This window comes from Cimex lectularius, unplaced genomic scaffold (assembly GCF_000648675.2).
Source record: "Cimex lectularius strain Harlan isolate CLEC.00 unplaced genomic scaffold, Clec_2.1 scaffold57, whole genome shotgun sequence".
In the NCBI taxonomy this organism is placed as follows: domain Eukaryota; kingdom Metazoa; phylum Arthropoda; class Insecta; order Hemiptera; family Cimicidae; genus Cimex; species Cimex lectularius.
In genome coordinates this window covers 1,367,561-1,593,781 of record NW_019392642.1, presented here as the reverse complement: position 1 = coordinate 1,593,781, position 226,221 = coordinate 1,367,561, and the positions used below count along the sequence as shown (strand labels likewise).

The 226,221-nt window shown below is 35.2% G+C and overlaps 2 protein-coding genes, 3 long non-coding RNA genes and 1 other non-coding gene across 10 annotated transcripts; 5 read left to right on the top strand and 1 right to left on the bottom strand.

The window, feature by feature from the left end:
- Window positions 1-213: 213 nt before the first annotated feature.
- Window positions 214-125,263, top strand: LOC106661737 (delta-1-pyrroline-5-carboxylate synthase). 3 transcript variants are annotated; one of them, XM_014385309.2, is made up of 17 exons: window positions 214-317; window positions 17,285-17,411; window positions 42,011-42,085; window positions 57,726-57,902; window positions 66,534-66,677; window positions 69,740-69,847; window positions 70,244-70,414; window positions 74,167-74,382; window positions 87,180-87,345; window positions 92,424-92,633; window positions 104,054-104,205; window positions 109,314-109,451; window positions 109,663-109,858; window positions 110,354-110,475; window positions 111,794-111,980; window positions 121,113-121,208; window positions 124,935-125,263. In XM_014385309.2, the coding sequence occupies exons 2-17, from the start codon at window positions 17,286-17,288 to the stop codon at window positions 125,105-125,107; spliced, it is 2,457 nt and encodes an 818-aa protein (XP_014240795.1). In that variant the 5' UTR covers window positions 214-317; window position 17,285; the 3' UTR covers window positions 125,108-125,263. The 3 variants fall into 3 exon arrangements, with proteins under 3 accessions (XP_014240795.1, XP_014240796.1, XP_014240797.1); XM_014385310.2 differs by lacking the exon at window positions 42,011-42,085 and having other exon boundaries at window positions 224-317; XM_014385311.2 differs by lacking the exons at window positions 214-317; window positions 17,285-17,411; window positions 42,011-42,085 and adding an exon at window positions 45,007-45,117.
- A 9,353-nt stretch (window positions 125,264-134,616) lies between these two features.
- Trnag-ucc lies at window positions 134,617-134,689 on the top strand. The gene has a single exon. It is a non-coding gene; the product is annotated as a tRNA-Gly (tRNA).
- Window positions 134,690-149,943: 15,254 nt separating this feature from the next.
- LOC112128169 lies at window positions 149,944-155,931 on the bottom strand. Its single transcript, XR_002910886.1, has 2 exons — window positions 155,734-155,931; window positions 149,944-150,723 (listed from the first exon to the last, which is right to left on the bottom strand). It is a non-coding gene; the product is annotated as an uncharacterized LOC112128169 (long non-coding RNA).
- A 92-nt stretch (window positions 155,932-156,023) lies between these two features.
- On the top strand, window positions 156,024-156,864 carry LOC106661988. Its single transcript, XR_001339804.2, has 2 exons — window positions 156,024-156,126; window positions 156,561-156,864. It is a non-coding gene; the product is annotated as an uncharacterized LOC106661988 (long non-coding RNA).
- Window positions 156,865-194,339: 37,475 nt separating this feature from the next.
- Window positions 194,340-194,965, top strand: LOC106661700. Its single transcript, XM_014385248.1, has 2 exons — window positions 194,340-194,583; window positions 194,658-194,965. Exons 1-2 carry the CDS (start codon window positions 194,486-194,488, stop codon window positions 194,884-194,886), a joined length of 327 nt encoding a protein of 108 aa, XP_014240734.1. The 5' UTR covers window positions 194,340-194,485; the 3' UTR covers window positions 194,887-194,965.
- Window positions 194,966-219,426: 24,461 nt separating this feature from the next.
- Window positions 219,427-221,474, top strand: LOC106662001. 3 transcript variants are annotated; one of them, XR_001339807.2, is made up of 3 exons: window positions 219,427-219,527; window positions 220,086-221,122; window positions 221,199-221,474. It is a non-coding gene; the product is annotated as an uncharacterized LOC106662001 (long non-coding RNA). The 3 variants fall into 3 exon arrangements; XR_001339809.1 differs by having other exon boundaries at window positions 219,513-219,527; window positions 220,983-221,122; XR_001339808.1 differs by having other exon boundaries at window positions 219,513-219,527; window positions 220,948-221,122.
- The last annotated feature ends 4,747 nt before the right edge of the window (window positions 221,475-226,221 follow it).

Here is a 226,221-nt window from a genome sequence, read left to right as displayed (position 1 = left end):
CTCAACCAAAACCTTAATTAATTGAAAAGAATTTATTGGTCAAGCGGACCACGAAATCTAATAAAATTAAATCAAAATGTTCTCACTCACCTAGGAAATTGTGTTTTACACGACCACTGTTCCGAATTAAATATAGAAAAAACCTCGGTGAATAGCTATAATTGCAAACGATCGTTTGTGTGATCTCGGACCGTTTAAGAGAGCCAGCCATAAGTGTTGATAAGGCTAGGATATCTATCTCGGTTCAAAGAGCATAGCACTCGATTCCGTATCGTTTCAGTCTTTACTCGGACCCGAATCGACAATAAACCAAACAGGTGAGCTAGAAGAATTGTTTACAAACAGGACGACGAAATAGGGATAGGTGGGCGGAAGGTGGAATATTCACTTCGTTACATCTTCGTATTTTTCAACTCCAAATGTTTTAATATCACGTGAGCTATATTTATTTTAAACTCGTTCAACTGATAAGCCGAAATAATCGTAGCGATGAAAGCCATAATTTTTCGATTCAGATTTTATCCGTGTTATTTCTTGTTTTCATTTCATGGCATTTTTTATTTTTATTTTTATTTTTTTTTAAAGAAAGGACTAATTTTAGGAATTTTTAATCCACATTTATGAAGAACTTGATTTTACCCGCGACTTCTTCCACGCAGGACTGTTTTAACTGTACCTTTTTAATATGATACACATAATGTTTCATTTCTCAAATTCTTCAGTTTTTCAGTTCATTTCGGTCTATACATGGGAAAAAATGTACATATGATCCCCTTAGGGACGGAATTTCAAAAAATACTTTCTTAGCGGTTGTATAGCAATCGCCATCCATGTCACTATAAGAATGCACTGTTGAAATTTCAGCTTTTAAAATACAGCGGTTTGGTCTGTGCGTTGTTTGTCAGTCAGTTTCGAAGCTNAATAAACGTTCGCTTTGAGCACTTTTATCAATTCTGATGGTTTGGTTGAGTGGAACGGTCGTCCGTCAGGTCATATACCTACACCACTGCTGTCTATAATACAGATACTGCGGTAAAGTTTTTATCTTCCTAACTTTTCTATCAACCAAAACAATTTTTTAGTTTTTGCGACTGCAATGTATCAGAAGTTTTGCTTGTATAACCGATTCAGTTATTTTTGCGACTATAGAGTGTTAGTGTAATTTTTGCGACTATTGACTGTTAGTGCGCAGTGCATTTGAAATGCGCGGGAAACGTGTATCATACCAGGACCCGAAGGCCCGGTTGAACAGCTGACAACTGAAAAAATAGATGTTTACATGTTCACGAAAAATTTCTGAAACCTCTCATTATTTTTGTAAATCCTGACGTGAATTTTTTTTTAACTACGAGGGTTTGCAGAGGTTATATCAACCCTCGAGGTGACGGTGATTTTGAAAAAAAGCCTATTTGTAAACATGTCGGGTTCGAATGCAAGGCCGCTGGATTCGAACCCGAGACCTTCACCTTACAGTGATGAGCGCTGTGTCAACGCCTAAACCGTTGCGGCCACCGACGCCCCGACGTCCATTATTTATATGCCTATCTATATTCTCTAAACCCTCCCGGCACTAATACAAACAAAGTGTGAAAGTTTCAACGAAATCGGTTTAGAAGTTTTCGGTTTTATCATTAACACACACACACGAACATTCATTTTTATATAGAATCGATTGATAAAGAGAATTTACATTGTTGAATAGTTTTCCGTCTGAATAAAATGAACAAGTTACAATACATTCCATTAACAACTCCTTCAACATTACAATGAAACCTCTATCCAAATAACGTTTGCACACATTGCTCAGGTTACTTTGTTCACAACAAGCATCCCTGTCGGACATACAATTAGATAAATAAACGACATTAAACGTTAAATTGATAATTAAATTCACTAATTTCGTGGTCCGCTTGACCAATTCATATATTACAATTAATTAAGGTTTTTAGTTGAGAAAAAAAAGTCTTGAAAAATTGTCAAGAGAGACATTGTCGGAGTCATTGAAAAATGGCAAAAAGGAGGGAAAATTCAAAAGTTGCGGTTGAGATGGGAAGTTGGTGTCCGAGTGGATCGAGGTCACGATAGCTCAAGTGGTAGAGCAGCGGCTATCAAGCCGAAGGTCGTGGGTTCGAATCCTGCTCGTGCCATTGACTTTTTTATCTCAACTAAAAACCTTAATTAATTGTTAAATTGATCCATTAAACTTAGATAGTTTTAATTTAAACACTTATGACAGACTGAAATAATAAATTTTAGCAAGAAGACTACTTGATTTTGAATTATTTACGATATATTTCTCAGCAATAATTGTTATTTTAATTCTTTTTATATTTAATACAATTTTGTATAGGTAAATGCACAGTGAATTGCATGGAGGTCTAAATCCACGTTTACATTTGGAAATAAGTAGTTGACCTTTTTTCATTAATTTTATCACACAACTAAACGGACTCATAAAATCATTGATGCACAACATATTTTATTTTTTATGCGTAGTAACTCAGAGTAGGTTATCACAGGGATTCGTCATTTTCATACTACAATAGCTGTGTTCTTGTACATTGGGTAGTTTTTTTATATCCCCAACAGCTGGCCATTTATTAAAAAAAACTATAAATAAAAAATTTAAAAAACTTACACCCATGAAAAATAACAACTCTTGTATCTATAAAGTACGGCGATAAGAGCAGCAGGGAAGGAAAAATTATGACTCGACTGAGTAAAACACAACAATCTTTTGCCAATTTGCCAGTCAACGTGTCACAGACTTAGTACGTAAATACATTCAAAAACACACAAAAAACCGGATGCTAGTATTTATTTGTTAATTTTCTACAATAACTAGATATACAGATTAATAAATGACTAAAACCCTAAAAACAACATTAATAACTTGTTGTTTACCTTTATAGAATGTTTACACTCTTTAGGTTCAAAATAAAGAAAACAAAAATAAAAATAAACAAAAAAACGGACACTAGTATTTATTTGTTAAGTTTCTAAATTAACTGGGTATGTATACAGATTAATAATTGACTAAAAAGCTAAGAACACATAAATAACTTGTTGTTTAACTTTATAGAATGTTTACACTATTTAGGTCAAAAATAAAGAAAAAAATTCATTAGTTTTAGTGGTCCGATTGACCAATTAATATATTTCAATTAATTAACTTTAGTTTAATTGAGATAAAAAGTAAGTGTCACGAGCGGGATTCGAACTCACGATCTTCGGCTAGATACGCCGCTGCTCTACCACTTGAGCTATCGTGACCTCGATCCGCTCGGACACTAAAAAAAAAGAAAATGAATTTGAAAAATGGCAAAAAGGAGGGATAATTCAAAAAGGTGGGGTTGAGATGGGAAGTTTATGTCCGAGTGGAATGAGGTCACGATAGCTCAGGTGGTAGAGCAGCGGCGTATGTAGCCAAAGACCGTGGGTTCGAATCCCGGTCGTGACATTGACTTTTTATCTCAACTAAACACCTTAATTAATTGAAATTAAAAAAAAAACGGAAACTAGTATTTATTTGTTAATTTTCTAAAATAATTAGGTATACAGATTAATAATTTACTAAAAACAACATTAATGACTTCTTGTTTACCTTTATAGAATGTTTACACTCTTTAGGCTGAAATTATAGAAAATCATTCAATTTCAATACCAGAGCCAACTTGTCAAGTGAGATTTTAAATTTTTGGTTTTTTAAATTGTTTTCTTTGCTGAAATAATAAATTTGTCTAAAAAAATTGTTTTTTAAACGATGGTTTTAAGTCCAGAAGAACTCGCCCGGTCGTCCAATACATAGCCCCAGGGTACGCCGCGCTCTACCCCGGTGTAGGGCCTAGGGAAGTTTTGACCGAAAGAAGATAATGGTCGGCCGCTATGGACGATGGCTAAAGAGGAACGTTTATTTTTCTCACGGCACATTTAACGACTTCCTTGATAGGTAGTCAACTGCACTGTCTGGACGTATGGGGATCTCTGGAACAGTCATCCAAAGGCTTCGTGAGAATAGCTTAGACTCTGGTCATCCCGCATCAGCTTCTCTATTAGTGGAGAGGTATCGATTGGAAAGACGACTATTCGTAAACCAGCATCTCGAATGGACACTTGAACAATAGGGGCTCTTTGCAGATAGACTGCGGATTTGGTTTATGGCAATCAAATGACCGGGCTTCCTTGTAAAAGACAGTCAATTATGGTATACGGTGGAACCACCGCGCATGCCCGTACCAAGCTGATTATCATACAGAATAGATCTTTGACTGTACTAAAGGTACATTAAGAAAGTCGCTTAATTGGGGGCAACTTCCTGTTAAGGCATGATAATGCTTAGAAGGTCGAGTTGTCAACCATTACTTGAAGGTTGTAGGCGTTGCCACAATGAATTAGGCAGAACGTTCTCCTGAAATTATTCTTGTAAAACACTCATGGGACAAAGATGTAAATCAGCAAATAGCATACAGATAAAGAGACGGGTAGACATCCTTCGCCGGCTTCAGCAAACTTTGAATTGCTTCAAAAAGGTAGAGAACGAGATTCTGCCCCTTTAGAAAATGAAATATATGTTATTAAGACCAAAACTAGGTATTAAATTGTTAATTAGATGTTAATCTATCTCAAAACGATTTTCCCTTGTTTTGGTGAAATTTCTTTCCAACTACCCTAATAAAATAATTATTATTAAAACGAATGAATTTTTGATCTCTTTGATTCACATCGAAAGAAATGCATTGCAATTCATATGACGATAAAAATAATAGTTTAAAATAAACACCAAAATACGAGTATCTGATATTTTCTTTGAGTGTATTTTGTAGGTCAAGATAATAGGGGTATTCACGGTGTTTGTAAGATGTTAACTCGTGTTAATTCGAATAGAGAAATGTCCTGTAAGATCGTGAACGTCCCGTTCCTTTCTTAGCATGTTAAACGTTAATTTTTCCGCGATGGTGCGCTTGGCGATTGGTAGAACCAAAAATAAATCTATACCAGTCCTTGAAGGCGTGTTGTTATTTGTTTTGGTTTTCTTTTGTGTTAAATTGTAAGACGCCAGAAATTAATAAAAAAGGAAAATTAATCAGTTCTTTCATTCAAAATGCTATCTATGCACTCGAAAAGTACTAACAAATAACACGTTTCAATTCATGCCGACATAACCTAACTTGTATCCTAACTAGTTATTCAGATATCGTGAGATGCGGTCGGGTGTGATGTAGGTTTCAGAAAAACATTTTCTTTATTATGTTTTTCTGAAACCTACATCACATCCGACCGCATCTCACGATATCTGAATAACTATCGATTAACGGTCACTAATCTCTACACATTTGTATCCTAACGTCTAACAGCCTAACGTCTAATTATAGGATTGGGGAGGCATGAGAGTATAAAGACAGGTCGGAAATTAACAAAATAAATGTATTGGTATGATTTACTTAATGCGTATTTAAGAATAAAAATGCGTGTAAACAAAAAAACAGCTGTAAAATTCAACACTGCCATGTTGGTTACCTACGCCATAACGGATAGAAATGTGACTACGTTTTCGACCTAAAATACAACATAGGCTAGTTAGCTAGCCGAATCTTACAAGTCTACGTCATCATTCTTCTCAATCTAACAGAACCTAACAGGATTATCACAAAGACCGTGAATACCCCTAATCTAGAAATAAGTAGTATACATATTGGATTCTCGAATTTAATTTTATAAATTTAATTGTTCATTGTAATGTTTTTCGTTAAGTATCCAGTTGGAAAATAATTAAAAGAGGTCAGGGAAAATTCTATTGCAAACAACGTTTAATGGCAAACACCATAAATTAGTAGATACGAGAACCCGCAATAAAATTATAATTGGTATGCTACCCGGTTAGGTATAACTAAAGGCACGAGTTGATCTATTTTCACCAGGCCCTGAACAGTTGTTGTTATACGGAGCGATGAAATTATTGGTCCAGAAAATATTTATGAGGTGGTCGGTAATATAATCGGCAGTATAATGCAAAAACAACAAACACCGACTAATGTTAGTTCGATGTTGTATGCTTTTGTATTCATTCACTAAAAACAAATTAAATTTTTTGATAGAAGATTGAAGAAGAATGTGTGGTGTTTAGTGACGTTCCTTTATGATTATTTGGTGGTCGTGAGATGCAGTCTGGTGTGACGTAGTTTTAGTAAAACATTTTCTCTATCGTGCCAACGTTTCGATCTTTATTGAGATCATCTTCAGGGCCTGGGATTTATAAACAATGTTTATATTATAGATATATGTAAGACGTAAAAAAATGAATTTATACGCTGCTAGAAGATTTTAAATTTAAAAAATAGAATTTATACAATGCTAGAAAATTTTAGATTCAAAGAAAAAAATGAATTTATACAGTGCTAGAAAATTTTAGATTAAAAAAATGAATTTATACTATGTTAGCAAATTATAGATTCAATCAAAGTATTTCTACATACTACATAAATTATTTTTTTTAATCTAAAATCTTCTAGCATTGCATGAATTCATTTTTTTAATCTAAAATTTTCTAGCATTGTATAAATTCATTTTTTTTACATCCTACATGTATTTGTAAAATGTAAACAATGTTTATAAATACCAGGCCCTGAAGATGATCTCAGTAAAGATCGAAACGTTGGCACGATAAGGAAAATGTTTTTCTAAAACCTACGTCACACCAGACTGCATCTCACCACCTCCAAATATTCATTGGGGAAGAATTTTTTTCAAATTGTTCTCGGTTCTATCAAACGTTTAGAGGTAAGTAGTAATTTATCAATAATATTTTGCTGTATGTACTACTGCGTTTAAATCTTTGTTGTTTCGGAAGGTCAGGGTAGAGTCAAATACATAATAAATAGGAAAACGATCAGCAATTAATTGTGCACAGATGTCATGTGACAACTGGAGATCAATCTATACATTTATAATTTAAAATGAATAGTCGTGTCTGTGGGATGGCCGAAGGTCCTCTATTCTATCAGGCGTTTTCCTCGTATAAATCCTTAATTCAGGACGCGTGCTCTCACCGATGTGGTCACCCGAGCCCAATCTCTTTGAATCCCATATCTCTTCTGCAAAGTTTCCGCTGGGATGCTCTCAAATTAAACCACGTACAACACGATAAGCAATACCGATCGAGCACCCAAGTCTTGGGTGGCAATCCAGTCGAGTGGCTAAAAACTTAGGATTTACACGGCTCCTTAATTGATCCTGAAATCGGTATATCTCGTCGAAATTTATTACTTAAATATTAATAATCGAGAGTGGGATGAATTTCAAACGAACCGTATCTGTTACGTAATGAATTAAGATTCATAATCTGTGATCCTGTGAATAAAATATTGCATACCTTGGCAGATGTAAGTATTAAATATAGCATTCCTTTATTCAACTTATTCAGTACTTTCTGAAGGTTAGCCGTTAAACTTGATACAGCATATAAAGTAAAAAAAAAGGTTTTGCATATTTTTTTATTCTAACAATTCTTTCTAGCTTGCTTTATATTTATAGTTAATAAATGACTCGGGGAGAGACCTTGGTTCAGAAACTGTTTGTACGTCCGTACCTAGTGGTTTTAAGCGGAACACACACATAAATTTATTGCCAATTGGATAGAAGTATCATTGCATAGATAGGTATAATAAATATATAAGATGCCCGAAGATACCACATGACTAACTTGTTATTATAATTATACGTCTACAACTGTACACTTTCTTTATAATTCATGCTGAAACATGTTTTTAGGGTTCCGATCTTCGTAGAGATCGTTAGACGGGTGAATAAAAACTAAATGCAAGGTTCACCGAGCTTTCCGCAATTTATAGTTCCATCATGTAATATGTGCCACAATGTAACAAAATAGTGTACTTACTTCCCCAAGGATGAAGGAACGATTAATATTAATATATTAAAGATTAATAACCGAAAATCTTGGGTTCGAATCCCGCCTGTGACACAAATTTTTCATTTCGACAAAAATGTATATAATTAATTGAGTATTTACATAATTAAGCATAAGCTGATAAAATAATTAAAAAGTTAATATAAAAATAACTAAATTTTGCGACCGGTTGTTCAATAATTTGAAGAGCGGTCAGGAATGAAGTGTTTTAGAAAAACACTTTTTTCATTTTTTTGTCGAGATTTCTGAGGGCCATTCTCAGAGCCTGGGTGAATTGCAAAACATATGTTCATTGGAAATAATTATAGAATACAGAAATCGTGATATGCGGTCTGGTGTGATGTTGGTTTCAGAAAAACATTTTCTTTATCGTGCCAACGTTTCGATCTTTATTGAGATCATCTTCAGGGCTCAAAGTGTTTGTCTTCTGTGACATTCTTGCGTGTCGTGTTGAGGGTACACACGTAAAATTTAAACAAAGTTTATAAATCCCCTGAAGATGATCTCAATAAAGATCGAAACGTTGGCACGATAAAGAAAATGTTTTTCTAAAACCTACGTCACACCAGACCGCATCTCACGATTTCTGAATAATTATCGACGAACGTCACTACTCACCACACAAAGAATACAGATATAAATAATATAAAATTTGAGTCAAATATTTCATTTTATGTGAGTATGAAATATTTGGTTCAGAATGTTTATTATTTCATTTATTATTATTGATGGCCCTCATAAAGGTAGAGAAGTCGGCAAAAAAATTAAAAAATGTGTGTTTTTACAATACTTCGTTCCTGACTGCTTCTCACTACTTCACCAAATTAAAAAATGAAATATGAATCATTTTTATCAAAATATTACTTTTTAAAATAATATTAATAATAATATTAATTCGCTAGTTTTTGTGGTCCACTTAACCAAATAATATCTCTCAATTAATTAATCTGTATTTAAGGTATTGGTTGAGATAAAAAAAGTGTGTCACGAGCGGAATTCGAACCCACGACGTTCGGCTAGATACGCCGCTACTCAACCACTCAAGTGGCGTACCTAGCCGAAGGTCGTGGGTTCGAATCCTGCTCGTGACACAGACATTTTTATCTCAACCAACACCTTAAATACAGATTAATTAATTGAATAACATTAATAAAATATTTTTCTCAAACCTCGCACCAGACCGCATCTCACGATCTCCAAATAACCTTCGGTGAGTTGTATGCTTTGCAATATGTAAATCGATTTAGTTGAATGAAAAACGACGTCATACACTTACCTTCCTCCCTTCTTTCAATCTTTCACGGATAAAACAGAGCGATGAAACGTAGAAAATAAATTATTTTTTCCACGAAAGGACCTATTGTGGAAAAGACAATTTATATCCTAATAAAAAAATTCAAACAGAGCAAGTTAAAACACGAGTAATAGCAAGTGAAACTACAATGAAATATTTAACAATTAGTCAACAATACAAACATAATCTATAATTTCGTAAGGGAGCAAGCGGCTTTGCCGAATTTCAGAAATAGGACATTATTTTTGTAAGAAGGGCTTTGAAACTAATACCACTGTCCTCGGCCAAAGCAGTTTCTCTTAACGTCGTAGCCAAATCCGATATTTGTTCGGACCACCGTTCCTACATAATTTGTGTAATTCAGCCTTTTCTGTTGTCCCGGCTTCCCCTTTTAAATAAAACTTTGGAAATTAGGAAAAACAGAAGCCGACCTCAGTTTCACCCTCTCATTACATTATTCAGGCCTATAAAAGGATCTTGAGAAATTAATGGTTCTAGCCGCCCCGCGCTAAATTTTCTTCCGTCCCTTCGTTTTCTTTTGAGAAAGGAGATATGCGCGTCTTTATCAATTCTCATTCGTTTTTACATGGAACATTTGCCCGATTTTAAAAAGGTCCCATTTTTTCCCATTACTTCCGTCCCGTCATTAAATGTTTAACGGATGTTTTCACACTTACCCCAAAACGTTTTTTGTAGTTAGCATTCCACTAATCAAAAAAAAAAAAATAATAATAATAATAATTTTTGGGAATCACTTAAAAAAATAGAAACGTGTTAAACAATAATATGTATAAAAAAATTTCTATTTGCAATAAAACAACACGCCCGTAAAAGATGATCGAATACCTGCAGCGAATAAATGCTGCTAGAAAAACAATTGATGCTTTTCCAGACGTGTTCTTACCTAAAATGAATGTATTTACTAGCGCGAGTGTTGAGTATGTGTGGGTGGGTTGTAACGTGTAATATAGAGTCCCACATAACCCGCCGAACTAGGTTAGGATTTTTTGGGGACCGCGGTAGACGAGTGGTTAGCATGTGAGACTCTCACGCCGCGGTCGTGGGTTCGATTCCCACCGTCGCCTCTGGCCCTTTAAAAAAAAAAAAAAAAGGTTAGGATTTTTCTGTGAATGTTTAGTGTCATGAATGAATATTTATTAACGTGAGTGTTGAGTATGTGTGGGTGGATTGTGGCATGTAAAGTACTCCACGACCCGCTGAACTAGGTTAAGATTTTTTAATGATTTGTGTCTTGAATAAATGTATTTATTAGCGTGAGTGTTGAGTATGTGTGGGTGGATTGTGGCATAACAAAGACTACCCCCACAGACGCACCGAACCAGATGAGTATTTTTTTGGGAATGTTTTGTGTCTTGAATAAATTTATTTATTAGCTTGACTGTTGAGTATGTGTGGGTGAGTGGTGGTGGAATATCGAGTGCCCCACAGATCTAGTAAACTATGTTAGCTTTAATTTAGGTGTATTTAGAGTGACAGGGGAAGCACCAATTTTTTGTTGTAATACGGTTTGAAATGTTATTATCAGTATGATTGTATTTATTAGCATAATTTGGGCTGGCCTTTAGCGGAGTACCCCACTTCTGTTAATCTAATTTTGAATTGTTTGGTATGCATCAGTTTGAGAGCCTTTTCACCACGTGTGAAGGGGTAAATACGAGTGGAAATCAAATACCAGAAGTTCCATCAGAAAGATCACTAAGCCTCACTGGGGAGCCAACTCTTTTCGTCTTAAAAAAAAAAATTAAATAAAAATATACAAATAAACAAATTCCAAAAAATCGAAGTGGTTAACACGTGAGGTGGCTCTACACACTCCAGGTAGGCTATAAAACTAAGAGAAAGAATGGGAAAAGAGTCGGAAAGATATAAGGGAAAAATTACTGTGGAACGAGATTGAAAGTAAAGGAGTAAGAACAATTATTTCAAAGCGACCATTAAAACAAGGCAATCCATTGACTTGAATATGGTAAAATACGCTACCCTTCTACAATTGTGCATCAATATTATTTTTCAAAAACATACTAAAAGTTGATGCACACTAAAAATTAAATTTATTCGTAACTTCACTAGTTTTCGTGGTCCGCTTGACCAATTGATATCTTTCAATTAATTAAGGTTTTTAGTTGAGATATAAAAGCCGGTGTCACGAGCGGGATTCGAACACACGATCTGCGGCTAGATATGCCGCTACTGTACCAATTGAGCTATCGTGACTTCGATCGATTCGGACACTAACTTCCCGTCTCAATCCCTCAACCCCCGTTTATTCGTAAATTTTTTTTAAATAAATAAAATACAACTGAGGGTCCTTTAAAGACAGCCCGGCTGAATTTTACATGAACGGATAACAAAACACCAAAAAAATACGTATTTCATATTTTTTAGCCTAATTGTAAATTTTTCCTGCATTTTCAAAATATTTGTTGTCATAGCTTCAGAGCAATTTTTAAATTTTGAATGCAAACGGATTCTTTTTTACCCACTGTTTTACAGGTTTTTTCGCACCAAAAACGATGGCGCAACCTGATTTTAAATTGGTCAAAGGATAGCAAGATTGTAGCACAGAATGTAAAAAAAATATCTTATTTTCGTATTTATTATTATTTTAAATATACAAAATGTTAATTTTAATCATGTTTTTAAATAGGTCTTTGTTAACAGGAATGCCACGCGAAAAACATAAAATAAGAATAGATAGTTTAGAGATAAAATAACAACAAATTGTAATGGAGCGAGAACTGATTGAAGTGAATTTCTTGGGTGATATTGACGGCTCTTCTAGTATTGGGCACGTTTTTAGTTAATAAAAGATTGCACTTGTTAAAAAAATGTTTCGAACAGCAAAAATAACTAACAAGAACACAGTGAAGTTCGAAAGACCCATCATCATCCCAAGAAATTCTTTAAACCGACTAGCACCAAAACAGCAAATGAAAATACTTATTCACGTTCTTAGCCGAAAGTTTGTTATTCTTTTATCAATTTAAATTCTTATTGCGCTATCATTTTCAGTGTAAAAAAGTCTTTAAATCAGTGGGTAAAAGGAATATGTTAACGTTTAAAATTTCAAAGTTGTTGACGCTCTGAACTATCCTGACAACGTAAATTTAAAAAGTTGTAAAAATTTAAATCTAGGCTTAAACATACACAATACGTATTTTTCGGTTTTCGATAACGTTGCCTATTCAATAGAAATTCTGGTCATCCAAAATGGTCAGCCTGTGCATTTTAATTATTTCTTTCGAAAAACAAGAAAGCGACAGCTGCGTTGAGAATAAACATGGAGCAAATAATTGTGAGAGATAAAGCAATTGAGATAAGAATTGAACGATAACTTCATGTTCGTTTTTTGAATAAGTCACTATTCATTATTTATTTATATATATTTATACATATTTATAAAAATAATTATTTATATATTTAAATATTTATACGAATAATTTTTGTTTTTCTGATTTGCCATCGTTCTAAGTAGAACTAATTGCGAGATAATCTTATTTTTTTAATTGGCGACGATTCCCTAGCTGTATATATTTTTTTCTGCTCCGGAAATAAATTACTTTTTTACACTTTTAATTTTATTATTTTTGTTTGGTTTTTATCAAATACAGTTTTATTTACTTTATTGTATAAACCGATTTTATTTTCCTTGATATGATCGTATTTTTCTTGTGTGTTTAAATTTAAGCTGAACGAAACAAACTGAATAATTTGCAAATTGATAAAATGTTTTATGTGTTAAGTTAATTGTTCTATCCCAAACCGTTTTTGCAATTTTAGCAAATTTTAATGTTGATGTGAATTTTATAGAAGTTTTATTCTTCGACCTTGTTATACAATTTTACTTATACAGACAAACAATTATGCAAAGTCATTTTATGAGAGAATCGAATCAAAAGTGGCTGCCAAGACTATCAGCTGTCGGTAAATAGTGATCATTCCCTTTCCTCGTGGTAGCAACCATCCAAGGACGAGTCTTTCTCATCGTTTCAAAAAATCTTTTTCCTTTCGTTCTATTCTATCGTTGTTAGAATTCAAGGTTTTAAAATTTGTTTTTTTAATTTTCAAGAAATGGACGAACAAGCACGGGCCATTTTCAAAAAACACTGAACATGGATATTAGTCGACCCCAGAAAATCACCAAATTGAATTTACAATTCCATAAATTCCATTCGGGCCTTTCTTATTTATCTCGGACCTGTTGCAACCGCGGGCTGGCTCTGAATTCCAACCAGTCTAAAAGACCCGCATAATTTCGAATTATTTTTGCACTAAGGTGAAAATTTCACACAAAAGATGATAGGAGCGCCTTTTTGGATAATAATGGGATGCAAATGGTTTTCAAGTCGCATTAACATATCAAGAGGGCCCTGGCAATTCTATTCGGCATTGTGCTTTCTTTTCGATTCTCGTTCAAGATCGATCTCAGGCCCATGTGAATTATTAGTCTCAACTTAATACCGATCTAATCGATGTTGAATTAACACCGAATCCATTAAATAAATGTCTTTTTTATTCCAAATTGACGATAGCTTTTAACTTATATCGGGCCAATCAATCTTACTAACCCATTTTCTAGGTTAAACGAGCTAGAACGTTTTAAGAAGGATATTCGAGTGCTGATAAAATATAAGAGATCTAGTCTAATTTAGTTCAAATAAGCACTTTTCCACCGAATCCAGCAGGAAAATTATGGTTTCTTCAAACTAATGAAAACTGATAAAATTTAAATGCACCTAAGATATGTAAATTATATTTACGTACCTTACATAGCTACAATATATGTTGCAGTGAAAAGTGGATTAACTCGAAAATCCCAACTTTCGGGAAATGTCGGTTAAAAATTTGTTCCCCAAAATCAATCAAATTACTTTTTTTTTATATTTATTTTATTTATTGCTATCTGTACATAATATACATTGAGCAAATAGTTAGTTATAAACTAATCTGACAGACCAGGAGGCAGTGGGAAGAGAAACCAACTTTTATTTAATTGGGGGGAGGGAGTAAAAGTTAATTCGGTGGGTTAGATAGAAGGTCACGAGGCCATCATCGTTTTAAACGGCGTGGAGGATTGTAAGGGTGAGATGTTGAGGAAAGAGTTAGGGCTAGTGAGTTAGAATGGAGGAAGAGTTTAGAGTGAAAAGTGAAGAAGCGTGTATGGATAAGATCTTTCACGAAAGGGATTTTAAGATCTTTATGGATCGTTTGATGTGTGGCGTAGACGGATACGGCGGAGAACTTTAGATTGAAAAGACTGAATTCGTTGGATATTGGATGATTTGGCCGAGCCCCACAGCTCGACTCCGTAGGTCCAAATAGGTCTGATGAGTGTTTTGTAAGCGGTTAGTTTGTTATCTTAGTTTTGATTTTGGTCCAAGAAGATGTCTGAGTAGTCCATATCTTTTGTTAGGTTCTTGCCGTTTTAATCGTGTATGTGGGTTCCAAGTAAGTCTACTATCTAAGTAAAGCCCAAGGTAGCGGACTTGGTTCGATGGTGGTATTATTTTGTTGNTATTCAATCAAAGTATTTCTACTCACTCAAAGTGTTTGTCTTCTGTGTAATTGTGCCATTCTTGCGTGTCGTGTTGAGAGTGCCAGTGAGATTTTGCTGTTTTATACAATTACACAGAAGACACACTGTGTTTTCTGAAACCTACATCACACCAGACCGCATCTCACGATTTCTGAATAATTATATATATATATATATGTATATATATATATAAATGAATAAACAAGAAATAAAAAATAAGCACGATATATATATATATTCTCCAATTTTCGTCTTAAACAATTTTTCACTGCAACATATAATATACTAATGAACAAATGTTACGCACCATTCAATGTATTTAGTTTAAAAGTAAATCCATTATCTTTCTACTTTAGTTACAAGTAATTAGACTATCCTAGTCAAAATGAATATATGTTGCAGTGAAAAGTGGATTAAATCGGGAAATGGCGGTCGGCTAAAAATCTGTTCCCAAAATCAATAAATTCTCTAAAATTGGCATTAGCATTAGCTTAAAGTGAAGTGATATTAATTTGTTCACTACAACGTATAATACATTGATGAAGAAATGTTACGAACCATTCGATTTATTTAGTTTAAAATTAAATCCATTATCTTTCTACATTAGCTACAATTAGTTAGAAGCTATCTTAGTCAAAATGAACAGTAAACAGTGCTTTGTTTACGTCCTTAGTTTACGTTTGAACTGATTGCTACGCCTAAAGATTGCTTTCAGTTAATCTTTTCATTCGTTCATTTCATTTGATATTATTCTTGTTCTTCCATTGCTCCTGTCAAGTATTTTGAATAAATAAGCCGGGTCAGGGTCATGTTATTATTAGAGAAAGGATACGCCAACGCGAAGTTTAAAAGGAAGGGTTGTTCGACGCTTCAGAGACAGTGGGCTTCATACTAAAACGCCAGTACAGACAGGATTGACCTACGAGTACACGACAAGAGAGATGATAAATTTATCCGTCATCAGGCTTTATAAACTCGCAGCACTACGGGAAACGAGATAACATATCTGATAAGACAAGTTCGAAATGTTCAATTTCCTTCGGGCCTGTAAGAAAAAGAGTCATTGAAAAAAATCTCAGAGCCCGTCAACCGGCTCGTGGACCTCTTTTTATCACAGTTCAGAAAATGGCCTGGGAATTGTGCACGGGGACATGTGAATTGAACATTGGCAGATTGTGGACGAGTTCTCTTTACTGATGAGATGAGTGTTGGCCTCAAATCTTCAGACGGGCGTACTTTTATAGGGAGACGCTCAGCCCCATGCTGTACGGTTTCATATGTAGCATTGATATACTGGGGTGGCATTTTCTTGGACGCCCGCACCGAATTGGTTGTTGTGCGAGGAACATTTCTGAAGAATTGAATGCTTGGTGAGGCCAGCTCGAAGTCCAGATTTGATCCCAATCAAACACATTTGGGACCAACTTAAGCGATGAGTATAACGGTGAAGTCCAGGTCCTAGCGCCTTAGAAGAATTGCAAACAGCTCTACCTGATGATTGGGTAAAATTCCTCAGGATTTTGCCAGAAATCTTTTTAAGGAAATGCAAAGGCGTTTAAATGAGATGATTCGTTCAGAAGGGAAAATACTCGGTATAAAAGGAGACAAATCAATGTTTTTTACATTTATATTTGTGTAGAAAAATGGCAAAAAGGAGGGTAAATTCGGAAGTTAGGTTGAGATGGGGAGTTGGTGTCCATCCACTCGGACAGCTCAAGTGGTACAACGAACCAACAAGCGGCGTATTTAGCCGAAGGTCGTTGGTTCGAATCCAGCACGCGATACTAGCTTTTTCATTTCACCAATACCTTACATAAAGATTAAATAATTGAAAGAAGTTATGTGGTCAATCGGACCAAAATATAATGAATCTGACAAATAGTATTTATTTCATTTTTTATTGTACAAGTAAAATTGTTGATTTGTATAAATTAAAAAATTAAAGTAAAATATACAATATCAATCGTTCATAGTGAAGCGTCAATTTTGATCGTTTGTCAAAAAATCGAGAGTGTTTTGTAACGGCTAGTCAGGTCCTTCTTTTCAGCGATGACTTTTCTATCTGTTCTGCTATGTTTTTTTATTTACTCTCTATTTTAAACATGTACTTAAGTAATATTTAACAATGAAATTAATGGTATTGTAATTCACTTCTTCGCTCTTTCAAAATTGAGCGGCATTAAAAAACAGCTTCTCACTGGAACGTCGCGGTGGATGGGCGGGTTCACTTTGAGAATGAGAGTCGTTCTCTTCGACTCCTGCAACGTGTTGATGGGCTTTGATGCTTGAAATCCGGATATTTGTAAACCACAAGCCTATGAGAGCAACTATCATTTATAAAAACAGAATCGACATACTTACCCCACCTTTATTATTTCTATTTCAAAATTCTTGTTAAAAAAGGTAAAATTGCATGTACACTGCGTATAAAAGGCACTTCAAGCAAAGATGTCGATATGCGAATTGGATTCAGAACGATGGGGTTTCAATTTCGTTTTATTTGTTGCAGGATGTTGATTTTAGGAGTGAGCCGAAATTTAAAGAAAATCGTCGGCCCGACATCGATCGTACAAGGATTGAGAGCAAATCTGGCCCTGGGACCCAAATGGCAAATCCGCCTGCTGTCCGGCTCCCAGGTATGTTTTCCCTTTTTTTATTTTATTTTTATTTTTTTTTAAAGCGCTTTCACAATTAAGAACTTAATAATAAGAAGATTATCTACGTTAATCCATGCATACACCCTAATCTACGCCCACATAAGTCGTCCTTAATTAATAATAATATTGGGTTGTCCGGAAAATAATGCAGGATTTTAAGTTTTCATTAAAAAAAATCTATATAAAATATTCTGTTTACGTTTACAGGATTACTCATTTGTATGAATGTCAACACTTATTAATCCTCTTCCAAATGATATTGTTTGTTTACCTCTGTAGCATTCCGCTACTTGGAAATAATTCAGTCATCCTTATAATGTCAAAACGAGAATTTCGTACGATTTTCTTTTACGAGTTTAAACTCGGCCGAAGCGGAGCCCAAACGGCTAGAAACATTAACCAAGTCTGGGGCGAGGGTTGTGTTATTGAGTGCACTGTGCAAAGGTGGTTTAAAAAATTTCGGGAGGGAGATTTCAGCCTTGAAGATGAAGAAGGTCGTGGAAGGCCTTCCTCTCTTAATGATGATGTTCTGCGATCAGTGGTGGAAGAAAACCCCAAAACAACTGTTCGAGAACTTGCAGAGCAACTCAAAGTCAGTAAAACGACCGTCGCTGACCACCTCAAGGCGATTGGAAAAGTGAAAAAACTCGAAAATTGGGTTCCACACTCATTAAACGATCGCCAAAAAAATCAGCGCTTTGATGTTTGTGCATCACTTCTTTGTCGAAACAAAAATGACCCATTTCTGGCCAGAATTGTTACATGTGACGAAAAGTGGATTCTCTACGATAACACTAGACGTTCTGGACAGTGGCTCGACAAAGGAGAAGCTCCAATACATTTTCCAAAGCCCCCAACTCATCAAAAAAAGGTAATGGTTACGGTATGGTGGGCTTCAGTTGGTTTAATACACTACAGCTTCTTAAATCCTGGCGAAACCATCAATGCTGAATCATACTGTAACCAAATTAATACCATGCATCAGAAATTGGCAGTAATGAAGCCCTCTTTGGTCAATCGGAAAGGGCCCATTTTGTTGCATGACAACGCTCGACCACATGTGTCACGTGTAACGTCACAAAAATTATTGGAGCTTGGCTATGAAACTTTGCCTCACCCACCCTACTCTCCGGACCTCTCGCCTACTGACTACCATTTTTTTAGACACCTGGACCACTACTTACAACACATAATATTCAAAAATCAAACGGAACTGGAAAATGCATTTATTGACTTTATCAATTCTAAAAATTCTGAATTCTACTCAGACGGAATTAATAAGTTACCAACACGTTGGGAGAAATGTATTGAGAGTATGGGAAATTATTTTGATTAAAGAACATTGCTTTAAAGTAACTAGTTTCTTTTTTTTTGTTTAATACCAAAATCCTGCATTATTTTCCGGACAACCCAATATAAGGGGAGTACAGTATTAAAAGTATTTTACTTTTTTATTCATCATAAAAAAGCAGGCATAATTTGAATACAGGATGAAATAGGAGGATTGCTTAAACCCAAGCCAAAAATTAACAATAATGTTAGAACTTGAATATGTTAATATCACATGTAAAAATTTTATGGAGTCAGTAATAGTGAGGTACGTGCCTTTATAACGTTGACATATTCAAAACATAATTATTCAGAAATCGTGAGATGCGGTCTGGTGTGATGTAGATTTCAGAAAAACATTTTCTTTATCGGGCCAACGTTTCGATCTTCATTGAGATCATCTTCAGGGCTCAAAGTGTTCGTCTTCTGTGTAATTGTGCCATTCTTGCGTATCGTGTTCAGAGTGCCCTCAATGGCACAATTACACAGAAGACAAACACTTTGAGCCCTGAAGATGATCTCAATGAAGATCGAAACGTTGGCCCGATAAAGAAAATGTTTTTCTGAAATCTACATCACACCAGATCGCATCTCACGATTTCTGAATAATTATCGATTAACGGTCACTAATCACTACACATATTCAAAAATGATTATAATATCTCGAACTGATTTTTTTTTTTTTTATATTCAGCAATCGAGTCATTCACCATGATGATTAATATACTTTATTTAATCATTCAAACAACATATTTCATTAAAAAGAAAAAACAGATTTTTTCACAGCATTACTACATATATGTAAATAAACTGATAATTGCGCTCTAAACAAACAAAACTGTGCTGTTCTAAACGGACCAGCCCCCAGCAGACCACGTGGAAACGTTATGTTATTGTATTTAGCATTTAGTTGTCTTTACTTAATTGGTTCCGACTCGCTCACAGTAGTCCTTTCTATGAACGATTCCATTTCCATTCTAATTTGGAATGCAAACGGTGTCGACAGATATACTAACGAACTGGCAACAACAACTATATGACCGGCAAGTACACATTGTACTATCAACAGAAACTTTACTGTTGAAACACCTTGTACGCAGGATTACGAAACATATAGAACTGACCACCCTTACGGAAGGGCCTAAGAGGTACTGCAGTCAAAATAAGTAAGTATAGATACCTCTTAGTTACTACTGCTAGATACCTCTCTCGAGATATAGATATCTCTTACCATGTTATTCCTAAACATTTTTGAGCCAGTATCCTTTATTTGCGTCTATCCATTGCTTCAGATAACTGTCCACCGAATAAATCAACAAAATCCACTCAATTTCAAGAGTTTTGTGGATTTATTGAATCAAGATTGCTATCTGATGACGACTATTATACTAAATATTTTCAATGAGGCTCTTGAGTGACCAACCCCTGTGATCGTTCACTATACACAGCACTTAGTTCCTTTCTTCTTACATTCTTAAATTTGACAAACTGATGAGAACCGACCAATGATCTTTTAAATTTCTTTATACTAGAACTTCAATGCCAATCCTCCATGATCTTTCCTCAGGCCACAGTCCCAATCTTCTGACCTTGCACTTCATTCTAATTTCTAAATCAAATAACTAATTACAAATGCCGTACAGGTTGAAACGTCTCTCAAACACAAATAGAGACCATGAATATCTTCGCCACTCTATCCAGAGGCGGTCAGGAGAGCACAACTCGCAGGTTACCCAAAAACCACCAAATCTCTCCCGCTACACATTGGCGAAGCTTCTATCCCAACAACGCCGGTCTTTGTGGACGAGCCCAAAACATCCTTTCGACCACCACTCCTACATAAACTATCCCGCACATCACTCTGGAAGCTAAGAAGACTCCTAAAAGAGCATATTCTATATATTCCCCTTCGTCTAGATGACAAATCATGGTCAAAGTTCGACCTGAAAAAACATTTCTACTCCGTGAAACCCTCATTCCGAACCTGAATACATTCGAAACAGATATTGATGTATACCTTATGTTCCTTATGTTAAGGTTGTCTTCCTCTCTGAGGTCGAATATGTATATTCTACTACGCTTACCAAACTGCAAGGCTTCTAGTCTTTACCCAATTACATTCAAAACTCAACTACTGCCTCAAAAAGTAAATTTATTTCTGACATACTATAAAATCGTACATTATACCCATTTTCTCGTACTAATGAAACATCATATAACATCCTCTTCCTGAAACTTGGCAAACGAGTTCAAAAGGCTTTAACATGTAATAGAATTAGCTAAATTCCCATTATGACTAAAGTAAAGAAAATTCTTTACTTAAAAAGAATGTTATCCAAATTAAGCTCTTCTAATATTCTCCTAGACGTCTTGACCTTTGGCACTTACCATTCTACAATCTACGATAATACATAGAATAGTGCCCTTTGTAAAAATTAAAGCGTGTTCTTCAAAATAACCTTTACTTAATCTTCCATTGTTATCCATCGGACCATTCGGGGCCAACACAGATCTCTGGATGAGGTATGATGAGTGTGATAGGATCCCCTGTCTTTTTACCGCTATAGTATTCCACTACATCAATCACTCTCATTGCATTCTTTGGCGTTTATATAGATGTATTAATCTTGTAACCTCGATCTTACAGTTGCTTCGAACGTTTTGCAGAAACGTATATTAATGGTGTAGACAGCGGAATATGAACGATTGATGAAAACAACTGTAGGATCAAGATTTTTGTGTAAACCCTGTTAACTCTGAGGTAGGTAGGTCCTGTTAGATCAAGAAAAAGACATAATAGATACTTCCCGTATCCTATAAAGTTTTAAGCTGTAAGACTTAGGATTCAATTTAGGCATGTCGGCACGAATTGAAGCGTGTCATTTGTTAGTACTTTTCGAGGGCATAGATAGCATTTTAAATGCAAGAGTTGATTAATTTTCCTTTTTTAATAACTTTTGGCGTCTTACAATTAAACGCAAAAGAAAACCAAAACAAGCAACAACAACAGGACTGTTATAGCTATAATTTTGGTTCAACCAAACTATCTTATCTAAACGCAACACCAAAATAAAAAATATACAGAAAACCAAAAAGGTTTAAATTTCAAACAATTTCAACCAATAACGTTATTTTAATTAAAGATTGATCTTTATAACTCACGGAGATAAGCATCTAGCTCATTCCAGTAACTCTCACTTTATTAGGCGGAAAGCATTAGCAAAATAGGACAAATAGGTAAAATGGCCCATGTCCTAAAACTCACTTAAAATGAAGAAGAAGCATTGTAGCAAAGTTGGCGATTTAAAGGAAAAGTTTCACTTTTGGCTTTTATAATAAATTTTACATAGGCAAAAGATATATTTCTAGTACAGTCTGACTTCTAATTTAATTTATAGTATGATTTATTATATCTCGCTTGTCTGGCTTTTAATTAAGTATTTAATGTGTGGTGTTTAGTGACCGTTAGCCAATGATTATTTGGAGATGGGGAGGTGCGGTCTGGTGTGACGTAGGTTTTAGAAAAAAACATTTCTTTATCGTGCCAACGTTTCGATCTTTATCGAGATCATCTTCAGATCCGGGGATTTATAAACATTGTTTAAATTTTACAAATACATGTAGGATGTGAAAAAAGTGAATTTATACAGTGTTAGAAATTTTAGACTCACTCAAAGTGTTTGTTTTCTGCGTAATTGTGTCATTCTTGTGTGTCGTGTTGAGAGTGCCAGTGAGATATTGATGTTTTACGTTTATATACGTTGATTTTGAAAGGGTGGGGATGGAAGTCGGGAATAGAAAGACATTTTTATATGAGGAGTCGGCTTCTTTGAGGTGAAAGGAGCCGACAATGGGAAAAAGTGGGTAATGGTTCGGCCTGATTAGCATTTCAGGATAATCAGGGAAAGGAAAGCCACTTTATTTTGCTGATTAGCATTAAGCTCATCCAAATGTACATTATATACTGAACGATTTGAACACATTTTTCTAAAGCCATCAAAGCACTTCTTTTGGTCTAATTAAATTTCAAGAAGATATTTTTTGCAACGTATTTAAGGAAAAGGACACGTGTATCCTTTTATAAGTAATGTTATTAAAATATATACATAATACATACACTGGAAATTACTAGAGTATTTTTTCATGTTATTTTGTGATATTCGTTAATGACACCATTATTTTACCTATTGTTGTACTTTCTTTAGCAAGCGTACTCTTCATTACTCGTTGTTTATTCTTCCTTTCATTAGTTTCTATTTATGTTTTACTTATTTAGGCCATATTTTAGTAGAAAAGTTGGAGAAGTTTTCTGAGTTGAGTCTTTTTCTTTTTGGAACCGGGAGATTCATTGAGAGAGCGATTCGTACGTGACGACCTCCTATTCTTCTCCGAGTAATTTCAAGCATATCGAGGTCGTTCTCCAACTTCAAAATTTAAACTTTCTCTACTATCATCTCACGTCTTACGATCCAAAAGTTAAATGCCATTTCCACAGAATGGATCACACTCGTACTTTAATTTTGTCTATTTGGAACTTGTTAGCATTTGTTCCCTGTGCTAGATAACTGCTGAAACCTTTAGTGGAATTAAATGGAGTAGTGTTATCTTCTTTCGAAGTGTCGAGCGCGGTAGACAAAGTGTCCGTGTATTCGGGTGTGTTTGTTCGCCAAAAAGAGGCTTTTATTTGTTCTTTCTGCTGTTTACCGAACATTTTGGACAGCTCTTCTTCACTCGCAGGAGGTTATTGATTGATTACGAACCGCTGCAATACAGTTTAGACGAGTAAAATTTCAAATGACTTCATTTCAAGATGGATCGCTTTTCATTTTATCCGAAGATAAAGCTATTGACACTGGGCAACAGGAAGTTAAGTGAGGCCGTTCAGGATCGAAAATGGACTAAGGAAGTTTAATAATGGTTAAAGGGAAGCTAAAAATACGTGAGTAATGCGTGTACCGACCGGGTCATTTGTACGCCGGTTGACCTTATGTGTAATGGTGTTCATGAACTGTCAGGCCTTTAAATGTTGTACCTTGGGATAGGACCCTGTAAACCTATGGCCAAACATAAAATGCAGACAAACCTTCACCTTTAATAGCCGAATAAACATAAAACCAGACATTTATTTCCCAACAAGTCAATTGATAAATGTAAAACCGTCAATAAACACCTATCCACACGGCTATTCAACGCGGCAAACACAACTATAAATCAACTAGCATAAATCTAATTAATAATTTAACAAAATAATTATCCAACACATTTTATAATCGAATATGCTGGTTTCAGCCAGTGCATATAATATAAACGGGACTGGTATCTGCCGTTCGTGTTTTTATTATTTGATCTTTTATAAAGGTACCTTCAAAGATAAACTAATGAGTAATAAAACTAAAATACAAAGAGCAGAGAGAATATGTTACTGCCGAATTGATTAAGCGGAAAAGGCAAATTTATCAGAAAATCTTTGTTACTTAAATAAAAAAACTGGACACCCGGACTTTGTTGTTTATTTCAAACTATATGTATTTTTGTAGTTATATTAAATACAACATTTTTATTTTTATTTGAGCCAAATTAAACGAGATCAGAAGTTTTAATAATATTTAATTATCTCCAATCGATCGGTCACGATAGCTCAAGTGATTAGAGCAGCGGCGTATTGAGCCGAAGGTCGTGGGTTCGAATCCCGTTCGTGACTTTAACTTTTTCATTTCAACCAATACCTTACATGAATATTAATAATTTAATTATGATGATGTGGAAGAAAATTCATCAAAACACCGTAAAATCATTAATTGATAGAGTAAAATTTAACCAACCATTCCGTGGTTTTTCCCTCTGACATCACAGAGGGTCTTAAGTCTCCTATGCACCGAGTAACCAAGCGATCGTATTTTGTCTTGTGAAACAGAATTCTTTTTCAGCAAGAGCGGTTGGTTGTTCGTTTTGTTCTTCCACGCTTGTTTGGAGGCGGCGAATGATGTTTACCCGTCTCTTTAACATACATACCCAATAGGTTTATATAGGAGTTATGTCAGAAGAACGTGCTGGTCAATTCTTTGTGGTAGTCCCAACATCCTCCGAGCAATGGGTGTCAACTCGAGCTGCATGCGGTCGAGCAGTATCATGCATTCACAGGTTGCACTTTAGTGCAGCCAAAGATCCGTTCCGTATGATAATCAGTTCGGTACGAACATGGAAGATGATTCCACTCCATACAATAAGGCCTCTTTCAGACGAGGCGACTAGTTGATTCAACTAGTTGAACGGACGGGTGTAAAGGAGAGTAAGGTGATAAGAAAATGATTGGGAATCGCTCCAACCCCTTCACAAGCAGTCAGCTAGTCCGCCCAAGCGGGTGGCCAGCAGGAACGTGGGCCGCTCACCTTGTCATCCCCTCACTCAACTTAAAAGACACTGCTCGGCATTTGTCCTTCACACCAGTCGCCTAGCTGAGTCAACTGAGTTCACCACGGAAAGCGTTGCAATTGCAGGTTTCAATGGGGAGCAGTTCATTGAAGATATTCGTATTAGTCCGGTGATATGGGACATGAGGTGTGAGAAGTATATTGATAAACTTAAAAGAAGCGAAGCTTGGAGGGAAGTAGCACAACAGTATTTAAGAGAAAGCGCCCGTTTCCCAATTTTATAACAAAGAATAAACCCACATTTTTTTTTACTGCGTTTCGTCCTTTTTCCTCCTGCTTCCTCGGGTTCGAACATCGTAGTGTCCTCTCATTGGTTGATTTCATAAGTTGCCTGGTGTGAAACCAGCAAAGAAATGTCTTCACACTACAGTAAACTAGTTGAGAGTCATCCGGGCAACTATTGAATCAACCAAACAGCCTCGTCCAGACCAAACAGCCAAAAAAGGCGATATGTGACTGAAAAGGCGGTGACTCAAGCGTTCTCCCGGCTTCACCACCCAGGGTCAATTGATTTCCATAAACCAAACCTGCACTGCGAATGAACAGCCCCCCCCCATTGTTCGAATGCCCAAACGAGATGATGATTTGCGAATAGTGGCTTTTCTACTCGACGCCTCTATTTGACAAGCTGATGCGGGACGTTTAAAGACTAGGCTATTCTCATGAAGCCTTACATTACAGACCGTTTAGAGTTGAAAACCTAAATATCAAGGAAATGAAGGTTCAGTAGCGCGGTAAAAGCAACGATCTTCTCCCCATGTCGTACATTGCGGTCTTCCAATACCGTCTCTTCTATCAAACTTCCGGTGGCCCTAAACCGCAGTAGAACGAGGCACAGCAAGGGCATGGCCCATAAAAAAGGCACTACGTCCCTCGTTGGCCAAAGCTTCTGTCCAAGCGTTGTTTTTAAGAAAAAAAATTCAATATTGCATTTTGTCTAAAGTAGTACAGTCCAAGCGATGGAACTCCATAATAGAGAATCTATGTTTGAATAAAACTTTTTTTAGTTCCAGCACTGCTCGATGCATGTAGATCGAGTTGACACCCACTGATTGGAGGATGTTTGCACTACCACAATGAAAGGACCAGCACGTCCCGTGCAAAATCAGTGCTGGAAATAAAAGAAGTTTGTTTCCAACACAGATTCTCAATTATGGAGTTCCATAGCATAGACTGTACTACTTTAGACAAAATATTAAATTTTTGTTTAGCTGAACAACTAAGGTACTAAATCAGTGCTGGAACTAAAAGAAGTTTTATTTAAACACAGATTCGCTAATATTGTATTTTTGGAAACCATTGGAAAAAGACAATTAACATTCGACAAGTTGGTTCTGGAAAGGAGTGAATTGAATCATTTTCTTTACTTTAAATCTAAAGGGTGTAAAAGGATTAGTACCACTCTTTAAAAGTAAACAACAAGAATAAAAAGTAAAAAAGTGATTAATGTTGTGATTAGTTTGTAAGTCATTTCTTTAACCTAGTTATTTTGAAAATAAACAAATAAATACAAGTGCCCGGTTTTTTCTTTCTTTGAGTGAACAATTAACCTCGTTTCATGTTTACGTGTTAGAAAGTACAAAATAAAAATATATAATCACATTTTATATTAGAAGAATCAGTCGCAAAACCAATAAAAGATATGTCTATCTTTGTATAATAGAGTAATTAAAATTTATTGAATATACAATGCAGTCATTATTTGTTTATCATTTCTGTAATTTGCTATTAAAAATATCATAAATGGTTGATTTAAAAATCGTTTGTTTCGCTTTGATACAAATGTTTGAATCAGTCCATCGTTAAGCAAAATTTTTCTTTTGAAAGTCAGTTCTTCGGTATTGGCCCCATTCTCCCGACAACTGATTTATTATAAATAAGTTGTTTTTCAAGGTTTTTACATTGACGTTCGCAAATTTATCAATATCAAGGGCAATTTCTCACGAAATGAAAAATCCAATAAATCCTCGACAAACAAACAATCGATAACATCTCACTTGCAAGAAAAATATCTATTCCCGTTACCGTTTCATTGTGTAACATGCTTAGTACCGAGAGGTGAAATTCCAAAGTCTGCTGATATTGACAGAAAAACGGTTCATTTTTTTGCTTGAAAATTATATTTGTTTTCTTTATATATAAGGTGTAGTAACCAATTAACGCGTTTGGGAGATTTAAGGGCAGAAGTTAAAATGTATAAGTTATTTCCTACAATCCCCTTTCAAACAGTATATGCCACTTAGTTACTTGAGGTTTTAATTAATTATCTGCACCTTTGTTCCATCCAATCAAAGATCTTATCGCTGATATCAAGCCTCATCGCAGCCAAAATGGGCGGGGCGTTTCAAGTCCGGTGCTTTGAAAGCTATATTTGCGATGCCAGCACGAACTCAATAGAGTGAAGCCCTGAATAACTGGGCGAGTGAGAGATGAGATATCATAAAGTGATTGCTGAACAGTTCATCGCCCATTGTCGGCTTAATACGGATTTTTAAAAAATAAATGCAGCATTATGAAATAAATTTATAGAAGAATATGCCTTTTATGACCTGGACGATATGTAGAATTTATTGTATTAATTTTTTATTAATGTGTATACTTTTCAATTCAGAATAATTCATTACAGAAAGTAATTTAGAATTTTTATATTCAATATTATATTACACTTTGACCTCTTTCTTGGTATAATATGCCTTTGAGCTGTTTTGGTTCAAATGTCGACCGATCCTAGCGTAAGGGAGTTTGGTGGCGGCTATGAGTGCGGTGTGGTCAATATGGCAGATCATAAAGCAGTGCAGATGTCGGTTCAATACTTTCAGGGTGTTTTAAACAAGAGGAATTTGAAGAGCCAAGTGTAAAATCGTTTTCTGACAAACAAACCATGAAGCATATATTATGAAGGTTTTATACTGTGAAATACCATTGAAAAATGGCAAAAAGGAGGGAAAAATCAAAAGGTGGGGTTAAGATAGGAGGTTGGTGTCCGAGTGGATGGAGGCCACGATAGCTCAAGTGGTAGAGCAGCGGCGTATCTAGCCGAAGATCGTGGGTTCGAATCCCGCTCGTGACACTGACTTTTTATCTCAACTAAAAGCCTTAATTAATTGTTTTATACTGTTTCGATCCTATGGATGTGCGCTCTTCTGACGATGAATTTTAAACGGTTCGGATTCTAATCATTCTAAGTACTTTTCCTACGTGTAAGGCCCGAAAGAAAAATTTACATGAAGGTTTACATCATTAGTAAGTGAAACCATTTAGCTATTGACAAGAAAAGAATGAACTACATTTCCTTTGTAGTAGGCAAAATTAAAATATATTTGTTACTCCAATCTGCGAGAAAAAAAGTTACTTTGCATGAAATTGCATAGTCGCAGTTTATTATTAGAGTGTGAAAGAAAATAGCTTAAACGAGTAAGGAGCGAGTAGGGGACGATCAACACTTTCTTGAGGACGCCTGGATGATGGCCGAAAGCAACGTTGGATTATATATAGATATAACATGATCTATTTTATAAGTGGGGTTGCAGGATGCTAGAAAAAAGATTAGGAGAGTGAACTTTAACTTTTTCAAACAGAGCTTCGGCCTTATACCGAGTCAGACGATTGATGATAATCCACTAAAAGCTCCAAACACGTAATTGTCCAAAATCGCATCACCACTGCTCAAAAAAGAATAAGGAAATTTGTAATTTATTCTTATAATATTAATTTTAATTAATTAGCTCTTGTGTTTGTTGGTTGAACAAAACAAAATAAAAAATTCATATCAAAAACAAATGTTACTCCTCATTTTTAATAACGGATTTACTTAAGAATAGTAATGAAGATTTGTCATGTTCTAAACAAACACCTTTTCTCGTCTTTTCTTCATTTCAATCCAGTTGTATTCTCTTTAACCATGGAAAGGCATCATTTAGTTAGCAATTTTATTATGAAAATGAGTCATCGAGGTCACCGGCAAGTGAATATCAAAGAAGTAGTTGGCGTTTCTCAAAACGTGGTCTTCCATTTTCCGAAAGAGTACAAATGCCGCCAATAGGAGGCCTGGTAGAAGTCATTGCGCAAGACGGAAAGATTTCTATAGTGCCCGTCAGATCCTAAATGAAGACAAGATGTTTTGGCAAGGCCTTCTTCAAAACAAACTATTCGTAATCGTTTGTGGGAATTTGGCCTTATATCGTACGCCCCTCTAAGACGACAGGAACAACCGGTACCAGCAACAATGTTGCAGCGAGAGCCTAGGACAGAACGCTAATTGGAATGCCGTTATGTTTACTCATAAGTCGTGTTTGTCTGTAGAGTGATAGCAGGCTCAGAAGAGTCTACCGAGAACAATGCCCCTTTCATGTAGTTTGGAGGAGGACGTATAATATCCGTCCTGCGATTTACACTGGAGGACGAACCGGACTCCATATTGTAGAAGGCAACTTCACTGCAGTCCATTATGTCCAAGAAATTATCGGGGAATCCATCCTACAAACCAAAGATCTCATTGGCAGAGATTTTCGATTTTTGGATGACAATGGCAGACCTCAAAGAGGTAGAGTTGTTCATCAATGTTTAGAACACCTGGGAATTTCCCAGCTGCTCTTGCCTTCATTATCTCCAGACCTCAATCCCATTGAGCACTTTGGTGCACTGCAGACAAGGCTTTTCGACACCATCGCAAGCAGTTGACCTGCAACAACTGAGTGCAGCGTTGCAATAACTATGGAGTGAAATTCGTTATAAAATTAGTGACAACCTTATTAACAGTAGTCCTAACAGATGTTTTAGCAAACGAAGAACATTATACACGGCTTTTAGTTGAGATAAAAAAGTCAGTGTCATGAGCGGGATTGGAATCCACGACCTTCGGCTAGTTACGCTGCTACTCTAACACTTGAGCTATCGTGACTTCGATGAACTCGGACACCAACTTCCCATCTCAATATTTTGAATTTTCCCTCCTTTTTGCCGGTACTCGGTATCCCTAACCCATTGAAGACCATAATGGATAGAGGGCGGCATATGGGAGGAGGGGATGTAACAGACGCTATGTCGGTGGCCAAAGCCAGGGCGAGATAATCTCTACTTAAAACCAAGATTTTAAGAAAAAAATCAAATTTATTGTTTCATCAAAGAAAAAATTTAATAAACTAATTAATGACAAGCTGACTCCGGAAAGAATGAAATTGAACTGATTTTCTTTTTTGTAATCTAAAGAAAGGAAAATAATTTGTGAAGGTCTATAACGGTAAACAAGTTGATAATTTAAAAAAAAATATTTTTTAATTATTTGTAGTCTTTATATCTATATAACGTTTTAAATGTCTGAAGTCACTTTTCATACCAAAATCCATCTAAACTCCCATCCTTCTTCCAGATCTGGTCTAAACTTCTTTTTATGAGAACACAATATACAACAGACTGTACTTTTGATGATACTTTTGTATATTGTGTTATACAAAAGTCTCATCAAAAGTACAGTCTTATCCACTGACTAATAATTGTCACTTCGTAGTTTAGACATCAACATTATACCTTAGCCGTGAGTAAAGTCAAATATAGGCCAAAATTTCAAATAATTAAGGTTTTTAGTTGAAAAGTCTACGAATGAATTGGCTACGGAGAGCATGAGTGAAGTTTACTTCATTTTAACGTATTAAATTCACTAGTTTCGTGGTCCGCTTGACCAATTAATATCTTTCAAATAATTAAGGTTTTTAGTTGAGATAAAAAATTTGTCGCCGAGAATCAAATAGATTACACGACATTTGAAAAATGGCAAAAAGGACGGAAAATCCAAAAAGTGTGGTTGAGATGGGATGTTGGTGTCCGAGTGGATCGAAGTCACGATAGCTCAAGTGGTAGAGTAGCGGCGTATCTAGCCGAAGGTCGTGGGTTCGAATCCCGCACGTGACACTGACCTTTTTACGTTACAGCGTGAACATTCACTTTGCTAAAGAATTGCTATTCTCCTACTCCTTAAATTTCCATTCCAAACTTAAAACCATTTATAATGTAGCATCCTGAGAACACCCAAGGGGTATTCATGATGTTTGTTTTAACCTTGTTAAGTCCGTTAGGTCCTGTTAGATTGAGAAAAAATTATGACGTAGACTTGTAAGAATCGGCTAGTTCTGATTTTGATCTCCCACGCCCTTATCCACTTCCAGGTATTAAAGATTATTGGATGAAGTAAACAACAATAATAAGGCGATTAACCTGGCAGAAAACAAGATTGTTAACATCAGATGTGTTTGTTTACTCAGATTGCAACTTTTGGTAATAAAGATTAAAAGATCGTAAAATTTTTAAACGACGTTCTTATAAAAAATTAGGTATTCCCACCATTTATTCCATATTTTTAAGTATCTAAAAATTATGCTTACACGGGCAATATGGGCGCCAAATTCTCTCTTAAATGTTATTGAGAAATTTTTATTTAAGATTCTAGTTTTTCTTTTCCTAGAAAGTATCACTTATTTTACGATTAGAGTATATTTGACTTTTCACTTTGGTCGACTTTTGTAGTTCAAAAAATCAAATATTTATGAACTAAGTTCTGGCTCTCTTAACTTTGTCAACAATTTAGCTATGCCATTACTTAACAGTTGATTCTTATAATCCTTTCATAGACAGTTGAATTGTACTTAACCATTTGCAACTTTTTGCATAAACAAATATCAGGGATAGTCACGATCTTTGGGTTAACCCTGTTCACTCTGTTATGTCCTGATGGAGAAAAATGATGACGTAGACTTGTAAGAATCGGCTAGTTAACATTCTTTGATCTAGCAAGCCAGAACCAATGTTAGATGTTAGGTCGAAAATGTAGTCACATTGCTATACGTAAGGGTTTAGGTAACCAACATGGCAGCCATGAATTTAACAGCTGTTTTTCGTTGACACGTATTTTTATTCTTAAATAAGCATTAATTAAATCAAACTATTATATTTCTTTTGTTAATTTCTGACCTGTCGTTATACTCTCATTCATAATAGATACATCCCCTATCCTATAAAGTTGTAAACTGTTAGACGTTAGGATACAAGTTAGGTATGTCGGCACTAATTGAAGCGTATCATTTGTTAGTACTTTTCGAGTGCACAGATAGCATTTTTTATGAAAGTGTTGATTAATTTTCCCTTTTTATTCTGGCATCTTACAATTTAGCACAAAAGAAAACCAAAACAAACAACAACAAGCCTTCAAGGACTGTTATAGCTTTATTTTTGGTTCTACCAATCGCCACGCGCAGCATTGCGGAAAAATTAACGTTTAACATGCTAAGAAAAGAAGGGGGAGTTCACGATCTTACTGGACATTTCTCTATTCGAGTTAATATCTTACAAACATCGTGGATATCCCTATTGTCTCCAGGAACGAACGATGCCCTCGAGGTCTTAAACCCTTCACATTGAGTGGCAGCGATGGCTGATGACCTTCGGCACACTGGTCGCTATAATTGTAGTGTTGCAATCGTGTAAAACAACATCGACGAACACATACTTTTGAATAAGTAATAAGATAAAGCATTGCGCGTTTGTGTCCACCTATTTTTTAAAGAGCCAACCTAGAAAACGCGTACTGAATGGCATTATCATTTTTAGTCATAACAACTGAAGAAACGCATATCACTTTATAGGCAGCGGATTGCACAATTAGTCCCGACAGTTAATCCTTGAAACGGGTCAAAGTTGCGATAAGAGATTTTATTCAGATCGATTTTTCGGGGCCGAATTATGTAAATCGTTATACCGACCTTGGATTAGTTCAGGCGACTCAATAAGTCTGTAGAAAACTGCGATTACTAAAGTTCCCAACTAGAAAATTTTCCGTTCTATTGTATCGGTCGAATCGAGAAAACAATTTTTATTTTTTCATCGCAAGCATTGACAAAGTTTTTCGATGTTCGAAAGCGCCGACACAAGTCAGGGATTTAATTTTCTTCGACCGGAAAAAAACACGTTTCAACATGGATGTTTTTCCAATCAAAACAATTTTCCACATATTACCAAGCTGTATTTGTATTCTATCTATCAAATCTTGAATCTATCAAATTCGTTTATCACCTATTTTCTTTGTTCCCTTTACACACACACACACATATATATATATATATATATATATATATTTTATATCTCAGCTGAATGTAATTTGTGAGTAAAGTCTTTATCAATAATTTTCATTGTTTGTTAATTAATGTATATATATATATATTTTATTATTATTTGTTAAGGATTGTATTTGACGTATTTGTTGATCTACATAAACATACAACTACATCTACATATACAAAACATAATAAAATAAAGCGTAAAAATCTCCTTAATAAATGAATAATCATATTTAATAACCGTTTAATAATAAACAATTGTCGGTAAACGTATTCTGATTCTGAAAACTGGAAAATGTTAGAATGTAATCATAATGGGAAATGGATTTTCTTTTTCGAAAAACTAAAAGAACCAGTAATATTCTGTAGGCTAAAAATAAAAGAACATCACGTTTTCACAATATTTGCCAAATATTTTCCATTACTTATATACTTAGCATTATTTCTCTCGTGTTTAGCTTGCTTTTATCCCAACATTGCCAGGGACTTTTTCTATCAGGGTAATTTTAGATTTTACTATATTTCTATAGTACATTCACTTTAATAGAAACTTCATGATTGATGATATATTTAAGGCTTTTAACAATAAATTTTTAGGTGTTTTATAATTGATAATAAATTGATAAAAAGAAGAGAAGACGGATAAGATCCGGGCTATTGGTTTGAGTTTATTCCAGTCCTTGACCCTCAGTGGATAAATTCAAACGACCCTAATAAACAATCCTTGTTTGTTCAATTGTTTAGATAACAATAACTATAAGATTGATTTCAAAACAAATTAATTTTTTCAACTGTTATCAAAAGTCATATCTTAGTCGTTTTTATGTGTAATGATCAATCCTTAATTTTGGTGCAGGAAAAGAAAAACTTAAGAACCAGAGGTATTTTATTTAAGTTTTTAAAAATTATTTTTAGTTTTATCAAAATAAAATTTAAATATTTAAAAATGTCAGAAATGCACACTCATGAATTGCTTTAAGGGTTTTGAGATCGATTTTAGGAAGAACAAGTTTTTTTTAATACATAGACGACAAAATTAACGCACCATCCTTAAATTTTAATGTATTTAAGTTTATTCATATCTTGTATACCATAAATTGGTTTGGTTGTAAAAATAAGACATCTAAAAAGAAAAATTTATTACTTAATTCTAAAAGAAATAATAATTGAGTAAGAAAATAAAACAGAAAATTCAGAAAGAAATATAAAAAAAACTTCTTGTCCCATTGAGTAAAGATCGTAACAATAAATAAAAATTAAAAAATAAACATATTTAAAAAAATATTGTTCCCTTTCTTGTTTTATTTTCGCCACTGGCTCGATCACCTCAGTTTTTCAGGAATTCTTTCCAATTCATCAAGGGTCTCGCCGGCTTACTCTCGCTTAAATTGTTCCAAATGTGTTGTTGGGTTCAAATCTGAACTTGTAGGAGGCCACTGCAAGCACCCAATTCCAACATCATTATCCGTCATCCTACGGGGATTATCATGCAATAATGGAAAAATATCGACTGATGTGGGGGGAGCAAATAGCACTACATGTTCTTCGATTATGTCGGAAGTACCTCTGTGAAGTTAGAGATCTTCTTCACAACAACCAATTGTGCAAAAAAAACATCACTGACCTACCGTGGAATGCCACCTGGGAACTAAAGAGCATGGGACATTTCTCCTGAGTACGAAATTAGCCCTTTTATTAACTTAATTCATCTGATTTCAGGTCAACTCTCGCTTCAGTTATTCAGTTCTGTAAAGATAATTCTTCCTCAATATCTTCCAATGTCCAAGTCATATGTTTCCGTACGAATTGAAGCCTGGCCATTTTCTGAGCTGTAGTAAGAAGAGGTCCACGAGCCGGATATCGGGCTCTGAGGTTATTTTCATTGATGAAATCGGAACATTTCTGACTTGTCTTATCCGATTTTTTATCTCATTTCCGGTAATGATGCGGTTTCGTGAAGCCTGATGACGGATTAATCTATAGTCTCTCTCGTTTGTCGACCTAGGTCGACCCTGTCCTGGCCTTCTTTTTTCTCTCAAGCTCCTGAAAACCCTTTCTATTGCGTATGATTTTATCTATGTATTTCGGTCTCCTGGCGACTTCGTGCAGGCAGAGGTTTTGGATGTGCTGATTTATGGTGGTTGGGAGGGGTTTGTGAAATTTCTGGTAACGGGAACGGATTTCACCTTGAGCGGAAGGAATATTGAAGGCTCTGTATTTAGTTTGTTCGATAGATAAAATGGAAAGATTTTAGGATATCATAAAAGATTTTTCGTACAATTAAGGATTGGATAGTGTGGATGGGACGGATGTTGGAACGTTCGGCTGAACCCCACACAGTCCGTAATTCCATATCGGCTTAACTATGGGCCTTTTTTTAGATAAATGAGAACGTCTGTCAAAAAGTCTTGCAAGAGCCCTATCATTCCCTGTTTGCTAAGAAGCTCTTGACGTTTCATGCGTTTTTCGATGTACAGTCCTACCGCATCTTGTCCGCTGCTGGGAATTGACTATTATTTAAAGATTTTTGTGTGTTAAATTTTTTCGTATTACACCAAGATTGGAATAATGTGAGATGTTATTGGAGTTTTCGAGTGGAAATTACGTGATCGCAGTTACTAAAGAGAATTGCTGTATCGTCTACTAATGTGAGTTTGCTGGTTTGTGGATGGACTGTCAGCTATGTACAGATGGTATAGTTTTGGGCCAGAACACTTCCCTGAGGAACATCAGCTTGGATAGGGATATATGAAGAGAGGGAATTGCCTTCGATGACTTGGAAAAATCGATCAGTGAGGTACCTGTGCAGTATGAGATACTAGATAGAGATGCCCTTGAGCATGAACAGCAAGCTTTGGTTTACGTCAAGAAAGGTTCCATAACATAACCGTCCCATCTCAACGAAGGATGAAATAATGTCTACCATGCGATGGCACTGGTGGCAGTTGAGTGACATCGTTAAAACAAAATTTTACTCAAAATCGGTAGTATTGGCAAATATGAAGTAATCAATATGCTGGATTTTAGGGAACATTCGTATATAGGAGTGCTACCAAGCTTTTAGAAAGGAAATTTCTGTATCGTCTACAAATGTGCGTATGATGGTCTTGGATGAACTGTCAGCTATGTATAGATGGTATAGTTTTGAACCTGAACAGTACCCTGAGGAACACCAGCATGGATAGCGCAATATGGAGAGAGGGAATTGCCTTCGTTTACTTGGAAAAACAGATCAGTGAGGTACCTGTGCAGTATGAAATAGTAGGTGGAGGGAAGGATGCCCTTGAGCATGAACAGCAAGCCTTGGCTTACGTCAAGGAAGGTCCCAGAACACTACCGTCCCATCTCAAGGTAGGAAGAAATAATGTCTACCACGCGATGTAACTGTTGGACAGTTAAGTGACATTGTTAAAACAACATTTTACTCAAAATGAGTAGAAAAGTGAAATAGTCAATATGTCGGATTTTAGGGAAGTGCTAGCAAGCTATAAGGAAGCCAGCTGTACGAACAACATACCTTAATAAGTACATACTTAGTTTGCCCCTAAGTTTGCATCTAGTCATTATATTTTTTTTTTGGCACTTGTTAAAAATAATTGTAACACTGTTCATTTATTTTTTTCCCAAGGTCATTTAATCGTATTTTATCTATTTAATGAGACGTTTACGTCTGCATCTATCTTATCTCGGGATCGAATGTAAGGAAGGTACTGATAAAACATGTTCGTCACGGGTTGTTTGGAACGTGGACGAAATTGACACCGAGGACCCTGGAATTGTCGAATTCCTTCCAAATCACGCCGTTATCAGATATACATTTGTTCTAAAGTACAACGTCCATACGAAAATCAGTATCAAAATCTACATTCATTTTGCACTTTTTCAAGTTATATAATTTAAAACCATTATTACATGACTAAGAAGCAATTTTTGTCGCATGTGTTATTAATATAAATAAATCACCGGTCGTTTAACAATTAAATTGTTATATAATTTAGTAATAAACAATTGTAAATATTCACAACTTACTGATCAACAATTTTATCAAATATACAAATTTTTTTCTAAATAAATATTTAGTAATATCATAGAAAAAAATAGAAACAATAAATTAATTTTTAGTAAAATAAAACCTATGAAAAACAACTAAACAATAGAAACGACATTCTTACAATTTTATACAAAGAAAACAACAAAAATAAAAAAGGTGTAGAGTAAATGACATAATCAACTTTTTCTACTCATTAAAAAATAATATTTCCAGTTATTTTCCCCTTTTTTATGTTCATAATCAGTTAGTTAGATACGACATGTCAACAATAGAAAATGAGAAATATGTGGCCGTGATTTCTGAAAAGTTACTGTGATTATAATTTTGTCTCATTTCCATTAAAAACAGTAATACTTCAATTGATTAGATTTTTTTGTATGTTTTTCCTCTTTTGCCTTGTTGATTTTTTTAATATAAATATCCGTTAAACAGAATCAATCTTAACTAACATTACTGATAAGCGTTGACCCCCCGAAGACAAGTCAGCATAGACATTCATCCCTGTTATGTAGGTGCTGTTTTATCCTCCATAATAACATTTGTGCGGGGTCAGGGAATTTTAACATTTAATTATATTTTTTCGTTTAATTTGTTTCAGTAGTTTATTTTGTATAATGTGATTTATTTTGTGTAAACAAATAAGAATAGAAGTTTAGATAATTTTTTAAAATATTTATCTCAAACACAGTGTTTGAATTAACGTTAAGATTCCCACTGATAATGTAATATTCATTTAGTCAAACGGCATTATAAAGATAAATCCATGATATTTCGTGGTCCGATTGACCAAAAAACTTCTTTCAATTAATTAATCTTTTTATGTCAGGTATTGGTTGAAATAAAAAAGTGTCAAGAGCGGGATTCGAACCCACGACCTTCGGCTCAATACGCCGTTGCTCAAAACCAATGCCACGATAGCTGAAGTGGAAGGTCGTGCGTTCGAATCCCGCTCTTGACACTAATTTTTTATTTCAACCAACATCTTACATAAAAAGATTAATTAATTGAAAGAAATCATAATGTTAGTTAAGCTAAGGGGGAATAATGGGAATGTATTTTGTATAGATGTGGTTTTGTAATTAATGTGAAATCTTAACTCAATTTCATATTATGGGCACAACATGAAAAATAATACTTTTTTATATTTGTAAAAGTAAATCTACCAATAAAAATTCAAATACGAAACTAAATAAAAAATTAATTCACTACTTTCGTGGTCCGCTTGATCAATTAATACATGACAATTAATTAAGGTTTTTAGTTGACATGAAAAAAAATTAACGGCACGAGCGGGACTCGAACCCACGATCTTCGGCTAAATACGCCGCTGCACTACCACTTGAGCTATCGTGACCTCCATCCACTCGGACACCAACCTCCTATCTCAACCCCACCTTTTGATTTTTCCCTCCTTTTTGCCATTTTTCAATTAACTGTCATGTATTAATTGCTCAAGCGGACCACAAAAGTAGTGAATTAATGAGAGTGGTAGAGCAGCGGCGTATCTAGCCGAAGATCGTGGGTTCGAATCCCGCTCGTGCCATTAACTTTTTTCATCTCAACTAAAAACCTTAATTAATTGCTAAATAAAAAATTTACTACACCTTATAAATCAAGAAATTTGCATTATTGTAGTACAGTATTTATTTATTTTATGCACACAGTAAATGACAATGTTACTAAAGTTACTACATCTTATAAGCCAAGAAATTGGTATTTCTTACAGTACACACTGTTCTTGTGTACTTCTTGGAGTAGTACGCTATTGTTTTATTTTTTCATCTGGCACATTACTAGAAACTTTAAACTAAAACAAATTGTGGCATTTTGTTGGTTTTGTTTTAAAATCTAAAATCTGATTGTTTTGACAATTTACAAATCTGTAATCAAGAAATAAAAAATCATTACTGTGCACATAAAATTAATTTAAATTCGAGATATAGCAATTAGGGTCTGCGAGTCGGTGAACTCGTGTTGGACGGGCACTTTATTATTGGTACTAGGGTCCTTCTTTACTCGCAAGTTCGTTGCATTACACAAGCGCGTTTCCGCATCCGCCTCTTCAGTGAGGAATTGTCAACTTTTTCAGAATAGGGCTTATATTCATTGGGTCAGGCCATGATTGCTGGTCTAAACATATATATCAAACATATTCTGACATAGCTGTTATCTATACTTGTTTAAATATACTCATTTTGTCACATCTGAAGTGCACCATTTTGCAGAGCAGAATATCTAACCCCGGACTTGCATTAATTGTGGAGAAGCATAAAAGTCAAGACCTTGGAACTGTCAACAAGAAATTTTGCTCTAGATGTGCACCATGTTTGTATGACCCCCAACCTCACCTGTAGGTCAATTGCAAATAAACCTACAGGAACTGCAAACAAAAATAATTCCAAAAGATAAGGGTCGCGTATGAATGCCATGCATTTAGCATGGAGGAAATACTTGGCCTATTCACTCTCCACCAAATCATAATAATTACATGAAAGTAAACTATGATCAACATAAGCAAATTAGAATCCCTTGCTAGATTCAAACAAAAACTAAAGCATAGGACCATCTTCTTAATAGAATATCCAATCCATTAGATTTCGTGGTCCGATTGACCAAATATAGACTTATATATACCAATAAGTAAAATGAAGTATATCTTCACTAATGCTCTTCGCAGGCATTCCGCTTGTCGCCGAGAATCGAATAGATTACACGACATTTGAAAAACGGCAAAAAGGAGGGAAAATTCGAAAGGTGGAACGAGATGGGATGTTTGTCACGATAGCTCAAGTGGTAGAGCAGCGGGGTATTTAGCCGAAGGTCCTGGGTTCGAACCCCGCTCGTGGCACTAACTTTTTATCTCAACAAATACGTTACATATAGAATATCCAGTATTTCACGAGATGACAAACTAGATATTTGAATTGAAACCAAATTTTCATACCAGACTTCGCACTCGTAGGAGTGGACATGGAGGAACACTCCTCGGGTAGATGAAAGAAAATTTAGGCATTTTGCCCGAAATCGAATGTTTAAAGCATAAATATCTGTTTCTTTCAAGTAAACTTCACTCATTTCACTCAATTCAATTAGAAGCGAGAATATAAAATAAAGGTATATCATGCCAGAGAGAATCAAACAACCATCAAACAACTCAAACATCATCAGCCCAGTGACGGCTGTGTACTGCAACACCAAATTGAAGAGATTAGAAATAAAACTGCCCGTTGAATCCTTGTGCGGGATTGAGATCAATTCTATTAGAGAAAACTTTGAAGACCAGTCTAAGTGAAGAAACAATGGTAATGGCCGATCATTCATTGAACACAAGATTCAGTACAATACAAGTGAGATTTGTAAGGAAAGAAATTTAAAAAATGAGAACTTTTCCTAGGCATGTAAGAGCGTCATCCATCATGGTGCGTATAGAGACTGAAAAAAATTGAGCAAACCCCAACGGATTTACTAGCAAACTGTAGCACAATCATTGAAAAAATACAGCCATTGCAACCGGTTCAAGTAAACAAATTTATTGATAAATTGAGACGAGCCGTTCAATAATAGATGCAATAGCTCATAAAGTACGCAGTATAACATAACCTTAAATCAATCAAATCATTATGAATTATATCCGCTACACAGTTGTCGTTTAAAATCATCTTTCTCAGTCATGTTCCCATGTGACATCACGGCATTCGCCTCCTCCATTTTCCGCCCAATGCCATGCCTCTGTCTTCCCTTCACCAACTGGATCCATACTATACGTTCTTAATTTTTTCCATTATCATAAGGTGTTCCATCCAAACAGTCTACTATTCCATATAAATTATAATTAACCTTTGTATGTAAGGTTTGGGTTGAAATGAAAAAGTCAATGCCACGAGCGGGATTCGTACCCACGACCTTCGGTTAAATACGCCGCTGCTCTACCACTTGAGCTATCGTGATTTCAATCCACTCGGGCACTAACTCCCCATCTCAACCTAATTCGAATTTTCCCTCCTTTTTGTCATTTGTCAAATGTCGGGTAATCGGGATTCGATTCTCGGCGACATTTGAAGATACCGTTTGTGAGCTGTTAGTGAAGTTTTACTTCGTTTTACTTATTAGGTCCATTATATTTCGTGGTCTATTGACCAAATTACTTCTTTCAATTAATTAATCTTTTTATATAAGGTTTTAGTAGATATGAAAAAGTCCGAGTCGATCGATGTCACGATAGCTTAAGTGGTTAGAGCAGCGGCGTATTGAGCCGAAGGTCGTGGGTTCGAATCCCGCTCGTGGCACTGACATTTTCATTTCAACCAAAACCTTACATAAAAAGAATAAATAATTGAAAGAAGTAATTTGGTAAATAGACCACTAAATATAATGGATTTACTTTGGTCTTAGTCTAGTGTTTTCTGTTTCCTACCCTATCTTTGATATCATAGCTGCCGTCGACCAGCTTAACTATTTAAAATAGTTTTTTTGTTAATGTAAGTACCTTGCTACACCATGATACATATATTCAATTCGTTACTTGATGAGCTATTTAGAATATTCGCTATTTAAACGGTCGTACCGATGCTTTATAGGATTCATTAAGCTGCATCACTCATCCCATCCGCCACATGTACTCGCACTTTTAGAAATTAATATTCGATCTTCGTATGCTTATAGGAGCCTTGCACACATGAAGATGGCATCGGTCGTATCCTGCGGAATAACCACCTGGTCGTAAGCAAAAAGAACAGAGTATGTAAAATATATCCCCACTTATCGAAGCCCCCCATCACGTGGCATCGCCTCGCTCTCCTCCAGTCCAACCAGTCTGACATCCACGTAGATTTAAAAACGTGATGGGGGACATACTGCAACCTTGAAGCAAACCATTCTAGGTTCTATTTTTCCTGGTTCACTTTTACTTAGCTCCTGTTTTCCGGGTGCTTATTTTGTATTATACAATAATATTATAACAAATTTAGTAATAATTAATTTGTAAATAATAATATTCGAGGATATTTAGTCACCAAGTTTGACTCTGTTTTGGGATATTATTGGTATGTCGACCTGCAATAAGTGCATTGTAGTGTACATTTGCCAAGTTTTTTTTCTTCCCAAGGGCAACGTACAACGTTCTCAATAAAAATAATAATGTAATCATCACTCGCAAGTCACACTTTTTTTTTAAATGCACACCTCTGCACGTTTTAAACTAAAAACATAAAAGCAACTGCTAAAATTTAAATTAAATTAGAATTAATCATTGCATGATCATATACCCAATAGTATCTCATATCAGAGAATAATAATAAATCCATAAGTTTTGTTTGTCTTTCTGTGTGTTTGTGTGTGTGTGTGTGTGTGAGAGAGAGAGAGAGAGAGAGAGAGAGCGAGAGAGAGTGAGTGGGAGAGAGAGAGGACGCAAAACTTTATCACAGAGAACAAAGTAAAACAGAGTTTCCACCAACACCTTTTAGTTAATTATCAAAAATTCCGACAACTTTAAATTTAACTGAAAAAAGTTACCAGGCACACGTGCAGATACATATGGAGTATTTAGAAACTTGGTAAAATTCGTGAAAAGTTTCTATTCATGGAGCTAAACGATCCACTACAAGGAAACTTCATTACGAACGTAAATTAATGAGTAAAAGCTCCAAGCATTCAACAGAAAAATGTATAAAAAATTGAATGCATTAAAATTTGACCTCCTATTAACTGTTTTTTGTTAATTGTTTAAAAAAAATTAGCCGTTACTCTCATCCAATTATATTTAAATAGTTTATTAGTCATATAATGTTTTATGTGGATTCTTGTTATGAGCCTAATTGTTTAATTAATAATTTTTGTTTTTTAAAAATACATAATAGTAGAAAAAATTATTTCACAAATGTGGATGTCAACGATCTACACCGAGACAAACGCGTAATATTTTTCTAAAAATGTTTTAAGTTTTAAGTGTTCTACAGGGTTCAATGTTATTTTTATAATCTTTACGTAAGGTATTGTTTAAAATGAAAAAAGTTAATGTCACGAGCGGGATTCGAACCCACGACCTTCAGCTAAATACGCCGCTAAATACCTTACAAGATTCGTGAGATGCGGTCTAGTGTGACGTTAGTTTTAGAAAAACATTTTCTTTATCGTTCCATGTTTCGATCTTTATTGAGATCATCTTCAGGGCCTGGGATATATAAACATTCTTTAAATTATACAAACACATGTAGGGCGTGAAAAATGAATTTATACACTGCTACAAGATCTTAGATTTAAATAAAAGAATTTATACAATGCTAGAAAATTTTAGATTAAAAAAAAGGATGAATTTATACATTGCTAACAATTTTAAGATATAAAAAAATGAATTTATACAATGCTAGAAAATTTTAGATTAAAAAAAAGGAATTTATTCAATGCTAGAAAATTTTAGATTCAAAGAAAAAAAATGAATTAATACAATGCTAGAAATTTTAGACGCAATCAAAGTATTTGTATTCTCTCAAAGAGTTTGTTTCTTGTATAGTAGATTTTAGTGCTTGGAAAACTTTGAGACGAATTTTTATAAAGGACGAACTCGTCCTATTTCCAACAAATCAAATTTTACATAACTTCATGTTTAAGCTCTTTAGAGCACCGGTTTGGCGAAATAATAAAACAAACTCTGAGAATCTCTATATCCTGTCAATATATCCATAATAAAAATTATTATTTATTATTATTCTTTTTATGTAAGGTTTCGGTTGAAATGAAAAAGTTACTTTCACGAGCGGGATTCGAACCCACGACCTTCGGCTCAATACGCCGCTGTTCTAACCACTTGAGCTATCGTGATAATGGTCGAACAGTGACGTATTGAGCCGAAGGTCGTGCGTTCGAATCCCTCTCGTGACAGTACGTTTTCATTTCAGCCAAAACCTTACATAAAAAAAGATTAATTAATTGAAAGAAGTTATTTTGGTCAATCGGACCACGAAATATAATGGGTTAATTTTATAAATCGTTTTATACTAAAATATTTTTAAGAAATTGCTTTAAAAAATCCTTTCTCATTTTCATACTTTTTGAATGTAGCGTGCAAACGTAATAAATGTAAAACTATACTGAAGTTAATAATTACCTATTTTCAGTCTCTATAAGAAATTATTACGTATCAGAACCATTTTTATTATCGTGAATCAGGGAGATGTAAAATTAAACAGAGAAATCAATTACGTAGTTAAATAAACATATTTGAATGTTCAGAAGTTATTGAATGTGCAATTATAGAATTACCGATGGCGATTCAATTGTCGTGAATTAAAAATAAACGTATGTTCGGACGGAATTACAATCACAATTATGAAACAATCTGATTTTTTTTGTAAATTAATAACTTTATGCTTTAAACGGTGTTTGGAATTTTTAAGAGTATTTGGTGAGGAATCTCATTATAATATAATCTCTCACCAGGAGATAATTGTCTACCCGTTTAGGTAGTGTTTCATTAATAAACATAACCTGTATCGAAAAATTTCCACCACGTCGCGGACTTAATTGTTTGTAAAGGAAAAAAGCCGTGTCACGACTTGGGCATCACGTCGGTCTCGTGCCGGTCCCGGTCACTCCATCTCCTTTCCTCCACCGGTCTCGCCGGTTCTTTTCTCATTATCTATCTCGCCTATACGATTATGCAATAGTCTGCCTTTGCCCCGGCCGTGTTATTCGCTCATTCATCGGCCGATTGTGCGAGAATCAAGATGGGCTGGAAAGACAAACGAGAAGCACTCCTCACCAACGGCAACGAGGTATTATTACAATAAATTATCAATATTCTCAACATTGTTTTTTCAACGGGGACAGACTTTGGCTTTTCATATTAATTTCAATAATAAAACACTCCTGTGTGTCTTGACATGTCCTGCGTATATTGCATTCACTCGCTTCCTTATGAACCTACACATAAATTCTCAATAAATCTTGTAATAAACTCCTTTCAATTAATTAATCTTATTTATGTAAGGTTTTGGTTGAAATGAAAAAGTTAGAGCCACGAGCGGGATTCGAACCCACGACCGGCTAAATACGCCGCTGCTCTACCACTTGAGCTATCGAGACTTCGATCCGCTCGGCCACCAACTCTCCATCTCAACCTACCTTTCGAATTTTCCCACCTTTTTACGATTTTTCATTTCAACCAAAATCTTTCATCAAAAGATTAATTAGAAAAAGTAATTTGGTCAATAGACCACTAAATTAAATGGACTTATAATAAACATTTTCATTTTTCGTCGTTTCCATTTTATAGAAAAATTACCTTATTCTCGCGAATTTAATTAAAAAATAAACATAAAACTCTGAACAGTAGCAAAATTTTAGCAAATTCAGGTGACAACTTAGTCGATTGTTCTTGGTTTGCTCACTGGTATACGCTGTTCCGGAAATATGAAATAATGTTTTCTCCCTCTTCACGAAATATTTTAAAGTGGGAATCTCACTTATCACATCTCATAAATTAGATTTCCTAAATTATAGTAAGAATTGCCATTTAAAAATTCATTCATCTACACATTTATCACTATATAAAATACTTAATCATTCTGTTGCCTTATTCGATTTTTACAAAGATAATTTTATCGATTATTCCTTTAATGATTTTTGTTGGATATATAAAATGCGGTACGAGCTATTACGTCTGAATTCTGCTCAATGGTGCGATCTAAAATATTACTCATTTCCTAGCTGAGTGTTTAATCTTGGTTGAATTCTTGCCCGTTTCATTTGTGCTGTTTCTATTTGCCTAGAAATATTTTGATTAATTACTTGAATGGTACAAAAAAACCAAAAGGACTGATCCAATTGCCCATCAAGTTTGTAAGTGCAGATATGAATTAGTGTATGAATTTGATTTCTAACTTAATGCTTTTTGCTTTCTGCATAGATTTAAATTTTATTTATTTTTGAAAGTAAAGATTAGTAGGATACTTCTTATAATTTACTAAATTTTCTACGTTAATTTCATTTATTCTAATGCAAGTCAATTTCCACATTTTGCTTACTTTTATCGTTACTGTTTTATTCATAAACTATGTTGACTTTATATCTTCTCTTTTATTTTATCTTCACAGTTTTCTGTTTATTGTTTATTCCTTTATTCTTATTAATTTTTATTATGTCTTTTATTTTCACTTAATTTTCATAGTCTGTTTATGCTTGTTTCTTTAATTTTAGCTATTTTTTTGTTATAATTTTTAGTAGCAACCTGTTTGTATTAAGTCGAAATTATGCAGATATTATTTCTTCTCTTTTTTGTTCTTTCTACGACGACCTCTGGCATGATGAACTTTCTCCATGTGTACATACTTGTTGTTTTCTTGTTGTAAATGTTATTACAACAAGTCTAAGACAGTAAATAAAAGTCTCTCTCTCTCTCTCCCTCTCTTTCTCTCTTTTTTCTTTCTTTCTCTAGTCGTTTGTCCATTTTTATCAATTGATTGACAATTGATTTTTGCTGTTAATTGCCTTTACAAATTAATGGTTTAATTGTTTAGAGTTGTTTTAAATGTAAGTAATAATTTTTTATTAATGAATTTTGTCATGTAGCCAAATTAGGAGATTTTAAGTATCCTCTCTGACGATTCACAATTTCTCCTGGAACCCTATCGCTCAAAAGTGCAAACGATCAGTCATGAAATCCCTCCACAGATCGATGTTATAAACATGAAAAATGGAACACTTTAATCATCTGACAAATGTTGCGAGTGCTGTAAAACCTCTCAATAACTCTTGCGGCTCGAACCACGCGTCGAAACGTTGTACTCACACTACAAAGAATTTTTTTCCACCAGCAAAAGGGAATACGTCCCTTTTTTTTAGAAATAGCGCTATAAAATATTCCACGATTTAACTCACCAATAGACAAGAATGATTTATGAACGGTTTGTTTAATTATCCCATGAAATAACAGGGGAGTATTAGTTTCTTTTTCCACTCCATTTATGTATGCACGTGATGGGTGTACCCTGTCAAAATTTAAATAGGACTGTTCGGCTCTCTTTCGACCCTAGACATTTGAGATTGGCCGATATATTAACAATCCCTTGAATATAAAATATTCACGCTATTACAAACCTATTTCAAGCACTAAATCTCTCCAAGTAAAGGGTAATTTTTTTGGCACCGAGGAAATGCTTGCTTGCGTTTATTTTTTCTGCGGTGCGAATAAAGAAATTACGTTTTCTATCGTAAAATTAAACAACATTCTGCAATGTGATTATCTTGTTAATTTTAAGCTGTGATAAACGCTCTCTTTTTTAATTTTTTATTACATTTATTTTTATATCAATTAATTTATTTTAGTCAAAATAATAATTTATATACTTCATTGACGAAAAGTATATTTATAGGATAGTAAAAATTGTTTGGTTAAGTACAATTAATCCGTTTTATCTCTTGGAAAAGAAAAAAAAACTGTGTTCAAGCTTGTATCATGATCTCAAAATAACATTATAAAATTGTAGATTTGTGTGCATTCATCGTTCATAGCCGACATAACTCTTACAGGGAATGATGATTAAAACGATTTTTGAAAATAAAAACTGAGCGTGGAATTCATTTGTTATATGCCATAAAAAGACAACAATTCAACTATCCGCTTAATACAGATGTCGTTAAAAAGCCAACGTACTACAATGATTTTACTTTCTGTACAGATTTATATATTCCATATTTCGTATTTATATATGCGCAGATAGATTTCCTGGTCCGATTGACCAAATTCTCTTCTTTCAATAAATTAATCTTTATGTAAGGTATTGGTTGAGATATAAAAAATGGCAGAAAGGAGGGAAAATTCGAATGGTGGGTTGAGGTGGGAAATTGGTATCCGAGTGGATTGAAGTCACGTTAGCTCAGCGGCGAATTTAGCCGAAGGTCGTGGGTTCGAATCCCACTCGTGACACTGAATTTTTATCTCAACCAATACGTTACATAAAGATTAATTACATTTAACATTTACAAACCACATTAAGTAAAAACACATTCTTTCGTTATTCACTACAATCGGGCTTAAGTCCATTTATTCCATTTTAATTGACCGTATTAATTATCTAAATTTATTTTACTTTTTATCTAAGAAATAAGAAAAGCAGAAAAGTATTGAGCCGAATGTCTTGGGTTCGAATCCTGCTCGAAACACTAGCTTTTTGATCTCAACCAAGACAGATAAAAAGTATACACACATAATTTCATTTTACTTTCAGTTCAGTTCAAGTCAATGTGATACATAAATAAATGTTTAAGCGACTGTCTGTGGAATTATCTGCATCAAAAAATTTTAATTTACTTTATGTTACAAGTCAATTATACAATTATTGAAAATTGCGTGCAGGGAATATTGCTTTCACTAGGGACATTTGCGCACATAAATACTCCGAGAAGACGAAGATTTTTGTTAAATTCATTTTAAATTAAAAAATGTTAATAAAATGTAATTTTAATAGAATTAGTTAACCTACGTAAGTTCAAGTCATAACACCTTCTCTTAAAGTGATATATATATGCAATAGGATTGATTGATCTGCAATATCAAAATGTCGTGATATAAATCAAGACATAAATTCTATAGGTACAAAACAAACACCATGAAATGACGGGAAATTTGTTCACCGGAAAATGTGAGCAGGGATGGTAATAAAACACTAGCTCTAATATTATCGACTGTATAGAAATGATAAACGAGAAGTATGTAGATTCACTTTTTCTAAATGATGGTTCTATTCGCAGAATTGTTGTTTACAAATATCCGGATTTCGACCATCAATCACTCATCATCAGGTCGAAGGTGTTACAAGGTGTCTCACGACATGAATTGTAAGAATGACCGCCGACCAATGAGCAGCTCGTTTTAATTCGATATTGGTATTATCCTAATAAATACCATAAGAGAATAGCTTTAAATTAGTGGTTAATTTGTATGTCAAACATTATTTAGGTACATGTTTAAAATAGTAGATAAATATATTATTAATGAATTTATTTCCATGTTTAATTTTACATTTTTGTATTTCAAATTTCTCAAATCAATCTAGTTCCCTCCGTTTTTTTAAACTCTTCTCTGCCGATTTATCCTTACATTTATTATCACAATCATTACAATTAAGTTGGTAAATCCAGCTTTCGACAAATTGTCAACCTTTTCTTTAGGAATGTGTGGTATTTAGAGGCCGTTAGTTAATTTGGAAATTGTGAAATGTGATCTGGTTTGACGTAGGTTTTAGAAAAACATTTACATTCTCGTGGCAACGTTTCGATCTTTATTGAGATCATTATCAGGCCTCAAAGTGTTTGTTTTCCGTGTAGATGTGTCATTCTTGTGCGTCGTGTCGAGAGTGCCACGGGAAACAAACACTTTGATCCCCGAAGATGATCTCAATAAAGATCGAAACGTTGCCACGAGAAAGTAAATGTTTTTCTAAAACCTACGTCACACCAAAACGCATTTCACGATTTCCAGATAATCTTTTCTTTAGGTTTTGAAAGGATTTTACTGAGTGAGCACGTACCTTTAAAACTATTCTAAAACCTTACCGTTTAAGAACTTTACCGACATTTTCCGAAAGTTCATCCATGTATGGCGTGCAAAGAAAATCTCATGATTCATTTTTGTTTGGCTGCTGAATTCCATTGTTGCTTCTTTTAATTTTTATATGATTTTTACTAGCACACGATAAATATTTCTTAATACTCACTGAATTTAGCAAGGTTTTAATTGTTTGTAATTCTTTTTATAATTAGTTTTTCAACAAATGGGAGTTTCAACATACGGTTTATGAACCGAATGGATTCAGCAGCTTTCTGGATCCATGGGTAAGAAGAATCTGCTGGTATCGTGGTGTCTATAGTTGTGGGTTTTCTATATACATCTATTTAAATTAGGTTGTTTATTATGAACAGTTTTAAGTCTAAAAAGTTTAAACGATCATCTTTATTTTCAATGTAAAACATATTCCAAGGTATAAAGAATTAATTATTCTTCTAGATTCTCTACTGTACCCGGCAATGCTCTTCTACAAAGCATTTCCAAAAAAAGGGCAGATTTGATAAATTTGTTATTTGATTCGAAAAGAATATTATCAAAGTTATTCATGAATATTTCCGCATAAAGTGGGAATTATGGAGACCCCATTATTAACCCTTTCATTTTTTTTTAAATTAAATTTATAATAATTAGAAAAAAGGCATATAATTAAGAGGTCTATTCTATAAGTTTTTTGCAAATTCGCTAATATAGTTCTTCATAAGCTTTTAGTTTTATTAGTTACATTCTTTAATAGGGGTATTTTTTAAATAAATTAATACCAGCAAATGACACTAAAACAGTTGTTCTTTAACTGAATCATCATTTCTGACGAATTTATAATACCGAATATATGTTTGGAATTTCTGTGTGTTTTAATTATTTATTTTTTGTTATCTCTAGTTTCTGGCATGCAAAGACATTACTGTTCTTATAGGTTTGTTTTCTTTGTGGATTTTGACCTATCGTATAATATTGGGGGAGGGTCATTAGTATTATTTTTTAACCACATTGGTCTTTTGAGAATAAAAAGTCAATATTTTTTATAGAACAACAAATTTGTTGAACTATATAGTTTTTAATTTTAAGATGGGGTCTTTTTTTTTAATTTCTTTCCAATCGTTATTGGTTAGGTATTTTTCAACTTTAGGAAGGTATTTTTATCCGATGTAGGAGGGAAAATTCAAAAGGTGAGGTTGACATGGGAAGTTGGTGTCCGAGTGGATCGACGTCACGATAGTGGTAGAACAGCGGCGTATTTAGCCCGAAGGACGTGGGTTCGAAACCCGCTCGTGACACTGACTTTTTTATCTCAACCAATACCTTACTTAAAGATTTATTAATTGAACAGGTATTTTTAGTGTTGAAAATTACGTACAAAATTGAGCGCCAATAAACAGCAGCTTTTCATTGAAACGTCCTGTTGGCTGTGGATCGTCGGGTTCACTCTTACAATTCGAGGGACTTATTGTAAGGCCTGCAACGTGATGATGAGCTTTAATATTTGAAATCCGGATATTTGTAAACAACAAATTTGTGAGTAGAACCATCATGTATAAAAAGTAAAGTGGAACTGGCAATATTCAGAATACGCTTTGTGTCAAAATAATACCTCTCAATGAATAAATGATATCTTGACACTGATGTGTAGTATGTTTGATATTTACAACTACATTATTTAATATTTGAACTAGCCCGTATTTATGTTGTTTTTTAAAATTAATTTATATAAATATTATTCTTCATGGTCTTCGTTGTTGTCAATTTTGCCCGGTTTTCATCGTTTCATATTATTTCTTTAAATAATTTAATTGTGAAGCATAAAATACCTCACTCGCCTTCTACCAACGATAGATGAAAAATAATTATATGTAGAAAGAAGTGATATTTTTATAAATTCGATAGCCTAGTTCATTTTTATGTATTTAATATCCGATGCAAATGGATTCTTAATTAAATTTTTTTTGGAGATCACGGTTTTTGCGCTTCCGTTCAATTCTTCTAAATTAAAATTTGTTTTTTTTAATAGAGAAGGACTCCATTTTTGACAAATTAAACTTTTTCTTCGACCCGGTATCGGCTTTCCCCACGATCCGGGGGGCGGATATTGTGCTTCGCCTTTGTAGTTTGACCGTACAGCTGAGCCCAGAAAAACACAAAGGAGAGAAAAATCATCGTTGTCGTGTACTTGCAATATCCGGCCTTGGGAAAAAAAAGTTGTCCGGCGTGTAACCTGTGGACTTTAACAGCTTTTGGCACCCGATTTCTGGATGAAACAGGAATCGCCAAGGTTGCCTCGTCGCACAAGCTTTGTTTCTCATTATAAATTGTTTCCAGTCGAAATTTTATTTAATTATTTCCGATGTTATTATTTTTAAAACTCGAAATTAAATTTAGTCAAAAGAACAAACAACTTGTCCGAATTCCCTCCGCATTTTCTCCTATTCTATTTCCTTTTTTCACATTCATTCTTCATTCCCTTACTTGTTTTTAAGATTATTTAACATAGCGAAGGACAGCTTGGTCTTGAATAGTGAAAAATATTTTGGTTTACATCGAGTTTTTAAATAATTCTTTCGGGGCTGTATTGTTATTTGAAATTGATTTTCGTCAAATCGGAAAGCATTATTTTGTCGAAAACTTTTTCGAATTTCAATCGAAATATTGCCTTATTTTTTGGGTTTGAAAAAAAAATTAAAACGTCAACAATGTGGGAAATTCTGTTTGGAATGAACCTCCTTTAACGCTCGACATCACGCTATACTAAGTGGATAGCTTTGAGTAAGCTCACCCCCTATCCAAATGCCAAGCATTTTTGTTAGGACATTTAAATTTATCGTAATACATAAAAAATTAAACTAGCAATTTTTCTTTACAAAGTATTAAGCGGTACAGGAAGAAAACAAATAATATAAATTATAAGAAGTAGAATCGTTACATTTCCTTCAATTTAAATTAAGTTATTCAGATATCGTGAGATGCGGTCGGGTGTGATGTAGGTTTCAGAAAAACATTTCCTTTATCGTGCCAACGTTTCGATCTTTATTGAGATCATCTTCAGGGCTAAAACTGTTTGTCTTCTGTGTAATTTTGCCATCCTTGCGAGTCGTGTTGAGAGTGTCCTAATCTAAATTAAATTAGTTTTCAAAATACTTTGTTTAAAATATTTTTGCACATTTTCTAGAAAGTAATGAAATTGTCGTTAAACAACACTAGAGAACAGATGCAAACTTTTGTAAAATTATAAAAATATTTTAATACTCAAAGCATTAATAGGATAACAAAGAAAACTACTAATTTTTTTATTACCAAAATATCTAAATATTAAATTTACCTTATGTTGCAAAGTGAAACATTGCAAAAATATGAAAAATGTTCTCTTAATTTTTTGTTGTCTTTCAGGTTTCTATTAATAAATTAACCCCTGGAACTGATTGATGGTGAAAAGCCTACCAGGAAATTAGAAAATCTTGCGTCGGAAATCGTGTTTCAGAAGTTTCGTTAAGTCCCTCTATCTTTCATCTCGACGGGCTTAACACCGCCCCAGAAATCTGATCCTAGTTAAGGTCTAGTTGATTTTTTTCTTTTTTTTTTACTTATCGCGGCTAGTTAGTTGTACTTCTTTCTTTTAAACTTGGTTAGGTTTAATCTTGGAAAGTGGGAAATTGAAAGTGTAGCCAACCCAAAAATAATCGAGATTAAGTCGTCGTGACAAAAATTAGACATTATACCATTTGAAGAATACGCTAGTGATTAGAAAAAATTAATAATTAATTAACAAAATTATTTTTCTGTGCTTAATTTTTATTGTCAATCTCAGCATAATCCAAAAAGGAATTTATCGATTATACTGTTATTATATTATCATTTGTAATTGCCTTCCCATCGTTTAGAAATGCCAATCAACATGGAAGATGAAAAATAAACATTGAATATATAAAATGGTGCCAATAAAAGTGTAATTTTGTCGAAATCTCAGCTTAGACAGATTTAAATTAACCATAAATAATTAAGGCAATGATGCAGGGAAATTTCATTGTGAATTAATATCAATTATTACATCGTTTAGTACCAGAAAATTTCCTGATTTTGATTACATTTGGACAACTCGTTTAGTATTTCCGTCTTGCTAAAATTTATGGTGTGTTTAACAAAAAGGTTAATTTTGAAAAGTTTCTTCCCGTTAGAAATCCTGGGGATAATGTTTTTTGCATACAAAAAAAATTTGACGCTTATATTTTTTGGATGTCAATTCGACATTGATAGTTGGTCTATTTTCACAAATATTATTGTTATTTCCCTTTTCTCAATTAAACGTTTTCATCAAAATTCAAACTAATTGGTCTATTATATTGATATCAATTTGAACGCATTTAATAATCCTTCCTATATGAAATCTGTGAAAAAAAAACTTTGACAGATGGCCAAATTTGAAAGGTTTTTCTTTTAATTCTGAGGATAATTTTCTGAAATGCAAAATGACAGCTACGTTTCTAAGGAAAATCTTTCTTCTTATTCTTCTTTTATGTATAATCAGTAGTGATAGTCAGACTATCTTCCTAAATCTTTCCAATTATTTTAAGCAATCAAATTGCTCTCTGCTTTTTTCGCCGTTTGGGCGAAAGGCAAACAACGCGTTTGTCAATTTCTCTGACGTCAATTTTTACGCATTTCGCGCTGATAATGGTTGAATACAAATAAACATTTAATTATAAGTAGGGTGAGAAAAAAAACCGGCGATACGTTGTAAAAAAGAACTTATGTAAGGGCAAAATATCAACAAAACATCTTTATCTATCTGGCCGCTATCAAACGGAATAGGAATATCGCTTCTCGTCTAGCCTAATAAAAATTTTACTGTTTAGTTTTTTACCCCTAAGGAGTAATCCTAAAAAAAACGATAACTTATTGGTTTTTTTTTTTGCAATGGAATGGTCCCAGCATCTAAAAGATATTGTGTACAATATAATTTAGACATATGTACTTAAACTCTGAAAATTTAAAAACCGTCTATACTTTAATCTATAATAATAAAACGCCTATATATTAAATTATTATTTATTGTCTTCTTCAAAAGGTACATAAATGCAACCTAAATATTTATATAAGGTAGACTCGGCCTTCGTCCAACCATGGTCGCCATATTGCTATAATACACGTACGTTGAAGTGAAAGAGGGGACAGCTACGGTCAATTGTTTACGAATCTGGGTTCAAATTACGGCATGACTTTTTAATCACAATAGTATGAAATAAGTATTGCAATGTAGTTCACTGTAGTGCACCCAACACCCGGATAGTGGACCATTCGGTACGACTTAAAGAGACACAGTTTCTAGATTTGTTGAAATTTGTTAATTTTTCCATAGTAAAACACTTTCTGAAAATTCAAACTTCAATTAAGTTTTCCGTTTTTCTTCTTGGTTTCCATATGTAGAAAGCGTTATTATATTAATTATGCAGCATTTGTTCCAAAATTATTGCTATGTTAAACTATTTATTACACATAAAACGTGGTGAATTATGCAATCTTCATATTATTATTTATATTATTATCTTTATATATTATTCATACGCCATTATACATAGTAGTCTATTAACCAAATTACTACATTCAATTAATTAATCTTTTAAGGTAAGGTTTTGGTTGAAATGAAAAAGCTAGTGACACGAGCGGGATTCGAACTCAATATGCCGCTGTTCTAACCATTTGAACTGTCGTGATTTCGATCCACTCGGACACCAACTCCTCATCTCAACCTACAACCTTTCCTATTTTCCCTCCTTTTTGCCAATTTTCAAATGTAGTGTAATCAGGATTCGATTCTGCGCGACATCGGGGATCTGTTAGTGAAGTTATACTTCGTTTTTTGTTTATTAAATGCATTATAGTTAGTGGTTTATTGACCAAATTGCTTCTTTCAATTAATTAATTCTTTAATGTAAGGGTTTGGTTGAAATGTAACGATATGTTAACTAGTGAAAAATGGCAAAAAGGAGAGAAAATGTGAAAGGTTGTAAGGTCGAGATGGGGAGTTTGTGTCCTAGTAGATCGAAGTCACGATAGCTAAAGTGGTAGAGCAGCGGCGTATTAGCCGAAGGTCGTGGGATCGAATCCCAATCGGGTCACTAGCTTTTTCATTTCAACCAAAACCTTACATTGAAAGATTAATTATTTATATGGCTGACCTGCCGATATATTAATACTGCCGTTACTACCGGATAACACAGAAATTTTATCTCCTTGCTCAATATTGCTCAAGTACCCCCCAATGTCCTGAAACTGTTGAGCTCATCGAAGAAAATGAAATTGAAGCTAGAATAAATGCACCTTATGCAAAAGTACTTAAATACACAGCCTTGCCATCGTATAAACTTAAAGAGCAAGCAACAACATCTATACAAGTGAAATACCGAATTTAGAAAGATGTGGAATCCCCGTCAAAACTCAACTAACCCTATTACTGCGATCATTCCGTATGGAGTGGAACTTTGAGCCATCACGACATCCAATATTTAGCATATCCAATCCCTACAATCAAAAGTCCTCAGATAAATTGTCAAGGCTCCCTACTACGTCAATATCCACACGACCTCAGCTTTCCCTTCGTTAAAGAATTGTTCCCGGAGGGTTGGCGCTTCCTCATGTTTCAATCCTAACCTACTGCCCAAACCCTCTCCACTAATTTCTATCTTAAGAAGCCTGAAAAACAAACCGACATTCAGTTCCAGCGTTAGCTGATTTTTTATAGCAGGTGTACTACTAGAGTTCAGTGCTAGTGTTAATTAATTAATCTTTATGTGAGGTATTGATTGAAATGAAAAAGTCATTGTCAAGAGCGGGATTCGAACCCACCACCTTCGGCTAGTGACACTAACTTTTTCATTTCAACCAATACCTTACATAAAGATTAATTAATTGAAAGAAGGTATTTGGTCAATCGGATCACTAAATATAATGTGTTAATGTTGTGTCTATTTATATATAACGTAAACAACAATGTTCACGTACGGGATACAAATAAATATTTCCAAAAAAATATGTTTCGCAAGGTTGCAAATCCTGGTAAAAGATAATCTTCTACAGCTTGACGAAGAAACTGAGTGTTTTCTCTCTAATTAACCACATCCCAGATCGATTTGTGATATATAATTTTTTTTAACGAGGGTTTGCAACAGCAGAGGTCATATACCATCAGGGTGCCGGTGTTTTTGAAAAAAAAAACATTTGTAAGTATGTCGGGTTCGTATGCAGGGCCGTTGGATTCGAACCCGGGACCTTTGCCTTACAGTGATTAGCGCCGTGTCAAAGACTAAACCGTTGCTGCCACCAACGCCCCCTGATATATAATTACACCTAATTTTTACAAAAACACTTAGAATACCCCAATGGTGATCGATACTGTTATGGCGTAGACAGAAGGATCCCGGGTTCGAATCTCAGCGAACCTGAAATAGAACCTAAACTTCTTTCAACACTTCAGGATTAAAACGAGCTTTGAGGTTGCGCACCCTAGTTATAAATATTCATATTAATACAATATATGTGTTGTGATAACATGAACAAAAAAAAATGTCAAAGCTTATCAGAAAATCTGTTTGATTTTTATTTAATTTGAGATTTTGTGCCTTCTTAACAACCTTGTTAAAAAAATTTAGTTGAAAATTAGTACAAATATTCCGAAAAATAAGTCACAAAAAGGCTCAAGGAATTAATAAAAGAGGATCAATTTGTCTATTTTTTCTCATCGGTTAAATATTGTGAATATTTATATTTAAGTGGTCACATCAAAAATGTGAATAAAGGGAAAAATGTGAATTACGTATTTTCATGTTCCAGGATCTGACAGGTGGAAGAGGCGGTTCTGTACAAGAAAAGAGATCCTCGGCCACCATCACGGATCGGAGCCAATTGAAATACGCGAGGAGGCTCGTTGTCAAATTGGGCAGCGCTGTCATCACCAGAGAAGACGAACACGGACTCGCACTCGGCCGTTTGGCCTCCATCGTCGAACAGGTACCTCCAAAAAATTTCATTTTTACAATTATTTTATCAAACTTACTCCTCGGAAACGTTGATCAAATAAAATCAATTTGGCTTAAGCAGAAGCAAAACACTTTAAACCTAAAATACAACCATTCAATTAATTAATGTTATTAGTTGAGATAAAAAGTCAGTGTCACGAGCGAGATTCGAACCCACTACCTTCGGCTAGATACGACGCTGCTCTACAACTTAAGCTATCGTGACTTCGATCCTCATAGACACTAACTTCCCATCTCAACCCCACCTTTGAATTTTCCCTCCTTTTTGCCATTTTTCAAAAATCAAGTCGTAGAGTTGCGGCGCATCTAGCCGATGGTTTTGGGTTTGAATCCCGCTCGTGACACTGACTTTTTTATATCAACTAAAAACCTTTTAATTTAAAGATATTAATTGGTCAAGCGGACCACGAAAACTAGTGAACTAAAATACAACTATTTTATCATTAAAATTTCAATAATTAAAAGTAGTGCTGAACAATTGGACAACATATGAATGCTAGAACAAAAGCTGCAACAAAATAACACAAAAAAGTTAAGTTTTGTAAGATCAATTTGTAGACAAACAATAAGCTAATTAAACTAATTTATTATTTATAATTTAATTATATAGGATTTAACAATTTTATAACAAATCCATTTTCCTAATTTTAAATTATTCCTCAAACTGTACATTCAAATAGCTTCAAATTGGGTTAAGCAGAGACAAAAATATTTGTTTTACATCTTAAACGGGTTTTTTTACTGTAATATGTACGTATTAATTAAAATAGCATGTTTGGTTAAAATAATCTAACCATTAGAAATACAATGAAAAACAGTTTTAAAACTGAAGAATAATGCAGAATTACCATAAACCACCTACTTCCTCTTGAGTTTTGTATGAATAATTTGGAGAAAGAAAATATTTTCTTTTTCCTTGATACTTGTGTATGTGAGAAAACTAAATATTTAACTTTACCCTTGATATTTTCTAAAATAAACCTCCCAACCTCCGGACCTGACCGCCGAGATCTGGCCCGTGACGCTAAAAATGCAATTAAAAGTATATCACTGGTTCGGATCGACAGAGATGCTCCTGCAAATCAAGAGTAGGGGATGTGGGTCCCACGGAAAACCTATAAAAAAAAGAAACATGATTATTCACAAAACCACTTTTATTCCAAAGCCCGCGGATGTGTCCGGCACATAGAGAAAGACTGCTTAATTTGTCGCCTGTAATTGAAGGCTGTCATTCCTTGACTCCATATAGAGAGCGTGAATGAATGTTACAAGATATGAGAATTTGGTTGAGCACGTCTCCAATTATTTGCTGTTTCCCTGTGTTGTGTTTTATTGCATATTGGCAGATATTTCGTGTTGTGTTTATTATTTGTTTATACAGTAGGAGGCAAAAAAGTGGCCACCCTTAATATTTTTAACTATCTCTTAGATAACCCTCTATTCATTATCTTACAATAATATTTGGTCCGACTTAATGAATAGAGGTAAACACAGCACAGATACAATTTCGCAATTATGTTTACATGTGTGGTGATTAGTGACCGTTAATCGATGATTATTCAGAAATCATGAGACGCGGTCTGGGGTGATGTAGGTTTCAGAAAAACATTTTCTTTATCGTGCCAACGTTTCGATCTTTATTGAGATCATCTTCAGGGCCTGGGATTTACAAACATTGTTTAAATTTAATCTAACTTTGATTGAGTATGTATTTATAACGTGATAAACTTTTCCTACCTCTCTTCTAAAAACTAACTGCTATTACGTGCGCTCAATTCGAAATGACCACAGTAAATGTATCACCCCCGTTGTGCCACGGTGTATAAAATATCTGATAATTAGAAGGCAAAAGTTTGCTCTTTCGCTTTACTTTCACGCAAACACCTTGATCAATTTGCTTTGAATAGTTAATTTCATTTGCCTTTTAACAAAAACATTTTATTTTAGTACTTTTTTTTGTGAAATCTTAATCTAAACATCAACCATAATTATTCAGAAATCATGAGATGCGGTGTAGGTTTCAGAAAAACATTTTCTTTATCCTGCCAACGTTTCGATCTTTATTGAGATCATCTTCAGAGCCTGTGATTTACAAACATAGTTTAAATTTAACAAATACATGTAGGATGTGGAAAAATGTGAATTTATACAATGCAAAATATATTTTTTATACTCAATCAAAGTTAGATTAAATTTAAACAATGTTTGTAAATCCCAGGTGCTGAAGATGATCTCAATAAAGATCGAAACATTGGCACGATAAAGAAAATGTTTTTCTGAAACCTACATCACACCAGATCGCATCTCACGATTTCTGAATAATTATCAACCAACGGTCACTACTCACCACACATCAACCATAATAATTAAAATTTAATATTTTTTATTTAGTTTATTTCAGAAGAAGTAAGTTATTATGTTATATTAATTAAGTAAAAATCACCGATCTTAAAACGTTCGTTAGGTGCGCAAGTCGTGGTTCAAACCGCACACTTGCACGTTGACTTCGTTTCATGTTAAGTCCCGGAGAGACGTTTGCACTTGACGAGTGGTTGTGTTAACTGTCAGTACGTGTGCTGAAATTTAATTAAATGTAACGATTTTATTTCATTGAGATGCTCAAGATGTTTGAAATAAATCGTCCGTACGAGGAAGGATTATTTATCATCAACGACTTTGTTCGGAAAATGGTTCTAAGGTGAAAACTGGACTAAACTCAAAATACCAACAATACAACGAAGCATTATAACGTTTCTAATGATATAAGTTGTTAACCAGGTCATTTCGATTCATTCCGTTTCTGGATGGTTATAATCTTGAACATGTTGTTTTTTTTGTATAAAAAGTAAAAACTAGATTAAGCGGGTTATTCCCTTGACCCCATTTAATTTGGAAATGGGCCCCCTTTGGTTATCATTATAATCGAAACTTCTTGACCAAATTTAATAAAATTTTGTTTACCTTTTGTTTAGAGATTACCGATGGCTTCTTATTAAAGAAATTATGTTTTTAATTTGTATTGTCTATTTGTATAAATCTTGGATAATAATATCAAAAATAAAACTAGTAAATTTAACATGCAACTTTTAAAAGTGTACGTTTTTGCAGAAAAATAGCTTTTTCAAAAAGCGCGAAAAATTAAAAAGCCTACTTTATTTGTATTTGTATCTTGAATCGACTTGTAGCTGGCCGACCAAATCCTTTATTGCAAAATCCATTTTTTCTCTGGCGTAATAAAAATTCAAGCCCGCTTTCTCCAAAGGTCAAATTTTAAGTTTTTGTTGGTCGTCTGTGACTCCCGAAGTCTTCTAAATGCAGTAATTATAAAGAAGACAAAATGAAATTCACGCACCAATTTTTCTTTAGGAGAGACCATTATTGAGTAATAATTAATTTTACTAATTCCCGGCCGATTCGCATACAGAATCTAAACATACTTTGAGTTGTGCAAACCGGAGAGGACTAACCCGGCTCAGAATCGGCCATATGAGATTGACACAAATTTTGGGCCAAAGTCACGCCATTTATGCCAACCTCCCACCCCCATCCGATCGCATGCAGAGAAAAATTAATAGGTCTCACTTAATTGTAGTGTCATTACTTGGTTCCAAATGGAACCGATATGAGAATCGTGCGTAATAAAGCAGTGAATCTTTTTGTTTTTTATAGTAAAATCTTATTATTGTTTATATAAAAACTTTAGCGGGTAAACCCGGTTTTGAGATTGTATTTATAATCGTGAGAGATTGAATTTTTTAGCATGAATGTGTTTGTCATACAAGAAGTTCGATAGCAGGATTTCATGTACCCCAGAGTAGGGTGATGGAGGAATATCGAGTGCTCCACCACCTAAATTGAGAGAATGGGTTGGCCCCACAGGATTTGCTCAAAAGGACGGTGCTTACCACTGGTCAGTGCCCTGTTAGACGTTGGATTTTGAATGCGACACTTGTGGTTTGGAAAAATGGAGATGAGTGGGCCAGACCTTCGTTGTTTTTTTATGAGCGAACTTTTAATTTGGGATGCCCGTTTCGGGCTTAAATACCTCCTTTGTCGATTTTAAGCAGGTATTAAACGTTGTTTTAAAATCCGAAAACCTGGGTTGTTTAAAAACCATTTGTAAGTATATCGGGTTCCAATGCAGGGCCGCTGGATTCGAACTAGGGACCTTTACCTTACAGTGATGTCCGCCGTGTCAACGCCTAAAGCCAGAAACTCTCTTACCCGATGCTACGCCATGCGACGCTTCCAGACGCAAATCCAAACTCCGATTTTCCATAAAGTAGTATTACCCCCGTGCACATCTGCCCGATGCTATGCCACGCTAACCTACCCGACGCTCTGCGATCCCCACTGACCACCAGATTTTCGTTGGGTCGCATCGAGTACAGTCGAAGACAAAAGAACCGGACACTCATATTTTTATTCAAACTACATGTATTATTGCATTTATATTAATTACAACATATTTATTTTAATATAAACCAAATTAACTGTGATTAAAAATTAATTAGTTTTTATTTAAAAAATTAATTTTAATGGTTTGGTAGAAAATTAATCAAAACACCGGAATATGATTTTTTGATGTAATAAATTTAACTAACAATTTATTGCTTTCGCTTCGGCGGTACATATACTAAAATTGGAACAACTTATTACACGGTTTTGCTCATAAAATTTAATTAAAATTTATTTCATAGTTTTGCTCGTAAAATTACACAATTTTGTAATGTCGGGTAGCATCAGAACAGGACACTCATATTTTTTGTAGTTTATTTCAAACTAAGTACATGTAATTTTGTCGTTATATTAATTACAAAATGTTATTTTAATGTAACCCAAATTAAACGAGATCCAAAATGCATAAGTTTTTATAAACATTGTTTAATATGATGGTTAGGAGAAACTTTATTTAAAACAATTAAGTTTAAAAAAACAATTTATTAGATGGTTGTGCTCATAAAATTTAACTAACAATTTATTACAAAAGGTTTTGCTCAAAATGGTGCGTTAAGAACAAAAGATGCGTTGCGATTGTGATAGTGATTATTGGGATATACGCTGTAGGCTGTACGCGACGTGTGCTTGCGTCGGATGGATGTGCACACCTCAGCAAAATGTGGCAAGGCTTCGGGTAGTATCGGGTAACGTCGCATGGCGTAGCATCGGGTAAGTGTGTTCCCGGCTTAAACCGTTGCGGCCACCGCCGGGTTACTTTTTATCGCCCCAATAACTGATTCGGAAGAAAAGCCATTCGTGTTGAATGAACAACTCTCCGATATTTCAGTCTCTCTGTCACCAATCTACGACATATACTATTCTAGAGCGTAAATAAATTAGCTAAATCAGTTATGTGTGAGTTAGAGCAACCTCCTAAACGACGTACTTGCAGTTATGAAGAAATTATGTAGAATGCTTCCAATCATCAGGTTTTGTTGAAACCAAAACATCCGGAATTGTCGTAGTTAAAAAGAAATACAATTTTGATCGATTTATTTTTAATTTTTTCAGTAATAAAACCTTTAATTAAGCAAAAAATCTATGATTTTCTTGTTATATTGTGTCATAGTTAATAATAATGTTACATCATTACGTGTGTTGTTCCCAAGGTATCTACGTAAATTTTAATGAACCAATATATAATACTAATGTAAACTCGTACATAATTGAAATATAATTAGAGTTAGAAATGGGTAATATTAAATTTTATACTTCAATTTTGGAGATAGAATAATAAAGTGAAACATGTTAAAACACAATTCAAACAATAATTGAAATTGCCAAAACACTCGATTTGTTGAAACAAGACCAGTTATTAAAAATGTTTTTAATAACGCATAGGGCAGGGGTGCTCAAACTTGAACTGCTGGCGATCTACCTCAATATTTTTAGACTGCTTACGATCGACTCTGAGAGGCTGCAAGTGTGTGTGATGCAGGGTTGTCGTACATACACGATACACCCTACCTACCTAGGTAGGGTGTACCGTAGCATATATAGATATTAGCTTTCTGCACAATATAGGTACATTATTTTAGTCAAGGTTTGGGTTAGGTTTAGTTAGGTTCTTCTCTACAATATCAATGAAAAAACTCGTAGTTATTCAAAATTGCGAGTTTATTGGTTTTACAAAACAAAAGAGTTACATATGGTGTTAAACTTAACTAAGGAGTGGCTTTGGATGTTGAAGCGTGGCACTGCATGTCCTCAGCATACTTTTCATAAGATGGTACGTAACCACTGAGTGCTAATCGCAAGCATGATGACATATGATCGTCAGTTAGTCGATTGCGATATTTTGACTTAATTATCTTCATTTCAGAAAATGCAGACTCGCACAAGTAAGTTGACCCAAAAAATGCCGTCAGTTGAAGAGCGATTTGCCTTACATTCGGATATTTGTCTTCAGATATAAAACACCAGAAATTTGTATCAGATGCTGTAGCTTTGAGATGTATATCTGATATAATCTGCACCAACTCATTTTCAACAGAACATGAGTTCATATTAAACTGACTTGCTATTTCAGTAGCTAATTCCTCAATGTTTTTACATGAAAAAGGATAACTCATAAATGATGCTATATTTTCCAATTTACTGCAATCATAAAAACGCATTTCGAATTGTCCCAAAATATTTGATAATTCAGCCTCATACGTATCATAATTCAACTGAGGAATCCTTGCTTTCAAAGATGGAAAATGTTTCAGATCCTTTCTTTTCAGTTGATCTATCATAAGTTGCAATTTACTTTTGAATGCGTTTACTGCGCTAATCATCTCAATAATAGTTTTTCCTTTACCTTGAAGCTCCAAGTTAACGGTGTTTAAGTGCATTGTGATGTCAGTCAAAAATGCCAAATCAGTCAGCCATTTTTCGTTTTTCAAAATCTGAGTGTCATTACCTCTTTCGTCTAGAAAAGCTGTTATTTCGGGCAATAATTCTTGAAACCTTTCTAGGAATTTTCCGCGACTCAACCACCTGACGTCCGTGTGAAGAACTAAATCAGTGTGTTCAGCTGACTCCCTATCTTCCAACTGCAACTGAAAGAGCCGCCGTTGCAAGCTACGTGCAAGGATGGAATTCACAATTTTTGTTGCAATGCCCATAATTTCCTCCGTGTTTAAAACTTTTGAACACAAAACTTGTTGATGTATAATGCAATGGAATGAAAAAAATGAAGGGAATTCTTCATTAGCTCGACACAATGCCACAAAACCGTTTTTGTTTCCAGTCATTGCTGGTGCTCCATCGGTTGTAATGCACACTAATTTATATATTGGTAGCTCGTAGTTTTTTACAAAATTGAAGAAAACGTCATATATATCTTCGCCACGGGTCTTCCCCTTCAGAGGAATGATTGTCAAAAATTCTTCCTTAGCCAACATGTCATTGAATACCATCCGAATAAAAATACACAGCTGGGCAGTGTCTGTCATATCGGTGGATTCGTCGAACTGTAAAGAAAAGTATGTACATTCCATGATATCATGTTTTAGTTTATCTGCGATGTCCTGACTCATGACTTCAATACGCCTTGTGACAGTCGGACGAGATAACTGAAGTTCTCTAATAGCAGACATGATTTCTGTTTTATTTTTAAAATCTCCAAATAAAGTCTCACCCGCTTCAATAAATGCTTCCTTCACCACCGATCCATCTTCGAATGGTTTCTTGTGTTTCGCCAATATATGAGATATTTTAAATGACGCGATCGTAGCAGCTTTTGATTGTTTGGCTGGTCTTGTGAACATGGATTGTTCTTTTTTCAAACAAGATATCAAATCACTTACTTTTCGTTTTCTTAATTCACTCTGTGGCGGAAAATCCTTTTCATAGTTTTTATGAACCGTTTTATGATGCCTCTCTAAGTTACCACGCTTAGGTATTGCAACTGACGCACGACAAATAACACAAATGCACTTATCCTTCACCATACAAAAGAAAAATTCTTCCTCCCAATCCTTATTAAAATGATACGTTTTAGATTTCACTGCACTCATTTTCCACTATTTAATAATAAACTTTGTATCGACGTAGTATCGCCATCAAGTTACAATTCAGAATGACTCCAATTCCTGCAGGCACAACATTTATATCGGCGTGAACGAAAGTCTCGAATGTTCCCGTCAAACGCGCCGCCCGAAACTAGACTGTACTGTCTCTCGTTGTTTCTAGACTAGACTGTACTGTCTACTAGTCTAGAAACAACGCGGCTTTTCTTTGACAAGTGCCGCGCGTTCCTTTGATAAAGCCACCTTTTGCCGCAAGCAGTGTTATTTTATTACGTAATACATTTTTGTAGTTTAGTTACCTACCTACTTATTAAAAATTTTTTTCTTCTCCAGATCTACTCAAAAAGCACTCGCGATCGACTGGTCGATCGCGATCGACCGTTTGAGCACCCCTGGCATACGGTTTTAATAAAAAAATCCTATAAGTCACCGGGGAAATGTGTACATATGAAATAGATTACTATACACTCAATATATATTTTGGTTTTATGTTTTTAAAGAATACATGAAATAAAACTAACTTTTTGTGTAGTAGTTGTTCAGGTAGAAAATTTGAGTTTGATAATAAATTGAATTTTTTTTTACAGGTGGCAGAATGCCATGTTAGTGGACGGGAATGCATCATGGTGACCAGTGGTGCGGTGGCATTCGGCAAGCAGAAACTCGCCCAAGAGCTTCTCATGTCGCTCAGTATGAGGGAAACCCTTTCACCAAAGGACCACACGAGGGTTGTAAGTAAAAAGCCATTTCTCAAACAAGAACAATGAAAGCGATGTAGATGTCGATGTATAGGTCGGGGTGTGATAATCTGCGTGTGATTTAAGACCTTTTTTATCCTCCATTTTCTTTCCCTCCACCGTTGAGTCCTATTTCATCAAGGAACTTGTTTAGTAGGCCCTGTTTCCGTGATTGAATCTCTTCTATAGTCACATTGTACATCTCAAAGCACTTCCTCCTGCGGGCAAGTGTAGCATCAGAATTTGTTAATAGGTGTGTTGGTGTCTCCTCTGCCTCTGCAGAATCTCTATATGCCGACTTGGATTATTCCCATCTTCTTTAAATGTCCATTCAGCTTGCTGTGTCCTGATCCTGTTAGGATTGGGAGTTTTTTCCTGCTTCATCTGACACATTCTGTACGTATATTATGCAGGGTGGATGTCCAAGATCCGAGGGGTTAAATGCCTGGGTAAACTCTTACCCCATCTCTAAAAGGTTCGGGACTTGGTCGGCTCACGTGTCCTGCAGAAATCTCTTGGTCCTGTTCACAAACCCCAAGATTTTGGACCATTTAATCTCAGGGAGTGATTTGGTGATGTCCTCTCCTTCAAATATTTCAAATCTAGACCTAGCATACCTAACACACTCTGCGAGGTAGTGCCTTGCTGTTTCTTCTTTTATTTCTCAAAGACGGCAAAAGTGATTTGGTAGAATACCCATTACGGAGAGGTGTCTTCTCAGTGGGCAATGGCCCGTCAAGATACATATCAGCCTCCTATTCCCATCCTTGAGATAGATAATAGCATTTCGATTCTGCTGGTTTGATCGCCTTAACAAACTCTTTCGATTGCCAGTGACCGGGGGGACACATTCTGTAACTTCTTTCCTTCCGAAATTTGTTAGGAGATTCTTGGATTGTTTGTGTCCAATGAGTGAATTCCATTGTTCCTTCATTTTCTTTTTGTCCTTCTGTCTTAGGTACTCATTGATAGTATGGGTTCCTATGCCACAGAAGGGCTCGGGTCCTATCAGCTGTATAGCAGCCCCTTTCCTTGCAAGGGTGTCCGCTTTCTCTTTGACTTCTACAGCCATGTGTCCCGGGACCCAGCAGAGGCTGTCTTTGTTCTTATGTTCAATTTGGTTTTGCAGTTCAACACCATATTTGAACTAATGATATTTGAGCTTAGTGCTTTGATGGGCAGTTCACCACCATCTTTGAACTAATTATATTTGAGCTTAGTGCTTTGATGGCTGCTTGGCTATCTGACATGATAGATATGTTCTTTTTGTACCCTTTAGTCAAGTTGAATTGAGTACATCTCTCGATTGCATGGACTTCAGCTTTGAAGATACTCGTGTGTTTTCCCTTGGGTTCTGGCTATTTGGTTCCAGGACCGAATACTCCTACCCTTGTACCTTTCTATGTTCTAGATACATCTGTGAATCAAGAGATGGTGCGTGAAAGTACGATAAATTTATTGGTATTTCTTTACGCCATCGAGGCATTTCACGTAAGAATACAATTTCACATAAACACGTGTTAAATAGCGTTCTAAAAGTTATTGATACGATAAATAACACAAATTACTAATTTACATATATTACAAAATCGGTATTTTAGATCGTTTTGGTCTTGAAGACATTTTTTGGCATCGCTTATCAGAGTGGGGCACCGACTCAAACCAACCGGTGGAAATGGCGAAAAACGACCAGAGAGGTTAAAAGGTCCAAAATGAACGAAGTACCCTTGGCGCAGATCTTAATAAAAACTTAAGCGATGTAAAAAGTATAGTTATTATTTGGAGGTCATGAGATGCGGTCTGGTGTGACGTAGGTTTTACAAAAACATTTTCTTTATCGTTTCGATCTTTATTGAGATCATCTTCAGGGTTCAAAGTATTTGTTTAAAAAAAAATGTTTTTCTAAAACCTACGTTACACCAGACCGCATCTCACGATCTCCAAATTATCATCAAGTAACAGTCACTAAACATCACACATAAAAATGTAGGTTGAGATACATTTTAAAACTGTAAAACGTGTGTAAAACTATTTAATTATCAAGGATGAAACAACCCACAAGAATAAATCTCAAAATAATAATATTTAATATTATACATAAAGATTAACAACCCACATGGGACCCGATTTTACTTCGTTTTAAACTTATGTAAAAAAGTTGTAAAAACCCTATCTAACATGGCCCTTCCGTTGGAGTATTTGCTTAAACCTTCCAACGTACACTCCTGTTCGACAACATTTCTGTGTTGTCAACAACCCAACAACGCTACATTTCTTCTTTTACACCTTGGAATTGCCCCACGCTAACTCTTAAAAATTAAAATATTTCGAACGGCAATTGCCAGGATTCACAGTCTTCTTAGCGAAATTAAGTCGGCCATAAACGTTCACTGGATTTTATTTCAAGTATTCATTGTAATTTAATTTATTGTTTATCTATTTGCTTCGTTGTCTGCTAATTTATATTACTATATAAACTTAGAAGGCACACCACAAAATAACTCTACATTGATTTTAAAGCGTTAAAGTGATTAGTTTCGATATACTCATGTCTTCATATTTATAAGCCCAAACTTTTACCTATTATGGACTTCAATTACACTACAAAACAAATGCGTTAATCAAATTTATTGTTTCCAAAGTAAATACTTCCATGAATTATAACAATTCATGTAATGTAACATTAATATTCATATATCAACACAAAATTGATATAAATTTTCTTTTCTTCTTATGAAAAATCACAGTTTTTTAACAACATATATAATTAACGAAGAGATATTTTTAGAAGTTATATGTTAATAAAATATTTATTTCAAAAATTACATAAAATGATAATAGCCAAAAAAATTGATTGTATACTGATATTTCTATTCCTCTTGCGTGTTTGTGTGTGTGATGTATAAAATTATTTGTGAGCTCACATCTCTTGATCATTAGCACAAGTTAAACTTACTGAGAGCAGGCTGTTTATTTTACAATATTTTGTTCTACATTATTATTTATTTTTTTCTCATAGTGATACAGCAAATAATTTGATCCTTTTTTTTATATAGGACACGGGCACTCTCCTGGAGCCGAGAGCAGCTGCAGCTGTTGGACAGTCTGGCCTCATGTCACTTTATGACGCTATGTTTGCTCAGTACGGCGTGAAAATTGCGCAGGTCAGCAAAACTCTCCTAATTTGAATTAATCTCTTATAGTTAAATTATTTTCAGACTACTAAATATTATAAACTGAGTCACAATTAATTAATTATATACGATTAGCATGCGCATTCTTACATTTGATTTGGTTGGTTCAACTTTGGTTTGTTTATATTCCCGCACAAACTTAAGAAATGCTGTTAGAACTAAAAAAAAATTTAACATATTAATACAATTTATTGTTGGTACAAACAAAAGTAATAATTTACATTTTGTAAATTACCAAATCTAATGCTCTTTGATCGTATTAACGTCGTGAATATTATTATGTATATACACTTTTATTGTTTTAATTTATTTAATCTATTTAATCTAATTAATTATTTTGATTCTTTAACGTTAACCGTGTTCCAGGTATTGGTGACCAAACCGGATTTCTACAACGAGGAGACGAGGAGAAACTTGATCAGCACTCTCTCGGAACTGATCAGCCTCAACATCGTCCCCATCATCAATACCAATGACGCCGTAACTCCGCCCCCTCAGACTGACGAAGATTTCCCCAAAGGGAAAGAAGGGAAAAAGGTCCGCTTCTAAAACATATTATCTCCTACCGAAATCATCCGAAATTGTGCCAGAGAGTTTGGGTTTTATGTTATGATTTTATGACATAGGAAAAACGCGCGTTCTATTATACGGAGGATAGGTATTCACGATCTTTGTGTTAACCCTGTTTTCTCGGTTAGGTGTTGTAAGATCAAGAAAAATGATAACGTAGTCTTGTAAGAATCGGCTAGTTGGCCATGGCCAATGTTAGATGTTAGGTCGAAAATGTAGTCACATTGCTATCCGTTAGGGCGTAGCTAACCAACATGGCAGCCATCAATTTAACAGCTGTTTTTTGCTAACACGTATTTTTATTCTTACATACGCATTAATTAAATAGGACTAATGAATATCATTTATTAATTTCTGACCTGTCTTTATACTCTCTGTAAATCAGAAAAGCTGGGATTGCCGGTGGACCGCGAGAGGTGATAAGCTCAACTAAGGATATGTGTGTATGTATGAATATACATTTCCATATTGAGCGTATATAAATTCAAATCTTAAAAATTGTTAATATAAGGATTTTTGTTTGTTATTGGTTTAATTTACTCAATTTGCTACATGTTGCATTATTTCCCGCATTAATTTATTTTTATAACACGCTTTCCAATCCTCTCTAATTAGCCAATTCTCAAAACGTAGAATAGAGGTCTTGTACCATTGAAGAGAGAAAGCGGTTTATTTTAATATAAAAGAATGAGTCTTAAAGTCCTTCTTTCTTATTGTAAAATATAACAGATCAAAAATACATTTCTTATCAGGATCGAGTCTACCTGAAAGAAAAGTTCACGCTTCAAAGACGTGCGCTGAATTTTAAAACAAGTGTGCGATGATCGATTTAATCATGTATTATTTTACGCACAAAAGATTTTCTATTCAAATTTATCTAGATTGGTCACAGGTTGTTGTTGTTGGATAGTCAGTGTGATTTTTATTGCCGGAGTCGGGAAAAAATAAATGAGAAGGACAAACATGCCGATTGAGGAGGGTTTTTGCCTTTTCATTTGTAAATCATGGAATCAAGAGGGAAAAAGTTCAATGTGGTCGATTTGTCCTTTCCCACATAATTAATTCAAAGTGTTGAACCTAACTTTCGCTTGATGTATCCAGCCAGATAAAAGCTGCCGATAATTTAATACAGGACGGGGTGAGTCCGCCTAATCTGCTTTGCCTAATCATTACTCATGCTGTATCCTGTATAGTACGCGTGTAATGATCGTACCATATCGAAGTTCATTTTAGTTATTAATTTAATTTATTAACTACGCCCCCACAATCTGACAGCTACAATCGATAAAATTAATATTTTCACGTACTTACTTTAAAATATCGCGGTATTATCCATCGAAGTCTTTCGAGTTTTCGAGTGTTTCGATTTAAGTGTTATGAAGCAATATTTAAAGGAATAAATGACACAAAACTGTCCTTAATAGGTTTGTATACAAAGAGATAGGTCTACCAGATCCTAAAGTGTCACACTGTTCTTTCGATTATAACAATAGGGGTAGTCACGATTTTTGGTTAACCCTGTTAAGTCTGTTAGGTCGTCTTAGATCGAGAAAAATGATGACGTAGACTTGTTAGAATCGGCTAGTTAACATCGCTCGATTTAATAGGCCAGAGCCAATGTTAGGTGTAGGTCGAAAATGTAGTCACTTTGCTATCCGTTAGGGCGTAGGTAACCAACATGGCAGCCATGAATTTAACAGCTGTTTTTCGTTGACACGTATTTTTATTTTTAAATACGCCTTAATTAAATCAGACCAATACATTTATTTTGTTAATTTCTGACCTGCCCTTATACTCTCATTCATAATAGATACATCCCCCATCCTATAAAGTTGTAGGCTGTTAGACTTTAGGATACAAGTTAGGTATGTCGGCACGTATTAAAGCGTGTCATTTGTTAGTACTTTTCGAGTGCATAAATAACATTTTGAATGAAAGAATTTTCCTTTTTATTAACTTCTGCATCTTACAATTTAGCACAAAAGATAACCAAAACAAACAACAAGCCTTCAAGGAATGTTATGCTTTATTTTTGGTTCTACCAATCGCCACGGGCAGCATTGCGGAAAAATTAATGTTTAACATGCTAAGAAAAGAAGGGGGCGTTCACGATCTTACTGGACATGTCTCTATTCGAGTTAACACGAGTTAACATTTTACAAACATCTTGAATGCCCCTAATATTTTTTTACTTATGTTTTGTGTTAAATATGTGGCCAGAAGATATTTATTGGCGTGAATGTGTAGTTTGATAGGGTCAATAGCAGATATTAAATCATATCTGCCATCATTTAGCTCGCCCTATATGAGTGAACGGTAATGTATCTCTTCTTTTCACTTCATCACCTTCAAACCTCATTCGCATGAATCCTAGAAGACCGTCCTAATCCTGGCTGTAGAAAAATGGGCTCTCCCTCAATACCAGTCCCAGGCTGTTGTGTTCGGATTCATTCCCCTTCTCCAATCCTTACGTCCTATTCCTTCAATCCTTTTTTATCATGTGTTAAAAACTGAGGAATCTACATTGATCAAATCCTATCATCCCTTGTCATCCTCCGCCAATTCTGTCAAAGCTGTCCCAGGCTTCTTCCTTGAGCTCCCCCATTTCGATTATGGCTGTTTGGTTTACAGTAGACTCACCAACGAGCTTGTTATCAGACTCAAGAGAATCATAAACTGCTTGTTTCGGTTCATATTTTGCTCCCCGATGAGATCTCGTATATCTAATATATATCGTGATTTGAAATGTCCGTTTCCCTCCTAACAAAGGCTCTACTTTCTTGGCTCCTTCCTTTATCACACAATTTCTTCCTATTCCCCTTCCTATATATGTAATCTGTTGACATTCCTCTTCTATACACAGTCGCTCTACTCGTTCTCGCTCTTCTGATCTCAACCACACTCATACATATGCACAGCTTTTAGTCTAACTTTCCTTACCCGTTCCTGCAATCTCTGGAATTCCTTACCTCACTCCGTTCGTTGTATCTCAACCCTTTCCACCTCAAATTTCGGTCTTTTTGACTACCTCCTGTCTTTACTATTTAGCATCGAGGCTGATTAATTTTATTCTTTTTAGTTAATTTAGTACGTTTTATATCTTGTCTTTTTTTGCGATTACATTTCATTCTTTTTTTATACATTCTTTTTTGACACGAATTGTGCATAATTTTGTAATTTTTTGTTTAGAGATCAAAACCCTAGAATAAAATGTATTTTCTTTCTTCTTTCTTTACTGTATGGGAACGAATTTGTCATATTCAAAAATGAGCGGGAATGAGGATGTATGTGTAGGTAGAGAAAGAGATCTCGGCATACATATATATGTACATAACATGGAATGTTATTCTGATATCGTGAGATGCGGTCGGGTGTGATGTAGGTTTCAGAAAAACATTTTCTTTATCGTGCCGACGTTTCGATCTTTTATTGAGATCATCTTCAGGGCTCAAAGTGTTTGTCTTCTGTGTAATAGTGCCATCCTTGCGTGTCGTGTTGAGAGTGCCAACTCTGAATAACTATCGATTAACGGTCACTAATCTCTACACATAACATGGAATTTTAACTTCAATGGCAGGACGGACAAGACCGGTCGTATAACTCCAGAGTCAACAGCACTATAGTAGGCTGATTGAGAAGACTACGATTACATCTCTACTATTATGAAATTTTTTTGATAAATGTCGCTGAGTTATCTGGAGCTTTCTTTTTCTTTACAGATCATCGCTTTGAAAGACAACGACAGTCTTGCGGCTATGCTGGCGGCAGAAGTGGAAGCGGATTTACTCATACTCATGTCAGACGTGGATGGAATCTACACGAAACCGCCATCGCAGGAAGGTGCCCGCCTTATCCACACCTTCACACCGGAAATGATGAAATCTGTCACTTTTGGGAAAAAGTCAAAAGTGGGCACCGGCGGCATGGATTCTAAAGTGAGTACTTTCATAACAACGCCATAAGCAATTTGGCTTTGTCGACGTCTTCGCCCGGTCGACAAAGCAGAAATCTTCCTTTCAAACTGAAATATTAGTATTGTTTATAACAGATTGAAAACTTAGTCGGTAATTGAAACGCTTTGTTTTAACGCGGGTGGCGGACGTGGAGGGCAATTTCTTTTAGAAATTTAAGATATAATATTCACGTGCCTAAAACACTGCGCCCTTTGAGGGCTATAGATGCCCCCGTTCGGTTCCTATATTACACCAGTAAGTCCTTGTTTATCTAACCATAAGGAGGCTCGGTTTCCTGGTTGAAATTCTTGTACTATTGTACAACAAAAACACTTCATCCTGGTGGCAAATGTTCGTAGGTGTTTTTGTGTCTCCTCTGCTTTTTTGCAATATGTGCACCACCGTTTTGTATTATACCGATATCGACATCCAGATGCCCATTAAGTCTCCAATGTTCTGTCAGGGTTCGACATTTTTCCCTACTTTCTTTGATGCATTCTGTTTTTTATTTCCTTCCAACGTTATTGGATTGTCCAATGAGTAAATTCAAAAGTTTTCTCATTTTCGATTAGCCTTTGTTGTCCGCTCTCTCGTTGCCCACTGCTGCCACATGTCTGGTTCCCAGCGGAGGATGACCTTAATTGCATACCTAATCTGTTTTGTTTAGTTTTGCAATTCAGCACCATCTTCGAGCTAACGACGTTTGAACTTAGTACTTTCATAATTGCTTGGTCATCTTAGCTTAGGTATCTCTTGTTTTTTACTCTTTGCTCATGATGGGTACATCTCTCAATGGCATGAACTTCGGCCTGGAAAAGAGACGTGTATTTTCACTTGGTTTTTAAGTATTTCTTTCCAAGACCGAACATTCCTGTCTCCTTACTTCCTTGGCTATCTGACATACAAGCTATACCTTCTTTTGGTACCCTTTGCTCAAGATGAGTACATCTCTCAATGGCATGAACTTCGGCATGGAAAATAGCCATATATTTTCTCTTGGTTTCTAAGTATTTGTTTCCAAGTCCGAACAGTCCTGTCTCCGTATTTTCTTGCGTTCTACATTCGTCCTGGGCCAGTAGATGGTGCCATTCTCAACGGTTTTCATTCTTTCCCACTTTTTTGCACTTAAATTTTTTTGGAAATTTTTGTATAAACACCCTGTCATCTCTTGGGGTCATGAGTTTTGGATGTCCCTTCATTAGTCTATTGCTTACTCTAAATTTCAGCCCGGTGCTGCTCAGATAGCATAGAGTAATTATATAATTAAGCATAAGCTTATAAAAGTAATTAAAAGATGTTACCAATTGTTTTCTGTGAAGCTCTCATAATCATTTGGTGGAAGTGGATTAACCCCAATATTTTCTCCATTCAAACTGTGGGACAAGTTCCCAGCCCTCCAGAGATGCAAACGCAACGAGCCTATGTATTTTCGTGATTTTACTCCGTTTTGTTATATGCTTTACTTTATCAGGTTATTGTTCCATATGTGCGGATAGGTCTTACCAACATGGTGTGAATCCCGAGCAGGGATTCTGATCTCCATTTCTAGTTTTTTCGTACTGTCCTTCTGCACACCATTTTCTTACACAATTAGGCTTAAGTTTTGACTTTGTAATTGGCCTTGTTCAATATCCAGTTCGGTGTAAAAACTCTTATTCCAAATCAACCCTAAATATCTCGTACTATTGTTAATTATGTCACCAGATAAAACTCATCGCGTGTACGTACCTAATAGCTGCGTAAATGAACGAGAGACGATATTGGATCGTTTATACTTCATACAAGTGGTTGAAATGAGTCGTAGATCTTGCGGCGTCAGGGTTTAAAAAATGCGTGATGAATCAATCGAACATAGGCCACGGCAAACAATAAAAGCACGTTAAAGCACCTGTCATCGGGTATTCAATAGATTCGATGAAAGGGTCCAGGGATTCGGAATAATCGAAGTCGTTAGTATGTAAATCTGCAGAAACCGTCGAAATCGGGAAAGGACGAGACCCGCGAATGAAGAAATCGCCTCGACTGTCGACTTTGGTGTTTCATCGACGATACGGAGCTCAATGGTTAATTGCGCTGGAAATCAGGCTGTCTATGTGGGAAAATTAAGCCTAGCTCTCGAGCAAAGTTTCGTCATTTACATTTGTCCAATTACGCGATGCGACTCGATAGAGTTGGCGAACATCTCCCTATTACATTAACTGGGATTTTACGATCAGTTTGAGACAGTTTTAACGTTTGCAACGATAAGTCCTGTTAATACGAAGACGTCGACGACGTTAAGGACTCGGCCGACAGCAACGCTTACAAACTTCTTATCGGCAATAATAAACATCATCGATATGTTGGAATGGTTTTCGACATTGTTGTACCATGGCTCATCAAATTTTGCTCTCGGCCGTTTGCCTATCTCACATCCCTTGCGGAAACCATAATTCCTCATGCAACCCCACAACCGCTCTCTTCGCCATTAAACATAACCGGGAGGATTTCAAACGAGCTAATTTTTATTTATTTTAATTAATAAGCGAAAGGTGGCAATCGAATTATCGGCCTATTCGAAAAATCCAATTGTTCACTCTCAACAGAAGAAAACCTATTGAGACAATTAGTTATTTAAATTCGGCCACGATCTTCCTGCATAATTAATTTCGAAGTAAATTTGTTTCCGTTACAATAACAGAGGATGGAGTAACCCCTCGGAAACTTTAAACTCGGTGTTCAACCATATAATTTCCGGTTGTGAATATTCATTTCCGTAAAATTATTTTCCCTTGTTCCCCATCCTGTAAGTTAAAGCTAAATTTTTGGACGTATCTTATGCGTTTGTCGTCTTCCATCAACAAGAAACACTGGCCTAGGTATATCAAATAGAAGAAGTAGACCGGAGATCTACATATTTACATATAAATTAAACGTGAGAATTTAAATTAACTCGGTTTCATAGGAACGGCTTAGTATTCAAAGCACCCTAGTAAGTTTGAAACTCGATTTCTTCAACGCCCAATTGTCGCAAAGGTGGTTTATATCCAAACATTCTTCGAGATCTGAAAACAAAAACCAATTTTGAAATAAGATTTATATTTAGATTAAGAATCCGTGATATCAATAAAAGTCTTAGAGTTACTTTTATGAACGTAATTTCCTTCTGAAATATTTTAAAATCCTACTTTGTCCAATATTATTTATAGTTATCTGAAAATAATTTTTTTAAACTTCTTTTTAAAATAATTGTTCAGGTGAATGCTTTGCCTGTTTCTTCTAATTGAAAAAGTCGGGATTAAATAAACAATATAACCTGATTTGTATGTATTTTCATATATTAATCTTAATTTTTTTAACGTTTAATAATTGAGTCTTTGTCTAAACAAGTCAAAAAATGTAAACTGCTAAGAAAAAGGAAAAATGAAAAGAAAGACGGACAGATAAACTTTGTTTTAATTTGGTTTTAGATTTTTAATTAACATTTCAATATTACGTTACCTTCTCTTGCCTTAATTACATTTCGAAGATGCTTCGGTATACTTTCTGGCAGTCTTGAAATGCCTCTTTCCTGGAGGTTAGCCTATTCTTCACGAAGAGTACTATCAACATCGTGAAGTGTATCAGGAAGTGATGGACGTGCTCTGATTCGTCTTTTGAAGTTATCCCATAAATGTTCGATGGGGTTCAAGTCTGGAGAACGGGCTAGCCAGGCTAAGACTCTGATGTTATGCTGTTGAAGGTACGTTTGTAGTATTTGAGTGACATGCGGTCATTATCGTGATTAGAATATGATTGTCGTAGATTTCATCTAAGATAGGCAACTCATGGTGTTCCAAAATTTTTGGCGAGTGGCTGTCAAAGATCCTCCGCGAACAGCAAACTTCTTTGTGCGATTCTCCATTCAAATTCCTGCCCACACCATCACAAAGCTATGTTGAAAAGATTGGCTCTGGGAAAAAAGTCTTCGTGGGTTTCTTTTCACCTTCTTTACACTCTTTCACGCCCATCTGGAGATCGTAGAGCAAATCAACACTCATCTGTAAAAAGTACAGCAGACCAATCGTCCAAACACCAATGGCTGTGTTCTCGAGCAGTTGCGAGCTGTGCAACTCTGTGTGTTCTGGTCAATCCTGGTACACTTACGGGGCGAAAAGCCATCGGTCCATACTGATTTAATCTTCTTCGAGATGAAATTTGGACACCTCGAACTTCCTGGACCTGATGAATCGCTTCAACAACATTAAGCTGCCGGTTTCGCAAAATTCTCAAAAGACGGCCATCTCGTGGTTCTATTAGCCTAGGGCTTCCAGAACCGGGCCTTCTATGGTAGGACCTAGTTTCTCGAAAAAGTCCAACGGCGCCTCGCAGAGTTTCGTAGGGAACTCTGATGGCAGGAGCCATAATTAACACACCACGCGCAACATCCTCAGCACAAAGTAGCATTTTTAAGTTTAAAAATTAAATTAATTAAGGTATTTTGTTGAGATAAAAAAGTCAGTGTCACGAGCGGGATTAGTGTCCCAGAGGATCGAACGATAGCTCAAGTGGTAGAGCAGGTGCGTATCTAGCCGAAGATCGTGGGTTCGAATCCCGCTCATGACACTGATTTTTTTATGTCAAATAAAAACCTTAATTAATTGAAAGATATTAATTGGTCAAGCGGACCGCAAAAACTAGAGAATTTAATAAATTAAAATGAAGTATAACTTCACTAAAGCTCTCCGTGGCCATTTCATTTGTCGCCGAGAATCAAATAGATTACACGATATTTGAAAAATGGCAAAAAGGTGGGGTTGAGATGGGAAGTTAGTGTCCGAGTGGATCGAAGTCCTGATAGCTCAAGTGGTAGAGTAGCGGCGTATCTAGCCGAAGGTAATGGCTTCGAATCCCGCTCGTGACACTGACTTTTTTACCTAAAATAAAAACCTTAATTAGTTGAAAGATATTAATTTGTCAAGCGGACCACGAAAAGTAGTGAATATAAAATTGAAATTAAGAAACGAAAGATGAAAACTAAACAGTTTATTGCTTCAGAATTCATATGAGATTGAATAAACATTTTAAATTCCGTAAAAAGTAAACATTGAACAATCCTTTATCCTTGTTTTGGATTAAGGATTAAGTGTTTTTATCTTTAATTGATATTCCCAGTTTAAAACATAACATAAACAAATATTTATTGATAAAACAATGAGACAAATTAAGGGCAATATTTTCTTTTAGCGAGAAAATGAAAAAAAATCAATTGGGTGGGATTTTTGCCTGTCAGTGTACATATATACAAGGAATTGAAAGATAAGTAAAGTTTTCCTAAAAGAAGTAAGTCCGAGGTATCGTTTTTTATTGTTTCTCCCGTGAAAATGATAAAGTAGTCCCGTGGGGGAAAACATCGCCAGAGGTTTTTTAAGGAATTGTTGTAAGCGAGTGTCCTGGTGACTAATGTCGTCCTTATCTTTTGCTCCCCTAAGTAAGCAGCTCTTTAGGCTTTATTGTCCATTCCATACACGGCTTTGTTGTTTTCCCGAGCGCCACTCAATTTCATTTTCATGTGTGCAACCCGTATAAAAAGATACTTTTACCTTACATACTACAGTACAATACATAATATAATTGTAGGAAGATTCTTTCTTTTTTTGTAATTTTTCTTTTCAAATAGTAATTATTATTTGGAGATCGTGAAATACGCTCTGGTGAGATGCGGGTTTAGAAAAACATTTTCTTTATCGTGCCAACGTTGCGATCTTTATTGAGATCATCTTCAGGGCTCAAAGTGTTTGTTTTCTTTGTAGATGTGTCATTCTTGTGTGTCATGTTGAGAGTCAAATATTAATATTTTCATTTTGTACATGTAACAGTTAAAACACTATTTTGACAATCCCAACGGTTTATCAGGATATCCTGAATTATTGAAAACCATTAGACAATCGCTTAATGATAGCCCATCTTATTATTTTGTTTATAAATTACAAATGTATGTTTTCATTAAGTTATATTAATAAATGACTTTTTCAACTAAATTTTTATTCAATCTTGTTATTAATTGACAGGGAAATTGTAATTCTTGGAAATAGTAATAATAATTGACTTTGATGTGGGGCATAAAGATAGCACACCTGTTGTTTGTAAACATAAATAATACCTAGATCCAATTTTGTAAATGGGTGCCAGTTTTTTGTCGCTTTCTGGAAAGAAAAATCGTAGAATATCTGTTTCGAAATGAAAGAGACATAGGACGGAGTAAAAAAGTATTTTCTACGTTTTGAAATAACCCAAAAGGCTACAGAAAAAAGAAAATAGCAGGTAGGCCTTCTATCTTGATCATCAGGATAAAAGTGCAATTTTGAATATCGCTTCTAATTATTGTTTGTCATCACGGTAAATCGCTCCAAAAGCTGGAGTGTCAACCAATATAAAAAACGTAAAGATGGTCACAAATGGTACCACGGACACTCAGAAAAGAAAGATGAACTACCGCTATATAAGATTCATAAGGAACAGTTTGCCCGTAACCGATGAATCGAGAAAAATCTTATTTTATTCCTTTTATGTTTTAGTGGTCAATTAATCAAGTTTCTTCTTTCAATTAATTATTACTTTTATGTAAGGTTTTGGTTGAGAGAAAAAAATCAGTGTCACGAGCGGGATTCAAACCCACGACCTTCGTGCTCTACCACTTGATCGTGACTTCGATCCAATCGGACACCAACTCCCCGGAAAGTATATTTTCACTAACAGCTCTCCGTGGCCACGTCATAAGTAGTTGAGAATCCAATCCAATTACACGACATTTGGAAATGGCAAAAAGAGGGAAAATTCGAACGGTAGTAGATTGACATGGAGAGTTGGTGTCCGAGAGGTTCGAAGTCACGATAGCTCAAGGGGTAGAGCAGCGGCGTATTTATCGGCGTGAGTTCAAATCCCGCTCGTGACACTGACTTTTTTATATCAACCAAAACCTTACATAAAAAGAATAACTTATTTAAAATTTAAAAAATATAACCTTAACGGTCCTGATGATTGAGCAGACTATTTCCATAACCAACTTAAAGAAGAAATGCAAATTTTCGAGAAGGCAAGTAGTTGGAATAAATGTGATGACATGGCAGCGATTACAACAAGAAAACAGAAATTGCATTTGGTTCTAATAAAATAAAAAGTATGCAATAGTTAGAATTAACAGAAAATTAATTAGTAAGTTACTCCGGGACAATATTAAGTGAATTTGTATTTCAGTAAGACTCTTGTCCATACAGCGAAAATGGGAAAAGCGTTAAAAATAAATTATTCAAGTTTTGGAATGGCCAGCTAAGTAATATAATTAAAAATAACTGGGGACATATTGCCAAGGTTTTGATAAGGCTGCGGCAAGTTCCAAAAAACAAAAGAGATGGATTACACAACTGAAGAAGAATCGGAAGAAATAAATATTCACAAGATGTTGATCGCCTCTTCGACCTTTCAAATCGAGACTACCTAGTTTGCTAGGTATTAGAATTTTTTTTCATTCGTTTTAAGAGTTTTTTAATTTATGTTTTAATTTAAAAAATTATACAAATGTGTGGTGTTTAGTGACTGTTAGTTAATGATTATTCGGAAATCGTGAGATGCGGTCTGGTGTGACGTAGGTTTTAGAAAAACATTTGCTTTATCGTGCCAACGTTTCGATCATTATTGAGATCATCTTCAGTGCCTGGGATTTGTAAACATTGTTTAAATTTACAAAAACATGTAGGATGTGGAAAAAATAAAAAATAAAATAAAATAACAATAAATAAGAATAAATAAATAAATATTAAAAAAATGAATTTATACAGTGCTAGAAATTCATATTATTTATTTATTTATTTTATTTTTTATTATTTTTATTATTTTATTATATTTTTCCACATCATACATGTATTTGGAAAATTTAAACAATGTTTATATAAATCCCAGGCCCTGAAGATGATCTCAATAAAGATCGAAACGTTGGCACAATAAAGAAAATATTTTTCTAAAACCTACGTCACACCAGACCGCATCTCTCGATCTCCAAATAATTATACAAAGGTACTATCTTTTTGACCCACTACAAAATTAATATTTTGTTATATATTACTACTAATATTACTATTATTTCCAGAGAGTAACACTTTACCGCAGATAATTACTAAGATACGGTTAAAATGTCACAAAAGAAGTTATTTATAGTTTTAAAAAAATTAATAAAAACAAAAATATTTAACTTATACCCAAATATTAATGTGTACTATCTTTTTGTCACAGAATTTATCTCGACCAGCAAACATTGCAAACATCAGCTTTTTGCCTTAGAAGAACATTTAATATGAGGGTTCACCATTCTAAATGCTTAACATGTTTGTGATTCTTGATAATAAAAAAATTGATCAATTTTTTTTTTTTTTTGTAGTGTTTTGGTTTTAAATTTTAGTACGGGTTAATATTGTAGAAGGAATAAGTGGTTGGCTGTGGTTGAATTTTATAGCGTTCGTCGACTTTTCTTTGCCGGTCTTTCGGTATAACGACGACGATATTGAATTTAGAAGAAAACGGAGATCGGTTTACTCTATGATATTCTAATCTCGTGAATATTCTTTCATCTTGGTGCCCTCCACGAAAAGCGTGGAAAGCATTTAATTATGATGGAGTGATCGAAGTTTGTAATCGGACGAAAGTTAATAAGAACGAAGAGCCCCTTTCATTCGAACGCGTGGAAAAATAAACAACATAAAAACGGGCCGAACTCATTCCTGTTTATACAATCCATTGGGTCCGTAGTGGGACGCTTTTTCGGGAGCGAATTGGAATCTCGCAATTTCCCTTTAGGCCCCTTTCATATCATACTTAACACACAATGTCCTAATCCAAGTCATAAATCTTTAAAAAAGGTTTTTCCATTATCGTGTTTCTAAGGCGTCGGTAAATTTTTAAACGAAATTCGCCGATTGTGAATTGATTTTTGTACTGGCTCAAATGGGGTTTCCATGCTTTACAGGCATTTACTCGAGTGAGCGTACTAAACAACTCTGGATATTATAAATCGCAAGGCAAATCTCTTCTATCGATTGTGGCTTAAATATTTTTGTGTTTATCTTTATTTTGATAACATAATAGAGGATGAATATAACATTGTTGTTGTCATCTTTGAAGTACTTGATGAAAATAGTTCTTTTTTGGTTTTGTTTGCCTATTCAAGATTTGTTTTCATTGATTTCAAATCGAGAAAAACTAGAAAAGCAGACAAATCTCTTCTATCGATTGTGGCTTAAATATTTTTGTGTTTATCTTTATTTTGATAACATAATAGAGGATGAATGTTGTCATCTTTGAAGTACTTGATGAAAATAGTTCTTTTTTGGTTTTGTTTGCCTATTCAAGATTTGTTTTCATTGATTTCAAATCGAGAAAAACTAGAAAAGCAGACATTGGGCAATTCAGGCATTTCCAGATTAATTTGAAGTTAAAAGCACACGCATTTAGTGCCTTTATGAGCGCCTAAATGTTCGAAACTATGTAAATCTGTGCACCCTTTCATATTTTTTTTATTACCTACAGCGCACCGAGTTGCATAAACTGATGATTGGGACCGGTCCAAGGGGTTTTGGTAGGGAATAGTTCAGCCCTTGTCCATATTTGAGCCACTTCCTGAAACTTGGGCGGACTGACTGTTGTGGTGTAAAATCACCGCGATCCTAGGATTTAATTCCCAGGTTTTGCTGCATAATCTCTGGCCACTGCTTAGTAGTGCCTTCGCCTTATACGGTATGTTGCCTATAGGTCTATTCTTTTGAGCCTTTGGTCAAGCAATATAGGTATTCATTCAAGAAAGTTACTTCATCGTTTATACTCGTGCTTTTCTTGTGCAATATTTAATGTTTTTTGTATTTGATTTGGCGATATCATCGAACTTCCTTCTATGTTACCAGGTCATCTGCGTGTACTAAGCTTTGTGATTAGAACATCTACTACTAGAACGTAGAAATGCGATAGTACCCGTCCTTGAGTAGGTGCTATTTGTCCAGTCTCATGACCAAGTATACATGTATACATTTTATCTGAATTCTTAGCAGTGCTAATTTGCCACGCATTCTAGGTTCAAATCCTGACATATTCCTTGGGATTTTGATAAGAATTATTGTAAAATAGGTTGGTACCTTCTACTCGAAACTAAGCCCTTCTAATATTCGATACGAGTACTCGATACTGGTATCGAAAGAAATATTCGATACTACTCAAGTATCGACAGAAATTATTCAATACTAACGAGTACTAACTCATATGAGTAGTTTTTCGTTTATTCATAAATGATCATTATGAAAAACTTTGGTTGAAATACGCTCATGCGTTAAAATAATCAAGAAATTGCAGTTGTTTTCATCATTTTTTTTGTTTTGTTTTTTTCATTTTTTAGTATTTTTTGGGGGCACGTAAGTAATAACAATGAAAAGCTGCCAACACATTTCAACAGAATTGATATTAAATTCACTAATTTCGTGGTCCGCTTGACTACTTAATATATTACAATTAATTAAGGTTTTTAGTTGAGATAAAAAAGTCAATGGCATGAGCGGGATTCGAACCCACGATCTTCGGCTAGATATGCCCCTGCTCTACCACTTTAGCTATCGTGACCTCGATCCACTGGGTCACAAATCCCGCTCGTCACACTGACTTTTTTAGCTCAACAAACTACCTTAATTAATTCAATATTTAAACTTAAAAATGCTACTTAGTGCTGAGGATGTTGCGCGTGGTGTGTTAAGTAATGGATACTGCCATCGGAGTTCCCTACGAAACTGCGAGACGCTGTTAGACGCTTTCGAGAAACTGGGTCCTATATGAGTAGTTTTTCGTTTATTCATAAATGATCATCTTATTATTATCAACTTTGGTTGAAATACGCTCATGCGTTAAAATAATCAAGAAATTGCAGTTGTTTTAATCTTTTTTTTTTCTTCATTTTTAAGTATTTTTTCATACAGTGGGCACGTAAGTAATAACAATGAAATGCTGCCAACACATTTCAACATAATAGATATTAAATTCACTAGTTTTCGTGGTCCGCTTGACCAATTAATATCTTTCAATTAATTAAGTTTTTAGTTGAGATAAAGTGGTAGAGCAGCGGCGTATCTAGCCGAAGATCGTGGGTTCGAATCCCGCTCGTGCCATTGACTTTTTTATCTCGACTAAAAACCTTAATTAATTGTAATAATTGATATTTCAAGTTTATCGTTATAGAGTTTTGAGAAATTGATCAACGGTGATTACTTTTCAAATGTTTCAAAAGATAAGACGTATTCCCACTGTATTCCCAGAGTTTACAAGATAGCGACGATTCACTTTTCTTAGTAAAATAACTTCATGCCTTACTTTTGGGAGGAGACATGATCAGGTCTCACAGAAGATCACGAGAAGGAAGGCGAACACATTTTTGGGACTTGAAGACAAAAACATTTTATAAGAAATTACTGAAATTGAAAGTGCGAGGTGCGACGCGGGAAAGAATTATGAGTTACCAGAATTATCAGTAGACTTGCCAACCACCAATTAAAAATCTCGATTAACTTTGTTGACACCTGCCGCTAGTAGGCGCTCTTAACAGTAACTAATCAACTATCAGTTTGATGAAGGGTATGTTTCGAACGGTAAAAAACAATTCAATATTACTTGAACACTCGACGAAAAATCTATTTGAGTATATTTTCCGATACTAAAAAAAGTATTCGATTCAGTACTTGTATCGAATGACAATATTCGATACCAAAAGTACAGCGTTTCGAAAGGAAATACTCGATACTTTACTCATATCGATTAGTATCGTACGTCACTACCTATATTGCAGTTACTGATATTGGTACTGATATTTAACAGAGTTCGCTGGATTGTACTTTTCTTTGCAGATTAGTAGAAACATTTTTCTTAACAGGCCATCATAGTAACTAACAATATGTCTCTGGTTTTTTCTTTTTCTTGGCAGTATATAAAATTCTGCCAACTTCAATGTTTTCATATGCCTATTGAGTTGGCAGTCAACTAGCATAAATCCAATCATTTTTCCGGCTTTGTTGCGGCAGGTCGGCCGTTCGTTTGCAGCCATTGTCCTAGATATTGCACAACCAGATACGAGTTTTGATCCATTCGGCATAAATAATGCTCTTTTATGCTAGTTTGATATTTTATATAAAGGTTCGGGTCTGATTGGTTTTTCCCAAGAACCATCTCTGCCGTGTCAGCCACTTCATCTCAATTCAGTCCTATGTGCCCTGGGTCCAAGACGAGAGCCAAATTGTTTCTTTTCTCCTAATTATCCAATTTCTTTCACATACTTCTTTGATCCTTTCCGTTGAAGCAAGTGCATAGATCGCAGATTTGCAATCAGAGTAGACCGACTATCTTTTTACCTTCTACCTTGCTCATTAATCTCCTTAATCACCATGCTGAAAAATTACTCCAAAGTATTTCACGTCTTTTGTTTAAGAAATAATTACCTACTAAACACCAAAGATTGTGTAATACCGTTTATAAAATCCCGACATTTCTGTAAAGTGTTGTGCTCGATTATGTAGATGTATTAATGTATTATGCCCATGCATGCTTAACACTTATTTCGTTATTACTATTACGACGTCATCTGTGTGTCCACGGCAGTGAAATACTTTTTCAGATATTAAGTTACGTAAGTCGTGTACGTTTATTGTGCATAAAAGTGGTATGTTTTCTCCTTTGGGCTGCACCTAACTTGTTCCACCTGACAAAACTACAGTTTTTTAAAATATGGATTAATACTGTCATAGGTTCAGGCGGCAACATGGGCTCTCGACAGAGGCGTCAGCGTCGTGATCTGTAATGGCATGCAGGAGAAGGCGATCAAGACTATCATAAGTGGAAGACGACTTGGCACCTTCTTCACGGACTATTCACCCCCGGGAACAATTCCTGTCGAAGTCTTGGCGGAAAACGGTAAAGAAAATTATAACTTTAATGGTAACTTTAATTTTCTTGTAGAATGGTCCCATGGGTGTTGCCCAGATTCGGAGGCACATCTAGTCTGGAATTTAATCCAGTAATTTAATGTAATGATTATTAGAGTCAGTAAAGTTAAACGTAATGGTTGAACTATGGCTAAGAGATTGGGTATCAAAAAAGAATGGGAAAGAAAGGGAAATAACTCCTTTAAAAATGGCACCATCCTCTGGTACACAGATGGATCTAGAAGGTACGGGGGCAGGAGTATTTGGACCCGGAACCAAATACTCAGAACCCATGGGAAAACACACCAGTATCTTCCAAGCTTAGATTCATGCAATTGAAAGATGTACCCAATTCAATCTAAATAAAGGGTAAAAAACAAGAATATAGCAATCATGTCAGATAGCGAAGCAGCCATCAAAGCACTAAGCTCAAGTATCATTAGTTCAAGGATGGTGTTGAACTGCAAAACCAAATAAAACATATTAGGTATGCAGAATAAAGTCAGCCTCTGCTGGGTCCCAGGACACATGGAAGTAGAAGGCAACGAGAAAGCGGACACCCTTGCAAGGAAAGGGGCTGCCACACCGCTGATAGGACGCGAACCCTTCTGTGGCATAGGAATCCACACTATTAACGAATATCTCAGACAGAAGGACAAGAAGAAAATGAGGGGACTATGGAATTCACTCATTGGACATAGATAATCCAAGAATCTTCTAACCAATTTTGGTAAGAAAGAAATCACAGGATGTGTCAAAGGAAGCAGGAACAAACTGCGAATCCTAACAGGATTCCTAACAGGACATTGCAAGTTAAATGGACACTTAAAAAAAATTGGAACAATCCAAGATGGCACATGTAGATTCTGCAAGGAGGCAGAAGAGACACCAACACATTTACTAACAAACTGCGGAGCTAAATTAGCCCGCAAAAGGAAATGTTTTGGGATGTATAATATGACCATAGAAGAACTTCAACCACTGAAACCGGGCCTATTAATCAAGTTTCTTGATGAAATAGGACTCACGAATGTGCTTTAGGCAGAGAACGGGGGATACGATAGCTCTTAAAGGGCGCAGTATACCATACCCTGAAAAATTACATCTACATGGCTACGAGACCATTTATTATACGCAAAGTCCTCTTGTTAGTTGTTAGATAACCTTGGTATGGCAATGACAAACCGGTCCTAGAATGACCTTGCAATGAACAGTATTCGAATTTTTAAATATTTATGTAACTTGTTTGTTTAAAGAGGGCTTCAAGCTACGTAAAAAAAATTATTTATAACATTTAGTGAAATATTGAGTTTACCTGTAAACCAGTTTGAGCAAACAAAATATCAATTTACCCGTAAGCTATACAATCGGTTTTTTCCTAAGTATTCGGTAGATCGAAGTACTTTTTGCCGTTGTTTTTAAGAATACGTTTTTCCTCCGTCTTAGTAATTACAATATTTATTGCAATAATCCATTTATGTTTAGTGGTATAATAGACCATATTAATTATTCCAATTAATTATTCTTTTTTAGGTGTAAAATGCGAAAGGTTGTAGGTTGGTGTGCGAATGGATCGAAGTCACGATAGCTCAAGTGGTCAGAGCAGCAGCTTATTTAGCAGGTCGTGGGTTCGAATCCCGCTCGTGACACTGACTTTTTCATCTCAACCTAAACCATAAAAATTGAAATTTGATATTGAGACAAATTTTTCCATTTTGTTTAAAGTTCTATTGTGAAAAAGTGAGGAAGTCGTATCGATCTGTGTTCCCTTGCACTAATAATTCAAAAATTAAACTATCTGTATGGTTAATAAAAACAACTTACCTCGCGCACTATTGACACGGCACAGATGGAATAAATTTATTTTTAGATCCAGAGCTTCAGAAGGCACGGAGATTAAATTCCAGTTGCAGGCGAATTACTCTTTTCTTAAGCAAACGAACGTCATGTTTGAATAAGACGAGGTTTTTTAAAATGAGGACTTCAAGGACGATCGTCAAATTGTAGTTGAATAATTTATTCGCTGAACAATTTTATCACACTTTAGGTTCACGATAATTCGACACGAGGCATGGAAGCAACCATGACGTTCTCGAGAGTTGGCACTTCTGTATATATGTTCAACTTTTACCACTCAACTCGATTGAGTTACCAACTTGCGCAAAACACCTGTAAAAAATTACCACCTGAAGACCATTTTTTTCAAGGAACGTTCATAACTGAAATTGGTCCTAATAATTAAAGTGAGAGTACTAAAATGATGAAAAATACTGAACTTTGTAATTTACAAAAACGACATTGTTTAAACAATAATCCCGGGCTTTTGGAGTTTTACAAAATTACACTGTCAGCTTTAAAGCTTAGCATTTCTTCTGGGAATGTATATACTCTTATGTCGAGACCCGGTTGGAATTATTTATTCATGAAACCTTTAAAACCTCCTAATATTGTTTCTGTTCAAATTTTCCAAAACAAATCGTCTTCTTTCTCATATATTTTTAAACAAGTCGCTATAAAATAATTTAACTGTTTTAATTTTGTTAACTGTTTTGTTTAATTTTCAACTGTACAACAAGCAAATCGCATAATCGACGTTATTTCCACATCCCTTGAGCTAAAACAGTATTGTCCGGGTGTGTTCTTGGATATACACCAAGCCTTTGACCGAGTATGGCATTCTGGGCTGCTGTGGAAGCCCAAGAACATCCTCCCAGCAACCTATTACCTTATCCTAAAATCCTATCTTAACGATCGTTTCTTCCAAGTATCCCACAAAAATTCATTGTCTCCTATCCATCCTATTATTGCAGGTGTCCCACAGGGCAGCGTGCTCGCTCCTTTACTTTATTCAATTTATACCTCCGACCTACCTACGCAACCTAACACTATCACCTTCACCTTTACCGATGATACCGCAATCCTTTCTCCTGATAAAGATCCTGTCACTGCTTCCCGTAATCTTCAAAATCACCTAAACACCCTAGAATGCTGGCTCCGTCTGTGGAGAATCAAGATCAACGAAACCAAATCAACGAACATAATATTTACTCTAAACAAGAAAACACTCCCACCAGTATACCTCAACAACGTCCCCATCCCAATTGCGAACCATGTACTATACCTCGGACTCTGCCTGGACAAACGACTGACGTGGAACCCCCATACACGACTTAAGCGCACAGACTGTAATATACGATTTTTCATGTTTAAACGACTACTCGACAGACGATCAAATCTCTCACTAATAAACAAAAGAAAACTTTACATTGCCCTCCTGGCCCCCATTTGGACATACGGTCTTGAACTTTACGGTACTGCTAAGCGTTCCAACCTCAATCGAATCCAATCCCTTCAAACTAAAATCCTCAGAACAATAGTACAAGCCCCTTTCTATGTATCCAATCACACCATCCATACCGACCTAAATGTCCCTTTTGTTACCGAGCTAGCCCAATCCCGCTACAAAACGTTCCATTCCAAACTACTCCATCATCCGAACCCTTTCGTCCAAAACCTGTCATCCAACACATTACCTAATAATCCCAACAGAAGACTGAAGCGTCGGTGGCCCCGCGACAACCTTAACAATTGACTTCGGTCTCCTACGATGGAGTACATCTCGCTCATCGTATTGATTAACTAACGGCTACCATCACTGGTTCAAGCTTTCACGCTACGTTAATAATTTTATATGTAAATAGTATCCGTTTTACTTGTTGCGTCGAAGAATGCAGTTGTAAAAAACAAATAAAAAGTTTAAAAAAACAATTATTAAATAGAATTCCAAATTACATAATAATTATTTCAGCGACTATGTAATATCTAACAAAAAAATGAATATACATTGTTGTATATTTTTTATTTTTATTTTAATATTGAGTTAATGCATGTACGATATATCACAGTATATGTGCAGTTCTAGTGACTTTCCATACAATATTTTACTGATCATGTAATGACAAGTGTCAAAATAATGATTAACTAACTTAGAATCATTGAAATTTCCATTTAAATATTTATGCAAAACACATAAATGCGAATGTATGTATTATTATGATTAGATCATATATGTGTTTGATAGTTATAATCGTATTATTTATTTGAACTAATTATACTTTGTATTTAAGGTCTTGTTTGAGATGAAAAAGCTAGTGTTACGAGCGGGATTCGAACCCACGACCTTCGCCGCTAACCATTTGAGCTATCAAGTCCTTTGATCCACTCAGACACCAACTCCAGTTTTCAACCTACAACCTTTCGTATTTTCCCTTCTTTAGCCATATTTGCAAATATCGTGTATCATTATCAGAATTTGATTCTACTCCGAGGATCGACGTGAAGCTCAAGTGGTTACAGCAGCGGCGTATTAGCAGAAGTTCGTGGGATCGAATCCCGCTCGTGGCTCTGACTTTTCCATTTCATACAAAACCTTACATACAAAGGGTTATTATAATTCAATTAATTAAGGTTTTTAGTTGAGATAAAAAAGTCAATGTCAAGAGCGGGATTCGAACCCAGGACCTTCGGCTAGATACGCCGCTACTCTACCACTTAAGCTATCGTGACTTCGATCCCCTCGGGCACCAACTTCCCATCTCAAACCCTTTTGAATTGTCCCTCCTTTTTGCCATTTTTCATTCAAAATTGACGACTCGTGACACAGCTTTTTCATCTCAACCAAGGCCTTAGTTAAAAAGTATAATTAATTTAAAGCATGATTAGATATGAAGGTAATTGTTTTTCTTAGATTTGAGGAAAGGATGTTGGTCTGCGAGTTGGTGAATTCATACTGCACCCGCGAGTGAAGACGGACCCAATATACGACCTAATGCTTGTTCATCATCAATTTTTCTCTTCTTATTAATTATTTAATTATGCGTCAAATTGCTTTCTCGGCTCTTTTGTTTATTAAATTTATTTTACTGGGCCATTGTTGAAATGATCCCTTGACTTTGTCTCTGTCGAAAGCACAAAAGTTTTAAATAAAGTGACTGTCAGTAATCAGTGTCTATTATTTAGTCGATAGGTTGGTCAAACAACCGGACTAATTGTTTTCTCTGTTTCTAGCCCGGCAAGGCAGCAGAACCCTCCAAGCCTTGTCTCCTGAAGACAGAGCTAAATGCATTCAGACGCTGGCTGAACTGCTTATCTCCAGGCAGGACTTCATCCTCCAGGCGAACAACTTGGACAAAGCCGAAGCCCTCAAAATCGGGACGGCCAAGCCTCTCGTCAACAGACTTTCTCTCAATCCGGCCAAGCTGAAATCTTTGGCATCAGGTAAATCGTTTTGACAAGTTTTAATTGAATGAGGACGGCGAGAGCAAAGTTCCAAAAGGGTTTAACGCGGTTCTTTTCAACCGCACGCCGTCGGCGAGGGAAATCAATCTTATCATTAAATCGGTTTGAAAGTTTCTCGGGATATTGCTCATCCTAGAATTTAATTTCTCGACGTACCAGTTAAAATAAAAAAAAATGAACTATAATTGCATATGTTTAGCCAACATCAAGTTTAAGAGAGCAAATTTATATCACATTACAAATAATCAATCAGATTTCGTGGTCCTATTGACCAAATAACCTCTTTCAATTAATTAATATTTAATAAGTTATTGGTTGAGATAAAAATGTCAGTGTCACGAGCGGGATTCGAACCCACGACCTTCGGCCCGATACGCTTTGAAAAATGAAAAAAAAATGGTAAAGTAAGATAGGTTGTAGGGAGTTGGTGTCCGAGTAGATCTAAGTCACGATCGTTCAAGTGGTTAGAGCAGTGGCGTAATGAGCCAAAAGTCTTAGGTTCGAATCCCGCTCGTGACATTAACTTTTTCATCTTCACCAAAACCAACTTCCCATCTCAACCCAACTTTTGAATTTTTCCTCCTTTTTGCCATTTTTATAAACCTAAATAACCTCTTTCAATTAATTAATCTTTATGTAAGGTATTGGTTGAGATAAAAAATTGAATAGTTATTCAGATATCGTGAGATGCGGTCGAGTGTGATGTAGGTTTCAGAAAAACATTTTCTTTATCGTGCCAACGCTTCGATCTTTTATTGAGATCATCTTCAGGGCTCAAAGTGTTTGTCTTCTGTGTAATTGTGCCATCCTTGCGTGTCATGTTGAGAGTGCCAAAAAAAAATTGAATTTTGAAAAATGGCAAAAAGAAGGGAAAATTCAAAAGGCCACGAGGCAAAGGTCATGGGTTCGAATCCCGCTCGTGACATTAACTTTTTCATCTTCACCAAAACCAACTACCCATCTCAACCCACCTTTTGAATTTTCCCTCCTTTTTGCCATTTTTATAAACCTAAATAACCTCTTTCAATTAATTAATCTTTATGTAAGGTATTGATTGAGATAAAAAATTGAATTTTGAAAAATGGTAAAAAGGAGGGAAAATTCAAAAGGCCACGAGCAAGATGGGAAGTTGGTGTCCGAGTGGATCGAAGTCACGATAGCTCAAGTGGTAGAGCAGCGGCGTATTTAGCCGAAGGTCTTGGGTTCGAATCCCGCTCGTGACACTAACTTTTTTACCTCAACCAATACCTCACATAAACATTACAAATAATGGTAAAGAATTTACTTACAGGTTCCATGAAACAAATTCAAGTTAAACTACATTTTTTAACGGTTTTCAAGATTGTTTATGTTTTGGTCGTAAAATTACGTAAATAATTTTTAGCCTGATAAATCATTTTCCAATAGGAGTGTTTCACAGTTTATTAAACCTATTGGTAAATTAAAATAGTTTAATTATTTATTATCTACAAAACGTCATTTGTTGTTAATTATTGATTGTTACTTAAAGATGCTATTACCCTTTAAATACTGCATTCTGTAAATATTACTGATTAAGTTTTAAGTCTGACAGGGTAATTAACTGGTAGTGCCTGTAAGGGAATATCCTTTTATATTTCAGTAAAATCTGGAGTCTCCTAAGGAAGTATCCTTGTCCGATCCTTTTTACAGTACAAACTTCTGGTATTCCTAAGACCCTAGTCGTCGCCGTGTTTGTCGACGACACAGCTATCATCTATTCTCATTCCACTCAGCTACTTTCCTCAAAATCACATTACCCTATTAGAAGACAGTTACTGGATGGAGAATCAACGTAAACTGGAGCAAGTGTGCTCAAGCCAATATCGTACTAAGTCCTAAGAAAGTCACTTTGCCCTCCATTACGACTGAATGACATACTGATACCGATTGCTGAACATACTACGCTTTTTGCTGCTGCACATAAATAGAAGACTAACATGGAATCCACACACTCACTAATTATAACACAACTTGAGGAGTATAAATTCATATAGAGATAAAATGCGTTGAGTTCTAGCGCAAAAGAAATACAAATTGCCGGATATACTATCCCTGAGAAAAACAAAAAAGGCAATTATAACAGCGTATAAGAAAGAATAGTGGTTTTGTCATCAAAAGTTAATAAATTTTTAATGAAACATGTGACAAAAGCATCTAAAGTTAAATCGTGAAAATACGTCTTTAGTAACAAGCAGGTTATATTATTACAAAATGGACGTCTTTTCACTCTCGACAGCTGTTCGATTTTGAGCTAAGATCGTCGTTTGAACGCCGTTCAAGAAAAATTGAAAAAAGGCAATTTTTGAGTTGAAATCCGTTCAGTACTAAACTGACTTTAAACCAAGTGAACTCAGTGAATTGTCTTTCGTATTTAATCCTTTACTTTGAATATACAATATTCAGTGTTGAGGAAAGAGAGGCATAATCACTGTGAGTATGTTCATCCGGCAGAAGATATTTCCTTTTTGACGAAGGTCGAATCGTACTCCCGGATTTATTACTAAGCTTTTTCGGCCTGAGTCGTTCTGACAAGCACGGGGATGGGGTTTCCTCATAACAGGAACGACTCATGCATTAATTCATACGAAAAAATGTGGATCGGTGGAAAGAAAATTGTGGAAAGATGAGTTTCTGAGCTGAATTAAGCGAGCTATAAATTGTAAATTTAGATGTTCGAATCTAAAGTATGTATCTGCCCATTTTCTGCTTCTGGTGCAAAACGTTCTCAATCTGTAAAACTCCTGAAGGCAATAAAAACACCCTTTCTTTCCCCGCTCATAAAACGTCTACTTGCAAATAAACAATTCCACCGGTTCTCACCTGTTGCTGCTTTCACTGGCTCGTGATGGTATGGAGGATACGAAGCAGGGATTTGTGCTCCCCTGGCACTGCAGCCTTATTGTCCTTCCTAGTTCCCTAGTTCAGTCAATCGACTCAATCCTTTTCACAATATTACGCCATTGACGGCTGCTGCTATAATTTCATGTCCTAGGATTTCTTTTTGAGCCATTGAGCTTTGCATTCGGAGATGATATGTGTGGCTGTTTTTTCGCCCTCATTGCATATTCTGCAAGTGGGATCATCGTTATATATGACCATGTTATTTTCTCAGATGCCAGTGGCCGATCAATTGTTCTATGACTTCTGTGAGTCTGGCCCTTTCCTACTGCAGCAATGAAATTGCCAGTCTTGGAATGGATTGTTTTAGCTTAAGTTTTCTACAGCCGACAACTGCAAATACTTTTGCAAGGGCATGTTTTGATATAGAAAACTAATCGTTTCCACACCATAGTAACTATTTCTATCCCACGCTCCTGTACATGTAGATCGTCAAGTCCGTCAGCTAAGATGTTTACTCTTTAACTTTGCTTAAAGAGGATAAAGCTTATAAGGAAACTGGTGGTAGTGGTGAATTTGGACTACCAAATTTAAACCTGTTAATCCGTAGTTTTTATTTATTATTCATAAATGGTGTCGGTTTGTACAGAATAAACAAAACCTGCCTTTATTGCTGGCATACACTAAAAAGACATTTTTGCGACGATACCGTGGCAACTGGAATTTTCCACTACCTCAAAAATACTTATATTAGAATATAGTTCTTCAATTAATATGTAAAGCCAAAAGAGATTAATGAATGAATTATAATTAATTATACATGTACAATTTTTTTTGTTAAACATGTATTTTTGCAAGTTAATTCATTACTTATTTATACATTTATTTGATAATACCCGCAGTTTTTTATCAGAAAAACAAAAAAATTTAAAAACGACAAATAGGTCTTACTAATACTCATCAAAATAAGAACTATATAAAAAAAATCCTCCAAAAAAGAATAAACTTACATGGAAAAACAGTCTACCCAAGGAAGGATCTCATCAAAAAACAGTGAAACAGGACATCTTGTGGAAATGCAAAATAGTCTTTTATCTTAAAAAAATGTGTATGTAATGAAAAATTTAATGTGTGGTGATTAGTGATCGTTAGTCGATGTGATTATTCAGAAATTGTGAGATGCGGTGTGGTGTGATGTAGGTTTCAGAAAAACATTTTCTTTATCGTGCCAACGTTTCGATCTTTATTGAGATCATCTTCAGGGCCTAGGAATTACAAACATTGTTTAAAATTAACAAAAACATGTAGGACGTAGAAAAAAGTGAATTTATACAATGCAAATAAATATTTTTTTATATTCAAGTTTATTATTATCAATTATCAAAGTATTTCTACTCTGTAATTGTATAAATAAAAAAAATAATAAACGTAAATAAATAACATGAATTTCTAGCAGTGTATAAATTCATTTTATTTATTTTTTATTTTTTCCAAATCCTACATGTTTTTGTTAAATTTAAACAATGTTTTTAAATCCCAGGACCTGAAGATGATCTCAATAAAGATCGAAATGTGGCACGATAAAGAAAATATTTTTCTGAAACCTACATCACACCAGACCGCATTTCACGATTTCTGAATAATAGAAAAATTTAATTTTTTAAAGATGATTTTTTTAACAAAAAGAATTAAAAAGTGAAGAGGGAGATTTTTTAAAAATAAAGACTACATTTTACGAAAGTATGTTTTTGGTTTTCTATGTCTATGGGTAGAGTGGATCATGATAAAAAATAAATATTAATAACAATCTACAGAATAAAATAACAACAACAATATTATCAATATATGATAATATAGTTTTTTATAGGCTTAAAAATTTTCCGGTTAAAAAAAAACCTATACGTAAATAAAGAAATCAATATGATAGCATAATAGATAGGACAAAACTTTAATGATCTAATTAATATCAGTAAATTTGAATACTGTTTGGTCAACGATTTGCGCGAAAAAACAACTTTCCACATATGGAGAACCTATTCACCACACGAAATATGTATCTCTAATACTTTTATCACACCGTATGAGGTACAAATTATAGAACGTTAGAAAAATTGGTTCAATCGACTTGGATAGTATGGTATATGTAATTTCAATACAGTGTTTGCAAGTGATTTTTCTTGCTACAAAATAATAAAGAAATCTTTTTCAGATAATAAGTATTTAACTCTTATATAGCAATTTTTGTAAAGCCGAGAGTCAGTAATCAGATTGAGAACCGCACATAGCTACAGGTTGAAAAATACACTTCAAAAACAAGAAAAAGAAAGAAAACACGCGGAGGGCTGCGATGGCCTCAGCTGTTTGTCGTTTGTCGACCCTAAACATCCCATTTGAACAAACACCCAATCTAAGAAATGGGGACTGACTACATGATCCCGGAACCACTCTTTACAACATCCTATAAACTCCGAACAGAGAACTAAGAAGAAGAGAAAGAATTGAGGAGAACATTGTTATAATATAAACACGGCCCCCAAACAAAGCCAAACAAAAACATAATAACGTGAATCAGCGAACGGCCGCACAGAACAAATATTGTTCGCATTGCAAATTAAAAAATGGTCTCTGCAACAAAACCGGATGTAGATTGGTCTACATGTATTTTATCGATTATTGACATTGGTAGCCAAACTAGAAAGCAATTAGGGCAAGTTTATTGGTCATTCAATCGTCGTATTTCCCAGTTGATCTTCGTGAATGTGGATCCAATGCAAAGCATCAAGGTTTAGAAATTAATTTGACAGTGGCGTGAATTCGCCCTGAATAAAGCAATTCGTGTAACATGCGGATGCGATTTCGGCTTCTTCTTTTCACCCTCGTCATCAGGCGATTTTACCTTGAAACACGACTCTTTGATTTCGATTGTGTTGGAAAGTCGCACCATTAGCAGTAAACACAAGGAAAGACCAAAATCTAGACACACAATTTTAATAAACTTTGGTCTGGGTTTTTATGTGTAATCAAAGATTCAAATTAGAAAATAAATATTATTTTCGAATACGATAAATAATAAGCCATTATATTTCGTGGTCCGATTGACCAAATAACTTCTTTCAATTAATTAATCTTTTTATGTAAGGTATTAGTTGAAATGAAAAAGTTAGTGTCACGGACGAGATTCGAACTCACGACCTTCGGCTCAATACGAATCCTGATTACACGACATTTGAAAAATGGCAAAAAGGAGGGAAAATTCAAAAGGCCACGAGGCATAGGTCGTGGGTTCGAATCCCGCTCGAGACACTAACTTTTTCATTTCAACCAATACCTTGCATAAAAAGAAGATTGATAAATAATAATATTATTATCATTAGCTAACAGAAAGAATATGGAGATTGTATACAAATCCGGGAGTAAAGTGTAATGGGACCGGTTTTTTTTAATGGTGATGCCTTTCTGTCATTAACTAAAATTTCGACTTTCAAATCTAGTTTTGTACGTTATTTTAGTCAAATTGAATTTCTTTTAATTCCAGCCGAAGGCATAAAGCTTGAACTAACTACACCAAAATGTCAACAAATCTGGTAATATTTAAAAAGGACTATCTTAACGTCATGTTATTTTAAACGTCAAATATTAAAAACTGCTGTAGCTTATCTGTAGTAATATCTAAAAAATAATGAAATCGCCATAAAACTATTTGCATCGTTCGTTCATAAATTTTGTATAGAGAACTTTTCCAGTCAATGATTATGTTTGATATGAGGTGAAATCATAAATCAACTTCGTTGCACTACGTTTATTAAATTGTTCTAAACTCGTCTAAACCAAACTAATTATATATTATATCAAGGAATGTGATGATGATTTTCCAATTTAGAGCGTTTACAGCGTTCCAAATAGTATTTAACCCATGTTGGAAAGTCAAGTTGTGCCCGGAATTTCGTTCATTATCCCTTTATTGTTCTTGGGGGAAAACCTAATAATTTTCTACCCGTGAAGATAACGGAGGTTAGAAAAGAAAAAGTTAGACAAATTCATATCTCGTTATTAAAATATTATTGTTTAATTTAAAATAATCTTTGGAATTATGAACGTGCATATTTTGCCTAAATATTTGATAGGAAAGTAATTATTATATGGAGAAGTTACATTTCATGTAAGTTTAAAAAAATATAGGCTTTTAAAATATGAAATATTTTACAAATGTTGATATTGATGAATCGAGTAATAGCGCAGCGGTATAGGCACGGTCCAACTTGTTTATGGTTACTGAATTTTAATATTTTTCTGAAGTTAACGGAGTGCAAAATCTACAGGTTCGGATGGCTTTAAGCCGGGAATACACTTACCTTATGGAACGCCATGCGATGCTACCCGACGCCTTGTCAAGTTGTGGTAGGGTGTGCACATCTAAGCGACATCAAGCGCACGCGACGTACAGTCACACAGCGTGTATCACAAACCAGTATCACAATCGCAACGCCTCTTTTGTTCTTAATGCACTATTTTGAGCAAAACCATGTAAGAAATCGTTAGTTAACTTTTATGAGCACAACCATGTAAAAAATTGTTAGTTAAATTTAATTGTTTTAAATAAATTTACTAGTTTTCGTGGTCCGCGTGACTAATTAATATATTTTAATTAATTAGGGTTTTTAGTTGAGACAAAAAAGTCAGTGTCACGTGCGGGATTCGAACCCACGACTTTCGGCTAGGTACGCCGCTACTCTACCACTTGAGCTATCGTGACTTCGATCCACTTGAACACCCACCTTTCGAATTTTCCCTCCTTTTTGCCATTTTTTTTTTAAGCTCAACCAACAAAAAGATTAATTAATTGAAAAGAAGTTATTTGGTCAATCGGACCACGAACTCTACTGAACCTTTCATTTATGTTATATTGAAGTTATATGATTGACGTATGTTACTTGAAGTCACGATAGCTCAAGTGGCAGAGTAGCGGCGTATCTAGCCGAAGGACGTGGGTTCGAATCCCGCTCGTGACACTGACTTTTTTTATCTCAACTAAAAACCTTAATTAATTTTAGTTATTAAAAAAGTTTTAAATAAAGTTATTCCGGTGTTTTGATAAATTTTGTAGGTACTCATCATAATTAAATAATTTTTATAAAAACTCAAGACTTTTTGATCTCGTTTAATTCGGTTTATATTCCAATAAGAATTTGTAATTAATATAACTACAAAATTACATATACATAGTTTGAAATAAACTACAAAAAATATGAGTGTCCTGTTCTGACACTACTCTACGAAAATGGTGTAATTTTATGAGCAAAACAATGTAATAAATTGTTAATTAAATTCATTATGTCAAAAAATGGTATTCCGGAGTTTCGATCAATTTTCTACAAACACAGTAAAATTATTTTTTTTTTTAAATAAAAACTAACGAATTTTTGATTGGTTAATTTGGTTTGTATTAAAAATAAGTGTGTTGTAATTAATATAACGACAATAATACATGTAGCTTGAATAAAAATATGAGTGTCCGGTTCTTTTGTCTTCGATTGTACTCGATGCTACTCGACGAAAATCTGGACAGTGGGGATCGCAGAGTGTACACTTGGGTAGCTTAGCATAACATCAGGCAGATGTGCACGGGGGTAATACAACCTTATGAAAAATTAGACTTTGGATTTGCGTTGGGTAAGTGTGTGGCCGGCTTTAGCGTGTATCACTACGTGTTCATCTCATCGATACCAAAATGGCTTAAAAAAATATCGTTTTGTTAAATTATTTTTCCAGAAGAAAAACCTGCGACGGCTATAACGAAATTTCAAACCCCTAGAACACCTCTTAACTGTCGATCCATCATCATAACGTATTCCATTCCGGCATTAGAGCGAGGAATGGATCAATCCACAGAATTCTGGGTTTGGCCCATACCGATTTTAATTAATGAGACTATATTAGTTTGAATCGATGTCTACGTATTTATGGAAAAATTTGGAAAAAAATTGTTTATAAAAGGCTCAGTTGGCAAACAGATTTGACGAAAGGCATCAAAAAATTATCAACCGAAGATAATAACGTAACCGCGGAATGCTTCTCTTCTGTCGACTGGAAAAATGTGATTGCCAATTATTTTGGACGCCTTTCTCCGCATCATGGCTAACAAGCCATCTCCGGAATATTACATTTCAATTTCAATTGGGGCAATCGCCCTTTTGTAGTCCAGCCGGGGGATAATTGTCGCTGCGATAGAGTAACGTCCGGCTTCCGCCCAATCTCGACTGCCATCGGCAATCTACATCGAAATTTGCAGCAGCGTTGATCTTGAATTATTTACTTTTAGTAACGTGATCAAAGCTCCGCTAGTAAGTATCGGAGGACCTGAAAGGAAGCAATTTACTATTATAATATCCCTCTGATGACAGAGGCACCGCTTCAAAGCTACGGTAAATGGATCATTAATTATTTATAAATTGGAGATGAGAACCGAGAATTTCAACACGGCTTAAACACACAAAAATGAAAAAGCAAAACGGCCTTATTATTATATCCATGTCGATTAAACCAAATTTATTTACCGTGATTTAGGCTCATCCAATTGGTAGATAATATATTTAGGCCAGAGGGTAGACACTTTTATTCTGAAACGTAAAGCATGTCGGAAGAGAGAACTGGCAAACTTTCGTGAAAAGTTTCACCCTCATGTCAGTTTTAAGAGATTTTCTGCAAGTGTTATGTATCTCACACGTACCAGCACAAGCCCAAAGCAACGAAAATAATAAATAGAAAATTCACCTTTGAACAATACACATCAAAGATAATTTTGTGAGATTTCACAAATAAGTCTGCGGAATAATGAACCTGACAATTGGTTATTTCCGATCATCCTGATACGCAACCTTTTGGCATTTGATTATTCAAAAATCGTGAGATGCGGTCTGGTGTGATGTAGGTTTCAGAAAAACATTTTCTTTATCGTACCAACGTTTCGGTCTTTATTGAGATCATCTTCAGGGCCAGGGAATTACATTGTCTAAATTGAACAAAAATATGTAGGATGTGGAAAAAAGTGAATTTATTTATAAATATTATATATTTATATATTTATTTATGATATTTTTTATTTATTAAATATTTATATATTTCAAGAGCCCTTTAAAACCCATAAATCGATGTTTTATAGCAAAAAATACATTTTTAGGTGGATGGTTATTAAATATTTATATATTATTTATTTTATATTCAAAATATATTTAAATTTAACAAAAATACGTAGGGTGTAGAAAAAAGTGAATTTAAACAATACAATTGCATTGTATAAATTCACTTTTTGCCACATCCTACATAGTTTTGTTAAATTTAAACAATGTTTGTAAATCCCAGGCCCTGAAGATGATCCCAATAAAGACCGAAACGTTGGCACGTTAATGAAAATGTTTTTCTAAAACCTACATCACAGCAGACCGCACCTCAAGATTTCTGTGTGAATAATCATCGACTAACGGTCACTAATTACCACACGTTTGGCATTTTTTCATCCACAGTTTTTATATATGTAACTTTATATGTGCCTGCCATAATGGAAATTACAATAATACGGCCGGCTTAACCCTTTATGGCTTAATGTTGCCTCAGAGCAAGACAACTTAATTTTATTAAAAGGTTTACGGGAAATCCCGTGAGTTCGGATTGGCGCAAATAAATCATTGTTGCCAATACAATGGCCGAAACATATCAGGAACAACACTGCGCCCGCCATGAACTCACGGGATTTCATGCTAACTTTATACAAAAATAATCTTTATTTAAGGTATTGGGTGAGATAAAAAAAAATCATTTGCACCAGCCGGATTCGAACCTAAGACCTTCGGCTAAATACGCCGCTGCTGTACAACTTGAGATATCGTGACTTCGATCCACTCGGATACCAACTTCCCAACTCAACCCAACCTTTCGAATTTTCCATCCTTTTTGCCATTTTTCAACCTCTTTTATCTCAACCAATACCGTAAATAAAGATTAATTAATTGAACGATATTATTTCGTCAATCGGACCACGAAAACTAGTGAATTGAAACAAAATAATGTAATAAGCTGTGATGCAACTTTGGGCAATAAAGGGTTAAACAGTTAAAATTCTACAATAATAAAAATTCGCTACATTTACAAATAACGTTATCACACTTTCATTTTTGGGGGGTCGGTTGGCATGTTTCATTCACCTGCGCCCAACTTCTCAATAAAATACATTATTACAAAAATGATCAGCGTTTAACAAATTGTGCAATTTCTTATGAAACACTTAATTAGATTGAATTTGTGGTGGAAATGGAGTTTTTTTTAATAAATTAGTGAAAATATATGTAAAAATATTATAATTCTGTGTAAATTACTACAAGTGAATTAAATTCTACTTTACAGATTATAATAACTGAGGCATAAATAATTATATGTTAATGAACCGTCGATGGCTTCAATTTAAATTCTTTCAAATTTTACAAAATGTAACATGTTTTAAAAACGAAATCTCCACTTGGTAATAATGTTTTAAATAATTGTTTCAGGTCTTCACCAAATTGCTGAAAGTAGCCACACAAACGTTGGCAGAGTACTTAGAAGGACGAAGCTCGCCGACGGGTTGGACCTCAAACAAATCACCGTACCCATTGGAGTCTTACTGGTCATCTTTGAATCAAGGCCAGATTGCCTACCCCAGGTATGTGGTAAAATATGATCAGCAATAAGAATCAAAAGCTGTTTGCGTTCACGTTTTAAATGGCGATTGTTCATGTTTAAAATATTTGACAGTATGCAGTATTCAATATTTTTTTCTGAATTTGATTCACTTAAACCATTGAAACTCTTTGTCTTTCTATCAACTGGAACGTAGAGTTTCTATAAACAATTTTTATTCATATTATTAATTAATTGAGGTTTTTAGTTGAGATAGAAAAGTCAATGGCACGAGCGGGATTCGAACCTCAACTAAAAATTTTAAATTTTATCTCAACTAAAAACCTCAATTAATTGTAATATAGTAATTGGTCAAGCGGACCACGAAATTAGTGAATTTAATGAGTTAAAATGAAGTATACTTCACTAAAGCTCTCCGTCGACATTTCAATTGTCGTCGAGAATCCAATCCGATTACACGACATTTGAAAAATGGCAAAAAGGAGGGAAAATTCAAAAGGTGCGGTTGAGATGGGAGGTTGGTGTCCGAGTGGATCGAAGTCACGATAGAGCACCGATTTAGCCGAAGGTCGTGGGTTCGAATCCAGCTCGTGACACTAACTTTCTCATTTCAACCAATATCTTACTCAAATATTAATTAATTAATTGAAAAAAGTTATTTGCTCAATCGGACCACGAAATCTAATGTATTTTAATGTTGGAACACCAAATATACATATTCTTTGGAGTCTAGCCCTAGGGAACTCTGATGGCAGTAGCCATTAATTAACACACCAGCCGCAACATCCTCAGCACTAAGTAGCATTTTTAAGTTTAAAAATTGAATTAATTAAGGTATTTTGTTGAGATGAAAAGTCAGTGTCACGAGCGGGATATTGTCCCAGTGGATCGAGGTCACGATAGCTCAAGTGGTAGAGCAGCGGCGTATCAAACCGAAGATCGTGGGTTCGAATCCCGCTCATGCCATTGACTTTTTTATCTCAACTAAAAACCACAATTAATTGTAATATAGTAATTGGTCAAGCGGACCACGAAATTAGTAAATTTAATCATATTATTAATTTAATCGAGCTTAATACAGCGAATACCTTGGTTTCCTGTTCCGATTTTTTGAGGATAGAGGACACTTATATACCAAGGAGTAAAGTGTATATAGGTGTATATACCTTATTGTACATAATACAGATAATGTTGTCCTAGCATGTGTTAAGAGTGAATGTATTTATTAGCGTGAATGTGCAGTGTGAGAGTATATGGCGGAATATTAAGTACCTCATTGATCCTAAATTAGGTTAGTTATATAACTATGTAGATGAAGAAATATTGACCACTCCACCATCATAACTGGGCGGATGGTATGAGAAAGAATGCATTTACGAATGAGTGAGAGTGATTCTAGGTACTACATGGTTTGGAGGATGAATTGACTTAGCTATTGATAGCATAACCTCGGTGACTGGACGTCCAGGGGTTGGTGATTCTCGAGGCCGGCCGGTAGTTTTTTGTAAATTAGAAAAGCTGGGATTGCCGGTGGACCGCGAGAGGTGATAAGCTCAACTAAGCATATATGTGTATGTATGAACATACATTTCCATATTGAGCGTATATAAATTCAAATCTTAAAAGTTGTTAATATAAGGATTTTTGTTTGTTATTGGTTTAATTTACTCAATTTGCTACATGTTGCATTATTTCCATTCAACACGCTTTCCCATCCTCTCTAATTAGTCAATTCTCAAAACGTAGAATAGAGGTCCTTGTACCATTGAGGAGAGAAAGCGGCTTATTTTAATATAAAAGAATGAGTCTTAAAGTTCTTCTTTCTTATTGTAAAATATAACACGTCAAAAATACATTTCTACCCCAGGCTTATCAGGGTCGAGTATACCCGAAGGGAAAGTTCACGCGTCAAAGACGTGCGCTGAATTTTAAAAGAACAAGCGTGCGATGATCGATTTAATCATGTATTATTTGACGAACAAAAGATTTTCTATTTAAATTTATCTAGATTGGTCACAGGTTGTTGTTGTTGGATAGTCAGTGTGATTTTTATTGCCGGAGTCGGGAAAAAATAAATGAGAAGGACAAACGTGCTGATTGAGGAGGGTTTTTGCCTTTCATTTGTAAATCATGGAATCAAGAGGGAAAAAGTTCAATGTGGTCGATTTGTCCTTTCCCACATAATTAATTCAAAGTGTTGAACCTAACTTCCGCTTGATGTATCCAGCCAGATAAAAGCTGCCGATAATTTAATACAGGACGGGGTGAGTCCGCCTAATCTGCTTTGCCTAATCATTACTCATGTTGTCTCCTGTATAGTACGCGTGTAATGATCGTACCATATCCAAGTTCATTTCGGTTATTAATGTAATTTATTAACTACGCCGCCCGCACTCTGACACTTAATAAAATTAATATTATCATGTACTTACGTTGAAATATTCCGGTATTATCCATCCAAGTCTTTCAATTGTTATGAAGCAATATTTAAAGAAATAAATGAACAAAACTGTCCCTAACAAGTTTGTATACCAATAGATAGGTCTACCAGATCCTATAGTGTCACACTGTTCTTTCGGTTATAGAGGTATTCACGATCTTAGTGTTAATCCTGTTAAGTCTGTTAGGTATATCGAGAAAAATGATGACTTAGACATGTAAGAATCAGCTAGTTAACATTGCTCGATCTAACAGGCCAGAGCCAATGTTAGGGGTTAGGTCGAAAATGTAGTCACATTGCTATCCGTTAGGGCGGAGCTAACCAACATGGCAGCCATGAATTTAACAGAAGATTTGTGTTTACACGTATTTTTATTCTTAAATACGCATTAATTAAATCAGACAAATACATTTCTTTAAGAAGCCTTTAAGAACTGTTTTAGCTTAGGTAGAGAAGACAATGTAGAGCCACCAAAAAGTCATAATTAATATTAGAATAAGATTCTGTTTTGGCATGTTATCAGACGGAAGATCGTCATATGGCTTATGACCATTCGCAGACGTTTCAACTGTTGGTGTGCAATGCCTGTAACCCTGTTAACTCTGCTAGATCTTGTTAGATCTGTAAGAATTGGCTAGTTAACATTGCTCGATCTAACACACCAGGGCCAATGCTAGATGTTAGGTCGAAAATGTAGTCACAGAATTTAACAGCTGTTTTTTTATTTACATGTACTTCTTAAATACGCATTAATTAAATCAGACCAGTACATTTATTTTGTTAATTTCTGACCTATTCTTATACTCTCATTGATAATAGATGTATCTATTATCTATCTAATAAAATTGTAGGCTGTTTGACGTTGGGATACAAGTTAGGCATGTCGGCACGAATTGAAGTGTGTCATTTGTTAGTACTTTTCGAGTATATAAATAACATTTTGAATGAAAGAGTTGATTAATTTTCCTTTCTTATTAACTTCTGGCATCTTACAATTTAACACAATACAAAACCATAACAAACAACAACAAGCCTTCAAGGACTGTTATAGCTTTATTTTTGGTTCTACCAATCGCCACGCGCAGCAATAACATTTAACATGCTAAGAAAAGAAGGGAACATTCACGATCTTACTGGACATTTCTCTATTCGAATTAACACGAGCGAACATCTTACAAACATCTGATCTGATGTTTCCTAATTTCAACTCAATCTGAGTCAGCGAGCGTGCCTAATTCGTCAACATTTAAGGTACTAATCATGAGCTGATTGATTATAATGGAAATTTTTACTAAATGATCAGAAAGTAAGAGAAAACTTTACTAAATTCACTAGTTTTAGTGGTCCGCTTGACCAATAATTATATTTCAATTAATTAAGGTTTTCAGTTGAGATAGAAAAGTCATTGGCACGAGCGGGATTCGAACCCACGATCTTCGGCCAGATACGCCGCTTCTCTACCACTTGAGCAATCTCTCAAGCAATATCTCACCTCGATATCTATCTCAACTAAAAACCTTAATTAATTGAAATTTATTAATTGTTCAAGCGGACCACTAAAACTAGTGAATTTAATAAGTACAAATGAAGTTTACCTTCACTAAAGCTCTCCGTGGCCATTTCATTTGTCGCCGAGAATCAAATAGATTACACGACATTTGAAAAATGGCAAAAAGGAGGGGAAATTAAAAAAAGGTAGGGTTGAGATGGGAAGTTAGTGTCCGAGTGGATCGAGGTCACGATAGCTCAAGTTGTAGAGCAGCAGTTCGTGGGTTCGAATCCCGCTCGTGACACTGACTTTTCTATCTCAACTAAAAACTTTAATTAATAGAAAACTTTACATTGAGAAAGAAAGGATCAGTAAAGCCGTACAAGAAGGATACAATTAACTTTTATCAACATAACTGCAAACCTGCCTTGATGAGTTATGGACACCCGAGTCCCTCAGGTTTCTTTATTACGTCCGACACTCTTCCCCAGCTAATTGCCAGTTGACGCTATATGCGGACAATAGCGGGTTACAGATCTGCCTATAGGCAGGATTCCATTGTTAGGAGGGTGGTAGAGGCTGTAAGTAGGGTGTCCCACTTCTGTAATCGCTGGAAACTGATAATTCAAAAATTGAAAACATATTTTTCTCTAGACCAGCCAAATTTTTAGCGAGAAAGTTAACGGTTATCAGGTTCTTCGGGCTGACAGAATTATTTATTTAGCAGTAACCGTGGATAACAAGCTTAATTTCTAAGAACAACTCAGAACAGAGGGTGGGTAGATCCTCTTCTATCGAATAAAAAAATCAATTAATATTTTTTATTCTGTTTGATAAATAATACAAAACATCTGTTTGAGAACGAGGAGAAAATATGCTTCAAAAGCAAATGAAAACAATGAATACAAAATTTTTAATTCAGGTAAATTTTTCTCTTTGAGAAATGGATTATCATAAATTCTTAAAATAATATTTTAATGTTATTAAAGGTATATATCATATTTTAAAAAATTTTCAATATCAAAATAATACAGAGTAAAGAACTTAAATTGATTTATTTTTTTAACAAAATTATTGTGAACCAATATATTTTCTAATATGTATAGGAAGGTATTGTAATTTAAGGTTTAGGTTCTGCAAGTAACAATATCATTAGCCCTCTGTTGCTTTGAGATTGTTGTAATATTTTCTTGTTAATCAGGTCGCCGCCTTGGCATTGAGTTCTGCCAACGGACTTCTGCTTAAAGGAGGAAAAGAAGCGTCCCACAGTAACAAAGCGTTGATGGAAGTCATTACTGAAGCTTTGAAGACAGTCGGAGCAGAAAATGCCATTTCTCTCGTAAGCATGAAAAAAAAAGTTATATTTCATTGCTAGATAAGTAAATGGTTTCGTCGAGTCTCCCTTTTGATCGAAACCGTAACCGTAAATCTTAATTTATATTTTCATTTTCCCAAAAATTCAATTTGCACAACAATATTTCAAGTGAATAATGATACTGCTTTTATTTGTCTGTTACTAACAAATTAGATTAAAATAATTACAATTGCAGGTGTCTACAAGGGAAGAAATCAGTGACCTGCTCAGTTTGGAGAAGCACATAGACTTGATTATCCCCAGAGGTTCGACTGAGATGGTTCGTAACATCCAGGAACAAAGCCAACACATACCGGTACTCGGGCACGCGGAAGGGATCTGCCATGTTTACGTCGACAACGAAGCCAATTTGGAGAAAGCGCTCAAAATCAGTAAGCATTGCTCATTTACATTGTCTACAAAATCTGATTGTTTCATTAACTTAATATTTTTTAAATCATGGTCCATCGTGAATGAGTAGCAGCCGATAATTTTTTAATAGAAAACCTGTATGTACCAACGCGGCAAGCTCAATTTATTTTTCTTCCTACGAAGTTCAACAAAACTCTACTGTTTGACAGATATAAACCACTCTCCCGAAGGAAAATAAATTGCTCTGTCTGTTCCAACGTGTTTGCATATCGCGGATGGTTGGAACGTTTAACCAAACTGTAGTCGTTGAACTGCAAAAGAAAAAAGGAATTAAGAAGAAAAGAAATAGCAAGTTAAGCACTCGGCAGAGATTCCGAGTTGTATGAATAGGGAAAATTACAGCTTGTAGAACTAAATAAACATTTCTTACATCGTTTAAACTCCATCGGAGAAACAAAATGTTATTTCTTATTTAATTCATCAAAATTTTATGTTAATATTATTTTATCTTCTAGTTCGCGATTCAAAATGCGACTATCCGGCCGCTTGTAATGCCATGGAAACACTTCTACTTCACGAAGACTTAATCAGCAGTGGGTTCTTCGTCGATGTTTGCAACATGTTCAAGAAAGAGAACGTAAGATATTTTGGCATGCTGACGTTTGCTTCTCCTTTCCTTCTCTTTCTCACACACTCTCTCTCTCATACTCTCTTTCTCATTCAATCACTCCTCTCTCTACTTTTCTATTCTCTACTCCACACCATTCCGTTCCACTACTCTCAACTCGTTTCCATTCCTTTCCACTCTTCTCTTCTCCTCCCATCTTNCTTTGCCAAACCTCTTCTCTACTCACCACGTCCTCCTCTCCTCCCATCTTTAATTCTTTCATCTCCTCTCCACACCTATCCTCTCTTCTGCGTTCCACTCCTCTCCTTTCCATCCTTCTCTCTCTATTCCTCTCCTCTCTTTTCCTCACCTTACCAAACCTCTCCACTTCTATGCATTCTTTTCCGCTCCACTCCTAACCAAACCACTCCACTTCTTTCCACTGCTAACCACTTCTCTACTCTTGTCCATTTCTCCACTCTCTTGTCCACTCCTCTACACTCTTTTCCGTTTCACTCCACTCCTCTCCTTTCTTCACCTTTTCAGGGCTCTTACTCCTCTCGTCCCATTTTCGATTTTCTACTTCTACCTATCCACTCTTCTCCGTTCGACTTTTCTCCGCTTCATACCTCTCCCCTTATTTCCTCTATTTGCCAAACCTCTCCACTCCTCTCATCTATTCACGTCTCCTCTCCTTTCCTCTTCTCTTCTCCACTCTCCTCTCCACGCTTTTGTGCTCTTCTCTGTTCCACACCTCTCCGCTCTTCACATTTCCTTTTTCCTTTTCAGTTGCAGACAAAATTGTGAATTGTGTACGACAATACTATATTTATCCCTATAATAAAAGAAATACATTACGCAACAGGAATTAATTCCGGATCGGGTACGGCAATAGGGGAATAAATGAAATTTTGTCGAGCATTCGCCAACATTTAATTCCTCAGGACTCTCCTAAAATTACTCTCTTTGTAGTGTTCAACGACGTATGATTTCTCCGAATAACATTTTAACACTTTTACAAAAACGTTTATTAACTCATGTTGAAGACATTACCCAAAGCCAAACGCTCAACAGAGAATTGAGTTTTTCTACTTGTACGTCTCACGCAGAATCCTTATTTTTAATAAATTAAAACCTAACCCAAGCCATCCCCAAAACTATGTTAAATTTTACAGCTTCCGTTTTTTTACTTCACTTTTACCAAAATCCGTGGACTAATTATCGGCCTTCTTTGCTATCAGAGCTCAACTGGATCTTTACGAGATGTATTACATACAACGAAAATATTTTATGAATAACATTAAACATTAGAAGACCGTCAAAAACAAAACTTTTTTAAATGTTACAGGTAACAGTTTATTCTGGGCCAAATTTGGCAGCAAAGTTAACATTTGGACCGCCGGAGGCCAAGTCCATGAGGGCGGAGTACGGAGCCCTCGAGTGCGCCATCGAAGTAGTCAGCGGCGTCCAAGAAGCAGTCGATCACATCTCACAATTCGGCAGCGGTCACACTGAAGTCATTGTTACCGAAAACAGTAAGTACAATGAATTGTTTTAAAGTTTTAAAAAATACTTCGTGCCCAAGTTGTTTCGTTCCTGAAACAGATTTCATTCCATTTTAATCAACCACTTGACGTACTTCAATTCTAGTTTTACTTATGGTTAAGCGATTTTTAATTAATTGTTAATAACTTATGTATACTTCTGTTCCTGTTATTACATCTTCTCAAAATAGGATTCCAGTCTTGATTATGCGAGGAAATAGAACGAGTCCAATCAGATTATCGGGCATACTCTCGAAACCTTGTCCTTTATCTGCAGGTAGCAAATTTAGTTTTTGCTCAGATACCTTCATTCGTATAATCTCATAAACAAAAAAAATAGTATCCCGGTACAGTCGATCAATGAAAGAATCTTTCACAAAGTTCCAAACAAATCGATGTTTTAATTATAACGTTTGTATATTGAAATTCGTTTCATGATTATTATATGTCATTAATCAAACGTTAAGTCTAAGGTTATCATCATTCAAATGATTGCTTAACTCCACCTTGAGGAATATCAAGAACTCTTGGGGAGTGAATGTGCCCAGGCATCTATGTTTGCGATGAAGATGTATGTATCCGATGTTTTGTGTCTTTTCTGATTTGACATGGGGTAGGAAGAGAAGCTGGTATTTTAAGATATCTACTTAGTTTTTATATAAAAACAGAGAGTCAGTGAGAGTTCGAGACGCTCAAATGGGTGCAGGTTGAAAAGTACGTGTTAAAACCAGAAAAAGAAGTACAAACACTCAGAGGGCCGGCGATGTCCTCAGCTGTTTGTCGACCGCTAAACTTTCCACATTGCTATTATTATTAGATATCGATTGTCCTCTTTAATTTTGGTTTCTCCTATCACGAGCTCCGATTTCTAAGAAACCACCAACTCAGGAGACGTGCATGGACTTTCCATTACAAAGCTCTTCCTATATTCGTAACATAATATCATTACCAGGTAGATTAAACCAACAACTTCGGCCAGATATTTCAAATATTCCTCTCATATTTTTCCTCAACAATCATTTCACATGGGATGGATTCCAAGGGGTCTTACACGTTTTCCCAAGAGTGCCATTTAAAAACGATGTTCCAACTAATCCTTCAGTCGTCAGTCAAAAAACTGGTTTTGCTTTACCATTGAGAATTGAATCAATTGTATTCGCAATAACAGAACTTATTTTGATACATAGTTATTTTGAAATCCTGATAAAGAACCTCTGTCCTAATAAAAACACGTGTTTTTTGTACATAAAACTAATCAACATTATGTATTTTTAAATTATAACTGAGTTACTTTCATATCGTTTTTGTTATGATTTCGCAGAATATCTTAAACTATTTCTGAAGCATAATCATTCGCTTTTTTCGGGACTAAACTAAATACATATTGTTCTGTTCAGTGGCGGCTCAAGGGGGGGGGGTGTAAAAGGGGAATTACAATCCCCCCCCCAGAAAATGTTATCTGTTATGTGTTTTAGTTTAGCCTTAATTAAGCGAAGAGGCTTATATTTCAGAATTATAAAACCTTGATCTCTTACCTCTGTTAAACCTTTTAAATTAAATAAATTTAAATTAACACCTTTAAAATTAAATCAGTTTCCTTTTAACTGGTCACGCTTTGGCTTTTTTGCCTCCCGGTTCGATACTTCGATCACTCGATTTGATATCAAGAAATCTGTAAATTGATGTTTAATTTTAGGTAAATTTCTTTCAAACATCTAGCGCTTTCTACCGGCCGCATTTTTGATCCCATTGCAATGAAATTTAGCAGGGTGGTAAAAAATCCTATAAGGATGGTTGAGATTGGGGGCCGCGGTACCGGAGTGGTTAGCGTGAGAGACTCTCGGCTCGTAGACCCCGCGGTCGTGGGTTCAGTTCCCGCCGTCGCCTCTGGCCTTTTTTTTCACGATACCCTTCTCCCCCCCCAAAAAAAAAACGAATACGCATAACATATTGTCTGTCATTGCCTAATATACATAGAACATAAAGCCATTAAAAAATAAAAAAAATGGTTGAGATTGTTTTTCAGCCAAATCGTCTGGTGATCGCAGAGTTATAGGCGATTAAAATCAAAAATTCAATCAATATTTTAGCCATTTTTGCGTTTTCTCCCGAACAACATCTCTGTTTGTTTAACTGAATTCCCTCCGAGCTACGCCCCTCATTTGGATTTTCACGTTTTTGGTACGGATTTTAGGCTGGATTCTTCCTCTAATTTTTAAGCTCGGTTTGGCTCAAATCCAAGGATTTTAAATGTTAACATAATTTTTAATCGGATTTTTTCTCAAATACGACATTTTCAAACCTAATTTCTTTGGTTTATAAGATCAAATTAATTTCTTTTTTATAATAAAATGAAACGTAGACTTTTTTTAATTTTGGTTACAGATATACCATGATTGCTTTTAAATTAACAAAGAAATCACGGTAAAAAGCGAAAGTCCTTAAAATAGTATATATTAAATTCACTAATGTCGTGGTCCGCTTGACCAATTAATATATTATAATTAATTAAGGTTTTTATTTGAGATAAAAAAGTCATTGGCACGAGCGGGATTCGAACCCACGATCTTCGGCTTGATACGCCGCTGCTCTACCACTTGAGCTATCGTGACCTCGATCCACTCGGACATTTTCTTCCTATCTCAACCGCACCTTATCAAGCCGAAGATCGTGGGTTCGAATCCCGCTCGTGCCATTGACTTTTTATCTCAACTAAAAACCTTAATTAATTATAATAGTATATATTGTTAATAAATATGCCGTGGCCATTACACGTCTTTTTCCGAAAATCTCACAATGTTACCAAAAAGTAATACTGAAGTAACGCGAGAAAATAATTAATTAAATATCATAAATAAAATTTCAAATTAGGTAGTTAACCAGTAAACCATTATTTCATTTTCATTATTTTGAATGGTCTAGGAAAAACCTGGCCCGAATCTAATTTAATTTAACGCCAGCTATTAATAAGAAACAAAAACAGTTGATTAATTTTTTATCCTATTGCAATATGTTTATGATGTTATGTTTCCTATAAAATAAATAATAACATATACCCATTATTTTCAAATTGTTCTATAATTTTTAAAGTAGCAAATTTTTAGCACTGCTAGATTGATTTCTCAAATAAAAGAAGTCTACTTCTCACACATTACTGCCATGAAGGTTTATTTAGTCCGTTTATGTTTTGTGCTAAAAAGTTACATTGCAGACTGATTTTTTTTTGATTAGACATGTCCTTCCGACTCGATCTCTCGATGTGTTAACCATTAAGTTGGTGATTAATTTTCTATATTTGTTAATGTTGGTGACTAAAAACATTTAAATTGCAGACTTTGAGGGATAACATTTTGAAAATATATGAAAAATATGTTCCTTTTTGAAATTAAAGTATTGAAACTATTAAATCGTGTTATTTTTCCCTTTGAAGTAGGAGAAAGTATTGCATTGGGGCGAAAAACGTTGTGTAGAATTTTCTCTCGATTGGCACGTTTTTAGGTCTTCTGTGCCTTAAAAAATCCAAATTTTACCCCCCATCACCGATGACCAACCTGGATCCGCCCTTGGTTCTGTTTGAAAGAATTGCTGAGACATTCATAACAAATATGAACTTTTGAAATTAAAATCTTTCAATTATTTTTAAAGCTAAGTATAACATTACAAAAATTGCAGCTATTTTTCTTTCTTCAATATTCATGGAATATATTTAAAAAAGCGTAGGGTTCAACCTCCCCTAAATTAACTAAACAATCAAAATCCCTCAATAACCGTTTTGGCCCATTGGCGAATCGCCGGCATAAAATTAAGTTAAACATTATACTAATTAGTTTAATGTTTTCCTTTTTCGAAAACGATTGGATGGAGAATATTAGGAAAGGGGGGGGGGAATGAGAGAGTGCTTGGTCATTATAAGAGAAGTGATAACTTGTTGAAAGCTTAGTGGAGACTTGGCTTATTTCCCAAGGGGGACTAACGATGTTATACTATGTCTTGACCTTCCATATTGCAACCGAGTTCTAACATTTAACCACCTTATCTCAACAGAATATTAACAGTCGGCTAAAAATTAAATGGTCAACCCATGATAAACACAAACTTTAGTATGTCCTTTCCTACCAAGTATTTCATTACTCACATGAACTGTGGTGGTATTCTTGTAGTGTCATATGATTTTTTTGTTTATTTGTTCATCATGCTCCACTACATTAAGCATTACATGAATTAAACATAATGAAAATAACCTAATTAAAAATTACAAAGCATATTTACAATATAAAAATAAAGTAATACTACTGATCCTTTTTTTTCGCTCAGTATTATATTAATTTCTAATAATTATTAACACAATTAAATTACCTTAATTTTTTTTTAACTGTTCAATATTAATTACAATTATGTGTTAATTATTATTCGGAGATCGTGAGATGCGGTCTGGTGTGACGTAGGTTTTAGAAATACATTTTGTTTGTCGTGCCAACGTTTCGATCTTTATTGAGATCATCTTCAGTGCGTGGCATTTATAAACATTGTTTGAATTTTACAAATACATGTAGGATGTGAAAAGAACATCCTAAAAAACACAAAAAATACATCCTATATGTATTTGTAAAATTCAAACAATGTTTATAAATCCCAGTCTCTGAAGATGATCTCTATAAAGATCGAAACGTTGGCACGATAAAGAAAATGTTTTTCTAAAACCTACCGCACACCAGACCGCATCTCACGATTACGAATAATCATTGATTAACGTCACTAAACACCACACATATGTGTTAATTATTCATGAACGCCATTATTCCCGATACCAACTTCATAAAATACGGTAGCATTTCGGTCTCTAAAAAGTATGACTTAGTTGGAGGCGGCTAATGTAAGCCCCGGGTCACTATGTGTGTAACAACGAAAGCCTGGCAGTCATCACTCCATCGCACTCCAGAAGAAGGTTATCCACTGTTTGAGGAGGCGACCGACTGCAAGATCAAGCTGGGTCGGGGATAATATTAAAGCGAAAAAGATACTCCTCCAATTTTCCATGTCCTTTCAGTATTTGAGTAAGCCTTTAGTCCATTCGCAGGTGGCTTTTTTATAAGCGGCTTAAGACCGATGGAAAGAATTCCCTGGTCAGTCATCCCTGGATAGAGTTACACCAAATTTCTTCCCATCTAGCCAAGCTGCGTTGATTCAGGCATCTCTTAACTGCATATAGATGGACCTTTGAATATGCAAAATGCAATTCGTTTTGGGAAGCAGCCTTAGCCATTTGGTCAGCGATCTCATTTCCCGCCCTGACCCGTGAGAATGAGACTGTACGACTCTTCTCAATCCGCTTTAGGTTACTTCCTATGTCTTCTATTAGGGTCAGACGTATTTTGGTGTTCAGCAGCGAGTCAATGGTGATTCTACTGTCAGTAGCTATTCTTATTTTTTGTACATTTTTAGACTGACTATCTACCCACTCTAGTGCTTTCACTATTAGCCAGTTGTTCAGCCTGGTTGTTAGAGGCCACTCAACCTATTCAAAAATCTGCACGTTCCCACTGAAGAATATGAAATATTTGTTTTCTAGGCTCTGAAGATGATCCGAATAATGGTTGAAACGTCGGTAAAAAATTAAAAAAGTGTTTGCCTTTTTTAAAAAAATTTTTATTGGCCATTCTTAAAGACTTCGACTTCGTTATTGAAAACCGATCACTAAAAAAACACGCATTATCAAAAATATTACAGCTACTAATGAAGGCACCTCTTCAGAATTTTTACTATAACTATTGTATCTTTATTTATTTTTTACCCCTATAATATTTTCTAATGAAATCATTTTTTATTTCAAACAAATTGCAGCCTAATAAGTGGTACTTGCATAAGTGGTAGCCTCTAAAGCAGTATAAAACTTGAAATCACATAATTTTTGCTTTAAATAAACTTTTTAACTAAGATGTTTTCACTTCTACAAATAGAATCCATTTTCTGGATGCTGCCTCGCAACGACATTTACCTCTATAAGTGGGATACACATTGCGATGAATATTTGAAGGTGTAGATTGTAACTAGCTGCACGATTGCAAATAGTTTTAACCAAGGTTGGGTTTGAGCTCGAAAACACGATTGACACGATGTGCCAATGGAATCTGAAAGGGATATTTTCGGACTACAGCCACAGAATTGGTAAAAAGCGTTGGGTGATACCAATGAGAAGCTGACAACATTTGAACAGTATGTTCTCATACACGATGAAATTGTAAAAGCAGGAGAACAAAATGATATAGAAATCTTTGAAGAATCTAAATCGTCAGATGACAATGAAAATTTGAACAATGCAGACGACAAAAAAGATGCGGAAAATTTAGAGAGGCTATCAGAAACCAAAAATTATGCAATAAATTGGTTGAACAGTTGCAAACCTTTTTCGAAATGACTAAAGAAACTGAGGATTAAATATTCGATAAATTGGATGATACAGAAAAAAATAATGAAGTTTCAAAGTGAAGTACAGAAAAAATCAATGATTACTTTCATTAATATGATAATTGTATTTAGTTTTATTACCACCTTTTTAGAGAGAGAGTTTAGTTTACCACCTTGGATAACTGAAATATCTATTTAACTGGAATTGAAATCCTGCCAAGAGATTCCACTTATCTAGCTTCGACGCATTTAATTGGTTATTTTTTACAAGTTCAACTCACATATCACACAAAACAATGTACCACTGTCGCTTCTAATGACTATACAAATTCAAACAAATAAATACATTCACTCTCAATTATACAAAGACATAAGACGAAATATCGATAAATGACATATTTTTCCTAAAAAAATCAGAACAGGAGAACGAAAGACCGCTACCGTGTTCGAGCGCAATTCACTTATCAGATGGTATTTCTACACGCTCTCTATACGGAGCCAAGAAACGGCACTTTTCAATTAAGTTGACCATATCGAGCAACCTATGACGGGTATACACGCGTGCTTTGGTTTAATAGTTAAAAGTCTCGCACGTCATATTCTTAATCGGCTTAAAATGGGAGGAGGATATTTCCTCTTCTGCGATCCAGAACTTTGGACGGCCATCTATCGACCGCACAGTGATTTGATACGTAGAAGCTTCTATGCCGATCGGCCTAAGCTCCTATTTTCTTTTGAATTTCATTGTCGTAGGGCTTGATTGCGGTGGTCACGTCCTGTGGTTTGACAATTGAAACTTAATCATTCTTATTTTTATTTAATTAGTACACGTTAAAAGCTTTCATATTAATCAACTTTGGTTAAAAAATTTACATAACCTAACTACTCACATGGCTAGTACAAATTGAATTTATAAAATATAATATATTTTAATTAATTAATCCTTTTATGTACGGTTTTGGTTGAAATGAAAAAGCTAGTGCCACGAGCGGGATTCGAACCCACGATCTTCGGCTAGATACGCCGCTGCTCTACCACTTGAGCTATCGTGAATTCGTTCCACTCGGACACCAACTCCCCATCTCAACCTACAACCTTTCGAATTTTCCCTCCTTTTGGACATTTTTCATCATATATTATTACTGAAAAGTCACAAAATCAATTATTAATTATTCGTGAATGCTAAGTTTCGAAACTTGTTAGAGTCTATACTTTTATTAATTGAAAATGAATGAATGAAAAAGTACTTTATTAGATAAACAAAAGAGAGTAAAAGAAAAAAATTGTACATAACCAAAAAGCACATAACGACAATTGTTATCAACCGTCTGCCGGAGTCGGATTATAAATTTTTAATAAACAAGGAACACATTTCTTCTTAAGGAATAAACAAAAGAAAGAGAGAAAAAACTATATAAGTAAACTAAAATAACAACATATTTATTTATGCACATATAAATAACCAGTGTGTCTCTGATATATACAGTAAACTTTAATAATTGAAATAAAAAACAAGCATTTTTCTGTAGTTCGAGGCTTCCATCGCAAACTTTACCAGATTTAAAGACTCTCTCGTCAACGTGGGCAAGCCTATATGCCGTGCTCGGAATTCCGCGAAAACTGGGCATTCTGCTAGAAAATGAAAACAATCTTCTCGGGCCTGCCTGTTGTAGAGAGAGAACCTATTGGAACTATTGACTCTTGTGGGGTTATAATTAAGGTACAGTAACTCGTACCTAATTTTGAAAAACCACCGAGCTAGCGGAATGGACGGAATTTTAGAATTTTGCGCTATGTTCAAGAAAGGTTACTGGTATTAAGGTCCTTATACAGCAAAAACCTAGAAGAATTTTGAGCATGAAGGAGACATTTCACTCTGTGAGAAGTGCGGATATTGTTAATTAATTTTGAGTGTAAAAGTGGCCACTCTTTGAAATTGTCCAGGGTAAAATTGTCATTCAGCTGAAATTGTTGAGCCAAGTTATTCCAGGAAGAGAACCTTATGACCTTATGATTTCCAGCGCTGTATTCTTAGGAAGGCGGTAGTTAGGAAGGTTTAGAACCCTGCAGACATAGGAAGTATGTAAATGTTATGTAAATTGAAACAAAAGTTCAGCTGAGGTCTCGAGGTAGATCATGCAGTTAGGCGTGAAAGAAGGGAGGTGATAAATTTTACGGATAAAATAGCGTTGTAGGGATTCAATTGTTTTATAGCTCTGGAAACCCCAAGCCTGGGAAGCATAGGACACAATCGAGCGGCAAACAGCCAAAAACAGCTTGTATTTGCTGCACACCGGGACAAGATTTTTGGAAGTGAATTTAGCCCAAATTGAATTCAATGCACATTTTGCAATATGAGTTTTTCGCTTGAGATGACCATTGAGTGAAAGTTTAGGGGTGAGAATTAGGCCCAAATATTTATACTCACTGACTGTTTCCATGCGAGAGCCTTTAAAATACCAGCGTTCATTAGCCGCAAGCCTGCCTCCCCTACGAAAAACCATAATTTTGGATTTGTTTAGGTTGACCGAAAGATTCCATTTATTACAGTAAGTCTCTAAGGCATTAATATTTTTTTGCAGTGTAACCGGTGAGTCTGTTTTATTAATTACACCGTCTTTGTATTTTAAAAACTTACGTAACCATTCACGTGGTTGGCACAAAAATTGTATACATGGAATATTAAATTATATAATATAATTTTGCCTTGCTTTTCAGAGGAGAAGGCTGCGACTTTCCAGAGGGACGTGGACTCTGCCTGCGTCTTCCACAACGCCAGCTCCCGCTTCGCCGACGGCTTCAGATTTGGCCTAGGTAATTTCTCTGAGTATAGACAACGCATTTTAACCGATAAATGACTACTCGGGCTTTGATGATTTAATTTTCGAGTTTCTCTTTAAACATCAAGAAGGGATGGACAGTAGGAAACGATTTTAATGAAGAAAAATGAGGAAAACGCCTTTAAAGCCATTTGAATGCGTAGAGAATGTACATAAATTGTATGACTTATTTTATAAGGAGTTTCTGAAGTTCGTAAAGGGTTCAAAAGCTAGACAGTAATTAAAACTTTACGTTCACAGGCGACATAAACCGCGCAGAATGTAAATTGCACATGAAAACGAAAGGTTTATTATTAATAGCATAATATAAAACTGGATGCAAAAAGAAGTCCATGAATATAACCACGGGTTGCTTGAAATCTACAGTTTTAATAAGACAATTTTGACATTAATGAATATTTATTCCTTCCATCTTAGTCTCCTGACGGTTAACCCCCTTAAAATCGTGGCGAAAAATGAAAATATAAAATTAACAAAAGCACGTTTTTGACAATTTTTTGGATAATAACCACTGTTTTTATGCACGATGAACGGAGTTGCTTTATGAGATTAACTTGAAATATGGACATTTTCTATTATTAGTAATTAATCGACGAATCTCTTGAACGCTATAGTTAAAAATATTCCGTTTTTCTTTTTCTTTTTTTTTAATGAGGGTTCGCAACAGCAGATGTCATATAAACCCTCATGGTGCCGGTGTTTTTGAAAAAATCCCATTTGTAAGTAAATCGGGTTCGAATCCAGCGGCCTGCATTCGAACCCGATTGCATAACATTGGATTGGTTGGATTCGAACCCAGGACCTTTACCTTACAATGATGAGCGCCGTGTCAACGCCTAAACCGTTGCGGCCACTGACACCCCTGTAACATTCCTTATTAAAGTAGAATAAATTTATTAGCCTCTTGTATATCAGATTTTAGCGTTTTCATAAACTAAATTTCAAGAACTCAAAATTAGATGGTAAGTAAGCACAGTATTCGTCATCCACGAATAATCTGGGTTCCTAGGCGTGGTCTGAATGAAGAAAAAAATTCAATTATGCTGCCAAGCATACATACACAGTTGATTTAAAATCAATATAACTATACAACTGTACAGGGCTAAATGTCAATATTGCCATGGTGGATTCACAAAATAAAACATTCAATGCCACCAGAACGAGGTTTCTACCTTGACTCTTTTCTGATATATTCACATTTTTGTGCTTTTAGCCTAAAATCGGATATTTTTTTAAACATACAACCGTAATTTCTAAACTTTAGTGTCATTAAAATACCCCATTATTACATTAAAATTAATTTTCATACGAGATAACAACATTTCTATTGAAAAATCTGCGCAACCGAATACACAATAGCCACTCAATAGGCAAAGACAATGTTTTTTTTTTTGTTTTTTAATTCTCAATTTATGGTTCGTGCAATGTCTGATCCATCAAAACTTTCGGGGATTTCACCAAAGTTGGCTTATTTTATAAATATTCCAAGGACATACTCTCTGTAACATTTTTTAGACATTTTCTTACTGAAAACTCATTTGCAAGGTTGAAAACGTGATATCAAACTTAAGAAGAGAGAGCATTTCAAGTACATGTCATATTTTTAATAAGAACATTTATTAGTTGATACCAAAAATTAGATACATTCTTTTCGTAGCATGGCCGGCGAGGAGACCTGATTCGATCCCCTAGATTTTTATATGTGGGGAACTCTGAAAAGTGCAGTGAACAGCACACCCATCGAAACGTGGGAACAGCTCACAAAGGAAATTGAAATCATGTGCAATGACATGAGGAAAAGAAGGGAAGATGCCCTCCATGCAGTCACCTCAGTCAATATTACATGTACGAAGTTCTTGGGTTGCTGTTCTCCTTGTCGTCTATATTACTTTTTTCAGCCTTAAAAACATTTCACTAAGAAAAATTCTAACATATTTACTAGTGAGTTAGTGAGTTTGTTTTTGGATCACTTATAAAATAAGGCAACTTTGGTGAAATTCCCGAAAATTTTGATGGAAAAGACATTGCAGGAGCCCAATTGAGTATTTAAAAAAATTGGTTGCCTCTAATAAAACTTTAAAAATAATAGTTAACAAAATTAAAACTTTTATTAAAGTTATTTATTTAATTAAAATTAAAAATAGTTTCTAGATTGTTTTTAATAAAGTTATTCAGATATCGTGAGTTAATAAATAAAAGGAGGTAACCACCCAATATTGGCTAGAATCAAGATTGACATTCTAGGAAGGCATTCAAGTCATTGTATATTACGCTGATATTGTTAATGTCGACCTGCCTAGGCCTTTTTTCCTGTCAACAACCTTCACTTCATCAAAATTTATGTCATAGTGATGTTCTGACAAAGCTGTTCCTCGTCTACCAACTTCAGAACAATATTACCGGATTTTGTCACTCTTTCTCCTTGTCTATATATCATGATTCATCGGGCAGTTTTTAGATAGATCATATAAACCAATCCAATATGTCTATGCGTTCATATTATATGTGGTGTTTTGTGACTGTTAGTCAATGATTATTTGCAGATCGTGAGATGCGGTCTGGAGTGACGTAGGTTTTAGAAAAACATTTTCTTCGTCATTTAAACAACATTTATAAATCCCAGGCGCTGATGATGATCTCAATAAAGATCGAAACGTTGGCACGATAAAGAAAATGTTTTTCTAAAACCTACGTCACTCCAGACCGCATCTCACGATCTCCAAATAATCATTGATGTTATATATATGTAATATATATATTAAACTTACCAAGGCCAGTAACAGTAATGCAACTTTATAAGGTGAAATAAGGTCAAAAGCATGGCAAAAACAATTGAATTAGTTTCTTCGTCCAAAATATACAAAGATCCGGATTACTTGTGAGTAAAAATGTTTTGTATACATCTAACATATTAAACAGGATTCGTTATATTTATAAGAAATATTAAAATTTCTTCTGTCTATTGGTTGTTATATATTTACCGTTTTAAAATACGTACTATAAGGGATATTTTCGCAGATGGTACTGATCTTGTGTAAATATTTAAATAAGGAATTCGGGAACGCTGATGGAAGACTGCATCTTATTTTTTAAATTGTCAAGAACTGCATTTTTCTCCTTTTTGTGATTTGTTTTATTTCGTAGTTACACAACTTGTAATTGGTTTGTGTCAAGGCTTTTTTTTCCTCGTCCGACAAGAAATTAATAACCTTTCGATCGTTCAGTTAGAAAAATTTCTATTCCAATATTCACGATGGGAAATGAGCTATCAGGATCTGTTTTAAGTCCAAACAAGCAGATTTTCGATTTATTCAGTAAACCGATTTTAACGCGGATGAATGTTCAAATATTATCTTTCAATTTGTATAGAATAGAAATGATAAAGTTGGGGTTTGTTGTTTAACTTTTTAAAATATTAAAAAATTTACAACCACGATTCTCGACAAGAATTGCAAGAATGGCTCTTGCAATTCTTGTCTAGAGTCTTGGTTGTAAATTCTTGAACCTGATGATGAGTTTTAAGCTTAAAATTCGGATCGTTGGAAACAACAATCTGTAAGGACCATCAAAGTTTATCCGGTTTATTGACGTGTGTTTGTGTGTGAACTTGAACGAACCCCAAACGGAAGTTTCCTTTATGAGGCAGTGGGTTCTCTTCAGAACTACAGTTTTTAAAAAAGTTTTTCATATTCGATTTCAGGTGCTGAGGTCGGGATCAGCACGGCTAGGATCCACGCCCGTGGTCCAGTCGGAGTGGAAGGACTTCTTACTACAAAGTGGGTCCTCGACGGTGACGGCCACACCGCCGCAGACTTCGCCGAAGGCGGGCCCTGCACTTTCCTCCACCAAAAACTTCCCATTAACGTGGAATGACTTTAGCTTTCTATTTCATCTCTTTTATGCTTCTAAAAGCCTCATAAATGTTCGGTCGTAATAAAATTATCATCAAGCTCAAAACCAAAAGAATTAACCCTAGTGACTCAATAGAAAATTGTATTTCTAAGAAATAAACAAAAATCATAATCTCAGGTTGCGGATTTTTAAACTGAAATTTTAAATCAAAATCACATTATTTAAATCACGCGATATGTTATTAAAAGGTATATAACCTGGAAAAAGTAAAAATAAACAAGGGACGCCATAAAATGTCAAATCGTAGGGGAAAAACTTAGGGAGATTTTGCATAGCGTAAGTATAAAGGGTAACTAAATGTATAGATGTGCGCATGCCGGATTTAAAGGAGCGCAATCTAAAATAGCGTCTTACGTTATTTGTGTTTCAATAGCGTGCTTATTAACGGGCGGAGTTAAATTCAACAATGTAGTTTCTTCCAATTAAGGTTTTAAGTTGAGATTAAAAAAGTCAGTGTCACGAGCGGGATACGAACCCACGAACTTCGGCTTGACCGCTACTCTACCACTTGAGCAATCTTGACTTTGATCCCCTCGGGCACTAACTTCTCATCTCAATCCCACCTGTTGAATTTTCCCTCCTTTTTGCCATTTTTCAATTTGGTCAAGCGGACCACGGAAAATAGTGAATTTAATGTAGTTTACCTGTTGGAGGTAAGTCGAAACAACGCGAGTCATCATTATTGGGATAAAGGGATTCTTGTGAACAGGAACGAAAAAAATTGCTACTATTATGCTCGCCTTAGATCAGAAAGATAAGAGCCCTTTAAGAGAGGTGAACAAAACTGGAAGGCGCTTTTTAGATGGAACTGTAAAAGCAAAATGCATCAGTTACGCATTTTTGTTTTGGGATTGTTTTTCATATCATGTGGCTGGAAATTAATCTGTCCCAGTCGAGGGTGTTATCGATGCTAACATATTACTCTGAATATCGATTGCAAGATGAAGAAATTTGATCGTGGGTTTCATTTCTGAGAAAACACAAAACAAAATGCACTGGTACAGAACCAATTAAAAAAAATTCATTCTGAAATGTAATTTAAAAGCATTTTATGCCAAGATGGCTGCATGCAGTAAGTTATACGTATTGGCACATATTTAAGGTTTTACGTAGTTTTTAATACATTTAATACGTGTACAAATGCTGTTTAACCATTTGATTATCTTAATCATCAAACAATTTTTTTTAAATTGAAATTACTAATTAGATTTTGAAATACACTATAATTAATAATTAGCCGCAAGTCGTGGGTTCGAATTCCGCTCGTGACACTAACATTTTCATTTCAACCAATACCTTACATAAAGATTAATTAATTGAAAGAAGTTATTTGCTCAATCTGACCACGAAATATAATGGATTTAATTAATAATAATTATTAAATTCATTTCTTTCTTTCTGATATCTAAAAAAATGTATGAACAAATATTGTGTTATTATCCTTTCGGTCTTTTTTTGGTTTTTTAAATAACTAAGAAATTTGATCCAGTTATACAAGTTGGAGAAAAATTTCAACATCGCTCTGGCCTCTCTTGTTACATTATATAAAATTATTAAAAATAATTGGATCAAGTAAAGTTACTATCCTTCTCTTTCTTGACTTTTCTAAACCCTTTGACGCTATAAACCATTCTCTTATTCTTTTTAAACTCAATTTCCCTTCCAGTATATCTACCTCGCACTTTTGTTGTTATATTAACGATCTTCCAGTTACCTTAAATATTGTACATATCTTTACGCAGATGACTGCCAAATCTATCTTTGCTTTTCACTCCGTCTCACGAATACAAAATTTAAATGCCTTCAGCTGGGCCGTTGAAAATGCACCCTCTCACTGTATCAATTAGTCTCAGGGTATATCTTCTCCAGTCCTGCCTCCTATTTTCCTCTTTTGCACTAACATCCAACCGATCTTCTTGTATCTGACAAAAACGTAGACGATATCTTTGATCAAACCATATCCTGGAAACCCCACATTCCCCAAATCTCCCACAGTTTCTTCTCCACCTTCCGCTAATTCCGTCATGCAAGCTAACCTTTCGCAATCAACACACATAAACTACTCGTCTACTCCCGTGTTTTTCACCATTTCAATTGTGACTGTTTGGTCTACAGTGTACTCAACAGCGATCTTGTTATTAGACTCAAGAGTATCAAGAACTGCTTTCTTCGTTTCATATTTAGCTCCCAAAGCTAGCTCCTAAAGCCGGGAACACACTTACCCGAGCAACGCCATGCGACGCTACCCGATGCTAGCCTACGCCTTGCCACGTTTTGGTAGGGTGTGCACACCTATGCGAAGTCAAGTGCATGTTACGTAAAGTAAGCGTGTATCACAATAATCACTGTCACGATCGCAACACCTCTTTTGTTCTTAATGCACTATTTTGAGAAAAACCTTGTAATAAATTGTTAGTTAAATGTTAAGAGCACAACCATGTAATAAACTGTTTGTTAAACTTAATTGTTTTAAATAAATTCACTAATTTCGTGGTCCGCTTGACCAATTAATATATGACAATTAATTAAGGTTTTTAGTTGAGATGAAAAAAAGTTAATGGCACGAGAGGGATTCGAACCCACGACCTTCGGCTAGATACGCCGCTGCTCTACCACCTGAGTCCGAGTGGATCAAGGTCACGATAGCTCAGGTGGTAGAGCAGCGGCGTATCTAGCCGAGGGTCGTGGGTTTGAATCCCGCTCGTTCCATTAACTTTTTTTCATCTCAACTAAAAACCTTAATTAATTGTAATGTTTTAAATAAAGTTACACCAAAGGTTTGATAAATTTTCTGCTCAACCATCATAATTAAATAATTTTTAATAAAAAGCCATGAATTGTTGATCTCGTTTAATTTGGTGTACATTAAAATAGGACTGTTGCAATTACTATAAAGACCACATTACATATACATAGTTTAAAATAAACTACAAAAATATGAGTGTCCTGTTCTGACGCTTCCCTACGAAATTGGTGTAATTTTATGAGTAAAACCATGAAATAAATTGTTAGTTAAATGTTATAAACAAAACCGTGTAATAAATTGTTAGTGAAATTCATTATATTAAAAAATGGTATCCTGGTTTTTTAACCAATTTTCTACCAAACCATTAAAATTAATTTTTTTAAATAAAAACAAATGGATTTTTGATCGCGGTTAATTTGGTTTATATTAAAATAAATATGTTGTAATTAATATAATGGCAGTAATACATGAAGGTTGAATAAAAGTATGGATGTTCGGTTCTTTTGTCTTCGTCTGTACTCGATGCGACCCGACGAAAATCTGGACAGTGGGGGATCGCAGAACGTTGAGTAGGGTCGGCGTAACATAGCATCGGGAAGATGTGCACGGGGGTAATACAATCTAAAAAAATGGGCTTTGGATTTGTGTCCGGTAGCATCGGGTAGCGTCACATGGTGTTGCATCGGGTAAGTGTGTTCTCGGCTTAACGCTGGAGCTTCATTGGCTCCTTCCTAAACAAATTCTTCCTAACACCCTATATAATCTATAAACCCTATATAATTTATAACCTACAACTTTTGAGTCTTCTATACATACTTGCCACACTCATTCCCGTCCTTCTAATCTCTAACCCACTCATACAAATACACAGCTTTTAGTCTAACTTTCCTTACCCGTTCCTGCAACCTCTGGAATTCCTTGCGTAACCGCAATCGCAAAGCCTCAATCCCTTCCTCCTAGACCCGTGTTTTCTATTGCCTCCTGACTATCCAATTTAACACCGAGACTTGTTAATTTTCGGTTGTTTCGGTACATTTAATTTCTCTTAATTGTTTCCGCATCTTATTTAATTTAGAACATTTCATTTATTTTTATGCTATTACATTTGAATCTTTGTTTATATAATTTGCTGATGCCGTGAGGATCGGTCAGAAATAAATTATTTTAGAAAATCACATATTTCATTTTTTTGCCAACGTTCTGACCTTTATTCTGGTCATCTTCGGTGCCTGGATGAACTTCAAAGCACTTGTGTAGTGATTAGTGACCGTTAATCGATAATTATTCAGAAATCGTGAGATGCGGTCTGGTGTGATGTAGGTTTCAGAAACACTCTCAACACGACACGCAAGAATGGCACAATTACACAGAAGACAAACACTTTGAGCCCTGAAGATGATCTCAATAAAGATCGAAACGTTGGCACGATAAAGAAAATGTTTTTCTCAAACCTACATCACACCAGACCGCATCTCACGATTTCTGAATAATCACAAAGCATATGTTAATCGGAAATAAATATAATGCAGTTGTAAATAACATAAATGTTGAACCATGTATTTTACACTCACAAAAAGTGTGGTTCGTGAAACAAACAAATACGACACATCACGTCTAGCACCATACTTTATGTGACTATGATATACTTGGTACCAAATTTATACTATTTACATCTGTATTATATTTTTTCCATTCCACATAAGTTTTGTAATTCTCCCAGGTGCTGAAGATGGCTCGAATGAAGGTCGAAACGTCGGCAAAAAGTGAAAAAAAGTTTTTTTTAAATACTTCATTCCTGACCGATCCTCACGATTTCAACAAATTATTGAACTACCAATCTTTAAAAAAGGACACACTTTATTTATATATTCATGCAAATTATATATGCAAATTTTGTACTTTTTTGTTACAAGGGGGCTCAAAGCACAGAATAATATTAATTTTCTTTCGTCGTCTTTTACAAATTGACTTGCTATATTAATAGAAATTGGTCAGTGTTGATCATGGTTTTCTATCATTGGAACGATTTATTTACTCTTTGTAAATGATCTAAAGTAACAAGTTGGATATCAGAAAGGAGGTAAAACTTGCTTTTGATACTCGGAGTTAATCCCGATTCTAATTGAAAAGTTGATGAAAATGTTTCAATTAGAATCGCGATTAAATCGAAACGGGAAACGTTGATGAAAATGTTTCCCTTTGAGAGGTTTTGTTTGAAGGCGAATGTTTACCTTTGAATTTTTCAACATACGTAAGAGTCTCGAATTGTAAAGATTCCAATCAAATTATTCCAGGATTTTTTGCGTGAGTCCGTTAACAAAAAGGGTGGAAATGCTATTGATAAAGGATATTGCTATCGACCTAGCCGGTTTTTCATTTAAACGATTAAATGTTTAATTATTTTAATTCCCATATAAAAAATATTAAAAAACGAACTTTAAAATTCTTCTGCTTCTTTAATCTTGTTAACCAAAATGATTGGAAATGGCATGTCACCTTAATTACAAAGATTTAGATAAAGATGTACTTTTCATTTCTCCACTGTATTAAGCATTAAATAAACTTTTATGTACGGTATTGGTTGAAATGAAAAAGTTAGCGTCACGAGCGGGATTCGAACCCACGACCTTCGGCTAAATACGCCGATTTGGATCCATTCGGACACCAATTTCCCATCTCATCCTCACCTTTTGAATTTTCCCTCCTTTTTACCGTTTTTCAATTGTCGTGCAACCAGTGAAGATATACTTCGTTTTACTTATTAAATCCAATATATTTCGTGGCCGGATTGACCAAATAGCTTCTTTCAATTAACTAATCTTTGTGTAAGGTATTGGTTGAAATGAAAAAATATACCTAGTACCTAGTTAGTAATTACCTGCAAATGGCAAAAAAGGAGGGAAAATTCGAATGGTGGGTTGAGATGGGAAGTTGGTGTCTGAGTGAACCGAAATCAAGATAGCTCAAGTGGTTAGCGCAGCGGCGTATTTAGCCGAATGTCGTGGGTTCGAATCCCGCTAGTGACATTAACTTTTTCGTTTCAACCAATACCTTACATAAAGATTAATTAATTAAAAGAAGTTATTTTGTCAATCTGACCACGAAATGTAATGGATTGAATAAACCATTTAAAACAAAATCACGTTATAATGATTCAGGCTAATAGTATAAAAAGGGTCTCAAACTCCCTGAAGATGGCAAAATGCGTCTGGCAGACGAAACCAACGATCATATGCTGACAAAGATGTTCGTTACGTATCAAATTCATCAAAAGTTCATCACAACAAGGGAAAATCACAAGAAGAAACTGCGGATTTGTATGCAATTACACATTCATTTTGCTAACACTTACGACCACGGAAATCAGATATTTATCCGAATCCTACCTCCGTGATAAAATAGGTAAAATTTTATTCCGCATATTTACAGCACACATTCATTCAGTATTACGCATTCATTCCATAAAGAAAAAGAAATACACTCAACGACAGAAAACGCACACTCGTATTTTGATGTTTTTCAAACTATATTTTTATCGTTATATTAACTTCAACATACTGAGTTTAAATATAAGCCAAATCAATCGAGATCAGAAATTCATAGGTTTTAATAAAAATTATTTAATTATCCATTATATTTTGTGGTCTATTGACCAAATTACTTCTCAATTAATTAATCTTTTTATGTAGGGTTTTGGTTGTAATGAAAAAGCTAGTGCCACGAGCGGGATTCGAACCCACGACCTTCGGTTAAATACGCCGCTGCTTTAAACTTGAGCTATCGTGACTTCGATCCTCTCGGACACCAACTTCCCATCTCAACCTACAATTATTTAATAATTTTGTTTTGAAACAAAATTCACCAAAACACCGGAAAATCATTTAGTCATAGTTTAAAATGTATTACCTGATTTATTAACGCGTATTACCTCCTCTGGCCTCGAGGTGAACTTAAAGTCTCCTAGGCATTGAATAAATCCGTGATCAGATTTTGTCTTATGAAGCAGTAGCCCATTCTAAACCATTCACCCAGAGGGGTTTGAAACTAAACCCTGCATCCTCCAAGTAATAGATGAACAAGTTGAGCATCATCATGCATCAACACGAAGTTATCCACAATAAATGAAGCAAATGGGACCATAGCTCTAGAAGAACTTCCTCTTGTATCATAGAGCAGTCAAAAATCCGTTCTGTATGATAATCAGTACGGTACGGGCATCGACGTCGATTCCACCCCATATCATAACTGATTGTCTTTGAAAAGGCTTTGACTCAAGCATAGCACTTCCAGCAGAGCTTTCTCCCGACAGTGAAGAAGAAGAAGAAGAAAAATAATTTTATTCTGGGACTGGTGTCCCCTAAGAATAATTTACATGAAATAAATAAAGGAAGTTAGTTCTATGAAATTAAAAGTAAAAAAAAGATAGAAATCTTGGCACAATGTATACCAATAAGGCAGGGCAGAAGAAAAAATTACGAGAATATTAAACCAGAAATTAAAAAGTGATGTTAATGATTAAACAGTGCCATCATCTGATTGGCACAATCCTCCATAAATCTGTGAACTGTCCTCCCTCCAATGTTCAATTGTACAAGCGATATGATGATTTACGAATATTCGCCCTTCCACTCGTTGCCTCTTCAACAGAAGAGTACCTGATGCGGGACATCTAGAGACTAGGCTATTATTCTGATGTCTGTTTTAGAACTCACCCAACATTCGGACCGATTGGAGTTGTTACCGATGGAGGAAGCCGTTAAATTTTGGTTCCGTAGAGCGGAAACGATGATCTCTAGCCACCGGACAACTCGGTCGACCACTACCTTATCTTCTATCCAGACTTCCGGTGACCTTAAACCACTTAAGCCACTAGAGAGCGCGGCAAATCGAGGACTTCTGCTCTGTAACGATCTTCTAGAGTTAAAACCATTCTTTTAAGGAAAAAATTACGATTTTCTTTCTCAAACGCATTGATTCATCCAAGAAAACATTATAAAAAATTATTAACCCACCCGAAAGGCACTGGAAAGAATGAAATTGAAATAAATTTTCTTTACTATAAGACTGAAAATGGATTACTAATAATCCATAGAGATAAAAATCAAGTTATTAATGTTCGGTTCACCTTTTAAAATAAGCCAGGGGCGCCACAATCTTTTAATTTCATAATAAATATATATTTTTTAAATGAAGCATCATGAACAAGCAAGAGGATTATTGAGACCGATGATTCGTATCAGATTAAAACTTATCGGGAGTGGATCTTGCGTGATGCCAATGCACCCTTTACTCTAAAAACTTTTTTTTCTCGTGGAGTAAATTAAAAGAAAAAATTCTCATAAGCTCAACGAATTAACCCCTCCGAGTGCTTTCCGGGCCATTTCCATTCCGAATGATTTAATCCAACCAGGGAGTACTCTATCGGACGGAGAAGGCGCTTAAAGTGTCAAGTCGATGATAGTAAATTGAGCGAAAAGGCGAAAATCGTCGAATTTAAACGAGACAAATAGGCAGAAATGACAGGAAGACGGTAAAGAACAATCAAATAGTTACGTAACTACGACAAATAGTTTTTTGTCTCAACTAAAAACCTTAATTAATTGAAAGATATTAATTGGTCAAGCGGACCACGAAAACAAGTGAATTTAATAAGCAAAAATGAAGTATACCTTCACTATAGCTCTCCGTGGGCATTTCATTTGTCGCCGAGAATGAAATAGATTACACGACATTTGAAAAATGACAAAAAGGAGGGAAAATTCAAAAGGTGGGGTTGAGATTGGAAGTTAGTGTCCGAGTGGATCGAGGTCACGATAGCTCAAGTGGTAGCGCAGCGGCGTATCTAGCCGAAGATCGTGGGTTCGAATCCCTCTCGTGACACTGACTTTTTTGTCTCAACTAAAAACCTTAATTAATCGAAAGGTATTAATTGGTCAAGCGGACCACGAAAACTCGTGAATGTAAAGAACAATGAATGAATACAGTATATTTTGGCTATCGAAGTTATGACTATTTTATAGTATTGTAATAAAAAAAACGTAAATTCTCTTAAGTTGTTAACAGAAAATATAAAACGGCAGGACTACGCCATTATACGTTGTTAAATATATCTACTTAGAAGATGGAATCAACTTTCCTTTTCATTATATTTACCCTTTTATTTCAATATAAGTTCATTAATTTCGTGGTCCGCTTGACCAATTAATACATTGCATTTAATTAAGGTTTTTAGTTGAGATGAAAAAAGCTAATCGCACGAACGGGATTCGAACCCACGACCTTCGGCTAGATACGCCGCTACTCTACCACTTGAGCTATCGTGACTTCGATCCACTCGGACACCAACTTCGAAAAATGGCAAAAAAGGAGGAAAAATTCAAAAAGTGGGTTGAGATGGGAAGTTAGTGTCCGAGTGGATCGAACACACTCCTCATAGAAAAATGTATTTCTATCCCTACTTCCTTCCCCATTTCTTAAAAATCGACATATTTAATCAAAAAACACTAATATATATTGATTCATTTTCGCATCTTATAAGGAATTGTGTAATTTAAACCGTGTTTCTAAATCCCAGGCCATGAAGATGATCTCAATAAAGATCGAAACTTTCACGATAAAGAAAATGTTTTCTAAACCTACGTCACACCAGAGCGCATCTNAATATATATAGGGAAAAATCAAAAGGTGGGGTTGAGATAGGAGGTTGGTGTCCGAGTGGATCGAGGTCACGATAGCTCAAGTGGTAGAGCAGCGGCGTTCCTAGCCGAAGATCGTGGGTTCGAATCCCACTCGTGCCATTAGCTTTTCTCATCTCAACTAAAAACCTTAATTAATTTCACTATAAGGTTATCGCTGCCAAACAGTTTTATGGTTGGGGTTATTACAATTGTAAGCAAACCGTTAGGAAAACATCAAAAAAATGTTTTTCAACTATTCTCAATTTACTGTTTCCCCTTTGACATTCAATTCCAATTTATGTAGGAAATTCAGCTAGTTCAATTTACTATTTTTCCGGTACCTCTTTTCCGCCCAGTTTAGCATTTTTAACGAGCCACTTAATCTCGTCCTTACCTCAGGTAGGGGTATTATCCGCTCAATTTACAATCCCCTGTACAAATATTTACTTCTCTCATCGAGTTTCAGTTTATCAACGCTTAAGTTCCAAGCGAGAAGTCTACAGCGGCTTGGTTCCTTTCGATATTGAAACCCTCCTTTTCTAAACTCCATCAAACCACTCTCGTAAAATCAAACTTTTTCCAAGTTCGCGCTCCGGTAATATTTAAGTGAAAAACCGACAACATAAATTCACTTTAAAAGGTTTTCGGAGAGTCTGCCTGATTTCAGTTTTTTCCCCCCCAAATTGAAACCATCGAGTTTTAAGTTTCACTCGATTTTTCTTGTTTATATCACGATTTAATATTATAAAGAAATCCTATCTCGTATCTGCAGATACTCTGGTGATTTATATTTTTAATTCAGTAGATGTCGTGGTCCGATTGACCAAATAACATCTTTCAATTAATTAATCTTTAGGTAAGGTATTGGTTGAGATTAAAAAATGGCAAAAAGGAGGAAAAATTCAAAAGGCGAGGTTGAGATGGGAAGTTGGTGTCCGAGTGGATCGAAGTCACGATAGCTCAAGTGGTAGAGCAGGGGCGTATTTAGCCAAAGATCGTGGGTTCGAATCCCGCTCGTGACACTGACTTTTTTATCTCAACCAATGCCTTACCTAAATATATTTTTAATTTGAATTTTTAATTGTTTTTTAAATTGCGAAGTGATGAACTTGTACTTTTGTCGTTGTCGATAGTTCGCCATTTTCAATGGTTTAAGTGTTAGATGTATCGAACAATTGCCGATATCGGCAGATAACAAATTAATTGGTTTTTTCATCTAGACTGTACTACATCTAGATTATTCTTATATCTTCAGTGTTGTCTAAGAGATTAATAAAGTGAGGAAAGGCAAACAGAAATAATCATGAAAAATCAAGGTAATTGTTTTTTTTTCCCAACAGATAGTAGTTAGGAGGTAAGTAATTTTTAAAGCTGGACAAAATCGACGTTTAATTTTTCTTTAACTTTTTTTTCTCGATTACGTGTTATAAAGAACTCAAACAAATAAACTTTACATTTGCTTAAAAAATAACAAATCAATTAATGTAAAAACATTCATATTATTCAAATTCAAGCTTTTACCATGAAGTACAAGGTAATTATTTCTTTCCTTACTTTTGTCCACGGTAATATTTGTATGGAAAGTATATTAATTTAAATAAATTTAATTATTCTGCGGGGCTATGAACGTACGGTTTGTAGTTTTCAATCACCGTGGTCCGTCTACACTCGCTGCTTCGGTCAGACGGGTTTCTCACCATTTCTTCATCTTCATCTTTGTTTCTGAGTTGATGTATCAAGTCTCGCAGTCCACAGGTAACTCCAGCTTTTATAATTAAAATAAATTACCTCGAAAATCTCACCCACCTCGGTACTGGCAGTCCGAGGTCAGACCTCGATTTTTCTGTCCAGCTGCCGAAGTTGGGCTATACAGTCTCACTGACTCTTAAAAACATTCTTACATATTCACATAACATGCACTCGAGATGATGCAGATTCCTCCAGCATACTCTACACATATAACTAAATTAATTGAGACGGTCGATAGGTTAGTCAATATTCCGCCATCACACATTTCATATTTACGCCAATAAATTCATCCCCTATCGATAAGGATCAGGCGACACAAAACTATCAGTACTGTATGCAATAAAACGACCCTGTTTCTGCCATGAATGAGAACTTCAAGCACAATTCTCATATGAGATGACATTCCTTCACGCTCTAATTAAGTGGGACACATCGAACAACATATTACTACATAAAGTAATTGTCCGTCTGTCAACCTCGCATAGCCTTAAGCGTGTGAGGATGACCCTTCTTCTATGACTCAGGTCCCCCGAGGGTCACCTATCGATAGCGCCCTTGAAACACGATATTCTCAGCCGATAGGCTCACCGATGCTGCCAGTTTCTTTTAATGATGTTATTTATTGCATTTTTAGTTTTATATATATATACATATAGTGTTTATTTAAGAATATTGAAGTCGCCATAATTATAAGTAATTATTTGGATATCATGAGATGCGCTCTGGTGTGACGTAGGTTTAGAAAACATTTTCTTTATCGTGAAAGTTTCGATCTTTATTGAGATCATCTTCATGGCCTGGGATTTAGAAACACTGTTTAAATTACACAATTCCTTATAAGATGCGAAAATGAATCAATATATATTAGTGTTTTTTGATTAAATATGTCGATTTTTAAGAAATGGGGAAGGAAGTAGGGATAGAAATACATTTTTCTATGAGGAGTGTGTTCGATCCACTCGGACACTAACTTCCCATCTCAACCCACTTTTTGAATTTTTCCTCCTTTTTTGCCATTTTTCGAAGTTGGTGTCCGAGTGGATCGAAGTCACGATAGCTCAAGTGGTAGAGTAGCGGCGTATCTAGCCGAAGGTCGTGGGTTCGAATCCCGTTCGTGCCATTAGCTTTTTTCATCTCAACTAAAAACCTTAATTAATTGCAATGTATTAATTGGTCAAGTGGACCACGAAAACTACTGAACTTATATACTGAGATACGAGCTAGAGTACGTACTTTCATTTAACAAAAAGAAAGAAAATATTAAAACTATATTATTATACACTGGTTAATGTATAGTGCTTATAGCCCAGTACACCTAACTTTAACATAAGCAATTATAAGGACAGAAACAAGAGCATACCAGCACTACTCAATCTTTGAAAATTTTTACACAAAAAGTTTACATAATCACTTACATAGTACAATAATATTCTTAAATACAAAATTGTATAACTGCATTCATCACTCCTCACGTTTCAAGAAAATATATTGCAATGATTAATTTTGTTTAATTTAAGGTATTTTACACACGTACGATGGATGTGTACTTTTAATTATAAAAAATTAAGGATAAACAGAAAATTGACATATAAGTAAGAAAGCAATATAAACCGTTAATCCGTTTTAATATTTTGAATTAATTAAATTTAAAAACCGGCCTAAATGACCTATTGTGGTTGAAAGCTTTTAAAAATAAATAATGATTTTTAGAATAGATACAAGCTCTATAATTATGTGTGGTATTTAGTGACCAGTAATTAATGATTATTTGGAGATCGGAAGATGCGGTCTGGTGTTTGTAGGTTTAGAAAAACATTTTCTTTATCGTGCCGACGTTTCGATCTTTATTGAGATCATCTTCAGGGCTTGGGATTTATAAACATTGTTTAAATTATACAAATACATGTAAGGTGTGAAAAAAATTAATTTATACAATGATGTAAATTTAACACACAGAACAAAACAAACAAAATCGTAGCTTTTTAGAAATGGTTTACATCAACTGGGATAAACACAGCATCAATTACAGAACAGACACATGTAAACTCAGTTGCAGCTACGGTGATATCATTAATCAAATTCAATATCAATAACATGCATGTAACATACAAAACATATAATACAACATATTAAACATTCATTACATTCCGCACATCAAACACAACCAAGAGAACATTAATCTGCATAATTATTTGAGATCGTGAGATGCGGTCTGGTGTAGTCACTATACACCACACATCTGCATAAGTGGGTCGATAAATCAACAAAACATTTGTTTATAACGTTCACGGCTTTTTTTCAAAAAATTTTTCTTTTTCCGTTACGGAAACCTGCACACATGAATACTGAGCTTCGTTATTTCTCCCAAGTGTACCCTCATCAGAATAACCCGGAGGTATATCCAGCCAAAATGTTTTATTTCTGTATTAGCCAATGGCGGAAAATCGTACGTACTGTATTGAAAGAGAAAGCGGAGAACAGCATTATATCACAAATTGTGTACATTATTAAAAAAGAAGAAATTTTACGATTATGTTCTCTACTTTTCATAAATTGAGCCGATGCCATGTTGAACTAGACTATTTCCTTTCCCTACACTCAACCTAGCAAAGAATTTAATAAAACCGTAAAAAAATGTAAAAAGTTCAGATGTCTAAAAAAGAATCACTTACGTTTGAAAGTTACACGTTCTTGATAAATTTTAGTTGAGATAAAATAAAGTTATAAATTCATAGGTAATAAAGGAAAATAGTTCTCTCAGGTTTGTGAAAAGGGTTGGTATTGAAACTCGAAAGCAAAACTTTTCTTTACTTTTCGTATTTTCGTAGGAAACAGAAAAAATATATGCTTTTAAGGCACTGAGAAAGGGAGAAAAAAGTACCTCGACGGTAATCTGTGAAAGGTGTGTTAGATAAGTAGTTTATGATATGCTGTATTGAACTTAAAATATTACCTCTATTATCGTTGTTCTTGCCAGATGATCATCATAAATATCAAAATTTTTAACTACATTTAGCAATGTAAGGTTATTGAAATACTTACAAAATAAAAAGTTATTTAATCTGAACCATTTTACGAAATAAACAGAGTGCGTTTGCTTAGTAATAATAATATATTTAGAATAATTATTCAGAAATCGTGAGATGCGGTCTGGTGTGATGTAGGTTTGAGAAAAACATTTTCTCAACACGACACGCAAGAATGGCATAATTATACAGAAGACAAACACTTTGAGCTCTGAAGTGAAATTTTTTAAATTTTTATACCACTGAATGTTTGTCTGCTAGTGTTTGAATGAGAGTTGTGCGTGGAAGATTTCTTCCTTCTTTCAGGAATTTTTGAGGCTATAGGAGCTGAAAAATGAATTAGAAGAAAACACATATTGCGGGGTAGTAAACTGCAATGCCCAAAATCACAATTTAAATAAGAAAGATAGCTCAGATCTAGATAGAAAGATATAAAGATAGCTAAGAAAAAAAATTATCATATTTTAATGGAAGAATAAAAGGATAACGATAAACCTATAACCATGCTGAAACTGTTACTAGTCTGACTCCTTTTTTTTTCTTTTTTTTACACGCATGTCGGAATGCAGGGCCGCTGGATTCGAACCCAGGACCTTCACCTTACAGTGATGAGCGCCGTGTCAACGCCTAAACCGCTGCGGCCACCGACGCCCCCATTATTATTATTATTACTAATATTGGCCATATAAGCCTATAGGAAATGTTTAAATTATGGAATAAAAATTTGAAATTCTAATTAAAGAACAGGAATAAATTTTTATAATTTAAAAATGGGATTCTTGCATACATTTGGCAGTCCACATTAAGAATTTTAAAAGGATAAATTAAAGTTTTGGATGACAATAGGATAAATTAGTTTATGAGTGAATATCAGCAGTCAGAGCATTATATCACTCAGAATGGATAAAGTTAACCTAGGATAGAAGGTTTAGATGTTAGGGCGTCAAATGACCTTAGGTGTGAAAACGCCATTCAAAATTAATAATAATAATAAATCATTACGTAAGGTACACCACTCGGACACTACTCTCCTCCAGAGGATTGAAGTCACGATAGCTCAAGTGGTAGAGCAGCGTATTTAGCCGAAGGTCGTGGGTTCGAATCCCGCGCGTGACACTACTTTTTTTATCTCAACCAAGACGTTACATAAAGATTAATTAATTGAATCAATCGGACCACGAAATCTGATGGATTTAATAATAATAAAGTGGGAAGTTTATGAGCCGACAAACAGCTGAGGCATCTCCGGCCCTTTGCGTTTTCCTTCTTTATCTCTTCTTTCCACTTTCTCGTGTGTTTTGCGCGTATTTCTTGTGTTTTAAACTGCAGCCATTTGAGCATCTCGATCTGGTTTTTGACTCTGTTTTTAAATTTGTACCACGTCGATATCCTAAAAATGCTAGCCTCTCGTTGGTGCCTGAGTTGTACATAATGAATACAAACAATACATATACATCACCACAAACGTCATATCTGGTCACAATCACACCCCCAGAGTACTCCTCAGGGCAGGGTTGAACCCACTCCATTCTCGCTAATATTTACTTTTATTCTCCAGACGTCACCCACTCACCCGAGAGTACTCGTCATTCCTCAGTCTAAAAAAAAATCCAAATTAAAAAAAATTACAAACATGTGGTGTTTAGTGACCGTTAGTTAATGATTATTCGGAGATCGTGAACTGCGGTCTGGTGTGACATAGGTTTTAGAAAAACATTTTCTTTATCGTGCCAATGTTTCTATCATTATTGAGATCATCTTCAGGGCTCAAAGTGATTGTTTTCAGTATAGATGTGTCATTCTTGTCTGTCGTGCTGAGAGTGCTAGAGAGATAATGGATGTTTTATGAAAGAAAAAAAATGAAAAAAAAACAATGGCACTCTCAACACGACACACAATAATGACACATCTACACAGAGCCCTGTAGATGATTTCAGTCAAACCAGACCGCATCTCACGATCGCCGAATAAAAAGTACAAACATTCAATATTGACTTTTGTATTTGTGAATTATTTCCTGTCTTTATCTAAAGAGATTAATAAATTATTTAACATCTCTGTTTTGTAACCCATAATAAAACGTGTAGTTTTATTATATATTTAAAATTAAAAAAATTAATGTATTTTTTTGGGATAATGTTATAAGTAAGATTTGGAATTGTTGAAGTGTTTTGGTCAAAGACTATATTATTATAGTTTGGGTTTTAGATTATCAATTAGATTAGAAATTTCAAATTTAGAGTTGAACCTTCATTTATCTTTATAAACAAATCAATAAAGTAAAACGATATTTTATCTGCTTTCAATTAAACAGTAATTGTTTTAATTTAAAATTTAGTAAGATTTCCCCATGATGAAGCTGTTATTTGGTCGTTTAAGCCATCTTTTACGAAACTGCCTATCACCGTAGTTTTTGGTCTATCAGGCGGACCCCCTAATCTTTGGGTTGATTTTTTCCAAAATAACACTCAAAACCGCTAAGGAATTTACCGAAACGCCACAACGCGTCTTTTAAGTCGGTAAGTATGATTGATAAATGCAAATAATCGAGATCGAATTAGTAATTATATTATCCAGGCGTAAGATTATTAACATATTCTGTATATTTAGTAACCCACTGGTATTTCAATCTGTGATAGTACACAAATGGGGTAAGAATTGAACAAATATGTAGTGTGTGACACATGCCAGCAGAGGGAGGGACGATCATGAGGTAGACAACACATCGATTCTGAAATTTAAAAAAAAGGAAAATTAATTGTAAAGCAGATGTGAAACGTAGCCCTTTTCACGAATGGAAACCTTTCTTTTATAATTGCTAGCTTTACGGGTCACGTCTGCCCGGAAACGTTTTAATTGCTCGCACAAAGTCGTTTATGGAACAAAAAAAATTTGGACCGACTTAAAATAAAAGTTGACAAATGTACATATTGTCCCTTACTAATTGCTCGTGCTATTTTTGTCCTAAACAGAGTTAAATACGTTTTTTTTTCCTAGGGGCTTCACATATTCTTGAAAGGTTTATTTTACTTGTTAGAAGGGATTTTTCCAAAAAGGGTCTCTTAATTTCGCTAATCTTTTATGACCTTGTGTTCTTCTAAGTCCTAAATTTTGCTTTATTAACGGTAATTCTTATTTTTTGTTTTACCTTAGAGTTACTTTGTTGTTTGTTACTCATATTGTTGTTGTTCAATTTTTAATCGTCCCCGCGCATGGTTAATGGTTAAGGAAAAACATAATTACTGGTTAAGCATTGATGTAACCTACATAATTAAAGTTTTAAACAGTTCTGAAGTTGAAATACGGCTTTCTGTATGTTCAAACAGTAATTTATAACATTAGGTTCAGGTAAAAGGTCAAGCGGAAAGAAAATTCAGAACTAGAATAAAGCCGGGAACACACTTACCCGATGCAACGCTATGCGACGCTACCCGACGCCTTGCCACGTTTTGGTAGGGTGCGCACATCTATGCGACGTCAAGCGCATGTCACGCACAGTCACACAGCGTGTATCACAAACCAGTATCACAATCGCAACGCTTCTTTTGTTCTTAATGGACTATTTTGAGAAAAACCATGTAATAAATTGTTAGTTAAATTTTATGAACACAATCATGTAATAAATAGTTAATTAAATTTAATTGTTTTAAATAAAGTTATTCCGGTGTTTTGATAAATTTTCTGCCTAACCATCATAACTAAATAATATTTATAAAAACGCATGAATTTTTGATCTCATTTAATTTGGTTCATATTAAAATAAGAATGTTGTAATTAATATAACGACAAAATTACATATACATAGTTTGAAATATCCTACAAAAAATATGAGTGTCCTGTTCTGACGCTACTCGACGAAAATTGTTTAATTTTATAAGCAAAACCATGAAATAAATTGTTAGTTAAATTCTTTCTACCAAAGACCAGCAGGTTATTTTGGCGTCGGTCTGAGATCTTGATTTTCTTTTTCAATGCGTTCAATTTTGTCATTTTGTTCTTTTATAATTGATGGTATATTTAGTTTATTAATTTCATGTTTTACCACTTGCTCCACATCCTCTTTAATTTCATTTTTAAGCTTTTGAAGAAGTTGTTCTAGATAGTTCTAAATTGTTAGTTAAATTCTTTATATCACTAATGAAAACTTTTTTTAAATAAAAATTAATGAACTTTTGATCTCGGTTAATTTGGTTTATATTAAAATAAGTATGTTGTAATTAATATAACGACAATAATGCATGTAGTTTAAATAAAAATATGAGTGTCTGGTTCTTTTGTCTTCGACTGTACTCGATGCTACCCGACGAAAATCTGGACAGTGGGATCGCAGAGCGTAGAGTAGGGTAGCATCGGGCAGATGGGGGTTAATACAGTCTTATGGAAAATAGGGCTTTGGATTTGCGTCGGGTAGCGTTGCATCAAGTAAGTGTGTTCCCGGCTTTATCGATGGACAACAGAGAAATTAAAACGAGAATTAAAAAACACTTGCCTAAATCGAACAAATTTTCTACTTTTAATGACCACCTACATGAAAAGAAATACAATTTCAATTTAAACTTAAATACCACAGGTTTACACAGTTTCAACAAAGATAGGGAGCTAGAATGGTTTAAGAAATTTGAAATACAAAAATGTAAAATTAAACATGGAAATAAATGCATAATATAATAGAATTTGAGTTACCTCCTATTTTAAACATGCACCTAAATAATAGTTGACATAAAATTAATCACTAATTTAAAATTATTTTCTTAAAACATTTACTTGGATAATATTTAATTGTGTTGAAATTCACGTTTTGTCTCACTTTAAAATTAATTGAGCGCCTATAAAAACCGGCTTCTCGTCGGAGCGTCGCGTGGGTTATAGATCGTCGAGTTCACTTTTACAATTCATGTCGACAGCAGTAAGAACTACCTTTAGGGAAGAGTATATAACGCATGGCGAACAGTTTCCGGGTTTACCACGATTCCTGCAGTCGAATGAAGATATGCTGCGATTTTGGAAGCGCTCATAAACGGATCCTTTTTTACAGTCCTTAATAAATTCCGCTCATGCCTCCCTTGCAAGATTTTCGGTCGGCCTGCCCTATCTACGTTGGCGATTCGATCTTCCTTTCTATATCTCCGCACAATAACATGGGTTGTCTACTACCGAAATTTCCGTATATATATTTTTTTCTTTACTCTCATTCCTTTTTCCCGTGGAAAAATAACGTGTAGACGTTTTATCATTGAAGAAACGTTGTACTTTTGCGGCGTTTTTTGAAATACTAACTGTATTGCACGTCCGCACAGATAAGGGAGAAATATAAGGGATATTCACGATCTTTGTGTTAACCCTGTTAGGACCTTTTGGATCGTGAAAAATGATGACGTAGACTTGTAAGAATCGGCTCGTTAACATTGCTCGATCTAACAGGCCATGGCTTGTTCGATGTTAGGTCGAAAACGTAGTCCCAATGCATCACACAAGTTAGGCATGGCCTATAATTATCAAGTATGTTTGTTGCATTAGAATATTATTATCTTACTTTATTCTGTATTTTTCCCTTTCTGATTTTTAACCAACGGCCTCTGGCAGACGGATCGAGATCATGTCCATAAATGGTTTGAAAGCTCAATTTCTTTTTTTTCTTCTTTTTTTTTAAATAATTGCCTTATGATCGACGTTTGTTAGCCAAGGAGACGATTATTATATGTGTATTCATATTTAGGGAGGGGGATCATGAAAAAAAAGCCAGAGGAGACGTGGGAATCGAACCCACGATCGCGTCTATGAACAGAGTGTCTAACCACGCGGCTACCGCGGTCCCCCCTAACTTTTCTTAAGTTCAATAAAGCATTATTATTATTAAATGTAACATATAATAAAAAAGATTCCTAGTGCTTATAGTGAATTACCGATTAAATATGTGAGACACTGTATATTTTATTATTCAGAAATCGTGAGATGCGGTCTGGTGTGATGTAGGTTTCAGAAAAACATTTTCTTTATCGTGCCAACGTTTCGATCTTTATTGAGATCATCNGGCACGATAAAGAAAATGTTTTTCTGAAACCTACATCACACCAGACCGCATCTCACGATTTCTGAATAATTATCGATTAACGGTCACTAATCACCACACACTGTATGTATTTTTATTAACATCCTCAACTTAAAACAACCAAGTAACAAACTGAAAATCATTAAATAATTAAATTATATTAAAAAAATCATCTTGGTACAAATAAACAAAAGTATTTTATAATAAAATAGGAGCTATTAAGATGTGATTTTCGGGGCAATCAGTAACGAGATTGTTTTTAAGGATGAGTGAATTGTACTCTAAGCAGTTGTTTCTCCTTCCAAACGAGGTTGTGTTACTGCTACCTCTTGTATTGAGTTAGTTTAAAACAAAGTTGGTTTTACGTGGTCAATCAACTTGAAAGGTCTCCTATCCTTTTTTTCTTAGCCCAGGAGTTGTAACTTAGGAGTTAAACTCGTTTACTCGCGAATTTCCGACAGAGGTCGCTTCCATGGTTTCATTCCTTTTTTGAATTTTATTACAAATTTGTCTTGAGGCCGGCGTATAATTTCAGAAGTTCCATTTGGGCAAACGGATCAGTCAAGTTTCTTTAGAAAATAACCGCCTCAGTCAGAACATTGATTTTGGTGTGTAGCAGGAAAACGCCTTTAACTAGTATGTACAGCCCGGATTTATATACAACAGAAATTTTCAATTTAAGTAATTTGTATAACCTAGACAAATTATTTTTCTAGGACTCATTCATTTTGAAAAGAAATAGAACAGAAAAATTGGAATGCGTCAAAAATCAGGACAATAGACTTTTCTATACTGAACGTAAAGTAAGATAACAAACAACAAATCGCTCCTGATTTCGCTATCGATCTCAAGTTTAAATTGATCTGTCATACATGACTTACAATTAGTCTTTAATATTAATTTAATTTAGGGCTTTATATAGAGGATTGAATAGAGTTAAACTTATCCAATACAGAAATTTATTTTGGTAGTCAATACTAGCTCAACGCAATAGTTCTTCAAGTGTTGCGACATTGCGCTAAGGATTTTTTCTATAATTTAGTTATTGCTTGTTCACAGAACATATTTTTCATATGTGTCACAGTACTAACACTAATGCAGTACTGCACCCAGATAATATATGCCACCAGACGCATGCCAGTGACGAATACTCTGGATCAATGTGTGGTGATTAGTGGCCGTTAATCGATAATTATTCAGAAATCGTGAGATGCGGTCTGGTGTGATGTAGGTTTCAGAAAAACATTTTCTTTATCGTGCCAACGTTTCGATCTTTATTGAGATCATCTTCAGGGCCTGGGATTTACAAACATTGTTTACATTTAACAAATACATTTAGGATGTGGAAAAGTGATTTTATATAATGCAAAATATATGTTTTATATTCAATCAAAGTATGTGAGTAGAAATACTTTGATTGAATATAAAAAATATATTTTGCATTGTATAAATTCACTTTTCCACATCCTAAATGTATTTGTTAAATGTAAACAATGTCTGTAAATCCCAGGCCCCGTAGATGATCCCAATAAAGATCGAAACGTTGGCACAATAAAGAAAATGTTTTTCTGAAACCTCATCACACCAGACCGCATCTCACGATTTCTGAATAACTCTGGATCAAGGTTTGGTTTTGAAGAAGAAAGTAAATTCAGTTGTTACTACCAAGCTTTCGACCTATTTTAAGGTCATCATCAGGGCTAAACAATCTTAAATGTGTCTCCAGATTGATGATCTCAAATTTAGTGGTTAGTGACGTAGTAAGGAGCTTTGACGGATGGCTTTGCAGAACCCCACAGTTCTATTCTTTATGTACAAAGTGGGCGCAATAAAGTCTTGTGAAATGTTAGTTTAGTGGTGACGGTTAAGTCCGATTTTGGTTCTAGAAGTCTTCGTACTTGGCCAAATCTTTTGTTCTTGTTTCTTAAGAGTTGTGAGGGATTCCACGTCAATCTGCTGTCTAGGTACAGTCCTAAGTATTTGATTTGACTGGACGTCGAGTATCTCTTCGTTGTTGATGTACAATGGAGGGCAAGATGGTTTTTTTCACCGTGAACGTACACTGAGTACATTTTTCTTCATTCAATTTTGTCTTTTACACGAGACTTCAATAAGCTCAGGGTGATTTTGGACATTGTAGTTCGCTTGGATAGGATTCGAGCTGGAGTACAAAATTATGGTAATCACGTAGGTGATGATGGGATTGGGGGTGTTCATTCCTCTAAGGTTTTCTTAAACTAGGCCCTTAAACTCTATTCGACCTGTAGACACCATATAAATTAATTCCTCAACCGAACCCATGTTCACTACCACATCATGCTTTTTAATTACATTTGGCTATCTGTTTAGGAGCATAGAGAGGACTTTAACTAAGTATTTTCAGTACAATTTCAAAGTGTAGACGTAAGGTTGAAGTCTTAATCATTTTTTTAAAGAAAAATCCGAAACACTATTTTATTAAAACAACTAGCTCCGTGTGCCTACGCGTCATGGCACACCAGAATGCAAATAACAAACAGATTGAATATAGTCTCCTTGTTATATAATTTGATATTTTGTTGTTTTGTAATACTAAATCCCACATGATATTAATACCCATTTTTGCGATAACATTAAATTTATCAAAATGTTTTGATGAAGAGTGTATGAGGTACTTACTGCTTACTTACTATCAACCTCAATGCTTTAATTTTGATTCCCCTTTAAATTTATTGACATACAACGAACATAATAAGACATTAAAAATAATTCAAATAAAGAAAGAAAACAACGCCATTTACTGAAAATTAAACAACAGGCAATAATCTCACGAAAGGAAAAATATTAAAAAATAGAAAATTTAAAGTTAGAAACAATATTGTATACTATCCATTATATTTCGTTGTCCGACTGACAAAATAACATCTTTCAATTAATTAATTTTTATGCAAGGTATTGGTTGAAATGAAAAAGTTAGTCACGAGCCGAATTCGAACCCAGCCGAAGGTCGATGATTAAGGTACGAATCACGCTCGTGACACTAACTTTTTACATTTCAACCAATACGTTACACATAGATTAATTAATTATACACTATAATCACGATAGAAAATCACCGGTGTTTTTACTGTTGCCACGCTTTACTTCTGAAAAAAAAAATTAGTTTGATGTACAATAAGACAGCCGACATTCTGAACAGAGTGAAGCCAGCTCGTTAGAACAAAGGGAGCAATTAAGGAAGTCAACAATATACCTTGGAGGGTGTTGCGAAATGTCGAGATATGATCGGTACCAAAGCCGTTCCGGCGAACTCCAAGTGGTGACGAAGCAAAACTGAATTGCTAATTTGCCAAAATGCCCTGGAGGCAAACAGCAGCGATCATTCTTGCCAACAATTCACCAACCATCCGCACGAAATAGTTTACGACGGTGACGTGCGCTCAAAGTGGTTGATTCACGTCAGTTGTAACACTTCCAGTTTCTAACGTACCAGACAAAATCGAACCTGATCAATCGACTCGATCAAAATAATTTTTAACAGTAGGGGTATTCACGATATTTATAAGATGTTAACTCCTGTTAATTCGAATTAAACAATTTCCAGGAAGATCGTGAACATCCCCTTCTTTTCTTAGCATGATAAAGGTTAATTTTTCCGCACTGCTACGCGTGGCGATGTGTAGGACCAAAAATAAAGCTATAACAATCCTTGAAAGCTTGTTGTTGTTTGTTTTGGTTTTGTTTTGTATTAAATTGTAAGCGAAATTAATCAACTCTTTCATTCAAAATGCTATCTATGCACTCGAAAAGTACTAACAAATGACACGCTTCAATTTGTGCAGACATATCTAACTTGTATCCTAACGATTATTTGGAAGTCGTGACATGCGGTCTGTTGTGACGTAGGTTTTAGAAAAACATTTCCTTTATCGATCTTTATTGAGATCATATTCAGGGCTCAAAGTGTTTGTTTTCCGTGTAGATGTGTCATTCCTGTCTGTCGTGTTGAGAGTGCCCAACGTATCCTAACGTCTAACAGCCGATATCTTTATACTGGGATGTATCTATTATGAATGAGAGTACAAGGATAAATCAGAAATTAACAAAATAATTGGTCTGATTTAATTAATGCGTTTTTAAGAATAAAAATACGTTTTTTGTAACAAAAACAGCTGTTAAATTCATGGCTGCCATGTTGGTTACCTACGCCCTAACGGATAGCAATGTGACTACATTTTCGACCTGACGTCTAACATTGGCCCTGGCCTGCTAGATCGAGCAATGTTATCTAGCCAATTCTTATAAGTCTGCGTCATCATTTTTCTCGATCTAACAGAGTTAACAGGGTTAACACAAAGATCGTGAATACCCTTAGTGAACAAAAATGGTAAAAACGTTAATTTACATTAAGGGTATTTATCGTTTATGGAAATTCTTCCATTCAAAAATTAAGAAGGGTCCGGTGTTTATAACCCTTTTCAACAATTCATACGGTTTCGCCTTTAAATCCGATCGGGATTATTGCTCGATTTCATTTATGCCCATCGCCCTAAATTTTCATTTTCATCGTCTTTTTTTTTTTTTTTTTTTTTTTTTTTTACCTTTGTCCCCGAACAAACCGACCGCGGCAGATTGGATAAAAGTGGCCTGGCATACACCAAAACGGGCGTTGAAACGAAGGTCGATTATTTGCACCCGTCATACATATTCACGGAGGGTTGTTGTTTGTGGTGAAAAGTGCAAACGTTCGCCCTGAAGAGCGGCAACCCTCAATTTTGATTAATCAAATTAATTTTCTCCTTTCTATTCTCTCATTTTCCAAGAAAAGAATGAAATGCGCCGTGTTCCCTCCAATAAATTAGTATATCATTTCAATTTGATATACACCCATATTTTTACGATAACAAAATATATAAGAATGATTTATTGTCCACATATAAATATAGCAATTAATTTATATAGACAATAAAACCTCCATAGATGAAAATTTCATATTTGGCAACTTTTCTTAGGTTACTAACTTCAAAATTTTAACAAACCCTCGGTTATTTGCGATTTTATTGGATCTTACAACAAAGTGAATTTTATGTGTAAATGAACAGATGAAAAATATGCGTAGTTTTCGGAGAAGGTTGCGAAAAGGGAAGAAAATATTGTTCGTTCCTATTCACCAAATGATGAACAGCGGACAAATTTTATCGCGAGACGTCATCCTGTGGTCTACGTGGTGATGAACCTGCAATTCCATCCATAATGATCTTCATGATGAGCATGCACTGCAGAGTCAAGATGGCAAAATGGCGAACTCGCCTGACTAACCAATCCAGTGAGCATAGGTAGGCCAAGACGAACTGTAAGGATCAAATTACAAACATATTTTAATAAGAATTTCTCAATTAACAAACATTTCACACGAATATTGTAATTAGTGGAATAAGCATAGTACACGTTTAACCAAAACAATGACCTTTATCTATAGTTTTCCTTTCAAATTGATGAGATACTGTTTTTCCAAGATTTTTTAAATCGGTTTTTTCCAGAAAGTTTAGAAATATAAAAAGAAAAACTTAGACAAATAAATACAATTTAAACATTAGGGGTATTTACGATGTTTGTAAGATGTTAACTCTTGTTAACTCGAATAGAGAAATGTCCAGTAAGATCGTGAACGCCCCCTTCTTTTCTTTGCATGTTAAATGTTAATTTTTCCGCAATGCTGCGCGTGGCGATTGGTAGAACCAAAAATAAAGCTATAACAGTCCTAGAAGGCTTGTTGTTGTTTGTTTTGGTTTTATTTTGTGTTAAATTGTAAGATGCCAAAAGTTAATAAAAAAGGAAAATTATAAAATATAAAAATATATAAAATTCGCTTCAATTCGTGCCGACAAACCTAACTTGTATCCTAACGTATTACAGCCTACAACTTTATAGTTTATGGGATGTATCTATTATCAATGATAGTATAAGGACAGGTTAGAAAATGAAAAAAGAAATGTTTGATTTAATTAATGAGTCTGATTTTTTAATAATAAAAATACGTGTAAACAAAAATCAATGTTAAATTCATGGCTGCCATGTTTGTTACCTACGCCCTAACGGACACCAATGTGACTTCATTTCTCGATTTTCGACCTAACAAGTAACATTGCGGCTGGCCTGTTAGATCGAGCAATGTTAACTAGCCGATTCTTACAAGTCTACGTCATCATTTTTCTCAATCTAACAGGATTTAACAGAGTTAACACAAATATCGTGCATACCCCTATTATTTTATTGTGGGGGGGGGGTCTGTGAAGATTCGTTAGTTGCTTGAATGTAGGCAGTCTCATATGAAATATCTTCTTTCTTTTTTTAAACAAAAAATAAGTAAATTTAAAAAAATATATATGAACGATTTATATATTTCTGAACAACAATATATTTTATTTCATGTATTTACCATTTTTCATAATTTTGCCAGCAGATTTGGCTGTTGTTTTATAATGGTTTTTCTCCAATAATGTTGTTTAAATCCAGAAAAAAGAACGTTAGAGTTTGGATGATAGATCAGTAAAATAAGAAGGTTTGTTAGAAATTCGTAGCCAAGTTTGAAAAATTGCGACGAAGACGTGAAACTTTCCCATTCACCAGGACCACCCTTTTTGATCAAATTTTGTTAACTTCTCGGAAGTACATCGTTGAGTTGATTGTCAATCCCCCCTTCGTTACAAAACAAAATTGGATGAACCCCAGCCATAGACCACTATGACTTTTTTAGTACACAACATTGCCTCATTGCCTGGAAAGTCGAAGTACTACTAAAGATTACATATGTACAAATTTATTGATTCAGATTTCTTGTATAGCTTCCTTAAAAAGTATATGATCGATGATTTTGAAAGTATTTGTTGATTTACATAGATCATACTTCTGAAGAAAACTTTCCAAAATGAAAAGAATAGTTTTTTTTCATTTTCTTCATCAAAACTTTATTAATGTAACGGTATTACATGTTAAGAAGCAGAATGTCATAGTTTAATCTCTTTAAATATCCTAAGCTGACATCGGTATGAATAAATTGATTGATTGGGTGAACTCAATTACAAAGATTTAACAATAAAATTCATTATAAAATATGTAGAGGACTTTTTTTTAATTGTAAAAAGCAGAGTTGAATATCATAGTCAACACATTTAATTCGGTCCAACCATCATTGAAATTTATATTTGAAACTGAAATAAATGGGGAATTGCTCTTTTTAGATTTATTGATCACTGGAGAGGACACTCAGCTTGTTACGAATTGGTATCAGAATCCCACCAGTACAGGCAGAGCAGTGCATTTGTCAACATCACACTCTTTCCGAATCACATTTCACAATTCACACAACCGAGTGTGTAATCTGATGGATAGAGCAATCAAACTAAGTAACACTAAGTTCAACGAAGAAACCAAAACAAAAATAAAGAGCCTTCTCAAAAAACATTGATATCCTTTATCACTAAGTAACAAGTGAATATACCAAAGAACAAATGTACCTGCATCCACCATCGATAGTGCTGAGAATACTGAAATAAAACATCTAATAAACCGAAAACATTAGTACAAAAAAATATAAAATGTTAAAACGTAAGGAACCTCTTTCAAAAATCTATATTGGGTAAAATGCAATGTATGCCCTAAGAATAATTTTGTTCGATTCGTGAGGAGCAGTCAAGAATGAGGTGGTTTAGAGAAACGATTTTTATTTTTTTGCAAACGTTTCGACCTTTATTCGGGTCATCTTCAGATCTTGGGTAAATTATAAAACTTACCTTAATTGGAAAAAATACAATGCAGATGTAAATATAAACTTTGAACCAAGTGTTTTATACTCACATAAAATATGGTGCTATTCTTGTGGTGTCGTATTGGTGTGTGTGAAACGTCAACAGCAATTTCACTCAACACCTCATCTGTTTTTTGTGTATTACACTCGTTCCCGCAACCTCTGGAATTTCTTACCTTACCCCAATCGGCGAGCCTGAACCCTTTCCTCCTTGTTTTTTATTGCCCCCTGGCTATCCAATTTAACACCGAGAATTGTTAATTTTCTGTTGTCTCAGAACATTTAATTTATACTTTTCCCGCCTCTTATTTATTTTAGAACGTTTCATTTATTTTTATGCTATTACATTTAAATCTTTATACATTTATTGTTGAACCAAGTATTTCTTACTCACAAAAAGTGTGGTTCGACAAACAAATATGACACATCAAGACTAGCACAATACTTTCTGTGAGTATGAAATACTTAGTTCTAAATTTATATTATTTACATTTTTATATTATATGTGGTAATTAGTGACCGCTAGCCAATGAATATTTGTAGATCGTGAGAAGTGTATCTAAAAATGGTATTGTTTTGTTGTTTTCGATTTCATGTGTAAATTGTAGGCGTGGGTGAGAGCTATTAAATGTATCTAATGTAGTATGAACTTGATCTGTGGGAACTGCAAGGAAGTTGTGGTATGACTGTATTTAGTAGATGTGTCATGATTATGTCTGCCAGTATCCGGCCTAGGTTGCTACCCATGGCTCATATATTAATGAAATGAAATGAATCATTTACATTATATGTGTTATCGGTGATGTTGAGTATGTTGGTTAGGTATTTTGTCATTTTATATGTGGGTGAGTTTCATTTTTAGATGCACTTGTAATGAAACAACCAGATGGCACATTAATCACATTGGTACCAAAAACCAAGAAACACAGATCGCTACCTCAACTTTAAATCACACCGTCCTCTTCATACAATAATAAACACGGCCAAAGGGTTATTTCACAGAATGATTACCCTGAACCATGAATCATTTCACCAAAAGAACATAAATATATACAAACAGATCCTCCATAACAATCTCTACCCTAAGCACATAATTAACAGAATAATCAACAACTACAACTCAACACTAACACATTCCACTATTACTAATAATACTACATTAAACATATCAAATACAAACAAACAAGCATACATTTCCATACCATTTATTCAAGGACTATCACATAAATTAAACACATTTCTCTCGTCCGATAACTTCAAAATAGCCTTCAAAAATTATAAAACAATCCAAACACTTTTTTCCAAAGTTAAAGATCACACACCAATAACAAATAAATCTGACGTAATCTACAAGATCAGCTGTTTAAACTGTCCGGCAACTTACATCGGTCTTACATCCGAATATCTGGACAAGAGAGTATAGCAACGTATCTATGATTGCAAAAAACTCAAGCAAAATCCTACAGCACTCGCTACCCACCATTTTGACAATTTTGACTTCAAAAATCCAAAAATATTACATACAGAACAAAACAAATATAAACGTAATTTCTTAGAAATTGTTTATATCAACAGAGATAAACACAGCATCAATTACAGAACAGATATATGTAAACTCAGTCGCAGCTACGCCAATATCATTAATCAAATACAATATAGATAACATACATATATCATTACATTACATTCCACACATCAAATACTTTTCACATATTCTAATTTTCCAACAATTTAGTTTTCCTTTTCCTATTTACCCTCTTTCAATATATAATCCTGAAAGGATAATCTGGCCGAACAATTACCAACACATTGTTCCCCTTTGTTCGCTTTTTTCACTTCAAAGAAGTCGACGCCTTACACAAAATTGTCTTTTATATACCGACTTCCTTCCCCACCCTTTCAAAACCAAACATATATAAACATAAAACAGTAAAATCTCACTGGCACTCTCAACACGACACGCAAGGGTAGCACAATTACACAGAAGTCAAACTTCTCACACTTTGAGTGAGTAGAAATACTTTGTTTGAATATAAAATATATTTTGCATTGTATAAATTCCCATTTCCACATCCTAAATGTATTTGTTAAATGTAAACATTGTTTGTAAATCCCAGGCCCTGAAGATGATCTCAATAAAAGATCGAAACGTTGGCACGATAAAGAAAATGTTTTTCAGAATCCTACATCACACCCGACCGCATCTCACGATATCTGAATAACTATCGATTAACGGTCACTAATCTCTACACACTTATAGATTCAATTAAAGTATTTGTGCTCACTCAAAGTGTTATTAATCTAAAATTTTCTAGCATTGTATAAATTCATTTTTTTCCTCATCCTACATGTATTGTAAAATTTAAACGATGTTTATAAATCCCAGGCCCTGAAGTTGATCTCAATATAGATCGAAACGTTGGCATAATAAAGAAAATATTTTTCTAAAACCTAAGTTATACCAGACCTCATTTTAAAATGTCTATACAGAGGTAATGAATTACATTAAAAATTTGTAATTTTATTTTTAAAACTATTGTTTACAAATACCTACCAGTAGTCAAAGGACGACAAATGCTATTTTTCCAAACTAGTAGCTCAACGCGTTAGGGATCTGTTTAGTATGTATCGTTCGTTTAAACGTAACAACTTACTAATAAATAAAGCCTCAGACATAATAATAAAAAATTAATTAAATGAATCAACGAAGGGAAACCTGAATACAAACATTGCGCAAGGGCACGTGATCGAGTGGCTGTTGTGTGATGAGTGGATTCGCAGGGGGCCAAATCTGAAAGCGCATGATACCCCGAAGAAAGAGGGGGCAGATGACGTCCACTTTTATTATATAAATAAAATTTCTGCAATTGCCTATCCACATATCTCATAGTACTGCAGATGAACACATCAAGCTTTAAACGACCATCAAGAAAACTTAAAATAAAAGGTAACAGTGATATTTGATTGATTGACTTGGTGATTTTTTTAACTGTGTGTAAAAACTTAAGAATACATCCGAGATTTTTGTTTATATAATTTTATTTTGTTTTAAATTTACTTTTTTAATTTTAATATAATTTGTGAGGAACAGTGTCGGATATATGCTAAGCTCAATAGTGCATATTACCTTTGCAGAAGTATGCTTAACGCCATAAATGAAATTCAATATCCAGGTTATTTCGTACGGTGTATTATGGCGATGTTTGTGGAATTCAATATTCCGATCTGAGAATCACGAGTTTTTAATATAGAATTTAATAAATCCCTTTATGAAAAATGAGCGTCATTTATCAAATTTCCTCCTCTTCTGTGGGCCGGAAAATTGCTTTGAACCCTAGCACAGTGAACGGACGATTAAAACGTTTGAAAATGTTTGTTTAGATGTTGGTTGGATCGAGTAGTCGTTTGGTAGTCGGTGGGAAAGCCTTGGAAAAGGTCTACTGGAGGACGAGCACCAAGGACTCCATGAAAATGATCAAAACTAGAAAAACTGTTCAATGCGGCGGAGGACCTACTTCGCAACCATCGGCTCAGACCACCGGCGGACCAACTAACTTCCGAAAATCATCAACACTCTAGTCGTCTAAAGACTGATTTATATTTTATTTATTAAGTCAAATTTGTTCAATATTCATAACCATGTGAACGATTTTTTATGTGGAATAAAATTATTTCTAAATTAATAGAGGATGCCTTATCGTATGAACTCACGCCGATACACTTTGATAGCAAAAGTTATATTTTCTATTTTGAACAGACTCTACTAAAAATTATTTATTTAAAGTCAGATTTCGGATTTTTTTTTATAGAAAAAAATAAAACACTGGAAGACAGCAAAAAAGTGCTCATCTGAAGTCCTAAAAGATTTTCTCAGTAATTAAGAAGAATTTTGAATTTCCAAAAGAAAACGTATTTTTTAATGTTTAATGAAGAGTCAAAAGCAACATTAGACTTGAGACATGTGCAGGTTTCAGGCAAAAACATTTTTAGGGGTCCTTTTAAGGAATGATTGATTATATTCCGTCTTTTAAGATTTAAGGTTTGATTTTACCACTTTGAGGCCGGTGATCTGCCTCAAAATCAAAGGTATCTTATTGGAAATAAATTAGAAACACAATTGCACAGGGACACCTCTATATTATTTCTTTAAAAATAAAAAATATATTTCATTAAGAATTAAGTTATATAAAAAAAATAAAACAAAAAAAGGATGAACTTTTGCTTACAAGCTAACAATATAAGAATAATTAGATACTATGGGCCGGAAGGGAAACATTAAAACAATAAACCTTGATAACCAAAAGGAAAAATACCAAAAACCATAAATGAAAATGGACCACACAACAGAAATAATTTATATTATTAAAAATCAAAGTGGATACAAATCTGATTTGACTGGCTTTCAGCTGGATTTTTTTCTTTAGTTTTCCTTCCAATGCCTAGGCTAGACTGAACTATCCGTCCTCGCTTTCCAGCTTCTACCATGGACGGGAGAGCCTGGACATAGTTTGTTGTTATAATATTGAAATAATTTTTGATTATATAATTTAAACGTTGGGGGCGTCGGTGGCCGCACGGTTTGAGCGTTGACACGGCGCTCATCACTGCAAGGTAAAGGTCCCGGGTTCGAATCCAGCGGCCCTGCATTCGAACCCGACATACTTAGTAATAGGCTTTTTTTCAAAAACACCGGCACCCCGAAATTTAAACTTATTAATTTTCTAGCAAAGTTCGTTTCGTACTTAGCGATTTTATTAAGATTTAAAACTGAATCTTAATAAAAAAATAATCCAGCTGCAGGAAGAATCAGTAAATTGCTGCCATTATAAAAATCATAAATGTGCCTTTTGAATAATTGAAAACTACTGCATACTTTTAAAAATGTTTTTAAATTCTGTACGTTTGACCATCTAAGCTTAAAATAGAGGGAGAGCTTAGTAATCACTATGCATTGGGTTGATGGTTTTCTAGAAAAAGTATTTTTTTATATTTTTAATGTAGAGTCTCAAGCAACATTTGACTTAAGACATGTGCAGGTTTCAGGAAAAACTTTTTTTTTCCAAATGGAAACCTGTCTAAAAAGGAATTCTAGCTGCATTTACTAAAACAATATTTAAAAATAAATATTGAAATAACTTTTGATTATGTAATTTAACTGTTATTAATTTTCTAGCAAAGTTCGTTTTGGACTTACTAGCGATTTTATTAATATTTAAAACTGAAAAATGTATGAAAGAATCAATAAATTGCTGCTATTATAAAAATGAAAAATATGCTCTGACTGGATAAGTGAAAACTACAGCATACTTTTTATAATGTGTGGTGATTAGTGACCGTTAATCGATATTTATTTAGAAATCGTGAGATGCAGTCTGGTGTGATGTAGGTTTCAGAAAAACATTGTCTTTATCGTGCCAACGTTTCGATCTTTTATTGAGACCATCTTCAGGGCTCAAGATCTTATCTTGTCTTCTGTGTAATTGTGCCATCCTTGTGTGTCGTGTTGAGACAAAAACTCTCAACACGACACACAAGGATGGCACAATTACACAGAAGACAAGATAAGATCTTGAGCCCTGAAGATGATCTCAATAAAAGATCGAAACGTTGGCACGATAAAGAAAATGTTTTTCTGAAACCTACATCACACCAGACCGCATCTCACGATTTCTAAATAAATAACTTTTTATAATGATTTCAAATTCTGTACGTTTGAACCATCTAAGCTTAAAATAGAGGGAGAGCTTAGTAATCACTGTGCGTTGGGTTGATGGTTTTCTAGAAAACGTTTTTTTTATTTAATTTTTTTTTTTAATGGGAACTTGTCTAAAAGGGAATTATAGCTGCATTTAATGAAACATTCTTTAAAAATAAATATTGAAATAATTTTTGATTATATAATTTAAATGTTATTAATTTTCTTGCAATGTTCGTTTTGACTTACTAGCGATTTTATTAATATTTAAAACTGAAAAATGTATGAAAGAATCAATGAATTGCTGCCATTATAAAAATGAAAAATATGTTCTGACTGGACAATTGAAAACTACAGCATACTTTTTATAATGTTTTTAAATCCTGTATGTTTGAACTAACTAAACTGAAAATAAAGGGAGAGCTTAGTGATGGAACCCCATTCACTGTGCATTGGGTTGATGGTTTCCTAGATATCGGACCCTGTGACAACAGAAACTAAGATTAAAAAGTGACAATTGACATGTAATAATAATAGTAATTTGGGAATTTTAGGGCTCGACCAGAGCTGAAGGCATCGCCGGCCTTCTGTCTGTTTTTATCCCTTTTTCTGATCTTTCGCATGTACTTTTCAACCTGCAACCATTTGAGCGTTTCGATAAGTTACTGACTATAGTTATATATGAAACATTTCATTTCAACCAATACCTTATATAAAGATTAATTAATTGAAAGAAGTTATTTGGTCAATCGGACCACGAAATATAATGGATTTATATGAAAGCTTGAAATGATATGAAAATATTAAATCGTGCACTAACGATGTTGAGAACCATAACAAGCCCTGGGCCTTTCATCAACCAATTTTCTTCCGGGTGTGAACCATGCTTGTGTGATCAATTGCAAATGAACCCGTACAAACTGCCAAACAAAAAGAACTAAAGATACAGAAGTTTGCATGTATATATCATTGTCAGCATAAAAACAAAAATATTTGCACTAATTACACAAATTTTACACCAGTAGAGGAAGAAATGTGAGAACGTTCTCTCAATTCTATGATAACCGAGAATATAAAACCAAAGATTTTTCATGTCTGAGAGTCAAACAGGCATCAAGCACTCGAACATCATCAGCTCAAAGTCGCCTTAGGTTTTGCAAGAATAAATTGGATAGGTTAGAAAAGACGGCTTGAACTCCTGCAAGATTGGATTTTTTACTGTCTGATAAGACCTTAAAACAGAAGAGATTCACAGGGAAGAAAAAGCAATAACAACTCTGAACAAAAGCAATTCAAGAATCTTTTTGTCGGATTATGGAAGAAAATAAATTTAAAAAATGCATGAGTGGGTTTCTCGACGGGTGAGTGCAGACTCAATGGGAATGTGAGAGTGGTGACAATCAAAAAAAGGTGGGTGCAGATTTTAAAATTCCTGATTTACTGATAAACTGTGATCCTACGATTCTCCATTCCGTTCTTACAATTGCCTTCTTTTGGCGAAAAATATGGAATTTTTACACGTCAAATCCAGGTAAACGCTGTCCGTCTCGTGTTTTCTCAACTCTCTTACTGATGGTCTTCAGCCAACAGATGGTTTGAGTTGGCAAAATCCAGTTAGTTTTTTCTATCAGCTCTCCCAAAAAACAAGTATGTTTATGTAAAGCAAAGGTAACTTGGGTATATTGTCATCTAAGGAGCTTAAATGGTTGTTTAAATTCAGATGTGAATTGTGTCTGATTTCTCCGAATCGCCTCGGGGGTTATGACGGATCTGTTACTCGCGTGCTGTAGAGAATATTCTCCAATTCTTGTTGAATGGGTGAAATTCGTGAAATGAACATTGGGAGTTGTTCCCTATAAAAAGTAAACATAATTAAATTGTTGGACAGCTCACAGGCAGGAGTCCTCATACAATATGCCCTGCCAAGCATGGGCTTAAAATTACGATTTTATTCAATGTCAAATTAAAATGCAACAGAAGTAAATAAAATTGTCTCGCACTGATTGTTTCAATTAATTACATTCTACAGAAAGTTTCTGTTTGATTACAGTTTGTTGTACAGCTCCGAGAGGGATGTAATTCCATGTACCACTTTTCTAAACAAGTGTGTGATGATTACTTTTTACTTCACTTTTTTCCACATCCTACATGTTTTTGTTAAATTTAAACACTGTTTGTAAATCCCAGGCCCGGAAGATGATCTCAATAAAGATCGAAACGTTGGCACGATAAAGAAAATGTTTTTCTGAAACCTACATGACTCAAGATCGCATCTCACGGTTTCTGAATAATCATTTCTAAATAAGGTTCACTGGTGTTTACGAAATTTTGTAAACAAATATTTTCAATGTATCTACTACTCCTCCATCGCTCAATCCATTTTAGCGTGTGCTATAATAAGACTAACTTGCAAGGGAAATCCAATAAAACATATTTCCGAAGCAACAAGTGGCTTTTCTCGTCTAAAATGAATAGACCAGTTGACAGTTTGTCGAAAATCTCAGGTTTTGAAACTTACATGTTTGGAAGATTGTAGGGTTTGGATCCTTAATAATAAATAACGAAGAATTCAAACCAAAGTCTCGAATTCGAAAAATGAGGAGAGAATAAATTGGGTATTCACCGACCTCGACGGTTTGTGGGAAGTAATCTTTTTCCCAAATGTGTTGCCAGATCTATTTTACGACACTTTGCCACACAAATCACTCATCTGATTGGATCTAGAGCTTCTGTATTTTAAAAATCATTAAGATAACGTCAATAGGCAATAACATAAGTGTACGCGAATAATTTTTTTTGGCGTTATGATCTATGCATATTAGCCATGGTGACAATTGTTATATATGTGTGTTCAAATTGGGGGGGGGGTTATCGTGAAAAAAGGGCCAGAGGCGACGGTGGGAATCGAACCCACGACCGCGGCGTGAGAGTCTCTCATGCTAACCACTCGGCTACCGCCTTTTTATTATGTTCAAAGTTTAGTCCTTTGACCCGTTTCAGTTTAGAAGAAACTAGGGGTACTCACGATGTTTGTAAGATGTTAACCGTGTTAACTCGAGTAGAGACATGTCCAGTAAGATCGTGAACGCCCCCTTCTCTTCTTAGTATGTTAAACGTTAATTTTTCCGAAATGCTGCGCGTGGCGATTGGTAGAACCAAAAATAAAGCTATAACAGTCCTTGAAGGCTTGTTGTTGTTTGTTTTGGTTTTCTTTTGTGTTAAATCGTAAGAATTATGAATTATTAAGAAAAATGCCATTAATAAAAAGGAAAATTAATCAACTTTTTCATTCAAAATGCTATCTATCTCGAAAAGTACTAACAAATGACCCGCTTCAATTCGTTCCGACATACCTAACATGTATCCTAACGTTTAACAACATACCACTTTATAAAATAGGGGATGTATCTATTAGGACTGAGAGTTTAAGGACAGGTTAGAAATTAACAAAGAAACATATCAGTCTGATTTAATTAACGCGTACTTAAGAATAAAAATTCGTGTAAACAAAAAACAGCTGTTAAATTCATGGCTGCCATGTTGGTTACCTACGCCATAACGGATAGCAATGTGACTACATTTTCGACCTATCATCTAACATTGACTCTGGCCTGTTATATCGACCAATGTTAACTAGTCGATTCTTACAAGTTACGTCATCATTTTTCTCCACCAGGAGGATCCAACAGACTTAACGTGGTCCTGAATACCCCTTTTATAATCAGAGCAATTCCACCGTAAGACGTACGATCTGGGTGGTCAGTCCTGTAAACAGTACAATCCGTAATGAAAAAGTAATTTGGGTGTCATCTAAAATCAGGGCAATACCAATTCAGTATCGGGTAATATCGAGTTCCAATTTATGCTGTGAATTGTCATTTGGTTCTTACAAGTCTCCGTCATCATTTTTCTCGATCTAACAGAAATTAACAAAGTTAAAAAAATTAACACAAAGATCGTGAATACCCTTACTCTTTGTTATTTTGCAAAAAAAAAAACGCAAAAAAGAAATTCCCCTCTTTTTAAACCATGTTGTTCGATTTTTGAAGAATTATGATAATTTATTCTCGGAAAAATACAATTCAAGTTGGTCTTACAGATTGATTCTATCAAGCAGCCATAAATGAAGAAATCATGATGATTTCATGGTTATGTTATGCTAAATACCTTAGTACGCAGCAATTGGGATTTTATGCTAACTTTTTGTTTTTAAATCGAAATAACGCATAGAACAACTTCCATCCCTATCAATAATACGCAATCCGTTGAGACTAAATTTTCATAACAAATCATTAACTTAAAGATTTTTAGCCAAATAAAAATAAATCTGAAATCCTGAAAAAAATAATAGGTCTTAGTAGGCCCCTCTCTCCTATAGTATTTATGAGTTTCTTAGTGACTTGTTTCATAATTAATTGAAGTCGTGAGGAGCAGTCAAGAATAAGATAGTTTAGAAAAACACTTTCATTTTTTGGGGCGTTTCGACCTTTACTCGGGTCATCTTCAGTTCATAAAGTGTGGTGCTATACTTGTGGTGTCATATCGGTGTTGTGTGAAAGTGTCAACACTACACTAATATGGCACCACAAGTATAGCACCACAATTTATGACCTGAAGATGACCCGAATAAAGGTCGAAACGCCCGCCAAAAAGTCGAAAAAATTGTTTTTCTGAACTACCTCATTCTTGACCGCTCTTCATGTTTTCAACAAATTAAATTTTTATATAAATAAACGGAAGTTCATCGTCTCACTTTTTAGGAGACAAGCTTTCAAGTAAAAATTTTCAAGAACGACTTTCATATAGTCCTTCTGAATTATAAGGCGTCTAAAGAGAGCTCGTTTTCAGCTGAGACAATTCATTTATTTCATACACAGGCTGCTTGTTTTACTGTTTCAAACCATGAAAAATTTACTTCTTCCAAGTAGACAGTTTTCTTCAATTTCAGTTCTTCACCAGTTTGTCCCTTGTCCGACATGGTCCCCAAGAAAGCGACTAAGACATTCATAAAGTAAGTCATATGTTAATAAAAGTATTATCACAATTAAATTTTTATTTGTAATATTTGTGTGTAGTTAAAATTTAAATTTTTGTAAGTTCTAAGTGTTGAATTAATGTTCTTGTTAGCAAAATGGTATTTAGTATTTATGACAATCTTGTCCGTTCAGACCAAAAGCCCCGAAAGACGAAAGTGGAACGGGACGCATAATTTTCTGTTCATGGTCATTGTGGAAAATAAAGGCCCGCCGGAAGAGATCATCTCAACTGGTGTCATAGTGAACAGTAGGGCGGTGTTGACGACATGCCTTACGTTTGCGCTAAACGTTCAAGCCGAGAACGCCGGGAATCCGACGTCGGTGGATAATTATTGGGCTGTCACGAAGTTCGACACGTATGACATCTCGGAAATCAAACTGCATCCGGATTGCGGCCCAGAAGACGAGGAGCGCACAGTCATTTATCAGGACATCGCTCTGGCCATCCTGTCCCGGCGTTTGAACCACGTCTCTTTTCTACATCTTCCTGAAAACGACCTGGTGAAGTTGACCGTCTTCTTTCCCAGAAGACCCCGAAACAATTGCTTGGTTTTATTTTTGACACCCAACGGCCTGCAGGAGAAAACCACAACTTACGTTATGTTCGCGAAAAGATACAAGCTACTGTTTTGTCAGCAGCCGATCGATTTTTGCTTAGGAGTAGATGATAATACCATTTGCGGAATAACTTCAATGAACTATTGTCTTAAAGCTTCTTTCGGCGGAGCGCTCGTCTGCGACAACAGTTTATGGGGAATCAGCAAGTTCAACACCATTTGCTCTGTGAACAGTAAACATCCATGCAAACCTTTTTTATTTGTATCAGTGTCGTCTGTCGTGGACATAATCGGCAAAAATACTACGTTGTATAATGTAATTTTTGAAGAAAATTTAGTCCGTGGCGAAAATTTGTTCTCGGGCGCTTTATCGTTAAAAATTAGTTTACTTTTCAACCTAGTCATTACACAACTGATTAAAGATTTTTTGTTTTACTTAATCATTTTTTAGTGTACTGCCTAAGTAAAAAAGCAGTAGTATTTCTAACAATGTTGTATTGTACGATACAGCCAACTGCTGTAACATTTGAACAGTCTGTTCCATCCATATGACTTAAAAAGAGAGAAATAAATTAACAGATCGTTCTTTAAACCATAAAAAAAATATTGCCACCCCAGATTCATATTACTAACCATAAATTTTTCTCTCGACATCACACAAAACTACCTTTGAACTCTTACATGGGCATCATAGGTAGCACCCAATGGTCAATTTTAAAAAAAATTATTAAATGAAATAAATTTAATAAAACAACCTATTAGAGAAAAATAACACTGATAATATTAATAATTTAACATGACATAATTGTTAAGAAAAGAACGACCTAAATTCTTTCTGGGCGCCTATAAGGCATTCGACCGGATCTGGCGTAATCTTTGCAAACGGACATCTAAATTTTACGTTGATGAAGAAGAATCGACCACGGAGATTTATGTGTTTGGGATCCGGTTTCTGGTCAGGTTGAAAAAGAAGTAGACTCTGTGATTACTTGCCAAGCGTTCGGCCTTTATAAGACCATCATCAGAGCAGCATCCTATTTTTATATTAACATTGCAGGATTACGAAAAAAACTCGACATCGACTATGAGGTATCGAAGTACATGAGGTGGTTAAGTTGATATGTGACAAGTTTTCTTCTGTTTTTTTTTTTTTTTTAAGGATAGCGGTCTCCCGAAAATACAGGTCCAGTCGATAAAGAAACGTTATGCCGAGGAGATAATTCTCCTCACACCGTTGTTTTTCCTGTGGGGAGACCACTATCCTTAAAAAACAGAAGAAAACATGTCTTAGTTCAACTGAACCACCTTATTTACTTCGTGTGACCTCGTAGTCGATGTCTGGATTTTTTCGTAATTCTGCAATGTTAATATAAAAATAGGATACTGCCCTGATGGTGGTCTTATAAAGGCCGAAAGCTTAGCAAGTAATCGCAGAGTCTACATCTTTCTCTACCTGACCAGAAACCAGATCCCAAACACATCTAAATTGTACCTATTCCCTCATCTCGAAAACAAATATATCTTACCTACATCCACTGGAAATGCAAAAAAACTACATACAAATCACCCAAATGGACTTGTCGATTTGTACCGGACATCAAAGCGGTCCGCTTTTTTCACAACTTATCGTTTCAATCATATCGAATTCTTCGTACAAAATTCAATGCCGTTTTCCTTGCAAACCATCATCACTTCCGAACAGACCTCACTTTCTCGACCGTGCGAACTATTATCTCATCACACCAACCGACTAACACAGAATCATCCCAGGGTGCCACACACGACAAAGCGTCCAACCTTGCGACGTTTTGTTCAGGGAAAAACATTCAGGAGATTAGTTCGTTAAACCGTTTTAAACAATTGCCAATAGATAACAGTAAATAAATTTAGGTAAAAATCCTCAAATTGCATATAAATATCTGCTGAATAAGACACTTACTTTGGATCTACTTCGTACATTGCAACTTTACTTGCAACCATTAAGAAAAAATTGTCATAACTAACGAACTTCTTTTTTATATTTATATCGGGGAAAAGACTATTTCTTTGCAGACCTAATTAGTTGCGTACCTAATTAATCATTAATTGTGTAAAGATCATTGTATTAACTGTGTTGAAAGAAGGAGGATATGTAAAGTCGAAAGAATACATTTCATGTTTTCTTTGCCGATCGAGTATCCTCCCAAAGCAAAGCTCAAGAAATGCAAAATGAAGCCAGAGGTTAGTAGCTGCTACGGGGAAAACTCCACACAGTTTTTTCAACCAGCCGGTGGTCACTAGTCACCACAAGGAATGGCAATAAGTGTCGAATATATCTGTTTTTCAATATATCGCCGTCAATATATAGAACAAGCCGATATATCGGGGAAAATATATATACAACCCTATTTTAATATTGATTTAAAATTGACATTTTAATATATTGATTAAAACGATATTTTAAGGATTAAAAATTATTGGGCTGAAAAAGTTACTAACAGTTCAATAATCACACCGAATTATTTCATATCTTGTTACAAGAATTTCTTGTTGGAACACAGTCCTTCGAGCTCCTTTTGCTGTCAGACCAAATAACTTAAGAGAAATCTATCATTAAAGAAAAGAAAATTTCTTTACAATAGAACGAAAACTTAAAAAATAAAAAGTTAACTTATGGATTAAAAATTAATAATTAAATATTTAAACATTATCATTAAACTATGATGATAGTGGTAACTATACACAATAAAGCAATTGAAACGATATTTATCGATTAATCAAAATAAATCGATAAATGACCAAATTACATGTGAATTGTGCATTGTAAGATTGGAGACGAGTTATCTTTATTGATATGAGAGTTGGGCTCAAATCCTCAGGTGGTGGTAATTTCATATGGAGACGCTCTGGAAAAAAAAACGCCTCATAGAACTATGGTTCCTCAGGAGGCATGCTATGGTGGGTCATTGATGGTCTGGGGTGACTTTTTCTTGGACGCCCGCAACGAATTGGTTGTAAAGCGAGGAAGATGACTAATTTCAAAGAGATTCAAGACACTCGAAGAGCATGTAGTGCCAGTTGCCCCCACATCTGTGACAGATTCTTCCTAATGTAGAATATTGCGCGGCCTCACAGTGCACCCATGGTGGATGACTACGTGAACAAGGTTGGAGTCTAGTGTGGCCAGAACGATGTCCAGATTTGAACTCAATGGAACACATTTGGGACCAACTTAAGCGACGAGTTCGACGTCGACACCAAGGTCCTAACAACCTAGAAGTGTTGGAAACGGCTGTTCGTGATGAATGTGAAAGAATTCCTCAGGATTAATTAAGGTTTTTAGTTGAGATAAAAAAGTCAATGGCACGAGCGGGATTCGAATATTAATTGGTCAAGCGGACAAAATTAGTGAATTTAATGATTCAAAATGAAGTATACTTCACTAAAGCTCTCCGTGGCCATTTCATTTGTTGTCGAGAATCCAATCCGATTACACGACATTTGAAAAATGGCAAAAAGGAGGGAAAATTCAAAAGATGGGGTTGAGATGGGAAGTTGGTGTCCGAGTGGATTGAAATCACGATAGCTTAAGTAGTAGAGCAGCGGCGTATTTAACCGAAGGTTGGGTTCGAATCCTGCTCGTGGCATTGACTTTTTTATCTTAATCTCTTAATTAACTGTAATACATAAATTGATCAAGCGGACCACGAAATTAGTGAATTTAATTCCTCAGGATGTTATCGAATATCTTTGGCATGAAATGCAAAAGCTTTTAGTTAATTTTGTCCATAAGTGTACATGTTATATAGAAATATCGTTGCCATCAGTAGAAACCAGTCAATAGTTGACACGAGTATGGAGTAGTCAGTGGTTCAGTAAAGTTGTGACACGGTATAATTGATCACGAAGATGAATAGGCTAGACCTTTATTCGATTTTTCATTAGACCCTCCTTTGTGGATTTTAAGCAGTTATTAAACCTTAGGGGTATTCACGATGTTTGTAAGAAGTTAACTCGTGTTAACCCGAATGTCCAGTAAGATCGTGAACGCCCCCTTCTTTTCTTAGAATGTTAAACGTTAATTTTTCCGCAATGCTGCGCGTGACGATTGGTAGAACCAAAAATAAAGCTATAACTGAGTATAACAGTCCTCAATGGCTTGTTGTTGTTTGTTATGGTTTTGTTTTGTCTTAAATTGTAAAATGCCAGAAGTTAATAAAAACGTAAAATTAACCAACTCTTTCATTCAAAATGCTATCTAAGCACACGAAAAGTACTAACAAATGACACGCTTCAATTCTTTCCTACATACCTAACTTGTATCTTAACGTCTAACAGCCTACAACTTTACAGGACAGGGGAGGTATCTATTATGAATGAAAGTATAACGACAGGTCAACATTTTTACAAAAGAAATATATTGTTACGATTAAAATGTATGAAATTAATGAGTATTTAAGAATAAGCATACGTGTAAACAAAAACAGCTGTTAAATTCATGGCTGCCATGTTGGTAACCTAGCCCTGACGGATAGAAATGTGACTATATTTTCGACCTGACATCTAACATTGGCCCTGGCCTGTTAGGTCGAGCAATGCCAAGTCTACGTCATCATTTTTCTCGATCTAACAGGACCTAACAGACTTAACAGGGCTAACACAAACATCGTGAATACCCCTATTGTTTTGAAAAAGTATTGTTTAATCGCTGAAAGGTTAATACCTGTTTTTATCGCCGTAATAATGAATTCGGTCCTCTGCTTCGGTCCATTTCCAAATCTACAACATCAGAAGTCGGTCTAAATCTGTCTTTGCCTCATATTTACGACACACACATTGAAAAAAGGCGAGGTGAGAGTCAAAAAACAATTTTATATTTATATTTGTTTGAAAACAATATATATTTGTCAATACTTTAAACGTGCTGAACACAGGAGAAACATATTTGCTTTAGCGCATTTTTCTATAAGTCTATGTTTCTTTGAAGCTCGACAGAACCCAAATATTCAATTGAAAAAAATGCAAAGTAAAAGTCAAAAACTTCAATCCTCTACTTGCTAATATCTCGCCGCGGTTCTCGTTTAATTCTTGAATTCACTTCTTATTGAGATACCAACCCTTTAAAAGGACGTCCCGTCGGTTTGGAATACAACTGTTAACAACGTTGTACAAGAAAGCCTTTTGTCTAAGGCTTGTTTTACTTGTAATCTTTAGCAAACTCGGGGGCAACTTTCTCGACAAGATAAACTTGGAGGAAATACCAGCAACATCCAGAATCACTATTTGATCAGGGTGGAAGTTTATTAAAGATGATTAAAGTTTATTTAAATCTTCGAGATTACTGTTTAAGTCTTATTGTTAATTTTTAAATACAAATATTATATGTTCGATGTTTTTTCTTCCGTTTGTTCTCGTTAACCCTAAAGTTTTAATTAATAGGCATTGTAAAAAGGGTGAATAATAAGTATATTTTATTTACTTATAATACTTGGAAATACACGACGTTCTGATAGAAAGCTTTTACGACCGAGTATTATTATTTTTCAAGATTCTATTGGCAATTATATTTAATGAATTCATTAGTTCATTTATTTATATCTACAACCGTGTAAAAACAACCAGCAGATTTTTCATTAAATTTTGACATGTGACAATAATTGTCATTATAGAGAAATCTTTTTATGTAAGGTTTTTGGTTGAAATGAAAAGTTAGTGACACGAGCGGGATTCGAACCCACCACCTTCGGCTAAGTACGCCGCTACTATACCACTTGAGGTATCGTGACTTCGCTCCTCTCGGACACCAACTCCCCATCACAACCTATAATCTTCCGAATTTTCGCCCCTTTTTGCCATTTTTCAAATGTCTTGTTATCCAATCTTGTTAACTCGAATAGTGAAATGTCCAGTAAGATCGTGAACACCCCCTTCTTTTCTTAGCATGTTAAACGTTAATTCTTCCCCAATACTCAGCGTGGCGATTGGTAGAACCAAAAATAAAGCTATAACAGTCATTGAAGGCCGGTGGTTGTTTGTTTTGGTTTTCTTTTGTGTTAAATTGTAAGATGCCAGAAGTTAATAAAAAAGGAAAATTAATCAACTCTTTCATTCAAAATGCTAACTATGCACTCGAAAGATACTAACAAATGACACGCTTCAATTCTTGGCGACATACCTAATTTGTAGCCTAACGTCTATCAGCCAACGACTTTATAGGATAGGGGATGTATCAAGTATGAATGAGAGTATAAGGACAGGTCAGAAATTAACAAAAGAAATGTATTGGTCTGACTTAATTAAGGCATATTTAAGAATAAAAATCACGCCGCGGTCGTGGGTTCGATTCCCACCGTCGCCTCTGGCCCTTTTTTCACGATAACCCCCCCAATTTGAACACACATATAAGAATTGTCACCATGGCTAATATGCATAGTTCATAACGAAAAAAAAAGTGTCAACAAAAAACAGCTGTTAAATTCATGGCTGCCATGTTGGTTACCTACGCCCTAACGGATAGCAATGTGACTACGTTTTCGACCTAACATCCAACATTGGCCCTGGCCTGTTACATTGAACAATGCAGGCGATTCTTACAACTCTACGTCATCCTATTTCTCGATCTAACACGACCTGACAGACATAACAGGGTTAACACAAAGATTGTGAATACCCCTATAAACTCTGATTGAAGAATTATTAATTGTTATTATTGTAGTTGAAATTCAAATGCTGTTACATTTTGTTATTTATTTAAATTATGTCAGTATTAACTTTTGTTAAGAACTGTCTGTGGCATCAGCCATACTTCACGTGCCATAGTACAACCATGTCAGTACTGATAAATGATCATATGTAAATGCTGATTTACACAAGATTAGCACAACAGAGCAATGTATTTGTTAAAGATTTAAATTAAAAACATAAAAATAAAAACATTCCGTCCCGAAAATAGATTTTTCCTCACCCTCCGAGGCCATTAGAGAGAGGCACAATGTCTTTAAAGACATGGTCGAAGTAAACAAAGAGGAATGAGTTATCGACCGGCCTCAGTGACTACATATCACGGGCCCTGTTGTTCATGAAGTGAAAATGTCCCCGAGGAATCGGGTTCGTTTCCAGTGCAAATGACAACTGAGCAACTGATTAGCGGCGCGTCAAATCCATCTTTATTGATGAGCATTGCCAGAACCTGCCATAACCAGTTCCGCGGTTCCATCCACATTTAAGCTTTTACTACTAAGCCATAGATTTCGTTGCCTCGTCGACATTTGTAAGACATTTAAGAACTGCGACGACGAAAAGCTCTCGTCTGACAAATTTCAATCCTTTTACCCTTTCTTATTTTGATGATTGAGATGATTAACTAGATACTGTCTAATCAAGCAGTTTTGTCCATATTTCAACGATTAATTGACGTTCCATTTACCGGTTTATCGTAGCAACCGGTATTATAATTTCCATTGAAATGGCTACTGAAATTCACCGAGCCGCTTATTAATTAAGTTTTAAAAATTCCATAAAATTAATAGTTACATAATTATACAACCCCTCAAATTGTTTTGTTTATTTATCATAAGAAAAAAGTCATGTAAGTAGGTAATTATTATGATTTATTTTTTAAGGCAAGCCCGATTTTCATAAAGTTGGTGGTAAACGATCACCTATTTTGTACAACAGATATCGTTACTAATGATTATCATGATTTAAGATTAGAAAACAATGGCATGAAATCGGAGATCAGATAACGAGAGTCCGAATAGCCTTCCAGTTCAGCAGAGGTTGAAAGGTAATTATAATGTTAATCAAGGATTAGGTTTTCAGCAACGTTCTTAACTACATTGCTCCTGGGAGGATCAATCATTTCCGGCGAGCCCTCTTTCATCATTTAACAGACTAATTTCCGAATCGACAACCATTTGATCAAACAACGGGTTACACGTTACACGGAGCATAAAAAAATTCTCTCAACGTGTAATCATCTGCTGAAACGTATTTGTTGACGTTCGAACAGTAGAAGTGCTCGTGGAATTTATAGGAAAGACAATTTTCTCTACGAAGACGAGACAAAATTAAATGTCTGTGGTGAAATTAAATTCTTCAGAGGTTAAGATTTACCACTTTAAACCGAAATATCCTTGTCACAACGTAGGACGCTGCCTGGTTGTTAATCAAAGTCTTATAGGGGAATTGTTAATTTTTATGAATGCCATGATTCATAGTAATAAAGTTATGTATTACGCTCATAAACATGTTCATGAAACGTACAGTAATAAAATACATTAAATATTTTCTAACTCATATTATTGCCCATAATTAGCAATATGACATATCTCTTTACTTTCGTTCGTAGATAATTTTTTCTGGAAATTATTCTTTTGAAGAACTCTAATTGATCACATCTAATAATATTTATTTCACTTCTCACAGTCCACTAGCAAAACTTCCGTAAATTATAATAAATTAATGGCAGCCCGAGAGAATCATTGCAGTCTTCTGTCTTATCCGTCCAACTGCTGAGCTTCATCTCCAGGCACTATCGGTAGCTAGATCATTTCAGCCTCCGGCGCAAACATTTCCTACATCCAAGCCTATTCGAACCTAAGGTTCATTAGGTACCTAACTATGGTACACTGTCTGCTTTCTCGTTATCCAAAACTCCCCTATGCTCTGGCACCCAAGATATCATCAGGTTGTTGTGTTTTCCCAGGTTTAGGAGATTTTGGATGCATTCACTGACTAGTTTTGATGTAATTCTTTTGCATGCTAATGCTTTAATAGCTGTTTGGCTGTCTGATCTTATGAGGATTTTTTGTCAGTGTAACCTCTTCTAAGATTTTCCAGGGCCCAAGCATTGATGGCATGTATTTCCGCTTGAAAGACCGAAGTATACTTCCCTAATGAGTTCGATCGCTCATATTTTGGGTTTGTACAGAACGTGCCTGATCCGGTTCCTTCGTTTGTTTTGGAGCCATCTGTGTACCATATCATTGTATCTGATGCTCTCTTGTGTTCTTCCTCCCCTTTATAGTCTATTGAGACTTTATAGGAAGTTGTGAAGATTGTTTCCGGGATCATGTAGTCAGTCCCCATTTCAAATAATGGGTGTCTGATTTTGTTGATTATGGTTGTATGCCGGAATTGTTTAGTTCCTTTCCAATTTAATTGTTTCTGGAGCCGAAATGAGCTTTTCCTAGCCTCTCCTTGTATGAATATTTCTAGTGGAGGCAGGAAGCCAGAAGACCTTAATGTGAGGAACTACGAGAATTGGATGGATATCGACCACAATCTTCAAAACTCTGAAGCGTATTCTGAGGACCATATCTGCCGGTCCGTCATGAACAAAGCCAGCAGCAGCAGCACATCGGATGCTAGGAACGATGACAATGTTGACGAGGAGGAGACCGATGAAATCGAAGTTCCACCTACAGACTCAGAGGTTCTAAGAGCTCTAGGGGTGTTGAGGAGAGCTATCCAGCACCACGGGGACAATTTTCAAAAGCACTACGATTATGAGAAGTATAATATTCAGATGATGGAAAATAACAAAAAACAAAGAAAAGTAACAAATTTGTATGTACGTATTTGAAAACTTACCTTTACTTTATAGGTGAATGACACGCTATATCTATATTTATTGACCGGAAAAATAAAGTTTATATATTACATACATTGAAAAATCTTTTTCTTTCGCTTACGAGGTTCATCCGCTTATAATACTTTTTACTAGTCCCAAAGTGATTCTTATAAGCTGCGTCCACTGTACTATTCATTTGTAATACTTTCGATTATAAAATACTGTCGTTTCATCTAGTTTTTATCTTCCATGCTGTTAAATTTAAAAAAGGAAACTATTTGGCTTGCTTGGAAGAAAACTAAGAATAGAAATAATAGTATAGACTAAAATCTAAGTGAACATAACTTATAACTACGAATGGTACTGAGGATATGGTTAAATAGTCCAACGTTTGAAGAAATAAATAGATTTATTAGGTAAAAAAATTATGTACACTATTTACAATTAGTACAATTGGATTTTTCTTGATATTCACATGAATCTCGGACCGTTTTTGATCGCTTCGCTGATGTAAGGCCTTTTGGCGATTTCTCGGCCCCAATGCAGCGTTTTGCTCGTTTTGATGATCTTGGCCGACTCTGCGCCTGTCGAAGGCTTCGCCCTCCAGTAAACCGTCTGGAGAGCTCTTCCCCCGGTGACGTAACGGCTGCATGATCCGATCAACATCTAACGAAACAAAATACTTATATTAATATAAACACAATCCAAGAGAAATGCGGCCGAAAAATATCCGAGTACCAACCTCGAGGTTTTAGGTGAGTTGTTGGAACTGTAGCGTCTACACTGATCGATCACTGGAAATCGTTTGATTAAATCGGCGATGGGCCGAGTTTATATATGAGAAAGCGACGTCACCGGTGACACCCACTTCCACCGTGATTTTCGTTATCAAGACAGACCAAATTAATCTCTGATCCCTTAACGATGTGTGTTTTTAATTCTTTTGAATAAATCATCAAAATTAAAAAGTATTCAACATATCCGAGATAATGAAATACTAAATCAGTTAGTTTTACGCTTGACCAAGTTAAAAAATAACAAACAAATTTAATGTAATCTGGTGAGGGGTGTGTTAAAGTTGAGTCTTGGTTGAAAAGGACTGACTAAAAACTAAGCATGTATTTGCAGTAAATTAAAAATAAAAATGAATTAAAAACCTAAAAATTTCCCAAGATGGATGGTTTAATTTTCTAACGCTACATAGAATAAGGAAAATTGCCTTGATCCCCTTGGTACTCGTGTGTCATCAGATTCTTACTTGATGCCGAAACTTCTCGCATTTTTCTTATTCTTATTCACAACAACGTTCTTTAAAGTTAACAACTGTATAGTGGGTTAAATGACATACAACTTAATATGAATTTGAACGAGCAATACGTCTATGTTTATTGCTATATAATGTAATCTACTCAAAACGAATAGCGATAAATTATTCTTATTTAATTAATTTTAATTAAATTACCCGATATATTTTTGTTAGTTGGATGAAGCAAAATAGAACATACAAACCAACAATGAACAAATGACGATTATCATTTTTAATAACCGATTTACTTAAGAATAGTAAACACCAACATTACTCATGTTTACTTAAGCAAACACCAATTGGAATTGTTGTTTACTGATTAGTCTCATTTCAGTCTGTGTGACAGCAGGAGCCGAAGAGTCTACCGATACAAGGGAATGAGTACAATGCCCCAGTTCGTGCTCCCTTTAGTGCATGCGTTCCCAAATAAACGGTCGTCCTCAAAAGGACAATGAGAATCTTTAGCGTCCGTACCTCATGGCCTTACCGAACGTTTTGATTCTCAAGATGAGATATGACGCACTTCCGCTCACCACCTGAATATGTGTTACAGGGCAAGCGTTGGTGTAGAAGCTGTGGAATTGCTAACAACCCCCTAGAGGAGACTGCCTTTGGTAAAGGACGCCATTCATGTAAGCACCACCGACCACTATCCGTTCCCATCCGCCAATTCTCACGCAATCTAGGGACTCCGTCAGCGTAGTCTTAGGGTCCTCAACGGTATACGCTTCGATGGTCCTATTCTTCGTATCCCGTGAGGCCGGGGCTATATATATATAATATATATATATTACACAGGGCGGGAGACCAGGACCCGAGGGGTTAAAAGCCTGGGTAGGCCCGTACCCCATCCCTAAAAGGTCCGGGACCTGGTCGGTTCACGAGTCCTGTATAATTCTTTTGGACCTATTCACAAACCCCAGGATTGTGGACCATTTTATTCTGGTGAGTGTTTTGGTTATGTCCTCTCCTTCGAAAGTATTAAATCTTTCCCTAGCATACCTATCGCATTCTGCAGGGTAGTGTCAAGCCGTTTCTTATTTTGTTTCGCAGAAGTGGCAGAAGGGGTCTGGTTGAGTACCCATTATGAAGAGGTGTCTTCTCAAGGGGCAATGGCTCGTTAGGATACCTATCAGCCTCCTTATTCCCCTCCTTGAGTTAGAGAGTAACCATTTCGCTTCTTTAGGTTTGATTTCCTTCAGAAACTCCTTGGCCGGGGCTGTAACGAAGGCATTACGCAAGTGCATGGGCGGAGGTCACAGATAGAAAAACAGCCTCTTCCCAACGTTCCCGCCAGGAGCATCGCCACTAAGCCACTACGAGTCCGTTCCCATGTCACAGGGTCTGGACATTGGAACATTTCTGCTACATGCCGACACGAATCCAGCTTGTGCTTTAGAGAGGTTCCAAGCTCTCAAGGCTGCACCATTATTTTGCGCCTGGATACCCCCATTGCATCCAAGGGTTGGGAGAGGTCTCAAGGAAAAATGCCGAAGGATCTGGATGTAAAAAGGGAAGTGAACGAGGACACGAGGTTGCACCTGTACACGTACGGCCTTTTCCATACTGTACCACCCATTGCCACCAAAGTTCACAATTAAGTGGGCTATGGCTCCCCTGGGTGGATAGAAGAGATGAGATGGCCGTTCAAGCGCCGAACGAGTCGACACAAACCAGACCAGTCACCTCGAGGGACGAATCCGAATCTGTGTGACCGCCCGGATCACATCTCGGGTTAAAGCTGTTCATTCTCAGTTATACATTCTTCACACTAACGCATTCAGTGGGAGAAGTGGTCACCCTCTCCCCAGTGGGTGACGGGTGTCCCTTCAGTGCAGTTTGGAGGAGGCGGTATAATAGTCTAGGCTTGGATTTACACTAGAGGACGTACTGGACTCCATATTGTTAAAGGCAACCTCACCGCAGTCCGTTATGTCCAAGAAATTATCGAAGAATACATCCCTCAAACCAGGGATCTCATTGGCAGGGATTTTCGATTTCTGGATAACAAGCCAGACCTCATAGAGGCAGAGTTGTTCATCAATGTTTAGTAAATCTGGAAATTTCCCATCTGCTTTTTTCCTCATTGTCTCCAGACCTCAGTCCGTGAGATACGTTGCAGGGAAGGCTTTTTGATCACCATCCTCAGCCAGTTGATCTGCAACAACTCAGTGCAGCGTTGCAACACCTATAGAGTGAAATGCCTTATAAAATTAGTGGAAACCTTATTAACAGTATGCTTAACAGGTTTTAGCTAACATGAGACATTATATACGTTATTAATTGTTTAAAAAATTTATTGTGTCCAATAAACAAAATTATGAAATTAAAATCGATTATTTTGTTATTTTTCAAAATCCCTTAAATCAATTTTCCTTCGGTAACAAATAATGTCTAATACATTTTAATGAAATTTATAATAAAAATACTAACGAACGTAAACACTACACAACTGGCAATATCCCTATACATTTTGGAGCAGTTTATCTCATGACAGAGGGTAGGTTAACCGTGGAATGCTCTGCATCTATTTTTATGTTATTAAAGAAGTTTATTAACTTGTTACAAATAATTAAAAAGCTGTAAAAAACTTACGCATTATCAACCGCAACACTTGATTGTGGTCCTGGTCATATAAAAGGGCATGTATAAAATGTTTACTACTGCTTGTAAAATTATAATCGGTGTAAGTTTCCCTTTCAAACAAAGTTGCTTAAGAATTAAAGCATTGTTACATATCGTTGAATTTTTACACCCTTGCTTTAATCCTCTACAAAAACTCCTTACTTTCTATCTTTAAAAAAATGTATTTTTAATTAATTGAAATTTTTATTCAACATCACGCGTGAAAATGTGCTACTTTATTTTGATTTTTAATGGACGAAAATTTCTTCGGGCCGAATTCGAGGCAGGAATATTTTTACCGACTGTGAGATAATTTAATTCTGGCTCAGTGAAAATTAATTGGCCTCGTCGGCGAACCAAACGCTCTTTTGATGATGAACGCGGTAGAACGTGGTAGATCTTCCTTCCGACAAAAGTGACATCGGTCAAAAGAGTTGTCAAGTCGCATGTGATACTTGGAAACGCTTGCAGTGCTTGCCCTTTATCCCGGCTACACCGATCATTCCTTTGAACGAACCGATTGTCGGCACACATGATCGGTTTTACTTCAGAATCAGAGATACTTATCCATTCCACGGAACTGATGATTATTTTATGATTATTATATTTACCTTATGCAAAATAGAGATTTTCAACATTTCAAAATTATTCTTCTATTTTCTTTGAGTTATTTAATATCTGGTCTGACCGTTTCAACGATTGCAACGTGGAACTAGCTCTCATCTTTGATCGAATCCGTGCATTTTCGACATTTAATGTAATTTTTATTACAGCAACGGAAAAACAGCTGTTAAGACTCCTAGAAAATTTTGTTATGGTTATGTCGCTTTATCTGAAAGCACCGTCTATAAATGGCTCGGTTCAAATGAGCAAAATTGTAATTGGAAGACGCAAATTGCTCTCTTCGTTCTTCGACCTTTTATGGTGTGTGATTCAAGCTTTTTTCACAAATAACTTACACTTAACGACATGAAATATTACAGAGACACTTAATTATATCGCTTTAAGCTTTTCAACGTATCTCAGAGCAGTTGATAGGTTTGTCGGGTTCTCGCATGTTGATCGAAAAGAATTTACTGGATCGCATATGCATCTTCATTCCCTCCTAAAACGCAATGTAAATGTCTCATTTTTTTTTTAAATTGATAATCGAGGATGATAAGACGAGATTTTAGAACTATGTTAAGACAGAAAAATCATGGAGAAAACGCAGCGACCCACCGTTTAAAACTTCATCAGTGGATTTTTTTATAATGAAGTTCTTCCGGCCAAATGGACAGTTAATTCTAGTGTGTACTGAACCAACTGGAGCCATGAAAGTCGGCAGTCTGACCTAAAATGACAGAAATCAGCTAATGGCCCATTGGTGCTCTTTTTATTTATTCCGCTTTACAAAATTCTATTAGCTGAAAAAATTTTATTTTACTTGAGGCAGTCCTGGGAAGATCTCCGAGGACGGAATTAGCAGTTTACAAGGAAGATGGCAACAAGTAGTGGAACAATGGTTGTATATTGTGTAATAGGGGTATTCACGATCTTTGCATTAACTTCACTAATTTCGTGGTCCACTTGACCAATTAATATATTACAATTAATTAAGGTTTTTAGTTGAGATAAAAAAGTTAATGGCAGGAGCGGGATTCGAACCCACAATCTTCGGCTAGATACGCCGCTGCTCTACCACTTGAGCTAGCGTGACCTCGATCCACTCGGAACTAACTTCCCATCTCAACCCCTACCTTTCGAGTTTTCCCTCCTTTTTGCCATTTTTCAAATGTCGTGTAATCGGGTTGGATTCTCGACGAGAAATGACGACTTTGTATTAACCCTTTTAACTCTGTTAGGTCCCGCTAGATCGAGAAAAATTATGACTTAGACTTGTAAGAATCGGAAAGTTAGGCCAGGGTTAATGTTAGATGTTAGGTCGAAAATGTAGTCACATTGCTAACCGTTAGGGCGTAGGTAACCAACATGGCAGCCATGAATATAACAGCTGTTTTTTGTTCACACGTATTTTTATTCTTAAATACGCATTAATTAAATTAGACAAATACATTTCTTTTGTTAATTTCTGACCTGTCCTTATACTACCATTCATAGTAGATACATTCGTGTTAACACGAGTTAACATCTTACAAACATCGTGAATACCCCTAATATAATTAAATAAAATTGGGAGATCGTAAAAGAATACAAACCCGTTTCCAAATTTTACTTCCCTGAGTTGTTATAAGAACCACTTAAAGATGACCTTGGAAATATGTGAAGTGGCATGAGAAATGCGATAAATTGATTCGGGATGTGTTATTTTTTATAAAAACGAAAAACCAAACATGAATAGGCTACTTTTTACCAAAATTAGCTATGTACTAAACTGTACGTTGTAAATGCAGACTTGAGACAAAAATAGTTTAAGAAATTGTGAATGTTGAGGAGCCATGCCCTTCAGCATCAATGTAGTAATCCTATCTCTGGTATATTACGCGTTAGGGTGAATCCCCTTCACACGATGCAAAACTCGTATCCTTGCGAGTATAAAATAAAAATAAGAAAAAATATTTATGCCACAAACTCAATTTAATTAAACGGAAAAGACAAAAATTGGGACCTGATCCAAATAAATTATAACAAAACCTAAATGTATTCAGATTTGAAAAAAAATATGTGATCTTTGACATACGCAACTAACTCCTTGCCATTTACATAAAAAGAGCAGGTGTCTTCAAACAAAATTGAGAGAGTCCTTCCTCGTCCTTTCGTAGCTCAGCTCGCACACTGCCCGATCCTGCTGTAGGGGATTAGCTTATCCTTTGAGATAAGCTCCATTTAAAAATATTGTTATAGGTACTAGTCGGTAAAAAGTCCCTTAGCGGAAGAATTACCCGAATATTATTGGTACTGAGGAGGAGTAGGTAGAGAAAGTACATTTATAGTAAAAGTATGATTTTATTTTTTATGGTTAGGTCAATTTTTATCTCTGCCAGAGAGCTCTATCCCTTCTTTCAAACATTACTTTTACTGGTGCGGTTTACTTACTATTATATCTGATTAAGTGTATGTTTGATTTTTAGTCACTAAGTTTAGCTAAAGCTCAAGAGATAAGCCGAAATAAAATCCAATTTCGTACCATTCAAAATCCCTTCAATCGTATTTTAGATGCACTAAAAGAAATCTGCAGCCTTAGTTTTCTTGTTTAATTAAGGATTAATACATATGTGGGTGAAATTTCGGAACATAATCATAAAAACACAAAATAAGAGAACTACGACAGTTACAGCAATTCGAACTAGGTGAATTTATTAGAAATAATTTTTTTGCTTGTCGATTTTTTAATAATGATCTGAAAGAAAAGAAAAAAAAGCCGCATAATTGAATTGTTCAATATTACAATAACTGCTAAACATGACACACTATGTGAGGAAATCAAAATATTTTCTTTTCAAGACGCTAAACATGTAGACACTATGCTAAGTGACAATTTTTTTTCAAGTCGAATATATAGAGAATTAGCAAGAATACAACATGGTATGGGTATTCACGATGTTTGTAAGTTGTTAGCTCGTTAACTCGAATAGAGAAATGTCCAGTAAGATCGGAAATGGGAAAATTAATCAATTCATTCATTCAAAATGCTATCTATGCACTCAAAAAGTACTAACAAATAACACGCTTCAATTCATGCCGACATAATTAATTTGTATCCTAACGTCTGACAGCCTAAAACTTTGTAGGATAGGGAATGTATCTATTATGAATGAGAGTATAAAGTCACGTCAGAAATTAATAAAAGAAATGTATTGGTATGATTTAATTAATGCGTATTTAAGAATAAAAATACGTGTAAACAAAAAACAGCTGTTAAATTTATGGCTGCCATGTTGGTTATCTACGCCCTAACGGATAGCAATGTGACTATATTTTTGACCTAAAACCTAAACTGGCCTTGGCCTGTTAGATCGGGCAATGTTTATTAGCCGATTCTTAGAACTGTACGTCATCATTTTTCTCGATCTGAAACGAGCTAACAGAATTAACAGGGTTAACACAAAGATCGTGAATACCCCTGGTGTTTACGGACGGTTCGAAAACCGAGAAAGATTCTGATTGTACTGTTTTTGAACCTCAAATGTACATGAATACCAAATAAAATTATCAACGGATTCTAACATCCATTCCGCAGAATTGTACGCCGTATTGTAAAAAAATCTAGTTATATCTGTCAGTACGAGCTCTCTCGCAAAATTAAACGAAGGTAATTTAAAGGGTTCTGATAATTATATTATTTTTGACATCCTATCAAAAATTCACCTCATTAAGATCAGTAAAAAAAATATTAAAATGGCATGGGTTAGAAATCATACTGGTATTGACCATAATGAAAAAGTGGATGGATTGGAATGACTTCGTCAACAGGGAAGGGATCAAAGTTTCTGCTTAATTATACAGAAGTAATCAAGTTGGTTAAAAGTAATCACATGGCAATCAAGATAATTACAGTCTGAAAAAAAACGCTCTGCAAAAACAGTTAAAAGTGGAAATTAGTTGGCTCAAATATCATCAACAAATCAGCGAAGATCATATTTAGTCTTTGATCTAACCATGCCGTGTGCTAGAAATACTTAAGAAAGATATGTGTGATCGTTGTTTGGGCATAGAATCGATAAAACCTGGCATGATATGTACATAATTTTACAAAGAAAGATAATTTTCAATTAAGTAAGCCGCTATCTCAAACTTTCATTTCGTTATGGCTTGATGTTGTCTTCAAGAAATATAAACAGATATAAATTAATTTATAATTGTTTTAAAAAATTGAAGATAATAATATATAATTAGAAACTAATAACATTAGTAATGGGCGGGCAATAATGGATGCTTGACTATGGCATTGGTGCTAATGCTTACAATAAATAAATAAAAATTAATTAATTAATTTAAAAAATAAGCGTACAAAGCAAAATACGTTGATACAAAATGGCTAACATGAAAATTCAAAAAGACCAATTATACTGAGTATAATACTATAATGTACTGGACTCGCCCTCGCGAAATCTATTGACCCTTGGTTTACGCAAAACACTACGGTTGCTGTCTTAAACATTGTTGACCAACGCATCTATCACGTGATAGGAAAGTTTAATAAGAGATTGCAAAATTGTTTTATTGATATTGAGATTGATGGAAAAACTCGAGAGTTTACACACAGACGTCGACCTTGTTCGATAACCGGAGGGTGCAGTAATCTTCCCTCCATCGAACATTATTCAAGTGAGATCTCTCTAATCACAAGGGCCCTTATCGATAATTACATTTTATAAGATATAAAAAATGAATTAACACATGCGTTGTTTTTAAAATAAGTTATGGTTATTATACTTTAGGTTCTATAATTTTATTACATTTCCTTTTCGTTGGTTAATGTTAGATAACTTTTCCATACGGTTTGTTTTAATAAAAAAATATTATTTATTTACATTTACTTGGACGTTTGGGAAATTTATACCCATCACAAGCATCTATATTTTTTATTTAAAAAAAAGCCATAATAAAACGTGTGGTGTTTAGTGAGATGATGTGGCGTAGGCTTTAGAAAAGCATTTTTTTTTATCGTGCCAACGTTTCGATCTTTATTAAGATCATCTTCAGGGCTCAAAATGTTTGTTTTCTGTGTAGATGTGTCATTATTGGGTGTCGTGTTGAGAGGGGGAACATGATGATCTCAATAAAGATCGAAACGTGGCACGTTAAAGAAAATATTTTTCTAAAACATACGTCCTAGCAGACCGCTTCTCACAATCTCCAAATAATCGTAAATATAAATTCTTTGAATTAATTAATCGTTATATAAGGTTTTGGTTGAGATGAAAAGGCAAGTGTCCCGAGCGGGATTCGAACCCACGTCCTTCGGCTAAATACGCCGCTGCTCTACCAATTGAGCTACCGTGACTTCGATCCACTTGGACACCAACTTCCCACTTCATTATAATTTTCGAATTTTCCCTTCTTTTTGCCATTTTCCTTTTCAACCAATACCTTACATAAAGATTAATTAATTGAAATAAGTTATTTGGTCAATAGGACCAAGAAATATAATGGATTTCAAAAGTATAACACCAATGTTCATATTTTACTAATTAATTTATTTTCTTTTTTCATTCATATTTTAATTTATCTCTTTCTCTATCACTACTAACATTTTAATAACCTAACATTTTTTAAACAACTCATGGTATACCATCAATTAAAATGGGATCAAAATTAGATATCAATAACTATCCACCCATTTCTTTATTTCTAACCTTAGCAAAAATCACGGAGAAAAGTTTCAAAAGTCGATTGATTAAATTTATTTGCATAAACAATATAATTTCTAATAGTTTGGTTCTGTTTTTAGTAAATCGGTAGAATAAGCCTGATTTAAAGTTACTAATCTGATTGTTCGAAATTTTGATGCTAGTAAAAAGGTACAGAAATTTTTTGGACATTAAGAAGCACTCGATTTTTTTGGTCATACCATACTTATTCACAAGTTTTCTAAAATTGGCAAGAATATTACTAAGAATACTACTTTTAATCTTTTTAATTATATCTTTCTAATAGTGCTAGGATTGAGTCTTGCTAAGTAAGTAAGCTAAGTACAGTTTTATCAGTTGAATAGGTGGTACCACAGGTACATTTTTTAGTATTATATTTTTCCTTATTTATGTTAATGATGTTATTAATAAAACTGGACATTTATGTTAAAAAAAAACATTAATTACGCAGATGAAACTAATGCTATTTCGGAAAAGTTTATATGAAATTAATTTTAGTAATGAAGAATTTTTGTGCACTTAGAGTAATTCTCTGGCATCATGAGCGATTTTTTACCAACTTAGACAACTCGTCCCAAAGTTGTTTGATATGGTTTAAGTCGATACTACACCCTAGACACTCCAAAGATTGAATTGAAGTATATAATCGCCGACGATCCTGGCTAAGTGGGGCCTTGTATAAAAATAAAACGTCGCCAATTAGTGCCAAATAAGGAACAACTTCATTTAATAATACATCTTCAATGCGTCGCGCAGCTGTTAAGGGAACCCTCAATGAAAATGAAGGTGGTGCGACCTTCCATAGTTATGCTTGCCCAAACCATAACACCACAACTCCCTAGCTTCTCCAGGGGGAAATGTTGTGGGGTGTATATCGTCCTCCTGTTCGTCTACAAACCCTCTCTCGGCCGTCAGAATTGAGGTCTTCTCAGGACAAAACCTTGTCTCATCCAAAACTAGATTTTAGTTCAATCATGCTCAGACCAATTGATGTGCCTTGTCAGAAGTTCTCGGTTAGTGGCAGTCCATCTCACAAGTAACCAAGCTTCTGAATGTCTTCGTAAACTGACATTAACATTTTTAACTTAGTGAAGCTGATTTGCTTGATCGTAAAATTGGTAGATTGTCGATTACGGAGTACAATCGAAATGAGCGATGGAAAACGCTTCGGACACAGTTGGTCCATAGTAATTGACTTATTCAATGATTCTAGCCGAATTGATATCAGTTGAAACCATCACTTCAACAAATTTAAACATTAAAAATGGTACAACTTCCAAAAACCAAACCACCGGAACGTTAGAAAGAAGCTTAACAGAAAAACCAACAGAGAAGAATTTGACTATTCAAACATTTATTTAGAAAATCCAATCGAAAACCCAACGGGGGAATTTTATCTTTGTTATAGTTACTTCTAATCTTTTAAAACTGACCAAATATTGTTGTATTACAATCAATGGAGGATTGTCTAAGAGTTAATTAAAAATATTAAGGATAGCCAATCCACATTCTTTGCTTTTAACTTTAGAAAAAACTATCGTTATATACTTTTCATTAAAAGACATAACAGATTACAAACATGAAATAGTGTATTATTGAATGTATTACTGGACCGACAGTTAAACATTAATTTTCAGATCTAAACACTGGTAAAGAGAATCAGAAAACCTTTTTAATTATTATGTTAATAAACATGAATATTATGTTGAGGGATTACGGTGTGGGGAGGAATGTGTAAGAATACAGGGGTATTCAAGAAGTTTGTGTTAACACTGTTAAACCTGTTAGGTCCTATTAGATCGAGAAAAATGATGACGTAGACTTGTAAGAATCGGCTAGTTAACATTGCTCGATCTAACAGGCCAGAGCCAGATGTTAGGTCGAAAATGAAGTCACATTGCTATCCGTTAGGGCGTAGGTAACCAACATGGCAGCATGAATTTAACAGCTGTTTTTTGTTGACACGCATTTTTATTCTTAAATACGCATTAATTAAATCATACCAATACATCTCTTTTATTAATTTCTGACCTGACTTTATACTCTCATTCATAATAGATACATTCCCTATCCTACAAAGTTTTAGGCTGTCAGACGTTAGGATACAAGGTCGGCACGAATCGAAGCGCGTCTTTTTTGTTATAACTTTATGATTTAAACATGCTCATACGTCCTAAAATTACTTTTGACCGTGTGACTTTGACGTGAATAACACCAAAGACGCTATTAATTACGAAAAATTGCATTCGAGATCTATTTTAATAGTAAATCTTGGTGGCAATGAAGTTGGAAGATATTGCTGTTGAGATGTAGGTAGCGCTAAGATAGTCAAATATCAATACTGAAGTAACCGCTGGAGGATAAAAGAATATTGTTGAACGCAGCCTAGCTGAAGGTGATTTAAATGTTTGTGTTTTAAGATTCAAAACAAATTGCGGGAATAAGGTAATAGGAGTATTCACGATCTTTGTGTTAACTCTGTTAGGACCTGTTAGATAGAAAAAAATGATTACGTAGACTTTTAAGAATCGGCTAGTTAATATTGCTCGATCTAACAGGCCAGAGCCATGTTAGATGTTAGTTACATCGCTATCCGTTAGGGCGTAGGTAACCAACATGGCAGCCATGAATTTAACAGCTGTTTTTTGTTTACACATATTTTCATTCTTAAATACGCATTGAATTAAATCAGACCAATACATTTCTTTTATTAATTTCTGACCTGTCCTTACACTCTCATTCATAATAGATAGAAACATCCCATAACCTATAAAGTTGTACGCCGTTAGAAGTTAGGATACAAGTTAGGTATGTCGGCACGAATTGATAGGCGTGTCATTTTTTCATCATTTTCGTCATTGCAGTCTTTTCGAGTGCATAGATAGCATTTTGAATGAAAGAGTTGATTAATTTTCCTTTTTTATTAAATTCTTCCATTTTACAATTTAACACAAAAGAAAACCAAAACAAACAACAACAATCGTTCAAGGACTGTTATTGCTTTGTTTTTAGTCCTACCAATCGCCACGCGCAGCATTGCTGAAATATTAACATTTAACATATTAAGAAAAGACGGGGGCGTTCACGTTCTTACTGGACATTTCTCTAGTCGTATTAATAGGAGTTCTAACATCTTAGAAACATCGTGAATACCCCTTATATTATCATTATTATCGATCACTTTCTCACTCACGATCACACTGGATCAACGTATGGTACTGAAGAAGAACGTAAATTCAGTTGTTACTGCCGATCGTTTGACGTGTTTTAAGGTCATCATCAAGGGAAAGCAATCTTAAATATGCCTACAAATTTGCATACTTCAGTTTTTACAGGTGATCTCAAATTTCCTTGAAAACCGACTCATTCCCAACACTGCCAAGGACTGTTCGCTTAAGAATTTATTAAGCGCCCTAAAAGTGAATCAAAACTGTGTAATAAAATGAAACGACACAAAATATTACAGAAGAAATTTCAATTTTTAAAATTTTAAAACAATTATTTGTAAATGTTCATGTCTTCATGTAAATTATTTCATAAATCCTCCAACTTATGTAACACAAGGTTAAATTTTTTTCTGATGATTAACCGCAAATCATATATAAACCACACTAAATCCATATATATTATAACAACTTTCAAATTGGAGCGCGAGTGCACCAGAATTCGCTTGATGCGCGGCGGCTCCGGGCAGACGAGGAACGCGTGACGTCCTTACAGGTTGCTTCTCGCCTTTCCGGTTTTGCGCTCTCGCCTTTTTCCCCGGGGACATATATATATACAAATCATCTTTCGTCTTGGCCATGCAAAGCGGTCATATATCTGTTAAAAGTAACTGTATATCATGAAAAATTTAAGTTCTGTTTAAAAAAGTGTAATACTGAAGATAGCTGTAAATTCCTGAAACGACCCAAAAATTTAATGTAAAAATAAAGCAGAAAATTAGAAAACAAAACATGGAAAAGTTTTGTCATACAAAAGAACACAAGTAATAAATACAAAAAGGACAATAAATTTTAAATAAAAATCCTTTACATAATAAAAATTGTAACCAAATACTATCGTTTTCCTTATAACAAGGTAATTAAATAAATTTATGAAAATAAAATCAATATCAGCTCTTTCAAAAAGTTAGTCAGTAACAAAAAATGAATACGTACATACATTCTTGAATCAAGGGATTAGTTTCTTGGTTTTTTTTCTGATTTAGTATTATTTCTTAATTGTTTTACTATAATAAAGAGACACAGTTAATTTTACATCTCCTGCTGTCCGGCGAAAGTAATTAGATTTATGGCAGCGGGCTATAGTGGAAGAATAATAAATTACTTTTAAAATTAGGTACTATTTATTTTTTATTATTCGACTTTTAATCCAAATAAACTGTATTATCTTTTGTAGTTTTTATTATGTGGCATAAGGATATATTATTATTATATCGATAGACCTGGTAATAATATTGGCCCATTTAGGGGCATGTTTATGTTGTTTAAACTGTATTTGTTTAAAGGATAATCAACTTTTCATCTGATCGTCTCTCGATGCTTAACAAAAAAAAATAATTAGGCCATCGGCGGACTCCTATCTTTGTGAGATAAGACGGGCGCGAGTGTGACAGCGAGCCTATGCTTCCGATAAGTTCTGAAAAACTAAGCCAATTATTTTTCCAACGATTTGTCCACGTTAGTTGAAAACTTTACCGACTCTGAGCAGTTCAAATATTAGTATACGGTAATACAGCAACAAAGCCCGGTTAACAAACTTCATTGACCATCGTACTCTTTGAACAGCCAGCCCGGACAGAAACATAATGGCCTTTTTGTTTATATTTTATCACAACTGAAAGCGGCCACCGACTCCAGTTTAATCGCGGCCTTATCTGACGATGGCTAACTTTTTTCAGCAAAGTGAATCCAGATTCCCACGCAAAAACCAAACCTTATGGGCTTTTCATCGTAATTAAAATCTGAATAAAATCATTGGAATTTAGTGGTGATATGGAAGGCTCATGATTCTTGCATAGACAGATTAATGGTCTTTTTATTTATAATATTGATAATGGATGACTATCTCGTTCTTTCAATCATAGTTTCATTGTTAAACAAGGAGACATAAATGGTGTTGCTAACCCTAGACGCATTTCTTGTTTGGACTCAATTTCCAAAATTTCACAATTTGCAGTTTAGCAGTTCAGAGTCTGGGAGACATTTCCAATGTAGATGCAGGTGTGAGCCAGGGCTGTGCTAATGCATGACCAAATGACCTAATGGTCTCGTTTTTCTTTCTGGTGGAACGAGAATAAAAATATTAGTCTACTCCCATGACATTGTGATTATCGCAGAAAACCCGTTTATGTTGCAGAAGAATATAATTTTTCGCATATTTTGACTAATGGAATTTATTAATTAATAGAAATGATAAATGATGGAGTGAGTGTGGTGTTCAATNGAAACCAGCAGCCTTTTGGGACCATGGGTGGGAAGAATCCGCTGGTATCATAGTGTCTGTAGTTGTGGGTTTTCTATATATAGAATTGTCTTCATACCCGTCTTTCTTTTGTATCTCATCTTAAAAATAATCTCATCATACAAATAAAAGCCACGGCAAAATTGAGTTTAAATGGACTCAGTTTTGAGTTTATTATTAGTAAATAATGATCCATTCGATGTCAAAATTCATACAATAAAAGGTCTTTCCCTCAGTGGTCTGTTTTGGTGCCCAATAAGTATACTCACCAGTCAATGTGAAATACTTGAAAATTTCAGCAATTTTTTGACAAAAAATTACTTGCCTTACCATCGGTTACCACAAACTTTACATTGGCATTGAAACTGCCTGGTCTATTCCATTTTCATTTTCTATCTCGCTTCATATAAAAGTTAAGACAAAGTCTCTATCTCTTCCAGATTTCCGTTTCCCAAAAATTCCTGCGCTTCGAGTATTAAAAAAAAGCTTGGTTCATAGAGGGGATATCATTGTCCTAAAAACATTCTTGTTACTTCAGAGCATAAGTGTTTATGGGGTGCCCAAATATCACTACTCCTATCTAAAGTAAATTATGTTTATCATGAAGACAAACAGGAACATACTAGCTGCAACAACTTCTGAGGATTTTGACAATTTTTAAAGTTCCTCACAAACCAGTGGTTCTAGAGATCCTGAATTTGATTGAGTTAAGATGGTTTCTTAACATACAGGGCTAATAATCTACCTGAATTACAAGCCATGACTAGCAAAGAACTAGAATGCTGAAATTTAAACGTAACAGAGGATTCTTATCAATTTTTAGGTTTACGTCCACCTTATTTTGGCAACAACACTAACCATGATCGAAGGAAGGACAATACTTATTTGGAAATAGTGAGGTGCGGTCTGGTGTGACGTAGATTTTAGAAAAACATTTTCTTTATCGTGCCAACGTTTCGATCTTGATCAAGATCATCTTCAGGGCACAAAGTATTTGTTTTCTGTGTAGATGTGTCATTATTGGGTGTCGTGTTGAGAGAAAGAAACACTTTGAGCCCTGAAGATGATCTCAATAAAGATTATCGGGATGATAAAGAAAATGTTTTTCTAAAACCTACGTCACACTAGACCGCTTCTCACGATCTCCAAATAATCATTGTCTAACGGTCACTAAACACCACATAAAGGACAATACTTTTTTTTAAGCTTTAGTTATTGTTATGTACAGTATGAAAAAAATTTACAATTTTGAGTTATACTAATATTAAATTATTTCCTCCAAGTTGAATACAAATCCGAAATCAAGTTACAACGATACGCCCAACAGATTTAGTACACCTAGGCTAATAAAGTCTCTTGTGATCACAAATAATTTGCATACGTATGTAACACAATATGCTATATCCGGCTGAACAATCATTTCAAAATTTAGTAAATTAAGAAAATTACTTCTGCATGTCAAAAGTAGCATATATACTCAATCCCACCATTACTACCGAAGAAAATTAAAAAATTATAATTGTATACAAAGAAATTAAAGATTCCTTATCCAGGGAAAGATTATATTTTTTTCTCACTAAGCAAACTTGAAAGGTCCAGTTGTAAGTCGGACTATTGAAATCAACTCTTTTTGTTATATCAGTGTCAACATAATGTATCAACACGAGAGTTTTTTATTTTTTATTGAACTATAAACCTCTTTTTATTTTACAAATCACTCATTATCATCCTGACAATAATCAATATTTAACAAAAATTAGTTGTTGTTTTTTCGGTTCTAAAAAGGAAAAAAGTATGAATTGAGACTCCCCTTCATTTTTCATATAGTTTGTTCGTGTAAGGTCATTTTATTTTTTTCGACCTCGATGCGCCATAAGTCGAATTCAAATTCTTAATTATAAATGAGAACCCCCATTTTTCAAACTAGATTTTTGGTGAGAAAAATTAGCATTGAGTAGTAAAGATCGGTCTAATAGAACCCGAGATATGATTTTTTGAACATAGCCAGAATACTGTACCAGTGCGTTACGTCAAAACCACTTTATTTTGCCTTCTACAGCAAATATTTTGAAGAGGAGTGTAAAATCAGCCAAAGTAGAGAGAAAAGTCTCAAAGCTTACTAAATTTCCTGCCAAATCTCATAAATTTCGTATTTTGTATAGTTTTTTCTCTTCGAAGAATATCTTATCTTACCCAAGACTCATTCAGAGAGATACCTTGGTTGCAGTTCAAATCCTACCTCCTTTCTCACCCGGGGTTGGGACCAGCCACAGCGGAGTTAACAATTAATCATAACATCTATTAGGTTTCGTGGTCCGATTGGCCAAATAAATTCTTTTCAATTAATTAAGGCTTTGGTTGAAATAAAAAAGACAGTGTCACGAGCGGGATTGGAACCCACGACCTTCGGCTAAATCCCGCTCGTGACACTGACTTTTTTATCTCAACTAAAAACCTTATTTAATTGTAATATATTAATCGGTCTAGCGGACCACGAAATTAGTGAATTTAATGAAATAAAATGAAGTATACTTCGCTAAAAGCTCTCCGAGAATCCAATCCGATTACACGACATTTGAAAAATGGCAAAAAGGAGGGAAAATTCAAAACGTGCGGTTGAGATGGGAAGTTGGTGTCCGAGTGGATCGAAAAATGAGACACTCATTTTTTATCTCAACCTAAACCTTAATTATTTTTTTTTACATTTTTTATTTTTTATTTTTTTTAATAATTAGGTAAAAATAATTTTCTTTTTATTTGTATTATTTTTACAACCAAACCTATTTTTAGTGTGCCAAATAGAATAAACCTAAATACATAAAAATTTAACGGTGGTCCATCAGTGTAGATTTAAAGGTTTTATTTAAAAAGGCTTATGTAAGGATTAGCCAGCCACCTTCGTTAAATGGAACGTAATAGAAAGCTCACGTGGTAGAGCAGCGGCGTATCTAGCCGAAGATCGTGGGTTCGAATCCCGCTCGTGCCATTGACATTTTCATCTAAACTAAAAACCTTAATTAATTGTAATATATTAATTGGTCTAGCGGACCACGAAATTAGTGAAGCTAATTATTAATTTTTTTTCTACTAATTCTTGAAAATTTTTTATGAAACAATGCTTCTTATGTCCAAAAAGATATTTATTCTTTTTCGAGTAAAATTCAATCCCATAAAATATTCCATAAATCAGTCAAAATACAAAATCAATTAAAAAAATAACATACCTATTATAATTTAGACAAATGCATTTGATACTTGCCAATAACGCGATGGATGCTCTTTTTTAAAGCCTTAATAATTAGACAAAATTAAATCGTACTTAAACGGCAAGACGTCTAACTTTACAAACCTTTAACCACATTATAAGGAAGAGCTTATACGTAATCATCAATCAGTCATAGTCAAACTTTTAGATGAAGTGGGCTGGTGTTATTCGATGTCTCTATTATCATACCGTTGGGCCATTATCATCAAAAATGCACCAAAATGACATTTTTACTCTCTTTCGTTCTCAATGTTTCATCACAATATATAAAGCGAAAGAAATGTTGAGTAGAAAGCGTATTTAGCCGAAGGTCGTGGGTTCAAATCCCGCTAGTGACACTGACTTTTTTATATCAACCATAGCCTTAATTCATTGAAATTAATCATAACTATTGCTATCTGGGAATCAAAAGGTTAAAAATGGTTCCAGACTCTTGTTGGGACAAGTCCTTTCTTATCTGGGTTAAAACTAAAAACTCAAATTTCAATTTCTTAAAACTTCAACTTCCATTTCTTATAAAAAAGAAGAAAAAACCTATGAAATTATTACAACACTGTTCGAAATGTCCATCCTGTTAAAATATGTCCGCCGCCGATTCAACCATTCATCGCACACAGCTCGGCCTGTCGCTTCACGATCAAGAGAATGAGAAGCCTCTACAACTCTTTTCTTCAGTTCCTCACGACTAGTGATGGGTTTCAAATCCCCACTGTAAACACTAATCTAAAAGAAGAATCTAAAATATTTGCAGTAGAAGGCAAACTAATGTGGTTTCAATTTAACGCACTAGAACAGCATTCCGGTTATTTCCAAAAACATCTCATCTCCGGTTCCATTGGACCGATTTTAATAATTCAGTGCTTATTTTTCTCACCAAAAAATCTAGTTTCGAAGAAAAATGTGAAAAATGGGGGTTCTCATTTAAAATTAAGAATCTGAATTCGACTTATGTCGAATCGAGGTCGAAAAAATAAATAAATCGACCTTACATGATCAAACTACATGAAAACTGAAGAGGAGTCTCAATTCATAATTTTTCCTTTTTAGAACCGCAAAGAAGAAAAAAATGGGGTGGACACATTAGCTTGGACACCCTGTATATAATACAAATAAAACATACAGAAAAAAAATATTTTTTGGGAATCGTTAAGGATGGTATAATAAATAAATTATACTACATAAAATTTTTATTTTGTAAACACATTTTTTACTGCTACATGTCATAAAAAAATGGGATAACGTTTGTCAAGACTTAAATTTGTTTAGTCAATATTCGTTTTCCAATGAAAATTTATTTCGTATTTGCTATTATATATTTATTTGTATTTTCAATCATTATCCTGTTTACTCTAAAATCTCTGATTCAGGTAAAATCATATTGCGTCAATGCTAAATCTTTTTCTGTAATTATCGCGCTTACGTAGAGAAAGGAGCCTTCTTCTCTTCTCCCCGACGCGTGATACTGATAAATCTAGGATCACTTGACGTAATGTTTTTGTATTTAAACGAGAAAGGCGGATCGAAGGCATCAATCACCTCCCTGCCTTCGTCTCCAAGTTCTGCCAACGCCCCAAAACTCGACTTAAGGTAATAGCTTAGAAAAAAATATTTATTTTGTATTTAGTCAAGAAATAGTAGTGATTGTTTTGTGCAAATTTCAGATGTTGTTCGGCGAAAGCAGGCGTTACACTGTCGGCAGCAAAGCCTTGGAGACGGTTTACTGGCGTGCCACTCCTTCGGGCCAAGGGACGAAATTCGTTAAAACGAAGAAGACAATTATGTACGACGTCGATATGGAAAATATGCCCTACACCTACTCCAGCCGGCCCTTCAGACATCTGCAAACCAGGCACTTGGAGTGAAATATGTACAAAACCCACTGTTGAATAGGGTTATTGCCTATTCTCATTTTGTACAGATGTAAATACCCATTTTTTTACTCACCTTTGAATAAAAATTTTGCTTTATAGTTCGTGTTATTATTGTATCGTTTTCCTTGGCAGAAATCTGTTCAGAACCGCTTAGTTCTCCAATAAGAAATGTCAATAAAGTGAACATTTAGAATAGCCGTAAAAACTGAAAAAGTTGCAACATGTATGCAGAAGTGTTCTATCCGAAGAGATAGAAAAAACATAGAAGTGGCAGTGTAAATAATTACAATTAATTAAGGTTTTTAGTTGAGATGAAAAAAAGTTAATGGCACGAGCGAGATTCGAACCCACGATCTTCGGCTAGATACGCCGCTGCTTTATTAATTAATTGTAATGTATTAATTGGTCAAGCGGACCACGAAATTTGTGAATTTAATGATTAAAATGAAGTACACTTCGCTAAAGCTCTCCGTGGCCATTTCATTTGTCGTCGAGAATACAATCCGATTACACGACATTTGAAAAATGGCAAAAAGGAGGGAAAATTAAAAAAGTGCGGTTGAGGTAGGAAGTTGATGTCCGAGTGGATCGAGGTCACGCTAGCTCAAGTGGTAGAGCAGCGGCGTATCTAGCCAAAGATCGTGGGTTCGAATCCCGCTCGTGCCATTAACCTTTCTTCATCTCAACTAAAAACCTTAATTAATTGTAATGTATTAATTGGTCAAGCGGACCATGAAATTAGTGAATTTAGTGTAAATAATGATGGTGGATGTTGATTTGCGAGGAGGGAACACATGCTGAACCTGCACCTGCAAAATTTACTCACTGAAGATGGCGGAAAGCAGAAACGCGAGTAGAAAAGTACCACCAATTTTTTAAATAATTAAATTACACTGACAGGCAAAAAATCCCACCCACTTGTAATATAATTTGATTTGTATATATATTTTTATATATTAATTAAATGTTCACGATTTTTAACGTTTAATAATTGAGTGTGTGTAACAAAATAAAAAAATGTAAATTGCTAAGGAAAATTAAAAATTAAAAAAATTAATAATAAAAAGACGGACAGATAAAATTTGTTTTAATTTTGTTTTGGATTTTTAATTAACGTTTCATTATCGCGAATTTCCTCATCTTACCTTAATTACATCTCGAAACGCCTCGGCATACTTTCTACCAGTCTGGAAATGTTTCTTTGCTGGAGGTTAGCCGATTCATCAAGAAGAACCACCTTTCAAGATCGTGGAGTTATAAGGAAGTGATGGACGTACTCTTTTGAGGTTATCTCTTAAATGTTCGATGGGTTCAAGTCTGGAGAACGGGCTGGCCAGGCTTGTGGACGGGCATTATCGTCCAATAGAATAGGATTATCGCTGATTTCATCGAGAATAGGCTCTTCCAAAATTTCATTCACATAGCGAATGGCCGTCAAACACCCTCCACGAACCACAACCGACTTTGTGCGATTCTCCATTGAAATTCCCACCCACACCATCACTGAGCTACGTTGAAAAGGTTGACTCTGGAAAAAATTACAGTCTTCGTAGCTTTCATTTCGCCTTCTCCACAGTCTTTCACGCACATCTGTAGATCGTAGAGCAAATCTACACTTTTCTGTAAAAAGTGCAGAAAACCAGTCGTCCAACGACCAATGGCTGTGTTCTCGAGCAAATGCGAGACGTGCAAATCAGTGTGTTCTTGTCAATCCTGGTCTTCTTACGGGGCCAAGAGCCATCAGTCCATACTGATTTAATCTTCTTCGAGCAATGCGTTCAGAAATTTGGACATCTCGAACTTCCTGGAGTTTAGTAAAATCATGGGTAACAGATCCCGACATAGTGGCACACCTCAATACTTACATTAACAAGAAATGGCAAAAGGAGTACATCTCATCCAAGACAGTAAAAGGAAAAGTATATGCGAGTATCCAGCCATTAATCCCACACAAACCATGGTTCAGTAGGGTCAAAGGGCCAAGAAAACTTTTCACCTCCATCTGCCAACCACAACCGTCTGCCATATCATTTATATAAGATCGGTATTAAAGATAGCCCAGTTTGCGGATAATACCGATCTTTTTATCGGTACTGGTATTAAGCTCTTTGGCGTACCAGGACCACATCTTTTTATCCTGCCCTCTAACCACAAAATTCAGAGATCAATTGTATTCTGCGATTTTACAGTGCGGCTTGTTCTTACCTACTAAAAGCAGTATAATTTTGAGTAAAGTAAACCACCCCCTTATCAGAATGGGATATACAATTTCATTGTAGCTAATGGTTTAGTTATTTAATCAAGAAGATTGGAGGGTAGTATGCCTCTCCCACACTATTCACCATTGTTATGGCAGATGTAAAAACACAAGGCCAAAAAAAAATTCCTGGAGTTGATAAATCACTTACACAAGAGTAAGGTGCCGGTTTCGCAAAATTCTCAAAGTCAAAAAACGGTCATCCTGTGGTTCAGTTAACCTAGGGTGTCCAGAACCGGGTCATCTATGGTAGGACCCAGTTCCTCGAAAACGTCTAACAGCGTCTCGCAAAGTTTCGTAGGGAACTTCGATGGCAATAGCCGCATACCTGATGTATCTTTTATGAATGAGAGTATAACAACAGGTCAAAAATTAACAAAGAACTGAGTTGGTCTGATTTAATTAATGCGTATTTAAGAATATAAATACGGGAAAAAACAGCTGTTAAATTCATGGCTGCCATGTTGGTTACCTACGCCCTAACGGACACCAATGTGACTACAGTTTTCGATTTTCGACTGAACATATTACATTGGCCCTCGCCTGTTAGATCGAGCAATGTTAACTGGCCGATTCTGAAAAGGCTACGTCATCATTTTTCTCGATCTAACAGGACCTAACAGACTTAACAGGGTTAACACAAAGATCGTGAATACCCCTATAATCTCTGATTGAAGAATTATTAATTGTTATTATTATGCTGTTATAATGCTGTTACATTTTCTTATTTATTTAAATTATGTCAGTATTTACTTTTGTTAAGGACTCAGCCATACTTCACGTGCCATAGTACAACCATGTCAGAATTGATAAATGATAATATGTAAATGCTGATTTACACAAGATTAGCACAACAGAGCAATGTATTTGTTAAAGATTTAAATTAAAAACATAAAAATAAAAAAATTCCGTCATCATTTTTTTCGATCTAACAGGACCTAACAGAGTTAACAGTTTTAGCACAAAGATCGTGAATACTCCTATTACCTTGCTTACTGTTATATGTTGCCTACTTGAAGGTAGTTGCAATGTACTACAATTTACAATTTTTACCACAAATTTAAAAAAATCCAATTAGACAAACCATATTTTACTAGATCAGTTTCAAATGGAAAAATTGCGAGTATTGGCCTCATGCCCGAAAGAGGGGTGACTATTTTGAAAGCGTAATAATTTACGGAGCTTTTGTCGGATTTCCAACTAATTTTTCTTCCCTATCGAAAGAAAGAGGGCCGTTATAAATTGGTTGGATGGGAAGATCGACACATTTTAAAAGAAAGGTCGAACAGAAAATCCACGGTAGAACGATAACATCGAAAATCCTCTTTCATGAAGCCACTGTATGTATAACATTAACGTTACCGCAGTTTCACGGGTGAATGGTCCCCGCTGAGCGTCTTATTGATATATTAAAATGCTCGTAGTAAAGTTGTGAAAAAAATTGAAAAAATTCATGAAAGGAAGGTAAACATCTTACAAACATCGTGAATACCCCTAAGGTTTCATAACTGCTTAAAATCCACAAAGGAGGGTCTAATGAAAAATCGAATAAAGGTCTAGCCTATTCATCTTCGTGATCAATTGTTCCGTGTCACAACTTTACTGAACCACTGACTACTCCATACTCGTGTGAACTATTGACTGGTGTCTGCTGATGGAAACCATATTTCTATATAACGGAAATATCGATGCACACTTATGGACAAAATTAACTAAAAGCTTTTGCATTTCTTGCCAAAGATATTCGATAACATCCTGCGGAATTAAATTTACTAATTTCGTGGTCCGCTTGACCAATTAATATATTACAATTAATTAAGGTTTTTAGTTGAGATAAAAAAGTCAATGGCACGAGCGGGATTCGAACCCACTATCTTCGGCTAGAAACGCCGCTGCTCTACCACTTGAGCTATCGTGACATCGATCCTCCATCTCAATCCCACCTTTTGAGTTTTCCCTCATTTTTGCCATTTTTCAAATGTCGTGCAATTTATTTTATTCTCGGCGACAAATGAAATGGCCACGGAGAGCTTTAGTGAAGATATACTTCATTAAATTTTAACTTATTAAATTCACTAGTTTTCGTGGTCCGCTTGACAAAAAGGAGGGAAAATTCAAAAGGTGGGGTTGAGATGGGACGTTGGTGTTCGAGTGAATCGAAGTCATGATAGGTCAAGTGGTAGAACAGCGGCGTATTTAGCCGAAGGTCGTGGGTTCGAATCCTGCTCGTGACGCTGATTTTTTTATCTCAACTAAAAACCATAATTAATTGAAATCTTGAATACCCCTTATTTCTGTCCTCCCTTAGCATCATAATATGTTGAGATCCACTTCCAGGCCTCTTATTGGCACTTCCAGTCTCTCGGGATCGGGCTAACGCCCGGGAGACATCTCTCTGAGGAGTGCCAACTAGTTCTGCCATATCCACTTGCCGATGATCTTGATGATTCATTTTCACAATAATATTGAGACCTTCTAGTGCCAGATGATGTCTTTCCATGGTTAAAGAGAATACAAGCGGATTAATATGGAGAAAAGACGAGAAAAAGTGTTTGTTTACAAAATGAGTAATTTGTATTTCCTATTTTGTTTTATCCAACTATATAAATATATCAGATAATAAATTAAATTCAATAGAATAAGAATACATTAGAATTGAACAGTTTATGCTTTATAGAGGTTAATAGATGAGTAGAATGGAAAGGAGTTACATAATGGTTATTACTATCGCCTCGTTGAAGTCAATGTCCAAATCATACTCGCTTTGTTTGTTGATACCAATAAATAAGCGAGGTGAAAATTTTTGTTAGTTCAAACCAACGACAAAATGATAATTTTCTCAAGCGTAACGCTAACGGTCAAAATTGATATAAAAGCATTTTACTCAGTGGTCTTATTAGAATTTAACGAGTTCCGGTCGGACGGAGCAATGTTTCATCGTTGAAATTTTTATGCTGTGGACTCTGCGAAAGTTTATCGCTCCGTGGGTTTACCATTTGCAAAGTGAAACGTGGCGAAGTGTTTACAATCAAAAGTTAGGGTATAACAATATTGTAGGCCTTCAGGCCTTCCCACAAAACTATTTACTTCCCTATTAAAAAATAAACTTTAAGAACATGAACTATAAAAATACAAATTACGTTCTGTTAAAGTGGGACAGATAATACAGTAAAGATACACTGTAACAGTTTTTTCACACTAACCGAAAAATTAATTTTATCCATATTACATTAATCCCTACATGCATTTAGTAGTCATAATTGACTGTATTAATTACTATGATTAATTATATTTTTAATTTAAGGTCTTGGTTGAAAGGAAAAAGCAAGTGTGACGAGCGGGATTCGAACCAACAACCTTCGGCTAAATACGCCGCATCTATGACCACATGAGCTATCGTGTCTTCGATTTGCTCGGACACCAACTCTTCATCTCAACCTACAACCGTTCGCTCGGAATATTTTTATATCATACAGGGTGTCGTCCCTTTAGATATCCCGGATGGATTTCTCTTGAACTAATGACGCTAAAAAATACATGCTTAATATTTTTTAATCTAGTTTCAAATTTTTACGTTTTTTGGGGGAAAATTATACGGTGTACTTCAGGCCCAGTTCAACTTCGAACTTTCAAATACGACCCTATATATTCTGACACACCATTTTAAAGGAATTTTTATGCTGAAAACATCGGTGTAATCGGATTTTAAGTTCGTCAAAAAATCACAAAGTTATGGGGGAAAAAAGCGGCAGCGTAATTTCAACGAGGAGCTGAATATTTTTCTATGTGTTCGCAAAACTCCGAATTCCTCTATCCTAAACCTTGGAAGGGTTTTAGGTTTTTCAAAACATAAAATTAGAGATGTACTCCGGACTTACAATTTTAAGCAAACCGCTCTAATCTTGTACAGGGACTTCGGGACTGTGATTACGACAGGCGTCTAACGTTCCTTGCACAAATGTCGATTTGGTTAAAGCAGCTGCGTATTGAGCCGATGATCGCGGGTTCGAATCCCCCTCGTGACACTTGCCTTTTCATCTCAACCAAAACCTTAGATTAAAGTATAATTAATTAAAATTTATTAATATTTTACACAGACAAAAATGATTCTATTGTATTGATTTATCTAAAGTTCGAGTTTAAACTTCACCAAAGACCATCTATTGTTAGCTTAATGCTACCAAATGTGTTCAGGCACGATCAAAATCTTACAAAACTGACGAATAACGATCACCAATAAGATTCAGTGTATTGATGTTTAGATTTCGACGAATGGTAAAAAATGCTAATGGAAAATATTATTTTGATTATCATTGCACTTTTCACGAGTGGCTATAAAATTGCAGGGATGTCAGGATGCTTAACTGAATTTTTAAGTGTTTTCAAGTTTGATCTTTATTCCGATAAAAGTCTTGAGTGCTGTAAAAACTACACAAAATCAAATAAACACCGTAATTGTAAATATTTGCTTTTGTCTATCTTCTCTTATCTGATATTATTAATAATGATTACAGTCTACTGTCTGCAAATTTTTTTTCCTTCCTCGAAAATATTCCCGATTGAAACAGTCGATAACAGGCAAATGTTGTTTTCGTTTAATGAATTGGACGCGTCAATGTTTGGTTTTAATTTTCAGCTGCCAAAGTCTACGACGAAATCAAATTATTGCTTCACACATTGCAGATAGTCGAAGAAATCAGGAGTGCTCGTCAAATGCCCCTATGCGATCACGGCAAAAAATAACTATTTCAGGTGTTCCATAGCAACAAATAGACGATTTTAACACTAGTACTAACGGGTTAGGGACTATTTATTTTTAAGAAAGCTCCCGGATGCCATACACTGTCAAAAGCATAAGACATGTCTAATAAAACACCCAAGCCTCTCCTTTCTCTAAAGCACAAATAATCGTTATAAATTTTAAATAAATGACAAAAATACATTTAAATAAGAAAATATAAGAAAAAAATAATAAATTGCAAGAATAAGTTTTGCCATGAGTACGAAGGCCAGTCACCTTTCGAGCAAAAGAAGATGCTTTTGGCGGGAGACTTACAGGACATCCCGACATCCCATGCGAACTCAGCGTGATCAAGCGCAGAGAACTTTATGAGATTGAAGGAAAATAAAAGGGGTATTTTTTGGAAAATAAATAAACTGAACTTTGAAAGAATATGAGACTTTTAGAAGAAGAAAAAACGTAAAAAATATGGGGGAAACGTAAGAGGCCTTGAGGGTAACCATTGCTGAGTTTTCCCGAAATAATCTCCCAAAGATCATTGCTTCTCGTATTTACTCAGAGCCCTTAAAAGGACATGAAGAACTTTAACGTCCGTCCCTAGCCTTTTCGGCCCTACCGTTTTGATTCTCAAGATGAGAGATGACGCACCTCCGCTCGCGACTGGATGCTTGTTATAGCCTAGGGGCCGAGACGGACCTCACTCTCCGCTTGTCCATTCCGAGCGGATGGGGCTGCATTAAACACCAGACCGTGTGCCGCTCGGAAAGGTTAACACTAAGTGGCTGAAGTGCATCAGCCTGGGTCGGCCCGCCGAGCTCCTTAGATAGAGAAGGCGACTCTATCTCCGCGAGTATTGTGGCTCTTCCAACGTAAGAACTTCCGGATCCGCTCGGGCGCGGTTTTGTTTAAAGTGGAATTTCAAACCACCCCCTAGTACAACACTGCCCTCGGAAGAAACCGCGAACGGTACCCCGAGCAACAGGTTCTCTCCAAGTTCTCGCAAGGTGCATCGCCACTAAGCCACTACGCGTCCATTCCCATGTAGCAGGGTTGGACTTGGAACATTTTCTGCTGCCCGTAGTTCAGAAGGATATGTGCCCTCCCCTGTCTATGCAGACAGGATCTGGTCCCCTAATTCTCGTGTGCTTCTGAAAACGCACCCGCGTCCGCTGCCTACCCGGGGTCCGACACGAATCCAGCTTGTGCTTTAGAGAGGTTGCCACGCTCCCAAGGTACACCATTAGGTTGTTCTTGGATTCCCCCATTCCATCCAAGGGTTGGGAGAGGTCTCAAAGAAAAATGCCGAAGGACCTGGATTAAGAAAGGGAGTGACCTATGACACGAGGGTCACCTTTTCAGGTTGCACCCCCCGCCTTGCCCACACTGTACCACCCATTGTCACCGTAGTTCCACATTTAATGGGCTATGGCTTCTTCCAAAGAAACATTTGATTTTATGATTGACTCCATTTTTGCTGATGACTTACTTTTACTCTGCAGACGTAACACACGCACCCCAGGGTATTCGATATTCCTCGGAGCTGGTTCGAACCTACTCCATTCTCGCTAACAACACACCTTTACACTTCAGATATCATCACACCTCCCTAAAACCCCTTTCAACTATATACAGGATAATTAATTAAGGTTTTTAGTTGAGGTGAAAAAAGTTAATGGCACGAGACGGATTCGAACCCACGATCTTCGGCTTGATACGCCGCTGTTCTACCACCTGAGCTATCGTGACCACGATCCACTCGGATATCAACTCCCCATCTCAACCCCACCTTTTGAGTTTTCCCTCCTTTGAAAAATGGAAAAAAGGAGGGAAAATTCAAAAGGTGGGGTTTTTTTTCATCTCATCTAAAAACCTTAATTAATTGTCATGTATTAATTGGTCAAGTGGACCACGAAAGTAGTGAATTATATACAGGATGTTAGGCTACTCGTGTTAGAAACGCTAGTAGATTATACATTCAAAATTGAACCGAAAAATCCTAATTAACTATGGTCCAGATCTCAACAGTTTCTTAGTTATTTGACTTTTTCTGATTTTTTATGATTTCACGGCTTTGTTTACAATCAACAATGATAACTCCAAAATTAAAAGGTTTTAGACAAATCCGTCCTCGTTTGGAGATGTATTTTAGAATCATCATAGTAAATTTTGCAACTTCGAAAAAAAAAAAATTTCAATGTTCTTGCTACTAAAACGCTTACTTCACCAACTTTTACAAGTTTAGTATTGCTCACATTTTATTGGGAATTTAACGTAGTTTTCAATGGTATGAACGGATTTGACCAAAACGTTTCAGTTTTTGAGTTATCATTGTTTATTTGAAGCATGGTCGTGAAATCAGAAAAAGTCAAATAACTCCGAAACTGTTGTGATTCGGACTATAGTTAATTGGGACTTTTTGGTTCCGTTTTGAATGTTGAATCTACTGGCGAAGTTTGTCACACGAGTAGCCGAAAACCCTGTATAAAAAACAAAAACCGAATAAGTTCTCTTTGGGAAACAATTGTCCAGGAAGGTCGACAGAAGAGATATTTGAAAAAATTCATTGTTGAATACTTCTGTTTTTAAACAAGAGTAATTTTCCACTGTCCGGTTACATTTTTAGTTATTATATGAGAACCATCCGATTATTTTGTCATGATTTGGGATCCGATTTTTCGCCAACAAATTTATATTAATTACTAGCGATACTGATAATTCTGGATGAGGCAGTGACGAAATTTTGTTTCCAACTCCGTCATGTACTTTAATCAGAAATAATACGTTGCACTCAATTAGCCCGAGATGTTGCGTGAAACTTTCTTACAGGCTCGCAGCTCTGCTCTTCGAGAATTCACTTTCAGATAAATGAAATGGAAAATTAGTATTCACAGCGTAATACGAGACGGATTGGCGAGGTTATAAATAATTTTAATTCGCTGAGAACCGAGTCGCAGTTACTGGATTTCATGGCGACGTAATGTTAAATTTGATGAAACCTAATTTTAAGACGCGGGGAAAAGAGAGTGAAAGAATTAAACACATAAAGAAATGTACGTTGATTCTGCTATAAGTTATTCACAGTGGTCTCAACAATCTGAAAAATCTTGTCCGTTATTTTATTTGAAACATGCCAGCTATTAAAATGCGGGAAAACTGGAGGCGTTGTACAAAGCTTGTATGCGATTGGAGATCCGAAAAAAGATTGTTTTGCATTTGAAAGAAGTATGAAGGCAAACGAGCCATTTATGAAGAGCGAAGAAGAGTATGAAGGAAAAACGTACTTACCAATCAGAAAGTTGTTCCGCTCTTTTATGCGTTGACAGCCGGGATAAAACAGCAACGTCTAAATCCTTTGGCAATGTATAGCCGCGCCGAATAAATTCATGGGATCGCGACGGTGAAGTCTTTTCTCATACAAAATTTAGAAAAGGAAAGGAAAAGGAATCCTGACGATCCTCTTCGTTTCCAAACTGGTGGATCCGGAGTGGTGTCGGCGGATGAAATTTACAACCGCCGGATGGTGTGAACATGCACGTGACAATGGAAATGCGCTTCATCATTCTTAAAATTTCGACATATCGAATTATTTTGAAGAATTTTCCTGTAATATTTTCAGAGAGAACATGCGTCAATTTCTTTTAGGTCGTACGCGAAACTTATTATTAATTGTTGAAGACGTACTTTTAAATGGCCGACAGTATTCGACGTTTAGAATGGCATGGCACAAAATCTTATTATAATTTGGCGGCCACTGCCTAGAGCAAAAAGAAATTTCGAGTTGCCTAATGGGGACGAACAGAGCCCCGAATTACATTGGAGTCATTTTATAAATAAAGATATTTAGAGAGATTTAGCATAACGATTCTGGTGTTTCAAAGTCACCATTCATAGTCAGTATTTTTTGTATGACGAAGTTTGCTGTAACGTTAATTTTTCTGGAGAGTTTGAAGCAAATGGTTCAGGTTATAGACGTATGTGTGCTGATTAGTGACCGTTAATCGATAATTATTTATAAATCGTGAGATGCTGTCTGGTGTGATGTAGGTTTCAGAAAAACATTTTCTTTATCGTGCCAACGTTTCGATCTTTATTGAGATCATCTTCAGGGCCTGGGATTTAAAAACATTGTTTACATTTAACAAATACATTTTGGATGTGGAAAAGTGAATTTATACAATGCAAAATATATTTTTTATATATTCAATCCAGGCCCTGAAAATGATCTCAATAAAGACCGAAACGTTGGCACGATAAAGAAAATGTTTTTCTGAAACCTACATCACACCAGACCGCATCTCACGATTTCTAAATAATTAAAGACGTATCTTGCATGATTTAAAAGGCACCGTTCATGGATTTTCTCTTTATTGCTGATGATAGTTCGGCAAATGCTGAGGACGTATTAGTAGTAAAAGCACTAACGTACATAGTAAACATTAATTACCTGACAATTCGGGGCAAGTTCAGTTTAAATTGAGGACGAATTGTCAAAAAATCTTAAGAAAAAAGATTAGTTTGGCAATTTCAGGATAAATTAAAATATTACGGTGGAGTTAGTTAACCATATACAATCTCATTATAAACATATACTACACCTATCTTATAATTTTAGATTTTAAGTAACATTTACGTGGTTCAGCCAAAAGGATTGTTTTCACAAATGCTGCTGCTTTATTGAAGGGAAGGTGTACAAGGTTGTTCTATTTTTAGCTAGCTGCAATTCATGCCTGTACGGAAATAAAACATCAACATTTTAATGTTGGTCTTTATGTAAGGTATTGGTTGAAATAAAAAAGTCAGTGTCACGAGCGTGATTCGAACCTACGGCCTTCGGCTAAATACGCCGCTTCTCTACCACTTGAGCTATCGTGACTTCGATCCACTCGGACACCAACTATTTTCCCTTGCAAAAATTGTCCCTCCTTTTTGCAATTTTGAAATTTTGAAAAATGGCAAAAAGGAGGGAAAATTCAAAAAGGTGGGTTGAGATGGTTGGTTGGTGTCCGAGTGGATCGAAGTCCCGATAGAGCACCGATTTAGCCGAAGGTCGTGGATTCGAATCCAGCTCGTGACACTAACTTTCTCATTTCAACCAATATCTTACTCAAATATTAATTAATTGAAAAAAGTTATTTGCTCAATCGGACCACGAAATCTAATGTATTTTAATGTTGGAACACCAAATATACATATTCTTTGGAGTCTAGCCCTGGCCTTTTGTTCGGAAAATTATCAAAATTATAAATTGGAAAAAACGGGGAGTCGAAATGAGAATGGGCGATCGAAGTCACGGTTCCTCAAGTGGTAGAGCAGCGGCGTATTTAGCCGAAAGTCGTGGGTTCGAATCCCGCCTGTGACACAGATTTTTCATTTAGAAAAATTGTGTATAATTAATTGATTAAAAATATAAATTATTAATCGTTGGGACGATAAATAAGTAGTTAAGATGGGTTCGTCTCCTCTTGCAGTTATATTTGCAGTACTTTTCAATACTAAAAAACAGTACTTTTTAGTACTAAACAACGGTACGTTTTATTATTAATACAGTTGTTTTTGTGTATTTCATATTTTTAATGTCTTTTTAGTACTGAAAAGTACTTTAACTGTAACTGCAGAGTACTGCAATGTGTTGTAACTGCCTGAATGGTCTTATTTCACTCTCAGAACCACTAACAAGTTTGGAGATAAAGGATCTATTCCTTAATTATACAGATTTTATGAACGATAAACGAAATTACGACAGCATAAATGACATTTGCCTCTTTTTCTGCCACAAGGAAAGATATTCCAGTAGAAGCTGTTTTAAAATGCAAGGATAGATTTACCGGATTTGTTGCCACGTGTAGGGTAAGTTCGTTATTTACGTTCAATTATATTTTATAGACTCCTTCAAAGTTGTGGTGTGCGATCAGGACTTCCAGAAAATTAAAAAAAAAACACCGCATATCTCACACTACACACTACAGAAAGTCCAAATTTAAGAACATACTCGGTTTGAAATCAATATGCAAATTTAATTAATTAATCTTTTTAGGTAAGGTTTTGGTTGAAATGAAAAGCTAGTGCCATCAGCGGGATTCGAACCCACGACCTTCGGCTAAATACGCCGCTGCTTTACCACTTGAGCTATCGTGACTTCGATCCACTCGGACACCGTGGGTTCGAATCTCGCTCGTGGCACTAGCTTTTTTATTTCAACCAAACCTTACATGAAAAGATTAATTAATTGAAAGAAGTAATTTGGGCAATAGACCACTAAATATAATGGATTCAAATTTAATTTATAATCATTAATGTTTCCTCGTATTTTAGAAAAAACTATTGGTTTATATCAACTAATATATGATTTGATGTTTTTGATTCTAATTTCTCAAAGTATCTACGAAATTTGGCATCAAATGTGGTTCCTGATTTAGTATTTTAGACGTTGAAATCATTGTTTGTTTTTACATGGAATTTTAGATTTAAAAAACAATTAAAGATTGTTCTTCCTCAGAATCAAAATTAGTATTGAAATCGCCACTGAAAATAATTGGCAATTGAGATAACTGTTTATCAATACATTAATTAATAAGCCCATCATTGGAGTAGAACAATAATGTTTGTTATTTAAATTTAATTATATTGGAGATGTTTGGTTAGGAGATATGTATAGCAATCATTAAAATTGTTCTGTCATCATCCAAATTTCACTGAGCAGAACAAATCTCTCCAGCTGACCATCCTCTATTTACCGGAATTACATTGATTTTGCGTCAATTAATTTCTAAGTTTGAAGTGTCAAAGAAGTTCTTGTTGGAATTTTTATAAATAGCAACTCCTCCAGCTACTATATATTCTCCTAATAATTATATATTCTCCTCCCAACTGCGAACAAGGTGCTGTATCTCGGCCTGTACATCGACAAACGCCTGACGTGGAACCCTTACCGCGACTGAAACCTCAGGAGGTTATGACATGACATAGAGCTCTTACAGGACTTCTTGACAAACGTTCTAATTCACATCTTAAAAATATAAGCCTTCTTTACGACACCATATTTAACTATTTTTATGTTGTGTTTAATTATGGACATACGGACTGGAAGTGTGGGGTTCAGCCAAACATTCCAACTCCGCATTTAAATTGCCCAGTCAATACGAAAAATAATAGAATAATTTTATGTATCGAATCTGCTCATATAGACTTATATATCCCTTTCGTTCAAGATGAAATCCGTTACCGTTAACGCGAAATTCACAAAACCCTCCCAATTACTTCAAAAACTGCACATCAGAAACCTCCATCCCGACGAATCCCCTTGAACCCTCCTCGCCGACTGAAGAGACAATGGCCGCGAAATCTCCTAGCAAGTGATGGTGATGATAGTGAAAGTGACAAGTGACACAAATATCAATTAAATAGACAATTTTTTAGTATCATTGGAGCAATACCAATGGGTATTAATTTATTTTAAATTATGTATATAATAGGGGTATTCACGATGTTTGTAAGATGTTAACTCGAACAGAAAAGTCCAGTAAAATCGTGAACGCCCACTTCTTTTCTTAGCATGTTAAAAGTTAATTTTTCCGCAATGCGCGTGGCGGTCGGTAGAACCAAAAATAAAGCTATAACAGTCCTTAAAGGTTTGTTGTTGTTTGTTTTGGTTTTGTTTTGGGTTAAATTGTAAGAGGCCAGAAGTTAATAAAAATGGAAAATTTATCAACTCTTGCATTCCACATGCTATCTAAGCACCCAAAAAATACTAACAAATGACGCTTCAATTCGTGCCGACGTACCTAACCTGTATCCTAACGTCTAATAGCGTACAACTTTATAAGATATGGGAATGAGTGTATAACGACAGGTCAGAAATTAGCAAAAGAAATGAATTTGTCTGATTTAATTAAAATGTATGAAATGTATTAATTAATGAGTATTTAAGAATAAAAATTCGTGTAAACAAAAACAGCTGTTAAATTCATGGCTGCCATTGGTTACCTACGCCCTAACGGATAGCAATGTGACTACATTTTCGTCCTAACATCTAACATCGGCTCTGGCCTGTTAGATCGAGCAATGTTAACTAGCCAATTCTTATAAGTCTAGTCATCATTTTTTTTCTCGATCTGACAGAGTTAACAGGGTTAACGCAAAGATCGTGTATACCGCTAGTGTACAAAAATGGTAAAAACGTGTTTGTTTTCTGTGTATATGTGTCATTATTGAGTGTTATGTTGAGAGTAAAAACATCAATATCTCACTAGAACTCTCAACAAGACACCCAAGTATGACACATCTACGCAGAAACCAAATACTTTGAGTGAGTACAAATACAATGATTGAGTCTAGCATTTCTAGCATTGTATAAATTCAGTTTTTTCACATCCTACATGCATAATTTAAACAATATTTATAAAACAACAAATTTCAACTACAATATTTATAAATCTCAGGTCCTGAAGATGATCTCAATAATGATCGAAACGTTGGCACAATAAAGAAAATGTTTTTATGAAACCTACATCACACCAGACCATCTCACGATTTCCGAATAATCACTAATAAGTACTGTTTTTTAGTACTGAAAAGTGCTGCAGATATGACTGCAAGAGGAGACGAACCCATCTTAACTACTTATTTATCGTCCTAACGATTAATAATTTATATTTTTAATCAATGATGTTTAATCACAGGTACGCCATCCATCGAGATAGTGTATAAAAACCTAAACTTAGCAGAAATTAAAATGTGATGAAGAATGCATCCACCCCATTATTAGAACCCACAACAATCCCGGCGGAATTTGCAGAACGTCTAGACGATCGTAACTAGACGATCACCTAGACGACTCAAGCCGCACCGAACATCGGACATAAGGGGTATTTACGATGTTTGTAAGATGTTAACTCGTGATAACTCGAATAGATTAATGTCCAGGAAGATCGTGAACACCCCCTTCTTTTGTTAGCATGTTAAAAGTTATTTTTCTCCAATGCTGCGCGTGGCGACTGGTAGAACCAAAAATAAAGCATAACAGTCCCTGAAGGCTTGTTGTTGTTTGTTTTGGTTTTCTTTTGTGTTAAATTGTAAGAATTATGAATTCTTAAGAAGAATGCCAGAAGTTAATAAAAAAGAAAATTAATCAACTTTTTCATTCAAAATGCTAACTATGCACGAAAATTATTAACAAATGACACGCTTCAAATTCTTGCCGACATACCTAACTTGTATCCTAACGTCTAACAGCCTAACTTTACAGGATAGGGGATTTATCTATTATGAATTAGAGTATAACGACAGGTCAGAATTTAACAAAAGAAATGCATTGGACTGATTTAATTAACGCTTATGTAAATATAAAAATTCGTGTAAACAAAAATCAGCTGTTAAATTCATGTTGCCATGTTGGTTACCTACGCCCTAACAGATAGCAATGTGACTACATTTTCGACCTAGCATCTAACATTGGCCCTGGCCTGCTAGATCGAGCTATGTTAACTAGCCGATTATTGCACGTTTACGTCATCATTTTTCTCGATCTAACAGGACCTAACAGAGTTAACAGGGTTAACAGAAAGATCGTAAATACTCCTATTACCTTACTCATTGTTACATGTTACCTATTTGAAGGTAGTCGCCATGCACTACAAATTAAAAAAAATCCAATTAGACAAATCATATTTTACTAGATCTGTTTCAAATGGAAAAAGTGCGAGTTTTGGCCTAATGCCCGAAAGAGGGGTGACTATTTTGAAAGCGTAATAATTTACGGAGCTTTTGTCGGATTTCCAAGTAATTTTTCTTCCTTATCGAAAGAAAGTGGGCCGTTATAAATTGGGTGGATGGGAAGATCGACACATTTTAAAAGAGAGGTCGAGCAGAAAATCCACGGTCGAACGGTAACATCTTTCATGAAGCCACTGTTTGTATAGCATTATCGTTACCGCAGTTTCACGGGCGCCTGGTCCGCTGAGCGTCTTATTGATATATTAAAATGGTCGTAGTAAAGTTGTGAAAAAAATTGAAAAAATTCATGAAAGGAAGGTTTGCATAATTTGTAACGGTCTATCCACCTAAGATAATCTGTGATCGACTCGCGTCGCTGTTTACTATGCATGGGCTTTTCAACATTTATGAATATTTTTGAAGCCTCCCGCTCTTATCTACCATTGATCTAATCATTGAATTGGATAAATTCAGTGATCAAGCTTTGAAGGCGCCGATCATTCGGAGGAACTGGTGAAAATTATAGATAAGTTTATACCCCCCCCACAGACAAGAAAAAAGCTCGACCGAGTTGGACGAAGAAAAGAGAGATTGGATCGAGCAAGTGAGAGAGATATTTCACGGGATTTCGAAAGTTGAGAATAATTGAGTTTATTTAATTTATTATGGTTACTAAGGTGGTACCAAATTTGAAAAAGATTTATTGTCAACGTTTATGAAATTTGGTCTTATAATGTTTTGTCAACTTGGCCGCCAGAAGATTTTTTATTTGTGATACAAGGTATGTTTTTATTTTTTATTTCATGTCCGTTTACACATAAAGTTGTTTATGTGAAAATTTAAGAACAAGACACACCTTTTTTATATTAGTTCAATTCCACAGGGCATTACCGCGTGCTAGTGATATTCAAATTCATTAATTTTTTTGAACAGTCTGTTATTCCCTTGTAGTAAACACAATATAGGAGGACAAGATCCATCTCATCATTTAAATAAATCATCCATTATTTAAATAACATCTCATCACAAGTTCTATGGGTGCCGGAATAATTAGCTCACCTGGAATACCACTCATATTTTCTCATTTTCTTAATTGCACGGTAAATTGGGTAAAGTTACATAAATTTATGTGTACTATTAGGTTCAAATCTAATCTTCGGCTTACTAACCGCAATATCAACCAGTCCAACCCGATAAACTACAAGGTAACGACCTGTTGGTGGGTCGGGAATTGGCCAAGCTTTTTATGATGATTATTCACTTCAAATTATCGGAATCGTGTACGCCACTTCTTGTGAATAGGCCGTGGTTTGGGAAAAAATTAAAAATTGAAATTTTCCGTTTTTTAATATTTTTAAATTGTCTAAACATATACAACCCTGCATTTGGCGAATATTGGTTTGTTTGGAAAGTAATGCAGGTTTTCATGTTATCTTTCNATCTTTATTGAGATCATCTTCAGGGCCTGGGATTTACAAACATTGTTTACACTTAACAAATACATTTAGGATGTGGAAAAGTGAATTTATACAATGCAAAATATATTTCTTTTATATTCAATCAAAGCATTTCTACTTCTTTAAAATTTCTTCAAAGTGTTTGTCTTCTGTGCAATTGTGCCATTCTTGCGTGTCGTGTTGAAAGTGCCAGTGAGATTTTGCTGTTTTATGTTTATATACGTTGGATTTTGAAGGGGTGGGGAAGAAAGTCGGTATAGAAAAGACATTTTCAAAATCCCTTCAAAATCCAACGTATATAAACACAAAATCTCACTGGCACTCTCGACACGACACGCAAGAATGGCACAATTACACAGAAGACAAAAAAATTTAAGCCCTGATGATGATCTCAATAAAGATCGAAACGTTGGCACGATAAAGAAAATGTTTTTCTGAAACCTACAACACACCAGACCACATCTCACGATTTCTAAATAACTATATCAAACGTTGAAATCGGACTATTACTTTCATTTAAAAAAAGAGATTCATTTCTGACAAATAATTTTGCTATTTTGCGTATTTTCTTATAGAATTAAAAAGCTACCTTCGTCTTCTTTCAAATGATCTGTTTCTTGTTAAAATCTTTTTAGCCGTTTTAGAATTATAGCCCTTCTGATAACCACTTCTCAGCGATCGAAAAATTTTAGGGGTCAAAAATTGATAAATTTAAAATCAAATAAAAATGTATATTTCCAGAGACGCTAAAACGAAATATCGTATTAGTTTCGCGAAAGAATTATGAATTATTTTACTTAAAAAATATTTGTTTTTAGAAATTTTTTGGTTATTGGTGAACATTATATTTTTATAGCAATCTACATAAAAAATGCTGTTTTTTCATAGTTGATTTGAGCAAGCAGACAGGCGAAATAAAATATTAAAAATGGAAAATTTCAACTTTCAATTTTTTCAGGGAAACCAGGGCTTATTTACAAAAAGTGGTATATACTTGTCCGATTTTTGGAGTTACAAAAAATATTGGTCCAAATCGTTACCCATCAACCTATTCTTCTGTAAGTAGTTTTTATTTAACGTTTATTTTTATTTTACAACAATTTCATCATTTGAAAATTTGTAAAACGTGAATCATATCGAATTGTAATAATACGCATTATTACTCCGAAGTAAAAAATAATTTTACGACCTCAATTGATCGTGAATATAATGATTCTTCGGCGAGATGTTGGGAGAAAAAACCTGAGCGATAACCGTAATTTTTTAGACTCCTTCGAAAAGGTCGTTAAAAGTTGGCGGTGCTGGGAGAAAGAATTATTTCCCGATTGTATTCCTAATTGAGACATTAAGCTTTATCGAGATCGGAAAAAAAACCGCGCACGAACATTTCGGTATTCGATAATGGGCCACACTGATTCTGCGGATTCGCAAATGCTGTAACAGCCTCTTTGCGGTCATGAAGAATGAATAAACGTACGGTCCAGGTGAAATATGAAATGGGTTCTATGATTACTCCTCAACACCATTCCCAACCCTTTGTGACTATGGGGAGGTTTCCAGGCACAAAAGTTATAAATTTCAAGTTTATCCTAGAAAGCGTGACAAGCTCTCTAAAGCACAATCTGTATTCGTAAAACGTTGAAAGAAAGCTTCAGTTGTGCACGGAGAAAGACCGTCTGAATTGAAGACCAGCAGACAAGCAAGCCCAAAGTTTGCTACATTGTTTGGATTTGTAGTGGTTCAGTGAGATTACTAGAGAGGATTCAGGTAATGATGCTGTCGTTCAGGTGGGGCCGTTATCAAAAACTTTACTTTAAATTGAAAGCCAGGGTAGGCAGCTGTTCGGAAGCTCATAGGTGCATGTGCCGTCTACTCGGGGGGTGATGGAAAGGCAAGTTCCACGGTCGGATTATGCTGGATGGAAAAGTCGGTGCATCGATGCTGATCCTCACGTAGGAAGGTGCAAATGGAGAAAAAACTCGTCTAGATTTTTAGGGATTGAGATGTTTTTCGGCTTGTACCTTATGAGATGAACACCATTCTCTCGTATGAAGAATTGCTGCGCCTCCCACCTTGTTAAAAACGAACGTCTGATAATTCCAAGCGCCAAGTCTGGACAAACAGAACCTCACCATCTCTTAGGCGAAGCAACCCCTTACAGGGAATGAGTACAGAAGTCTCATCCATAGGGTACCTTCCGTACGACCTAGACATGTCCTTCCATCAGCTCTGGCGCAGGGGTAACCAATGATGGAGATAACATTTCCCTTCCTTTTCCCTCCAAACCGCCCTTTTCCTTACCCCAATTTTCAGGAATCGTGAGTTACTGAGCCCGCACTCCTCAGGCAACGGGTGCAGAGAATAAGGGGGTTCTTCGGAACACTTGGGTGGGTGATCGGTGACACCTTAAAAATAAAACTGAATCACAGGAGGGTTGCCTCCAAGTACATCGCAATTGAGGTTGGAATCGTGGTGGTCGTGGTTTGAGAACAACTAGTACCTTAGCTGAACGTAAAGCCACTCCTCCTAAGGCACTCCTCTATTTCCCTGGTGGAGGCTTTTGCTGAAAGCCACAAAATTTTAAAAGCTCATGGAATATATGTCGAATCTTCCTGGCAGAGATTCCCTTGAGGGTGAGGTCGGAAGTTAAAGATCCTCAGGCCGAATAAAGAAGGGAACATCTAGTCCAGAAGTCTTCTGACGTCTGTAGGTGGTTCCGGGATGCCTAAATGAAGCAAAAGTTTTTGTAAAAAATAACGTCGGCAATGCAGAAAGGGGTGATTTGTCGCAAGATTTCAGATTGTAAAGATACTATTCTTTTTAATCTCCAGATATTACATTCCACGTTTTAGTAGGTTTACTATTGTATATAATTTTTTTGTCAAATATTATTTACGAACGTAAATCAAGAAATCTATATTGTGACGCAGTTATAATTCACTTATTTATGTCCAGGTACGTTTTCTGTTTACCTAAATTCCTAAAGGTGGCCATTCACGATCGCTCCAAGCAGGCCAAACGGAGCGACGCCGTTCCAAAAACCACGTCAATGGCAAAACTGAACCGGCTGTGCCTTAAGGTGGCCATTCACGATCGCTCCAAGCAGGCCAAACGGAGCGACGCCGTTCCAAAAACCACGTCAATGGCAAAACTAACTGGCGTGGAGGGTGGGGATTTTGGCGCGGTGGCCTGGTCGTGAATGGGAAAACCCTCGTTTTTTTGGCGCAGTCTCCGTCTTTCTGTCACTGAGCAAACATCTCCGTCGTACATTCTCAAAAAGTCAAAAACGTTTATTCTTTATTTGTAATGACATCCAATCGAGATTTTATTGTTGAGGTGATTGAATTGTATGAAAGTTTAACATGTTTATGAAAGTGGTGGACAATGATTATATTACCACGATAGAAATAAAATAAATTCGATCCTCAACCGGTTGGTCGACGTTTTCAAAACAAAGGATACAAATGCGATGAGAGATGAGGCATTGATAACCCCTAACAATGATCAGAAACCGTAGTAGAGAACTTAAGTTCTTTGTATTTCATGTAGTTCATCCCTGTAGGGAGAAATCGTAATGTGCTTGCCAACCTTTCATGTAGTGATGATTTCTCTCATGACTGTCTTTTGTTTTCTAATCAAGGGGGTAACAAGCTGGAGTAAATATAAATAAGACGTTAATCTTTTTTTTGTAAGGTTTTGGTTGAAATGAAAAAATAGTGTCACGAGGGGATTCGAATCCACGACATTCGGCTAAATACGCCGCTGCTTTACCACTTGAGCTATCGTGACTTCGATCCACTCGAAGGCCATGGATTCAGATCCCGCTCGTGGCACTAGCTTTTTCATTTCATCACAAAACCTTGCAAAAAAGATTAAATAATTGAAAGAAGTAATTTGGTCAATATAACACTAAATAATGAAATATAATGTACAAATAAGACGTTTCATCCATCCTTAAATAGTTCCTCCAATCCAATCATCAAGGGAAAGATCTTTCATCAAATTGATGTGGGGATTACGGCTTCTGTTCAGGAGCCACTTCTTACACCACTGTCCAAAAAATCCCAAAAATAGCACAACATAACGTAAAAGTTGTATGTTAGCTTTTAGTAGCATTGGTCTTGATCCGGCATTTGCGGTGTGTTAAATTAATTAAGATAAATTAATGGGGAGTTAAATGGGATTGCACTGAGCTCTTTGTAATAGTTTAACAGCAGATAAAATAGTTAACGAATAGCAAATGTAATAATCGGTGAAAGAACAAATTCACATTAGCAATGAATGAACGAGATTAATAATTCCGCGAAATTTGCATTCCAGGTGAAATATTTTTTTCTTATTTTTTTTTTTTTTTTTTGGAAGAAGGATAACCAAAATTATCCGTCAACCTTTCGGTTATATCTAACGAATATATATATAAAATAGTAAATACAAAATATAATATAGGGACCACTGTTAATATAATTTAACAATTATCACAGGTAATTATTGTTAGCTCGATACAAAATAAAGAAAAGAAAGAAAATATTATTCTTCGGATTTCAATTAGAAAACCTGAAGCCATTTAAGCGTCTCGATCGGATTTCTGACTCTGCTTTTAAATGTGCACCACGTCGATATACTAAAATGTTAGCCATCTCGTTTGTACCTCAGGGTGTCAAATACAGAATATAACCAAAACATAAAATACACATACATCAACATAGATATCTGGTCATATGCACTCTCACAGAGTACACGATATTCCTCGGGGTGGGGTTGAACCCACTCCATTCTCGCTAATAACTTACTTTTACTCTCCAGACGTCACACACTCACCCCAAGGATGTCGACATCCGCGGAACAGGTATAAATAAAATAAAAATTTGTTTTATAAATTACATAAAAATAAAAACAACTCCAAAAATATTAAAACCCAGGTCAGACAACAGTACAAAAATATGAAGAAAAAAAACCACAAAGATAATAATTAAATTCACTAATTTCGTGGTCCGCTTGACCAATTAACATATTACAATGATAATAATATTAAAATAGAAGTTTAAAAAATATGGAGTTTATTACATAAAATTACAATTTAAACGTCAAAATAAAATGAATACCCCCAAATAAAAGGTACTGGAAAGATAAATTAAAATAATCATGTAATTCACTTAATAAAAACTTTTAAAAAGGCAAGCCTTATAATAAAATGTTGTAAAATACTAATATCTTTTATTGTACTGATGATGGGTGTAAATTCCCAAAACTTCCTCCCGAAATAAATATTGAATTTACTTTACTTAAAAAAACTACAAGGAATTTTTTTTAACAAAAACAAAGAATATTTGCTAATTTACTTAGTTATACTTTTTATTTAAGGTGTTGGTTGATATAAAAAAGTATGTATCACGAGCAGGATTTGAACCCACAGCCAAACTAACTTTTTCATCTCAACCTTAGATAAAAACTTTCAATTAATTATTTTTTATGTAAGGTATAAGTTCAAATGAAAAAGTTAGTTCACGAGCGGGATTCGAACCCACGATTTTCGGCTCAATACGCCGCTGCTCTACCACTTGAGCTATCGTGACTTCGATACACTCGGACACCAACTTCCCATCTCACCCTACTTTTCGAATTTTCTCTCCTTTTTGCCGTTTTTCAAATGTCATGTGATCAGGATTCGATTCTCGACAACAAATGAAATGCCACGAAGAGCTTTAGTGAAGATATACTTCGTTTTATTTATTCAATCCATTATATATCCTGGTCCGATTGACCAAACAACTTCTTTCAATTTATTAATCTTTATGTAAAGTATTGGTTGAAATGAAAAAGTAAGCGTCATGAGAGAGATTCGAAACCATGGTCTTCGGCTCAATACGCCGCTGCTCTATTAAACGCACTAAAGGCCATTTCAATTGTAGCCGATCGTATCCTTATAACACGACATTTGAAAAATGGGAAAAAGGAGGGAAAATTCGCTCAAGTGGTTAGAGAGAAAGAAAAATTAATTGAAAGAAGTTATTTGGTCAATCGGACCACGAAATAAAATGGACTTAGATCAAAAGAATAATTACGTAAAATAATTAATTTGGACAATTATGACTACTAATATGAACTGATATTTTTTAACTTTAAAAAAGAAACTACAAGTATGCAGCTACAATATTTACATACAACGCTAAATATAATATCAAGATTCAATATTTCATTCTTTAATTTATGTTCCAGGCAATAATATTTTGTACAAGTTGTTTTCTATTTGAATCAGATAGTGGTGAACTGTCAGATGATAGTTTGAGCCCAGTTCAACAATACGGGTGTTATTATTTTAATAATATTTTGACGAATTATTATTTTCGTCCGCCGCACTCCAATCAGTTGTGTTCTACCTCTCGATGCACAACGACCACACGGTTGATATCTTTGTCTTCCAGCACCGCAACATCAGCAACCCCGACTTCTTTCCGCATAACCGGAACGCTAAATCGCATCTGTACAACCCACAAGTAAACTTTCAGTTTCTGTTCTTATTCTTTGTAAAGCTAACTTTGTTTTCCTTTTTTTCTTATTCATTTAATAGCTCTTTCTTTTTGTTTCGTTATTTGTAATTTTAACTAGTACTATAATTTATTTTGTTGGTTTTTATTTTTATAATATTAAAGTAACTTAGTTTAATTTTGCCGTAACCTTCTTTCCTTTTTTAAAAAAATACACTCAAAGATTAAAAAACCGGACACTCGTATTTTGTTGATTATCTCAAACTAAATGTCTTTTTGTTATTATATTTATTAATTGTTATTAATAATTTTAATGTAAACCAAATTAAACGAGATCAGCAATTAATAAGTTTTAACAACAAATGGGCTATGTAACGGAAAGGCCAAAGCCCTAGCGAGATCTTCTTGAGATAAAACCACGCTTTTAAGAAAAAATAGTTACTATTCTTTAGTTAAATTTATTGCCTAATCAAAGAAAAGGATGTAAAAAAATAACAAGTTGGCTCTAGAAAGATTGAAGTATTAACTATTTTATGACCAATTATTAATTATTATTTTTGGATTAAGAATGTAGCACCCTGAATAATATAATAAGTGTCAAATGCTCTAGCAACAATGCGAACGTTAATTACTTGTGGACCCCATCCCTAAGCACAAAACATTCGCAATAATACTGGGGCATCGGTGGCCGCAACGGTTTAGGCGTTGACACGGCGCTCATCACTGTAAGGTAAAGGTCCGGGGTTCGAATCTTAACAATTCGACACCACACTTAACAATTTCCCCAGGAAGTCTTCACATGTATAAAAAAAATTATGTTGGTCAGAGCGTAGATTGCAGTTCTTAACACATTGAATAACCCCTAAAACAGGGCGTCGGTGGTTACAACGGTTTAGGCGTTGACACGGCGCTCATCACTGTAATGTAAAGGTCCCGGGTTCGAATCCAGCGGCCCTGCATTCGAACACGACATACTTCCAACTGGGCTTATTTTTTTTTCAAAAACACCCTGAGGGTTTCTATGACATCTGCTGTTGCAAAAACACAACACAAAAACAGTAATACTACAAACGAAAGCAAACCCCATTTAATATGACTGATGATTACACACATTATTTTTCAAAACTACATACTTCTAAAATGACCGATTTGGAGCATACTATTTTCAATATAATGTTAACGTTCAATGTTTAATTTATCATATCTTTCAGCTTTGATTGATATTTTCGTACGGAAATCTCTCTAACAAATTAATGAAAAAATTAAACCTCTCTTTTTAATCAGGCGATGATTCTCAGAATTGTTTGAATAGTTTTATGTTTTGTCATATCGTCACGTGCTAGCATGTGCCTCGATTTCAGCCTACGGGCAGAAAAAAGAAAATAAAAATCCCCAGTTAGTTAATATTGTGTGTTTACAAACGGTTAAGTGATCAGAGATTGCTTTGGTCGGGCCTGATAACAGAAATCACGGTAGAAGCGTGTGTCGACGATGACGTCGCTTTCTCATATATAAACCCGGCCCATCGCCGATTTAATCAAACGATTTCCAGTGATCGATCAGTGCAGTCGCTACAGTTCCAACAACTCACCTAAAACCTCGAGGTTGGTACTCGGATATTTTTCTACCGCTTTTCTCTTGGATTGTGTTTATATTTATATAACTATTTTGTTTTGTTAGATGTTGATCGGATCATGCAGCCGTTACGTCACCGGAGGAAGAGCTCTCCAGACGGTTTACTGGAGGGCGAAGCCTTCGACAGGCGCAGAATCGGCCAAGATCATCAAAACGAGCAAAACGCTTCATTGGGGCCGAGAAATCGCCAAAAGGCCTTACATCAGCGAAGCGATCAAAAACGGTCCGAGATTCATGTGAAAATCAAGAAGACTCCAATGTACTTATTGTAAATAGTGTACATAATTTTTTTACCTAATAAATCTATTTATTTCTTCAAAAGTTGGACTATTTAATCATATCCTCATTACCATTCGTAGTTATAAGTTATGTTCACTTAGTTTTTAGTTGATACTATTATTTCTATGCTTACAATTCTTTTCAAGCGAACCAAACCTTTTCTGCTTTTAACTATGTTGTTTGTTTTGCCTTTGATTGTTTATTTTTGATTTACATTAGACAATATTTTATTTGTAAGTTTTTGCCCGAATTGAAGCTATTTTAGTGTTAACTTAATATACATAAGACCTAGATCGAATAGGTATGTGATTGATCGTCGTAGGAATCGTCATAATTTCTTCATAATCTGATGACAACTTAACTTGCCTAACAAATTTAGAAACAATTTAACAATTTTGGAAATGGGGCGGCCCGGGAGTAGGCAAGCGGGATCACGCTAGTTTTATATTTTCCTATTTTTTATAAGTCAAAAATAGTAACTCCCTATTGTCCCTATTTCAAATCTACAAAGGTGAGCTTGGGCTCGGTATTACCTTTTCTCTCAATCCAATTCATAGGACTGTGCAATGGGTGCTCCAAGGAGACTCCAACAAGGTTTCCTGGCACAAAATAATAGTGTAGCCTTGAGAACGTGACACACTCTTTAAAGCCCAAGCTCTATTCGTGTTTCCTGGCGCGCATAATTTCCTTAAGCACCCTCCGCGTGCATTTGGAAGATTGAACGAAGGAGGCGTATAACATGCGAGGATGCAAAGACTACGCCTACCCAGTCCCTCGAAATGCATTAAGGAGTTGTTGGCTTGCTGCTAGCCGCGGAGGGCAGATGCTAGATCAGCGGCACATATGGGTTAGGGAACCAGTTCCTCTCTGCATAGACGGGGAGGGTACTGAACCAGCTGAACGACGGGATAGCTCATAGTCGTTAGTTCCAAGCCCAGTAGCGTTCTATATGGGAATTTAGAGTGGCCTTTCAAACCTGCAAAGGTTGCCTAGAGTGGCCTGGTGAGTATTTAGAGAAGAGCCTGTCATTCGGTGGTGCCCGCATTGGCGTCATACCGAAGGCAGGTTCATCTACGGGTAGTTAGAAATTCCAACTTTAAACGAAACGAAGAGTTGTCGTCTCTAGGGAGCGCGTTAGGAGACCGGCTGATGTATTTCAGCCCTTTCGAGTATATCTTTACGCGCGGCACACGGTTAAGAGCACAATGTTGACACACCCTTTCGGACGGGCAAGCGGGAGAAGTCAGCATGTCGATTAGTCTGTGGATGTGGTGGCTTCTACGCCGAACCTCACGGTTCAGTCAAATATTGACACTATTTACCGTGAGCTGAGGTGAGTTACTTTGATCTTGAGAATCTAAACGTGTGATAAGGCCTAATTTGCCAGATGTGCACGTTAAAGAAGCTCATTGTCTAATGACTCCCTTGCGACCACCAATGGAAAACATACATGACCTTAATTCCCAATAAGCTGAAAAGACGTCATATTCTCTAGATTTTTGGCAGGCTCGCTAGAAAAAATAACCTGTACACTACTCCAACGCTCAGTCGAAAACAATATTTTCTAGGTGTAACTATTTTTCTTTTAATTTGCATTCTATTTTAATGCCTACTTTGTCGAATACCTCGACTGGGATACATATAATGGTCCACGTGTAAATGTTGTGTTTTTTGAATTTATAATGCAATCTATATTCTCAAAACGTTGACTTTGTGACTTTCTTAAGGTCATAGCAAATGATGGACGGACTGGTAGTCGCAACAGTTTCTAAAAAAAGGCATCTCTGCATCTTCTCTGAGTCTAAATATATTCAAGGGATGTGCACAATATCACAACAGCACAATATCAAGTGCAGTTCTGAACAGGTGTCCGAAGGTGTCATTGATTGTAAATATATACGTGTTACGACTTTGTCACCAGCTAGTGACTCAACACGATGTGAAATACACTTAACAATTTCCCCAGGAAGTCTTCACATGTATAAAAAAAATTTATGTTGGTCAGAGCGTGGATTGCAGTTCATAACAGATTGAATAACCCCTAAAACATGGCGTCGGTGGCCGCCACGATTTAGGCGTTGACACGGCGCTCATCACTGCAAGGTAAAGGTCCCGGGTTCGAATTCAGCGGCCTTGCATACTAATAAAACGATCGATGTATTAATAAAAAGTGAAATAGTTTGTACCGTATTTTTTGCGTAAAATAACTTTGCGTAAATAAAGGGAATGTTAAAATTGTCTATTAAATAATCTCAAGATTTTTTAAAACATAGCAACGAAATATTATATGATATGCACATTATTACTTGCTTTAACATATCATCATCATATTCAGTTAACTACTAAACAAATTACGTGTTAATTAACTATTATTATTTTATGTTTTAGGATATGTTGTTTGATCAAGAGGTTTGGCCCATGCCTATGAATTAATTGGTCATTTCATTCCCCTAAGGATCCCTCCTTCTCGCGTCCACACATAAATACATTCATTAGATCGGCGGAGTGTTCTACTCGTCTCCCTATTTTTACACAAAGTGTTCTACTCACTTAACGGATCGTTAGGGTAGTTTCTATTCCACCACCTACCTTAGCACACAATAAATCTATGTCATTATATACACTGGTGAACAAATTTACAATATTTAGTTTAATCTTGAATCCAATATTGGTGAAATATTATACTGCGGTACCTGACAAATTAAAACACTTAGATAAAAACAAGCTAAGAAAAGTAATTTGTCAACATTTAGTCACACGTGCCTTCTATAGTGCAGATGAATTTTTAGAAAGTTTTAATTAGATTGTTTTATCCTACATTGATTTATTGTAAATATTTATTTATTTACCAGTATATATAATTTTATAACCGTTGTAATTTGATTTGCTTATATGTATTTTTCGACCATTGTAATACCTAAGTTACGGTTGCTACAAATAAAATCTTTCTCACTCTCTCTCTCCTTCACTCCCTCACTCTCTTTCACTCCTAACACCCAGAAGAGTTAGAAACAGCTGATCGTCATGAATGGGAGAGAATTTCACAGGAATTTATCAGAAATCTCTTTCAAAGAAAGCGAAGGTGTTTAACGGATGAGATTCGGTACCCGAGGCCGAAATATTCAGTACTAAAGGGTCGAAAGTGTTTCTTTTGTACATTTTTATTTGTTTTTTATTTTCTGTTTTTTGTTCTTTACTCAATCATTGTTTTTTGTATAATTAGGTAATAAACATTTCCTTTTTAAATAATAAAAATATTTATATATATAATATTACATATATTAGAAAAGTCTTATTTTCTAGAACCAAACTTATTTTTGGTATGCAAAATATGAATACACCTAAATACTTTGTGCCATTGTTAGGTGGGCAATTTTTTTGACAGAATATCAGACTAAAGACGAAACTAAATTAAATTGAGCGTGACTCGTCGACACAAGTTTTTCCAACAAAATGCAAATTTTCGGCCTCCCAGAAGGGCAATCGATAAAATTCGGTATACCGCTGGAGGATAATGGACTGGAGAACTTCCAAAAAATTTCAAAGCTCCATTTGTAGTTATTAACAGTTACCAACCCAACATTTTCAAAAATTTCCAAATTTCAACATTTTGGTTTTTCTGAATTTTTCGTGCAGAACTTTCCCATTTATTTAGCAATGTAAATAAGTTTTTCTACAGCAAATTTAACTTTCATTCAGGTGGCACAAACCAGATTTTTCTACAGTCAGTAATTCTGAAGTTTATAAACAATTTAGTGGATCTAAGTCGGAAAATTAAAAAACCCAAAACCTTAAATTACTTCTTTACCGTTCAGATTTGGACAGGGATTTATAGGAAGTTTTTTGTTGCGGTGAGTAGAAACACCTACTGAAATTTTCGACACTTATTGCCAGTCACCTGTTTATTAGAAATGTCTTATTTTTTACAACTAAACCTATTTTTGATATGCAAAATATACTAAATCTATATATATTAAAATTTAAGGTGCCTTAATTTTTCCATCAATTTATTTAGCCATTGTGCCATTGTTAGGTGGGTTTTTTTTAAACAGAATATCAGACTAAAAACGAAACTAAATTACTCCGAGTTTTTCATTAATTTATTCAGTCCATCGTTTTCAAAATTGTTACATTCGTGTTTTCTTATAGTCACGTGCAATCACGTTTAAACCTAATGACAGGCAAATGAAGATATAAAATGTACGGTTGGTTAATCATCAGCTTGTCACCGGTGACGTCGCTTTCTCATATATAAACCCGGCCCAACGCCGATTTAATCAAACGATTTCCAGTGATCGATCAGTGCAGTCGCTACAGTTCCAACAACTCACCTAAAACCTCGAGGTTGGTACTCGGATATTTTTCTGCCGCTTTTCTCTTGGATTGTGTTTATATTTATATAATTATTTTGTTTTGTTAGATGTTGATCGGATCATGCAGCCGTTACGTCACCGGAGGAAGAGCTCTCCAGACGGTTTACTGGAGGGCGAAGCCTTCGACAGGCGCAGAGTCGGCCAAGATCATCAAAACGAGCAAAACGCTTCATTGGGGCCGAGAAATGGCCAAAAGGCCTTACATCAGCGAAGCGATCAAAAACGGTCCGAGTTTCATGTGAAAATCAAGAAGACTCCAATGTACTTATTGTAAATAGTGTACATAATTTTTTTACCTAATAAATCTATTTATTTCTTCAAATATTCGGACTTTTTAACTATATTCTTGTTACCACTTCCATTGGGTTGGTGCAAAATTAATACAATTTTTGAAAATTTGTTTATCGCAGGTGCTT

Bases quoted from the DNA above. Each gene is read 5' to 3' on its own strand.
- LOC106661737 (XM_014385309.2), top strand. From the start codon at position 17,286: ATGTTGATTTTAGGAGTGAGCCGAAATTTAAAGAAAATCGTCGGCCCG. The intron at 104,206-109,313 runs GTATGTGGTAAA...CTTGTTAATCAG, and splicing joins GGCCAGATTGCCTACCCCAG to GTCGCCGCCTTGGCATTGAG. The intron at 121,209-124,934 runs GTAATTTCTCTG...ATTCGATTTCAG, and splicing joins CGGCTTCAGATTTGGCCTAG to GTGCTGAGGTCGGGATCAGC.
- LOC106661700 (XM_014385248.1), top strand. From the start codon at position 194,486: ATGTTTTTGTATTTAAACGAGAAAGGCGGATCGAAGGCATCAATCACC. The intron at 194,584-194,657 runs GTAATAGCTTAG...TGCAAATTTCAG, and splicing joins GCCCCAAAACTCGACTTAAG to ATGTTGTTCGGCGAAAGCAG.